This window comes from Homo sapiens, chromosome 17 (assembly GCF_000001405.40).
Source record: "Homo sapiens chromosome 17, GRCh38.p14 Primary Assembly".
In the NCBI taxonomy this organism is placed as follows: Eukaryota; Metazoa; Chordata; class Mammalia; order Primates; family Hominidae; genus Homo; species Homo sapiens.
The window spans coordinates 40,836,574-41,101,077 of NC_000017.11; the positions used below are offsets into that span (position 1 = coordinate 40,836,574).

Genomic DNA, 264,504 nt, shown 5'->3' on the forward strand with positions numbered 1-264,504 from the left:
TGCCTGGCTAAAATGGGAATATTATGAGAATTGAGTTAATGTGCAAAAGTGCTTAGCACAGCATCAGTATTTAGTAAATGGTAGGAATAACATTATTAAAGCCATGAAAGAGTGAAAATCTCCCCTCTGCTCTTTTGACTAGGAAAGGAAGCAAGCTCCTTTTCACGTACAGTGCAATGCACCTTTGTTTTACAAGGACTGTGTCTCCCTAGTTAAAAAAAAATTAAAGTACAGTATGGGGGACCTCCTGCAGTTCTATAAAAACCAAGTCTCTGACCTACGGATTGGAGAGTCATACACCATACATGAGATTTCAAATCGCTAGCCTGGGAATTTTCACATTGCTAACCTATGACCACTATTGTAATTTAAACATAAAAGAGATTGTTTTATGTTGAGATGTTTAATAATGTGAAATAATGATATTGTAAATTTTGTAGTAACTGTTTAAAGTGGTGAATTGGGGAGGTTTTTTTTTTTTTTTTTTTTTTCAGTTCTTTACATGGTTTCTGACTTACTTGAGCTTGAAGTCATCCACAGTGAGCCTGGCATTGTGGATCTAATGCGGAATGTTGGCATTTTCCAAAGTAACATTCGTTACCTTCAAGGGAGGAAAAGGAACCATATAATTTAACAAAATATGTTGGGTGCCATTAGGTCCAGATTATATACTTCATGGATTTCAATAATTATAAGTTTGTCAGTCATATTTGTGCTAGTCATGGCGGCTCATGCTTGTAGTCCCAGCACTTTGAGAAGCTGAGGCTGGAGGATCACCTGAGTCCAGGAGTTCAAGATCAGCTTGAACAACATAGTGAGACCCCATCTCTACAGAAAAAAATTTAGCTGGGAATGGTGGCACATGTCTGTAGTCCCTACTTGGGAGGCTGACATGGGAGGATTGCTCAAGCCTGGGAGGGTGAGGCTGCTATGATCGTGCCACTACACACACACCAGCCAGGGCAACAGAGCAAGACCCTGTCTCAAAAAAGTTATATTTGTATAAATATATATCAGATAAACAGTAAATTTAAATTTTTCTCGGACTATTACAGAACTTTTCAGCTAAATATATTTTTTAGAGCTTCTGAAATACAGGATAAATGTTTCTCTTTCAAATGAATGAGCCATTTCATATTAATTTTTATGCACGTTAGACACTTTTCTCGACATTAGATGCATTAATTAATCAGATACAATATATGTTTGCCAGGAGAAATGTAAGTTGTCAAGGTAGTAGGCCTGGCATTTGTTTAAATTCTGTGTGGTTTTTGTCTCATTACTTGAAAGAAGGCCACCACCATCAGAGTCACCAGAATTTCACAGGCCCCTATTTAGTCCAGCACTCATGCTACTCCACCCTGTGCCAGGACCCAACCTACCCTCAACACCATAAAAGCCACCAGAAGGCCCACTACCACGGCCCTCTGCTCTCTTGAGAGCCCCCTACAATGACATAGGTTCCCCTGAGCCTCAACAGACTCAGAGCCACTTTCAGTGCTGCTGTGCTGCCACAACCCAGAGGAACAAGCCACTGTGTGGAGGTGTAGCAGAGATCTAAGGTTAAAGTATAGCCCCAAAGTCGGTGCATTATGGGGACCATTATGGAGCCTACTATCTATCTATCTATCTATCTATCTATCTATCTATCTATCTATCTATCTATCATCTGTGTAAAGTTACATCATCTTTAATGAATTTTTTTAAAGTATAGGTTTTTTTTTTGGTTAACAATCTCTTCACCTTATTTTAGTGATTGATGAGCCATGTGTGCTCAAGTGCTATCTCATCAGGGTGTTGGGTACATGCAAGAAAACCGTGTGTGAGCAGGAAAAACAGAGAAGACCATCATTTCATGACTTCATCTTTTGAACCATGATAAGTGATTACTTTTTGAAACACTGCAGGCATTCCTCTAACAGACATCCTTTCTTTCCTTCTGACCCTATAGTCTTAACATTCTCATGCTCTTGCTCAGTTTGCGTCTATTTTTCCATGACCTTCCAGGCTTGCTACAGGGCCCTTTCCAAGGAGTCTAAGTTGAGTAGTGCATACTGCTGTAGAGTTAAATAGGTCTTTGAGTTCTAGCCTACTGTTGCTCAGCTTGGATAAAGTTACTTATCTTCTCTGAATCTCAGTTTTGTCACCTGTACAAATTACAAAATAATTTGGAGGATTAATGAGAAACAGGTAATAGTGTCTGGCACATACTAGGCTCTCAATGAATGCTTGTTCTCTCCCTTCTCTTCTCTCCCTGGTCCCCACTCTAGCTCACAGCAGTCTCTAAAACTCATAATCCTAATTATACCACACTTCTTTCAAGAAATATTTATTGAATGCCCAGTGTGTGCCAGGAAGCCTTATGGACTATTATGGGCTCTGGTTTTATACAGTTGTCATACATGCGTCTTGATCAACATCCCTTCTAAGCTCAGTGTCTGAGCATTGATTCTAGATATCCATGAATACCCTAAACTGAACAGAGTTGCCTTTACACTAAACTAAGAAGTTGGCAAAGTTTGCCATTTGTGTCTAAAAGGCCCGCTTTCCTTTTCTTCTCTAGGTTGAAATATCTCTGCACTTCATCTGAAGCCATTGGCTTTCTTGTGCTTTAACTCATTTTTTCTGTCTAGGGAAAAGACATGATATTATTCATTTACACTAATAGAGACAGTATTATTTGCTCTATGTCATTCAGGAACCTAGGCATTTGAATTTTGAGCTTTTCCTTTAATTATGAAATGAAGGATTGTTCCTTGTGATAGAAATTTCCGTTCTTGGTGAGGAAGAGAGAATTTATTTTGGGCAGAAATCTGCTGAAATTGCACTTTGCCCGCCTAAAAGACCAGCCTTAAGCAAAAGTGTTATTTTGTCTGTTTAGAATACATGTGGAGGAGTAGACTGAAGAGAAGGCATACATGTCTTTCTTTTACCCCTCCTTACTCTATACAAAGATTATCTTCCAGCTCCTGTGCCCACGTCTGAGTTTAGTTCCTGGAGTTCCTTCTGAATTTCAGGAAGTTACCTCTTCTTCAGACTTCCTTCTGTGACTTATTCCTTTCATATCTCCCAATCTATCCTAAGAATCCAAAATGTCTGCAAGTGGAAGCTCTGTGGCACCCCATTCCCTTTGCCATGATCTCCACCTCTTCCACTGCACCCTGTCCCCACTGCAAGGGGACTGTTCTGTCTTTCCTGTGTCAGCCTCCTATGGCCCTAAGGGCCCATGATTTTGTTACACTTAGGTGTACAGGATGGAGAGGATGACAGTTACACATGATTAAGGAATCCCTCAGAGGATGAGGAGAGAAGAGCATGGAAAGATAGAGTCGTCTCAGCTTTCATCAGGGTTTCAAGAGGAGACACTGATTATTGGGGAGTTAGATTCAGGACAGTTTTCCTTTTAGTGTTGGTGTGTATATTTCTATAGCAGAGAGGAAGATGAGAATTAAACTTCTATGTATCAGGAAAATCTGCCAACAAGAACACTAATGTAGGTACTTGAGAACTAAAATGAGAAAAGAGAAACTAGAAATTGTCTGCATACATGTAGTAGCAATAATCTAATTCAACATACATGTATTGAGTGCTGACCCTACAAAGCTGTTTGCCCTTCCATATCCTCTTTCCACCTTTCTCCATTCTGCTCTCTGCACCATGAATTTAACCTTGCCCTCTGGCTTTCATTATGTTTGCCCAGTAGGGACCCCAGTGGAGGGAGGGAGGAGAATGAGTTGGGGGACTTATTCCCCTGGCCACCTCTACAGCTTTGTTGGATCCTTTCATTGAACACCACAGCTCCTGTCGAGATGGCCCTTTCTGTGACTTTCCCTTCCTAAATTACCTTCCTTTGTTCTTGTAGGCATGGGGGTGACACTAGCTCGCCTGGTGGTTTCCCTACGCCATACCCACACCTTTGTCAATAGTCCTTTTTTTTTTTTGAGTCGGAGTCTCACTCTGTTGCCTAGGCTGGAGTGCAGTGGCGCAATCTTGGCTCACTGCAACCTCCGCCTCCCAAGTTAAGCAATTCTCCTGCCTCAGCCTCCCGAGTAGCTGGGACTATAGGCGTCCGCCACCGCGCCCGGCTAATTTTTGTATTTTTAGTAGAGACGGGGTTTCACCATATTGGCCAGGCTGGTCTGGAACTCCTGACCTTGTGATCCGCCAGCCTCCGCCTCCCAAAGTGCTGGGATTACAAGCATGAGCCACCGCGCCCAGCCAGTAAATAGTCCTTTTCTTAAATTTGCCTTGACTTATCCTAATTTGAGCGTGCCAGTTGTTTCCTGTGTGGACCCTACTGTATGATAGGAATTTGTATTGAGTCTTTACTCTCAAGGAGGTTGATAGGAAAATGAATAATTGCAACACCATGCAATAAGGGTTAATACTTGCTTATCAAAGTGTAAGATCCTTGAGGGTAGAGACCATACATTATTCACATTTCTTTCTTGAGACTTAGCATAGTGCCAGGTACAGAGCAGGTGCCTACCAATGTGGAAAGGTAGAGGTACGTATACGGGGTGGGGAAAAATGGAGGATGGAGTTGAGAAGCTGTTCCAGGAAGGCCCAAGTGGCTTCATGGTTTAATTATGTTGGTCAGAAACAGACTGGTTGCACTAAACAAGAAGAGAATTTACTAGAAGGATATCATTGGCTTCTAGAATCAATGGAAGGTAGGAATATAGGAATTGGAGGACAAGGAGAAGCTGGGGTGCTTTGGAGGGCTAGTTTACACAAACCACAGCAAAAGTCAAACAATGGATATGATCCTCAGTGTATGTTCCCACACATTGGTCTCTTGTTCAAATTTCAGTGTCCCGACTGGCTAAGTCTGAGTGGTGGGAGGGGCTGCTATCTCCTCCTACTGCACACACTAGTACTGCACGCTCCCTTTCAGGGGCCTCTTCTGAGGAGACAGCAGCTACTTTCTACTTCATATGGTTTTTATTACTTAGTTGAAATGCTAACATGTTCGTGACCTTGGGGAAATGATTTAACACAGATATGTGTGTATTTTAATAGTTTAGGTGAAAAGAACTGATTTCTGAGACAACTTTTGATAATCTTTTTTTCTTTCAGGATGAAGTAATGTTAATTTTATACCCTATGTATTGCATCTTTTGCTGATACCAAACCTTTAATGGTTTAAAATGTGGGTCTAGGCCAGGCACAGTGGCTCATGCCTGTAATCCCAGCACTTTGGGAGGCCGAGGCAGGTGTATCACTTGAGGTCAGGAGTTCGAGACCAGCTTGGCCAACATGGCGAAACCTCATCTCTGCTAAAAATACAAAAAATTAGCTGGGCGTGGTGGCAGGTGCCTGTAAACCCAGCTACTTGGGAGGCTGAGGCAAAAGAATTGCTTGAACCCGGGAGGCAGAGGTTGCAGTGAGCCAAGATTGCGCCATTGCACTACAGCCTGGGCGACAGAGCAAGACTCTTTCTCAAAAAAAAAAAAAAGGTCTATAGAATCTTCACATTTTAGAACTGGGAAGGATCACGGAGATAATCTCCGATTTCCTCATTCTAAACAAGAGTAAATGAAATTAAAAAATGGTGAGTGTGACTTGTCTGAGACCACATCTTAACCAAGGAGTGGTATTGTTTCTGTTTAATGTAGTCCTTATGATTGTGTTGGTGTTCAGCCTGTGTCAGAAGTAGAGCGAGGCCAGTAGAGTATGTGAACCCTCAAGTCGGCATGGCGGTTGCCTTTTGGCCTAATCGAGGTCAGAAACATGTTGATACCCTCAGAAGAGATTTCCCCTTAAGGTCCCTCCTTTCCTTATCCCTCTTGGGAAAGGATATGGAGATTTCTATCATAGGAAGAGAAAAAATGGCTGGAAAAGGACATAGTCACATTCTTTCTGTACCCATAATACTCTGTGTGTGCCTTTATTATTCTACTTATCACATTTATCTTGGGGAAGTTTCACAAATCACACACAACATAACACTCCCACCCAGAGATTCAGAATTCATTCCCTCCCCTGCCAAGCACCACTGCAAATAAATTGTTACTATTGGGTATATTTTGTGTCCTTGAGCTGCTTTAGGAAAAAAAAAAATTAAGAACCCCTGATAAGCAATTTGGAGCTTCAGATTGCTTTTGAGAGGGGCAGTGACTCAAGAAAAGTATTGCTTCAGGAAGATTAGCCTGTTGGAAGTATACTAATTGGTTTGGGAGAGATGGAGCAAGGGAATCGGTTAGGAGAATGTTAGTGTCTACATATGTCATCATGGACACAGAAAAAATAAGCTGATTGAAAGAATAATAATTATTATTTGATTACTGATTGGATATTGAGGTGGTCAAGACCAAGAAAGTGTCAGAATAGGAAAGCCAGGAGAAAGAGTGGTTTAGAAGTACAGATACTGAATCGGAAATGATGGTTGTACATTCTCATGGTCAGCCTTTTGCTTCAATTTCTTTAACATGTATTGGTGCAGGCTTCACAGAGCAGAAAACACTCCTGCATGCATATTGTTAGCTGTTCAGAAGCTTTCTGGACTTTCTTCCAATCCTTCTCTCTGTTCACTGCTGCCTGTTCACTGCTGCAGGTAAGGTAGGAGGAAAGAGAATATCTCAGGTGGGATCTGGTAATAAAATAAGAGGAGATCTAGTTATCTGTGGCAGCCTTATCTATTGGAACTACAGAAACAAGCTCACTTCTCTCCTGCTTGTCTCCTCATTAGATAAAAGGAAAGATTATGGGGGCAGTGGGTGGGAAGAGTAGTTAAGTTACAGGAGTTAACAGAGTTAAGTAACTATGATGATGAGCTCTTTCCCTGAAGAACCAAGCCTGTGTGCCAAGGTGGGGCCGCTTTTGCTCAGTGTGAGAGAGGGTGTTTCCCCCATCTCTGGGGAGGAGTAGAGGAACCAGTACCTGCTGAGGTTTCCGTCATTGTTTTGCTGCCCTCTTCCTCTCTGCCGCACCACTCTCCCACCCCCTGCCAGCTATCCTGTGTTCTGAAGTTGCTGCCTGGTACCCCAAAGCCACATTCCAGTTTAGTTTGTCCTCCTTTGACTTGCTCCATTTGTCTGTTTTCTCCTCTTTACATACTGAGACTTCTCAGCCTGGTGTGGGAATAGGTATTAGGAGGATAACCATCTGGTGAGTCTAATTCAGTCTAAGGTGTGACTTACTGACTGACTGCCAAAGGTGGGTAGGGTTGGAGAGGTATTCACTGAAGCTATTTACATTTTTTTAAAAAACACACCTTTGGGAGGCCAAGGTGGGCGGATCATGAGGTCAAGAGATCGAGACCATCCTGGCCAACATGGTGAAACCCCGTCTCTACTAAAAGTAGTCCCAGCTACTCGGGAGGCTGAGGCAGGAGAATCACTTGAACGCAGGAGGCGGAGGTTGCAGTGAGCTGAGATTGTGCTATTGCACTCCAACCTGGCAACAGAGTGAGACTCTGTCTCAAACACACATGTGCACACACACACACACACACACACACACCAAAAACAAAAAACACCTTTTATCTAAGTGGAATTTCAGGCACCGTGGTGGTAAAAATTTTGAAGAAAATATTTTTCTGTATTTTTCCAATTAATACAACTTGACTTTAAAATTAACTGTAGCAGGAAAAGCACTTTGTTGTCTCTAGGCCTCTTTTCCTCACCTTCTGGAGGGAAGGGACAGTATCTTGGCTCTGATTGTCCTATCTTTTGTACAGTTCACTGAATATATATCATATGCCATATATTTTACTGGGGTTCTGAGGATGCAAGGATAAGTAAGATGTGGTCTTTACCTTCAAGGAAGTCATATCTTTTGGGTCAAAGGGTAGGAGACAAGGCACAAATAATTACAAAATAGGATGAAGAGTTTGGAAATACAGATTTATCTAAAGTATATGAAGCACCAGTAAAAAGAAACCAGTTTCTGGAGGACTTAATGAGATGTCTTTTGAATGATGTCTTAAAGAATGACTTAGAATTCATTGTATGGGAAAAAAAAAATCTAGGCTGAGGGACCAGCAAGTATAAAGGAGACATAAACACACACGACGTATTTCAAGAACTGAGAAAAGTTTGGTTTAGCTGGGACATAAAGTTTATGTGAGTGAGTGCCAACAAATAAGTCTGGAAAATAGGTTTGTGCTACATAAGAAAAGACCTGTAATGCCATTTTAAGGAATTTGGACTTGATCCCTTAGTCATGGAGTGGACCGTTGAAAGCTGCTAAATAGGGGAGGAACATGACCTTAATTTTTTGAAAGATAACTTTGTTGACAGTGTACTAGATGGATTGGGGGGAAACTGGACAAAGGGAGATGAGATGGGAGAATTTGCAAGAGTCTGGGGAGGGGAAGAAACAATGAAAATTTCACAAAAGTGTCAGTGCAGTGATAAGAATGGGAAGATAGTCATAGATAAGGTGGCATTTGACTTGGCTGTTTGCCCGTTGATGATGGAGGGCATCTAAGATGACAAGACGTTTCTAGTTTTGAACTTCGGGGAATGCTATTGACTGATATGTGAATGCAAAGGGGGAGCAGTTTTTGTAGGAAAGATAACAAATTTAGGGAAAGGAAGATTGAGCCTGAGGTACCTATCAACATTCAGATGTAGATATTCCATAGGCAGCTGCAGTGTGGGTCTGAGATTAGGAGAGAAATTGTGATTTGGAAGTTACTGGCAAAGAGAAACCATGAACTACATGAGATTTCTCAGGGAGAATGAGTAGAGATGAGGACCATGGATAAAACCTTGAGGAGCTGCAATATTTAATGAGAATATAAAAGGCTTGAGAGATAACATTGAAAGATAAAAGGGAGAACCAGGGGACAGAAGTTTCAAGAGAGCCAGTGGAGAGGAGAATTTTGAGAAGATGGGATGGCCAACAGTGTTAAAGATGTCAAGTATGACTAGAACTGCAACATTACTTTACAATCTAGCTGTTTGTTCTGAAAAGATCCTAGAAGTACTGTTGTCTTTTGAGAACAGGGAATGAATTCTCTCAAAGCTACCAATTACAGTTAATACACATTCTCAGTCTTTATAGTTTAAGCATCATTTAATATGACCAATTTTGCAAATTAAAGGATCACTGAAATTGAAATAATTTAGGAAAGAGCTGAAGGCCAGAAATTACCTATATTGAGGTGGTAGTTGAAGCCTTTAGAATAACTGGATTTTATAAAGGGGAGAGCAGAAGTTTAAGGCTGAATGGTGAGGAAACCCTCAGTTAGGCTTGGCACAGAGGAAAAGTACCCAGTGAAGGAAGTGAATAAGGAGTGATCTGGAAGTCTGGAAAAAAATTCAGGCAACCAAGGATGGATTGTAGCATATTATGATTCACCTGGTAGAGTTTCCAGAAGGAGGTTCTTCCGGGTCTTGAGTTTCAAATTCTGCATAGAGACCAGGAAGAATGAGGACTAGAAATTAATGTGCATGATAGTGCCACAAGATCCTTGGAGATCTGGGTGCAAGAATATACTGGACAATGTAGGGGCACAGAAGCCAGACTGTCTGCCATTAGGGAAGGAAAGGGTGGTGATGGAATGAAGCCATCTGTGTCTTGCACTGCTGCAGCACACACAGTGAGTATAAAAGAAAAAAGAATGGTGTGGAGCTAAGCAAGGGTGGAATGAAGACAAGATGGTTGGGTGCAGAACATACTGGGAAACAGAAGCAAGTAGAATTTTATAGCTCTTTAGAGGTATTTCAGAAATGTTTCCTCTGGGAAATAAAGAAAAAGAGGGCCAGGCGCGGTGGCTCATGCCTGTAATTCCAACACTTTGGGAGGCCGAGGTGGGCGGATCACTTGGGGTTGGGAGTTCAAGACCAGCCTGGCCAACATGGAGAAACCCTGTCTCTTGTAAAAATACAAAATTAGCTGGGCGTGGTGGCACATGCCTGTAATCCCAGCTACTTGGGAGGCTGAGGCAGGAGAATCGCTTGAACCCGGGAGGTGGAGGTTGCAGTGAGCCAAGATCATGCCATTGCACTCCAGCCTGGGCAACAAGAACAAAACTCCATCTCAAAAAAAAAAAAAAAAAAAAAAAAGAGAGAGAAAGAGAACACTCAGGGAGCCAATAAGCCAGATAGCACAGGTAGGTACCTGGAAGGAGAGAGAAATCAGAAATAAGAGTGGTTCAAGACACAGTTCAAGAGCTCACATCAGTAATATAGGAAACCATCTGTTGAATGAGCCATTTAAACTGTATCATAGGGAACTTAGCATAAAGAACAGGCATGTGGTATAATTAAAAATGACTGAAAAAATTCTGCATTTTAGAAGCATCATTGTGGCGAATGTGCAGGAAAGTGAGTGCTCAGGAAGTTGGCCTTAGACAGCTGGAAAGATATGTCCTTCATTGCCAGTAAACTGGCATTCTAATGTGCACATCAGCATTGTGTGAATACAGTCACTGTAAGTCTATCATCAAGTGTCAGGTTACCTCTGGGCATGGTGAAGTCTAGTTTCTGGACCTGCAGGGCTATGAGGAACAGATTCTGGACTGTGGTAAGTTTTTTGAAGTAATTCAAATTTATATTAAATTTGTATTTTAAAAAACCCTTTTGATAATCAATCTAGTCTTGTGGGCAGCTTTTCATTTGCTTCATGATATATTCCTGTACCCTCCATGAGTGGTGTTAGGAAAAATGGCAGTAAGTATTACTTTTAACAGTTAGTTGGTAGAATAATTTACTCACCGTATTCACTAAAAAGCTGATGATTACAAATAGAAAAATAGTTTTAGGAAATGTGGAGCTTAGAGAGAACAAACACAAGTCATTCTTGCTGCCACTCTCCTGTACTCATGTCAGACATTACTAATTGATAACACATCTTCCTGCTGAACCCAGACTGGCTGGAGAATTATTCTTAATAAAATTAATCCAGGAAGCCCACAACCAATTGCCTGAATTGAGCCATGTGAATAAAAACTCTGCCCTTTCTTTCTTTGTTTTTTTTTTTTTTTGAGATGGAGTCTCGCTCTGTCGCCCAGGCTGGAGTGCAGTGGTGCAATCTCAGCTCACTGTAACCTCTGTCTCCCGGGTTCAAGCAATTCTCCTGCCTCAGCCTCCCAAGTAGCTGGGACTACAGGCATGTGCCACCACGCCCAGCTAATTTTTGTATTTTTAGTAGAGATGGGGTTTCACCATATTGGCCAGGATGGTCTCAATCTCTTGACCTTGTGATCTGCCTGCCTCAGCCTCCCAAAGTGCTGGGATTACAGGCGTGAGCCACCGTACCCGGCCCCAAAACTCTGCCCTTTCTAGTGTAAATGAGTTGCTAGGAATTCTGGTCATCAAAATTACAGAATTCAGCTGGAAAGAACCTAAAGTATGATTTATCTTTTGAATTTAATGTCATGGGGGAAGCTAAATATGCTCTTTGGCCAAAAGTCTGTGGATATTCTGACAGAAATAATACCAGACTGGATAAATAGACAAATTATCAGGATAGAATTATCTAGACCAATAATACATTCACTGTTATAGCTTCAACCAGAACAGAATTTGCAAAGGATATTAGAGGTCATTGCCAGGCTTCACCTTCCAGCATTGCCTGTTACAGGGTGTATGGTAAATTGCTTAATCTCTTTTAATCTTCACGTGAGAAATAATATCCAATTCATAAATCTGAGAATACCAATTTAGATAACACATACAAAGTGTTCTTCTACAAAGTGTTCTACACAGTGGGTACTCATAGACATCTGTCCTTTCTTTCTTCTCTTGTTAAATATTCAACACTAAACGGAACCCCTTATCAGATATCTCCAATCTCTACTAAAATATTTCTAGTGATGAGAAACTCATTGTCTCATGAAGCACTTCACCTTCCTTTGAAGTGCTCTAATTATTAAAAAGCTTATCTTTCTATTTAACTGAAATCTGCCACACAGAATATAGCTTTGCTGATGGAGAATCTTTTGGGTATTTGACAAGATTACTCTGTGTTTCTAAGTCTTTTATTTTCCAGGTTATGGATCACCAGTTCATTCAACTGTTCCTTAGATGACGTGGTTTTCAATTCCATTATCATGTAGGTTGCCTTAACTTGGATCACTTCTAAATCTGTAGGATTAATCTGACCTCTCTTTTTCTGTTTCTAGTATTAGCTTAGGGAATATTTTTTAAGGAATGCCTGCTAACTGTGTTTTATCCCATTGCACTTGATCACCAGCATAATGCTACTTCCAAAGATATAACACAGAATTTATTGTTTTCATATGTAAATTTATAGAAACTATTTAAATTTAATAATTAATTATTAGTAACCTATAACCCCCCCCCCCCCCTCACCACTCCTTGGTTTCAGGGTTTGGTTTCAGGGTGGCTCAGGTGTCTTGAACACATTTGTAATGGAAACTTGATAAACTCCTATTTTGGGTTCACCCTCTTTTCTTGGGTGTGGGGCCAAAGTTTGTCACTTAGATTAACTAGTTGGCTTGCAAGCTATAATTATCTTCCTCCTCCAATTAAAATCACATTTCTGTATTGCCACATCTAGTTATTGCAAAATCTAGCAATACACCTTGGATTCTTATTTCCCTCTAAGCAGACTTTCCCTGACGATTCATATTTTTTCTTCTGGGTTGTTCAACTCTTAGGTATTGCTCTTGTCCCACTGCTGAGTAGGACATTGTTTCCAACAAAGATTGATCATTGGGTAATTTACAATATTGTTGGTTTTGTTTTTCTGTGTCTCATTTGCTGTATTAGAATGATTAACACACATTATTATATTATTATTTCTAGATTTGATTAATAGAATTTTGGGTGACTCATATACTCCAGCTATACCTATGTGACAGCATAATTGGATCCAAAATGAAAAATTCAATCAACATAGGGTTTTATTTTTAATTGTGCCAAATGAAAGGCTTAATTAATAATTTTCATTGGATTTTAGCTAATCCGTTTACCGGAATTTTTCAATCATGTGTTATGAATGTATAAACCTAATGTGATATTTCTAAACATCATTTCAACCTACATGTATTTGGCATGCCCACATTTTCTGCCAGATGCTGCATTAAGTACTGGGGACTTATTTCTGGATGGCCAATAATACCTGGCCCAGCCTTTGAGGAGGAATAAGATACAAAAATTCGTCTTCTAAAAAGGAAGTGCAGACTACCTGGGTCAAGGAACTTATGGTTCTCAGCTGGTGTGATGATTACTTAGTTTTATGGGAAAACACTCCAGAGGACACGCTCTTTGGTCCTATTCTTGCCAATCCACTCCCATTTAATACCATATGTTGAAATTTTATGTACTCCTCAAGGCTCTGCTCAGATGCCTTTCTGCTGTAAAGAGTGGTCCTCATATCCCAGCCCTTTATATTACCTCCCTTTTCCAAACTTCTGTGGCAGGTCACTTTATACCTGGCGAGGCAAGGTTATTTGCATACCTGACTAGTCCGCTCCCATTTGCTTCCATAGTGACCAGTAAATATTAGTTTGATTGAGAGAAAAGTGTATTTTACTTATTTTTAATTTTTATTCCTAACTGCTAGACCACCAAAGAGAGAGAGCACAATGTTTTTTAGATAGAACACCTCGTTATTAAGGGAGAACAAGTTCTATTTTGATCTAGATTGGCAGGAGTATTACATTTTCAGACTGAATATTTTCATGGAAAGCCAGTGTTCCATCAGCCATTTTAAGATAACTCAGTTTTGTATCTATGGTTAGGCGATTGCCTACATACAAAGCACACTTTAATGACGAATTAGAGGATTCCAAGCTTGCCTTTATAAGTGAATATCTACAGATTTTTTTTTCTTATAAATACTACATGGAAACCAAGTTACTCTATGTTTTGAAAGCAACTTCTAGTACTCTTTAGATGTATGGGAAAAAGTCCTCAGGTTAATTTCCTTAAGAAAAAGCGTCATGAATTAAAAGACTGCTTGTTGAAACTGAAGATCACTTTCTACTGAGTCACCAGATATTGAGCAATATGATTTATATCAATATGCCTTGTGAAATTGTCAAGTTAAAGATTGTACATATTAGATAAGAAAATTTTGTGTCCCTATAGAGTGACAAGTATCTTGAGGGTTTTCTGGAAATATTGAATTCAACAAATATCTCAGTAAAATGCAAACAACTTCTTGATGGATTTTTTAGTCTCAAACAGCCAGCCTAATTCCTTTATTAAGATTTAAGGAGAAGGAAGTAAGTGGAATTCAATTTCATATGACGCAAGCATATTTTAAATAGAGTAACCAAAACAAATAGATTCAAATGGAATCTATGCAAACCATCCTCTTTGCTTCCTTTGTGATGGACACTCCTTAGCTTCTGCGCCTTAATAAGGTAGGGTTTGTTCATTCAGTCTTTCCAAAGATAAGTGTTGGAAAATTTAGAGTTAATAAATCAGTGGATAAAAATTCAATGACTATTTCAAGAAAATAATAGAAGAAATATATCGCCACCATTCAATGTTTGTGCAACCAGTGTTTATTGAGTGCTTTTAATGGTACCTAGAGAGTAATACAGGTGGTCAAGCACAGTGGCTTATACCTGTAATCCAAGAACTTTGGGAGGCTGAGGTGGACAGATTGCTTGAGCCCAGGAGAGTAATACAGGCATTATTCCAGCTTTTACTGAGTGAATATTCTAGCATTTGTACGTAATTCTGTGCACAGGTATTCAACAAGTATTGATTGTCTCCTATGCAGTAGGGTATATGTGCTGTTTTATGCACTGTGCTAGATGCCAGGGCTACAGTGGAGGGCAAAACAGACATGGCCGCTGCCCTTAGAGAGAATGCAGTGGTAGAGCCAGACATTATTTCAATATTCATACAAATAAATGTATAATTGCAAATTGCGCTAAGAGCTGTGAAGGATAACTACAGTATAGTATGAGAAGGTAGAATAGGAGAACCTGACTTGGTTAATGAGGGGCATTTGAGTTAGGACCTAACTGGTGACTAGGATTGTTAACTAGGCCAAAATGGGGGTGGAGGCTCATTCTAGGTAAAGAGGGAAAGTTTGTGAGAAGCTGCCAGAGTGGGAAGGAGCATGGCGTTAGAATTTACTTGACTGTAGTATTGCTGTCACTCAGTATATGTATATCAAAACCTCATATGCTGTATATCTTAAATATATACAAAAATAAAGTAAACAAGACCAGTAGGTTTGGAGAAGATAGAGGGGGAGAGAGGGCACACGATTTGAAAGAGGGTAGAGGGGGCCAGGCCAGGCCATACCTTGCTGGGTTTTGGTCTTTATTCCAAGGACAATAGGAAGCCTTTGAAGGCCTTTAAGCAATGGAGTGACTGGATCAGCTTTTTCAAAATGATCCCCCCAGCTCTGGTGGAAAGAGTGGAAGAGAGGTGGGTACAGGTGGAAGCTGTGTGGTCAGCCAGGAGAGAGACATAAATAGTGGCTTGGATGAGGAGGCAAAATACCAGATATGGCCAGGATATGTATAGGTATCTGTTGAATGAATGAATAAATAAATCTAGGGTCAGGAGACTTGGAGCTTGACCTAGTTAAAAAGCTACAATTGAAAGATTTTTAGATCAACATTGATAGAGGAATAATTTTTCTTTGATTGTTTAGTTAAAGTTCAATTTAACTGAAAGGTAAAAGCCAGTTAAAATAATGCTTTATTATTTGATTTTTTTTTCTGACAAAATGAAACATAATTTAAATGATCCATAGTGATCCTAAATAGATTTTTAGTTCAGAGATAAATTATCATAAGGACATAAGATGTTTGGATATATGTGTATAGCAAGTGTTTTATGATACATATTCTACATGTTGGGAATGTAGTTTTATATGATTAAGTTTTCAGAGTGCCAATGCTTTGGAAAGTGCAGCTAAAAAGTCTCCCTGTGGACAAATTGGCAAATAATTGTGTAACCTGCTACTTCAGCTTTGTGTCTTTGGTGTTATAATATTATATTGTCCTTTAGCTCCTCAGAAATGATCTCCTCTTTAATGCAACTGTTACCTGTGTACCCTGGAGGTGACAGATAATCATGATAATGATGACTAAAACTTTCATCAGGTTCTCCTCCCTACTGAGACCTTCCTTTCCCTTGAGCAGTTCTTGTCTTCCCACTGGCCAGCGTTCAGTTCTATCTCCTTCAGCTCTGCAAGCTGTAAAAACACCTTCCATAGTCACACAGGGGAACTGAGTAAAATTCTCCTAACTTCACATCACCTGAAGGACTTTTTCTTACCCCTAGCCTCTGAGTAATAACACTGAGAAGGACTTCATTGTTGTGCTTTCCTATAACACCACTGCTGGATTCTGATTAGCCTGGATCTAATTCTGTAGTACTAATTTTTGTTCCAGGATTATCTCTATTGGATGCTGATTATATATATTTGTATTTTTTAAATGATAAACATTTATTTTATTATTTGTCAGCCTACTCAGTCATATATTAGATAGGCTAGGGAAGTTTAACATTAAAATTATCATCCAGAATCAGCACATAAGGCTGTTTAAAATGGGTATCCAGTGAAAACACCGTAAAGCACCTTGGGAGGTACTTTTTATCCAATGTAAATTGTAATATACAATGTAAAAACTGTATGAAACTTTATCATGTATTTGCCTTTAGATCATAAAAACTGAGGTTATTTTCAATAGACTATGTAGAGTCTTACATATAGTTGGTGCTAAATAAAAGCTTGTTGAAGGAATTGAAGCCATCCTCACAGAATTAAGAATTCTGGGCAGAAATGTAGTTATAATTAAGCTTTAACCAGGCTGCACTTTGACCCACTTCCTTGTAACTAAACATCACATAACCTTAGATTCTGACCATTTGCATCCCCATTGTTCCTGTAGATAGAAATTCTAATGTTAGAACCATGAGGCTTTTGTTTAAGAATTGCTTAAACGGATCCTGAATTACTGTGGAACTGCTAACGCCAACCAATTTAAAGACTCCCACAGACAAACCAAATGAGCATGAGAGTACAGTTTCTTTCTCTCCCTGTCCTGGGACTTCACCCTGTACTCTTCAACTAATCAACAATCTCTATGCTTTGGCTCACTCCAAAACTCTTAAAAACCCTCGCCCCAGAGTCCCCGGGAAGATGGATTTGGGGTTTTCTCTTTTCTCCTCATTTGTTGGCCTTACCATTAAACCTCTGTCTCTGTTGCAACCTGGTGCCTCTGGGTATTGACTTGCTGTGAACATCCAGGCAATGAACCTATTACAGCTACAGAATGAATACACAAATAAATGCATATGTGATGCCCCACTTGTATACATAAATAAGCCAGCGGAGAAAACCAAACACCACATGTTCTCACTCATAAATGGAAGTTGAACAATGAGAACATGTGGACACAGGGAGGGGAGCATCACACACCGGGGCCTGTCGGGGAGTGAGGGACTAGGGGAGGGATAACATTAAGGAGAAATACCTAATGTAGATGATGGGTTGATGGGTGCAGCAAACCACCATGGCACGTGTATGCCTATGTTACAAATCTGCACGTTCTGCACATGTATCTCAGAACTTAAAGTATAATAATAAAAAATAAAAATTACACTGCAACTTGTCAAAAAAGTTATACTTGTTGCTCTGTTTATTTGAAACGTGAAATTGCAGCCTGACGTGATTTCTTTAAAATCCCATGTTACTTGCAAATAAATGAAATATTTCAAAATGAGTACACTTAGCAGAAACTTAGTAGTGTATGTATAACTTCAGGAGATCAATAAGTGCAAGTCAGTAACTAAAATGACCATATTCTTACCAACCAAGGTCATAGCGTCGTGTGTTTACGGTGTTTTTAAAGATTTCAAAATGCCGGGCTAATGTGATTATATGTGATATTATTGTTGTCTTTTTGTACAAAGTGAGTCATCTCAAGTTGAGTAACTTGTTCTGAGTAAGATAATGACTCACTGAGAAAGCCTGAAATACCATCTAAATGGCTTCTATTAGAGCCCACTGCTGTCTGTGGACTGTTTTATCAGTGTGATTTATTTACAGGTCTGCTTCTAAATTGCGTATTTGTTCCATCATTTTGAAGAAGAGTTGCATTTCATTAAGAATATGTACATAGTGAAAAAACAATGACATATTTTAGCAACTAGAATTCGCAATGAATTTAATTCTAAAGAAGAGTAGTATGCAGAATTTTTTTCCTGAAAAAGCTTGATGCTCATGTTTTTACAGTCTATAAAGTTAAAATATCTATTCTGAGTTTTGCAAACAATTTATTGCATGTGTGTAAAGCATTGCATTTATTTATAATTCTGCTATATTATGCTAATTTAAGAAATAAACCCTAAAATCATGCATGACAATTCCCAAGAATGCTAAGCTTTTTTTGAGACGGAGTCTCACTCTGTCGCCCAGGCTGGAATGCAGTGGTGCGATCTCAGCTCACTGCAAGCTCTGCCTCCCGGGTTCACACCATTCTCCCGCCTCAGCCTCCCAAGTAGCTGGGACTACAGGTGCCCGCCACCACGCCCGGATAATTTTCTGTATTTTTAGTAGAGACAGGGTTTCTCTGTGTTAGCCAGGATGGTCTCAATCTCCTGACCTCATGATCTGCCCGCTTCGGCCTCCCAAAGTTCTGGGATTATAGGCGTGAGCCACTGCTCCCAGCCCCAGTTTTTCTTAATTTATTTTATATACTCTGTATTTAGTTGTAGAATCCTCCCCTTCAATTTGAGCAGCTACATTAATATTAGCATTTTAGACAGGCACCGTGGTTTGCACCTTTCATCAGGCATCTGACATTTGACTAAAATGGCAGTAGTCTGAGGTGGGAGGATCACTTGAGCCCAGGAATTTGAGGCTGCAGTGAGCTATGAGCACACCATTGCACTACAGCCTGGGTGACAGAGAGCGACCCCATCTCTGAAGAAAGCACATCTTATAGTTTCAAAGTGCTTTATGGCTTGTTAAGCTCCTTCACAGAAGTTGGCTTATTTGATGCTCACAACTTGTGATAGAGGGAAGATAAATATTATTCCCCCCTCCCCATATGTTGGGTGAGAAAAGTGCACTTTTTTTTTTTACAAAAGTGGAATAATTTAGGATTGTGCATGAAGGGAAGAAAAAGAATAAATATGTCTGGGGGAAATATGTAAACCAGTTCATTTCTTTAGTTGTAGAGAGACTTTTTTTCTTTGCATAATAATAGCAGGTAATATTTAGTGCTTACTATATGCCAAGTGTGAATTGACCCATAGAATTCTCATAATAGGGCGTGAAGCAGGTATCCTTTTTTGCCTTGATTTTAGGGAACAGAGAACTATGGAACAGAGAGGTAAGTAAAACCATTAGAAAGTGCCAGAGCTGGGACCCAAACTCAGGCCTTTGAACTGTGCTTTTAACCTCTATGCTCAGTGGTGTACTGGTGTAAAACAGTTTTCTGGGAAATACATTTTAAAAGCCCAAGTTCCATTTGTGTAAATACTCCCATCATGGCCAATTTCAAGCTGCCCATGGTTTAATAGCCAGCTTGGAAAATTCCTGAATATTTACTGATCAGTGATTAAGAGCCAGCTTGCCCTAGGACACCTTTGACGATCCTACATGGCCTCTCTGCGCCTGTGGACAGTATCATCTGAAGAAAGAATATTCAATTATTATTTTAAAATTGACTATTGAGTTAATATTTACTTACAATGAAATATATTCGTTTTAAATGTGCAGTTTGAAGAGCCTTGCTAAATGGACCCATCACCACAGTCAAGATACGGAACACTTCCATCGGTCCCAAAGGTTCTCAGGTGCCCCTTCCAGGTTAACCAGTTAATTCTCACTCCTCCCACACCTTTCAGCTCAGGTGACCACTGAGCTTATTTCTGTCACTATAGATGAGATTTTATCTTTCTGAAAGTTTCATATAAATGGAATCATACAGTATGTATTCTTTTGTGTCTGGTTTCTTTAGCTCAGCACAATCTTGGATTCAGTTCCAAGATTTAAGAAACATTTACTACCCCATAAAAAAATCATTTACTCAGCTATATGATTAAGAATTTCATTTTCATTTGATATTTGAGTATGTTTTTAAAGCCTGAGTAGTTATTGATTGGCTGGTTTTCTTAACTCTAAATAATTGCTAACTTTCTTTTTCACTTTATGCCTTGTAGAACTGCCTCCTTACTGGTGAACTTTTTGGAAACTAATTATTAGTTAAATAAGACAATTTTAATTTGCTAAGTTGATCGTTGTAAAAGGTTTGCTTTTTTTCTTCTTTCTTGTTTTAAAAGATAAACCTTCTAGTATCAATACATCTCAAGTGGCTTGAACACACAGGCTTAGCTTATTTTTATTTTATTTTATTTTATTTTTTGAGACGGAATCTTGCTCTGTTGCCCAGGCTGGAGTGCAGTGGTGTGATCTTGGCTCACTGCAACCTCCGCCTCCTGGGTTCAAGCTATTCTCCTGCCTCAGCCTCCCTAGTAGCTGGGACTACAGGCGCACGCCACCACTCCTGGCTAATTTTTGTATTTTTAGTAGAGATAGGGTTTCGCCATGTTAGCCAGGCTGGTCTCGAACTCCTGACCTCAAGTGACCCACCTGCCTTGGCCTCCCAAAGTGCTGGGATTACAGGCATGAGCCACCGCGCCCAGCCAGGTTAGTTTATTTTAAAGTTCATTTCTTGAGACTCCAGAAGATGGCACTCTTACAAAGCCTAAAGAAATAAAGCTTTGGCTTTGTTTTTCTACGTGGTTGTTTTTCTAGGTGGTTCCTTCCTGCTGTGACCCATTTGCAAAGCCATTTGTTTGGGAGAATAACATTTATTTTTTTTTCTGATTATCAGAGTCATATATGCTGTTTGTTAAACATTTTAATAAAGGTATTCTTCAAACCCCTTGCTAATCCCCAAGAGATAACTACTATAACAGTTCAGTATATATACAGTATTTTCCAGACCTTCCACTAGCTTTTACACACAACATATGCATATCAAAGTAAAAATTTAAATTTGTAAAATTTTAGATTTTAGGATAATCATAAACAATGTACTTGTCTTTTGCTATAGGATTCTTTATTCAGTTTTTTTTTCTTAGGAGTTCTTTTCTTTAAAGACAGACCTTCCACTTCTGCAATTCATTACTTGCCGAGTCCAAAGGGACCTCTCACATCTGTGTTGAATTAGGGCTTGTGGCCTAGTGAATGAGGGATAGACTCTCATGATAAGGATGCTGCTATGGTCTGAAAGTTTTTGTCCCCCCATATTTGTATGTTGAGACCTAATCACCAATGACCCAGTATTAGGAGGTGGGGTTTTCGAGAGTGGATTAGGTCATGAGGGTGGAGCCCTGGCGAAGGGGATTATTGTCCTTATAAATGAGGCCCTGGGGCATTGCTTTGTCCCTTCTGCCATGTGAGGATATATCGAGAAGCTGTGTATGATCCAGAAAGCGGGTCCTTATCAGACAGTGAAGCTGCCTCCAGAACTGTGAGAAATAAGTTTCTCTCATTTTTAAGCCACGCGGTCCGAGGTATTTTGTTCTAGCCGCCCGAAGGGACTGATAGATGCTGTGCTAGTTGCATTTCTTGTCAGTGAGAACAGGGCAAAGTGAAGTTACATAATAAGAAATGTAATGCTTCCTTTGCCAAGTGAAGACTTATAGGATATTTTGGCCAAGATAGTATCAGAAAAGGACTATTATTTGGGTCTTGCTGGCTGTGCCATGAAATCCTAGCCATTGGAACTTCAATGGGAAATTTTGTGAAATCACGAATTTTTTTCAGATAGTTTTTTCCCCCACGATATAACCCTGCCGGTAGCTGACTTCCCCAAGAGCATATAGTCCAGGAGACCAAGGAAGAACTGAAAGGCCTTTGTGATCTATCTTTGGAGGTCATATACTGTCACTTCTTCAATAAATCTGCTCCTCGTTCATTGTGAGAAGGAACTACACAAGGGAATGAAGACCAGGAGGCAGGGATCACTGGCACCAACCTGGAGGCTGCCACAAGTCACCAATATGTGGGTGCTATTTAAAACCATGGGATTGGCTGGGTGCGGTGGCTCACACCTGTAATCCCAGCACTTTGGGAGGCCGAGGCGGGCAGATCATGAGGTCAAGAGATGGAGACCATCCTGGCCAACATGGCAAAACCCTGTCTCTACCAAAATTACAAAAATTAGCTGGGCGTGGTGGTGTATGCCTATAGCCCCAGCTACTCAGGAGGCTGAGGCAGAAGAATCGCTTGAACCTGGGAGGTGGAGGTTGCAGTGAGCCAAGATTACACCATTGTACTCCAGCCTGGGCAACAGAGCGAGACTCCCTCTCAAACAAACAAACAAAACCCATGGGATAAGATCAGGGAGGAGAGGCTGGGGAGGGATCAGATGAGGTTACCTGGGGAGGGAGTATAGAGAAAAGACAAGAGGATTGAGCCAACATTCAGTCACAGAAGTCTGAGAAAAAGCTGCCTACAGAGTGATGGCTCTGGGAGCTTTGTGGTAAAAAATTTCCAAGAGAAGGGAATGCTGAGAAACTATGGTACTAGCTAATAAATGACCCTTGCATTTATACTTGTGCAAAATCCTTTCCCCTTTGAGTCTCACACCATTCTTATGTAGTTGTAAGGAAAACAGATGTTATTTAAAGCAGTAACTATTTGCAGACACTTTTGAGCACCAGGGAAGTAGAATCCTTTATTTATTACTTGGGGGCTGTGGACCTTGTTCAGAGGCCTTGATAAAATCCTTTTGAGTCTGAAAGGTAAAGGTTACCCTAGGATGTGTGCTGGAAGGTGAAGGCTAGACAAAGAGAGCTGAGCGTATAATAAAGTGAGATGAGTGGAGGATCTGAAACCATTAAAAATATTTTTTTCTTTTCTTTTTTTTGAGACAGGGTCTTACTCTGTTGCCCAGGCTGGAGTGCAGTGGCACGATAACAGCTCACTGCATTCTTGACCTTCCCAGGCTCAGGTAATCCTTCCACCTCAGCCTCCCAAGTAGCTGGGACTACAGGTGTGCACCCCCACACCCGACTAATTTTTTTTTATTTTTTAAATTTTTTTTGTAGAGACAGAGTTTTACCATGTTGTCCAGGCTGGTCTTGAATTCCTGGGCCCAAGCAATCTGCCCATATTGGCCTCCCAAAGTGCTGGGATTACAGACGTGAGCCACTGCATCTGGCCATATAAATGATATTAAAAGGAAAAGCTGCATACTGAAGCAAATCAGCTTAAGTTGGCTGACTAGCCATTGGCCTTTGGACTCAGCTCTGGAATTCCTCTTGTCTAACACAACTCCTCCCTCTCCCTTCTGCTTCTTTGACACTCCTTATTCACCATGTCTCCTTGTTTCTTCATCCCACTTTGGTTTCATACAGTAAATAATAATAAGACACAAATATTGAGTACTTTCTAGGTGCCAATAGTTTCCAGGTTCCTAGTGCTTTAGGTACACGACCTCATTTCATCTTCACAAAACCCGTGCCATGAAGCAGGTGCAGTCATTGCTATCATTTCCACTTTAAGAAACTGAGGAACACAGAGGTTAAATTACTTGTTATTAAGTAGCAGAGCCGGAAATTGAACCCAGTGTGATGTTAGAGGCCAGGCTCTTAATCATTGAATTTTGCCCATTTTCCTTTTAGGGTTTTGAATTTGGCAACCCATGTTGAACCACCATCTACTCAGGCTGAGACTTTGGCTGCCTTTTTCCCTAATGCAGAACATGATTTTTGTTACTGACTTGTGGGTCTGACCTGCCCCAGTGGGGACCCCACCCTGGGCCTCACTGCTGCCAGCTAGGAGAAAGGAGAGCAGAACCATGTTTGTTCACACCCTCTGTCTTTTCACATGTATTTGCCCTGTTGCCTTTCTCCCTCGTCTACCTGGATGATTTCTTTATGTAGCATTTCATTGCCCCTCCTGGAAAATTGTTCACTTCTTCCATGTGTCCTTCGAAGTTCTGTTTGTTTTCTTTTTTTTGCTTTTTTTTTTTTTGAGACAGAGTCTCACTCTATTGCCATGCTGGAGTGCAGTGGTGCAATCTTGGCTCACTGCAACCTTCGCCTCCCGGGTTCAAGTGATTCGCCTGCCTCAGCCTCCTGAGTAGCTGGGATTACAGCCACCTGCAACTGCACCCGGCTAATTTTTGTATTTTTAGTTAAGATGGGGTTTCACCATGTTGGCCAGGATGGTCTTGATCTCTTGAGCTCATGATCTGCCCGCCTCAGCCTCCCAAAGTGCTGGGATTACGGGCGTGAGCCATGGTGCCCAGCCCTTTGAACTTCTATTCAACAGATCTCACTGTATCAACATTCTTGGTAGGTGTTTATCTCTGCCCTCAACCATGAGCTCCTCAAGGCAAGGACCATATCATATTCATCACTGAGCCTCCAACCTGGCACACTGTAGGGGCTCAGCGTTTCTTGACTGCATGAATGATGGTGCTAGAAAATGAACAGGACAACTCTCAACTGCTGTAGTAGACAATATAATTTTGCTACAACCTTGATGAGCTTACATAAAAAGGCCAGAACTTCTAAAAGAATCTTCTTTTAGCTTAATCCTCAAACCCTGACATCTTCATCCCAGTTTTATCTACATTATCATTATTATCATTATTAATGTTGTGTAGAGATGGGGGTCTCTCTATGTTGTCCAGGCTGGTCTTGAACTCCGGGCCTCAAGCAATCATCTTGCCTCTCAGCCTCCCAAAGTGCTGGGATTATAGGTGTGAGTCATTACTCCCAGCCTCTATTTTATTAGTAGTATTTCAAAAACTTCTCTCTATGCTCTTGACATTCTTGTTGGAATCAAGGCATACATTTCACATTATTACCATTCATCTTTTATTACAATTAACTCTATTAAAACAATACTACTTGATTAAAGCTCTATGATTAAAAAATATTCCGGGTTACCAGAAGAAAGTTCGTTAAAAGACTACTCCAGGTCCAGAAGGATATAAGGTAATTTTGATTTGTTACAAAGACCAACATGACCAAAATGACTTGTGACTGAATATTGTTTCAGAAGGGCAAAAAGGATTCAATGTGAATAGGGAATCCAAAGAAAATGGAACAGACAAAAATAGGGATTGAAGTAATACAGCATGTTACTCTGAAAGGAATAATTTCTACTTGTAAATTTCTTGTTCCTAAGGAACCAATCATGGGGCAGATCTTGTGAAATTTTACATTAGTTCTTCAATTTCCTGAACTTGAGATGAGACCACCTCACCATTCACCATCTCCTGCACAACTGTCTTGATTTTTCGGGTTTTGGTTGGGTCTAAAGATAAAAATGGAATAAGGGGGCAAGAGTTAGTGTTTCAAATATTAATCCAACACTGGTTGTTTAATGTAGGCTTCTAAATTAAGCATTGGTTGATACAATCCATCTAATTAAACTTTCAAAAGTAAATTTTACTTCTCAAAAATGTGTTTTAGCCAATGACAATGAAATGTATTCAGTGTTGCCTTGTACATATATGAAAACTTTTTTTAAGAAAACATTTCAAAGGTGGTTATGGTGATCATAATACCTTGCAGCAGAGTAGGTTTTTTCCCTTCTGCTTTGCCATTTTTTTTATTTTTTAATTTTAATTTTAATTTTCTTAAAGACAGGGTCTGGCTCTGTTGCCCAGGTAGGAATGCAGTGGCATGATCATAGCTCACTATAACCTCTAACTCCCGGGCTCAAGCGGTCCTCCTGCCTCAGCCTCCAGAGTAGCCGAGATCACAGGTATACACCACCACACCCAGCTATTTTTTTTCTTAAGTTTTTTGTAGAGATGGGGTCTCGCTATTTGCCCAGGTGGGTCACGAACTCCTGGCCTCAAGCGATCCTCCCACCTCAGGTTCCCGAAGCTATGAGGTTACAGGCATGAGCCACCATGCCCAGGCCCCCAAAAGTTTTAATATGGTATAGACTACTCATTTTGTGCAGGAATGCATAAATGTTTTTCCTTGGCTCAGAATATAAATATGCTTTAAATTAAAATTAATAATAATGCAGTAGTCAATGAGGTCTTACAGGTTTTGCATTAATAAATGTGATTCCGACTTATTCTAAGTGATTCTAGGGTTTCTGCATACCTTTAGAGGAATCAGTTGACTGTGCTTGTGATTTGGAGTCTGTCACAAATAAACTTTCCTCCAAACCATCACTGTAAGAAAACAAAGGAGATGACCTCAAAAAGTGAAACAACCTGGCTTTTAATGGAAGATCTGGTCTGAGAAATTAGATTTCCCAATTTGTAGGCCTGAGTTCTTCCAACTAGTGCAGACTCTGATCACTTTTGGAAAGCTTGTTAGAGTAGGTGGTTCAGGTGGCTACTATGTGTCCTTCTTATCATCAGGTCTTTGATATCAGAAATTGAGTAAGTGACTTTTATAGTACAGGGAGTACTCATTTACAAACTGTTTCTGACCGTGGTGCCTTTGTTCTTTGCAGCATTTTATGAATTATCAAGTAAGATAATGGGTGAAAACACTTTGCAAAGTGTAGAGCATTTAGTAAATCCCAGGCATATCTTTACTAGACTTGTGTTTGTTTGTTTGCTTTTCTGTCAACTAAAACCCCATTCCTTCTATTTCTGCTGCCCACTCTTGGTCAGCCCCTGAAGGTGTTTACAGCCTCCGTTGTCTGCTCACCCTTGGGCCTCCCCGTCCAGCAGGCGGCGGTAGGTCTCAATCTCCAGCTCCAGGCGGGCCTTGACATTCAGCAGCCGCTGGTGGTCCACGTTCTGGCGCTCTGCGTCCGCGCGCACCTGGAGCAGCTGTGCCTCCAGGTTGCTGATGAGCTGCTGCACCTGGGACAGCTGCGCGCAGTAATCGCCCTCGGCTTCGGCCAAGGAGTCCTCCAGGGATTTCTTCTGCACGTGGGAGGGAAATGGCATAGAAATAACGATGGAGGGGACCGAAAAGAGGAGGGTAGCCAACGGCTAATGTAATTTGGATGCAGCATTTTCTTTGGAAGTCCAAAGGATGCTACGTCTGTTTGCGCACGAGCCTACCATGGCGAGCTGGGACTGTAGCTCGATCTCCAGGTTCTGAAAGGCGCGACGCAGGTCGGTGACCTCGCTCTTGCTGGACTGAAGCTGCTCGGTGTTGGTGCTAATCTCCTTACGGAGCTCCCCGCTCTGCAACAGCAAAGACAGCCAGGGGGCTCGAGCGCTGAGCTCGTTCGCAGGCCTTTCTGTGAATGTATCAAAGCCTTTGTTGTTTGTGTTACCTTTTCAATGAACCAGGCTTCAGCGTCCTTCCGATTCTGCTCAGCGATGGTTTCATACTGCGCCCGCATATCATTGAGGAGCCTGGTGAGGTCCACTCCGGGGGCAGCGTCCATTTCTACGCTGACCTCGCCTGGGCCGCCCACCCGGAAGCTTTGGAGCTCCTGGGGACAGCATGTGAGAGAGAGGGGCACAGGGGTCCATTGTGACTTTCGTGGGCCCTGGATACTTTTGTCCTCTTGGGCCCCTTCCTACACACACACACACACACACACACACACACACACACACTTAAAAATTCTATCTTATGACTGTTGGTATAAAGACAAATATATTAATGTAATACATTAAAACTTTTTTAACCTCAAAATTCATATTTTTCTTCTGATATTACAAGAACTTAAGACATATTCATGGGTCCCTGAAATTACCACAGACCCTGGGAGCAGTGCCTGCTGTGCCTAATGGGTAAGTTGGCTCTGCTTCTTGAGGGACCACGACCTTCACGTGAAAGGAGGCCTGGCGTACACTCACTGGGGTTTTCACCTACAGCTGCCAAACCGAGGGCTGCAGACAGTACCTGGGCTTGCACGCTGTTTGTGCCACAATCATCGAAAATCTAGTAGAAACTTCCTATTGCCAGCATCCCTTCCCTACCTAGCCTCCAATATGCACCATGGCACCTCAGAGTTTTCTGGTGTGCATTATGCTAAGTATAACCAGTTTCTCTGACATATAAAACATTATATATTATTGGTAGACTTTTGTTTTAACTTTTAAAATACTCAGTCTTTTTAAAATCACTGAATTAGGACTGTTAGCATTCCTATTGTCATTGCCTTATAATGAAAATGACAAAATCAGAAAGTGCCTCAAATTTGTTGAGCCTTAGCAGGAACCACCATCACTACTACCAACACACACACATCACACACACACATACCACACACATCACACAGAAATCTAAAACAAATGGCCATTTTAACAGGGAGACAATGTATTCTCCATACTTGTCCTGACTCCAGATTTCTAAATTTGAAATTGTAATTTTTGGGTCTGGGAGAAAAAAAAAAGTAGCTGAGTGAGGCTGCCCTGTCTGACTCACATCCTCGTGGTTCTTCTTCATGTAGGCCAGCTCCTCGTTCAGGCTCTCGATCTGCATCTCCAGGTCGGTCCTGGTCAGGGTCAGCTCGTCCAGCACCCGGCGCAGGCCATTGATGTCGGCCTCTACGCCCTGGCGCAGGGCCAGTTCATTCTCATACCTGAAAACCAAGTGCAAAGCAGTTGAGGGAATCAACACAACCATTTGAACAAGGCCACTGATCTTCAGGGCTATTTCTTGCTTAAATCTGTGCACCTACTTAATAATGGCAGCATTGTAGTGTATGATGCAGTTTTTGCTGTTGTGTTTTTCCTTTCCTTTTTTCCCACCATTGTTTACTGTTCAGTTGGGGAGGAGAAGAAAAGTGAATAAATTATAAGGCAATACTTTCCTACCAGCGATGAATCCCAATACCACAGCATCCCAGGGAATAATTTTCCCTTTGGCTGGCTGCCGTGGCTGTAAATAGCAGCAGCCCCTCTCTAAGTGGAATTTCTAAAAGCCGTTGAAAATAAGTTACTCTTTTTGCTTAACGTTCTTCATGATTTAACTTAAAACACTGATACTTCTTTAGTGGCTTTGACTAAGATTTTACAGGTTCAGAACCATGGCCATTGCAACTTCCTGTGTAGAAATTTTGTGAAGCAAAAAGGAAATTAGTATTTCTTACCTATATCTGGGAGAGTTGAGCATGGAAAAGGAGGAAGGAATATAAAAATTAGTACATGGTTAATCTTTCCATTGTATGTGTCATCAGGAAAACAATGGTTGATACATTGAAAATTGAGGTTTAGAGGCGGGTGGATCATGAGGTCAGGAGTTTGAGACCAGCCTGGCCAAGATAGTGAAACCCCGTCTCTACTAAAAATACAATAATTAGCTGGGCACGGTGGCAGCCGCCTGTAATCCCAGCTACTCGGGAGGCTGAGGCAGGAGAATCACTTGAACCTGGGAGGCAGGGGTTGCAGTGAGCCGAGATCGCGTCACTGCACTCCAGCCTGGGTGACAGAGCGAGACTCCATCTCAAAAACAAAAAACAAAAAACAAAAAAAGAAAATTGAGGTTTAGGACACTGGTAGGATTATGGTGTCAGTCACATCATGAGTTGAGTCAATAGCACACTACAAATATCGTGATCCATAGCCCTGGGTTTAAGTAACTTATAATTTAAGGACATTTAATCTGAATTGCATTAGATTCTAATTACTTTCTAGAACACCCTATGTGAATTTACCAAAACAGTAAATATATGGAGTATGTGAACTTCAGAAGATTTTATATCAATGAAGGCAGGACAGTAGGACAGAAGACATGGTGGGACACGCCCATGATCTTCAGTTTATTCGACTCACTTCATCCTGAAGTCCTCAGCAGCTAGTCTCGCATTGTCAATCTGCAAGAGGAGCTGGGCATTTCCAATGCTGGCTGAAATGATCTGGCAAAAGAGAGGGACACACACAAGATTGAAGCCCTAAAAGACTAGTATTATACAAATATATTTTTGACACAAAGGTGAAAATGGTGATATTAAATGCTGTTTTATTTAGAGTTTAAGACAGTTTCATTTTTCTAAGACAATATCTGTATAAAATAATATTGAGAAGTAAAGAAATGCAGATTTCCTACAGAAAGATAATGGAAATACAATCATTTCTTAGTAAATGATAAAGTGGAGTGAAACAACCTGGGATGAGAAAATTGCTGCAAGTACAGCTAAATTGGAAAATATCAAAGTTGTAGGTGATTATCACTGTAAAACATTGTAATGGTAAAAAGGAAAAAAAAAATTCCCAAAGCGCCTCCAAAAGAGATCTTACCTTATTCCTGAGGTCTTCAATCAGTGGATAATATTTGCTGTAATCGCTCTGTGAAGCATCTGCAGTCCCAGTTCCTCGTGTTTCATACCATTCTCGAATTTTATTTTCTAGCTCAGTATTAGCCTCTTCTAGAGCTCGCACCTTATCCAGGTAGGAAGCTAATCTATCATTAAGATTTTGCATAGTTTCTTTTTCTGATCCAGAAAGAAGGCCTCCATCATTGCCCGAGAGAATACCTAGAGAGCCACCTCCTGGGCTGCCCCCAAATCCCATCCCCAGCCCTCCAAAGCTACCTCCACCCAGGGCTCTCCCATAACCAGCACCCAGTCCTCCTGCCATGGAACTTCCGGAGCCACCCCCAAAGCCGGAACTAGAACCAAACATGGAAGCAGCAGAAAAGCCTCCCCCACAGCTGGCTCCAAAGCCAAAGGCACTTCCCCCATAACCACTTCCAACACTGGAAGCAGACATGCCCCTGGGTCTGCCTATCACACTCTGCGAGGAGAGCCGCCGGGACAGTCCGGGGGTGCGCACTGAGAGTGACATGGTGTTGTTGGAGAGATCCATGGCCTGGGGAAGGTGGCCACAACTGGAGAGGAAGTTGTGCCAGCAAGCCAGAAAGCTAAACTTATATAGGCTGCAAGATGGGTGTCGCAGTTGAAAAGTTCACTTTCTCCACTCAAAATTGGATCCTCCCCCCAGGTTTTTGGCCAGCTCAACAAGTGAATGATTTATGTATAATGAAAATTCATTGATACAGAAATAATCGAATAATCATTTCCATTAAATATTTGTTATATGAAAAAGAAAGCTGGGTGGAGTAGAGTCTGCTTGTCATAAGGAATTTTTCTTCTCCAAATTAGTCTGTTGCCTGTATTCCCAGCACTGCCTAGCGTCTTGTTCACAGTAGGAAGATAATGAGCGATTGCTGAATGGATACGTTAAATACTTCTTCCTAAACCTTATGCTTTTTTAAGTTCTTCCCTGATCTTTTCTGTTTGTTTCCTTTGGAAAATCCAGTGTAAACCATTTGTTTCCTTTGGAAAAACCAATCCAATGTAAAATCCAGTCATGATCAAGTATACCTTTTAGTGGAATACAGCTTCAGAAGCAGCTGTGAAATGCACTGGTGAAAGGTGGAGAATAAATATATTTTCCAGATGGATACTAGAATTTGCATTTTCAAGGATTTTAAAACCTTGGCTTTAGGATGTTGCATGTTTCTTTTCCCTCTTATTCTTCAACTTGGAAAAGTACTATTTTTGAGTACAGTTGTTTATAGTAGAGTTTATTATAGTTGTTTTAGCAGTTTTACCTTGTCTGATTGCTCACTGCTCTACACTCAGCATTTACTATGTTTATTCCTTCAACAGATATTGCCTGTAATGGTTGCTCAATAAATGTGTTGACTAGTTGAATGGATTGTGTAAACACTTCAGATTTTGTTGCCATTATCAATAAGGAGAAAGTGGAAACACAGTTCAAATTAAGAAATGATTAAAACCCCAAGTTTAAGAGGCTAGTGAACCATTTCAGTTGACTGCTATGATGAAAAAGGATAAATTTTACAATATAGAATAAATTAAATGTTATATTTTAAACTTTGTTGTGAAAACTTTGCAAAGCGTGCTTCAAGGAATTATATCCAGTATCTTTAATTTTTAAGACATAAAGTTCTTATACTTTCTTGTTTGGTATATTATTTATCTTTGAAATTGATATGGCTTATATATTGAACATGAGAACTAACGTTCTTACAGGAAATGCATTAACTTGAAAGAAGCCTGCTTTCAGAGAGAGTTGTAGATACCTGGAAACCGAGTAGTACAATTCCAGGGTGGTGGAATTCCCTTAGGAATTTAAATTGTGAGCATTTTGATTGGATAAGAAGGAATAAGGATTTTTCTTTTACATGTTTTCTTTGAGATGATGGCCCAATTCTCTACATGTCTCATTGCAAAATAGTTCTATAGTTTTTTTTTAAATATAGCTCTCTATGTATTTATAGTAGGAAATTTAGAAGATGCAGAAAACATAAAGAAGATGTATGTATATATGAGTATTTTATATACATTTTTGAACATAATTGATTCAATATAAGATTTTATAATCTGCTTTTCTCTTAAGATTATATACTTATCTATCACTTGAACTTTAATAATTGGGTACAGAACATGGATTGTGGATTCTTCGAAATCCTTTGTTGGATTCAGATTTCTAAATTCAGTTTGCTCTGTATTTGATGATAGGAAATAAAATTTCTGGGTGTAAATAACAGTTTTTTTGCAAAGATGTTTATACTGAATTTTATTAATAAGGTATACACTGACTGTGTGTGCTATAGACATATATGTATTTTGACTAGAATGGATTTATTGAAATAAAATACATTAAAATCATTGTAATGATACATTTCCTACCTCGTGGGAAACAGGGCCTTCATTTCTCCATCAGGGACCTCTGTTTGCTTATAGATGGCCACTAAAACTCCTTTTCAATTTGGTATATTTGGATTCTGCGTTTTATTTTATTCTAAGGAAAAGTTTTAAAAATATCACAAGTATTCTAGATTTCTAAAATAAAATTGAATTCTTATTTGATTTAATAATACATACCTTTCATAAAAAGGAAGATTTTTATTTTTATTTATTTACCACTACTGGATTTTTTTTAAAAAATTTCAACTTTAATTTTAGATTCAGGAGGTACATGTGCAGGTTTGTTACGTGTGTATATTTCATGATGCTGAGGTTTGGGGTACGACTCATCTCATCACCCAGGTAGTAAGCATAGTACCCAATAGTTGTTTAACCTTTGCTCCCCACAGTAATTCCCAGTGTCTATTGTTGGCATTCTATATGTCCATGAGTGCCCAATGTTTAATTCCCAAAAAGGAGGCTTTCTATACATTTTAAAGTGGAGATTGAATCTATCTGGTAAAGATTAATTTCTCAGCAAAATTATTGGATACCTGTGAGATCATTGAGATGTTACTTACTTAATACAAACAATCAACCATAAAAATTAGCAAATATGTGGCTATTGTTTAAGGTTTTTCCATAAGCATATGCAATACTTTTTGTTTCTCTTACTAAAACAATAACCTGATTTTTTTGGACACTTCAATAGCAGAGATAATATGTGAAGTAAGCCTGTAACTGTTACACAACTTGAATTATGTCAAAATGATGTGGTCTTTTTGAAAATTAAATCAAGAATTTCAACCAAGCCAACATGAAAGTATTCAAGTACTAGGTCTGCTGTTACCTCCATTCTTCAATGTCTAGTCCATTTGCCCAGTGTCTTGGACAAAGTCAGCATTCAATATATGCTTATTGATTTCTCTCTTGATAAATCAAGCTGCTGGGCCATTAATGTGTGTTATGTATGAGGAAATTTTTCCAAAATCAAAAAAGAGTGTATCAATATAAAGGCAAGCTACAAAGTATAATAATTTAAGTATTCGTGGATTCACAATGTAGACACATTCAGATGTTACTCTCATTCTAATGTACACATGCATGCACACACACACACCCAGAAACATGCACTCAGATGTCTTTGCTTGGTGCCAGTGTGCAGGTGCTCCCTGCAGAGGGATCTTCTGCAGCCCCTGCTGCTCCACCTTCCCTGGGAGCCCTTTCTCCTGAGAATGCTTCTTTCGCTGGCCTTTATCTCATTGGAGTTAGTCTCAATGGTTAGCACTTGTTTTGCCTTGTAGAGTACAGACTGACTCCTGAGGAATTCCAGACCTGTAGCCTAGATTCCCCGTAGTTTACTGCTGCCTCCTGTCCACCTGCATATCCAGATATTATCTCCCTGATTACAGCCTCCCCGAAGCTGAGGTTCTTCCATTGTGAAGAGTCCTGAGCCAGAACTAGCAGTGCCCACTGGGGATTAGGGGACAGATGCCGAGGGGTCACACCTGAAGCCCATGGCAAACCTCCATAAGGAATACCTGGGATCAATTCTGGCAAATGGAAGGACTGTTTTGACTTTTTATTAAAAAAAAAAAAAAAAGCCACTTTCCCAGGGACACAAATGATGAACCCGTGGTGAAATCCAATTACAACTTCCTTTTATATTATTACATAAGGGACAAATGTGAAGGGACATATTTCTCCCCAACCTAAACTCGTCACAAAGAGCAAGCAAGTGGGATTTCTAAATAAAGGGGGTTTAAGCAAGAGATTTGCAGAAATCACACATTTGCTATAGATGTGGAAAGAATGTAGCAACCTAAGGCAGTCTCAGCTTGAGAGAAGCCATGATCCATTTGTTTAATTTCTTGAGAGAATGAAAATCTGGTCAGTGGAAATGCCAGTGATTTTAGCCCCATATGGAGGTTTTTACCAAGGATTCCTTAAATCTATATTATAAGCATTTTGACTGAGCTGGTCTTGTTTGAATTATCAGTTATTATGTACTTACTACTTTTTGGACACTGGGCCAGCTGAATTACAGACATTATTTTTTAACCTTCACGGCAAGCTCTTAAAGTGGTACTGGTTTTATTTGTTTGTTTGTTTGAAACAAGGTCTTGCTTGGTTGCCCTCACTCCGGCTGGAGTGCAGTGGTGTGATCATAGCTCTCTGAAACCTTGAACTCCTGAGCTTAAGCAATCCTCCTGCCTCAGCCTCCCAAGTAGCTAGGACTACAGGTGGGCACCACAACACTGGCTATTTTTTTTTTTTTAATTTTTTTGTAGAGATGGAGTCTTGTTATATCGCGTAAGCTGGTCTTGAACTTTAGGCCTCAAGTGATCCTTCTGCCTTGGCCTCCCAAAGCACTGGGATTACGGGCATGAGCCACCTCAAGGCGCCCAGCTTCAGGTGGTACTTTTATCCTATTTTACAGATGAGCAATCTGAGAGTCCAGATGTTAAGTGATTTATTTACGCCCATGCAGCTGGGAGGAGGCAGAGATAGGATTCGGGCCTGCAGTGCCTTCTATAGATACCACAACCTTGCTGCTGGCGGTGACAATAAAAAGGGCAGAGGATACTCTGACATCCCCTAGCTATGACACCTGACACTAGGCTTCTGCCCTGCACATCTAACAGGAGGTGCTCTTTTTTTTTTCTTTTCTTTTAAGCTTTCTCCTTGAATTTCTCAGTGTATGGGCTGAGACCTAGAGAATGACTTTTCATGGCTTATAAGCAACAACATGACACATGAAATTCTGTAAACACACAGGCAAATGCGGTTTTCATTTTAGCTTTGACCTGTAACTACATCTCCAGAGATCTTATAAAGCACAAGTTAAACTTGCACTCCCCACACAAGAACTTGATGTTATGGTTGTTAACTATTATTCACTCCCAAGTGTCCCCCAAGACAGAGAGATTCCATTTTACTGCCATAGAAATGAAAACAGAAGCAAATAAAATGTCAAAAGAAATGTGCCAAGTTCAAAATTGTACCTCAGTGATTTGATCACATAATACGGGAATATGATTAAGTTGAATTTTTGAACTTGGAATTGATTTTGTGCTGAAAGGTACACTTTCCAACTCTAATGCCTATGGTAAAATTTAAATAATATTGCTCAATCTCTAAAAATTATGTTTATATATTATTTGTTTATGTTTCTATACATATAACATATTATCCTAGACTAAGCTTGTTAGGTAGGTACTACATCTAATTTATTTTTTATCCTGAGTCCTAGCCTAGTGTTTCGCTGAACTTTATCACTGCACTCCTTGAATGATTTCATTTGAAAGAAGTTAAGTCTTAATGTGTTTGAATGTGTCATTTGAAATTCATTTCATTTGAAAATGACTGTGCCCTAATTTACTGGTATGCTTTGACCAATATTTATTCTGAATTCAGTTATGAATGGGGAGCAACTTCAGAAGTTGAAAAGGGAAATATTTCTTCTTCAGTGGCTTTTTTTTTTTTAAGTGGGAGGCTAAGTTAAATAATCAAGACTCTGCTTTAGAGGTTTTAGAAGTGAAAATAATTTTCTTTGACAGCCACATTAATGTATAAGGCAGTGGTGATGTAAAAAACAATAAACAATCTTGGGCTTGTTGGCAGAGTGATTGCATAAGTTGAGGCAGAGAGGAAAATGATTATAGCCAGGGCAAACTGTTCAAAAGAATTATATCTTCCATTTTTGTAGAGTTTAGGAAATGTTCAAAATAGAGAAAATTAGTTATGTGGTTTTTACAAGTCTTTAGATTTTTATTGAGTAAATCATACCCTCATCTTTTCATGTCAGGTTGGTTTCTGTCCTGGTCTTTGCAGGGTTTTCTACCTGAGTTTTTTCCCGTAAGACAGACCTGTCATTTTCTGCAACTCGCTGATCCCTTGATCTGTAACATCTTTCACTTTGGATAACATTATAAAATCCTGTGAGTGACTGAGAGAATTTTGGGTTGCCTACATTTTATGTATTGTGCTTTTGAGATGAGGGTTAAACAAGGACCCTAAGGGGTATGAGTGAGATTGACTTCTGGGCTCCAGAGATCAATGGTTCTTGAAAGCAGGGGAGAATTTTGAAAGTGGTAGGAGACAGGAAGATGATAAAATAATACCCTGATGAGAGGAATCTTGGAAATGAGCCTAGGGGAGAGAAAACAGAGATGTTTGAAAGAGAATTCAAAAATAAAAATCACTACTAATGCTTTAAGTTGGAATTGTTACTTGGGGGTCTAATCAGGTACCTGAGGCTGATCCTGATGCATGTGGATGAGAACAGAGTGTCTGAGGAGGTCACTGGCCATGTTTTGATTTTGTATCACTCCATGTCATTCTCCTTTTTAGATGATTCAGAACTCTGGGTAGAAATAATCTCCAGAGCTCAGAAAAAATAGTTATTTCCATCCTAACCTCACCTCTAGGGGCTCTCTCTGAGTTTGATAGCTTCACTTCTGCACTGACAATTTCATATAAAATGAAAAAATACATTGATGATAATTCTAATGTGTGATAAAGACTTCTCTCTGGATCTGTTTACCTGTCAGAAATAGGATTATGTCATTCTAGTTCTTAGCTCATATCAGAAATATAGATAGATACAAAGATTAATGCTTCACTTTCACACAGTAACTGCTGGCAGAACTGGAGGTAGAACTCCACCATCTGGTCCACATGTATGTAGCTCTCACTCACTTCTTTGAAAGATTGCTTGGAAGAAACTAGAGACAGACCAAAGAAGCAAGAGGAAGAAAAAATCTTCATTTTTCTGATCTAAAAATAACAATTCTACTTCTTTTAACAGGTAGTTAAAAGAGGACCATCCTAAATTAAGAATAACAATCCTACCTCTTTTAACACAGTGTCATCATTGCCATATAACAGTGGTCAGGCCTAATCAGTTACAAACCCATCTGCATAGGTTTCTTATTAATCAGATTCACAGTCTGGTATTTGCATGTCAAAGTTTCAGACTATTCTGGAATGTGTCTCAGTAGGTGAAAAAGAATTCACTTTTAAATATTCTTAACATCTTTAAATGCAACTTACTAGCTAGCGTGACTTGGAAGAAAATTAAGAAAAAAATGAGTGAAATCTTTTCACTTTGGAAAAGAAGGCAATGAGAATAGGTGAGAATACCTTTTCTGACAAAAGTTGTACTGAATCAAGTCATGTGTGATGTTAGCCAGCAAAGCTGGACATTTGCCACAATTGGCTGTTGTGTCTGGCTGATGAAAATGACAATTAGAAAACAACAAAATAACTGCGGATAGGCAAGTGCCTATTTCAACTGTGAATCATGTATTGCTTTGTTATGTAATTAGTTGCTTATGAGGGTGTCCTGGTTTTAGAGAAACAGCGCTGAGGTTCAGTCTCGCTCTACTACTTGGTAACTGCTTGACTTTGGGAAAGTCTTTATCTCATGTCTTCATATGAGTCCTCATTTATCCTCATATGTAAAGTGGGGGTAACATAATAAGGTTGAACCTTATTATATATGCTATATAATAGCATATAAAATTGCTATTTCTGAAAGTCAGAAATTATCATATATTGGAAAGCTTTAAAAAAATCTTTATTCTTTCAATTTAAAATAATGAATCAAGTGCCTGCTATGTGTTAGATATTATATTACATCTTAGGAATTCAAAGTGGTACCATTCACATCCTCAAAAATTCCCAACTCTTAGAAATTATCATATATTGGCAAGTTCATATGATTCAACCTAATAGCTTCTACCTCACAGGATTATTGTGAGAATTAAATGAGAAATGCATGAAATGTTTGGCACACAGGCTCATAGTAAGTGCTCAATAAATGGTGGATATTATTATTCTTAAATGAATCATGTAATTATTTTCTATATAATAATCAAACTCAATCCCACTTATTTGCAACTTCTGTATCAAGTTTTAAGTCCAATCTATTTACTGGAATACAATGATTTAGCACACATTGATTTTTCCCATAAACATTCATATGCAATGATTGCTCACTAAAATGCAAAAAGGGTGAGGATACAATATGTGTTTTTATTGTTTTTGGATTTGGCTTCTTTCACTTAGCATGTTTTCGAAGTTCATCTCTGTTATAGCATGTATCAGTACTTCATTCCTTTTTATTGACGAATAAGATTCTATTGTGTGGATATATTACATTTTGTTTATCCATTCATCGGTTGATGGACACTTGAGGTGTTTCGCTTTGGGGCTTTTATGAGTAATGCTGCTATGAACATTTGTGTATAAAAGGACACATCGTATTAACCTATTTATATGAAATGTCCAGAGTAGGCAAATCCGTAGAGACAGGAAGTAGATTAGTGGTTGTTAGGGGCTGGGAGGAAGGGAAAAGGCGGTGACTACTAATAGGTACAAGATTTCCTTTTGGGGTGATGAAGTGTTCTAAAACTAGATAGTGGTGATGGTTGCAAAACATTGTAAGCATACTGAAGACCACTGAATTGTACGTTTTGTAAGGGTGAATTTCATGGTGTGTGAATTATATCTCAATAAATCTGTTATTAAAAAAATGAGAGACATTTCATTAAAAATATATGTTCACCATATAAAGAAAGAGAGGACCTGATAGTATATGCAGCTTATTATCAAAAGGAGACACATTTTGCCTTGAGAAGGGTTTCAGTAATGTTGTTTTTAATCTATTTCCATTTTAAGTATAGTGTACTTCACTCTTATTCTGCTCAGCATTTGTGATTGAATTTGACTCTCAAATTATTCAAAAAGCTGTGTTGAGTTTTAAAAGGCAGTGGAAGCAATGGGAAAAAGCAGATATAGCTCAAAGGTTGTAGAGTTGTACTGATGCTGAAAAATCAATAAGATTAACCCAGAAATTGGCTCAATAAGAAACCAGGGACTCCCAAAGGGGGTTTTACAATTCAGAAACAGGAAAAAATTAGAAAGTGGTTTATTTGCAATTTACATGGATTCCTCTACTTTGTGAGGTTTAGTATAATTGAAATGTATTGCAATTTTCAGGAACATTACCTACAAATTGATATTAGGTGGTCTACAGCTTGTAATTGATGTGCTTCATGATAAAGATGGCAGTAATGATGTTTTAAATATTCTAGTGCTCACTGGATTTCATTTTTGCAGGCAATTTGCAGCTCCTCTGAGTAAAACATTTATATTCAATTACAGAGTCTGATAAATAGGATTCCCGCCACCCCACCCCTTCTAATCACTGCAGAGTATTAATAGTGCTTTCTTATGGCTGATTTCTTGCAGGGAGCAAAGATAAGATTATAGCCAAATTTCTTTCAAAACCTCAGCAGCATCTCCTTCTGGTAGCTATTTAGATATTTTCTTCCACCTCTTTGACTTCAGATGACACGACCTTGCCATCCACTACTTCTTGCACGACTGTCTTAATCTTCCTGGTTTTCTTTATATCTGAATTCATATTAAACATTAAATGTTAATTCAGGCACATGACTCTGCTGATTTATAATATTCAACTTTAAATTATTATTCTTTTTACTTATTTCCTTCTTTTAGAAAAATATGTTAAACCCATCCTCTTTCTCAAAAAATCTTAAGTCCATTTTATAAATAGATGCAGAAAATGTGCTTCTCCCCAAATTTACAAATGTCCTACTCTTAAAAATTCAAGAAATAAATTATCTTGAATTTAAGTGGAATTCAAATTTTGTCTTGTTTTTCCTTTTCAGGATGTCAGGATGTTTCAAGATAGCAATAGCACAGGCCAAGAAAATCACCCCATTCTGAGGAGTGTGCCCAAGTTCCCATGTGGAGGGTTTCTTTATGCCATGTACAAGATTTTTAGAATCCCTGGTGTCATATCTGCTCCCTTGAGAATTGGCCTTTGCTATGGTTTGAATGTGTTCCCTGGAGTTCATGTGTGGAAAACTTAATCCCCAATGTAACAGTGTTGGGAGGTGCGGCCTAGTAAAAGGTGATTAGATGATGAGGGCTCTTCTCTCATGGATGGATTAATGTGGTTACCATGATAATGGGTTAGTTATTGTGAGAGTGGGCTAGTTCTAAAAGAAAGATTAGCCTCCTCTTGCTCTCTGGTTCTCATGGACACTCTTTTGCACTTCTACTTTCTGCCATGGGATGACACAGCAAGAAGGCCCTTACAAGATGCCGGCACCTTGATATTGGACTTTCTGGCCTCCAGAACTGTGAGCCAAGTAAACGTCTATTGTTTGTAAATTATCCAGTCTCAGGTATTCTGTCACAGCAGCAGAAAACAGACTAAAACAGCCTCACTTTACTTTTTATCAGTGGCATGTAGTTAATAGAAAGCAGCTGAATGTCATAGAAAATGTGCAAAAATTTAGAACTTACCTCTCTCTTCCAGGGTGCTTAACTGATATTCTGTAGTTCTGTTTTTTTTTTTAATGAAAAGAAGAAAAAAGAAACAGAAAAAAGCATTATTGCTGTTTTGAAAATGGAATGCACTCCTGTCTTTTATATTTCAAAGTCCAAGTGAATGTGTTATTGCTTTCATATATCTTTCCCTTTTACATTGCTTTTATTGCAAACTTGAGCATTTTACTTTTTAACTTGAAAAATACATAGATTTAAAACTGACCAGTTTAATATATGCTAAGAAGTTCCTCTAATTAAAATAACAAAATTACAATGGAAGTTTAAATCTTGTGTTCTCTTGTTGATATTCTTAGGTATGGTATCTGAAGACAGTTGCTGCTGCCACACTTATGATTCTCAGACTGGCTCCCGTGGACCTCAGCAGCTTATTGTCTAATTCATGAGCTCTCAATTAGAATTTCCAAAAGGTTATTATGCCTTCAATTATATATTAATGATGAAAATTAATATCAGCATAATCTATATCATTTGGAGAATTATCTCCAAATGATCATGTGGTAGAACTCAGTCCTACCACATGATCTCAAGGCTGTACTTGATATTTTGGGCGTGTGTGTATTTTTTGGTATATTTTCGTTTTGTTGTTCGTGGTGAGGCATGTGTGAGTATAATTGCTTCTGTCCTAGGGATTGCATTGGTGCTGGGTAATGAGTGACAGGGACATTAAAATAGAAGTGCATACAGATATTGACACCTATTCCTTGATTCTAAGAGCCTTACTTTACGTCTTCTCCTTCCAGAAGGCGGCGGTAAGTAGCAATTTCCTGTTCAAGTCGAGTCTTTATGTCAAGAAGGATATGGTATTCGTTGTTCTGGCGTTCCATGTTACTCCGAATCTGCATCAGTTGGGCCTCCAGAGAGCTCAACAGCGACTGGAGGTTGGCTAACTGGCTGCTGTAACGGGCCTTGGTCTCCTCTAGAGTGTGCTCCAAAGACTCTTTCTATGAGCACAAGAAAAATAGGGCACTTCTTATGTGAGGACTTGATTCAAGAGATGGGTTAATTTTAATTTCCTTTGAGAAGGGTCTCTGCAGTTCATCACTGTGGGCATGGTGTATATTTCTAGCTCCATCTCCCACTCTTCCCAACTAGGCAACCTCAGCCAGCCAGCTAGGATCATTAGCTCTTGGGGTTTTTCTTTGCTTGTAGCTTTGCACCTACTGTTCTTTCAGTGCGGCGCATTGTAGCATTGTTCTCAGTACTTGCTTCCCCACTGTGTGAAGATGTTATACCTCTCACTCCTTCATCAGACCTGGCCATGTGATCTGTGGCATTTCTCAATTGCAGGATTAGATTCCTTTAATCCATTGACACCTGGCTGGGTCATGTGACTCTCTTTGGTTAATAAAATGCAGGTCAAACTGACAAATGCCTTTTCTTTTTCTTTTTTTTTTTGGGACGGAGTCTTGCTCTGTCGCCCAGGCTGGAGTGCAGTAATGTGATCGCAGCTCACTGCAACCTCTGCCTCCTGGGTTCAAGCGATTCTCCTGCCTCAACCTCCCAAGTAGCTGGGATTACAGGCACACACCACCATGCCCAGCTTATTTTTGTATCTTTAGTAGAGATGGGGTTTCACCATATTGGCCAGCTGGTCTCAACCTCCTGACCTCAAATGATCCTCCTGCCTTGGCCTCCCAAAGGACAAATGCCTTTTCTAAGGAGAAGCTTTAAGAGCTATCAAGTGGACCAACCATTGCTCTTTTCTTTCTGCCAGGACACTGGCATGTCCTAGGTAGGGCCTACCCCTTTAGCCTTGCCCTTGGAAAGGAAATGTCACGGTGGATGTAGTATCATGGCTGCAGGCCACTGTGGTTTGAGGGATTCTGCTTACCACAACATAATTTGTCATGGGCTTGCTGATTTGCTTGGCCTGGAATGTCTCTAGTCCATTCTCCATCTTAAAATTTTATCTTAGATTTTGAGATCTGGTATAATGGACACATACAGGGGAATAGCAGACATGGGGGCCTAACAGAGGGTGGAGGGTAGGAGGAGGGAGAGGATCAGGAAAAATAACCAATGGGTATTAGGTTTAATACCTGAGTGATGAAATAACCTGTACAACAAATCCCCATGACACAAGTTTAACTACATCATAAATCTGCACATGTACTCCTGAACTTAAAAGTTACAAGAAGATCTGGTTTAAATGCCACTTTCCCTGTGAAATCTTCCAGATTTACTCTTTCCTCTGCATTCATGCAGTACATTGCCCTTTCCTCGATTTCTCTCTGTCCTTTAATTATAATCAGTTGTTCGGCCTGTTTCCCTGCCAGTTCTGCAAGGGGAAGGGTTATTTCTTGTAGGTCTTTGCATTTCTATAGTTCCTAACAGAGGACCTTGGTAAACACATACTAGATTGAGAAAGAGAAGTTAGATATGCTTTACCATGCTGAGATGGGACTGGAGTTCTATCTCAAGGCTCTGGGAGGTGCGTCTCAGCTCCGTTAGTTGAACCTCAGTTCCTTTTAATTCTTCAGTATTCACTGTGACCTGTTGCTGCAGAACTGCAGTCTACAGTGCCAAGAGTGAAAAAAAAATAGTTGAGGGGTGGAAATAAGAAAGAAAAGACAGAAAGAGAAAGGAAGAATGAACAAATGAAAAAGAAAATGAGTTATCTGTTTCTGGAGGAAAGCATCTACACGTTTGCTCACCCTTTAGAATTGTGTGGTTACCTGTCTCTCAAACTGTTCTTTGGCCTCTTGAAGGTTCTTCTGGGCCATGACTTCATACTTCTGCCTCATTTCATTCATGATGACGCCAAGGTTCAGGCCTGGAGCAGCATCAACCTCCACATTGACAGTGTTGCCCAGATGCTTGTGTAGGCCATCGACTTCCTATGAAAGTGAAATTTCTGATTGATTTTAGTCTGAAGCACATTCTCAGATAAGGCTGGGCAGAAAAGACATAAGGAGTCTCATGACCTCTTTCATTGGGAATAAGTAAAAAAGATATAAAATAATAACTTGTGTTGGGCTTATTGTGGTCCAGGTGCTGCTCTAAGTCATTTAACTTACAACAACATTATGAAAAGAAGGTAGGGCTTGTATCATTATTGTCATCGTCATCATCTCTGTCACTATCACCACCAACTCTTCCCCCTTCTCCTGTTTCTCCCGCTCCTCCTATTATTAGTATTATATAGAACCATTCCATTGTTTCCAATACCACTTCTGAATATTTTCTCACCTCCTGATGCTCCTTTTTGAGGAGAGCTAGGTCTTTATTCAGTTCTTCAATTTGAATCTCCAAATCTGTTTTATGTAGGGTTAGGTCATCAAAGACCTTATTCAGGCCTTGGAGATCAGCTTCCACTGTTAGACGTATTCCTCTCTCAGTCTCATACCTGTGAATTAATTAGTGTACAGAGATAACTGGTCCTTCTGAAGCCATTATAAGGAGAGAATCTAATATAATGGGATAGGTTTTTAAATGTGGCTTATGAGGAGATCAATTTCAATACTTTATAATGTCTGCCTTTACACAATCATGAAATTTACATAAGAACCTAGGAGTCAGAAAATGTGCTCAATAATATAATCTCTATAATTTGGGGTGACTGGTAAAAAGGCAATCTGAAATAATTTTGAACACTTCTAAATTCTAGAATTTATCTTATAAGAAATTAAATTGTGTTAATTATTGTGTTGGCAAAGGGTTCTTATTATTGATATTAAATAATGGTTAGTTTTACTTAATGAATGTACATGATCGATTTATTTTTATTACTTTGTGAACAGAGACATCCAAAGTGAATTATCTCAAACAGCTCTACATCCTCCTCTACAATCTTACATACACACTGTGTGTGTGTGTGTGTGTGTGTGTGTGTGTGTGTATTTGAGACAGGGTCCCACTCTGTCACTCAGGCTGGAGTACAATGGTGTGATCATGGCTCACTGCAGCCTCAACCTTTGGGGCTCAAGCAATCCTCTCACCTCAGCCTCCCAAGTAGCTGGGACAGCAGATGTATGCCACCATGCCCAGCTAATTTTTTTTGTATTTTTGTATAGAGATGTGGTTTTGCCACGTTGCCCAAGCTGTTCTCAAACTCCAGGACTCAAGTGAGCCTCCTGCCTCAGCCTCTCAAAGTGCTGGGATTACAGGCGTTAGCCATCATGCATGCCCTGCCCAGTTTCCTAAAATATCCAACTTTAAAAAATGACACTGCAATGTGACACTCAGTGCTAGGTAAAATTGGAAGTAATGCACCTTTACTGCTTTCATCTTTGGATTTGATTTCCTATTTCCTTCTTGTTAATCCCTTGGAGCATTAAAAGGCTACCCTTCTAACCACAAAGGGCTTTTTGGTGTTAATGCATTGTACAAATTCAGGATGAAGAGGCCTTAGTGTGGAAGCTGTTTGCAAGGAACAGGTCTGGTCACATGTGGTGTGATGACTACAAAGAAAGTGAACACAATTTTTACTTTCTTTTTCTTTTCTTTCTTTCTTCCTTTTTTTTTTTGAGACAAGGTCTCAGTCTGTTGCCCAGGTTGCAGTGCAATGGCACGATCTCAGCTCACTGAAACCTCCGCCTCCCAGGTTCAAGCGATTCTCCTGCCTCAGCCTCCGGAGTAGCTGGGATTACAGACATACGGCATCACGCCCAGCTAATTATTATAGATTGGTCCTGGTTCTTTGGTTGGCCAGACCATCCTGTAAAACACTGGCAAGCCAGAAATCATCAAGAGTCACCCCTGGAACTTGGGTCATACACTTGCAGGCACTTGAATGAACGTGGAGAATTACTTGGAGAATCACCAAGGGTAGACACAAGACTCTCTTTAGATAACAGAAAGGCACTTAGGGAGAAGGAGAATTGTAAATTACTTTGTTATTACTCCAAAGGGCAGAATTAGGTTTAGATACCAGGTTACTAAAAAAAAATTTAGCAACCAGTAATAACCAAGGAGAATAGTAGTTACTGGAGGTGTTTAGTTACATGCCGGGGGATCAAGAAAGAGAAGGCCATCCCTGAGTGCTGGGTTAGCTTCATACATGTAGCTTCTAACCTCCTTTAGGCTTCAGGATTCTGGACATTGAACCGTGCTTCCTTTATCAACAATGATATGGAAAGCTGAGTATCTGGAAGGACTACTAAAGGAATTCTTTTTCAGAAACTTTTGCCACGTATTAGGGAACCTACTTCAGTCTGAAGTCCTCAGCAGCCAGTTTAGCATTATCAATTTGCAGGACACACCGAGCATTTTGCAGTTGAGCATCCTTAATCTGGAAAATACATGAGAAAGAATGACATTTTCTTTTTTATTTATTTATTTATTTATTTATTTATTTATTTATTGAGACAGAATCTTGCTCTGTTGCCCAGACTGGAGTGCAATGGTACGATCTCGGCTCACTGTAACCTCTGCCTCCCAGGTTCAAGCAATTATCCTGCCTCAGCCTCCCGAGTAGCTGGGGTTACAGGCATCCGCCACCATGCCCGGCTAATTTTTGCATTTTTAGTAGAGACAGCATTTTGCCATGTTGGCCAGGCTGGTCTTGAAGTTCTGACCTCAGGTGATCTGCCTGCCTCGGCCTCCCAAAGTGCTGGGATTACAGGCGTGAGCCACCGTGCCCGGCCAAGAATGACATTTTCAACTGGATAGGAGTTTACAAGGATTTAGTTTATCCCCAGCTACAGTGACTATTATGTCAAAAATGATGTTCATTTCAAGTATTTCTACATGAAAATATATAGAAAAAATAATGACATAGTTATTTAACATAACAGAGTCATAAAATGCAACTCTAGATGCCCCAGGGTTTGGTCTACTTTCTTGTGATTTTACAGAAGGATAATTTAACTCAACTTGAGTCATCACACCTTATTGAGTGCCTTGCCTTTGATGTTTCTACTTAGGACATTTCTTTTAGCCCCTGTGGTCTGGTGAACTCCCATTCCTCCCTCATGTCTCAGGTTCGACAACATTGCTTCATAGGAGCCTTCACAGATGCTCTCAAAACTGAACTGGATGATCTGCCTGTGCTCTCATTATCCCTCTGTGTGCTGGTCCCTCTGTCCATCCCTGTATCCTCATAAATCATATTGTGTCCACCATAATATTCCTCAGTCCCCAGCATGGTGCCCAGCACCTAGTTAGTGTTCATTCAGTATTGGCTGAATGAAAGAACATGATGCATGAAAGAACGAAATGCATGATGGAGGCATATAGATGAAAAATCTACTTGCAGAAGATGTTACAATGACATTTCTCTTTCAATGGACCCAGTTTTGGAGAGGGCTGCTTCCTATGGTTGGGACTGTCCAGCTCAATGGGACGGATGGCCTGTGCCTGTGTATTTCAGATGAACCAAACTAGAGTCAGAAACACGAGACAGGTGTGGTTCGAACATTTTTAGTGAGAGCTTGCGAAGGATGAACTTTATTCCGGAAGGGCTATTTAAATGCCATTGCTTCACATGCCCATAGTTTCTAAAATTCCAAAGTAACTTCCCATGGAGTCCGAATCAAATTGCCCTGATGTTTAGTACAACTCAAGAAAAACAGACTTGCTGGTAAGTAAATGCGCTTTGCTCTAAAGGAGTATGAATCTTAACACAAATTACAGTGAACACTTTTCTTAATTAGATAAGAACTTTAATTTGAAGCAAGTGCTCTGTGTCATATCTGAAATTTTCAATTAGGAGCAAAGTCTTCTGCTTTTATTCCATGAAACTGATAAAATACAGAGCTCCACCCTTTTTTTGATGACATAGGAGGAGGTTGTGATATGATTGTAATAAACATGAATTGGGGGCAATAGAACATTTTATTACTGTAGAAGTAGTTTCTGAACTGCTTGATGCTGATGGTCATGTTATTAAACAGGGCACTTAAAAATCCAGGCATCATTAAGACCCATATTCCTGCCACACTGTTTCCACCCAGAATCACTTTGCTATTTAAATCTGCAGTACAGTATTCTAATAGTCATATTATAACATTTACTTAAATAAAAGGAGAAAAGTCTTTGAATTTACTGGGGTTTCAAAACTTGATAAGGACTAGGTGAAAAACTAAGAGAGATTTATCACGTAATTAATTTTTAGCTCTTTTCAGAAAGATTGTTCACTATACATTTAGCCCTGATGTGATAAGCTGTGACAAAGATTCATTTTATTCCGGAGGATAAAATGTTCATATTTTGTATGTAATTGTGTTAAACATTAAAAATAGCATGATTTAAGGTCATCCTGTTGTACAGTCAGGTACTCCAGCACTAAAGGTAGATGAAAGAATTTTTATAGATGTAACATTTTAGCCTAATTTGCTTTACAAAGTCCATTTGGACCTACCTAACATAGATAACCTCTTGATTTATCTTGAAGCTAAACACAGAGTAGGAAACACAAGCATCATCTCTCACCTGACTTCGCAGCTCTTCAATTTGTCTGTAATATGCACTGTAGTCGCGACCAGCCCTCGGGGCGTTGGTTTCGTACCACTGCTTGATTTGCACTTCAAGTTTGGAGTTGGACTGCTCCAGGGTCCGCACCTTTTCTAGGTAGCTCGCTAGACGGTCATTTAGGTTCTGCATGGCCATTTTCTCATTGCCAACAAACAGGTCCCCGCCGCCTGTGAGATCGCTCCCATAGTTCACCGTGTGTCTGGAGTTGGAGATGCGGATGCCCCGGCCTCCAGCACCCCCATAAACGCTGGGTGTCGTCCCGAGGCGCTGCATGCCCACTGTACTGACTACAGGGGCCTGCAAGGAGGAGCTCAGGCTTCTGTGGAAGCTTCTGCGACTGAAATCCATTGGAGATTCCAGGAGGGAGCACCTGTAGCTTCAGGATGGTTGGGGCAGAGTGTGTCTCATGGAGGGTGTTGAGCTAGCCTTTTATGAAGTCCACAGGCAAGAAACTCCTCCTCTGCTGACATGTCACTAGGATTGGCACCACAGTCCACCTTGCCTTACTTCCACGCCCCCCGCTTTGTATAGCAATATGTTAATATGCTTAATTCAATTCCAGAAAATACCACTAGAGGCATTTCTTGGAGGCTTTTATCAGGGGCAACTTTTTTTTTTTTTTAATTAAACAGGTAATAAAAGGAAACAGGAAAGTGTATTCTTTTAGCCCATGCGCCTGCCTTGGCAGGTTTTTTTCATCCTAACATACACACAAAGAATATTTACAATCCTCATGTATAATTTAGGTATCTAAAAAGGCAGATGTGCCTACATAACTGAAAGTCACAATGGAGATAAAGGACAATGTTTGATTTGTATTGAGGAGTTGCTCTTCAGAACCTCTGTTTCATGCTTTGCTTGTGTTTGGCTTTTAAGTTTATTGTGTTTTGGACATCTTATTTTATAAGACTATTAAAATATTTTGTACAAACACAAAACCTCGAATCCCTAAACCAGGAATGAAACCATTGTACATTTGGAGATGTAGTTTGGGGATGTGAATTAAATGAATTTAGCTGAGTGATGGATTAGATGATTTGGGAGGTTATTTTCTTTCTATTTCTAATGTTCTATGACTAAATATTGCATTTTAGGTTTCCAGTCACCACCTGGCTTCAAGTCCTGTTACCAAGACACTTAGAATAAATCACACAGTGCTTTGTACCTGGCATGGTATCAGGATGGGTCTCCTCTTTTGTATGAGGCCAGCTTAACACCCACCATGAGACAGACTCTGCCCCATCCATCCTGAAGCTACTTACAGGTGCTCCTTCTAAAGTCCCCAGTGGATTTCAGTTGCAGAAGCTTCCATGGAAGCCTGATCTTCCTTGTATGCCCCCATAATCACAGCGAGAGTGGCTGTTTATATAGGAAGGGGTGCAGGCGGGGACTTGGGACTACACTCAGCTTCCAGGGTTGGGCTGGAGGCAGCTGCTTGTGTGTGGACCTCTAGACACATGGGCATGATCTCATCGGTGGGAATCTGATTGTAAGCAACCAATAAATGCCTGAGTCACTTGCTTCCCTTCATTCAAACCCCCTGGCTGAGAATTCACACTTCCCATGAAGCATGTAAATCACTTCCTTAGTTAATTAGATAATCACTAATTAATATAATTAGATAATCAGTTAATCACTTCCAAGTTAATTAGAAGGGATTGGAAAAGTCACTAAAAACATCTAATTAATTGTCATCCTGATACTTTAATGGAATTGAGATTTGTATATAATTAAGCAAGCAAGTAAATGCAAAAAAAATTGGAATTTAATTGTCTTATTTTAGTGGCTTATTTGTTGTTGCTGTTGTTCTGAAAGCCAGTCACTTAAAAAAAATTTTTTTTGAGTTTTTAGAAACCAGTGGCTTTTTTACTTTTGAGTTTAAATTTCTTTTACACACAACTTTCTTCTAAAATAAGGTCAGATCATATTATTTCTCTCTTATAAACAGTATACTTTAAAATAATACATTGTGTTTGATTTTATCTTAGTTATATCACAGAAATAAAAATTGAGATAAAATGGAATCTATTTTATGCATTTTATGGTATATGTGTGGGCAGCTCTTATATTTTTATCCATTCATGTATTCATCAGCCAATACTGAGTACTCACCACCAATGACTGGACTGGTAGCAAGAAGACCTTGCTAACTTATTAGAGTTATAAATTACTTTGTTAATAGATGTCACAGCTAAACTCTGTAGCAGAGAAGAACTTTTTATAAACACATGAACTATGTTCTTTATACATGTATTCAAAGATGAATTGTTTTTGGTGTTGATTAATGGGGTAGGAGGTTGTTAGATTAAAGTCATTGGAAAATTATACTATTTAAATTACACAAGTTTTATAGTAAGTTGGTCTCAGCTAAGAGTTTCATATGCTAACACATGATCAAGGTGTGTAGAAGCATTATAAAATCAATAGTTAGCTTTATAATTAGAAAAGAACATGAATGCAGTTGTTAAACATGATGATTTTTGTTCTCTTTTGTAGCACAATTCTTCCTTATGGCTGGACCTATTTATATCAAAGAGTTGAAAATCCCATTTTTAGTTATTTTCCATTTTATTTTTATTTTGAGACAGGGTCTCACTGTGTGACCCAGGCTGGAGTGCAGTGACACAATCACAGCTCACTGCAGCCTTGACCTCCCAGGCTCAAGTGATCCTCCTGCTTCAGCCTCTCAAGTAGCTGGGACTACAGGCACACACGCCATGCTTACATAATTTTTATTTATTTATTTTTGGTAGAAACAGGGTCCCACTATGTTGCCCAGGCTGGACTCAAACTCCTGAGCTCAAGTGATCCTCCCACCCCACCCTCCCAAAATGATGGGATTACAGGTGTGAGCCCCTGTGTCCAGCCGTTTTTTTTTTTTTTTTTTTTTTTTTTGAGACGGAGTCTTGCTCTGTCACCAGGCTGGAGTGCAGTGGCATGATCTCAGCTCACTGCAACCTCCCCCTCCCCGGTTCACACAATTCTCCTGCCTCAGCCTCCCTAGTAGCTGGGATTACAGGTGGGCACCACCACGCCGAGCTGATTTTTGTATTTTTAGTAGAGATGGGGTTTCACCACGTTGGCCAGCCTGATCTTGATCCCTTGACCTTGTGATCTGCCTGCCTCAGCCTCCCAAAGTGCTGGCATTACAGGCGTGAGCCACTGCACCCGGCCCAGCCAATTTTTTTCTTTTTTTTGAGAAATAACTTTGTCTATATCTTATTCCAGAAATCTTTGGCTAGTTTTGGTAAGTTTTTGAGGTTTTAAATTTAAACTAAAATATGATACAATAGTGTCATCATTATGAGGTATAGTCATTCAATCTACCAATTTGTTGGAGTAGAAAAAATTCTACTGGAAAGCCTCCCACCTGTTTATATAAGGGCAGGAGAATTTGCTGGCTTCTCTATATCACTGAGTTTTGTACTTTTGTAGATTATTCGATCTTATAATGTGACCACAGGAAATCAAGTGAGTTTTTCACAGCAATTCATTTTTCTGAGTTATATCTCGAGGACTGAGTAAAGATCCTATTGACCCTTGTTCATACACAAAGTCATGAATTTAGAGACCCTGGTATTTCAGGCTGTTGGGTGACTGCAGCTGTAAATAAATACTTATTAGATCCCAACTTCCTTGTAGCTAGTAGGAGATACATTTTGACTTCTGAGACACTCTACTGAGAGTGTTAATGATTAATATTAAGTATGGCCAGTAGTTGGGAAGGCTATTATAAGCACTACAGTTTTCAGAGGGCTTTCAACTTTTTTCTTTTTTTTTGTATTCTACCATGACCAAGCTATTGCAATCACATATGATAGACATAGAACCTGCAGTCTCTGGAGTGGCATCTTGTTCAGACAGGGAGAAGGAGGGTGGAAGTATGGATGAAGGAAGTTTTGCCCTGAGTTATTTGTTGAAGCGAGGAGATGGGTACAAGGAGGTTGATGTATAGTAAACTTACATCATTGTATTCTGCACAGTTAATCAGTCATATTTAGGTTTTTGTTTGTACTTATTTGGTAATTCTCAGCTGTGTTTTGATGAGTTGGATGGATTTATTTATTGTCTCATAGTGGCTATAGAATGATTGGATGAAGAATATAAATATAAATTGTTTTAGAAAATAAAACAAACTTAAAATTGGAGCAAGTACCAAGCAGATCTGAAATACAAACCAGAGGAAATAAATAATGCCGTTAAAATTACAAGTTCAGTGGATGGATCCAGGAACAGATTAAGCCAGGATTATTGAACAAAATGTAGCTCTGAGGAAAATTTCCAGAATGCAGCTAAGTGACGAAGGAGGAAGTCAAGAAGGCATGAAGGCTATAATTAGAAGGTCTAAATATGTCTAATCAGAGTTCCAGAAGAAGACACAAGAGAATAAGAAAACATTCAACAAAATAAAAAGTGAGAATTTTATAGAATTCTTTAAAAAAAACCCAAGTTCTCAGATTAAGGAGACCTAATGAATTCCAGGCAAAAGGAATAAAAATAAATCACTACACACATTGAGGCAGAAAACCAGATAATTACAAGCAGATAGAGAATAAATCACCAACAAAGGAATGGTGGTTAGACTGATGACTGACTCCTCAAAAGCAACAATGGACACTGGAAATGGAATAGAATCTTCAATGTGCTGGGAGGAAATAACTGCCATTCCGGAATTTTCTGACTCGGTAACATTATATTTGAAGAAGGGTAAAATAAAGCCATTTTCAACATTTAAAAAACTGAATTTGCCATCAACTTCTAAGTTTTCACTAAGAGCAATCTGAAAGAATGTGTTTTAAGCAGAAGGAAGATGATTCCAGATGAAAGTTCTGAGATGCATAAAAGAATTAAAATAATGAACAAATAGAGTGCTAAGCATGCGACCAAATGTAAATGTAAAGACAAGTATTGGCTATAAAATAATATATCTATTGAGAAGAAAAAACAATATGGAATTAAAGTAGATGAGGGCTGGAAGGGGATGAATGGAGTTAAATTGTTCTAAATTGCGGGACTGTTTAGGAAAACAGCAAACATACAGATTAACTTTAGATATTGACAGGTTAAGAATGCATATTATATTTTCCACACAGGGACACATGGCGGAGAACAACACACACTGGCACCTGTGGTTGGGGGGAAAGCATCAGGAAGAATAGCTAATGGACGCTAGGCTTAATACCTGGGTGTTGGGATGATCTGTGCAGTAAACCACCGTGGCACATGTTTACCTATGTAACAAAACTGCACATCCTGCACATTTACCCCTGAACTTAAAATAAAAGTTGAAGAAAAAAAAGAATGCATATTATGTTTTCTAATTTTATGGTTTTGCCTTTCACATGATGGCTCTTACAATGATCTGGAAATAAGCCAGTGAATTAGCACAAAGAGCTCAGAAACAGATCTGTTGCCTATAGAAACTAATTTTGTACGGCTTGGGCATTTCAAATCAATGAGGAAAGAAATGGAGTATCCCATATTTAACAAATGGCAGTTGTATTTCTGTCTAAGGCAAAATTTACCTAAAATATAAGAAAATGAATTCCAGATTCATTAAAGATAAAAATGTGAAAAGTTAAAAACTATACAACATTTAGAAGAAAACACAGAATAATATCTCTAGGAATTAGAGTAAAGGAGTATTTTTAAACAAGACACAAAAAGTGAAAACTGTGAAGTACAAAATTGATACTGATTTAGCAATTTTTATTCATTAAAATATACCATAATTATAATGAAAAAAGCCTCAAACAGGGAGCAGATATTTAGAAGTCATGTAACTGACAAGCAATTAGTTTCCAGAATATGGAAAATTCCTACAAATCAATAAGAAAAAGAAAAGCATCCCAGTGAGAAAGTGGGCAAAATATGAATAGATTTGCAGAGAAGAGGAAAGCTGAATGGCCCATTCCACATCTGCCAATCGGAAAAATTTAAAAAGTTGGACGATAGCAAGGTGGCCGAGGGGAATTCCAGTCCATTCATGTTAGCTGTATAAGTAGGTACAATCACTTTGTAAAATAGTTTGAGATTATCTTAGAAGGCTGAACATTCATATAGCCATCACTCAGCAAACAATTCCTAGGTGTACACTTCAGAGAAACTCTTGTAAATATTGAACGATAGACATGTACAAGAATATTCACAGAAGCATTGTTCATATTAACAACACACACACGTACTAACATACACACACACAACAGAAAACTGGAAACAACTCAAATGTTAAGAGTAGAATGAATAAATGCGTTGATACATGTTCGTACAGTGGGATGCTATGCAACAGCTAAAAATGGATAAATTAGCTGGGCGCTGTGGCTCATGCCTGTAATCCCAGCACTTTGGGAGCCTGAGTTGGGTAGATCACTTGAGGCGAGGAGTTCGAGACCAGCCTGGCCAATATGGTGAAACCCCGTCTCTACTAAAAATACAAAAATTAGCTGGGTATAGTGGTGGGCGCCTGTGATCCCAGCTATTCGGGAAGCTGAGGCAGGAGAATCGCTTGAACCCAGGAGGTGGAGGTTGCAGTGAGCCGAGATCATGCTACTGCACTCCAGCCTGGGCAAAAGAGCCAGGCTCTGCCTAAAAAAAAAAATAAAAAAAAATAAAAAATAAAAATAAAAAAAAGATAAATTACATTATTGACATGGATAAATATTAAAAAACATAATGCTGAAAAAAGACAACAGAATCCATCCAGATTTTATTGATATATAGTATAAAAACAGGCAAAACGAAATAATGTATGCTTAAGAGATATACATATAGATAATGTAGATTGCAAATGATGGTCACAGATTCCTCCTGTCTCTGATGCACACTCCTTTGCAAGTCCTTTCAGAGTCTGAGGGGCATCTAGACCATTTCCAATTTTTGAAGCTCCTGGTATATTAAACAATTGAAAAAAATTTAAAGTGTTTATATTTCCTTTACATTACCATTTGCAACACAAAATCTCATAATACAATAAACCTGTACCAATCACAAGATTTATTTAAAAAATACTAACTTATTTTAGTGTACTATAGGCTACGTGGTCCAGTGTGGGGGCATAGTTTCAACGGATGAGATGGATATCTTAATCGTGATCCTCCTGCGTCGGCTTCCCAAAATGTTGTGAGTACAAGTGTGAGCCACTGTGCCTAGCCAAGATGGATATAATCTTTTCATCCCAGAGGTGACGTTTGAAACCAGATAGGGCTGCATTTGGATTTAACATCCTAAATCTCTGACTGGGAAGCCACAGGCTCAACGGTCCTCTTCACCCCTGCAATTGGCTCCGTATCCGTGTTATTTTGCCCATGTCCAGTGTTATGCCAAGGACAAGTGAGTACTTATTTTACACAAGCTTGACTAAGAGAGAGCCCAACTGAATTCCTCCCAAAACAGAAGAATAATTTGTCACCAAGACTAATTCTAGTTCCTACCTCTAGAATCATAGTAAAGAAGTTACTGACAATTTAAAAATAATATTAGCACCTGTTTCTAGCCATCATTAGTTCATGAACGTTGAGGTCCAGTCTCAAACACCTACCTAAAAATGCAAATCTGATTATTTCACTTCTGTAAAAAACTGACAACAGTATGTAGTCAAGTCCAATATACAGCTCTCAAAGATCTAGCTCCTGCCTACCTTTTTAGACCCCCTGGTCACCCCTCCATGCCTCAGATGGCACACTCCAGTAACACACACCACTGATTCCTCCATTCCATGCTTCTGTATACTCCATCCCCTTCTCTTCTTCTGCATGTCATCTCTTCCAGGAAGCCATCCCTGTGCTCTCAAATTCCTTCCCTCCAGGATGACCAACTGTCCTGGTTTGCCCAGGACACAGAGCTTTCTGCAATGTGAGACTTTCAGAGTTAAAACTGGGACAGTCAGTCCCAGGACAGTTGGTCACCCCGTTCATCTCTCCTGTGCATGTCTCTCTTTCTTGGGTATAGTGTGTGCATGGGCTTTGGCCCTGATTCCTTTGTGGAATGAGTGGGTGTGGGACATGGGGAATAGGATGAGATGAGAATGACTGGGTGGTGATAGTGGTACCCCATGGCAAGGGGGACACTGGGACAGGACTGGGAGATGGTTTGGGAGATGGTTTACTTAACATAATGACCTCCAGTTCCATCCATGTTGTTGCAAATGACAGAATCTCATTGCAAAGGGAAACATGGTGTGTTTGTGGAAATGCCAAGTTTGTAGCACTTGTGTCAGATTTAGGTGGAGGAGACCTGGATGAAGAGGAAGACTGTTGAGTATTCTGATTTGGAGACCAGGCTGGGAGTGCATAATAAGGTACTGATAAGGTACGTAGGAAAGGTTTTCTCCAGTATTATTGATTTTTTTTTTTTTGAGACAGAATCTTGCGCTGTTGCCCAGGCCAGAGTGCAATGGCATGATCTTGGCCCACTGCAACCTCCGCCTCCTGGATTCAAGCGATTCTTCTGCCTCAGCTTCCCAAGTAGCTGGGATTACAGGCACCTGCCACCATGCCCATCTAAGTTTTATATATATATATATTTTTTTTGAGATGGAGTTTTGCTCTTGTTGCCCAGGCTGGAGTGCAATGGTGCAATCTCGGCTCACTGCAACCTCTGCCTCCCAGGTTCAAGCGATTCTCCTACCTCAGCCTCCTGAGTAGCTGGGATTACAGGTATGTGCCACCATACCCGGCTAATTTTTTGTATATTTAGTAGAGACGGGGTTTCTCCATGGTGGTCAGGCTGGTCTCAAACTCCTGACCTCAGGTGATCTGCCCAGCTCCGCCTCCCAAAGTGCTGGGATTACAGGTGTGAGCCACCACGCCTGGCCTAATTTTTGTATTTTTTAGTAGAGATGGGGTTTCACCATGTTGGTCAGTCTCGAACTCCTGACCTCAGGTGATCCACCTACCTCGGCCTCCCAAAGTGCTGGTATTACAAGTGTGAGCCACCATGCCCGGTGCCAGTCTTGATGATTCTTATGTTTATCCCTCATATATAAATTACCACCATGATTCTAGTTCACTCAGTCTTCCAAAACTCCAGAGTCAAATCTGCACAGACAGACCACAGGAAACAGCATCTCCTGGGAGAGGCTGCCATCTTGCATAGCCCTTGCTGCTGCCTGGAGGCTTCTTCTCTCTAAACTGCTGCATTATCACATCATTGAGCGTTTCATTCATTGTGATAACTGAAGACTGTAGAATTTATGGTGCTTGTGAAAGCTCTAGAAAATATTGCCTAGCTATAGGCTATAATATTGTTAGCTAACTAAATGGTAATAACCAATTAGCATTGAACTTTTTTAGACTATGTTCTAAGGGAGAAATCATCAGTGATTTAATTTTCTGATATGCTTTTATGTTACTTGGACAACCCAAACTTACTATTTTTGAAAACAAGTAAGCAAGTGACAAATCACTCACCATGTGTTTTTATTTTTCATGAGGCTTGTTTCTAAATACAAAGAACCATATAGGCTATCATATCTGAAAGAGCCCTTGAAAGTCATGTAGGCCATCCTCATTTTACAAATGAAAAGCTGAGGCATATGCAGATTAATGACTTGCCTATAGCAACGGTACAAATATAGAAAGTTGAGATTAAGCTACATAATATTTGCTCTGCAAATTGATTTTTAGTGCTTTTGCATGACCCAGGAAAACTGTCTTGGCAACAACATCCTGATGTATAAACAAAACTCTCATCAACGAAATTACTGCTTAAAAGGTGAATATAAGGTCTATACTCAATACATTTTTGTTTCTACCTGGGGCTAGAGACCTCCTCTTTCAATATGGTCCTTCCCGTGCTACTAATCACACAAAATTGAAACAGGTGCTCTAAGATACGGCGGCGATCATTGGCTCCAGAATGCTCCTAGAGCAAGGCACGATGTATATGGATGCATCAGACTAGATGAAGAGATGTATTATTAATTCGTTTTTCAGAATGCAAACGGCAGATGTGTTCACATTTCTGCTCGGTGGGGTATTTCATTACTTTTTAATGTGCACACACTTAAGTAAAAAGGGAAAAACAAACCATACAAAGCATCCGACTGGTTAAAAGAGAAGCTTCATATTGAAAATTTGTTGCAGAGTACAGGATTGAGCTTGAAATGGAGGGATGGAAAGAGAGAGGGAAAGAACGCTTTTCCCAACACCTAATTTTGCAAGGAAGAGTTGTATTAATAAACAGGTTTTAGGAAAACTGCCTGTAAAGATTAACATCTTCTGGGCTGGGCGTGGTGGCTCACACCTGTAATCCCAGCACTTCGGGAGGCTGAGGTGAGCGGATTGCTTGAGCCCAGGAGTTCAAAACCAGCCTGGGCAACATGGTGAAACCCCATCTTTACAAAAAATACAGAATTTAGCCAGGCATGGTAGTGCGCGCCTGTGATCCCATTTACTCGCAAGGCTGAGGTGAGAGGATCCCTTGAGCCTGGCAAATTGAGGCTGCAGTGAGCGGTGATCACGTCACTGCACTCCAGCCTGAGCAACAGAGCAAGACACTGTCTCCAAACAAACAAACAGACACAAACAAACAAACAAACGAACATCAACGTCTTCTGAGTCAGGCAGTTGGCAAAAGATGAAATGAAGTTTTGACAACTGGTTTTTAAAAACAGAAACGTATCTGGGCAAATTAAACTATTTATGATTTGCTGAGTGCCTCCTGGGTGGTCAGACACTGCTCTGGAGGAGCTTGTGGTCTGGCAGAGGAAATGCTAACAAGGGCATGTATGAAAGGAGGAAGCAAAAGTCCTTAGAAAGTGCTGTGAAAAATCAGGAGGAGGTGAGGCTGAAAGCTGAAGAAGCCAGGAAGGCTTTCTAGAGGGGTGGCTTTCAGAGCAAGATGTGCAACCTCTCCCTAGGATCTGGAGTCCTAGAGCAGGTGGGGAAGAGCAGGGCACTTACTCACCCCCAGACCTTTCCTGGAGGTGTGATCTGGGCTTGGATGGGAAGCACCGGCATGTGAAAGGCCCTGAGGCAGGGAAATGAGCAGAGGTGGGCTGGAAAGGAACCACTGAGTAGAGAAGGGAGGAAAGGAGGCTATAAAGGTCACATTCATTCCATCTCTTCGTGTCTTAACTCTGAAAGAGTCAGAGAACTCCAAATAAAGACCGCTCACATTTTAACGTGGTTGGTAAGGAAGATGAGGGTCTGTGGGATGTGGGAGCAGAACAGTGAGAAAACATCTGAAAGCCACCCTGCTAGGAAGCCTTCCCCGGTTTCTTCGGCTTTCAGCCTCACTTCCTCCTGATTTTTCACAGCACTTCCCAGGGATTCTTGCTTGCTCCTTTCCTATGGGCCCTTGTTAGTACTTCTTCTGCCGGACCCCAGGGAACTCTGAAGATAAATAATTGCAGGCTGGGCGCAGTGGTTCACGCCTGTAAGCCGAGGTGGGAGGATTGCTTGAATCCAGTTCAAGACCAGCCCTGTAAACATAGTGAGACTCCTTCTCTACAAAACATTAAAAAAAAAAAAAAATAGCAGGGTGCGGTGGCACGCACTTGTAGTTCCAGCTACTTTGGAGGCTGAAGTGGGAGGATTGCTTGAGCCCAGAAGGTCGAGGCTGCAGTGAGTGGTGACTGTGTCACTGAACTCCAGTCTGGGGAACAGAGCAAGAATCTGTCTCTAAAAAATCAACAAAAATAATTGCATGAGTCAGGTCAATCTGCAGGCTTAGGGGGCCAGGTGATATGTTCATTGCGTAGTTGGAAAATAGCATGTGATAAGGTAATCAGTCCGGGGATAGTCCAGTTTGGGGTGTCAGAGGGTCAGGAGGAACAGCTCCACTGTGAGGAGCCCCATTTAACCTGATTTAGAAAAGGGAAGGCAGAGAAGCATCAGCGTTGAAACAGGGTTCCCTAGTGACCACAACCGTTGTAGACAGTACACCTTTTTGTGGTTTAGGGTTTTATTCCTGTAATATGTTTCGTAGCCTTATAAATCCGGGGCTTTACACCTTGCTGGGGACTTACTAGGTGTCAATGGAGATGTGGTTTATTAATTGTATTCTTTTTTAAGAATAAGTTGCTCCTATTTGGCTTTCACAATGCAGCTAATATTTTTGATGCCTCAGGTTCTATGAAGGCCTCATTGTTTGGCGTTTTCTACTTTTTTAAGCAATGAAAATGTGGAAAAGCCTGGAGCAATTTCTTATGCGTTTGACACATATGTTGAGGGATATTAAATAATTGCTGCCCAGAGTAAAATATAACAGGTTTTTATGGCCAACCCTTATGTTGACAGAGTGTACAGGCTGGTAGCTATGTATACTTTTTCAAAATAAATGCATCTCTGTGAAATGAGCTATCATCTGAAAGCATGGAGTAATTAAGGAGCAATATATTTGTTCCAAGGAACTGACATTAATGTTGACACACGATGTTTCTAGGCAATTTGATCTATACCAATAATTCACTTTCTTCCCTACAGCAGGACTCATTTTGTTCCTAAGTCATTGGAGGCTGTATTAGAGATTTATCTGGTGGCTTTTTAAAAGCACATTATTTACTACAGTGTGTGTTGAGCCACCATTTATGTTTATTGATCGTAATAAGTATGGCATTCAACCAGAATTTGGATTCAGGTTTTTAATATCTAATTTAGATTCTTTCCCTTGATTACACTGACATAGGGCCTTAGCATTGTTAAAACTGAAAAACTATACAGCAAATTTGACCCTAGATACAATGATCAATCAATCGAAGAGCAAAAATGGAAACCAGTTATTCTGGCTGGTCACAATCTCGTATTAAAATGACTGATCTGGGCCTGGCACAGTGGCTCATGCCTGTAATCCCAGCACTTTGGGAGGCTGAGGTGGGTGAATCACCTGAGGTCAGGAGTTCAAGACCAGCCTGGCCAACATGGCGAAACCCGGTCTCTACTAAAAATACAAAAATTATCTCGGTGTGATGGTGGGCATCTGTAACCCCAGCTACTCAGGAGGCTGAGGCAGGAGAATCGCTTGAACTTGGGAGGCAGAGGTTGCAGTGAGCCAAGATTGCGCCAGTGCACTCCAGCCTGGGCAAGAAGAGCGAAATTCTGTCTCAAAAAAAAAAGAAAAAAGACTGAGGTTTGTTATAATGATTATGATCATTTTGTCTTTGCCTTTTTATTTCTTAGTATCCCAGAAATTATCCAACCAACATTTTTGATGTGGAAATGTGAATGAAATCTCTTTTGGTAGAACTACAAGAAAGATTTTAAAGGTCGTATTTTTTCAGTTTTATCAACATGGACTTAGTAAGTAGCATAACGTCATCAGACTGATCTGGTTCAACTTTTATGTTACAGAGTTGTGAGTTGTTGTGAGTTGTTTTTCAGTTCCATGGACCCCCTGAGCATGCCCAGATGAACCAAGTGTGCAGGAACCTAAGTGCTTGGACTAAGGAGTGGGGACTGAATTAAGAAGCGGACACCCCATGGCAGGGTCCAGTCAGATCATGCCTCCCAGCATCACCTCATTGCAGGATCAGATCATCCTCATTACCCTATGGTTATGAAACCTGACCTAGCCTCAAGCTCAGGGAGACAGATTTGAGCATTTCCTTCAGTTTCCTTGTCAGTCTACTCACAATAAACCTTTCTCACTGCCAAAACCCAGTGCTTTGGTGCTTGACTTAACTTTGCCTGAGGGCAAACGGACCTGGTTTGGTTTGGTGACAGTAGTTTGTGTGTTATTTTAAAGCATTGGTGTTTTAAAATTGTACTGAGATATTAATATACAGAGGTAATAATCCCCAAAGTAAAACTATCATCATAAAACCTTTTTGGGATGGAATAGCTCTTTTTTTTTGAGACAGAATCTCGCTTTTGTTGCCCAGGCTGGAGTGCAGCGGTGTGATCTCGGCTCACTACAGCCTCCACCTCCCAAGTTCAAGTGATTCTTTTGCCTCAGCCTCCCGAGTAGCTGGAATCACAGGTGCGCACCACCATGCCCTGTTAAATTTTGTATTTTTAGTAGAGATGGGGTTTCACTATATTGGCCAGGCTGGTCTTGAACTAACCTCAAGTGATCCACCTGCCTTGGCCTCCCAAAGTGCTGAATTGCAGGTGTGAGCCACCGCACCCAGCCTGGAACAGCTCTTTTAATGAGAAAAGAATAAAGTCAATTTGAAAAAAAAAAAAAAAAAAGGCTTCAAACCCGAGCCTGATTCAAACATTTTAAATCTGTCTTTTAAAGACCATTCCAAAACTTATGCTTTTATCATAAAACAATTCATTGGTAATTTATTTTGGATTATTCTTCTGTATTTCTCCTTGTAAGTGTATTTGCCCAGTGTGTTACTCTGACATGCCCCATGTTAGTAGCTGAACCGTTATTAACTATTGATCTATACCAATAATTCGTTTTGTTCCCTACTGCAGGGCTCATTTTGTTACTACATCATGTGAGGCTTTCTTAGAGATGTACCCAGTGGCTTTTTAAAAGCACACATTTTACTACCATGTGCGTCTGGTTACAATTTATGTGTGTGTATGTATGTGTGGGTATATATTACCTATATGCAGTGTATGTATATATACACATATATATGTATATATGTGTTCACAACATTCTGATGTAAAGGATATGTCAGATTTCTATGTTCCTTGATTTAGAGAAAAAAGGTTGATGACTTATTTTTTCCATTTTCTAATTTATTGGGAAATACGATATACATACATTTAACAACAGACCAAAGGAAAAAATGAAAGAATGCCTCCATCCTGGTGTGCATATTCATGTGCTATTCAAAACCACCCCACTTCACTTTTTCCTCTTTTTTCCACTGATGATTCTGAGCACTCTGCTAATGTTATAGATACCCAGGATTGAAAACACAGACTTTAGAGATCTGGACTTGAATCCTATTTCTGCTACTTGCTTGGGCATGGTTCATAACCTCTCTGAGCCTCACTTTCCTCATATGGAAAGTGGAAGACCATAATAATGGCCAGCATGGTGGTGGTGTGAGGATTAAATGAAATGCCATATCTGAAGTGCAGGTACAGCACCTGGCATGTAGGAAGCACCCAGTGAGGTGTAGCTTCTTAGTGGCAGCCGTGATCATAGTAGAAGTACTGTAATTGTAAACTTGGTGGTGGTGGCAAGGAAAAGGCCACTAACATTTACCCTTCAGTATGCACTGAGCTAGTAGCATTGTGTCATGGATGCTCACTGAGCCTGTGCAGCTAGTACAAGGTAAGCTGAAGGACAACCCGGAGGAAAATATAATTGAGAAAACACATGACTACTTTCAAACATTTACAGTGACCCAGAAGTATAAGTGGGAGGAGCCATGAATGATTTACATAGAGGATCCACATCTCAGATATTTATGGATTACTTAAGATAATAGACTGTGTACTGGGCATTGAGGACAGAAAGATGGATAAGACAAGGTCCTGTCTTCCAGTCTTTCCCACTCCTCTGTGTGTGTGTGTGTGTGTGTGTGTGTGTGTGTTTGTGTGTGTGTGTCTGTATTGGGGTGGTGAGAGCCAGAGAAGAAAACCTGATGGATGAGACCATAAGAGATGAACTCACCTCCCTGGGTGATGTCCGGGGCTGGTTCCGTGCTTTTGCCCCAAGGAGTTCATATTGAAATGGAGAGGATGGATAACTCAAGCTCCACCTGACCTCCTAGAAGAGTGCTGTCCAGTACTGAGCCACATAGGTAATTTTAAATTTTCTACTAGCCAAATTAAAAAAGTAGAAACAGGTGAAATTAATTTTAATAATATCCTTTGTTTAACCCAATATATCCAAAACATAGACTCAATATACAATTCTTAATGGGATATTTATTTTATTTTTTGAATTACATCTTTGAAAAGTGGTGTGCATTTTACACTCAGAGTATATCTCTATTTAGACAAGCCACATTTCGAGGACTCAATAGGTACCTGTGGTTAGTGTCTACCTTAAGGGACAGGGTAGTTCTAGAGCTCTGCTACTCAAAGTATGGTCCTTGGCCTCACAGTTTCACAGTGTAGATATGCCCTCTGTCCCTTCCACTCCTCCTAAATTGGAATTTGCATTGTAACAAGATCCATGGTGAGCCCTCAGAGTTTGAGAGGGGCTGTCTGATGACTTGAAAATCTCATTTGAGGAAACTGCACACCCTCCCTTCTAGTCATATTTGTGCAGTACATTTCCTCATCATAGATTAGGTAAACCATCTTATCATAGTCGGACCAAAGGTAGAGTTCAGTTTAGCCCTTGTTGGAACCAGTGGGATCTAGTTGGGTTTTTCTTAGTCGGAAGGTTGAGCTATTTGGCAGAAAATGAAGGAGAGACAGGACAAAGATGAGATACGAGTGTTTATTCAACCACAGAACAAATGACATCACCATTGTCATTGGAGCTCTTCTTTTCTGACATATGTTTTGAAAGGGAGAAAGGAGTGAAGAAGGGAAGAGAGTGAGAGCTTCCAAATTCATGGGGTTTTCGTTATGTCAGAGTTCTTCCCCTAGGGTTAGCCTCATGAGCACGTGAGCTTGGAAGGGCCTGGCACTTGGATTAATGCTCTGCTGTTGCAGTGTTGAAATTCTTGACAATTGGGTCCGGCATGCCTGCTTTATACCGAGCCCTGAAAATTATGTAGCTTGTCCTGCCTCCCCTAAATGTCCACTTACTATCCACCTGCAGGTGTAAGAGTCACACTGGATTAGGTAGGTTTTGGGAGGCATTTTCTCTTTATGTGTGTGTATGTATGTGTGGGTATATATTATATATGTGGTGGGTGTATATATACACATATGTATGTATATATGTGTTCACAACATTATGATATAAAGGATATGTGCTGGGCCAGGTACGGTGGCTCACGCCTGTAATCCCAGCACTTTCGGAGGCTGAGGCGGGCGGATCACGAGGTCAGGAGTTCGAGATCAGCCTGACCAACATGGTGAAACCCCATCTCTACTAAAAATACAAAAATTAGCCAAATGTGGTAGCACGTGCCTGTATTCCCAACTACTTGGAAGGCTGAGGTAGGAGAATTGCTTGAGGTGGAGGTTGCTGTGAGCGAAGATCAAGCCACTGCACTCCAGCCTGGGCAACAGGGAGAGACTCCATCTCAAAAAAAAAAAAAAAAAAGGGATATGTCCCGGATCAGCTGGATCAGGTAGGTTTGGGAGGTGTTTTCTCTTTCACTTCCCCATCACCACAATCTCTTTATAGCTTAAGAAATAAAAAAGAGATAACACAGGCCTTTGGGAGAATCGAGATCAATAATGCATTAGATAATGGTGTTCTGAGGCAGGATTTCAATGAAAGGCTAAGTGCTGTAACTATGTAACAAAACACCAGCACAGGACAAAGAGTAGGTTTCTCAATCAACAAGGATAAACAGCCCCACCCTCCCAACCTTGTCTCCAGGTTTACAATTATCTGCAGTGTTTGAATAGAGCTCAGAGATCTCTGGGCAGTGACAATGAGTCAGCTGGGCCCATTCATGTTGGAAGTTTTATATGGGTGAAAGTTAAAAATGTTAACTTGTTTCTATGTTGTAAAAATGTTAAACAAAGAATAAAAGTATATTCTCAAGATGACTCATGAGGAAAAAAGAAAGTATATTAGTAGTTTCAGAGCTCAGACCTGAATCAAATGCCTGAATCAAATCAAAAACTACTCAAAGCTTTGAGACCTAAGAAAGTCACTTTCTTTTAATACTAATGGACTTGGTATAATTTGTAATGCCTGCAGCTCAGAGTTTAGGCGGAGAGTCAGCCACATTGGCTTCACCTGGGGGCTGATTACAGATCTCAGGCCACCCCCACACCCCACACCCATCGCCACCACTGACCTGCTGAATAAGGATCTGTATTTTATCAAGATCTACAGGTGATCTGTGTGCCTATTAGAGTTTAAGAAGTGCTGTAATGTTGCACTCAGCAACTACTTATCTTGGCGGTGGTGGGAAGGGAGGAGGGAAATCTAACCCCTTCACAGGTGCATCAACTTAGTGCCTAAGACTTCTTGAAGCATTATGGGAAAGCGAGGGTTCTCAAAGTGTGGGCTTCAGACTGGCAGCATCAGCAGCACCCAGGAGCTTGTGGCAGTGCAAATTCCCAGACTCTGATTATCTGGCTCAGAAACTCTGGGAGTGGGACCCCACAATCTGTGGCTCCATCTTAGCAAGTCTTTCCAGTGCTTCGGATGCATGGTAAAGTTGGAGAACCATGGCTGTAAAGTATCAGTAGTCGAGGAGCAGGAAGATATTTCCACTGGTTGTACATTTTAGTTTAGAATGCTTGATCTTGTCAAGCGGAGCCCCACATTGAATCACATGTTTCATAAGGCAGTAATTCTAACTTTGAAAGAAGTCACGATGCTCTGACTAATTTGAAATTTATTTTTATTTCTGAGGGAGATTTGGACATGGAAAGGGATGGCAAGAAGTGAAATGGTTGAAAAAATAAAGAGTATGACATGATCTGGCAATTATTAACCTGGGGAAGTGAAGAGTGAAAGAAGAAGCAATCGAGCCACATGTTATCTCTGTAAATGGTGAAGTGACTCACCCTAGGGCTCACCAGGAACAGGAAGATGTCGTTTCTTTCTTGCCTCCAAGTGGCAAGCAGGGACTGTGTGTCCTTCATTCATAGCTGCTTGAGAATCAATTACAATAGGTGGGATGCTGTGATAGCCAATAGGGTTCAGAAATCAAGACACAGTCCATGATTCCGAGGAGGCGGCAGCCTAGCCGGAGACGGTGACTAATCGGGAATTATATATAATGTTCACGAAAAGATTTGTGGATATAGAGGAAGGATCCCCAAGTAAAGCTGGGTGGGAGGGAGTCATTGAAGTTTTCCTGAAAGTGCAGAGTTTGAGGGAGAGTCCAAGCTGGAAAAGCACAGGGACATGGAGGTGGCCCACGCATCCCTAAAGTGCAGCGATGAGTAACTGGTGGATAAGTCACAGCCCATAAATCTCAGAATTCATCCATTCACTCCACAAATATTTACTCAGTACCTGCTGAGGGCCTGGCACTGTTCTAGGCCATGAGGATACTTCCGTGAGCAAGACAAACACAAATTCCTGCTGACAAGGCTTCATTCTAGCAAAGGGATATAAACCCCATACAGATAATATATATGTAAATTATAAGACAATGTGATGTAATCACACTGGAAAGGTAGAGAAATGGCAACCGGAGGTGTGAGATGGTGTAAGAATCCTGTGATGCCATCTTCTACAATGGGGATTTAGGTCTTTAATGTCTTCTTTTTTTTTTTTTTTTTTTTTTTGAGACGGAGTCTCGCTCTGTCGCCCAGGCTGGAGTGCGGTGGCGTGATCTCGGCTCACTGCAAGCTCCACCTCCTGGGTTCACGCCATTCTCCTGCCTCAGCCTCCCGAGTAGCTGGGACTACAGGTGCCCATCACCTCGCCCGGCTAATTTTTTTTTGTATATTTAGTAGAGACGGGGCTTCACCGTGTTAGCCAGGATGGTCTCCAACTCCTGACCTCGTGATCCGCCCACCTCGGCCTCCCAAAGTGCTGGGATTACAGGCGTGAGCCACCGTGCCCGGTCTTTAACGTCTTAAGTTGATAAAACAAGAAATAGCAGTGTAAGCATATTCCTTAGAGATATGCAGGTTAATACCAGAAACAATAGCTAAAAGATTTCAGAGAGAAACATTCAGGAGTGGGGACACCAGGGGCTGCTATTTTTTACTATGAACCTTGTATAGTATATGATGTATTCATTCATTCACTCACGCATTCATTCATGAATTCACAAGTCTGTGTGAATATCAGTGTGTGCAAGGTTTTGTTGCAGATGCTGGGGATACAGTAGTTAAAAAAACACAAACGTTTCTGCCCTGGCGGAACTTAGATTCAGGGGTGGGAGCTAGAGGTGAAGGGAGTAGGTCAGAGGAGAAAAAGGAAGGGTGGGGAGGGCTGGGAAAGTTGCCCTTGTGTGTAGAGAGATGAGAATGGGCCTCCCTGTGAGAGTGGTATTTGAATGACAGCAGGAAGAAAAGAGCCATATGGCAGCTCAGGTGCAAAGGTCTATAGCAGTTTAGGTGTGAGTGTGGGTGGAGCAGTGGGGATGTGGGGGTGCTCAGGGATGGAAGGGAGGGTGGTGGAAAGGACCTCAGCAATTCGGAGGTGAATGGTGAGGGATGTGGATGCCATCATCCAGCAAGGAACCTGCCTTTTACTCTGTGATATGAGAAGCCACCGAACTTTGGCGATGGAGTAATTCCTTATATCTTTAAAAAGAGGCACAAAGACCACACCTCATAAATACTGACATCATATTAACAGAATAGATAATACACCACTTTTTCAAATGTATCTTTTTTTCTTTTAATCGCTGAGAGGGAAAAGTAGTATCAGTGGCAGCACACACACACACACACACACACACACACGGAAGAAATGGAAATAAAAGCTAAAGAACAAACTAGTAATGATTCGGAGTGAGACCCCTAACACCTCCCGAATGGGGGCAAGAAGCTCAGGACTCTGGTAGCCCAGGCAGAGTCTGAGTAACTGGCGTTGCCTCTCTTCATGCATCTACCTGATCCACCTGTCCTTCTACCCACCCCTCTGATCCCTAGGAATTCTGAGAGCCTGGTATCACCCAGGTACAAGATGAAGAAGTCTATTGTCCCCTAGAGGGTAAATGGCAAGAGGTGCAGTTTAGGAGGATTCTCAGTCTGGGAGGAGAAGCTAGCTGAGAGCTTGCCACAGATGTAAGCAGGAACGCCCGGCTGAAGTGGGAACGAGGCAGAGGCTGGAAGACACAGCAGAGTGCTGTGCAACAGATGCCGCCTGGCAGACATGGTGCTCTCATCACAAGAGACTGTTATTTGGTACTGAAGTAGCCTTCACATTCCATAGAAAAATGTCTTTCTATTTTTTATATTATACTTTAAGTTCTGGGGTACAGGTGCAGAACATCCAGGTTTGTTACATAGGTATTGATGCGCCATGGTGGTTTGCTGCACGCATCAGCCTGTCATCTACATTAGATATTTGTCCTAATGCTCTCCTCCCACAGCCCTCCACGCCCCGACAGTCCCCAGTATGTGATGCGCCTCCCACCCCCCGTGTCCATGTGTTCTCACTGTTCAACCCCAACTTATGAGAGAGAACACACGGTGTCTGGTTTTCTGTCCTTGTGTTAGTTTGCTGAGAATGATGCTTTCCAGCATCATCTATGTCCCTGCAAAGGACATGAACTCATCCTTTTTTATGACGGCATAGTATTCCATTGTGTATCTGTGCCACATTTTCTTTATCTGGTCTATCATTGATGGGCAATTGGGTTGGTTCCAAGTCTTTGTTATTGTGAACAGTGCTGCAATAAACATATGTCTGCATATGTCTTTATAGCAGAATGATTTATAATCCTTTGAGTATATACCTAGTAATGGGATTGCTGAGTCAAATGGTATTTCTGGTTGTAGATCTTTGAGGAATCGCCACACTGTCTTCCACAATGGTTGAACTAATTTACACTCCCACCAACAGTATAAAAGCGTTCCTAAGAAAAATGCCTTTCAATCCTTTACCTTATTCCATGATCACCAATTTTCTGATACCTAATTCAGTGTGCAGGCACATTGATTCCAAGACAGGTTCATGGTATAATGGCAAAACAACAGCAAGACAACTTCCATTGTAAATGAACGGGGGCTTCTTGTTCCTTGGGTTTAGCTGGCTCCATTCCCTTAGCTCCTGACCAACCTTGGTAAAATAAAATTTCTAAACCTTGAAGCTTGAGGACTGGACCTTTACCAACAAATGTGTGTTGAAGAGTGAGCATGGGAGGTGCAGTGAGTGTAGGGGCTCACCTGGAAATACTCCGCTCCTCCTAAGCATTGCTCCAGCGTGGCACCCACAGCCACAGAAGGAAGCACAGCACAGGAGATCCATCAGGGTGTCCCATGAAATGCTGCATCCGAAGCATGGGCCAAAATATCTAGACCTCAATGAAGAGCTATAAAGGGGTGTTAGGGGATACAGCATCTAACATAGAAAGCACGCTGTCCATGGTTATTAAGTGAATGCATGGATGAACAGGAGGAGTCCAAATTATCTGTTTTAAAGAGGAAGACATTTCTTTGTGTTTTTAATCCTTCTTGTTTTTATGGTGTCTACTACCAATTAAAATGTATTGTGCCATGTTTCTTAATTAAAATAAGAAATTTGATTGCATGTTTCTGTTGGTAAATGATCATACAAGAATCATTCATGTCAGCTTTGTTCTGGGAATGAACACAGGATATGGGGTCAAGATACGTGGGGTAACTCTGTTACCAAGACCTTTAAGGAAATAGTATTATTGAATAGAAAATGGAACATTTGGGCTCTGAAGTCTTATTTCATGACATTTAAAGTGTTTATTTAGCTCTGGCTTCCTCTGCTGGAAGATTGACTTTCTTATTTGCTCCTGTAACGGATGGATATGCTGTGTGGCTGTAGAGCTCCTTCCCTCCCTCCCTCCTTTCCTTCCTTCCTTCCTTCCTTCCTTCCTTCCTTCCTTCCTTCCTTCCTTCCTCCCTCCCTCCCTCCCTCCCTGCTTGCCTTTCTCTTTCTTTCTTTCTCTCTCTCTCTTTCTTTATTCTTCCTTCCCCCCTCCCTCTCTGTCTCCCTTCCCTTTTCTTTTCTTTTTTCTTTCCTTTCCTTTCCTGTTTTCCTTCCTTCCCTCTTTCATTCCTTTCTTTCCATCCCTAGTTTTCTTTTCTTTTCTTTTCTTTTTTTTTTTTTTTTTGAGGCAGAGTCTCACTCTTGTCCCCCAGGCTGGAGTGCAGTGGTGCAATCTTGGCTCACTGCAAGCTCCACCTCCCGGGTTCACGCCATTCTCCTGCCTCAGCCTCCCGAGTAGCTGCGACTACAGGCGCCCACCACCAGACCTGGCTAATTTTTTGTATTTTTAGTAGAGATGGGGTTTCACCGTGTTAGCCAGGATGGTCTCGATCTCCTGACATCGTGACCTGCCCGCCTCAGCCTCCCAAAGTGCTGGGATTACAGGTGTGAGCCACTGTGCCCAGCCTCTATCCCCAGTTTTATATTGAATTATAATTAGATTCAAAAGAAACCTTTCAGCCAGTGGTCCTCATCCTTAAACTGCATATTGGAATCTCCTGGGAGACGTAATGTTGTAGGCTAAGGATATAATTCAGGCTATTACTGAATTATAAAGCGTGCTGTGTTCATATCCTGGAGGATGGAATTGGGTCACAGTGTTTTCAAGTCTGAAAAATCAGATGCCATAGTTCTTTGTGTTTTTAAGTTAGAGTCCATTGCCTTAAGTCCTCATGGGCATTTTAAGAAATAGATCAAAGTATTTGATGAGCTCAGGGTATGGGCACCCATACTTTCTCCTCGCTTTATCCTTCAAATTAGTCTACTTAGAATTTGCTTTTAAATTTCTGCCTAATTTTAAAAAGACAATTGTGGGACTGAGTTGCTGTCCTACCCTTTTTCTTTAATTGTTATTTGACTTCAGACTCTTCCTATAACTCATGTGTGTGTGGGTGACACTCCTCTGAAAAATGGGCCAACAGAAGGGCTTATTATTTGGGCCACTGTGGTCATGAAACCCAGGTTCACATTGATTTTATTGCAAAATTTAGATACATGCACCAGTCCACATGTTAATTTGCTTAGTATTCTTACCTTTTAAAATGTTTTTGCTTCTCAGACCCTTGTGATTTCAAGTCAGAAGTCCCTGACCTCTTAATGCTTGTTTTTTTTTTGTTTTTTTTGACACAGTCTGCATCTATCCCAGCCTCAGTCCTCAACTTCCACTGCTCTGTGTAGCATAATCCCCATGCAGTCCCACAGTTACAGTCAACAGGGCCTTTCCTCCATCTATTAGCAAACATTCCTGTTCTTAGAGCCTCAGAGAGTGAGGCAATGACAGGATCACGATTTTAACATTTCCCCTTTCCTGAAGCTTCTTTATTGGGACACTGGTGTTAAAAAGGAAAAAAAAAAACAGCTTAATTAAAAATTTTTATGTATCATGTGGAGCAGGGTTGCCTAAATGAGAAAAAGATACTTGAAATCCCAGCCTCTATTTTCATCAGTCAGAGGAATTCAGAGGAGGCTCAGGAAAATTGTGAGGACAGAGGGCTGTGTCCTGAGTCCCTAGCCTACAATCCCTGTGTCCATCAGTCAAGGAGGGCAGCCTCATCACAGCTGCAGGCTCTCCTGCATATCTTTGTCAATTGTCGACCGACTAATTCTATTCAGGTTGCCTTTTGTAGGGGTCAGCAGAGTAGGATCCTGGCAATTTCATATGATTAAAACTATTTTGAACAAGACCCTTGGCTAGGATCTGTTTCAAACGATGAAGAAAGTTCTTTTTTCATTGTTACAGGAATTGTGTTTAATGAGATGTAGAAGGCTGTAGTGTAAAACTTTTTTTTAAATGGGGTTAGGAGGTTTAAGGGAGATAATTGAAAACCTGGTTATCTCTTGTTTTAGTAGTGGTTCTTTGCTGCTGTACATGTAACACAAACTACTTGAATTTCAAGATGCTACCATCCCTTGGGCATGAATTATGAATGTTTGATATTCCTTGATTCCATCACAGGACTTGTATGGTTGATCTTTGTCCAACCCGAGCCTTGGATCAGGAAAAAGGATGAGTTCGGGTTTATGTTGCCCTATAGCCAGCAGGGGGTGTTCGTGGCCTTCCTATTCCAAAAGGCCGCAGCACCCTCTCCCAGGCTCCGGGTGAAACTGGTTTGTGAGTCACCATTACCATCCTTCTTTCTCTGTTCAAATTGGCATTTTACCAAGAACAGCATTACTTCTGAGTGAGCAACAGCTGACCAATTATCTTGAAAAATATTTGGGAAGCTATACAATTTTAAAAGTGAAAAGCAAAATATATCTTCTATTTTTAACTTGTTCCCTAAACATGAATTACCTGGGGGAAAAGCAGATGCTTTTCAATCTTTTAAATGATTGCACCTATTCTAAACCATCCAGGTGTTTTTGAAATGACCCACAGTCATCTTTAATAGCATGCGAAGGGGCCAAGGCCCTCTCAACTTTAGATTTAATAGCCTGCCCCCTTCAATTGTCAGAGATATTGACAGAGATAGGCCTGACTGTTCTGCTGTAATTTCAACTCATTTTCTCCTGCTCTAATATCTATAGTACGGGATGGACTTTTTTTTTTTCTTTTCTGTAGAGGCCAGGTCATAAATATTTAGGCTGTGTGGGCTGGAGAGACTGTTGCAACTACTCAACTCTGCTGTCCTTGTGCAAGAGCAGCTGTAGACAATATGCAAACAAACGTTCATGACTGTGTCCTAATAAACTTTATTTGTAATTTGGCCACGCCCTATCTTATTGATAGCCCTCCAAAACGTCAGTATCTTCCATATATCTGTTATTTTATGTTGTTTATAAACTCAAACTCTTCTCCGATTAAGAGGAAAATAATCGAATCTGAAAGTCCCTCAGGTTCAACTCCTTTCCCAATGCCTGGTCCCCCTTATAACACTCTTGACAAGCATCTTTGCCCACTGCTCGGAACTCTCATGCTTTGTGTCTTCCCTGCAACACAAGCAGTGGCCCCGAAGAGCAGACAGCGTGATACAAATGCACAGAAGTTTTTAAGGAGATAGCACAACAATTTAGAAACTAAGGCTGCTGGAATGATGAGCTTTTAATCTTTTCATTCATCGCAGGGTTTAATCCATATTTGAAAAGAAAGATGCCACAGTATAAAGCTGACAGGCACTGACTGGCCTGAAATATCTCAGGAAAATCTGGTTTCAGATTTTTCTAGGAGTTGATCCAAGAACATTTTTCTTTCTGCCTTTTGATCTGTTGAAAGATCCACAAGATACTTGGATGCCTTGAAGACATAAATGCCAGTACAGAAATAAACTCTGACGAGTTGTCTTGTAAAGGGAGCCAGCTCTTAGAGAAGGGATCATTGTAAGGGTAGGAACTGAAACTTTTTTGTCTACTACCTGACATTCTCAAACCCTTCTTTCCTTTGTACTTTTTCTGTGAACAGATGGTTTCGTCCAGCTTGGAGTGGGTTTAGGGGAGACTGAGAAAACAAGACGGCTGCCTGCAGTTTTAGTCTCTCTTTACCCATCTTAAACTTTTTCTTCCCCTCTCCATTTTTGAGAGCAAGAGGTTACATGCTCCCTTTCCTCCTGTAGAAGAAACATTTAGCTGGGGCTGACACAATGGCGAGGACATGAGAAATGACCACAGGAGAAGCCCTGGAGGCAGAAGACTAGGTCTTTGCCCCTTTTACAGTGAGATAGTTTTATATAAATATCAGAGGTTACTGGAGGCACCCAAACAAAATTGAGGACAGGAAGCAAATATCTGAGAGGCTCCCAAACCTCGATGTACTGTGGGACCCAAACGAGCACGTGAATCCCTTCTAGATATCCTTTGGATCCTTTAAGAGTAGCACAGGCGGGGCGCGACGTTTCACGGCTGTAATCCCAACACTTTGGGAGGCCGAGGCGGGCGGATCACGGGGTCAAGAGATCGAGACCATCCTGGCCTACGTGGTGAAACCCCGTCTCTACTAAAGATACAAAAATTAGCTAGGCATGGTGTCATGTGCCTGTAGTCCCAGCTACTCGGGAGGCTGAGGCAGGAGAATTGCTTGAACCTGGGAGGCAGAGGTTGCAGCGAGCCGAGATCGTGACACTGCACTCCAGCCTGGCGACAGAGCGAAACTCTGTCTCAAACAAACAAATAAATAAATAAATAAAGAGTAGCAGATACCACTTATAAAGTTTTATTATAAAGAATTATTGGAGTTGGCTATGAATTCTCCTCCTTACTCACGTCTGGTGGGGCAAAACGGGGAGGATCAGATACTATGAAGACAAAGATACTGGAAATAGATCAAAGCCTTGAATTCCCAGCCCCAGACTCTACCCACCATGATCCCTACCTGCAGGGGTCTGGGTTCCTCTTGCCCAGCCTGCTCAATCTCTGACCCCCTAGCATGGGTCTCTGGCTTGCTCAGAGGTGCAGGCTCCCAGCTCCCCTTCTCCAGTCGCCTGAAGACTCAGTGGTTCCTCTCTGAAGGATGTAGTTTTAACCTTTGTTTGCTGTAAAAACATATAGCAGGCAAGTGCTTGTCACAAGGGGACTTATTTCTTCCTTCTGCTTCATGTGATGGGGAGGGTCCGGCTGTGGATATCTGCTGTGCTAAGACAGCCACAGTGTGGTCTAAGACAGAGCCTGGTCTTGGCCACTCTGATATCTGGCTGACTGAGAGACAGTGTGGATGGGTGGAAGAGGGCAGTCTTGCATGCTGTCATCTCCTCCCTAGGGCCCTATTGACCTTTGGTGGATCCACACTTGAGGTGTGGACAGAGGAGAGAGACAGAGAATGCCTTGTCTCCTGTAGAAAGGCCTCTTCTGGAAACTTCCAAGCACCTAACATTGTAGGAGGAGAATAGGAGACTGAGAGAGAAATATAAAAAGCCATGTTCCCACAGTAAGCTCTCCTACCACTGGCTCAGCCTCCTGTCCATTTGGGAATGATTAGAGATGCTACCTCCTTCCTCAGGGCTGCCAACTACAAGTGCGCAGCCTCCCCCAACTCTTAGCACTGTAGCCAGGTGTAGTTATAAATAAACGTTGGGGTGACTTATCCTTGTGTGATGTGTGTAAGTTAGCCCTTTCTTTGATTAACTATAAATACGTAAATTAGATATTCCCTGGTTTCCCCAAACACTGGTAGTAGTGAATTTTCTTGGAATGCCCTTCTTTGGTCTGCTGGCTGATTATTATTTTCAGACGACACTAATGACGGCCCAGGTGTGATGTCTACAAAGCCCCACATTAAGGCGCTTGCGTAGCAAACCTGCCATTCAGGTAATGACGGCCGCCCTCTGGAAAAACAAGCTGAGACCATACCGGGGAAGGCCTTGGATACTTGAGAAGGGTGTGAGGCCAGTCACAGGAGTTGACTCGGTGGAACGGGGCATAAGAGTTACGGGTGGCTTTATGAAGCTTTTGTTGAGTGTGGGAGGGTGGAAAGAGCTTTACTGAAGAGACATGTTTTCTGTTTCCCAGTTCAAATCAATTTCCTTATCATGATACAAGCAAGGGTAATAATTATTAGGATTATTTACCATGATTATGGGTGACAGGAATTGCAGTTGGGCAAAGGGACTCTTTTGTATATTGTAATTTCCTTCCCTAAAGTTCTAGCTTCCTTATTTTGTCTTCCTAATAGTGACTCACACCGCAGTAGGCAGGAAGCAGGTATTTAATGACCACTTCTTCACTGGTTCTTTATTCCAACTCCATTCATTCCAATACAAATTTCTTGAAAACAAAGAATAATGACATCCATAACACAAATGAAAGCAGCCTGTCTAAGCTGATTTAATTTAGTATGGAATAGGACGCAATTTCACAGTTAGAGTTATTGTTGTTTATTTTTTTTTATTATTTTTTTTTTTTCAGATGGAGTCTCTCTCTGTCGCCCAGGCTGGAGTGCAGTGGCGCAATCTCGGCTCACTGCAAGCTCCGCCTCCCGGGTTCACGCCACTCTCCTGCCTCAGCCTCCCGAATAGCTGGGACTACAGGCACCCGCCACCATGCCTGGCTAATTTTTTGTATTTTTAGTAGAGACGGGGTTTCACCGGGTTAGCCTGGATGGTCTCCATCTCCTGACCTCGTGATCCACCCGCCTCGGCCTCCCAAAGTGCTGGGATTACAGGCATGAGCCACTGCGTCTGGCTGTTGTTTTTATTCTTAAAACTTCAGCCATCATTTGGTTCACTGAAGAAAGAAATGGCCCTTGAAGAGAATTTAGAAAGATTTTTATAAGTGAATACTCACTTATACATAAATATAGACGTATATTTTTTAGTGCTAGTTAGCTAACACAATAGACAATCCTGGACAAGTGTTTTCCATCCTCTCCTGTGAATCTGATTTGTGAACCTCTCATAGCTTTTACTACGCATGGAGTCCAGGAAAAATTTGGGACAAAGTGATCGATCTTAATTTCTAGACTTCATTCTGTCTTCTGTTCTTGGTGAGAACCTAAGAAACATCTTCCTTCCAGGCCTGACTTAGTGCTCTTGCAGGTTTAGCTTGCTTGGAGCAAGACTGTGCTAGTGGGATTCTAACGATGCCACCTTTCCTGCTGTGTTGTTTATCCTGTTCAGTTGATAGAGGACCTATTGAGACTGGTTTATAGACACGACACTCACTGTGGGGAATGCATCGAATTGCTAATTGATCAAAATCACCCATAATCTTGCGACTCGTGGATCAGCAGCCTTAGCATCCTCTGGGAGCTTGTTAGATGTCCAAAATCTTGGGCCTCAACCCAGAACAATTAGATCAGAATCTGCATTTTAACAAGATCCCCATATGATAAGTATGCACATTAAGATTTCGGAAGCACTGACATATAAGGCTTGGGACTGGGTGGTGACCTGAAACTACTGCTTCCTAGGGTGCTGGGGATGATACATGAACATTTTCACAATATTTTTTTTGTGATGAATCTCTGGATAAAATATTCTCAGCTGATGACTGTTGATGGTATTGGGTGTATCTGTGGCCTGTCCATTATTACTACCCTGTCTTTGTCTTTCTTGTCCTATCATATTCTGTGAGTGTGTGGGGAAAGAAAATTTTGATAGAAAACAGGAGTGAGTGTGGAGTCTAACTGGACAGGTTGGGGTCTGAGGTCCTCCAGGTTTGGAACTTGCTAAACTCTCTCAGGGAAGCAATCATCGTCCCTGATGCTGATTCGTTTTAGGCTAAAACAAGTTAAGAACACACCTCTGTATGAAAGCAGTGGATGCTTTGAGGTTTGATTAATGAGAAGGTAGCTTTTGGTTATAAAAACCTGTCCTCTGGTCCTGAGTGTCTATTTCTGACTCATGGATCTTGTCAGAACAAGATCCAGGTAAATGATGTCAAACTACCAATTGCCTCTGAAAAATATGAGTTCTGATTTTCAAATAGAAAATCCAGATTTCTCATACCTGGGCTCTTACCTTAGATAAAAGCCATCAGCAAGGGCTCATCAAAATGTGTTGCCCATATTCAGATTTTACATAACTCTCTAGCAAGCACTTTTGACTTGTGTGGCACAAAGAGTAAATATACTGGGTACAAATTCTGTTTCCACCATTTTATAGCTGTATGACCACAGGCAAGTTAATGCAGTCCATTTGAGCCTCAGTTTCCCCAATCATAAAATAAAGATAATGATATGCCACAAGGTTTTGATAAATGTTAAATGAGATTGTGAATGTAAAGCTCAGTCAAGGATAGTTGTTATTTAAAAAACTTCTGGTACATGTGTGTGTATGTCAATGCATACATGCTATGCTGCGTATGCATACCATGGAATTAGCAAAAATTGACTTGTAGTTTCTATTAGATGACTCATAATTTTATTAGATGAATTCCCATTTAAATTTCAATGGGAAGTTTGGGTGAGTAGGACAACCCATGTACTGAAATAGTTACACACACACACAAAGTTCAAGGTAAAACTTCTGAGTATGATTAGATCATCAGATCGTTAGGTATGTGAGAAGCACTGTCTTTTCCTTTTTGCATGATCTCACCTCCAGTATATTTTAGAAACTCTCTAACTCTCTTCAGAGAGATGGTGACACGTAGATGTTGTAATAGAATAGATGAGATGGGAATGAGTCACACATGGGAATGAAAGTAGGCCTATAGTCATTCGGAAAACCAATGTTGTTACCATAGGGAAATAACCAACAAAATACTTCAGGTGATATGTAAACACCAAAAATCTGAAAAGTATTTATTGATTAAAAGCTGTAGAAAAGTATAGCATTTAGAGTATAGCATTGTGAATAATCATGGCTAGAATAAATGAATTATACTCTTAATGACTTTTAAATATTATGACTAGAAGCTACGTAATAATTATGATCACCTTAATTTGTAAATGACTTATAGTTTCTTGGTGAGGGAGAACATTGCTTAACTATGTTGAAAAGAGATCTCCTTTCAGTGAAACTGTTGGTTTGTGTGGTATTGGAGGCATAAATATTTGTAGAGAAATTGTTAATGTCCCTGGAATGAGGAACTAAAAGAGAGTCAAAAGGAATTGAAACTCAACGAGAAGAAAAAGAATTTCCTTGGGCATCCCAGCATGCTTAAGTGAGGAGCAGGGGATGCCCTGACTTCAGGTTGGAGCTACACTGCTTGGTCCCACTTGGGAAGGAGCAGAGAGGAGAGCTGTGAACATCATGTGCAATGGCTTTACTCTTTACCATCTCTGAAGAGGGTAGACCTTTGCTTTTCTCTTGAAAGTTTTGATGTCATCTATTGTTATTAGACCAGGACTTTCATTAGAGGTCCATGTCAGTGTTAAAATGACTAGTATGCTGGTCAAAAGTTTGGTGGGATGCAAATGAACTAGTTCGCCTTAAATCAGCTATTGTCACTGAGCAAATAACAGAGTCTTCTGTTTAAAATACTCTGTTTCACTTGCCTATTGCGGCATGAAAAATGACCCCAAAACTCACTGGCTTAAAACAACCACCATTGTATTTGTTCACAATTATTTTGTGGGACAGAATTTTGGATTCAGAATAGCAGGGATGGCCTGTCTCTGCTCTGTGATGCCTGGGGGCAGTGGCATTGTCTTGAATGGCTGGAAACTGGCTGGAATGGCTTGACTCAGTCATATGCCTGGAGCCTCAGTTACAGCTGTTGCCTGGAGCTTCAGTTATGGCTGTTGCCTGGATTCCTCAGCTTTCCTTGGTGTGGGCTCTCCAAGAGGCTAGCTTAGACTTCCTCACAGTATGGTGTCTCAGGGTAATTGAACTTCTCACATGGTAGCTGGCTGCCTATAGGGCATTCCAAGAGAATAACTCCCAATGTGAAAGCATTTAGTAAGCCTCTGCTTGTGTCAAGCTTGTTGATGTTCCATTGGCCAAATCAAGTCTCATGACCAAGCCCAGCGTCAATGTGGGAGGCAGTAGAGAAAGGCCTGACTGCTGGAGGCATGGATGCATTGGGGCCACCAATATGTACAGCATACCCAGAAAATAAAACCATTATTTAAATGAGAAATTTAAATGCACATTTATAAATTTTTAAATTTACCATTATAAATAATGATATTATTTACTATCTGTTTTCTGTTGTGCAAGACCAAATAGGTATATGTGAAACTATGGTACAAATTGCTTCATGTCCATGAAGGGTATGCTTAGAAATATGTTATTTTATCCCAAAGAAATGGCACGCTATATTATTTCACACAAAGTAAACTATTCAAAATCTCTAAGCTAGGCCGAGTGTGGTGGCTCATGCCTGTAATCCCAGCACTTTGGGAAGCCAAGGTGGGTGGGTCACTTGAGCCCAGGAGTTCAAGACCAGCCTAGGCAACATGGCGAAACCCTGTCTCTACAAAAAATACAAAAATTAGCCAGGCATGATGGTGTGTGTCTGTAGTCATAGCTACTTGGGAGGGTGAGGTGGGAAGATGGCTTGAGCCTGCAAGGTTGAGGCTGCAGTGAGCTGAGATCATGCCCCTGCCCTCCAGCCTGGGTGACAGAATGAGGGAGGCCCTGTTTAAAAAAAAAAAAAAAAAAAAGGAAAAGGAGAAGAAGAAGTCTCTTCTTAGCACTAAATATCTAAATGTAGTCTGTGTTAAGTAACCCACTTACAGCTATCTGTAAAGAAAAATCTAATCTTTCGTACATACCTCTGGCTTACTTTTTTCTTATAATTATGGACATTTTTTCATATTGGTTCCAGCTTAGAGAGTGCATAAGTTATTTTGGCTTTTCAGTAGTTCATACATTTATAATTGTTATTTTTAATTTGCTATGAATTAAAAAATATGGTATGTTTTCTTCAATTCTGATGTTTTTATATGTTGAAGATGCTGGAATGGATAGGAATGAGACCTGAGTCCCAGGAGGGCTTGGATAACTTTTCTAGTCTTTTGATTCCTTATCTCTCACATAAGAAGTTTCAATCAGTTGATTTCTATGTTTACTTTTAATGCTGATATTTTTGATTTCAAATTACATGTAATGCCCTAATTAACTATTTAGAGAAATATAAAATGTGCATTTGGGAAATACTAAAATAATCTGATATTTCTTTAAGGAAAAAAATTGCTTCTTTATTCCTTAAATTAATTTTTTAGTCACTTGGCTTAGAGATGTTTTCTTGATGGGTCTCTTATTTGCATACATTACTATTTTACTTTGCTTTGACAAAAATCTAAGAGGTAAAAGAAATGAGGAGTCTAAAATAACACACAAATTTCCATAAGAGAAACTTACTACAGGAACCTAACACTTTGGAAAAATATTTGATTAAGTACCTGGAAGAATTTTGCTAGACTTAGGTGGAAGTATGCTTGCAGAATTTTGTAAAATACTTTTCTGATTTCCTTGTCTTTTTTTTCCAGACAGATCTTGCTGTGTTGCTCAGCTGAAGTATGGTGTTGTGATCAAAACTCACTGCAGCCTGGAACTCCTGGGCTCAAGACATCCTCCTGCCTTGGCTCCCGAGTAGCTGGGACCACAGGTGCAAGCCTCTGCACTGGTGAATTTTTAAACTTTTTATATAGACGAAGTCTCATTATGTTGCCTAGGCTAGTCTCAAACTCCTGGCCTCAAGTGAACCTCCTGCCTCAGCCTCCCAAAGTGCTGGGACCGCAGGTGCGTGCCACTGTGCCTGGCCACTAAAATACTTTTGTAAGTGAAGTATTTGTCTCAATTCTAAGTTTTAATTCAGCTGTATTTCCTGGAAGCAGTTCTCTACAATTCTGTAAAATGAAACTCTAATCACTAGTGCTTGGGGATTACGTCCTTTTTTTTTCATTAGTTGTCATTAATTCCTGTTGGGAGTATTGAAAAATTAGTAATATGGGAAACATACAAACAGATCAAAAAAGCACTCATCTGAAGGTACCAGTGTAAGTTCACAAACTTGGCTGTACATTATAATTATTTGGGACTCTTTAAAACAAATTGATGGCTGGGTCCCAACCTCCACAAGTACTTTTTTTTTTTTTTTTTTTTTTTTTTTAATACAGAGTCTGGCTCTGTTGCTCAGGCTAGAGTGCAGTGGCACAATCTTGCAGTCGCGGCTCACTGCAACCTCTGCCTCCTGGGTTTAAGTGAGTTTCATGCCTCAGCCTCCTGAGTAGCTGGGATTACAGATGCCCACCACCACACCGGGTAATTTTTGTATTTTTGGTGGAGATGGGGTTTCATATTGGCCAGGCTGGTCTCATGCTCCTGATCTCAAGTGATCCGCCCACTTCAGCCTCCCAAAGTGTTGGGATTACAGGCGTGAGCCATCATGCCCGGCCAAAAGTCTTGATTTAATTATTCTAGAGTGTGGCCTGGCATTAGAATTTTCTCACCCCCTCCAGGTGATCCTGATGTGAGCCAAGTTTGAGAACCCCTGCACTAAAGAAACGTCCTCGGGTCTCCTTCTGTTCCCCACCTTTTGCTGCCAGAATTCGAGTCCTTACTCCTTGCTAGACTTTATGACCTCTTCCCTCCACATACTGTTGCTACATTCCTTTAATAATGAATTTTTATGTTTAGTTCCCGATTTACACATCATCAGCAGGGTAGGTGTGTAAAAATAATAGTGAAGACATGAGTCTATAAAGGTGTGCATTTGATTGGATTAACAGTATTAGATGGATCTATCTATCCACTCCACCATTTTATGACACTGTGGGCAAATATGTTAACATAAATCCTAAATTCCAAAGTGATACATTATACTTCTCCGGATTAGCCATCGGTTTGTTTAGTTGGATTTTGGGTTATAGAATGATAATTGCTATTTATTCAAAGTGTTTCTGGAATGAAAACAATAGAACTTATTGCCACCTCCTTTATGTGGGTTGGGTGTATGTTGGTCAAATTCAAATACAAACAAAATCTTCTTTGGTTGGTAATTCACCTGAATGCATAGGCATTAATTGGTTTGTAATGGGCATTTTGAAACATTTTTACGCTGATTTAAGTGTGGGGGAAGATTATTCTGTGTTACCTAGAGCCCAAAATCATGCAATTGTCTCTTTATTCAGGCAAATGGTTTCATTTCTCTCTTCTTTCCTCTCCTTAGTGAAACAGAGGCAATTTATTGATAGGGTGATCAGCCACCCCAGTTTGCCTGGGACTAATGAGTTTCTGGGCACACTGGGATGAATTGGTCACCTTAATTGATACAGCGAAAATTAATAAGACTTTAAAGATATTTTAGGTCCTTGCATGAAAAATTATTCATATGTTATGATTTACATTACCAAATCATATATAAACTATGATTGTAAATGGAAGGTTTGTGATTGTTTTCTGGATTTGGTATTACAACTTTCTTTTCAGCTTGTCATATTATTTTTAGATATTCCTCAAAATATTTTTCTAGCAGTATTAAAAAATTCACCTTGAGAAAAATAGCATATTTTATGCACATTTTCTAGATTTCAGGAAACAGATAATGTCCAAAACAGCAGAATTAGTTGGTGCTAAAATAGAGAAAAAAAATCATTTTTAGATCTGCTTGGAGACTATAATAACTAGTAACATAAAGAAGTTCTCTTAGTAAAATGAAATAGAAAAAGAGAACCTAATAAAGTCTAATATGAATCCATTCTTGACCCAAATAACAACAAAAGTCACCATATACGGCCAGGTGTGGTGGCTGACGCCTGTAATCCCAGCACTTTGGGAGGCCCAGGTGGGTGGATCACCTGAAGTCAGGAGTGCGAGACCAGCCTGACCAACATGGTGAAACCCGGTCTCTACTAAAAAATACAAAAATTAGATGCGCACAGTGGTGGGCGCCTGTAATCCCACCTACTTGGGAGGCTGAGGCAGTAGAATTGCTTCAGCCCGAAAGGCGGAGGTTGCAGTGAACTGAGATGGCACCATTGCACTCCAGCTTGGGTGATAGAGCAAGACTCCGTCTCAAAAAAAAAAGTCACCACATACAAATGCTGCACAAAGAAAACTTAGTGAAGATGTTTGTGTACTGGTTATTTTTGAGTCTCTTTGAAATAGTAAAGATAAATTATTAATTTTACATCAGAGAGTTAATGTATTTAGTTAAACCAATAGTACACTTTTGCTAGGGTGTGGTTATTCTGTTTTTATTTTTTTTCTTTTTTCTTTTTCTTTTCTTTTTTTTTTTTTTTGGCATTAAAGATCAGAAACACCAATTGTTGCCTTAAAGGGAAGATGAATCCAATTTTAACAGATGCTCAGTTCAGGAAATATCAAAAGCTACCCTTTACAAAGGAGTATTAAACATAGAGACAAAAAAATATGCAGGGCATTGCCAATGTATCAGATGACAATGGGACTAAATCACACCCATTTTTGGTTTAACAGCTGTTAAATGAGTCAAGAGACCTGGATCTAGATCCAGCTGCACCGATCCAGTGAGTGTCTGGGTAAATGCCTTCACTGCTCTGGGCCTCTGTTGATTTGTCTGTAAAATGGGAGATTTTGACTATCCTGTGTCTACAGTCTCTTAAATTGTTAATATCCTATAATTCCATGTGCAGTATTCTGACGATGTCTTAGTGGATATGTGGATTTCCCCCTTCCTTTTCTCCAGCAGTGCTCCTCTGCAGCAACCTCAGAACAGTGGCCCACACTCCTAGAATTTGAGAAAATGGCATCTTCTTCAGAGGACAGAGGTTCGTAGTCTCAGTGGTTTATTCACCTGCTACAGCTCAGCATGTGATGTGGTTTTGCTGTGTCCCCACCCAATTGTCATCTTGAATTGCAGCTCCCATAATTCCTATGTGTTGTGGGAGGGACCTGGTGGGAGGTAATTGAATCATGAGGGTCTTTCCCGTGTGCTGGTCTCCTGATAGTGAATAAGTCTCACAAGATCTGATGTTTTTTTTTTTTTTTTTTTTTTTTTGAGACAGAGTCTCACTCTTGTCACCCAGGCTGGAGTGCAGTGGTGCGATCTTGGCTCACTGCAACCTAAGCCTCCTGGGTTCAAGCAATTCTCCTGTCTCAGCCTCCCAGGTAGCTGGCATTACAAGCACCCACCACCATGCCCAGCTAATTTTTCGATTTTAGTAGAGACGGGGTTTCACCATATTGGCCAGGCTGGTCTCGAACTCCTGACCTCAGGTGATCCACCCACCTCGGCCTCCCAAAGTGCTGGGATTACAGGCGTGAGCCACTGTGCCTGGCCGAGATCTGATGGTTTTATAAAGAGGAGTTCCCCTGCACAAGCACTCTTGCCTGCTGCCATGTAAGACGTGTCTTGCTTCCCCTTTGCCCTCCATCATGATTGTGAGGCCTCCCCAGCCATGTCCACATGTGAGTCAATTAAACCTCATTCCTTTATAAATTACCCAGTCTCGGGTATGTCTTTATACCCGAGCATGAGAACAGACTAATATGGCATGATACTCTGGATCCTAGTATTTGCAATTTGAATTTTGGATGAGTTACTTCCCCTTTTAGAGCCATAGTATCTGTCTGTAATGAGAATTTTTTTCCCTTAATCTCCTTTTCTAGCTTAGAGTAGCCTAAAAGAGAGTTACTCTTTTAGGCCTTTCAGCTTTTTTCCTTTTTAAAAGTGAGATAGCATACTTTTTGGTCATCTCACACTCCCAGTGAGGCTTTCTGGGCCTCCCTTTCTCTGTTTCCTCCCTTCCCTTCCTACTGGCAGAAGTGTGGATTGTGGAGAGCCTCATGACCCATGACTCATGCCTAGGTTGCCTGGCTACAGGGTGACAATTCTGCCCAGTGTCTGGCTGCCGTGAACATGTCTGATGTCTGGAGATTTCTCTGGATCTTCCATGGACGATGTTCTGAGAACCCCTTGTTAGGATGAAACCCTGAGGTGCTGTCTTGCCTTATGATATTAAAAAAAGACACGATGCAGCTAGTGCGGAGTTTTATTGGCTACAAAATAGATGCAAAATGATGAGAATCTGAAGGCTGCAGTAGGAAAGTAGAGCTTTACCCTCATAAACTCGCACTTTGATTAGAAAAGTGCAATATATTAAGAGCATTATGAGAAGTCTGGTGAGACTGTTACAGAAAAAAAAAATAAAAGTTTCTGAGTCTGATAATTCCAAGGGTATCTTTTAGAACTCACTCACTGGTGTCTGTGCAAGGACTTTCCTTGGGGGAAAATAGATTTTACAACAGGCGGAAACTTTCATTGGTCTCATGCGTGCTTTTGGATTTCATTCACTTGACAAAGAACTAATCTTCCGTTGATGGTCTCCTGGGTTATGGCCTTGATCTTTGGAGTTGCAGACACTGAGAAAAAGAGCATGGAAGATGTCACTGCCATGCTTCTTCCACCATCTGAACTGTACTCATTTTCATTTCTCTGCTGTCAGCCCCTGAAGGCTCTCAGTGCCTTCCAAATGATCACTAAGCAATGAGGTGGGCTCTGCTGCTGGGAAAAGGGATTTCCCAAAGGAGGGATTTTCTCCCACTCTCCAGGAAATGAGGATCTCTGAACAGTGTCACCTTCTGGAGGTGAAGACCTTCATCATAGGTGTGCCTCATATGGAACCTAGTCTCTGACCACAAGCACTTGAGGAGTTCTTTCTCTGCCTGTGGGCTTTGTAGCACTGCACAGATTCCTTGAGCTTACAGAGCACTTAGTGCTATTCAGGGTACCTCATTTTAAAGTCTAGAAAGCATGCCACATGAGGAATGGGTGAGAAGCCAAGGATGCTTACCATGGCTGTTTTCAAATATATAACTTATTTGAATAAGTGCCTGTTGAAACATCAATAAAGCAATTCTAGACCATAGGGAAGAATTGAAATCATTAATAAATTTACAAGGGAGAATTTTGTTAAATTAAAACCTCTCCATTGGGACCATCCCATCAAGTATGGGTTCCCCATCCTAAGACATGTGTGAAGAGAGTCTCAAAGACCCTTGTCTTATTTTGTAGATGGGTAGCAGTGAGACCAGCTGTCCTGTGATGATTACTCCAACTGATTCTTTGAATCTCCAATGCCTTAGAATAGGTTTATCACAAACTAATCAGAAAGTGCCACTTGTCCCAGACTACAGTCTCCTGCAACTTTTCTGTGAGATATTAAAGGTAATCTGAGAAAGCATGTTTCCAGGTCAAAGATGTTTGGGAATACTGGGCTAAACAAAGTTAAACTTTTGTTGTTTCTACCTCTTTCTTGTTCCTTTTCTCCTTCAAAGCAGTACCTGTTCCATCTTTAATACACTGAACTGCAACAGGACTGTCCAAGAAGAGGATCATGGCACACAGTATTTCTAACCTTATCTGGCCATAGAACACAGTGTTCGTAATACACTATTCAAATCTCATGGAACACGAGTGTTCAACAGAATCATCTGAGAAATGAAATCATGAAATCATTGCCTCTTAGTTTTCTAGGGGTTTAGTAAACTGACTCCATTACTTAATAGAGACATAATACTATTAATTATCATTTTAATTTTCTTTACTGCTTGCTTTTACCTATATTGAGGACAATAATGAGAGCTTACATCATTTTGTATTAGCTAATTTGTTCATTGAAGATTCCTGACCCAGGACATTTTGAACCCAGGACATTTGGGAGTACATTAAGGATTATGACTACTACAAAATGGATAACCATGCTAATTCCTTAAAAACAGAGATTCAAACAATGAAGGAAATTTTTTACCTTTCATGCTCGACTTTGATTCTTCCCGTGTCCTATAAAAGTGATAAAGGTTAAAGCTCACTTTAGTATTAGCAACAATCATAACAACTTCTCAGGATGAACTAACTTCCTTCGCTTGCTTGTAAATCCTCTGCTCTTTAATGAGGATAATTGTCTGAGCTTAGTAGTCTCAAGGTCATGGGTTCACGGGAGAACCCGTCTGGATACAGAAGGCATTGGGTACCGCCTCCTGCTAACCCTGGAGTCAGGGGAAGTCCACCAACCATCCCCTCCTTTCAGCTGCAAGCTTGGTTTTCTCTAGGATCCCTGCCAGGGTCTGGGTCTCAAGCCTGAGACCCCTGAGCTTCTCAGGCTGTTCAAAGTTTGGTCTAGTGATGTTTTATTTATGTATTTTTATAAAACTTCTATCCCTTCCTTTCGGATCATAGAATATATATGCCCTTTATATGGCCAGCTGTTGTTATTTCCTGGGGTGGCCAGAAATATCAGATTGAAAGTCTAGACATCTCTAGCTCATATGCATCTTTTTTTTTTTTTCTCTTTTGCTGGTGGACTAACACATTCCCCCTGCCTTCTTTTTTTTGGAGCCAAAATTGTGTGCATTCCTACTGGGAAACACAGTGGCCAAATCCTTTTGAATTGTTTCCTTCTAGAGACTTTAACTCTTCTGACTGCAAATCTTAGTGTCCTGTGAGTATTAGTTGATTAATTATACTTGCTGCTTAGTGAAATACAGCCAGCTATAGGTATCTTCTGGAGTAGCTCAACACAACTTTTCTCTTGCTAGAGTGACTCTTGCTAACAGAACCCAAAGATGCACACATATACCCACAGGAGCTGGAGGTCCCTCGCATGCTCCTCTCGTGCCAGCCTTTGCCTTACCCTTCACTCTCTCCCTCCAGGAGCCGTCGGTACGTGGTGATTTCCTTCTCCAGGTGGGTTTTGATGCCCAGCAGCACTTGGTATTCATTGTTCTGCCGCTCCAGTTCATGGCGTAGCTGCGTCAGTTCCTCCTCATAGTGGGAGATGATCTCTTGCATGTCCTGGAGCTTGCAGGAGTACCGAGACTGGGTCTCGGATAACATGTTTTCCAAAGCAGATTTCTGAAAGAGGAAATGATCTTCTGTTAATTAACTGATGGCTTGATTGAGTCAATAACAGGTGATTGTTGAGTACTTAGCAGATGTCGACCAGTTGGCTAGGTGTCTTGGTAGCTGCTGAGGACACCAAGATGAGAAGTAGGCTGACTTACAGGTTTGGGACTTGGGCAGTCAGGAGTTGAGCAGTGTTAGGACTTTTGAAGTCCATTGCCTTGCTCTGAACTGTTGTTTAACTCCTTTCATTTTATCTTTGACCTGATTGAAAACTCCCAAAGAGCGACAGCAACTGGGACTGCTATCTCTTTGTATCTTCGGAGAAGGGTCTCAATTAGGGATGCCAGATAAAATAGAGAACATCTAGTTAAATTTGAATTTCAGATGAGTAATGAGTAATTTTTTAGTGTAACTATGTCCAAAATATTGCTCCAGTATTGCATGGGACATGCAAAAAAAATTGCTTTTTATTTGAAATTCCAACTAAACTGAGTATTCTATATTTTAATTTGGTAAATCTGGCAACCCTAGTCTCAAGCAATGCTTTTTGATTATGACGATGGTAAAAAAAAAAAATGTCATTTTTTGAGGAAATTCTAACAGCTGCCAAATGAAGTTTCTGGGCTAGAATATGGAGGATTGAGTTCAAGTCCCAGTTCTGTTTGCATGTAACACCTGCTTTTCTGAAGCGCATAATTTTAACCTTAAAGAGAATCTCCTAACTGTGCTGGATACTCTCCCTTTATCGTGGCTGCTAATTTTCAGGGGGCCGTTCATGCTGCCTGGCGGTTAAAGCACATTTCCCTGGTCAGCCAGTCTCCTACTCTCCCAGGAGGTTATTTTGTTCCCTCTCCTCTGTCCTTGCCATCCTTCCTCGGAGTCCATGGCCTCGCTTCCTAATTTTGTTGATGAAATGAAAGCAATCGGGAGAGACCGCCCACTGCTCCCTACATTGCTCCCAGGCACATACTTGAATCTGCATCTGGGTGCTGGCTTCCCTCTGTTCTTTTGTGTGAGCTGTCTGTGCTCCAGTCATCTCGGCAGTTGCCCGCCTTCTTGCGTTATCAATATTCTCTCTGGATTATTCCCACCAGCTTTCAAATAGAATAATTTTTCCTACCTTAAAATATATCTTTCTTAAACCCATATCTACCTTCAGCTATCATCCAATTTCTCTGCTCTCCTTCAGCTACAGCAAAGCTCCTCAAAGAGTTGTCTATGCCTGCTGTTCCTCTTGAGACCCCTCCAAGGTAGCCTACAAAGCCCTACACTGTCTGGTTCTGTTGGGACTCCGCGGCCTCACCCTGTCTTCCTCCCTCTTCCCCTCCCTTCCCCTCCTCTTCTCTCCTTTCTTCTTCCCTTCATTCACTCACTGTAGCCACATGGACTTCCCTGCTGCTCCTCCAACTCATCAGACACACTTGTGCCTTGTCGCTTTTGCACTTGCTGTTCCCTCCTCTTGGAACACATCCCATCACCACATCAAGCACCTCCTTACCTCTTTGCTCACTGCCACTCTAACAGGAAAACCTTTCCTGACCACCTTGTTTAAGATAGCAGCTCTTCACCCTGGTGCATCTGCCCTCCTCCTCTGCTTCATCTCTGTAGCAATTTTCTCCATCTAACATATATTTTGATGATTTGCACATTTATTATCTGTCACTCCTACTAGAATATAAACTCCTTCATTAAAAAATCCTCAGTGCTAAGGATTGGTGTCAGATAGTAGAATGCATGAAAATGGGTATACATGCCTCGCCTGTTTCACAGGGCCATTGTGAAATACTGTATGTTAAAACGTTTTGAAAGTTGCACTATAATTATTTTTGTACTCATGATCTCTACGTGCACATTTGCAGTGTCTGTTCACCATCACGGATGCATAAAACACAGCAGTCATTTACCCAAGTGCACCTGCAACATAAATGAACAAATCATTGCCTCTCAAGACTGAGGGTAGAATCGCACTTGGCAATTATATGGATGAATGATTAGAAGACTCAATAGGGTATACTGGGAATCAAATGATAGACCTTCATAAATTTTGAATGCTTATGACCATGCTAAGCATTTTTCTAAACTGTGAAGATGATAGAAATGACTTGGACACAAGAACTTAGAGTTTTCTGGGTGATAAGACATATACATAAATGAATAGGGCAGTGCTTTGGAGTTAGCCAGGCCTGGATCTGCCACCTACCATGTTGGCACTGGAATTTCTCTACATTGGGGTTTGAGGGGGGTAGCCTGGTTGTAAGTGGAGAGGGCACTGATAGAAATTATGGGGGTCTAGAATCCCCCTTCCTCCAAATAAATCATATGGTTTCATCACCAGTTACTTACTAGCTGTGTGACCTTGGCCAATTTATTTTACTGTTGGAGTTTTGGTTTCCTCATCTCTAAAATGGGGACACTAAGACCTATCTGGGAAGGTTACTGTAAGGATTAATGACATTTAATATCATGAACTACTTAGCACAATGCCTGGCACCATCGGGACACTCAATACATGGTAGCCCTTTATTATGGTTCTCATCATAAACAATTTGGATGGAAAGTGGAAAGTGAGAGTTGTCCCAAGGGAGTTGAGGGTCAGGGCCTGGGAGAGAGGTCTCAGAAGGCTTCGTGAAGGAGGTGGTGTGGGATTCACGGTTTTCCTAGCCTTGACTCACCGTGCTGTACTGTGTCTGCAGGTCAATCTCCAGGGCCTGGAATGTGCGCTTCAGTTCGTGGATGTCACCTTGTCTGCTCTGCACAGTGGCTGGACTGGCTGCCTCCTGGGACATGGCTGCAGACTGTGGGACCAAGCAAGGCAAAGGCGTCAGCATTGGGACCTCATGGAAATGCAACCTTTGGGAAGTTTGTGCATCTTTCTTTTACCTGTTCTTTATACCAAGTGTCCAAGTCTCGATGCTTCTTCTTTATTATAAGCTCATATTCTTGTCTCATATCCTCCAGGACCTTAATCAGATCTTCCCTGGGACCTGTATCCACCTTCACATTGACATTGAAGTCACTTGGCACATGATGCTTCTCCATTTCCTATTTAATAACAGAGAAAGGAAATGAACCGGCTTTGACAATCAGAAGGCTGGATTGCCATGTTGATTGGCAGTGGTAAATAGATCTTTTAAACATTCCGATTATGTGGTTGCTCCCACTGTCACTGGTTTGGTTTCTCAAATATTACTTACTTGTTGGTGATAAAACATTGTATACTTTTTTCTCTAATAATTTTATAAAATAAAGAATATCTTTGAGACCAACCTGACCAGCATGGAGAAACCCTGTCTCTACTAAAAATACAAAAAATTAACTGGGTGTGGTTGTACACACCTTTAATCCCAGCTACTTGGGAGGCTGAGGCAGGAGAATCGCTTGAACCTGCGAGGTGGAGGCTGCAGTGAGCCGAGATTGCGCCACTGCACTCCAGCCTGGGTGACAGAGTGAGACCCTGTCTCCAAAAAAAAAAAAAAAAAAAAAAAGAATATCATAAGGCAGGTAATCAAATAGCCTCCATGATTACTGACTTGATCCGTGGTTGAAAATATTTCAGAAAGAATTATGCTTCCATAGTGTGCAAAGTCCTGTTCAGCAGATGTGGATTGGTGAAGTGACAACATAGTTAAGCAGCTGAACCTTACAGGCTATAGGCCAAAGCTTTTGGGAAGCAGTTCAAGAGGCAAACAGCAGAAAGAAGGTGTAGAGGCTTTCAAAATCTCATCAATGCCTTGTGACACTGTAGGGCTGACGCCCATAGGATTTCATGAAAACCAAGCAGCCACAGGAAAGGTTTAATTAACAATCATTGTCTAACCAGCTATTCAGAAACTGAGCTCTTTGATGTTGAGAAGCAATTTTGTTTTCCTAAAATGGGAACTGTTTTTCTATCATTTTATCAGAGTCTTGAGGACTTGTGATGGATGGTAACTCTAAAAGTCAGTTAAATGCTTCTGGAAATTAGGATTCTTTATTTTTGCCCCACATCACACTTATCTTGGTTGGTAGCAGACTCTCTTCATTATATTGTCCCCTAACTTGCTGAACATTGGGCCAGTGATGGAAGTCCAGTCTCACGCATTGATTCTTATAGTAACATTAACAAGCACATCTAGGTAAACATTGTGTATTAACAAAACTGTTGACCAATTCATCATTAATTATGATTGCATTTTGGTTGTTGTATTTGACATGTGACTAGCTAACCTTGAAATTAGAAACATTAGATATTTGTATGTTTTTCTAAAGACTATTTAGGGTGAAGGACAAGGGGATTGGCATCCAGGTGGTGGTTTCTTCTGTAGCTGTCGAATCAGCCTGAGATGTGCAGGCTAAGAGCTGTGCTTATTAGCAGGTGTTCCTGGGGAGTTGTACCTGCTCATGGTGCTTCTTCATGAGAATGAGCTCTTTCCTCATTCCTTCCACCTCCTGTTCTAGGTCTGTTGTGACAATGGTCAGGTTGTCTAAGGTCCTTCGGAGGCCCTCGACTTCAATTTCCAAGTCTTTCTTAAAGGAGTGTTCATTTTCATACCTTTGGTGAGAAGGAAGAGAAGAGTGCACTCATTGTTGGAAGGCCATGGTTTTTGAAAGGATTCATTTTCATTTAGAGGTGAATCTTTTACTTTTTAGGTTTAAAGAGAGCAAATGAATACATATAGGATGTCTTTTTTATGCCAGTTTCATGCTACACTTCTCCATGATGGTGACTCAATGTCAACTTTTAAATTGAGTAGGGAGAATAGGATAATAAACAGTCATATACCCATTATCTATATTTAGCAACCATGAATGTTTTGCCATATTTGCTTCATCTATTTCATTGCTGAAGTATTTTAAAGCAGATTATAGATGTGATGACATTTTAAGACTAAATACTTCAGGATGCATCTTTTAAGAAAAATATATTTTAAAATAAACAGGCCGGGCACGGTGGCTCACACCTGTAATCCCAGTACTTTGGGAGGCTGAGGCGGGCGGATCACGAGGCCAAGAGATTGAGACCATCCTGGCCAACATGGTGAAACCCTGTTGCTACTAAAAATGCAAAAATTAGCTGGGCATGGTGGTGTGCACCTATAGTCCCAGCTACTTGGGAGGCTGAGGCAGGAGAATCGCTTGAACCTGGAAGGCAGAGGTTGCAGTGAGCCGAGATCACGCCACTACACTACAGCCTGGCAACAGAGCAAGACTCCGTCTCAAAAATAAACAAATAAATAAATAAATAAATAAATAAATAAAATAAACATAACACTACACCTAAACATTAATAACAACCCTTTAATATCATCTAATTCTTGATTCATATTCAAACTTCCCCATACTATAATGTGCTTTATATCTGATTTGTTTAAACTAAGGTTCATTCAAGTAACACACAGTGCATTTGCCGTTGCTATGCCTTTTCATTATAAGATTTTAGATGCGGGTAATGGCAAGATGAGTTTTCCTTTTTTTTTTTTTTTTTGAGATGGAGTCTCACTCTGTTGCCAGGCTGGAGTGTTAGTGGCGTGATCTTGGCTCACTGCAACCTCCACCTCCTGGGTTCAAGTGATTCTCCTGCCTCAGCCTCCCGAGTAGCTGGGACTACAGGCGTGTGCCACCATGCCCAGCTAATTTTTGTATTTTTAGTAGAGATGGGGTTTCACCATGTTGGCCAGGATGGTCTCGATCTCTTGACCTCGTGATCCGCCCGCCTTGGCCTCCCAAAGTGCTGGGATTACAGGTGTGAGCCACCGCGCCCCGCCGAGTTTTCCTTTTGTAAAGCAAACAAACAAAAACCCGAACAACCCTGTGAAGAAGGAACTTACTTGAGGTTGAAGTCATCCACTGCCATCCTGGCATTGTCAATGAGAAGAATAATCTGAGCATTGGTCATCTTACCATCCACTATCTGTAAAACATGCACAAAAGCACAAAAGGTTATCTCACTTGGACACACCCACACATGACCGCTGCATGTCTGTCCTCTAGCTTCCTGAATATTTGACTTGTTAGTACAGACAACTTCTTGTTCTGGCAGTGGAACAATGAATAACCGAATCAGTAAATGCTTAGTGAGCACATACTAGGTGCAAAGCAGAATGATTTTAAAATAAGAATATGATCTGCAGTCAGTGTTACTGCCTTTTTTCTTTTTATGTTGAGTTTTGACAGGCTTGGATTGATGCAACTGCTGAAAGAATGATATAGGAAGGGGAAGGACAGTAATTGTTCAAAATGCCCTCTAACTTTTTAGGTTATGGACATGTCATAGCATTTTGCTTAATTAAGCTCATCCACAGCTGAAGATGTTAAAAGGACTTTAGGTTCTGATCCTTTTCTTATTGTATTAGGTTGGTGAAAAAGTGATTTTTGCCATTACTTTTAATTAGTTCAGCCCTCCAAAAATACAAAAATTATTATTTCAGGTGAACATAATTCTTACTTGTGATAGCAATCATGTTTCTAATCAGTGTTACTGAGCAACGCTAACACTAATATTCAATGTATTTTGTAATAGTCATCACAGAACACATTTTTTTTTTGCCCGAAGTGACTGTAACTTGAAGGTGTGTTTATGTCATTGCAACTTATTCTGTGATGAGAATGTGCTCATTGTAGCTATTAAAATATTAACTGAAATAATTCCTTACCATCTAAGGAAAATGCTTAAGAAGCTTCAGTAGTGGTAAAGCCTCCAGTTAAAGACTTTCACTAGATGTTCGTATAATTTTTTTTTTACTTTGAAAAGAAAAATAGTATTGAAAGCACTTACTCGAGCAAGTGTGTATACATTTATGATTTGTAAACACTTGTAGGTATGTTATAGTCAGAGAAATAGCACACATTTGATGTATGTCACTGTCTTTAGGGTAGAAGATGTCTCGTTGTCAAAAGTGTAATAATGCTTTTACGCCAAGTGTTGTGCTGGACTAGAAACTTAGAGCTTTTCTTTGGTTCTGGCTCTGTTCTTGACCATCCATGTGGATGCATCAGGCTGCATCACTCTACTCTCCAGGCCTCAGTTTCATCCATTGTCAAATAAGGAGTCTGTACTAGAGACAGAGGACCTTAGAGGTCTTAGCTCTAAGTTTCTGTAATTTAGTTGGAGTCAGAGAATCCTGGGTAATTCCCATTATATTTACATAGCTCATTCCTTTATTTAGAAAGCATTTTCTTAGGACAAAGCTATACTTCAGTACAAAGGCACCTTTTAAAAGTCTGGTCCTATTTAAAGCTCCACTGATCCCATGGAATTTGGTATCATGAATGCACAATAGCAGGATTTAGAGATGGCATGAATGCTGGGTCTGGAACTCAAAGAGCAGGGCCTGGGATCCTGCTCCGCGCTTACTGGCTGGGTGAGATTGGCTGAGTGAGCTTGGCTGAGTCTCAGTTTATTCATCCATAAAATAGCAATAACAATAGTTACTTCATCAAAGAGTTATGAGAATTAGAAGAGAGTATGTCAAATAATGTCAAATAGCATATTATCGGCATATTATAGACAGTGAAAAATTGGTCGAAACTGAATTTGTTCAGAAAAAAGTAAATAATACACCTTTCTTTTTAAAAATCTAGCACTTTTATAGATTCAGTGACTACACTGTGAACATCCCCAGGTTCTATATGCTGAGATGCCTGCTCAGACTTTTGCTGTTCATGGTGGGACATAGCCAGGCTGGCTGCTCCTGCCTCATTCTTTTTCCTCTTGTGGGATTCCAAATGGTACTATGGCCCCTTCCCTTGCTATAAAGAAGGACACTTTTAGATATTTCCTTGTCTCCTCTCCACAGTGCTGCTTAGGGGCATTCTTACCAATACTTCTCCCTCCAGACCCCTTATTCTTTGCATTATGTAAGCTCCTGCAAAATGAAAAGTAGCTCTATCCCAAAGAGCCTGGGGGCCATTGTGGGGTAACCCTTACTTACTTGTGCACTGAGGTTTTCTATTTGACACACACTATGAGGTGTTAATCTACATCCAGAGAATCAGAAAATCAAAAATACTGTCTATGGGCTTATTTAGCTTTTCTGGGTTAAATTGGTAATTTATCCATTGCAAAGTCCACCTCAAGTGTCTGATTCCCCCAGCTATCATTCTCATAGCACACAAATGTGAATTCTGAAATGTGCTTGATATAGAGCACGTTTAAAACTATTTCCCATTATTCAGGCTTACTTAGTACAGAATTATGATATAACCATCATTTCTGACACAATCTTCATGGTAATAAGTGGATGAAGATGGGTTGAGAAACGATATATGAGGCATAGGTTTTTTACTGAGTGTTGTAATTAATCACCCAGATTCTCCTGAAGGCCCTCAGTTCATTCTTTTAAAAGCAAGTTGGCATATTCTTGCAGCATTGTTGCTTCAGGATGTTTGATCTACTAGGGAGAGGAAAACAGAATGTTTGACTGTAAACAAAAATGCCAAATATAGTCCGATTGAGAATCATTCAAGGTGTTTTATTTATGATACTCCTATGACTGTGTCCAATTCTGGATTTCAAAAGGATTGAATTAATTTTTAAGCTCAACTTGTTATCAACCTTTTGAGTGATATTTAATATACCTAAAGTGAGGGTACGGGAGAACTGTATCCACTCAGAGCATTTCACCAAGGTCCAGGAAGGATAAGCCCCAGGTAATTGTGGGACCTCCTTGCACCTCTGTTTTCTCATCTTCAAATGAGGGAGGTTGGGGTAGATAGACAACCTCAACTTTAAAGAGTTTCTTTCTTCAAGTGTAGAGAAAACACAATGTTAGAGGTAAAAATCCAGAAAAGAGTGAAATTCAAAGCCAAAGAAGTTTCCTATTCAATCTCAGAACCCAGAATTCCAGGTCATCTGAAGGGTGGGCAGGTTGCTCCCCACACCCCCCATTGCACCTACTCACTTTTCTCAATTCTGTTCCAAAGGATTTAGACAATGATTAGGTCTCAGTCTCCTTATCTGTAAGTTGAGAATACAAATACCTGCTCCACACAGTTGTGAGGATTAAATGAGACAATGTGTATGAAGTATGTGATGTGTGGTTAATGATGCAAGTATAATGCATTATCTTTATTCATACTAAGTGTCATTTTTATATGAGGTGGGCTAGGCAGCACTACACTGTAGTGAAATTTATGAGGCTACTGGAAACAGACCTGAGTTAGAATCCCACCTCTGCTTCTTGCTGATGGCTTTGGATGGCTATTTCACTTTTTTCCAAGCTTCCATTTCCTTACAGGGTTCTTGCAGAATCAAATAAAATAATATGGAACATTTCCATCATTGCAGAAAACTCTTGGATAGTGTTGACATGTGTATTAAATATCCAGCAGGATGCCTAGGTACATAATAAGTGCTCAGTAAACATTTCCCTCTCTTTCCTCCCTTTCTTTTTTTTAAATCTCTTCCGCGAGCTCATAAATTATTTGACTGGTTCTAACCTTGTATTTCTTTTGGGAGTCATGGTCTCCCTTTGCTCTCCATTTGCAAAAATCTTCAATTCCTCCTTTCTACAACCAAAGCAACTTTATTAAACAAAAAAACATGATGAGGACTGTTGAGTCACCTTGTTTTTTTTTTTTTTTCATAAAGACAACCATGCACTATATAGTTAAGGTAATTACAGTCAGTTATTAGGTTGATTATTCAATAATTAGGGTTCATTACAAGGACAGATTTATATTATCTTGACTGGTCCTTCCTACATTCAAGCAAGGATGACTGAGCATTGTGAAATAATATATATAAATATTGGAAACTTGTGATACCCTTTCTAGGGGAGGTTAAATCATGGTCTTACAGGGAATTTTCTGGGACTGCTTTATATAAGAGGGGAGTTAGATAGCTTTAAAACATAACCTATGAGATGATTGGATTCCTTCTACTTCTAGCTAATGTTATGAGACATCCCAGAAGGTATTTGCTTAGCTTTTTTGAGGTTTGGTTAAAGAGTTCGGTTTTTTTTGAACAAGGTCTTTATAGCCATCTCAACTCTCAGATTCTAAAAATTATGCTCATTTTATTATTATTGGTTCTAGCAATATGCCATTGTCAGAACTGTGAGCAACTTTACTGCAAGCAACCCACAAACGGAAATATCTAGGGATGTCATGATGACCTATATGCTGGTGTGGTGACAACTTTTAGGCATAATCTTCAAAATAGTGTAACAGCCTTTTGTCGATGGATAACCACATTGTTCAAAAAAGTTTGAGGTGGAGCAGAACTGAGGTAATGAGAAAGTAAACACTCTCTTATGCCTGGTGCACTGAGCATGCAGCATGAACACCAGCCCTTATCATTTCTATGACATCGTTGGGTCATAAGTGACATTAAACAGCAGCTGGTTGCCTCACATTTTAAAGATGTTTTTGGTCTGTGAGAAATCAGTAGTCTCATTTTTGAAACAGTCTGTAGCACTTCTATCATTTTTGCTGCCTTCTTTTTCTACATTATCCATGGACAGTAGACTAATTAAACAAAACAGACGTTTCCCACTCCAAATTTAAGATATAATAAGAAAACATCCCCCAAAACCTTTGTGCACAATTACTTCAAGCGCTGATGCCATTTTCCTGGAAATTGTCTTCTGGACTCATTTTTCCTCCCGAGGGTCCCCTGGCAAAGCAGCCCCATCTGGATCTCCAGGGTCACCCAGCATCTTACCTGCTCCTGCAGGTGTGTGATGTTTTCCTCATACTGGGAATAATCTTTCTTACTGCCAGGATCTCTCTGCTGGTGCCATTTCAGGATGCGGCTTTCCAGCTTCATGTTGGCCTCCTCCAGGGCGCGAACCTTCTCCAGGTAGGAGGCCAGGCGGTCGTTGAGATTCTGCATGGTGGCCTTCCCATTTCCGCCTAGTAGGGGGCTGCTTCTTCCAGAACCCCAAGACCCTCCAGGGGGTGGGCAGCTCCGCGTGGTGAAGGACAGGGAGATGCGGGCTCCCCCCGCACCGCCATGGACGGTGGGAGCCCTGGGGAAGCTCCTGGGCCGGCCCCAGCCACCTCCGGCGCCATGGAAGGAGGCCGAGGGGGTCTGGCTGAAGCTGTGTCCGGAGTTCATGGTCCCATCTGTGTTTGGGACGGGGCTGAGCTCTGCTCCACTCCCTGGCACCGCAGAACTGAGCCGCCCCAGACTGCCCTGGATGGTTTTATGGCCTTTGCTGTGGGAGTTCCCTTCTCTGACAATTGTACCAACAAGATTGTATCATTGTGCAACTTGTGTTTCCTCTTGGTCAATCCCAAAGTGCCCCTGGGCCTTCGCACACTGTTGTTGTTTAGAGCCACATCAATATGACAGTTTGCTTCCTCCCTTCCCCTGGTAACCCGGAGGTGTGGCCCACGACATCAGGCGGGTATTGGGCTCAGGTATCTTTCTAATCTTGCCGTGAAGTTTTTCCATTGTTCATTTACCTGGAATGGGTTAGGTTAAAGTCCACCCAAAAGAAAGCATATTCGATGTAGTATAGATTTCCTTAAAAAAAACCAAAAACCAAAACCAAAACAAAACAACAACAACAGCAACAAAAAACCAGACATTAAACAACAGAGATACACACACCTTTTTCCACCCCCAATAAGCCCCACCTCTAAAGGGAGGGTGAGCGAGCCTGGAGAAGGGAAAGCCAGCTCAGAACAGGATCTCAGGTCCCAGAATAAAGCTTGCTGTGCTGAGGCAGCCGAGAAGGTGGTGAATATCTGATGCCTTTGTGGCAGTCACTGTTTGAAGGAAAGTACTTTCAAAGGACTCGCTCTTAAGAACAAACCCTCAATTATAGATGTAATTAATTAATGAATGACCGAACCTTCCACTTCCAGGGTGCCTTTCATCCCAGCACACCTCAAAACCAAACAACCCTGGCCTGCGCTCAGGATTTCCCTTGGCCCTGGGGGAGGAATGTAGCCGTTGTTAGCAGCCCCGGACCCCGGCTGAGCCTGCCACGGCTGGGCTCTGTGTGTCTGTGACCTGCAGAGGGACGATGGAAAACAGGAAACCTGCCATGGGCTGTCAAATGTGGTTGATGAATCTTATATTTCATCTGCCAAGGTAAAGGTTAGGAATGAATAAAGAAGCAGTCTGGGGGCGGGAGCCACGTGCTAGTTACTGGCAGTTGGATTTAAAGGGGACTTACAAATAAAATATCAGCGCAGGAAGGGCTTCTGGCCTTTCTGGTTCCAAGCCACTAATTGGACAGATGAGGAAAGCTGAGGCCTATGGTGGTGGGGAGGTTAGTGGCAGAGCCAGGGCTAGATTCTTTCTCCACATAGCACTGTTATCTTGGGTTGAATCTTGACAGGTCCTGTACCACACTTCTCTTTCATAATAATAGGACTTGCCAATTGGTGTAGCTCTTTTATATTCTTTATTGAATCCTCACAACTCTTTATGTATCCAGGCAAGGGTTGTTGTCTTCATTTTGCAGACAAAGAATCAGGGTCTCATAGGGATGAATGATCCAGAGCTGATTCGCATGTACAGTGTAATTGAGCACATGAATTCATAGGTGACACTGCCCGAGTCTGTGCTGTCCTCCCTGCCTGGAAAGTCACTCACCCCTACCTCTTCTATAGTTCAAGGGCTACCTCCTTCAACAATCATTTTCTGAATTCTCCTGCATGAGTTGGGTGACCCTCTAGGAGGAAACTGCCTCTTCTGGATGCCGAGGTCCTCCAGAGGGGCAGACACCTTGGCATCCCACCTCATGGTGGAAGCTGGGAGCCCCTAGCCAGGCGCAGCCACCTCCTGTGCCTGGGATGAAGTCCACTCCGTTCTTTCACTCCATTATACTGCATTTGCCACACCCTTCTGAGACCGCAGGCTTCTTGAAAGCAGAGTTTATGTCTTCCATTTTTGAGCACCAAAGTCTGGTTTCTTGGTGGTATTTTGCAAATGTATGTTGACTCAATCATAAACTTTTTAGAGTCAGGATTTTAACACAGGTCTCCTGATGCCATCAACTTCTGCTCCTTTTAGGACTGTGAGTTATAGAACTAGAAAGTAGGAAAACGCCTCTCCTGGGTATAGATTAACCATCCATGAAGGCCAATCTTTTCCAATTACAAATAAAGCCACCCAAAAGCACACCAGCTCTGCTCCTCCCAGTCTTACAACAAAACCTTATCAGGGAAGAGTCTCTGAATATTTTTTATTTCACTGTGCACGAGCTGGAAAAATGAGCCTCCAAGCCTCAGGGAAGCTTGGAGAGTGCTTAGAAAGAGTGCCGACAGTCACTTACATCTCAGATATGAGAAAAAGACAAAAGAGACAAGTGATAAAAATAGAGCAAATGAGGGAACTAGAGAGACTTGTTTGGCGAGTGGTGGCAACCAGTGTTCTGTGGATGTGGACGGTTCCTGGTCATCAAAGTTATGGTCAGCTCTGGTTCCTGTTCGCCTGGACCCAGACTTACCAAGGAAGAAAACATTTACCTTTAGCATGTGCAAGGGCCGGGCTGCACTGCCTTTTTCTAAATTCTCTCACCAGAATCTACAATGAAATTAATGCTTCTCTAATTATTTCAGGCATGTCTGAGTGGCAGTGACTTATCAACCCCATAGATTTGGCCACTGTCTCATTTTATGTCCATGTGTGGGAGTTTTGATTTATAGGACTTATCCTTGAGCAAAAGATTTCTTGTGTCATAGCAGGACCAGGGCCAGGAAAAACTGGTGGTGAGATCTGAGAGCACTGGGGAGAAATAGTCTCTTCTAGTACTGTTATATGATGGTTTCCCATAACTTCTTTTTTTTTTTTTCTCAAGATGGAGTTTTGCTCTGTCACCCAGGCTGGAGTGCAATGGCGCAATCTTGACTCACTGCAACCTCCGCCTCCTGGGTTCAAGCGATTCTCCTGCCTCAGCCTCCCGAGTAGCTAGGATTACAGGTGCGCACCACCATGCCCAGCTAATTTTTTGTATTTTTAGTAGAGACGGGGTTTCACCATGTTGGCCAGGCTGGTCTTGAACTCCTGACCTCATGATCTGCCTGCCTTGGCCTCCCAAAGTGCTGGGATTACAGGCATGAGCCACCCTGCCCAGCCAATTTTCCATAACTTCTTTTTTTTTTTTTTGAGACAGAGTCTCGCCCTGTCGCCCAGGCTGGAGTGCAGTGATGTGATCGTGGCTCACTGCAACCTCCACCTCCCGGGTTCAAGCGATTCTTCTGCCTCAGCCTCCCGAGTAGCCGGGACCACAGGTGCGTGCCACCACGCCCGGCTAATCTTTGTAGTTTTTAGTAGAGACGGGGTTTTACCATGTTGGCCAGGCAGATCTTGAACTTCTGACTTTGTGATCCACCCACCTCGGCCTCCCAAAGTGCTGGGATTATAGGCATGAGCCACCGCACCCGGCCCTGGTTTTCCATAACTTCTAATGTGTAGAGTTCCATTGGATTTTAAAAGAAATGATGCTTTTTTAAAAGCATCATTTTAAAAGCATTAAAAGAAATGATACATGCTTATTATACAAAATCAAGTGATACATGATGGTACAGGAAAAAATATTTAAAAATTCTACCACACACACACAACGTTTGGTGACATTTGGTGAACATCCTTTCAGATACTATGTGTATGTATTGGAAGACAAAAGAATGGCTAGAATAATTGGAAAAATGGGCTCCTGCGACTTATTCCATTTTAGAAAAACTTAAGTCAATTAACACATTTTAATTGGCAAATAAGGAACTAAAATGAATTCACTTTAGTGACATAGTTTTTCTAGAATTTAAAAACGTTCATCACATTCTTTTAAATTTTACATTTTTAAGAAGGATAAAATGGCCTGTAAATGCCAGGATTTTTGGAATCGCAGGACTGGAAAGAAAAGCAACGCTGAGCCACTTGTTGCAGATTTTTGCTTTTAGGGAGGACAACGGCAGAGTGCTGAGCTTGTTTTTGAAGTATTCTTAAAGAACGCGAGGGATGAAGCCTCCAACTGCTTCCTCAGTAAATGGCCAACATTTACTGATCCTTTTGGTTCACAAGCATTTCACTTGCAATATGGTTTCAGGATTTCTTTTGGTATTTCTGTAGAGTGCAAATTGTTCAGAATCAAAATCATTCTGCTTTGCATGATTTTCTGGCTGAAACATTTGTAGTTTTCACATTTGATTCATCTTTCTGATGAACTCAGTTGTCGTCTTGAAAGGGAGTGGGTACTTTGTAAGACAGCTCAGCTGTTGAGTGAATGCATGGGGTTGCATGTGGGTGTGTTGGGGTCAGAAGGGAGCCCTGTCAGAAGGTAGCTGTCATGAACTGGGTACACCGTCTGTTTGTGTGCCTTTTCAAGACAACCATTCCATTAATGAAGCATTTTATAGGCACCCGTTCTTTATAGTAGAGAAAGATGGCCAAAATGACTCTCAAATACATTTTTACTACACATGATATTTCAGCACAGATGAGTAGTAGGTCTTCAGGCAAAATTGCTATGCTATTATCCTATGAGTTGGAAGGTTACATAAGAAGATTAGACATTTATAGAAATAAAACATGCCCATTAAAAGTGGGCAAAGGACATGAACAGACACTATATACAGATACTATTTGTAAGCGACTCAAGTTGGCTGTTGTTTTCTTCCTCATTTGAAATACTGTATTGAAGACTTCATAACTCACATCATCTCTCTGTTGGCCCCTTTTTCCTGGACAAATAGAAATATGAGAAAACGGTCTGAGGATCATGCTGTAACAAAGTGTTTTATATCAGCTTTACTTGACCACTCATGCTTATGCCCTTGTAGCATCTTATCCATTGGGAAAATGTTCCCAGCTGAAAACAGTCAATTGCAGCTGCAATTTTAAACATGGAATGCAATAGATAGACTTTAAGAAGTTAGTAAAATCTCTAAAACTATATGCAAAAATTTCTCTGCATGCTTATATGCTTGCTTTTCTGAGGAATAGAAGCTTTTATTAACTGTTGTATTTAAAAATTTCAATTAGGCCGGGCTTGGTGGTTCATGCCTGTAATCCCAGCACTTTAGGGAGGCCGAAGCAGGTGGATTGATCACCTAAGGGTATGAGTTCAAGACCAGCTTGGCCAACATGGTGAAATCCCCGTCTCTACCAAAAATACAAAAAATTTGCTGGACATGGTGGCGTGCACCTGTAATCCCAGCTACTCTGGAGGCTGAGGCAGGAGAATTGCTTGAGCCTAGGAGGCAGAGGTTGGAGTGAGCTGAGATCACACCATTGCACTCCAGCCTGGGTGACAAGAGTGAATCTCCATCTCAAAAGAAATTTTTTTAAATTAATTATTATTTGTTGAGACAGGGTCTCACTTTGTTGCCTGAGCTGTGGGCAGTGGTGCAATCATGGTTCACTACAGCCTCAACCTCCTGGCTCAAGTGATCTTCCTGCCTCCACCTCCCCAGTAGCTGGGACTTACAGGCGTGCATCACCACACCAGGCAAATTCTTTTTTTAATGTTTTGTAGAGACGAGGCCTTGCTACGTTGCTTAGGCTGGTCTCAAACTCCTGGGCTCATGCAATTCTCCTATCTTAGCATCTCGAAGAGGTAAGATAAAAGGCATGAGCCACTTCACCTGGCCTCATTAACTTTTCAAAGGAGTATATAAGTTTAAAAAGTCAGGATCCAGTGATGTAAAACTTTAGTTTCCTTCCCTGTTGCCATTGAGCTCCTCCTTCTCCCTTTCTCCTCCCCCTCCTTCTCCTTCTTCTCCTTCTTCCTCTTCCTCCTCCACCTCCTCCTCTTCTTCTTCTCCTCTTCCTCCTGCTTCTCCTCTTCCTCCCCCCCTCCCCTCCTCCCCTTCCTCCTCCCCTCCTCCCTCTCTTCCCCCTCCTCCCCGCCTCCTCCTCCCCCTCCTCCTCCCCCTCCTCCTCCTCCTCCCCCTCCTCCTCCTCCCCCTCCTCCTCCTCTTTCTTCTTCTTTTTCTTTCTCTTCTTCTTCCTCCTCCTCCCCAGTCGTCATCTTCTTCTTCCTTTTCTTCTTCTCCTTCCTCCTCTTCTCCTTCTCCCTCCTCCTCCTTCTTCCTTCTTCCTTCTCTTCTTCTTCTTCTTATCCTCCTCCTCCTTCATCTTCCTCCTCCTCCTCTTCTTCTCCTCCTCCTTATCCTTCCTCCTCCCCCCTCCTCTTCTTCTTCTTCTTCTCCTTCTCCTTCTTCTTCCTCTTCTTCTTCCTCCTCCTCCCCCCTCGTCGTCATCTTCTTCTTCTTCCTTTTCTTCTTCTCCTTTCTCTTCTCCTTCTCCCTCCTCCTCCTTCTTCTTCCTTTTCTTCGTCTTCTTCTCCTTCCTCCTCTTCTCCTTCTCCCTCCTCCTCCTTCTTCCTTCTTCCTTCTCTTCTTCTTCTTCTTCTCCTCCTTCTCCTTCCTCCTCTTCCTCCTCCTCTTCCTCTTCCTCTTCTTCTTTCTTCCTTTTTTACTTTGCCATAGAGACAATACTTTAGGTTCACTAAAATTTTTGCAGTTGTGGGATATTGATTCAAGCACCTGCTCATTTAAAGTGGTTGGCTATATTTAAAATGTTTTTATTGCTTTTTATCTCATACCCCCAAACTGTGCATTTCATCTCCAATTTCATTATTGGTTGAATTCCACAGCCACAAATCATATGACTTAAAATCTTCTAACTTAGTTATTAATTTTATTGAAGATTTCCTTTAGGGGTACTCTGGTTTTATAAATAGACTAATATGACACAATTCCTACTTAAAAACTATTTTAAATTTTTATTTTAATAGTTTTTGGGAAACAGGTGGTTTTCAATTACATTAATGAATTTTTTTGTTTGCAGATGATGCAATCTATTTTTTTAAATTATTATATTTTAAGTTCTGGGTTACATATGCAGGTTTGTTACATAGGTAAACATGTGCCAGGTGGTTTGCTGCACCTATCAACCCATCACTTAGGTATTAAGCCCAGCATGCAATAGGTCTTTTCCCTACTGCTCTCCCCACCCGCCCTCCCCTGAAAGGCCTCTGTGTGTGTTGTTCCCCTCTCTGTGTCCAGATGTTCTCATGGTTCTGCTCCCACTTATAAGTGATAACATGTGGTGTTTGATTTTCTGTTCCTGTGTTAGTTTGCTGAAGATAATGGCTTCCAGCTTCATCCATGTCCCTGCAAAGGACATGATGTTGTTCCTTTTTATGGCTGTATGGTATTCCATGATGTGTATGTACCACATTTTCTTTATCCAGTGTATTATTGATGGGCATTTGGGTTGATTCCATGTCTCTGCTATTGTGAGTAGTAGCTGCAATGAACATACATGTGCATATATCTTTATAATAGAATGATTTAATATTTTTTTGGCAGGCCACCAGGTCTGTTGGGGTGATATCCAGTAGCAGGATTGCTGGGTCAGATGGTCTTTCCAGTTCTAAATCTTTGAGGAATTGCCACACTGTCTACCACAATGGTTGAACTAATTTACATTCCCACCAACAATGTAAAAGCATTCCCATTTCTCCACAACCTCACCAGTATCTGTTGTTTCTTGACTTTTTAATAATCACCATTCTGACTGGTGTGAGTTGGTATCTTGTGGTTTTGATTTGCATTTACCTAATTATCAGTGATGTTGAGCCTTTTTTCATATGATAGGTTCTTTAGTGGTGATTTCTGAGATTTTGGTGCACCCATCACCAGAGCAGTGTACACTGTACTCAATGTGCAGTCTTTTATCCCTCACTCCCTCCCACTCCTACCTTTAAAGATCCTTCAGCCTCTAGATCCAACAGTTTAGTTTTATTTTGTTTGGCCTTTCAGTATTCTGTCAAATGACACAACCTATTATGTGAGGGTCTGCTCTGGGGTGCTTAGGAGCAGTTACTGATCTTTACCCATTTATACCTAGAATTCAGAGTTGCCAGTGCTCAGGAGACAAAGCAATTTAGCACCATCACCAGTAGAGAAAACCTGGTTGTCAAGATCTTTTCACATAGCTGCGATGAAGTCATCATCATCTGAGTGACATACTTATCATTCAGTACCTTGGTATAAGCCTGAGAAGAATGGGTTGGCCTAGCCCATCATACTGGTAGTTGATCCTCATTTATCATTATCACCTTCAGAGAAGGAGGGCACCTCCTCCCTCCTTCCAGCTTCCTTCCTTTTCCAGCTGACACCAAACCTTTCTGAGGAGGCAAGTGATGTTTCAGCTAGATAACTTCTTTCAAAGGACTGCCAGAACACTCTGACTTAAGCCTGGTTTTAGAAAGATCCTTAAATCCTTTTGCACTGCCTCTGTGCAAAAGGCCTGTGCAGTGATTTCATTCCCTTAACACAACAGCAGGAAAAACAGATCCCTGCAAATGGGTGGGAAGTGCTGTTGCAAAGCTGAAACGACTTCACTCTTCTTTTTCTCCTTATGATTATCTTAATCTGATGGACATGATAGGTAATCAAATAAATCCTTTACACAAAGACCGTTGTTGTTAGTGATCCTGGAATTAACCTGCGTGTTAGCTTTAGTCCTCGCTGGGCGTTACTTTCTTTTGCCTTAGGAGGAGATGTTTTGAGTTAGCTGTGGTGTTGGTAGCTGAAACATCATCTCATGCAATTTGCTGAAGTCTTGTCCTTATAGGTTTTACCTTTAGCTCAGTGTGGTTCATGTTGCGGCAGGGCAAGGGTATGCAAGGCTGTTGGAAGGTCCTTGCTCCCAGCATTCTTCCCCACTTGATAGTTGTTGCTGCCTGAAACTCAATCATGTATTTGTTTGGTTCACTCAAATATTGCTGCTTCTTCTTCGTTTTTCTTTCTTTCTTTTTTTTCTTTTTCTTGAGACAGAGTCTTGATCTGTTGCCCAGGCTGGAGTGCACTGGCGCCATCTCAGCTCACTGCAGTCTCCACCCCCCAGGTTCAAGCCTCCCGAGCAGCTGGGATTACAGGCGCCCACCACCATGCCCTGCTATTTTTTGTATTTTTTGTAGAGATGGGGTTTCACCATGTTGGCCAGGCTGGTCTCAAACTCCTGACCTTGAAAGATCTGCTTGGCTCAGCTTCCCAAAGTGTTGAGATTACAGGCGCGAGCCACTGCATGCGGCCAATGTTGCTTCTTATTCAGAAACAAACCTTAATACATTGTTCACACAAAAAACCCATTGTTTGCCTTTTCATTCATTGAACAAGTATTTACTGAATGCCTACCCTGTGTGGAGCAGAGAAGGTGAGGAGGAGGGCAGGGTGAGAGGACGCTGGTGGCGCACAGGACACAGGGTCGTTCTGGGCTTTCTCAGCTCTGCTGAGTATTTTGATCTTCAACACAAGAGATGTGGAAAATGAAGATTTTAAGCAGGGGAGTACTGCACTGTGATCTTCAAAAAGATCACCCTAGCTGTCTCATGGAGAATGAATGAGGGTGAGAGTGAAGTGGTGGGGATGGCCAGGAAGGGACTGCCCCTGTCCAGAGGAGAGACAATGGAAGTTTGCTTGTTAATTTTGATTGACTTAGTAAGATATTCAGGGATATTAGAGTAAGAGCACAGCATTAACTACTTTTCTGCCGTGAGAAAGAAGACATAATAATAGTCAATAATAAATTGACTATTATTATGTCAATAAATTGACCCTGTGGTGTGTATATGCTGCATTTGTTATTCGAGAGGATTGCATAATAGACACGGTGTCTATTATGGTACCTTAAACTGTATATGTTTGATATGTGTCCTATTCAGTAGGCTTTTAGACAGGGAGTAATCATATGTTTTGCCAAAATATTTTTTTGTTCAAGGCTCTCAACTTGCTTTATGGACAAGTAACTACCACGATGGACTTTTTCTTATGGATGTAAGAACTAAGGCAGTGAAAGGAGGAAGACTTGCCTAAGGTTGTGCAGTGAGTTAATGGCAAAGGGGCCCTAGAGCCCACTCCCTACATGGCTGCTGGTTCGTATTTCACCCATGTGCTTACAGAGACTTTACCCATGTGTACAGTGTCTTCTCACATTTACTTCTAGGTTTCTCCCTTCTATATGCGTGAATGCTGTTCTCATTACCTATTTTACTGCTCGTAGATTACTAATCACGACTCGATTTTTAGTTTGCGATACAGGTTTTTCTTTTCCCTTCCCTCCTTTCTTTTGGTTTGGAATATTTGCTTTTCAAAGCTCTGTTATTCTAACTAAAACTTTTTTTTTTTTAATTTTTGAAGATCTTCTTGATGGTGACATTTTCTGCATCTTTGTTGCAGTTTGGACTAGTGGGAAGGATTTTGGGCTAGGGGTTTAAAGTCCACGCTCTACCGTTAACCCACCCACCTAGCAACATTAACCTCTCTGGTCTCAAAGTTCTTACCATGAAAATGAGACTGCCAATAATTTTCCTTGTAGTTTAGAGGGTTGTTGTGGGGAGCAAGTGAGTTAATGTACATACATAAGCTTTGTGATCTACATGTAATATATATACATTAGCTATGTAATAGGTGTGTACTTTACATACATGAGCCACATAATTGGTATGTAACAAACATACTTGAACTATGTAATTTTCAAGCAATGTACACACATGATACATGTAATCTGTATGTAATATACATACAGAAGCTATGTAATAGGTCTGTAGGGTACACATACAAGCTTTGTAATCTGTAGACTGCTGTGCAGAGATGAGGGCAGAGGAGGAGAATGATTAAAAAACACCCGTATTCCACCCTGAAGTCAGGATCCCACAAGTCTGGACAGAGGGGAGACCGATGAAGTTGTCAGGAAGTCACAAGGGCTAGATGAAAAAGTCTAGCCTAAAAGCTATAATTCTGTCCCCAGGTGAACTTAAGGAGAAACAGGAACTTCAGGAGTTTACATTTTATAAACTTAGTCCATGTAAAGCTCAGTCTAGATTTATGCTGATGAATACCCTGGTTACCAGCTGTCAGTTCACATCCCAATTCTGCCATTGCTACCCAGTTCTTCAGTCTTTAATTTCCACAGCTGTGAACTGAGATTAATACTCAGCCCTGATTGATGGGGTTGTTGTGGAAACGAAAGGAGATAATCTATGCATTATACATTAAAAAGTACTCAGTGATACTATTATGAAAATGTGTCTGTGTGTGTTTGTGTGTGTATGTGTGAGTGTGTTAGAATACTCTATTTTAGCTAGGTGAAATAAGCCTATATCTATGTTCTGGTTTTGGATACTTTTGCTGAGAAGTCATATATATTTTTATAGAGTGTTCTAAACTTACAGAATTTATTTTAATATGCTTTGTGGCTTTTAAAATCTCACTTTTCTATATAAATTATATCCTAAACATAATCCCCAATTTTTTGTTTTGCTATATTTTATTCTTACTATTATCATGTTATCTGTTTAAAGTTATTTTAGGGCAGGCACTCTTTCCACCCTAGCAGTGAACTCATAGTTCTTCCCTAGGAAGGCTTGAGTTTCCAAATACAGGTAAAAGCCATTTCCAAATGCCTTTGGTTAGGTCCCACTCTGGTCTTTTCCTTCTAGCTCTGTCAATTAGGGAATAAATTATTGCAAAGTGTATATTGGTTAAAAAAAAAAAGGAGGAAGAGGCAGTTTTTCATGACGGTTAAAAGTGCAGGATTTGGAGTCCCATGGTCCTGGGTGTGAATCCTGGCTGTGGCACTAACTATCTGTGTGACTGGCTGTGAACCTCTCGTGCCTCACTTTCTTCATCTGCAAAATGGGTAGTTGTATAGCAAATGCACATAGAGAACACTTAACACTTTGGCACATTGGAAGCACTCAGTAAATGTTAATTGTTATTATTGTTGCTCTAAAGAGATGACCCCACAAGGTTATGGAGTATGTTTACATCTTCAAACTATTAGTTAAGATATAGCCTTAAACATATGCTCTCCTTATGTCAGAATGTTCCCTGAGGGTTGAAGTACAACCGGGAAGCTTGATTGGTTCGTGAATTTAAACACTCGTGACTTTATTGCTTACTCCAGTTTTGGTTTTGGGGTTTTAGAGAGATAATACATGGGCTGTCTCTTTTCCCCTCCCTCTCTCTGTTTCCTTTGGTGTGGGAGGAAGAATAATGGTCCCCGAAGGATGCCCAGGTCCTAATACCCAGAGCCTGTGAATAGCTGATGTTACTTGGCAAAAAGGTAATTAAAGTCACAAGTAGAATTAAGGTTGCTAATCAGCTGGCCTTAAAATAGGGAGAGTATCCTGAATTATTCAGGTGGGCCCAAGATAATCATAATGTCTTTAAAAGTGGAAGAGGGGCTGGGCACGGTGGCTCACGCTTGTAATCTCAGCACTTTAGGAGGCCGAGGTGGGTGGATCACGAGGTCAAGGGTTCGAGACCAGCCTGACCAACATGGTGAAACCCTGTCTCTACTAAACGAACGAACAAACAAACAAACAAAAAACCCCACAAAAATTAGCTGGGCATGGTGGCACATGCCTGCATGCCTGCATGCCTGCACACCTGTAATCCCAGCTACTCCGGAGGCTGAGGCAGGAGAATGGCTTGAACCTGGGAGGTGGAGGTTGCAGTGAGCCAAGATCGCGTCACTGCACTCCAGCCTGGGTGACAGAGCAAGACTCCGTCTCAAAAAAAAAAAAAAAAAGGTGGAAGAGGGAAGTAGAAGATTCAGTCAGTGTTGGCGAAGGAGATGTGATGAAGGCAGAGTTAAGGGTGACGAGATGGCTGATGGTGAAGATGGAAATGGTGGACAAGCCCAGGAATGTGAGCAGCCTCTGAAAGCTGGAAAAGTTTGGCAATAAAACAAATCCCCCCCAGGACCTCCAACACTTTGATTTTAGTACACTGAGTCCCAAGTCAGATTTCTGAAATAGAGAACAGTAAGATAGTACATTCGTGTTTTGTGTTATTTTGAGCCATGAAATGCATGTCACTTTGTTACAGTGGCAGTAGAACATCGTAGTGTCTGTGTGTTTGTGGGGGAAACATCCAGTAGGAACTCTGGTGATGGATTTTTGCTGAAGATTTGCCAGGTCTGTCCTGCAGACCCTGGCCGAGCGTCGGATGAAGGGAGTACTGACAACACAGGCGTGCAGTGTAAGAGCAGCTAGGGGTCTGCCGGCACTTAGGGCCAAAGAAGAGAGCAGCTGCGAACAGCTGAAGCTGCTTGCTTTTATTCAGTACAGACATAATGCCGAAAGCCTGGAGCAAACACAATCTGCGGGTAATTAACATTATTGTTCCCCTTTTCAGGGAGCAGTCATGTGCACAGATTATCAAAGGTCGGTTTCTGGACAACCTAAGTAAACAAGCCTGTTTACGATAAATTCCCCTACACCTCCTTGTACCTACTCCTTGCCCTCTGCCTCAGGATCAGAGAACAGCTGCCTTCAGCTTATTCTCCCCTGAAGCTATGCAGAGCCTTCTGAACTTTCAGAAGGTTTGCATCCTTTCCCTATAGTTTCTCCCACCACTCTGACCAATCTCCTACAAAGATTAAATCAAGGTGAATAGAATGTGTTTTCCATGTGATTTATAAAACATATTTTCCATACACATACTTAGTCTAGATCTTTAATTATTAGCGTAACAGCAAAGATGGTTATAGTTACTATATTTCATAAACCCTAAAAAGGCAAATTATAGGTGGATTTTTAAATTTTCAAATTAATATATATGATATACCTCAGAAAATTATAGAATTTAAATCACATTTAATTAAACATTTTACAAATAATTTTTACGGAGAAGCATAAAATTACATAAAAGGAAGGCTGTTCCTGAAGATCCACGGCACGTGGGAACCATCATTAGGGCAAATGTGAATATGTGTCTTTTATTTACAACCAAAGCCTATTTCCCTCCTGATCTCACCCTTTGTCCACAGCTCGTCTTTCATCCTTAATTATTATTTACTACATAGTCTTTGTGTCATTACTACAAAGAGACGGTGCTGTAACTGGGACGCTGGACACGGTCCCTGCAATCTTAGTCCCACTGTACATTCTGTTCCATGTAAGTGAGCTCCAAATGACCTCTTGGTTCTTCTTACTCTGCAGCCACAAAAACATATCCATTTTGCTCCTTTCTCTTTCTTATTTTGTCTATTTCTCCCAGTGCCTCTCCTGAATACACTAATATAGCATCTTCTGTTTTTTTCTGAACCCAACACGTTTGATTTCATTTCTGATTACCATCCCTCTAATTATAATTTGTAGCCTTTCTTAAAAGGGACCCTGTGGGGGTGGGGGGGGGCAGTGGGTGTGGTTGCTCACACCTGTAATCCCAGCACTTTGGGAGGCCAAGGCAGGTGGATCATCTGAGGTCAGGAGTTCGAGACCAGCCTGACCAACGTGGAGAAACTCTGTCTCTACTAAAAAAAAAAAAAAAAACCACAATTGTCTGGGCATGGTGGCGCATGCCTGTAATCCTAGCTACTTGGGAGGCCAAGGCAGGAGAATCACTTGAACCCAGGAGGTGGAGGTTGCGGTGAGCCGAGATCGTGCCATTGCACTCCAGCCTGGGCAACACGAGCAAAACTCTGTCTCAAAAAAAAAAAAAGAAAAAAAATGGAATCCTGGGGGTGGACTTTGGATATTTCATCCTATCAGCCTTGTGTCCTGTTACTCTTGGGATGGGTCAAAACCAGGAAGTCCCCTGCAGCTTTGGCAGCCCACAATTGCTGATGAAGCCACAAATTGTTGGAAACATGAATATCCGGCATTCATTGTTTTGAGCCTATGCTCGCCATGAATATGAACTAGTTAGAAATGAGACCTACACTTTCCCAATGCTTCTCCATTCAAGACCTCTTGGCTTTATATCTAGTAGAGCAGGGCTATACTGTGCCAATCTTCTAGCAATAAACTTCACACAAATCCAACAGCCTAATTGTTGTGGTTAGAATGAGAAGAGATGAAGATGCTGTTGAGTTAGGTCATCTGGTCTCCAAAGCAGAACTTCACAAGGTGATACTTTCTTGTGAAGTCACAGTGGTCTATGTCTGTTCTTAGGCTGGTGGGTTATTAGTGCACCAGAACCAAAGGGATTCTCAGGAGCTGACTCAGAGTAACCTGACTTTTAAGTGCCAGATGAAAGAGACAGAATGCAAACTTATTAATTTAACATTGAAAGATGATCCATTTTGCAACCACAGAGTTCCCAACTGCAAATCAATGCACCTTCTTTGTTGTACCTAAGAATTAGAGAAACCAAATTGTAATATGAAGGCTTTTGTCAAAAATGGAACTAGAAGAGGGATATGGGGTCTTGAGGAATGAGGTTGAAAAACTGCCTCAAGTCCACACGTGCTTAGATGGTGTTCATGAGTTCAGTGTTGCCCCTTCCTGGATTGGGCTGGACACTGTTGTGTTGTGTTTTTAGGGCTCACTTTCTCTTTTTAAAATATTTTCTTAACCACTTGAACCACCAGGGATATGGCTCACCTTCTTTAGACCTCCAAGACAAGCATTATTTCTTTAATTCTTTATAGCTTTCATTAGGCTACATGTATGACATTTTCAAACTTGAGTAATTATTTAATTGATTGGGCATTTGGAATAGAGGATTTGAGTTTGTTCAGATTTTGACTTTAACATTTACTAGCTGTGACACTGAGCAAATTACTTAACTTCTGTAAGCCTTAGTTCACTTGTTAGTAATGTGGTAATAACCATAGTATGGTAGGGCCATTGTGAGAATTGAGTGAGATAATTCATGTAAAGCATGTAGCACAATGTCTAGAGGCATAATATTTAATCAGTTTTTAATTGAATGAAAGAAGCATTACTCTTTCTACTTTTTGGCCCTAGGAGACACTGTGGCTTCTGTGCATCTGTGATTACTTTTATTATGTGTTGGCGGTGGAGAAGCCTTCCAGCTGTTTTCTCCATTGACACCATAACCTGACTCCAGGAAACATCAGGGCCACAAGAGACAAGGGTAACAGATATTGTACTAGGAGAAGGGCCATCAGTCCTCTCTGAATTGCCCTGTCATTTCAGTTGTCCACAAAAGTGATCCTGTTACAGGGATGACTTCAAACTGTTCTCCCTTCTCCTCCAGGGCTATCTTCTTCCTACTGGCCGCAAAGATTGTGAAGGTTGATACATGATGGAGAGGTCCTTTACAACTGAGCTCCCTAACATTCTGGAAAACAGAAGAGTTGGACCTTTATGTGGTTTTTACTTTGGGTCAGGTGTGACTCAGCTTTCTTTTAAAAAGAAAGGTTCTATCCTTAATATAGCACTTTCATTAGTTATCAGAATGGCTTTGCATGACTATGCCATTGTCATTTGGCTCAAGTGAAATAATTCATTAGCTCTCATGTGATTGTTTTGCCAACTGAAGTAAGCTTCACGAAGCAGTATAATGCAATCCTACTAACAAGGTTACTGGGTGCCAGGCATGCTCTAGGAGCTTTGCATGCATTAATTAATGATGTCATCTCAGCCCTATGAAGTAGATGCTATTAATAGCCCCATTTTAAAGATGAGGAAATAGAGAGATTAAGTAACTTGCCCAAGATCTCATGGTATGTGGCAGGGCTGGGAATCAGAGACCCAGCTGGTCTAGATTCAAGTATGTGTTATTAATCAGTACATGATTCTGCTTTTTAAACAAAGGTGGCCAAAGTTCTTTTCTAGGTTTTTCTAATACCTTTAAAAGGGTGCTTGTTCTGAGATTTCATCCTAGTCTCCTTTCCCCACTGAACTTAACAGAGTCCTCTTACATGGGTAGTAATTTTATTTACCTTCCACTGTGAGACTTCTCCCTGCAACCAGAGTCTATGCTGGGAGTGGGGAAGGGGGTGTTTCTTAGAAAGTGGCAGTGAAGGAAGAGAACACAGTTATTTTTTTCCGGTCAATGGAAAATGAGCTGACAGACATTTATCCTCCACAGAAGTGCAGAGAGAAGACCTTTTTACTCTTACATACAGTTGATGGGTAGTTCTTTATGACCAGCTACCCATGTTTAGAGATGTTCAGCCCAAAGCATGGTCTCTCTCTAGGTCTTCTGGGTCAGTAGAGTTAGGCAGTTTCTTTAAGGGCCACAGATACCAAATGGGTGGATACAACCCTTTCCAGGAAACTCTTGAGCACTAGCGTGCCCAGTGGCCCTCCATAACGAGCTGTAATATCGGAAATTTTTGCTTCTGGATTAGCAGAAAGGCCTTTTTGATTCTTTTTTGTTTCTGTTTTTTTTGTTTGTTTGTTTTTGGAGAAGGAAAAAGAGAAAGGAGTCCCAAACTTGCTCTCCTCCTGAAAAAAGTAAGAGATCTTACTGTCTGAGATGTTTTCTCCAGGTACGACTAGTATGTCCGCCTTGACTATTGGGTTGTTCCAGAGAGAGAGAAAGAGGGGGGGGGGTGAGAGAGAGAAAGAGAGAGAGAGAGAGAGAGAGAGAGAGGATCAAGAAAACATATTCAGAAATTTTGCTATTGTGATGCCTTCTTAAGATGTTTAGAAACATTGATATACATTTTTTCCCATGTGCATGTAAGTGGTAGCCTGTGGCTCAAAAGCATCACCTAGGAAAGCTCTCCAAATATGATGTTTAACCTGAAAGGATAATTACAGCAAACCTTTCAATGTTGCCAAACAGGGTTGTTCCCATTTGAACTGGGTGCGTGGGTTGTTCCCATGAAACTTGTGAATCATTCATGAACACACTGATCAGATATTTCTAGCCAGCCCAATACCCAGAGGATTCATTTCCTATAAAAGACATTTGATCACAGTGTTGAAACAATGTATTCAAGGTTTGCTTGCCCTGAGACTAACCCAAGTCTGTGTCACGGATGCTGATTGCCTCAGCCTAGAAATTCTTCCTAACCTAATAATGACCTATTCTCTTCTCTTTGGGGACACTTTCCTTTTCTCTTGAATTTTAATGTTTCCCCCCTTCTCTCATTTAAAGTGGATGTTTGCTTTTAAAATGTGTTTTCATTATAAAAACTTTAATTTTAAATCAAAATGGACAGAAATAGGATAAACTTACTCAGGTAAGGGATCCGTTTCTGTCTAGAGTAAGATACTTTTCTTCATTGTTTGAAAAATGGAAATTATGGGAATTAATAACAACATAGAGTCATTATCTTCTAAAGACATGAAGATCTCACTGATACCATCCAATTGCCTTTAAAAGACACTGGCAAAGTGGGGTGGGGGGGGTTGGAAGACTTTTTTTGGTGTCAGTTCTTATTTACAGAGGTAGAAAGCTAGACATGATAAGTAATGTCAGAGCTTGTAAGAGAAACTAAGGACGTAAGCTTTGAAGAGTCCATGGTGACTGCCCAGAGTCTAAGCACAGAGAAGCCAAATGGTACTTCTGAGAGTTAGAGCCTGAGGTCACTGTCTTGGGGTCCAGTGTTCTTCACATTAGGCCTCAGTCCACACCTGTTCACTACAGATGTGCCTGGGAACGAGGAGAGTGAGGAGCAGAAGACGGGGAACAAGGAGAGTGAGGAGCAGAAGAAAGAGCACTGGTCCTCTTTTCGACCCACGTACCATGGACCAGTTACTGTTCTTTCTGTGCCCCAGATTCTCCATCTCTCACATTAAAAATGCTATTAGCTGCCATCCAATACCTTCCGCATTCAAAAATCCACATATTCTCTGCATTTCTGGATGAGGGATAAAGACTCCTTGGATGATTCTCACTGGAAGCTGTGATGAGCTGGAGAAGGGTGCTTTGAAGAGTTGAAAAGCAAGCTGTTGCTACTACAGATTATTTCTGTTCTTGTATCAGGTGCTATTTGACCTTTCTAAGGAAATAAAAGTACTGATAATTCAATCCCATTATTGTGCGGCATGGATGAGTCAGTTAAATTTTCTGCCCAGCAGTTTCCTCATCTGTGAAATGGGGCTATTAATAATATCTACTTCATGATGGGGTTGTGAGGATTAAATGAGTTGATGATATTTATTAAATTATTGGTCATTATTGATTAACTCCATTTTATAAACAGGCGAATAGACACGAAGGAGGGGGGAATCTGCATGTGTGGTTGTCTATCAAGCTATGCCCAAATCTAAAAGCCTCAAATAAGTCATCAAGTCATTCAGATCTTTAAGCCAAAAGCCCCCATCAGTGATAAAGCAGTGGCTTTTAATTCAGTGCACACACTTCAGCTGAGACTTTTGTTAAAATTTGGATTCCCAGGTCCCACAGCTGGAGATGCAGATACAGGAGGTCTGGGGTAAGGCCCAGGAATCTGAATGATACAGACTCCCCTATTAATGCAATTGCAGGTGGCTTCTGGGTCACACTGGAGAAGTTTTGGCGGGACGTCAGGTAAGGGGTTACCACTAACTGAACTCTGGAGGAAAAGTTTCTGGGTAGTCTCTTCTGATCAGCAATTGCTGGAATTGGCTCTGGGAAGTAAGGATGCAAAGGGTGTGGGCTGTGTGATGGGGGCAGGTGATGGGGGACAGTTAAGGGGTGAGAGGCAAGGAGAAAGGGGGAAGCGTGGTTACTTACCTCTGTGTTTGGAAGAGTTTAAACTAGCTATGACATGAAGTGGAGTCAACAAGAAGAAAGGAAAAAAATCTAGAAAAAATATATCTAAAATATCTCCCTTTTTAAGAAATATAATTATGGACCCTCAGAGTGAGAAGCAGAGATATAGGATTTGACCTCAGGCTCTGGACACCATGCTGTGTTTCCTGATTCATGGTTGTCTTTCGAACTGTGCTAAAATTACACTTTCCCTCCCCACGAGCCCCTTTTCTGCTCTAGCTGCTGACTTATGCTGAACTGTCATAAAACCTTAAATTTCCTCCTGTGGCTGTGTAGGATACTTATTTAGCCTCCTAGTAAAAATCCAGTCTCCTTATTGCCTTTAAAAGTTTTGACCACATGCATACAACCAGCAAATGGTTTTACATTCTCTTATACGAAGAAGACACTTAAAAAAAAAAACAAAACTGCAAGCCTTCGAGTGGCTAACTCCCCTCTTTACTGTGCAGCTTATAATCATATATTTTTTAAAACCATGAATGGCATGGGGGATATTTTGCTCTCCATAGGAGGAAGGCATCCTACTTCTAGGATAAACTGAAAATGGCACTGCTGCATCAGTTCAATCTTAGCTTGAGTCCAGTGAGATTCCTCAACCCTAATTTTGTAGCTCGGAGCAGATTTTAGTGTGGATGATATATATCAAGGTCCACCTGGGCCCAGCACTGAACCAGAAAGAAAGGAAGAAGGTATTGATGGAAACGACATGTGTCTAGGTTTAAATATAGGGAATAGGAATGCCCTTCTGCAAAGCACCTTACAGTTTATGAGACCCTTTCACCATTATTATTCCATTTTATCCTTGCAGCCGTGTGGTAGGCAGGGCTTATATTGTTATATCCTATTTACTCGAGGTCATACATGCCCAGGCTGGATTGAGACTCCGTCCCAAGGTTTCTGAATCCCAGTTCCATGCTCTTTCCACATTTTCATCCTGCAGCCTGAGATAGTACGCAGTTAACTACTGACCGGAGGTACTCTGCCCACTCAGATGAGAGAGAAATTATTGATTTAAAAGAGGTCATTCTGGGAGTTCTGCATTCCACTTGCCTAGTGTAAGTTGCTACTTGTCTGGAGGAAGTAAATCATCAAGCTGTAAGTTACACAATGCATGTGTCTTTGATGTGGGCATCAGGCATTATTGACTCATTGATATGCGATACATACCCTAAGAACTGAAAAATGCTTTATTGAGTAGAATTGTGGGCCTGATCACAGGAAATCATGTTTTTTTTTCTCCTAAAAGTTAAACACTATTAAAACTCCAAAATCATGACTGGATAACTAAATTCATGAAGAAAGAATTTTAAAATGAGATAATTACAAAAATAGGTCTAGGGCTGTAGCTAAAAGCAAAACTTACATAAAAATTACATTGGGTGGTGCTTTTCAGCATTCAAAGCAGTGTCACATAAACAATTTCATTTGATCATCACAACAACCCTGTGAAGTAGGCATGATCCTCATTTAACAAACACAGAAATTAAATTTGATGAAGTCTAAATGTTTTCCCCAAGGTCACAGCTGGGAAATGCAGGTGTAGGACTTCAGGCCTTTTGACTACCCATCTGTGTTTGATTTTGAATTATTTCTTAAAACCTCTGGCAATGTCCAATGATTATTGTCAGGAATGACTTACATATTCTGAGACTATCCTGTAAGAAGCTGTGATGATGGCTGGTATATAAATGATGCCTTCTCACATTGGGACTGCCTTGCACTTACAAGCAGCAATTATTCACTATTGCTTTTCTGCAAAATGTGTGGATATTATGTCCATTTACTCTGATGGATAGATTGAAGCAGGAATCTAAGCTATGTTTTTCTTTGTCACTCTTCACAGGGAGGGGAAGAAGGGTTATTTCTTGAGAATTCCAGCTAAATGTTCCTTGTCAAACAATCAGAACAAACTCCCATTCCCTAAAGAATAGAAAGAGAAATAGCAAATGTTTAATGAAAAGACCCATGCTATTTCTTCAAAGTGTTCTAGATTCACTCCCCACAACTTATCTGATTCTCAAATAAAATATTTGGAGAGCCTAATAGGTCACAAAGTTTTGGAGACCATGGACATTTAAAAAAATATCTTTGGAAAGGTAAAGTATGTTAGTATAGATAAATCATAATTAAGACAGCAGAGTTTAATAGGATCCATACTCGTGACTATCTACACAAGTGAATTAAATATTAAAGATCTTTTCCCCTATTTATACTGTTCCCATATATGTTTCTTTCTGTATCCAAAGACATTTAGAAGGGAAGGTTGTAGCTTTTCACCTTCAGGTGCCGGTGGCCAAAAACAACCCTAAACTTGTCTGACTGGCTCTAAGGAGGAATGTCGGTAAACAAGGCCTGAGTAAACAAGAGAGAGACCTGCCCATCAATCACCTGGGTAGTCAAGCAATGTAGGCCATCTTCCTGGGTGCTTACAAATCAGTTCCCATCCCTCAGATAAATGCAAAACATCCTTCCAGAGAAATGTAATTTATTATCATGTTAGCAGTGGTGAGTTAGGGAAGGAGCAGAATAAAAGATATTCTACCTAGCAATGGGGACCCGCTGTAGTAGTAAGAAACTAAGTACCTTAAGGGACTGGGGAGTTTTCTTAAACCTCTCTGGCAGGAGCATGTATTGGCCTCTGTTTCATAAATGTGGGTCATTTTCATCACCTTGGGATGTTAGACTTTGGCAGGTCTGATGATGAAACAAGGCTGCACATGCTCGTAAGAAGAAATGACCTTCCCATCCTTAATCTCCTTGGTGATGGTGCAAATTTTAACCAGTATCCGGGACAGGGGTCCGCAGGCACTGCAGTGCTCCTTTAAGCTGCAGGGGGATGAGGATGTGCAAGCTGGGGCCGTGCTTTCTATGGCTCCGGACTTACAAGATGTCCAAGGGGAAGGCTCACATTTGGTGGCACGTGGGTAACAGGGACGCCTAAGGAAAAAAAACACAATTTTAGCTGTGATTGAGGGAAGGCGATGATGGTCATGGAGAAAAATGATTGTGGCTAATTTTTTTAACACGTGTTGCTCAAGACAAGTACATACTTCTAAATGCTTATTCATTTATTTTGTACTGTAGTTACTGGAAGAAAAAGAATCAGATTAAATCCATTGGAAATCAGCATCCTAGGTTTAGAAGTATTCGATTATGTAAGTTTCCATTAGTCAATACCATCACATTGTGGAAAGAATACTGCACTAGCAGTCAAAAGACTGAGGCAGAGACCAGCTCTGTCCTTTACCAGCTGGTGACCTCAGCTAAGTCATTTAACGCACTCAACCTTTAGTTTTTCATCTGCAGAATGGATATAATGGAAACTAAACCCACAGGATCAACAGTGATAAGGAACAAGTTGAGGGCATTATTATCCGAGGAATGGAAATTAACCAGATATTTTTCTCATTGAGGAGTTAGTCATACTAATAGTGGTGGCCTGAACCCCAGCTATGAAAGAGTCCTCACTGTGTCATCAGGAAGCTTCAAAGTGCCTTCTGGCTGTCTATGCATAGTTTTTAGAGAACTGAAGTAAAAAGCAGTTCATAGTAAACACTCTTTTTATAAACATAATCTTTCTTTGATGATTCGAGGTATTTTGGTATATGATCACAGCTCCTAAAGGTGACAGCATTGATGACCATTGTGCTCACATAATGTGGTCATGCCAATTAAAAGAATGCTGTGAAGAGTTCACTGATTATTTTCGGGAAGTAGGTCTCCTTTGCAATTGTAACTAAGTCTCTGGGGTTTTAGTTTGGACTGAGTTGCTTCAAAGAACTCATCCTCCATATATGTTTACTTATGGGTTGGTTAGCTTCTTATTGCTTACAAAAATTATAACTTTTATTTTTTAAAAAAGATGCTAAAACATACATGTGTACATGCTTCTGTTGGCCTCAAGGACTAGTGGCTAGATAGGGTTAGGGGTTTCAGCCTGAGCAGAATGTTCCTCCAAAGGAGCCTGGGTTGTTTTGTACAAGCTCATGAAAATCAGACGTTCATCTCAGTGGGGAAACATCTGTAATGGTCACCAGGAATATTCATCTATGGGGAAATAATTTTTTCTCTAGTAATTTTTAAAACTCTAAGAAGGTAAGCAACCTATAAGAAATTAACCTGGCCCATGGGCTCTTCAGAACAGCTCAGGTCAGCCAATGCCTCAAATTTGGATAAGGTTACAATTGCAAGTCTTCCTCATGGCACAGCTTGAGAGGGTGTGTGGATGCCTCTGTCCAAGCTCCCCATCACTGGCAAGAAGGTCAAACAAAGCACTTGACCCCTGTTGCCAGTGGCAGTACATATATCTGCGTTCATTTACACTTTTTTGTCATAGAAGTTGCTGTTATTTTACATACTTGCCATCCGAGCTCTCCAGAAGGCTGCGGTATGTGGTAATCTCACATTCCAGCCGGGACTTGACGTCCAGCAGGATCTCGTATTCTTGGTTCTGTCTTTCCAGGGCACACCGGATCTCTGCCAGCTGAGCTTCCAGGTTATCAATCAGACTCTGGATCTGGGTCAGCAAGGCCGTGTAGCGAGCCTCTGTCTCCGTTAGGATGCACTCTTGGGAATCTCTCTACCATGGAGAAGGATAGTAGGATTTATAATGACTCCTTTAAGCCCAGGTCACCTGTGACCTGTATCATTTAAAAAAAATGGTTTCTTTGTGACACTACTGATAGATCTCCAAGCACTTTATTTATTGTTTCCTAATCAAATAAATCCAAAACCCAAATGATCAACTATGCTAAAATCTGCTTTCCTTTATCTCTTCCCTCTTTCTCTCTTTCTCTTTTTGCTTCTCTGTAAGTATTTGTTTCACTTTCTCTTTCTTGACCAACCAATAGTCTCGCACCACACTTTCCTACTTAGGAGAGAAAAAATAATAACTTAATGCACACCCAGGCATTAAAAATGCATTACTGGCTGGGCGCAGTGGCTCACGCCTATAATCCCAGCACTTTGGGAGGCCCAGGTGGGTGGATCACAAGGTCAGGAGTTCAAGACCAGCCTGGCCAAGATGGTGAAACCCCGTCTCTACTAAAAATACAAAAAATTAGCTGGGTGTTCTGGTGGGCACCTGTAATCCCAGCTACTTGGGAGGCTAAGGCAGAGAATTGCTTGAACCCGGGAGGTGGAGGTTGCAGTGACCCGAGATCGTGCCACTGCTGTCCAGTCTGGGCGACAGAGTGAGACTCCATCTCAAAAAGAAAAAAAAAAAAAAGCATTACCATGGCACTTCATTCAGTGAGTGTTCGTGTCTTAAAAAAGGAAGGAAGCAATGTTTTACCATATACAATTTATCCACCAGATCAATTCCTTTATATGTAAAATATGAAAGTTGAAACTGATGAGTAAATTTCATTCCTGCTCTATCATTCTGTAAGTCTATGGATAATGATGGGATTTTAGGTTTTAATAGCCTATTATTTGCATGATTATCCCAATTTTTATAGATGAGAAAACTGAGGTTCAAGTGGTTCAATATGTTGTCCAAGGTCACATGACTAGCTGGTGACAAAACCAGTGTGGGGCAAGGTCTTCCCAAAAGCCTTCACATCAGAGCATGTAAGCAATTCTCTACTTCAGAGAGGCATTATCATGAGACAGAATGATACTGGCTTTGGAATCTAAACTCTGGCTCAGACTCTTATTTCTTTTGTGACTTTGGATGAGTTTCTTAATGTCTCAGGATCTCAGTGTCTCTATAAAATAGGTGGGCTGAAACTTACCTTGGATTTGCTTGGGAAAATCACTTTAGCTCTTGGAGCCTCATCTGTAACATTCGTTAATAATTATGCCACCCCCCCTCTTAGGATTGCTTTATAAATCTCATGTGATAGCTTGTAAAAATGCTTTGCATATAATAAAATGCTCTCCCAGTGTTTCCCAAAGTGTACTTCATGAATCATTAATACCATGAGATGTTCTAAAAAAAGTGGGGGGATCCACAGTCAAATAAGTTTTGGAATGCTGAATACCATATACCCCCTTCCTGGAGATTCATGGTGTATATTAGCTTATTAATGGCTCACAGGAAGGCACCCTGTTTAACCTTGGTTTAGTGCAGCGTTTCGTAGACTTATTTGGCCACAAAGCTCTTTTTCAGCCATAGACGCTTTAACAAATGAGGAACTATTGTTCTGAAAGACACAGTTTGGGAAATACTGCAGCACACAGGTGTAAGGGACTGTTTCCATCTTTGCTGAGCTAGGCTTGGTCAGCTTGCTCAGTACCATTCGATGCTGGGCCTGCAGTTCAACCTCCAGAGTGTTCACACTGCGTCTCAGTTCTATGATCTCCTTTTGGCAGCATTGCTGCTGTTGAGAGCTGGTCACCACTTGTTGATTCAGCTCCTCTATCTGAAACACACAGCCAGAGACTGAGAATATTATGGGAGGAAAACATGACTTTGATTAAAGGGCCCTAGAAATGCAGCATCAGCTTATTGTTTTTGACTTTTCTATATCCCCCACCTGCGTGTTGAACCACTGTTCCACATCTTTGCGGTTTGTCTCCATGATGGGCTCATATTGACATCTCATTTCTTGTAGAACCTGGTTTAGGTCAGCAGAAGGGGCAGCAGTCACTTCAATGTCAAGTCTCTCCCCAAGCTGACACTGTAAAGAATTGATTTCCTAAGGAAAGAAAAAGACTGTGAAGTCACTTGGTGAACAGATAACCCCTTTGTGTTCTTGTTTCACTCTAACTGCTACGATTTAGCTTAATTGTGTCTAAAATATAGCCCACAACAAAGGAATACATGATTTACAGGTGTTATTGAGATGCTATAAAATGATTTAAGACTCTTTCAGGTAGGACTGTGTGTTTAAATGTGTGCAAAATTAAAAAAAAATGAGTAGCAAGACCAGAGTTCCAAAAAATTTAGATCATTTCCAGGGCTGGATAATGGGTGAAACAGGATAAAGGTGGAATTGATCATGAGAGATTATAGTCTCTATGGTGCAAATACGGGATTGTGCCAATATTGACTTGCACCAATATTGACTTGTACCAATGGGAGGTGGCAGAAGCCTGTATAGGGATGCCTACAAACATGGGAAGACTGTAAGGACAGAAAAATTGGGTTCCTTCTTGTAGAAAAGCTGGAGGGGATGTTGGAGGCCTTTCTTCCCCTTATGGCTCCAGATATTGTGTTGGAGCCAGTGGATTTGAAATACTACCTTGAACCAGTGCTAGTAGCAGTAGGTATTTTCAGGGCTAAACCAGAGTAGTACGTAGCAGTGGTTTGGCTCTGTGTCCCCACCCAAATCTCATCTCGAATTGTAATTCCCATAATTCCCATGTGTCAAGGGAGGGACCTAGTGGGAGGAGATTGGATCATGGGGGTGGTGTCCCCCATGCTGTTCTTAGGATAGTGAGTGAGTTCTCACAAGATCTGATAGTTTTATAAAGGGCTCTTCCCCCTTTGGTCTCTCTCTGTCTCCTGCTGCCAAGTGAGATGTGCCTGCTTCCCCTTAAGCCATGATTGTAAGTTTCCTGAGGCCTCCCCAGCCATGTGGAACTGTGACTCAGTTACACTTCTGTCCTTTATAAATTACCTACTCTCAGTTATTTCTTTATAGCAGTGTGAGAACGAACTAATACAAGCGGGCACACCCTTTGTCAGGTGCAACTCAAAGGAACTGATGCTACTTTTAGGGACTTAGCTTGTGATTACTCTATTGGTCTTTGTCTCACCTCTTTGTGGTTGTTCTTGAGGCAAAGGAGCTCCTCTTTCAGAGACTGGACTTGTGCCTCTAGGTCGGCCTTGCCCAGGGTCAGCACATTCAGGATCTGCTTGAGGCCATTGGCATCTGACTCTACCAGCTGGCGTAGAGACACCTCAGCTTCGTATCTTTAAAAACCAGATGGGAAAAGAGAGACATCTGAAAGGAGATGATGCAAACCAAGCCAAGCAGAACTCTCATCTGCATTTTGCTCTGGGCACCTCACTTAGTGTATTTCTATTAGAAGTTTTATTCTCTTTGGAGGTGAAACCATTTGATATAGATCATAACTTAATTATTATTCCCAAATTAGTTTGCTAGGGGGATCTACATTGCTGTTCTTTGAGATATGGGAATTTATTGTCCTTCCTCTGCCCCTAGTGGCAATGCAATGTAAGTGAAGAAAGCACTGGATTAGGGCTCAGAAAACATGTGTCCAAGTTTCGGTTTTGACTTGTGCTAGTTATGCTTACCTTTGGGTGAGTAACTTAGCCTCACTAAGCCACAGATTTCTCACCTTAAAGAGAGTAACAATATATTAGTCCTATCTATTTTACTGAACTATTGTGTAGGTAATCAAATGGGTTCACAAGTTAGAAACTATAGGTACTGTATACATGTGAGCAGTTATTAATCTTAATCATTCATTGAATTTGAAAGTCTTTTCTGGGCTTGTGCCAACATCATCTGGGGCAAGAGGGTTAGTAGACATGGGGACAATTTTGTTGAGGGCATCTCGGTCAGACTCAGGGTGAGCTCTGTCATTGATGACGGTGTTGGGTGGGCTTACTTGGCTCTCAAGTCATCTGCAGTCAGTTTGGTGTTGTCAATTTGCGAGACCAGTCTGGAATTCTCGGCCTTGGTACACAAGATCTAGAATTAAGAGATTGTACACACAAATGAAGCAAACACCAAGATTTCCTTCTTTAAGAACCAAGGGGTTTGTGTGTGTGTCAAGTAACAGGGGAAGGCTAAGTAGACTTTTTATTAATCTTCATAGCTATGCTCACAAAGCTTGGAAAACTTCAGAAAGTCAGATTTCCTGTTATTTTCCTAAAAGATCAGCAAAAAGTACTTAACTAGAAACTTTTAAGTATTTTTTTTGTTGTTGTTGTTAAAAAATCCAGGCTGAGAGCAGTGGCTCACCCATGTAATATCAGCACTTGGGAGGCTGAGGCGGGCGGATCACGAGGTCAAGAGATCAAGACCATCCTGGCCAACATGGTGAAACCCTGTCTCTACTAAAAAATACAAAAATTGGCCGGGCGCAGTGGCTCACGCCTGTAATCCCAGCACTTTGGGAGGCCGAGGCGGGTAGATCACGAGGTCAGGAGATCAAGACCATCCTGGCTAACACGGTGAAACCCCGTCTCTACTAAAAATATAAAAAAAAAAAAAATTAGCTGGGCGTGGTGGCGGGCGCCTGTAGTCCCAGCTACTTGGGAGGCTGAGGCAGGAGAATGGCATGAACCCAGGAAGCGGAGCTAGCAGTGAGCCGAGATCGCGCCACTGCACTGCAGCCTGGGAGACAGAGCGAGACTCCGTCTCAAAAAAAAAAAAAAATACAAAAATTATCTGGGTGTGGTGGTGCGTGCCTGTAGACCCAGCTACTAGAGAGGCAGAGGAGGGAGAATCGCTTGAACCTGGGAGCTGGAGGTTGCAGTGAGCAGAGATCGCGCCATTGCACTCCAGCCTGGTGACAGAGTGAGACTCCATCTCAATAAATACATAAATAAATAAATAAAAAATAAAATAAAATCCATCCTAAATTTATATAAATACCATGATCCACTAGAATGTCAACTCCATGAGGGCAGGGACTTTTTAAAGGTCACCAATATTTTCCCAGAATCTAGAACAATGTTTGGCCCAATGTTGTTGCTGCTCAGTAAACATTTGTTGAATGAATAAAACTGAATAAATCCAGATATGTAGTAGCAGAATACGTCTGTGCATAACAAACTTAGGTTTGGTGTAGAAACAAACCAAGCAATGTGGAGATGATAACATAAGCATAAAAGGAGAAAAAGGTGGTGATGGTTGAAAAATGGATAAAAACTAAATTGCTTAGAAACTCATTAAAGCAAAATTTATTTTCTCTGATCTCTGTTTCCCTATTTTTATTTAAAAAATGGCAACAACTTGCTGTTAACATCTTTTGGTCCTGAGTCATCTAGTTATAATGGTAGAGTGTATTTCTGGAGAAAGGAAACACCATGAGACTCTTCTTTTTGTTTCTGATTTTTAAAGACATAGTCTCACTTTTGTCTGGGCTGGAGTGCAGTGGCAGGATCTTGGCTCATGGCAGCCTCAACCTCTTGGGCTCAAGTGATCCTCCCACCTCAGCCTCCCAAGTAGCTGGGACCACAGGCATGTGCCACCACGCCCATCTAATTTTTTTTTGTGTGTGTATGTGTGTGTGTGTGTGTGTGTGTGTAAGGATGGAATTTCATCATGTTGCCCAGGATGGTCTAGAACTCCTGGGCTCAAGTGATCTGTCTGCCTCAGCCTCCCAAAGTGTTAGGATTACAGGTGTGCATCACTGCGCCTGACCAGAAATACTATCAGACTCTGAATGCTGCCTCAAGATGACAATTTCACTCAAGAAATTTTTCTATTCTTCAAAAAAATTTTCAGCATCAACTGAACAAAAAATATTAAAGTTTAGCAAATAACTGTTGCTTGGAAACCATTAATTCACAACACGATTAAACAGGTTCTTAGGAATCTTACCTTCTGCTGGAGCTCCTCAATGGTAGTGTAGTAAGACAGGTAATCAGGACATAGAACAGGGAGCTCTTTGTTACTTTCTTCCTGGATTTTAGATTCCAGTTCAGCATTCTCTCGTTCTAGCATTCGCACCTTTTGCAGGTAGTTAGCAAGGCGCTCGTTCAAGATTTGCATGGTCTCCTTCTCATTACTGTTGATGCCTTCACCATACCAGCTGCAGTCATCCAGAGAAAAACGGGCATTGAAGTTGTTCATTAGGTAGATGGGCTTGCGACAAAAGCGAGGAGTGGGTTGGCAGCCCTGGTCCCAGGGAATTCTGAGAACGTGGCCAGCTGGTTGACAGTTGTTGACTGTAAGGCCACCAGGATGGCAGCCGTTGTTAGAAGAGATGGTACTAACATTTGTAATCCTAGAGCAGTTTTGACATGGGGTTGAAGGAGAATTGGTTGTTGTACAGCCCTTGGTGTCCATAGTATGTGTCTGGCTTTAGTTTGTTCCAGGTCTGTGGTCACCAGGATGAAAAGCTCAAGCCACCTCCACAGAGTCTGAATTCCAAGGCTCTTGGTGTTTTCCTCTTTGAAGTGCTTATATAGCCTCTCTTCTACGTGGTGTCACACAGGTGGGATGTTTTCCTTTCTCAGGTTTATATCAAATCCTGTAGGAACATCTTATTAGTCTGCTTTTTACTTGCTTAAGAAGAGTTATTTGTCTCATAAACATGTGCATTTAGGCTGTTAGTAAGTTATTACCCATCATAACTACTACTTGTCTATTGGACCCAGAGCTTCAAATTATGTCTTCAAAAGGAACTGTCCTAACAGCATCCATTATTAAGCAGGTGTGAGTATACTAAGTTCATTACATTCTTGTTGACCTCTCCACTTGGCACTGAGCTTAACCAGGAATGAGTTCATCCTTCTTTTCCTTTCTTCTCTAGAAAAGGGAAACTATTAATGTTTAATAATTATTGGTAAACTTAGAAATCAGAAGTCAATATTTTAGTTTGTTCTGCCCAAATGGTTTCCCCATTTTCAGTGTCAGGACAATGTGAGTATGAATTAAAATGTTAGTCTTTTAAAAGTCTTGTTTTAAAGATAATTGCTAGATTTATGTTTTAGCTTTCCATAAAATGTAATAACATAAAATAAAATATAAATAAAATATGAAATAAAATAAAAGCCATGGGGAAAAGGTAGGGTTTGATTGCTAATAAGAAATTTCTTGGAAAAGAGACTAGCTCTCTTTTGGTTTTCCAAAGTCCACATTTTATAACATTTTTAGTGCTTGGTGTTTGCTTGTGGTATTACATTAGATAAAAATGTATCACAGTGTTGGTTTATACTGGATGTTTAAATAGGATTCATTGAAAGGGGTGTGTTTTCTTTCTGAGGAATACTTACTCAGCATTTTCTTCAGAAAGTTACTTGCTGCTAATCCTTTATGGAGGCTCTAGGGGAACATCATTTTCTTGCCTTTTCCAGCTTCTACAGGCTGTCCACATCCTCAGCTAGTGGCCCCTTTTCATCCTTTTTTTTTTTTCTTGAATTATGAGATTTTTTGTACTTTGAGTTCTGGGATACATGTGCAGAACGTGCAGGTTTGCTACATAGGTATACAAGTGCCATGGTGGTTTGCTGTACCCATCAACCTGTCATCTACATTAGGTATTTCTCCTAATGCTATCCCACCCCTAGCCCCTCACCCCCTCACAGTCCCCGGTGTGATGTTCCCCTCCCTGTGTCCATGTGTGCTCATTGTTCAACTCCCACTTATGAGTGAGAACATGCAGTGTTTGGTTTTCTGTTCCTGTGTGAGTTTGCTGAGAATGATGGTTTCCAGCTTTATTCATGTCCCTGCAAAGGACATGAACTAATCCTTTATTATGGCTGTATAGTATTCCATGGTGTATATGTGCCACATTTTCTTTATCCAGTCCATCATTGATGGGCATTTGGGTTGGTTCCATGTCTTTGCTATTGTGAATAGTGCTGCAATAAACATACATGTGCATGTGTCTTTATAGTAGAATGATTTATAATCCTTTGGGTATGTATCAAGTAATAGGATTGCTGGGTCAAACTGTATTTATGGTTCTTGATCCTTAAGAAATTGCCACACTGTCTTCTGCATTGGTTGAACTAATTTACACTCCCACCAACTGTGTAAAAGTGTTCCAATTTCTCTCCATCCTCTCCAGCATCTGTTGTTTCCTGACTTTTTAATGATTGTCATTCTAACTGGTGTGAGATGGTATCTCATTGTGGTTTGATTTGCATTTCTCTAGTGACCAGTGATGATGAGCTTTTTTCATATGTTTGTTGGCCACATAAATGTCTTCTTTTGAGAAGTGTCTTTCTATATCCTTAGCCCATTTTTTTGATGGGGTTGTTTGTTTTTTCTTGTAAATTTGTTTAAGTTCCTTGTAGATTCTGTATATTAGCCCTTTGTCAGATGGACAGATTGCAAAAATTTTCTCCCATTCTGTAGGAGGCTGAGGCAGAAGAATTACTTGAACCCAGGAGTTCAAGTTCAGGTGGGCAACACAGTGCGATTTCATTTTTAATAAAATAAAATAAAATACAAAATAAAAGCCATGGGGAAAAGGTAGACCGTTATATGTATTATATGTACTTTGGGGACAATTTTGTATTCCCTTTGGTGTGGGGGCAGGGAATGTTGAAACCATACTTCATCCTTTACAGTGGGACGAATTACAAGTAGATCAAAGATTGAGATATGAAAAATAAATAATAAATATGCCCAAAAGGATAATTATTTTATAAATTTGGAGTCAGAAGACTTTTCCAATGATGACTCAAAATTAAGAAGCCGTAAAAAACTGTTAGATTTGACTCCATAAAATAACAGTGTTTGAACTTGTGCTTGGGTGAAAAATACAACCTGTAAAACCAGAAGACAAGATGACAAACTGGGAAACAATATTACAATTACACTCTAGACAGTGACCAAAAGGAAAATACAAAAGGCACTTAAAATAAGAAAAAATGCTCAATGTCACTCATGAAAAGAGAAATGTAAATTTAAATTATACTGAGATATTTTAGTTTTCCACCTATCAAACTGAAAAAAATCAAAGTTTGATAACAGATACATTCACTGCCTATAGCACTCTCATTGCTTGTGGCAATGAAATGTAAATTCATGCAAGTTACTATAATGCTACTACAATTAAAACAGTGTGATATTGGCATAAGGGTTGGAAAGTAGATCAATGAGAAAGAATATAGAGTTTAGAAATAGACTCACATATATGTGGTCAATTGATTTCTGACAAAGATCCCAAAGCAAGTCAATGAGAAAAGGAAAGCTTTTTCAATACTGTTTTTTCAATACTGTTCAATACTTGTCGCTGAATCAAGTGGATACTTGTATAGCCAAAATGAATACATCTTGATCTCTACCTCACGCTACGTATAAAACTTAATTCAGGTTGGATTAAACACTTAATTGTGAAGATTTCAAGTCTAAAGTTTTTAGAAGAAAACTCAGAAGATTATATTCATAACCTTCTGCCATGAGAAGACTTCTAAGCTCATGGAGGACACTATAATAAATAGATTAGACTTCATCAAAATGAAAACCTTTTGTTGATCAGATAAATAGCTAAGAAAGTGAAAAGGCAAGCTACAGCCTGGGTTAAAATATTCTCTCTCTCTCTTCATACACCCACCCCCCAACGCACACATTAGAACACATACATACACAACGTCATATCTTTTGTAACAATGGGAATATATTCTGAGAAATTCACCTTTAGTGATTTTGTTGTTGTGTAAACATCACAGTGGACTTCATGAACCTGGATGGTATAGCCTATAACACACTTAGGCTATATGGTATAGTCTATTGCTCATAGGCTGTAAACCTGCACAGCATGTTACTGTACTGAATACAGTAGGCAACTGTAACACAATGGTAAGTATTTGTTATCTGGAAACACATTTAAACATAGAAAAGGTACAATAAAAATATGACATTATAGTTTTTTGGGACAGCTTTTGTATGTGTATGTTCCATCATTGTTGACTGAAATGTCATTATGTGGCACATGACTCTATAAATAAATATGTGTATAAAAATAAATAAACACATATTTATTTATACAGTAATATACTATCTCTCTCTCTCTCTCTCTCTCTCTCTGACAAAGGACCTCCCCCAAGGACCTAGCAATTTCATGGTTAGGTATATGTCCAAGAGAGATGAATGTATATATTTTATACACACAATAATATTTGCACAAGAATGCTTATAGCAGCTATATTCTTAATAGCACTAAAATAAAAATAACTGCTCATAAACAGAATAATGGACAACAAACTGTGACATGTTTATGTAATGGAGTAGTATGCAACAACAATAAAGAATGAACTGCCGGTACTCATGACACCATGGAAAAATCTCAAAAACATATTGAGCTGAAGAAGTCAGGCACAAAACAGTACGAACAGTATGACTACATTTATATTAACTTCAAGAACAGGCAAAACTCATCTTTGACATGGTTAGAGATAAGAGTAGTGGTTGTCTCTGTCAGAGAGATGTACTGGCTGGAAAGCAACAAGAAAGAATTTCTAAGGTTGATGTTCTACATTTTGAAATGCTATTCTGTATCTTGATCTGGGTGTTGATTACACAAATTCATGTGCTTTCAAACTCCATGAAGCTGCCTACTTTTATTTTTATTTTTAGACACAGGGTCTCACTCTATTGCCCAGGCTGGAGTTTAGTAGCATGATCATAGCTCACTGAAGCCTTGAATTACTGGGCTCAAGTTGTCTTCCCACCTCAGCTTCCCAAGTAGCTGGGACTACAGGCACATGCCACCATGCCTGGCTAATTTAAAAAAATTTTTTTAGAGATGGGGCCTCATTATGTTGCCCAGGCTGGCATAAACTCCTAACCTCAACTGATCCTCCCACCTTGGCCTCCCAAAGCACTGGGATTACAAGCGTGAGCCACTGTGCCCAGCCTGACCTGCGCACTTTCAATTGATGCATCTTATTGTCTGAAAATTGTATCTCAATAAAGTGGAGTTAACATAAAAAGTTAAGATTTGATACAACTGTGCAGCTGCATGAATGTTCACTACTTTATCTATATACTTAAATTACAAATGGATCAAAGATTCAAATGTGAAAAGTGAAAATCATAAATGTACTAAAATAAAATATAGGAGAATACTTTTACAAATTCAGATGAGGAAGGCCTTTGTAACAGTGACTTGAAATTAAGAACCTGTAAAAAATACGATAAATTTGACTTCATAAAATAGCAGTGTTTGAAATAGTCCATTAGTTTGAAAATGTATGAAAAATACTGAAAGTAAATAAATCAAGAGGTTAGCAGTGAAATTCTTTGCATTTTATAGTTACTGATGAATATTATTTTCTTGTTTTTATTCCACAAATTCCACAAATTGAATGTATCTCTTTTAGAATCATTAGAAAAATTGTCTGCAAAACTGTTTCTGCTTCGTTAGTTTCTTAGACTTTTTTTCTGCCTCCATACCTTTCTAATAATTTTTATTCTTTTCCTCTTGTGTCTCACATGCAGAGTTGTTCCTTCCTTGGCTGATTCCCTTTTGATTTCTTCAGGGCCACATTTCATCCATTATGCTCCCCCTTTTCTTGCCTCTTTCATGTCTTCTTTACTACTGGATCATTTTTTCTTTCCCTATAAGCACATCTGTTAACTGATCCTACAATGTCTGACCCGTAACCATGAGGCACTTCTTCCATGAAGGTGGCTTCTGCCTTCTTTTCATTACCAAACCTTTTGACAGAATAGTGGGTACTTATTGTCTTTATTTTTCTACCACCAGGTCATTTGTTAACTTTTGTCAATCTGGCTAGCCTGTAAATTACTTTACCACATTCTCCACTTTGGAGATCTTCTTTATCTACCTTCATATAGCTCCATTGCTGGTGCAGAAATGTTCAACCTTCCTACAGACAGAGCAAGGCTCAAATTCTTGTTTGCCTGGCAACCAAGACCCTCCACAATATTGACCCAGCTGACTTTATCTCATATTCCAGGACCCCCGACCCACTCTATACATTCTAGCCCAACTGCATCCTTTGCTATTCCCCAAGCTCTTCCTGCCCTGTTCCCCCACTGCACATTTATTGTGGGGGTTCCCTCTACCTTTCTTCATCTGTGTGTTTCAAGGCTGTTCTGGAAGAGACTCGGGCTCACGCATATCTGGTTCTCCTCTCCTTTTGGGCACATGGGAGGCTTACCCTCTCTTGCCCCTTTGCAGTTAGGCAGGGTATTACCAAGGCTTTGTTTTCTGGTTCAAGATCTTTGGGCTGTCTCTTCCCTGCCCCAGGCACTGAGAAGGCAGCTGTTCTAGAAGTGCTTCTCTCTTCTCTTTTCTTTTTTTGAGTGTCATTTTGGAGAATCTCAGCTGTAAAAACTCAAGTCCACACTGCCTGGAAGATCGAATCTGGAAGTGATAGAAAGTTCTCTTGACAGCTTTGCCCCTGTCTTTCTGAGAAAGGGGTTGTGCACAACATAGGAAGAATGGGCACTGGGGCCAGCCTGAGACCAGTAGCTGAGTGATAGGAAGGCCTTATCTGCCTCTGTAGAGCCAGTGAGGAATCCATGAATTGTAAATATTAAATTTACATAGATTAAATATTTAAAATATTAAATCTAATATTGTAAATATTAGATTTCTGAATCGTGGGCACTTTTTTTTTTTTTTTTTTGAGACGGAGTCTCACTCTGTCGCCCAGGCTGGAGTGCAGTGGCGCGATCTCAGCTTACTGCAACCTCCACCTCCTGGGTTCAAGCAATTCTCCTGCCTCAGCCTCCCAAGTAGCTGGGATTACATGCGTGCACCACTATGCCTGGTTAATTTTTGTATTTTTAGTGGAGACGGGGTTTCACCATGTTGGCCAGGCTGGTCTCAAACTCCTGACCTCATGATCTGCCTGCCTCAGCCTCCCAAAGTGCTGGGGTTAGAGGTGTGTGCCACCGCACCTGGCCACATATATGTTTTCTTCACATGGGTGGTGCAATCAAAATATGGAACTATTCAATCACCACAGAGCTTTCCTTTGTCCTATGCCTAATTTGTTCTCCATTCTTATAATTGTGTCATTTCAAGAATGTTATATACATAGAATTATCAAATATATGGCCCTTTGAATTGCCCTTTTTCACTCGGCATGATGGCCTTGAGATCTTTAGGACATTTCTGTGATCTCTAGTTTTTGGCTATTACAAACAAAGCTGCTATGAACAATTGTGCATCTCTTCAATCCTTTTACTTTCAACCTACCTATATTGTTATATTTAGCTTTTTGCAGAATGTATCGTACAGTTGGATCATGCTTTTTTATCCACTCTGCCAAGATCTGTCTTTTTTCTATGTCTTTAGACTCTTTCCACTTGCTGTAATTTTCTATATTTAGCCTGTATTGTATTTATTGTATTCTGTTTGTTCATTCTGTTTTTTGTTTGTTTCTCTGTATTCTTTTTCCTGCCTTTCTGTGGGTTACTTGAATATGCTTTAGAGTTCCATTTTGATTTATCTATAGTGTTTTTTAGTATACCTATTGGCATAGCTTTTTAAATAGTTGCTCTGGGTATTTCATGCTGTATGCATAGCTTACCATAGTCTACCAGTGTTAACGTTTTATCAGTTTAAGTGAAGTGTGGAAAACTCGCCTTTGTTTATATTCCTTTACTCGCCTCCATTTTAATATAATTGTCTTAAATATTTTCTACACATATATTGAGAACCACATCAGACAGTGTTATACTTCTTGCCTCAACCATGAAACATAATTTAGAAAACTCAGGAGGAGAAAGAAATTTATTTAAATTAATCATATATTAATTTTTTATTATATTTTTTCCTGTCTGATCTTCCAAGTTTCCTTATTTTATAGTTTTGTTTGTGTTTAGGGAATTTTCTTTAGTCATTGTTTTAGGTTGGTTTGCTGGCCACATCTTTTAAGTTTCCTTCATCTGAGAATGTCTTGATTTCTCTTTGGTTTTCTGAACGATATTTTCAAAGGGTATATAAATCTGGGTTGACAGTTTCTTTCTCTCTTTCTTTCTTTCTTTCTTTCTTCCTTCCTTCCTTTCCTTCTTCTTTTCCTTCCTTCCTTCCCTCCCTCCCTTCCTTCATTCCTTCCTTCCTTTCCTTCTTCTTTTCCTTCCTTCCTTCCCTTCCTCCCTCCCTCCCTCCTTCCTTCGTTCCGTCCCTCCCTCCCTCCTTTCTTTTCTTCTTTTCTTTTCTCTTTTCTTTTTCCTTCTTTCTTTCCTTCCTTCCTTCTCTTCTCTTCTTTCTCTTTCTTTCTTTCTCTCTCTCTCTTTGTTTCTCTTTCCTTTCCTTCCCTCCCTCCCTCTCTCCCTCCCTTCCTTCCTTTTTCTTTTTTGTCTTGCTCTGTCACCCAGGCTGGAGTGCAGTGGCACGATCTCTGCTCACTGCAACCTCCGCCTCCCGGGTTCAAGCAATTCTCCTGCCTCAGTCTCCCGAGTAGCTGGGATTACAGGTGCCCGCCACCGCACCCAGCAAATTTTTGTATTTTCAGTAGAGATGGGGTTTCACCATGTTGGCCAGGATGGTCTCGATCTCTTGACCTTGTAATCCATCCTCCTTGGCCTCCCAAAGTGCTGGGATTACAGGTGTGAGTCACCACGCCTGGCCGACAGTTTTTTTTTTTCTTTTAGCATTTGAAAACTATTGTATTACTTCATATTGGCTTCCATGGTTTATGGTGACATACCTGCCATCAATTAAATTGTTTTCTTCTATTGGTAAGGTGTCATTTCTCTCTCACTGCTTTCATAATTTTTTTTGTCTTTAGCTTTCAAAAGTTTGAATATGATATTTCCTGGTGTAGATTTCTTAGGGTTTATCATTTTTGGGGTTTGCTTGGTTTCTGGAATCTGTAGGTTTTTGTCTTTTGCCATATTTGTAAATTTTCAGTGTTTATTCCTTCAAATGTTTTTGGCTTCACTTTTTCTCCTCCCTTACAGAACTCCACTGACATGAATGTTAGATCGTTTGATATAGCCCCAAAATTCCCTGAGACTCTATCTTTTTAACACTATTTTTTTTCCGTTTTTCAGGTCGGATGATGTCTATTATTGTATCATCAAATTCCCTGATGTTTTCCTCTCTGGCCTGCATTCTGCTGTTAAGCCCATCTCCATTGAGGTTTCTATTTTGGTTCTATGGTATGTTTCAGTTCTGAAATTTCCACTGGAGTCTTTCCATCTTCTTCATTGAGTCTTCTCTATTTTTGCATTTGTTGTAAGAGTTTATTGAAGCATTGCTTACTGAAGCATTTTTATGATGACTATTTAAAAATCATTGTCAATAAGTAAAATAGTGTAACTGGATGTTTGTAACACCAAAGATACATGCTTGAGGGGATGGACACCCCATTCTCCATGTGATTATTACACATTGCATGCCTGTGTCAAATCATCTCATGTACCCCATAAATATATACATCTATGTACCCAGAAAAATAACAAATAAAAAGTTAAAAACCCTTGTCAGTTAATTCTAACGTCTTTTTCCTCTTGATGTTTGAATTTGTTGATCATCTTTTTTCCTGTAAGTTGAGATTTTATGATCCTTGGTATAAAGAGCAATTGTTGATTGAAACCTGGACATTGGGGCATTATGTTATGAGATTCAGGATACTGTTTAATCTTATGTTCTAGCAGGTCTCCTCTGACACTGTTTTGGCAGGGGAAGGGGGACACTGCTTCATTCCTACCAGGTGGGAGTAGAAATACAGGTTCTCTCCACTTTGCCCCTATTGACACCCAAGGGGAGAGCCCCCCTCATCACTGCTGGGAGGGAGGATTTTAGACTCCTTACCTGGCCTCTGCTGATACCACCCTGGCCAGGAGGGGCAGGAATATCTTGTTATTGCTCCCATGCAGCTTCCACTGACACTGCATGGGGGTGGCCTTGGTACTGCTGGAGGAGGGAAAGAGTTCTGACTGTCCAGTAGGACTCTTGTGACACTAACCCCAGAGGAGAAAAGAAGAGCCTCACTGCAGCCTGTAGAGTTAAGTCCAGGCTTCCCGTGTGGTCTCCACTGATACCATGATGGTGGGACAGGGAGTGCTTCCATGTCTCATAGTAGGAATGAAAGTCCTGGATCTCTCACTTAGCCTTCCCTGATTCCACCCCAGTGGTGAAGTTTGAGTGCCTTATTACAGCCTGGGAAGGATAGAAGTCTGGACTCCCCACCTGGCCTTTCCTTGTGTGGATATGGGTGGGTGAAATGATATTTTCTGTGGTGTTTGGCTGAGTTGAGTGGTTATTGTCTAAAGGTTTTCCGCCTTTCTAGGCTGCCTCTTTTCTGGTTCTTTAAGCAGAGCAAGCTCTTTCTGTTTGTTTGTTTGTTTGTTTTGTCTGCACCTGTTGGTGTTTCTGGTTGTTGGTTTCTCCAGCTCCCCCTCTGGGATATATGAGATAAAAAGCTAATCCAGGGAGCTCACCACAGTGTCACTCCTGGAGTCTCAACATCTTTAGGTGGTTTGGCTTCTTCTTCTACCTTTCAGAGTCCTCTTATGTTTATTTGATATGTAATTTCCAGGGTTTTTAGGAGGAGGAATATGGAAATATACATCATTCTGGAAGTTCTCTACCTTGTTTTTTAAATATATGAGAATAATTATTCTTATAACCTAAATGTCCAATAACAGATCAATGTACCTTATGGTACATTATGCAACCAGTAAAATGATGGCTACAGGCTGGGTGCAGTGGCTCACACCTGTAATCCCAGCACTTTGGGAGGCTGAAGCTGGTGGATCACAAGGTCAAGAGATTGAGACCATCCTGGCTAACACGGTGAAACCCTGTCTCTACTAAAAAAAAAAAAAAATTAGCCTGGTGTGGTGGCAGACACCTGTAGTCCCAGCTACTTGGGAGGCTGAGGCAGGAGAATCGCTTGAACCCAGGAGGCAGAGGTTGCAGTGAGCCCAGATAGTGTGACTACACTCCAGCCTGGGTGACACAGCAAGACTCTGTCTCAAAAAAAAAATAAAAAATAAAAAAAGTGATGGCTACAATACAATCTTATGTTTTTATTAGAATTAAAAATGCTTAGATGACATAAATGAAAGAAAGTTTACACAAGTGTGTGCATATGTTAGTATGATTATAGCTGTGTGGAAAAATCTATTATAAGAAAGAAAACTGGAAGAAAGTACCCCAAAATATTGACTATGGCTGTTTGGAAGATGAAATCATAAGTGACCTTTTCCCTTTTAATGAGCCAAATTTAAAAAAAGAGAATCTAGTACTTTTATAATCAAAAAATACATTTTATCATATTTTATTCCTAATATTTTTCCTCAGAAAGATACACACAACTATTTTCTAAGATATATGACATTTCTCATGGGTTCATTAATTTATTTGTATTTGAGGAGTTAAAAAATATTTTCAGCCTGGGTTTATGTACATTGAAACTATGGTTATGGGTTTAGATGATTTCCTTGCCATAAAATGAATATTCTATCAACAGTAATCAGCCATAGAGCTATATTTACCACGCTAAAGGAATAAAACACGTTTTATTTGGAGATGAGCAAGAATGCTTTATGGGCTTCCAGTATACCACAAATAAGCCGGAAGGAGAGGAAATAGTAAAGCAGAAAGACTGAGGATACCTGGAGGGCAATTCCAGGATATGAGAGCCTCCTGGATTTGTGCTTCCGGTTTGGATGTCCCTGGTTGAAGCCCCATCTCCTTTCTAGGATGCTGCTGGCTTTGATTCCTCTACCTGCTGTCCTTAACATTCACAAGCAGCAGTTTTCAACAGTGCAGATGACATAGGCTGAGCATGGCTCACAAGTGTTGCTCGAGGTGCATGTGGTCGAACATGGGCTACAGGAAAGCCTGGGGAAAAATCGATTTTCAACCAAGATTAACAAGGGAATGTTGATAAAATGGCAACTCAGAAAAACCGTGTCAAAATTTGCCCTACAAATTATGTTCTGAAAAAAACTCTGCACAATAGCATTGACTGAAGCCTGTTTCTTCTCTGCACCCAGAATTGCCACTTCATGTTCACTGTAGCAGTGGCAGTTGAATAGTATTTTATATTTTTTCTTGATTTTGCAAATGTTATCTTAGGCCTATTCCTGATTTTCCTTTAGTGGAAAACAGGAACAAAGGGAGATGCCAGCATGAAATGTTACACTAATAATTAATCTGCCTTTAGAATATTTTAAAAATATCTCTAGTGTCATGTTCTTAACCTCAGCCACTTTTCAGCACTTTTTTAAGAAGATCCCTAAACACACTGGGGAGGTCTGAACTTGTCCAGACTTTGGGGAAACAGGATTCTTTTACATCAGCCTCTTTGTGACTCTGGGGGATTTCATGAGTAACTGTGGAACTTGCCTGCTGTCCTCGCTGTCCAGCAGGCCCCAGTACGTGTTGATCTCACCCTCCAGCCGGGCCTTCACGTCCAGGAGCACCTGGTACTCCTGGTTCTGTCGCTCCAGGTCGCAGCGGATCTCGGCCAGCTGGTTCTCCAGGTTATCGATCAGACACTGAATTTGGGCCAGCTGGGAGCTGTACTGGGCCTCGGTTTCTGCCACGGTGCATTCCAGAGATTCTGTCTGCGGGAGGAAACATTGTCCAAAGGACCATGAAGTGCAGTCTCTCGGGCCAGAGTGCCTACTTTCAAATTCCTGCTTACCCTTTTCTAGCTATGTGACCACTGGCAAATTATTTAGCTTCTGTGAGTCTCAGTTTTATTCTCTGTATAGTGGAGAATACAAAGTATCTGTTTCATTAGACGGTTGTGAAGATTAAGAGTTAATATGCGGGCTGGGCGCGGTGGCTCAGGCCTGTAATCCCAGCACTTTGGGAGGCCGAGGCGGGCGGATCACAAGGTCAGAAGATCGAGACCATCCTGGCTAACACGGTGAAACCCCGTCTCTACTAAAAATATAAAAAATTAGCTGGGTACGGTGGTGGACGCCTGTAGTCCCAGCTACTCAGGAGAATGGTGTGAACCCGGGAGGCAAAGCTTGCAGTAAGTCAAGATCATGCCATTGCACTCCAGCCTGGGCGACAGAGGGAGACTCCGTCCAAAAAAAAAAAAAAAGAGTTAATGTGCGTAAAGCATTTAGAACAGTGCCAGCCATACTGCCACTGTTCTACGTGTCAACTATCACTACCACCACTATGACTACAGCAATACATGACATATTTGTGAAGCTTAAGGACTATCCACAACATATGAGAGGAAAGATTGAGTTTGGGCTCTTGGCAGGGAGGGGTAGTATAGTGCTATTAAGAGAAGAGGCTCTGGATACCAGAGGCTGGGACTGGCATATGTGTGGTAAGGGGATGAAGAGAGGTTGGTTAATGGGTGCAAACATACAGTTAGACAGAAAGAATATGTTTTCATGTTGGACAGCAGAGAAGTGTGACTACAGTTAACAACAATACACTGTGCATTTCAAAATAGCTAGATGGGAGGACTTGAAATGCTCCCAACACATAGAAATGATAAATACTTGAGGTGATGGATGCTCTAAATATCCTGACTTGATCATTACACATTCTATGCATGTAACAAAATATCACATCTACGTAAAAAAAATTTACGCATATTATATATCAATAAAAATAAATTTAAAAAGAGAGAGAGAAGAGACTCTGGGATTCAACTGGCTGAACTCAGCTTCCAAGTTTGCCTCTTAGAATTGCATCCTTTGCAAGTTACTTAATCTGAGTCTCAGTTTTCCTTATCTGTGTCATGGGATAAAGGTATCTATCCGGTAAAGTTACTGTGAGCCTTAAATCAGCATAGTGCCTCTCACAGGATGAATGCTCAGCTATTGTTCTTCTAGGTGTTCTCCGCAGGGCCTAATGACATGCACACAGTGGTGCTTGACCAGAACTGGTTCATGTCATCTTGAACGCATGGTGTTCCTGTTGCTTGAGTGGGGGGTGGTGCAGTGAAGGATAAGGTTGAAGTGTAGATCCTGGGAAACTGTAGGATGAAATGTTTGAAAATGATTCTTTGTTTTAGATATAACAGTGAGCCTGGAAAACTGGCCTGAATCAAATGAGAATTAAAACCTGCCAGAATGCTTAAGCGACCATGGCCCGGAGGTTTCTCTCCAGCTCTGCTTCTCCCTCCCTGTCTCTGGAGGCTGCTGCAGCATCAGACTCAAGCCCAGGAGTGAAGGTAAGGCATCTTAGAGGACAAGCTGTGGACCTGTCACTTCTGCTTCTATTAATAGCTGGGTAAACGGCAGTACTCGGGAAAGGCAAGGAAATGTGATCCTCGGATATGGAAGAGGGCTTAACATCTCAGGGCCTGACTTATCAGTGACACAACGGACACTGCCTTTGCCTCACGCACCAGGCTTTGCTGTGCTTGGAGCTCAATTTCCAGAGCACTGGCTGTGCGTTTCAGTTCCAAGATCTCCATCTGGCAGCCCTGCAGCTGCTCCGCGCTGGACAGTTGCTGCTGATTCAGCTCTTCTGTCTGAAACACAGACACCATTAGAGAATTCAAAAAAGGCAGAAGTCTGTAAGCCTGACATTTTTTCAATCTGGGTACTGACCTGAACAGCCAACCATTCTTCAGCTTCTCTGCGATTGTTGGCAAGCACCGTTTCACACTGACAGCGCATCTCATCCAGGACCCTGTTGAGGTCAAGGGTGGGGGCAGTGTCCAGCTCCACACTGAGGCGGTCGCCAAGCTGTTCACGAAGCAAGTTGACTTCCTGAAAGTGGGATGGTGTAAAGAATGTCACAGAATGGTGGGGAAAAATCCATTTGACATCCAATGGCATTCTACTTCTGTTTTTTGGAGCAGTGGGTAAAAGTGTGAGATTTTGATTCAGATTGCCTGGGCTGAATCTCTTTTCACCACTTAGAAGGGCCTCAGTTTCTTCGTCTGTAAAATGGACATAATAATTGGACATTTTTCCAGAAAGTTATTGTGAGATCTAGAAGAGTCAATCTACACATAATTAACTTATAAAAGTTAATTATGACACATAGTAAGGTGTCAATAAATGTTAGCTATGATTGTCATCAACAAACGTTCAAAGAGCAAATGTACTTTGTTACATCATTCAGCTTTTCATTTTCTAGCTTTATCAATATATCAGTGGCTGTATATTTTATGATTTTTAGAAGTTTATAAATGCGGAATATTTAAAAACACTGGTCCAGATAGTGCACAGTCTTTATCCCTTTTTTGAAATGGACTTCACAGTCTGTTCCTCAGCCTGATTTTCATACCCTGTGGACTGGAGCTAGGGGTGGCATAAAGCCTCCAAAGGAAGCCATTTGTGAAGTTACCTCCTCCACAAAGGCAAGGGCAGGAGAAGAGTTTGATTCCTTCCTCTGGCGCTGTCTAGGGGTTATTTCACACCTTAAATCAGAGACACACTGGAATGATCAGGTTGAATAGTAATAATGCCTCGAGTAGTTTTTGTTTGTTTGTTTGTTTGTTTGTTTTTTGAGATGGAGTCTCGCCCTGTCACCCAGGCTGGAGTGCAGTGGTAAGATCTCGGCTCACTGCAACCTCCGCCTCCTGAGTTCAAGTGATTCTCCTGCCTCAGCCTCCCGAGTAGCTAGGACTACAGGCGCCTGCCACCATGCCCAGCTAATTTTTGTATTTTTAGTAGAGATGAGGTTTCATCATATTGGTCAGGCTGGTCTCGAACTCCTGACCTTGTGATCCTCCTGCCTCAGCCTCCCAAAGTGCTTGGATTACAGGTGTGAGCCACCATGCCTGGCCCTGCCTCAAGTAGTTTTATTCCAGCTTAAACAACATCTGCCCAAATTCGATTTACAAACATCAACAGATCATCTGTCAATGTAAGTACGTTACTCTCGGAGTCCTTCAGCGGAGTTGCCACTTTCCTTACCTCTTCATGGTTTTTCTTAAGGCAAAGGAGATCTTCCTTCAGAGACTCCACATGGGCCTCCAGATCAGATTTGCACAGGGTCAGTTCCTCCAGGATCCCATGCAGGCTGCTGATGTCAGCCTCTAACAGCTGGCGAAGGGACAGTTCACTCTCGTACCTTTCACAGCAAAAGAGAAATCCAACGCTTACTTTGCTGAACGCTGTGCAAAGTGTGGGGATACATGGAGGATCGACACACGGACTTCAGGAAGCCATGTGCATAATTTCTCTTAATTCCTAAGTAATGATAAATTCAAGCTTTTAAAACATTCTTAACTTTAAAATATTATATAGAGAATATTTGTGTGTGTGTGTGTGTGTGAGAGAGAGAGATTGAGAGAGAGAGAGCCATAAGTTATTTTCAAATTAAAATTAAAGCCGGGCGTGGTGGCTCATGCCTGTAATCCCAGCACTTTGGGAGGCCAAGGCGGGCAGATCACCTGAGGTCAGGAGTTCGAGACCAACCTGGCCCACATGGTGAAACCCTGTCTCTACTAAAAATACAAAAATTAGCTAGGTGTGGCGGTGCACGCCTGCCTGTAATCCCGGCTACTCAGGAGGCTGAGGCAGGAGAACCACTTGAACCCAGGAGGCAGAGGTTGCAGTGAGCTGAGATAGCACCATTGAGCTCTAGCCTGGGTGACAAGAGTGAAACTCCATCTCAAAATAAATAAATAAAATAAAATTAAATTAAACTTACTTTGACTTAAAGTCATCAGTGGCCAGTTTGCAGTTGTCAAGCTGTACAGCAAGTCTAGAATTCTCTGCTTTCGTGCATAAGATCTGGGAAGCAAGTCATTATGTGATAAATGATTCTTTGAGAGAAACCTAAGTAAACTTCTATCCAACAGCTATGCCATTAGCTATCTTTTGAAAGTCTTTATAAGAAAGTATAAAATCACCCTCAGCCTGCTTTTTTTTATTAACCTTGTCACTTCATGAAGAAAAAAAGCAGAGCCAATTTAGAAACAAAATAATGAAATAAAAAGGTTTAGTTTTTTAATAACATAAGACATTTTGCAACATTCTCAGGCAGTTGAACACCATTAATGTTTTCTCCATCAGTAGTTTGTATTATGAGTATATCCTCTCCCATAATAATAGAAATTCATGGAGAGAAGAAAATGATTACTAGGTAGTTAAAAAGATGGCATTTCATGATCTGTGTTCAGATAATGTAAATGTTCAGTGTCACGTACAAAAGCGATTTTGGATATAATACAGTTTTTCTGCATTCTATAGATGATGAAGGAAAAGTCTACAGGCAAGTTACTTTATTATAGTCACTCAGTAATCAGGGGTAGCTCTGGGGCTGATGCTGAGGTTTTCTGACTTTCAGTCCGGTGCTCTCCCCTATGTATCACTAACTCTTAGAATTTTCCTTTCCCTTGGTTTCCTTCTGTAAAACAGCCCCTTCTAGTAGAAAGATAAAGCAAACCATAGATCAGGAAGGTGGAGCACTAGGGCAACAGGACACAGACCTTTTGTTGGAGATCTTCAATGGTGTTGAAGTAACGCTGATAATCCGGGCACACCATTGGGATATCCTGTTCACATTGTTCTTGGATCCTGGATTCCAGCTCTGCGTTGGTCTCCTCCAGGCTGCGCACCTTCTCCAGATAGCTGGCGAGTCTGTCATTCAGGAACTGCATCGTCTCCTTCTCATTGCTAGTGAACACCCCATCCTCACACCAGGCACAGTTCCCCACCAAGCAGGGACTATTACAACTCCCAGTAAAGTAGCATGGCAGGAGGCAACCAGTCAGCCCGCGAGACCTGGATAGGAAGCTTGGAGTCTGACATCGGGATGTAGCACAGGTACCGGGGAGACAAGCTGTTTCCACGGAGCAGCTTGAGGCAGGTGCACAACCGGAAGCCGTGCCACAGGACTCAGGAGAGCAGTGTGTGGAGGAGCAGTCAGAAGTCATCCTTCCAGAAGCAAAGACAGAGACTGGCTGCAAAACTTCAGTTGCCTTGACTCCAAAACTCTCCTCTCCTGAGAGTTTTATAACCCCCCAAAATGGGTGTTTACAGACTGCACCGGATGTTTTCTTTATCACTGATGGTGCCAGTTTTCGTACAAACATCTCATTAGAGTTGTTTATTTACTGAGGAAGAGTTTTATGCCTCATAAAATAGGGATAACTTTAGGTTACCAAAGCAGGACCCACACCATTTCCATGTGCAAGACAAAACACTTATTTCAGAAAATCGTCATAGGAAGCATTGTGCTTTTGACAGAATAATAAAAGAAAGAGAAAATTTGGCCAATGAATAATTATAGATACAACTCATTACAAATCAGGAAAATAATATGTCCACAGATTTTGATTCTGTGGATTGATTGCTTGTGTCCCCTTTTAAAATTAGTATTACAGCTCACAAAATGACAATTATTTGTTTGTGCCACCACCATAAAAATGGTCAGTGTGATTAGTAATCTTTCAATGCTTTTTGTGATCTCAGAGCATGTGCTGATAAAGACTGGAGGAGTGAGCTATATATTGGGTTTAAAGTGTGTGTGTGTGTGCAAACCATGTCTACCTGCGTACAAATGGAAAAGTCACTTTACATAACTGATAGGAATAACTTGTTTTTCTGCAGGCTAAAATATAAATTGGTTAGAGCTGGAATTATGATCTTTGATTTCCTGAAACTTGCCTTCTCCACATTTCTCATTGCTTATTGTTAGATAAGTTATACTATTTTACCTGTATTCCTAATAAGAGTGAAATATAAATTCTAAGTTATAACCTTTTAGTCCCTTGGGAATTCCTTAATGATTATACTTCAGAGTAGGGGCAAGGAACCCACAGGAATCTTTTCTTCTGAGATGTAGAGCCTGTTTTCTCCTATTTATTTATTTATGAAGGCCTGAATTTCATGAAAATTGAAAATACTGGAACTTGGAAAATAAAATTCTATTTAGGTTCCAAATCAGTAATTCCACTGGATGAAATCTCTGGTGCCAAATCTGACAGACAGGAACTTGAGATACGTAATTTTTTTGAATTATCTCTTGGATTTCACCTCCATTGTGAAGGATAATCTATTTCACTTTGCTTGGTTTTAGTCGTTACATTTATTTCATTTTCAAAGGTGCATAGAGAAAATTGTCTCTAGAATTTTTAAGAACATTATAGGAAAAAAACAGATTAATCTGAAAAAGTTAAAAAATTTTTGATCCAGAATAAACTTATTTTTTCTCCTAATCTTGAGTGCTACTTCCTAGGTACCTGATAGTAGAAACCAAACCAAACCAAACCAGAAGAACATATGTAAGTGAGTTAAAATAGTCTCTTAGGATTTATTACTCCCTGGGCAGAGCTGGGTTTGAATTTAGTGATTCTCTTTACACATCAACACTTATGCAAAAAGTTCTTAGAGTGTCTCATGGTATATTGACGCTGCTCTGCAACAAATATGAGTTCAAGGATTCAAAAACACTTCTGAAAAATTACAAATCTCTGAAAGAAAATTATCTTTTCACAGTAACCTAATGAGTCAAAAGAAAAATATCTGTGAAGAAAACCCATGTTTTGGTTGTCCATCACAGGCTCCAGTTAGCTAAAATGCAGTCATGTAAGTGCAGGTAAAATAAGAAATATTTCCTTCTGTCTGGAACTAATTTCTAATTGTAAATTATTTGTTACTGGTTATTGTCCTGCAGGTAGGACTATTTATTTTGGTCTTGATTAATTAGGTAGTGTTGTATAATGATCTATAGCTATAGTCTCCATCGTAGAATATAGAAATCACCCAGAATTCATTTCTGTGGAGTCCTCCTTAGGGAAAAGAAGTCAGGCTGGCAGGACCAGAGGAAAGCAAGTTAGTGGGTGCAGCGCACCAGTATGGCACATGTATACATATATAACTAACCTGCACAATGTGATAAATAAATAAAAAAAACCAAAAAACAAAAAACAAAGAAAGAAAGCAGGTAATGTATAAGACTCACCTTCTTCATGGTCCAGGACACATAGCCCTCCTGCACAATATTCCTGCACCCAGCTATCACCAGACCTTCAGCTGATAGAAAAATGTAACTTAGCTCACTGCAACCTTAGTGTTATCAGTACCACACAAACCCTCTTCAGCACACAGTACAAGCACCATCCTGTAAAATCTCCAGCACGCCTTTGTCTCCTTGCAGACAGCCCCTTCTCTGCTGTGCTGCCCATTGCTTCCTTGCAACGTATTTTCATACGTTCTCTAATATATCTGCCTTTCTTTACCTACAACTATCTTGATAAATTCTTCTTACCCCCATGCCACCAGCCCCAGATAGTTGCTAATCACCCGTGACAATTTCTATAGCATATCATCACCAGAAGAAAGGAACATTGGGAATAGAGAAAAAGAAATAGACATCATGAAAGGCCATGATAAAAAAAAAAACCGACAACAACACGGTAGTTTATTTTGCATAATACTATGCTCTTACCTTACAACATCCACCTAGGCTGCCAGAATCATTTTCCTAAAATACAAACCTGCTTTTTGTCGCCTTCCACTTATGGAATGCAAACTTTCTACCTTGGCAAATATGACCTTCCCTAACCTGGTGCCAATTTACCTTTCTGGGCTCACTTCCTGATGTTCTGTCTCACAAACCCTAAGCTCCAGCCATCCTTCAAGCTTCGTAGGTACTATTTTCTTGGTCAAATGCTCTTCTGCTATTCGTTTCCTGGATGAACTCACATGTCAAGACTCAGCTGAAACGTCGTTCAACTGCCTCATGTGGAGATGTGGCTCCTCCCAGAGCACTTTGCACGCATCTCTGCTATAGCAGTTGTCTTGTTGCTTTTAACATTTGTGCGACAGGTTATAAGAGTTTACATGAGGCCTTAAGAAATTTGGCTCAGGGCCAGAGCTAGTATCCACGTGCAGCAACTTGGTTGATTTTCACTGTTTTGGGCAACAACCTAAATAACTTTTAACAGTGCCTGGGAATGTTCAAGGGTCAGCTCGGGTTCAAGCTGCAGGGGAAACACACAGCTGGCTGGGCCACAGGGTGGTCAAGGTAATCTGTTTCCCAAGGCAAAGAAGGAAGTGGAGGGATGATCTGGGTGACCCTACAACATGATCAATCATATTGAATAACTTGGTCACTCTACATTATCCTTTATGTAAATTGTTTTATTCAGTTAGTTGATAGGATTAGCAAATGGATTTCCACCCCCATCTATGTTCTTGAGAAATATTTCCTGTAAATTTCTTTTCTTCTAATGATCTTGTTAGGTTTTGGTATCAAGTTACATACTGGGTTCACAATATGACTTAGCTCTGCGTCCCCACCCAAACTTCATCTCAAATTATAAACCCCAAATCCCCACGTGTTAGGGGAGGGACCTGGATGATTGGATCATGGGGGCAGTTTCCCGTATACTGTTCTTGTGATAGTGAGTTCGTTCTCAGGAAATCTAATGGTTTTGTAAGTGTGTGACAGTTCCTCCTTCCCACGCTCTCTCTCACCTGCCCCCATGTAAGAAGTGCCTGCTTCCCCTTCCACCATTATTGTAAGTTTCCTGAGGCCTCCCCAGCCATGTGGAACTGGGACTCAATTACACCTCCTTCCTTTATAAATTATCCAGTCTCAGATATTTCTTTATAACAGTGTGAGAATGGAGTAATACTGTTCATAAATTAAATTGGGAAATGTTTCCTCTTTATTTCATGAAATTCTGTAAGATTAGTGTTATTTATTCCTTAAATGTTTGATGGAGTCCAGTGAGGCCACCTCTTCCAGGAGTCTCCCATGTGAAAAAGTTGTGTTTTGTTTTTAACTAGGAAAAAAAATGTCTGGGCGCGGTGGCTCAAGCCTGTAATCCCAGCACTTTGGGAGGCCCAGGCAGGCAGATCACTTAAGGGCAGGAGGTTGAGACCAGCCTGGCTAATATGCTGAAGGCTTGTCTCTACTAAAAATACAAAAATTAGTTGGGCATAGTGGCGAACACCTGTAGTCCTAGCTTTTCGGGAGGCTGAGGCATGAGAATTGCTGAAACCTGGAAGGCAGATGTTGCGGTGAGCCGAGATCACACCATTGCACTCCAGCTTGGGTGAGAGTGAGACTCCATTTCAAACACACACACACACACACACACACACACACACACACACACACACATGCACACACACACGCAAATATATGTATATTTGCTGACCTCTACATCAAATTGCTTACCTCTACTTATAGAAACCTCACAATGCTATTCAGTTGTTCTATTTCATTTTGTGTGAAAGTTGCATTTTTCAAGGAGTTTGTTCACTTCACCTAAGTTGCAAAAATACTGAAATAAAGTTGTTCATAATAATCCTTATCATGAATTTTAGTATCTGCAGTGTCTATAAATTCTCACTATTTAATTCCAGATATTGGTAATTTGTGTTTTATCTCATGCTTCCCCCATCAATCTGGCTTGATGTTCATCAGATTAATACTAATGTATTGTTTATTTCAAGGTTGCTGAAAGAGTAGATTTTTGATGTTCTCACCATAAAACAATGATCAGGTGCTTAGGTGATGGATATGTTACTTAGCTTGATTTATCTTTCCACAATGCATACATAAATCAAAACACCACATTGTACCCCACAAATATACATATACACAATTATTATTTGCCAACTAAAAAATAACTAAATAGAAGTACTTTATGAATCCTTTCAAAGAATCAAATTTTAGCTTCATTAATTTCCTCGTTTTCTATTCATTGATTTCTGATATTATGTTTATTATTTATTTCTTTCTCCTTACTTTGAATTTTAATTGTTCTTTTTCTATTTAGTTGAAATGAAAACTTAAGTGATTGATGAAGAGATAAATGAAGGTGATAAAGATGTAAATCTTATTTTCTAATATAATCATTTGCTGTATATTTTCTACTAATCCAATGCTGTATGTATCCCATAAATTTTTAAAATCTTTTGTTTTCATTATCATTCAGCTCATAATATTTCTTAAGCTGTATTGGTATTTATTATTTGATCCATAGGTTATTAGAACTGTGTTGTTTGATTTTCAAATATTTGGTGATTTTTCTAAGTATCTGATTGATTTCTCATTTAATTCCATTGTGGTCAGATAACATATTTTGTTAGATTTTGGAATTTATGGAGACAAATTTAATGGCCCAGAATATAGTCTATTTTGGTGAGAGTTCCTTATGCATTTGAAAAGAATGTATATTCTGCAATTGTAGGGGGTAACATTCTGTAAATGTAACTGAGTAAAATTGTTTGATACTATTATTCAAATCTTCTTTCTCCTTGGTAATTTTCTTATCTGTTTGTTCTCTCAGATCCTGACAGGGGATATTAAAATCACCAAATGTGATTTTGGATTCATCTATTTCTCTCTTGACTTCTGTGATTTTTTGCCTTATTTATTTTGAAGCTCTGTTATTGGGTCATATTTTTAAGGATTATAGGACCACCTGATGAATTTTCCCTTTTTCATTATGAAATATCACCTTAAAATTATCTAATATTTAAGTGACCAAACTTCTTTCTTATCATTACTATTTGCGTGGTATGTCTTTTTTTCAGACTACATAATTCAATTTTCTTGTGCTTTTATATTTAAAGTGAATCACTTTAAAACAGCATAGTGCTGGGTTTTCTTTTTAAATCCAATCTGACATCCTCTGACTTTTTATTGGAGTGCTTACTTTATATTTAATGTAATTATTGATATGGTTGGTTTAAAATCTACCATCTTGCTATTTGTTTTTTATTTCCATGTGTTTTTTGCTTCCTTTCCCTTTTATTTCTCATCTTATTTTGGGCCAATCAAACATTCTACTTTATTTTCTATACTAGCTTTATAAGTATATATCTTTTAATGGTTTTTCTAAAGGGTGGGGTAGTTCTCTCAGGATTATGATATGCATCTTTACATTTTTGTACTCCACTTGGAATTAATACTGTAGCACTTTATGTAAAATACGAGAACCTTACCACAGTAGGGTTCTTTTTGCCCCTTTCTGTTCTTTGTGCTATTATTGTCAAATTGCTTACTTCTACATATAGAAACCCTACAATGCCATTGCTTTTGCTTTAAATCATTGTCTTTTAGAATATCGAGAAAAGGAAAAAGAGAAAGTCTCATATTTTATCCATGTATTTACCATTTTCAGTGTTTTTTTCCTTCCTGAAGGTCTGAGACTTCATTTTGTATAATTACTCTTAAAATTTTTTTATTGTGGCAAAATACAAGTAACATAAAATTTACTATTTTAACTATTTTTAAGTGTACAATCCAGTGGTATTAAGTACATTCAAATGTTGTGTGGGCATCACCACCGTCCTTCTCCATAACTCTTTTCACCTTTTAAAACTGAAACTCTGTTCCCTTTAAACAACTGCCCATGAAGCCCGCCCTTGTGTCCTGGCAACCATTGTTCTGCTTTTCATCTCTATGATTTTTTTACTACTTTTAACTACCTCATATAAGTGAAAGCATATAAGTGAATAGTATCTTTTTGTGCTGGCTTACTTCACTTAGCACAACATCTTCAAGGTTAATTCATGTTGTGGCATGTGTCAGAAAGTCCTTCCCTTTTAGGGCTGAATAATATTCCATTGTATGGATGTACCATATTTTGATTATCCATCCGTCTATCAATGAGCACTTGTTTGTTTTCATATTTTAGCTATTGCAATTATTGCTGCTATGAACGCAAGTATACAAATGTCTTTTAGCGACCCTGCTTTCAATTCTTTTGGGTATATACCCAGAAGTGGAAGCGCAAGATCATAAGGCAATTCTACATTTAATTTTTTGAGGAAGTGCTATATTGTTTTTCACAGTCACTGTACAATTTTACCTTCCTACCAGCAATGCTTGAGGGTTCCAATTTCTCTCTCTCTCTCTCTCTATATATATATAATGTATATATTATATATTTTACATATATATGTGTGTATATATATATAAGGGGTTTTGTTTTGTTTTTTGTTTTTTGAGACGGAATCTTGCTCTGTCACCCAGGCTGTAGTGCAGTGGTGCCATCTTGGCCCAGTGCAGCCTCTGCCTCCTGGGTTCAAGTGATTCTCTTGCTTCAGCCTCCCAAGTAGCTGGGATTACAGGAGCCCACCACCACGCCCAGCTAATTTTTGTATTTTTAGTAGAGACGGGATTTCACCATGTTGGCTGGGCTGGTCTCAAATTCCTGACCTCAAGTGATCCACCTGCCTTGGCCTCCCAAAGTGCTGGGATTATAGGCATAAGCCACCACACCTGGCTGTTTTGTTTTTTGTATTTATTTATTTATTTATTTATTTATTTTATGGCAGCCATCCTAATGGGTGGGAGGTAGTATCTCATTGTAGTTTTGATTTGCACTTTGCTAATGATTAGTGAGTGATGCTGAGTACCTTTGCCTGTGCTGATTGGCTATTTGTATATCTTCTTTGAAGAAAGTCTATTCAAGTTCTCTGTCCATTTCTGAACTGGTTTGTTTGTTTTTTGTCTTTGAGGTAAAATTACTCTTAAACCAAAAGGACTTCCTTATTGTTTCTTATAGTGTAGATCTTCAGGCACTTAAAAAAGAAGTCAGCTTTATTCACCTAAAAGTGTTTTTATTTTTTCTTTAATTTTGAAGGTTGTTTTTGCAGACTGTAGTGTTCACAATTTTTTTTCCTTTAGGACCTTTTAAATGAGGTTTGATTTTCCTCTGACATCCATTTTACCTAAAAAGAAGTCAGACATCCATTTTTTCTTTGCTGCCTTCTATTTGATTTGTTTTTTTTTCTTAATTGGTATTCAGCAGTTTGACTATGATATGTGTAGGTGGTGTGTGTGTGTGTGTGTGTATTGCAATTATCCTGCTAAGTGTTTATTGAGACTCTTGAATATATGGGTTAATAAAATGTCACCAAATTTCGAAAATTTTTGCTTTTATTCCCTCCCAAATTTTTATTTCCTATTCTTTAACTCCTCTCATTCTGAGACTCCAATTTCATCCTCATTTCACCACTTGGTACTTTCCCACAGGCTTCTTAGTTTCTTCAATTTCTTTTTCAATCCTTTTTTCTACCCTGGCTAGGCTGGAACCTCAAAGTCTGTTAATAGTGAATGACCTCTGGTATCTCCACTCAGCTTCTAATCACCCAGCAGCCACTCTTTGCTATGCCTGATGGAATTTCAGCCAGCGTATTTGCAACTGTGCCTTCTGTAAGTACTTGAGAACTTTTACACAGTCTTCTTTACTTACCTACGTATATCTTCTTCCTCTCCAGAATAACTTTCCAAACCCCATTTAGATATAGCTACTCGTGTTGCAAACATGACCTGTGTAGAGCAAGAAGAACAGAGTATTTCCATCTTGAACTCTCTTCTCCTTCTCGGCTCCTAGGCTCAATTGGTGACATAACTCCACTGTCTAGTCTTTCTTTGATATTTTCTTTTCCTCCATATCCCTTTGATGACTAGCTGCAGTCAATTCCTCTTTGACTATGTCTTTCCCACTTTACCCCCATGACAACAGTCTTCATTGTTCTCAATTTTATGATCCCACAGCACTTTACTAATACTGCTGGTAGAACACATCTTTTTTTATTATAACACAGCAACTGGCATTCGATAATTATTAACCGTAGGAAGAAACAAATGGATGTTGTGTTTGTATTTGCTTCACCTGCCAGATGGTTAGCTTATTTTCAGCAGAGACAATAAAACACAGGACACACAATAGACATTTAATAAATCTTAGTTGAATAAATAATGACATTATTATATTTTTTTCATAAATAGATCATGTCACCTGGATTAGTTTATATATTTTGTCATATTTGGTGTTTGGGTAATGTTCAGTATTTCTCAACCTGTCTGAAACCATTTTTTGGGAGGACAAGTCAGGAAAAGTCTACTTTCAAATATGCCGATGTACTAGACCATCTTACATGCAAGGATGTTTAATTTTCTTAAAACAGCAAGAACAGCAAAATTAAGAAATTTTTGTCCATACTGCCACCATTTTCAGTTTCACTAATGTTTCCAGTTTTTCTTTAAATGCCAATGTTCAGAGTTAAGAAACGCATTTAATGAATGAACAGAAATAAACAGAAGTAATTGTAGACACTTGTGCTATGCCAGAGATGTAAAATTTATTAGGATAATCATGAAGAACTTCCTTAATTTTCAGAAAGATACCACCCAAGACTGAAAACAGAATTCCCAAACCACCCACAGAAAGAGACACTTTAATATGAAGGAATCGAACAGCTTCAGGAAGCTATAGGCATCCACTGATTCAAACTGCAGTTGGTTATAGCTGAATGGTCATTGAAAGTTTCTTGGTCTCTTTTTTTTTGCAGGGGGTGATTGTGGTAGTACCATCCTTGTTCCAATTTCTAAAGCAGAGTACATTAGTTGTAGGTACTGAGATAGGTGAATGCTAAAGCTTCTATGTTGACTTTTTCAATCTCAGGCACTGAGCAAAGTAGCCATCCATTAGCAGCCTCTTGGGAGGCAGGGCTCACAGCAGGGCTGAGTGAAGGTGGTGAGGTTGAGGGTCTCCAGGCCTGGAGTTGGCTGGCAGGAGTTGAGCAGGAAGCAGGTGGGCACGCAGGGCTGAGGAATGTGGCAGGGTGGGGGACAGTTGTCACAGCAGGTGGGCTCCAGTAACCAAACTGTGTGTGGGCAGGTGCTGGGCAGGCAGACTCCACAGCGGCAGGATTTGTCAGAGGAGCAGATGGTGGTGGCAGGCCCGGTGGGGACACTGCAGCCTCGAGAGGCACAGCAATCCATGGCTATTAGAGTCTGTGGTATTTATGGGTTTGATTGAAAAGAAGGATAAGGCTTCTGAGGTGTGAATATCTCTCCTTTCTCTGGGGCTCTTATGTACCCTCTCCACTGGGAGTTGGTCCAGCCAAGAGGCTTCTTTCCTGGTTCTTGTTTATGTTAGTGTACCCATTATTCTTTAATTTGTTTGACATTTAGACTCTGTAAAGAGTCCCCATTTTCCTAATTAACTTTTATTTGAGTTCGTTGCTAAATCTGAACTGATTACCCTTGCTATTTGTCACTGGAACACAAGCTTTATGAGGTATCACCAAAGCCTTCTGTTATTATATTTTCAACACCAGCCCTGCTGGGGAATATTGCATGACAGTGAGTCTGTAATATGTGGGCCTGCTCTCCAGTGCTGCTTTATTTTTAATCTGTCACTTTATCTATACCAATTTGTCTGATAAAGTATTCTTGTTTTAAAGAGTTGAACTTAATTTTACTTTCTTTTAGCTTTGAGGCTTTTGAAGATCAAAATTACATTAACATGAAGAAATATGCCATTAAGAAATATGGAAAAACTTTAAAAAACGCTTATTATTCTAGTTTTTTACTACAAAATATTTTGTATACATTGTTTATCATTACATTACATTACTGGAATCATATTGTGCATAGGTTCTGAAACTTGCCTTTGTGTGTGTGCATATATATTATATATATATATAATTATCTTATATTTTAAAGGATATTTGATAGTGTTACTTTTAATATTTCTTAGCATTTATTATATAATTGCACTTCTATGTTACTTTAAAATTTTATATTATTATGCATTGAGGTTATTTTCCACTTTTCTCTACAATAATTTTGGCAACAGAGCACCTCTGTATGTAAATCTTTGTGCATATTTTTGATTATTTCAGAAACAGAATTAATTATTTGGTAGAATTATAGGGGCAAATGTTAATTTCCAGTATTTTTAAGGCCTTTCATATCATTGCCATACTGTTTTTCAGAATGGTTCTATTTACCTACTTTTTTTTTCAAATTATCTATTTCCACCAGATGTGTTTGATTAAGAATTCCCATTTCGTATACCTTTGACAGATACTTTATTTTAAAGGTGTTTTCCAATTTCATTGGTGAAAAACACAATTTTATGATTGTTGTGTCTGTATTTCTTTTATAACCAGCTAGGTTGAAATATTCCTTCATATGCATATTGGCCATCTGTCTTCTATTGAGAGTTGGCTTGCTTTGTTTCCTTCACTGCTAATTGTGGGCAAATTGAATTTTTAGCTTCTGTCTATATAGACTAAATAAAATAATAACTTAAGAATACAAAACTAAAATTCAAGTAAAATTATTACCAAAGGAAACTTATGAGCCTGAGCTAGATTAATCTGTTGACATTTGATTTCATTCTCTCTCTCTCTTTTTTTTCTTTTTTTTTTTGCAAGGTATTGCATTTTTTCCTGAAATCAAATGTAGCTGTGGTAGGAAAGACCTGGTTCTAGTACCAGTACGCTATTTAGACTGCAGGCATAGTTCAGTGTTTAAGAGGGAGCACAAGGTGGGCTTGTGGCCAATATCATTTATACACCTCGAACCATTTCCGCTCAGCTTGGTCTCATGCTTCTTGCAAGCCATGGTTCTTCTCACATTCTTCATACCTCCTCTTTTAGGCACACCTGTTGAGTGGTGCATTGTGGTGTGCATGTTTGTATGTTTTGGGAATGGGGACGTGTAGTCAAGAGGACCACCTGAGGAGTCAGAATAGCTCTTGACTGTTCCCGGTGCTGCTGGTTATCTTCCTCGTTATGGTAAGTAATTCACTTTTAGGAGCTTCATCCTTTTTCTCTGCGAAATCAGGGTAATAGCATGCATATTCCTCCACTTAGAAGATTATTGTGAGGTTCACATGTGATAAAAAGGGTGAAAGCTCATGGACAACCATATAATGCTATGCAAAAATAAATTATTATCATGATTGAAACAAATTACAGATGAAATTCAAGGCAAGGTAAAGATAAAAGAAACATAGTCAAAAGAAGAAAAGAAAATGAGATGAAGGTAAGTAAGAGAGCAACCTTACAGGAAAGAGCAAACATTTATATTAGTTTATACAAATAAATAAATAAATAAATAATCACATCTACGATTAGAGAAAGTGGTTGGCATATAAATTAACAAACCTAAAAATTTGAAAAGCTCCCTATGGCTCTGATTGAAAGGGAGAATTCATGATATCTTCTGGTTCCTGGACTTTCCCCAGATTTATCTTTGTATGAATGCCTGCCGAAGTGTGCACCCTTTTACTTAGAACTGATTAGTATTTCACTTATTATTTAAAAAGTAATTCAACAGACATTTACTGAGCAGTTACTATGTGCTAGTCACTGTGATAAATGTTGGATTTATAGCAATAAACAAGATAGGCACCATCCTTGCCCTCATGAAGTTTACAGTTTGGTGGAAGAATTTTTCATACACATAACATATTATTATAAGCTGCTGCTATTATACATTATAATAGGAAAGAAAAAGAGTAAAAGACAAAAAATAAAAGAAAAAATTATTTTGAGGGAAACATTACAAAGGAAACATGGCTTGCAGACCCTCAGGATTAGAATTTCATGGCAGAAAGCTATCAGCTTCTTACCTGGGATACAATATTACTTTGAGTTCACCATAAAAGCTTAGAGCAACTATTACTGTTTATGCAGCACATTGTGTTTCTCTAATCATAAATAAGACAAGGTTACAGATTACAAACAGTTGTAATGCAACAAGTTTATTATAATAAGCTCTTCTCTTTTATTGACAAGACTTGCAGCACTTTATTAAAATGTATTTTCTCTGCAGTGGTCTAAGAGACCTGAGAATTACTCTCCTTTGTTTATAAATGATGACAGTGATTCATAGAGAGGTGAGATGATTTGCCTTAGATGGTTCGGGAGCCAGTGTGTTAAAAACTAAATATAGGACCTATTGGGATTGAGCTACCTTTTATGTGGTTAGAAATGGAAGTTTAAACTATGTGTCAGAGATACTAAGCATTTTATTTTTAAAAACAACGCGTATCTTTTTTCTTTAAGTGAATGTAGGAAAAACATGGTGATTCTTGATGAGATGGTAGATTTTCGGGGTGCTAAAAATCTAGACACACACACACATACGCACACGCACACTCACACATCCAAGAAGTCCAGTTTTAATTATATCTTTCTATAGTCAATGGAGGGATCTGGGACAGTGCAGATGTAAATCAAAGATTAATAATGAAAAGAGACAGAAGCAAAACATGATTATATTGGTCTCTTGCTTGAAATATTTCATTGCTTCAAAGTTTCAGTCCAAACCCCTTTGCTTTGAGGAGCCCCTTATGTCTGGGTCTTTGCATTTCTGTCTTCTCTGCCTCACCCTCTTCAATGCATTGTTCATCCAGTCATTCCCAACTACCTCCTGTGGCTTAAAGACACCAACCTTTCCGCTGCCTCCATGATTTATTAAGCTGCTATTCTGTCTGGAACAACTGTTCCCTACCTCTCCTGCTGCCTATTCATCTTTTAAAGCTTAGACTGGATAGCTCAGAGGCTTTCCGTAGCTATTTCTCACCTTTGACACTGAATCACCAAATCAGGGTTTTAGTTATTCTTTCTGTATGCTTGCATGCCATGCTGCTCACCTCCCAGTCACAGCAGAATCCCTCAGCATTGCAATTATTATTATGATAACTTGTCTTTCTTCTTCACTAGATTTGGGAGAGACTTGAGGGCACTTGAGACTTGAGGTAATAGCATTTCTTTTATCTTTTTACTCCTGGCATCAATATGATGCCTGACATAGGGCAAACACTCAGGAAATATGGACAAATGAATGAGTGAATGGACTAGATCTCTTGTTGACAATATCCTCTGTAGTGTCCCATAGACTCCATGGCTGCTAAGTTCTGTTCATTTAAGGTTGAGCTGTAAAAAGCCTATGGAATCCCGTGAGAAATTTCTCTCTCAAGACACTAACAGGTACATTGAGGACATTTTAAAACAAGTTTGTTAAAAAGCATTTGCTTCTCCCCTTCCTTGTCCTACTCTGTTTCTTGCATGTCTTCTTGTGGTTTTATTTCAATGCATTTTCAGATTTTGACTTGTGTCTTTATATATGTATTGTGTATAGATATACATACACACATATATTTATATGTGTTACATAAATGTATTGGATGTATTATATATATAATATATACTTGTTCTCTCTAGGCTTGGAAAAGAAAAATCTTCATGAGATAAAATTAAGTAGGTTGATAAAATTAAGTAACGAATTAAAGCATACGTAATCAGAGTTTTAGCTCTCAACCTGAGACACCTGAAAAGTATTGGCATTCTATTGATTACTGTGGTAGAACATCTGTGCTGAGTATGGTGGCAAATAAAGGTATGTCCCTGGTGCCTTGTTACTAGAGTTGACCACTTTGAGTTCTCTCTAAGAGAAAATGAAGTTGAAATAGGTACACCTTCAAAATGCCCAGATTTTAGAATTGAATACTTGCCAATTTTAATCTATGAACCAATGTACTCTTTTTCTATTATAATCCGATGTGGATTTTGTTAAAGAATCTTACATGTTTTATTTCTCTTGCATATTTTGGGTTTATTTCATAACTGTGCTCATTAAGCTTCTGGTTTCATTAGTATTGAAGGTTCTATGATGTGGTAGGAAAAATTGGGCTTTAGAGTCAGACATACAAGAGGCTGAATTCTGATTTTCTAAGTAATTAACTTTATGACTTTCAGAATGTTGAATAACGCTTAAAACTTCATTTTTTCTTATCCATTAGTGCTGTTTTAAGGACTAAATCAATAATTTACTGGTGAAGAGTAGATAAATAAATGTTGGTTCACACCAAAATTGCACTTGTCTGAGGAAGAAGAGAGAAGAGAAGGCAAACATGAAAGAGAACCTGTTAAAAGTTAGCAAGCCATGTTAGTAGTAGCAAGAATGTTAGTCATTCTGCCAATAGAGTCTTCTTTAAAAGATTAAAATAATCATCCTGTTTTTACCTTTTTAAAATGGAAGAAATATACCCAAAACTAACATAAACAAATGACACATCTTGCCAGAGAAATATAGTTTATTGGAAAACCCACCAAGAAATTTTCTTCTATGAAAATACCCAGTACAAGAAACAAGAGCCAGGAAGCAATATGATCAAGAACATGTAATCTGAGGTCTTAAAGATTGAAACAGTATTTTGCTAATAAAACTCATTCACCTGCCCACAGGAACCAAATGGTTTTTCAGCTAAATAACCATAAAAAATACTTTTCTTTTTTTCCCCCATTAAAACCAAAGGTAAGTTCTTCATATCTGGGTCATCTGGTCTACCTTAACATCTGGCAAACTACTGAGGCAAGTGAATACTGAAGGGACAGCTTCTGGATTCTTCGTTGTCGGGCACTGAGCAAAGTAGCCATCCATCAGCAGCCTCTTGGGAGGCAGGGCTCACAGCAGGGCTGAGTGAAGGTGGTGAGGTTGAGGGTCTCCAGGCCCGGAGTTGGCTGGCAGGAGTTGAGCAGGAAGCAGGTGGGCACGCAGGGCTGAGGAATGTGGCAGGGTGGGGGACAGTTGTCACAGCAGATGGGCTCCAGTAACCAAACTGTGTGTGGGCAGGTGCTGGGCAGGCAGACTCCACAGCGGCAGGATTTGTCGGAGGAGCAGATGGTGGTGGCAGGCCCAGTGGGGACACTGCAGCTGCGAGAGGCACAGCAATCCATGGCAATGGGCGTCTGGTTAGCTTTCAGTTTCTTAGATGAGGATTCTGAGGTACAAATGTCTCCTCTTTTGTTAGGGCTCTTATATACCCTCCCAAGTGGGCATTGGTCCAACTGGAAGCCTTCCTGTTTTGTTTATGGCACCCTTTTTCACTGAGATTCTCTAATCAGTTTGTCATTTACATGTCCATTAAGAGTTCCCGCTCTTATTAAGTTAATCATATTTTTGACTCATTGACTTGTCATTTTTGTCACAAGATCATCACATTTTGTCTTCACAGGTTTCTGGCATGCCAAACCTTATATGACTTTTATGGGTAATCAATCCAAGTGACAATTCAGCTGTAATTTTGGAGGCCAAACTCTTCTTGTTTTTCCCTCTTAATTTAAAATACTATGGATAATGTGATTTCTAATGACTAATTTCAGAATGAGTAACTCAAATGATGAACTGGACCATTTTCAACTCAATAAAGTCAACAAGAATATGGCTATTTACAGATGAATGTTTCATGTGACTACAGGCATCTCGGACATGTTTGCATTATTTAGTGATATTATAATTCAGGTTCTATTGAGCAAGCAAAGTGGTAGAATGGTACAGGATGAAGAAACTCCTTTTTATTATTTTTATTAAATCTGTAGTGAATTTCTCAATGTTGTATTATTCTATGGATTTTTTTTTTCTAAAATAGTCTCTATTCTCAAAGTTATGCCAATCTTGTGGTGAATCAAAGTATAAATTCATTGGAAGGAAGGATCCACACAGTGGCCATTCTTTGTTGAATATACCACTAAAAGAAAACCACCTCAGCCTTGATTCATTTTCACATGAATGGTGTACATACTTTAAAATAAGATGAAATAAGAATTAAAAGGAGAAACCACAAGAGTCACAGAACAATCATGGATTTTGGCAGGGAATCTGACTCAATGCAATTTAGAACTATGGCATTCATAAAAATCACTTTTTCACTGACTTACTCCCTACTTTGCATGTTTATTTGTTTTCATACCTTGGATCTTGAACTAGATTGAAATTCCTTTGAGGTATGCCTTAAACAACATTATTTACTTAAGTCAGCCAGAGATTGAACTAGATAATATCAAATGTGTAATATTCTAGATTCCAACATCTTCCTACACCTGTCCATGATCAGCACAAATCCTTTCAGATAATATTGTATAATTTAAATTACATACTCGTTATGTGGCAATTTGTTGACTTAACAGAAAGCAAAGATTCCGGGTAGGTTGTTTCTGAGGGGACATTACCAAAAACCAGTACGATCTACTTAAAAGAGAAGAAAGCTGGCTAAAATCAGTGGAAAATATCAAATGTCATTGGTAGGTAAGCCTTATACGTTATACGTTAAAACAACCAGTTTATCTTTTTCTTTAACAACAAAAATATGTGGTACATATATGCCATAGAATACTATGCAGCCATAAAAAATAAGGAGCTCCTATCCTTTGAAGAAACATGGATGGAGCTGGAGGCTATTATCTTTAGTAACTAATGCAGAAACAGAAAACCGAATACTGCATGTTCTCACTTATAAGTGGTAGCTAAATGATGAGAACGCATGGACACATAGAGGGGAATAACAGATGCTAGAACCTATCAGAGGGTGGAAGGTGGGAGGAGGGACAGGATCAGGAAAAATAACTGGTAGGTACTAGGCTTAATACGTGGGTGATGAGATAATCTGTACAACAAACCCCCATGACACCAGCTTACCTATGTAACAAACCTGCACAGGTACCCCTGAACTTAAAAGTTAAAAACAAAAAAACAGAAAACAGCTTCAAATCATTTTTATTAGCAGGAATTTACAACAAATGCCAAGGGTGTCGAACATCATACTGTTACCAGATGGTGCCATGCAGTTCCAGGCTTTTGGTGTCCCAAAGAATTGGACGAGACACCCACAGCAAAACAAAGAAACAAAAGTGTATTAAGCACAGTATTACACTCTAAGAGGGGGAGAGCAAACCAGCCTCTGTGAGATGAGATCAGCCCCCAGCTTGGTGCAGTTTGCGTCTTTGTGTGTGTGTGTGTGTGTGTATGTGTGTGTGTGTGTCCCTTCCCAAGGCTGCCTAATCTCTAGCCAGTGTTTGCCTCTTTGATTGACAGGTGTGTTGCTTAGTTACTTTGGCCCCTGTGTGCTTGCGCACCACCTCCAGCCCATAATTTTAAGTACATACATGATATGCAGTCCATATGCATAAGCCTGAATGAGCTGATTTTCATACAAGGTCATGTTAAGGATACGTTTTCTCTTTAATGCACATGCTTATCCATGAAGAGTTGCCCCTTACTGGTTTGGTCCTTATCTTGCCGGCCATGGGGGCCTTGCTTTCTTCTCTATCTTACTTTTTGTTTTGGCTGGAGTGCAGTGGCATTCTCTGCTCACTGCAGCCTCTACTTTCTGGGATCAAGTGATTCTCCTACCTCAGACTCCCAAGTAGCAGCTGGGATTACAGGTGCCCGCCACCACACCCAGCTAAGTTTTGTATTTTTTGTAGAGAGGGGTGTTTCTCCATGTTGGCCAGGCTGGTCTTGAACTCCTGATCTCAAGTGATCCACCTGCTTCGGCCTCCCAAAATGCCAGGATTACAGCATGAGCCACCGCGCCTGGTCTAACTTCTGCTTCTTATCTTGCTTCTTGCTTACCTGCCCCTTCACCTTGCTTCTGGTCTCTGCTTTTATTCACTCCACCCTTTATCCAAGTTTTAATTCCCTTTGCTAGTCTCCTGCCTCAATACCTGCACTTTACCACTGAAGAACAGATAAGCAAATTCAAGTGGCTTTCCCAGTATATTATAAAATTCAAAGTTAATGAACTAGTATTGAAATCGTCAAGGAAATGTTTAATGTTTACTTACTCTTGACTTACCAGTCTCTCTCATCTAGAAGCCAGTGGCTTGGCAAGTAGAATATATGAAGAAGACCCTCTCCCATTCTCTGTGTTCTCTCTGACTTCTCTTTTAAAATCGATTTTGAAATATTATATAGATTCAGGAGATCTACTGTACAACATGGTGACTATAGTGAATAACCATATATTGCATTTTTGAAAAACGCTGAGAGAATGGATTAAGTGTTCTCATCACAAAAATGATAACTATGTGAGTCACGCATATGTTAATCATACAGCACATTACATAAAGTGAAGGCGGGAGTCTCCTAGGTACTTTACCCTCTGTGACCTCGTTCATACTGTTTCTTTAGCTTAAAGTGACCTTTCCCAATTCTCTAGTTTCCAAATCCTGTTGATCCCTCAAGATTCAGCCAAACATCCCCTTCATAAAGAAACTCTAGGTGATTCTTCTAGATGTTTGCATCCTTTTCTCTGCTCTCACAAAATGGGCTGCCTATTCTTCCCTTTCAACCTCATTTCTTTCTGCTATATTTTGTAGTTTGTCACTTAAATTTGTTTTCCTCACTCCAATGCAAGGTTCTTGGAAGTGGTAATCGTATGTTAGTTTTATTTGTCTTTTTCAAGCACCTAGGACAATGCCTGAAACAGGGTAGGCATTTGATAAATATTTGTTGAATTGGATTACATTTCAGATTAGAATTAAAAAGGTATTTATTTATTTTTATAATGGCCTTTTATAACAGTAACACTTTATATAAAGAGAGTGATTCATTTTTTGTGTGAATTGCTTTACAGTTGTCAAAACTTTTTTTTTTTTTTGAGATGGAGTTTTGCTCTTGTTGCCCAGGCTGGAGTGCAATGGCACGATCTTGGCTCACAGTAACCTCTGCCTCCCGGGTTCAAGCCATTCTCCTGCCTCAGCCTGAGGAATAGATGGGATTACATTCATGCTCTACCATGCCCGGCTAATTTTGTATTTTTAGTAGAGACGGGCTTTCACCATGTTGGTCAGGCTGGTCTTGAACTCCGGACCTCAGGTGATCCGCCCGCCTCAGCCTCCCAAAGTGCTGGGATTAGAGAGGCGTGAGCCACCATGCCTGGCCAACATTTTTAAATTCAAAGATTTACCTAAATGAGACAGCGAAAAAAATGGGCTTGGCTCAATCTTTGAGGTCCTTTCTGTGAGCATGTTGATCTCAAATTGCTAGCTTCACTGCCTCTTTAAGGACACGTGAGTTTATTTAGAGGCAGGGAAAAAATAAAAATCAAAGGTAGATGCTGACCTTGGCATTTAAAACGATTCTAAGCTTAGAGCCTAATGCATTTCACTATCCTCACAGTTTTCTTCAGGTATCTACGTATGCCTGTGAGGCCTCTTTTTGGCTATGAAATTTATGTTGATGTCATCAGAAAGTGTAATTCTGCTGGATGTATTTTTAAGTTCATGATGCATGTGTCAAGAGTCGTTGGGTAATTATAGCATTAAATGTTGAGGCAGTATGTGGTTTGGGGAGTAGTGGTGTTTATTTAGTTTTGAAGTAAGGGGATCCATGGTAGCATTTTTTTTCCCATTTCTCATTTGAAATCATTGTTCAAAACAGGAAAAGAAAACTTCTGTAAAACTGAAGGCACAGTGCTATATTTTCTTCCAAATGGCCTCATTAAAGGCCATTTGCTGAGCAGCGCTTAATGACTACTGAAGGTCCTCAGGGTAATGTGGGCAAGCTCTTTGGCTAGCAGCAAGGTGGTTCACACTCTGGATGCAGGTGGTGACAGAGAGCCCGCTCAGGGTTGGAGCTGGGTGGCATTTGTTGAGCAGTCAACAGGATGGCACATAGGAGTCAGGCATGCAGCCAGGCAGGGGCCAGGTTCACAGCAGGTGGGCTGAAGGAGGCTGATCTCATGAGGACAGGTGCTGGGTAGGCAGACTTCACATTGACAGCTTATGTCAGAGGGGCAGATAGTGGTGGCCAGGCCAGTGGGGACGCTGCAGCATCCTTGGAGATAGGAATCACAGCAAGACATAGTGACAGTGGACCAGGACAATGTTTTGTGGCAAAGGAAGGCTTTCTTCTACAAGGTTGTCCTCTATGGGTCTTTTATATCCACCTATCTCAGGGAACACGGCTTCTGTCCATCAGAATGTTGGACGGAACATCCTTGTTGCTGTTTACCTAATTCTGTAAAAATAACTCACTAACTTCTTATGTATCAGACAGGGGATGAGCTCTCCTTCAGTTTTATTTAGTTGTGTTGCTGCATTCAAACTTGCTTTCTGTTGTAGTTTCAAAATGGTGTCAGTGTAGTTTTCCACTTACTCACATGTAGACACATCCATACTGTATTAGTCTGTTCTCATGCTGCTATAGGGACATACCCGAGATTGGGTAATTTATAAAGGAAAGAAGTTTAATGGACTCACAGTAGACCCACCTCAGCCTCCCAAAGTGCTGGGATTACAGGCACGAGTCGCTGTGCCTGGCCTCAATAACAATTTGAAGGAAAAATGAAATATCTTGTTTTTTATTATATTATCAAGGATAAACAATTATTAATGTTAAGGGCAGTTGTTTTACCTTGATTATTGATGCTGAAGTTGAACTGAAAATGTGTTTGAGTTGCCAAACATTCTGCATTTCAATTCAAAGTTAATGATGCAGCCAATATTTCTTCTCTGCTGACACTGCTAATCAGTAAAGTCTGACTTTTTAAAAAAGGTTTGTTCTTAACTTAGAAACACGGATACCTTTTTTAATACTCATTGTATACACTCATTTTATTTTAGACTATAATCACCACAGAGAAAACAGAGAAAACAACAAAAGATACAATTGACAGGGATAGTAGAGAATATATTGTCAAGTGTCATATACTTTCTCCTGAATAAAGAGAGCCACCTATAGTCACATTTCTCTTTGACATATTGCTGTCTGTGGGGAAGGTGAGTGCTTTGGTGTAGTGGAAAGAGAAGGGACTTCGGACTTAGTTTGGGGTTTAAGTCCTTCTCTCTCACTTATGATTTATGTAACTTTTGCAAGTAATTTAGTCTTTCTCAGCCTGAGTTTCTGCACCTGTTAGTGGCCTTTCTTCACCTGTTAGTGATGCAGGGCAGGGGAGCCCCAAAGTGGGGCTTAGCCTGCAAGGGTTCTTGGCTTTGCCTAGGGAAGAATTCAAGGGCAAGCCAGAGGTAGAAAACAGCTTTATTGAAGCAGCAGTGTTACAGCTCTGTGATTGCTCCTGCAGAACAGGGCTACCTCTGTAGGCAGAGAGTAGCAGCTCAGGGCAGTTTTGCATATTTCTACCTACTTTTAATTAGATGTAGATTAAAGAGTGGTTTGTGCAGAAATTTCTAAGAAGGAGTAGTAAGTTTTAGGTCATTGGGTCATTGCCATGGAAAGGGGTGGTAACTCAGGTGTTGCCATGGCAATGGTAAATTGACACAGCATGCTGGTGGGCATGTCTGATTGGAAAGCTGTTTCTGTCCCCATCCTGTTTTAGCTAGCCCTCAATTTGGTCCAGTATCTGAGCCCCGCTTCTGGAGTAGAGTCCCACCTTCTACCTCATTAGTATGTCCAGTAGATACTCACTCAGTGTGAGCTATTCCTAATGAAAGCAGTAAAAGTAATGAGGTAGAATGGGCTTGGTTAGTTGCATGGGGTACTTGTTACTTAGAATGCTTCTGGATGATCTAGAATCATAGAATGTTAAAACGAAAAGCAACCTTAGAGATGGTGTGATCAACCAACCCATTTTACTGCTTTAACACCTGAGACCCCAAGAACTTAATTGACTTGCTTAGGGCCACAGAGGCAGCTCAAGGCAGAGCCAGGACTAAAACAACACATCTTCTGGTTTCCAGTTGGGGATTTATAACTAGGCCAGGGCCCGTGAATGCTAAAGACCATGGTAGTAGTAATAGGAACTTCGAGTTATTTTAGGTATTAAAAACAAACTCTAATTTTTATCCCTTACTAGCATGTATGAAAACATGAAAATTCTTTGTTTTTGACTAGAAAAAAGGTAACTTGGCATGGTAACAAAGGTTATTCTATAGTAATCCTAAACATTTAATTGATATTTATAAATGTATTTATGAACACAAATGAAGGAATTAATAAACATTTTTAAGAAAGCCATTTGGGAAAAATACATATTTCAAGAAATAAAAAGATGCCCAACCTACGTATCCATCATCCAATGAGTGGATAGAGAAACTGTGGTATGTATACACCATGGAATACTACTCAGCTGTTAAAGGGAATGAAACAATGTCTTTTGTGGCAACTTGGATGGAGCTGGAGGCCATTATTCTGAGTGAAATGGAGTGGGAAATTACAGGAATGGAAAACAAAAAACCATGTTTTCACTTATAAGTGGGAGCTAAACTAAGTATGCAGATGCATATGGAGTGATATAATGGACTTTAGAGACTCAAAAAGTGGAGGGTGGGAGGGAGGCCAGGGATAAAACACTACACATTAGCTACCATGTATACTCCTTGGGTACGGGTGCACTAAAATCTCAGAATTCACCACCACTATATAATTCATCCATGTAACCAAAAACCACCTGTAACCCAAAAGCTACGGAAATAAATAAATAAATAAATAAATAAATATTTTTAAAAGATGTCTTTTGGTGAGAAAGTTGGGAACTTCCATATGGCAGTAATGGTGAGAGTCTCTCATGTGTAACAGGTTGATGCTGTGGACACGGTGGTTTCTACACTTCAGGGCATCTGGTCCTCACAATAATCCTGAGACAAAAGCAGGGCAGAGAGTAATAACAAGCTAACTGAGCCTGTAGGAAACCAAGCTATAGGTAGGAAACCACGCTATAGGTAGGAAATCACTTTAATAACAGGGAAATTGAGACTGAGAGGGAAGCAATTGGCCCAAAGGCCAAAGGCAAGTCCAAAAGTGTGTGTGTGTGTATATATATATATATATATATAATCACAATACCTTTATTTTTTGCAAAGACCTAATTGCACCTAGATTTTTCTAAGATAAATAAGGACATGAATTAGTGGTTATCGTAGTAGTTTTGTTCTAATAGAAACTGTGTGTTTTTGCTCTCAGAATTGTGTGACTATTTCTGGTGTATAGAAAATACTACACTGTAGTCTGATATTTTAAGCATATTTCAATGTCATGATATTATATGTCACTTAGACTAGCAAACTTCTAATCATAGTCATGACTAATGTAAACCAATGTAAGCCCCATTTGAGGAATCAATGAATACTCGATAAATGCTAACATTAATTAAAAATGGATTGTTTTGGAAGACAGCATATATGAAGAAATGGATATATACACTTCTCAAAATTGCTTTGCATTTTGAGCTCAGAATTTCAGATGACTGTGAGGACTAGGATAATCAAATTATTTATACACACCAGCACAGTGATCAATTCATTTAGTCAATTAAGGAAGAAAGAAAAATCAATGTCAGAATCAATGGAAACTAAAATCAAGTATTTTTAAAACATTCTGTTAATCTCTAGACTCTAGCATAGTGCTTGCACAGTGGATGTCTTCCAATAATATCTATTAAATAAATATCTGTTAAATAAAAAGCTTCTATAAAATGAACTACCACATTTTTTACTTTTTAACTTATCACAAATAACCAGTATCTATTTTTTCGATAAATTCCACTATGAGAGCTCTTATTCTGTTGGGGTAAATCTTGGATAGTGTGATAACCTACTGTTCAGGTTTAGGTAGGCATTCCACTTTCCCTAATGGGAGACATGAAAATAAATAATCACAAGGTCATATTTGCTAAGCCAGAATAAAGTTTATTAACAAATGGTCAAAATGGTTATTTCTCAAAGAGTGATGAAATAGCCTAAAAGACAGAAGGGAGGTCTCCAATGGTACCCAAATGTGCAAATAATTAAGAAGATTCATCAAGACTTGGCCCCGGGGATTGGGATGGCCTTAGCCTTGATGTAGGCAGTAGTGAGTGCTGAAGCCCAGATGGTGCAGAGGACATTGGGCAGCCACCTCACGGAACCTGTGCAGACTCGGCTGGTTAACAGCGGGGCTCACAGGGACTCTCACAGCCAGGCTGAACATAGGTGGTCAGGTTGATCCCACTCAGTCCGGGAGTCGGGTGACAGTTGTTGAGCAGCCAGCAAGTTGGCACATAGGTATCAGGCTTGCAGCAGGGTGGGGGGCAGGTGTCACAGCAGATGGGCTGAAGGAGGCTGATCTCATGTGGGCAGGTGCTGGGTAGGCAGACTCCACAGCGGCAGCTTTTATCAAATGAGCAGAAGGTGGTGGCAGGGCCGGTGGGGACGCTGCAGGAGCGGAGAGCACAGCAATACATGGCAATGGGAGGTGGGTTTTTGTTGAGTTGAGAGAAGTCTGTTGGTGTCTCGATGCTCCTCTCTTCTGCTCTGGCTCTTATATACCCATCTCCCTGGGCGTCAGCCTATTACTGAGGGTTTTTCCCCCATGTTTCAGTTTATAGTTATTTCCATAAAAAATGCCTAATTACTTAAGTGTTTATTACCTAAGATACACTGCTCACCTCATAAAAGAGATTTAGGTTGTTTTGTTGTCAAATTAGGACTATTCACATTGCCAGTGTGTCACTACACAGAAATCTTCATTCCAGTCTTCAAAGGTACCGGGCCATTATCTTCTAATCATTATACCCTCACTAATAATGGCTCGGTATGCCAGGCATCTGCAAACGTTTCCCACTTCTTTTGTTTACTTTTCAGATGAAGAGGACAAGTAAGCTTTTTGTTTGCTGTTCTACCAGTGACTACAGGTTCTATGTGATCCTTTAGGCCCTCAGGCTGAAAAAGTGATATAACATTTTAGATTTATTATTTGTGGCTCCAATAAACTGAATGAAGATGAATGGATAGAATCTATAGAGAAATAGATTTTGGTTTTGTGTAAAGAGGCACTTTCAAACAGAGCTATAACAAATCGTTTGTTCTGCATTCCTTTCAAATATGCTCTGAACAATAACTTGGTAAGAACATGCAGGTGGGAATGAAGACCTTCATGGGTGACAAAGATGGGTGTCCTTTAAGCTCCATCCAACTGTGTTATAAATGGAGATTATTTATAACCAAAAGGCTGGTTGTATTGGGCCATTCAGAAGCTAAATGATGCAGTATTTACCAGACTGAGTTCCATGAACACTGGTTCCAAGGGACTTGAAAGTGTTTTCTGGTAAGTAAGTTTGGGAAATGCTGAATTCTTCATTGTTGGGCCTCTCGGAGCCTTTAATGTGCTAAAATGCTCTATGACTTTTCAATACAGAGATATAGCATATATTTTTCTCCAAACTTACTTGACCATGGACTGCTTTTTGTTTGTTTTCAGAGATTAGCTCTATAGGTCAGTGCTTTATGAAACATACTTGGGGAGATTTAGCAACATCTTACAGCAAGCTTGTTCAACCTGTGGCCCAGAAAGGCATTGAATGCAGCACAACACAAATTCATAAACTTTCTTAAAACATTATGAGATTTTTTTGTGATTTTTTTTCTTTTTTTGCTCATCAGCTGTCATTAGTGTTAGTGTATTTTATGTGTGGCCCAAGACAATTCTTCTTTCAATGTGGCCCAGGGAAGCCAAAACATTGAACACCCCTGTCTTACTTCCAGGCTCTGTGGTCCAGAATAGAGACATTTCCGAGTTTCATCTAAACCACTAAAACTCTAAAAATAAAGTTTTAAAAGTAGATAAAGGTAGAAAATTTAGTATGATGATTTAGAATTACTTTAGAATATGAAAAATACTAAACTGGTAAAACCTTTAGAAATGGCTTACTTAGAAAGGCTTAAAAACATGTACATATTTTCTTGACCCATTTTTTCAGATAAGATGGCTCAAGTTCTAAAGTAGAAAATTGCACAATGCAGAGGAATCAGAAGCCAAATGAGATGCAAATCAACAAGATGTTGGATTAAAAAAATGCTTAGCATGAAACTGCTTTCTTTTTAGCCATTTTCTTATTGGAATGATTTTGCAGTTTTGGATTCCTATGCTAGAATTTACATCTCTCTTAGATATTTACATATCAAAATTAGAATTTACATATAAAATGCTCATTGATTGAACACCTGTTGTATGTTGGGCATCATGCAAAAAGTCGCAATAGGCTCCTGCCCTTACAGGGGTCATAGAGAAGAAGACAGACACAGAGAAGTAAACCAGCAAACAATAACAAAGGATTGTACATTTAGATTTTCCAGGTTATGATATGAGAATTTAGAGGTAGAAGCCACAGACTTCTCCTAGAAAACTTAGGAAGCCCTTCACAAAAAGAGAACATCTGTTTGGATCTTGAAGGGTGAAAAGGAGCTGAGCAGATAGAAATAAATAGGAAGGAGATTTCAGCCATTGAAACAAAATGCCACAGGGCCCCCATGGTATGACAAAAAGTGTTGCCTGGTTGAAGCATAGGTTCTGAATCTGTTGGAATGAAGACGGAAAGGTGGGTTAGTGCCACAGTATGAAGAATTTGTACTGTGCTTAGTATCCTACACTTAGGATTTTGAACTTTATCTTGTAGGCAATAGGCATTATGTAAAGGTTGCTGAACAGGCATGTGACATGACTAGATTTTGGAAGGATACTGTAGTTTTTGAGGGAAGGCTCATCATGGTTATCATTGCCACTTACTAAGTATTAGGTAATGTGCTGAGTGCTTTGCATGCATTATTTCATACAGTTCTTACAACAACCTTATGATGATGTATGCAATGATATTATCCTTGCCCTTTGACAGACGAGGAACCTGCAGCATAGAGAGGCTAAGTAGCTAGTGGGTGAGTAGCTGGCATTTGAAGCCAAGCAGTATGGCTTCAGACTCCATGGTCTTAATCACTGTGCCAGATTCCCTCTTGCTTTAGGGGTATTGTCTGACTACAGTGCAGAAGACCCTCAAGATTAGTTGAGTGTAAGATTGGTAGGAAGGATGAGGCCAGGTCATTGAAGGTCTTGGGACCACAAGGGGAGTTGAGTTTAGAGCTATTTTCTTAATCAAAAGACTATGCTGTAGAAAGGAGGAAACTTGAAGACAAGGACAATAATTAGGAAACTATTTGGGTGTTCTAGGGGAGTGAGGAGTGTCTTAGAAGATATCATAGTTTTGTGGGAATAGAGAAGTGGGAGTTACCAGAGATTTCTTATCACATCATTCAGTTTTTAGGGACCACCATCTGGGTGGTACAGCAGTTTCCACAATAAAATTAATATTTTTGTTTTTAAGGTAATGGGAACACTAATCCTCTGCTAACACTTTTCATGGATTGGATGTATACCATGTGTCAGGCATGGTGCTAAGTATTATTGTGCATCTTCTTCCTTACATCTTACAACCCTTTAAGATCACTATTGGGTACACTATTACTGTACCCATTTCCCAGATGATGAAACCAAGAATAAGGATATTAAGTAATGATTCTAAAGTCACACTACTAGTGAACGATGGCTCACCTAATAGCAATAGTTTGCACAAAATCGATATTTTTGTGGAATTAAATTTTATATAATTGTAGATTATGCTCATGTATTTTTTAAATTTATTAATGCCCTCAACAAAATGTCTAAGACTATGCTAGGTGCTAAGCATAGAGCAATAAACAGGTCAGATAAGGTCCTTGTTGTCAAGTGGGAGAGACAGACAATAAGAAAACTAACAAATGAATAAATAAGAACTCCAGAGAAGTGCCAGGGAGTGTATTACCTTAGTTAGAGTGGTCAGAGTGGCTGGACTATAGTGAAGACAAGGAGCGTAATAGGAAATGAGGTTACAGAAGGTGGCAGGTGGCAGGCCGTGTAGGATTTTGAAGGAGTATAATAGGAAATAAGGTTACAGAAGGTGGCAGGTGGCAGGTGGCAGGCCGTGTAGGATTTTGAAGGAGTATAATAGGAAATAAGGTTACAGAAGGTGGCAGGTGGCAGGCCGTGTAGGATTTTGAAGGAGTATAATAGGAAATAAGGTTACAGAAGGTGGCAGGTGGCAGGCCATGTAGAATTTTTTAGTTGTTCTACACAGTTTAGATTTTACTCTAAGGGTGTTGAAATCCACTGGATGACTTAAAGAAGGGAGTGATAACATTTTCCTTATGTTCAAAGGAAAATGAACTACAGCAGAGCAAAGTGGAAACTGGCACGACTAGAAAGTGTGAGGATAGACAGTTGATGCTAGTTTTTGATGAACTGTTAAGAAGTGGTAGAGTTTGGAAGCCCTTTTGAAAGTGGAGATGATAGGTCATGCTGATTGAGAGGATGTGTGGAGCCAAGGATCATGTCTAGGTGTCAGATTTACTCGTAGAAACAGCTGCTGTCTGGGGTGATAGGAAAGGGATTGGAGATGAGTTTAGTTTGGGACCTACAGACAAAGCATCCTGAAGCCGTGAGAGGGAGCAGAGCTGGACGTGCAGATTTGGGAGGCTCCAACATACAGGAAAAATTTTGCTTACAATGATGTGCCTGGACTGAGAACGAGATAGTCACTTTTATGTGCGTTAGTCATGTTTTGCTGTGAGCCACTTTGTGCCTTACGAATATCCATCTCCCAACAACTCAGTGAATTTGTGGGTGGCTGTTGGGAAACACCTTCCACAGTGTCACCTCCTGAGTCAGCAGGGATGTTAGGAAGCTTCACACCTTAGGGCCACTCAATTTTCCTAAAGCCTGTTGGAATTCTTCATCCCTTCACAAAAGCAGGATATAGAAACCTTTAAAGTTTGTCATCCTAATAAAAATGTCTAGTAAATAAAAACATTTGGTCTTCATTTCCTGAATTGCATGATCTTTGAAACTGCCAGTGCATTCCTTTATAGTATAGATTGAAAGAAAGAATGGCTGGTATCAAGGCTGCCATTGACATCAATTTATTCTTTGTTTACTTTGCTATATGCTGAAAATTCATGCAAAGGATTCTGGGCTTGGGTTAAATGGTGAACTTTGGGAGTGTTTTCCAGTTGCATCAGATTTTTTTTTTTTCCAGTTTGTGGTTATAGTCAAGCCTGATATATCTCATCACCTTATTAGCTTGCACTGAAAATTACCCCCAAATTGAATTTCTTTTAAATGGAAGTAGTGGTGTTTTCCACTTGAGGACATCTGATAGTCTCTATAATTGTCATCTGGCAACATGCAGGGCTGATCTCATAGCTTTCAGTCCCGTGGCACATGCAACATTCTTGCAAGTGATTGCTTAGCCAGCTGGCTGGAAGTGTTACCTATTTTTCCTGGGAACCCTAGGCTTTCAGTTTAATTCTTATGTATTATTGTAGGCTGTGGAGTATACAGATAGTAACAGATAATTCTTTATGATTAACTAATATATAAAAATATGTGTTAACTAAAATTAATATGTTTAGGAAAATAGACACTCCATAAAATTTGAGTACCTACTATATGCCAGGCACTGGTAAAATAAAATTTTCAGCTGCCTACTATGTGAAGTATTGAGATATTTAAACTTACAATTATTCTAGAGTAAGCTTTGGAATTTTCATCCTTGGAATTATTTTCTAACAATAGTTGTACTTTATAAATTTATTTTGAATCAGAGACTTTTTTCTCCATTGATTAGATAAATCTGACTACTGTATTGAATTGAATGACCACTGATTTTCCAAAGAGCTCCTGCAGTACTTGAAATTTTTTGAAGAGACTTAATTGTTATGTATTTAAATATTAGCTGACACTATGGCTTTAAAATATACTTTGAGTTTTTAGCTTATTTTACTAAACATATAGTTGGCTATATGGTAAGGGCAAATTCTCATACAGAATTTTCTGTGTGACAGATTTTTTTAAAAGTGCACTACACGTATCATGTCATTTAATTCTTACCACAGCCCTATGAGGTTGGTATTAAAGCTATCCTCTCTTTCATAGCTGAAGGAAACTGAGGCATAGAGTGGTTAAGTAAGTTGCTCAAAGTCAATAGCTGGTAAGTGATGGAATTAAAATCTGAACCAAGGCCACCTGACCCCAGAGTCTGCATTCTTAGTCACTATACATTAGTTTATAATTTCTCTATTATTGATTATTGCATTTTTCAAGAGAAAATATATAACTTGGTTTATTTCAACCTATCTCTGTTGAGCACCTGCTGTTTGCTTTGTACTGTGCTAGGAGATTTAAGGCATTCAAGGACAAGCAGGACATGGTGTACTCTTAAATATCTGAGAATTTACTGGGATTCGCAGGGTACACAGGGCTTGAATGCAAGGCAGAGGAGTAGGAAGGCATTCCAGCTATAGGGAACAGCAGCAGTAAATGCATAGAAGTGGAAAAGAACAAATGGTTGTTAGGAAGCCATGAATAGTGCGCTGTGTCTAGAGAACAATTGTGTGAGATAAAAGCAAGATGTAGAGTCTTGACCCCAGGATGAGGTGTTTGAACTTGAATTAAGTAGACCCATGGAGAACCACTGGTATATATTTTTCTAAGGCAGGAAGTTACCTCTTTAACTCCGTCATTTGTAAATATGGCTAATGTTACTATCACATTGATAGGATGTTTAAAGAATAAATTAAAGAAAGCATTAAAATGTGCAATGCAGTGCCTGGAACATAGTAAGTCCTCAATAAATGATTCTAATAGGTGTGATTGTTGTTACTAAATAAGCAGAGGGAGGCTGGAGCTTTTTTCTTCCCCGTCATTTTCAGGTATTCTTTCTCTCCGACGATAGGGAATCTAGGGCTAAATTTGGGAGTTTAGCTTTTAGGTTTCCCACGCCTGGAAAGCCTGCCTGTTGATAGTCTTCATTATAGTTTTTGTAACCAGTGAAGACCCCGCCTCCAAAAAGCAAACTGTGCCCCTCGACCTTGCTTTGCTGGAACCCTGTGAGATCACTGGTAAGCAGTGTGCACTCCTCATGTCCCCTCTACCACGTTGCCTTTTTCAGGAGGCAGTCATCACAAACGCCTAGCAGGATTTATTACTCAGAGGGGACTGAAGAAATGCTCTAGCTGCTTGAGCGTGACTTCTTCCTCATTCTTTCTTATTACTATCTGTGATTTACATGAAGTGACACAATTTATATTTTGATACAGTTAAAAATTTCCTCTGTAGAATAAGATGTATTGCAACAGCTTGTAATTATAGCCGGTCAGTTTTCCTGAGTGGAAATTTGACATCTGAGTCCATTGGGATGAAAAGAGCAGAAAGGAGGAAGATAACATGAGATAAACGTTCCCACTAATATTGTGTGTTTTGATTTTCGAGAGTACACCACGCTCAGTGCTGGAGGTGAAGATTTGGAAGGCTCCAACATATAGATGAAAACTGTGCTTACTATGAAGCGCTTGGACTGAGAATGAGATGACCATTTTTATGTGATCCATTTTATTCAAATGGAATACAACATCACCCTGAGCAATGCTCTTCCTATTTTTAAAGCTATTTTCCACACATGACTATCTGGCTCATGCTATCCTCTCCATAGCCAAAAGGGCTTTCTGCTCCTGAAGACATACACTTGAGTGGAGAAGAGGAATAGAAAATAAAATTTCTGGAGCACCTACTATATGCCAGGCATATTACTATTAATAACCTTATTTGTTATTCACAGCAATACTGTGACATATTAGAACCCCCATTTGATATAGAAGACAAAAACTGAGCTTCTGAGAAGACTTGTCTAAGGTCACAGTCAGTGAGTGAGTAGAGTTGGGATTTTAAACTCAGGTCTTCTGATTCCTTTCTCATCCCACTCTCTGCCCCTTCCTACAGTTAAAAACATCTTCAGAGTGATTAAAGTGTCAACCTATACTCAAATACAATAGCAGTCCCCATTCTTTTTGACACCAGGGACCGGTTTCATGGAGGACAATTTTTCCATGGACTGTGGGTGGGATGAAGGTGGGATGGTTTTGGGATGAAACTGTCCCACCTCAGACAGATTCTCACAAGGAACGTGCAACCTTGATCCCTCGCACGTGCGGTTCACAATAGGCTTTGCGCTTCTGTGAGAATCTAATGCCACCGCCGATCTGCTGAGCTGACAGGAGGCAAAGCTCAGGTGGGAACACTTGCTCCTCGGCTGCTCACCTCCTGCCATGTGATCCAGTTCCTAACAGGCCAGGGACAGGTATCGCTCTGCAACCCGGGGCTTGGGGACCCCTGAGAAACAACATAACAAGTTTGTTTTGCTTAGTACACGTTAACACACAAAACAAGTGTTTTGTATGACTTCTAGTCTCAGCTTCTGGTTCCCTCTAACTACTATCCCTGGCTTTTGTGCAGTTCTCTTTCTGTTTGGTCCCTTCTGATCACTAAACCAACAAGCGTTGGAGTAAAGGGCAAAAATGTTAACCTCAGAGTTTCCTGAATTCTATCTCTAGGATTCTATTGTTTTGTCTCCCTCAACCTCTCCTGAATAGAGAACGTTGAATTTCCTTCTGTTCAGAGTTTTTTGTGGCTGTTGCTGTCAACCTCTGCCATCTCTAACTCTTCTCAAACTTCCTCATGCTTCCTGGCTTCAGTTGCTCTGAAAATCCTGAGTTCTTTCCCTTCTTCCTACCGTAAGGTTATCAGCCCACTAGGATCTTTTTTTTCCAGGGTCACAGGTGTCATCTTTTGAACAAGTCAGTACTGTCTTAGAGATAACATAATTGTAGTTCTTTACTCTGGCCCCATTTGGACCAAGATTTCTCTGATCCTTTTGGGAAAATATCTCGTTTGTTTCATTCATGCAACTAAAATAAATAAGATATTAAAAAATTGAGAAAATAAAAGTCGAAATTTTGTATGTTAAATATTAACCCATTAAAAGCCAGGAATTTTGATTTTCATGTTGTGTATTCTACCACTCCTGTTTCTCTATCCCATATTTGTAATGCAAGAACAAAGAAGAAAAAAGAGAACGTGCTTAGAAATGAATAGGCCCAACATAGGCTCATAATAGTTGGTGCTTTGGATTAGTCTCTCTCAACCTCACAAAACAATTTTACTAAACTCTCAAATCTCCGGTCTTACCCAAGGCTTTCATGCTTTAGTTGATGTGATGATTCAACATTTTCTCCCTTCAAGTTTCTCAACATCCCTTTGTGTCTTTGAGCTTTTAAAACTAATTCTGTCTAATCGCACTTAACAGAATAATCATGATGGAGAATAGGTTTCTTAAGTCAGAGTTATGATTCTGGGGATAAGTCAGTCATTAACAAAGGGCCGTCTGCAGTCAGGTCTCTGGGCACATCCCACTTTTCATGGAAGGCCTTTGATAGAAAAGGTGGAACTTTCTTAACTACAGAGCTTAATGTTGTTGAGTAATCTTTCTAGTTTCTCAATTGGATTCTAACAGGTCTAAAATGCTGTAATTCTCTGACTGCCATCTCCAAAGCTCAGATATAATTTTTTTCTCATAATCCACTATGGTGATTAATGAAAGGGAGTAAGTGAACATTCTGTACAAATGGCTCACTAAATAATCTAATTTTTCAAAGGCAGTAAGAGTATAACAGTTAGGGTCCCGCAGAAGATGAGAACCAAACCCTTTCTTTTTCTATTGAATAAAATTCATAAGAATAATTTTTAAGCTGTTCACTAGGTAAAAAAAGAGGACCCTAAAATACCACAAATGTGGAAACTGCAGAAAGCCCTAGTTTTCCAGGGAAGCTTTAAAGGCCTAGCTTTAAATGCAGGAGGCAAGGAATTAAACCTTAGAGAGGGAGATGTCCTGTAGCGCTGAAACTGTTGTTTTAAGAGAGGACTGGTTGGTCCTGGTGACCCTGGAAAGGAGACAATGAAGCTGGTTCTTCAAGTGTTGAGAAAACTGCAAACTGAATTCGTGTGCTGCCATGGGCAGGATCTGCACCTGCTGGAGTGAGAAGTGTGACTTGGGGCGATTATCCTGGGATCTGCTTAGCATACAGGAAGTCCCAAATGGAGCAGAAGGAAGGAACAAATCCTGCCTTCCTATTCCAGCTTTGCAGTTTTCCTCTGTCACCCCCTAGTAGAAAAGCCTAACAGAACTGCGGTCAAAGCCACAGTGTGTTTTGCAGAGTACAGAAGGGAGGCCTTGAAGCCGAGAAATAGGAACATAATGGGCACAAAGAGGAACTTATTCTGAAGCCCACAGCTGCCCAAGGAGATATCCTTGGATCTACTGAATCTCCCAACACCAATCTTTACTTCCAATTCCTTAACTTCATGGTCTCATCATGAATTTTGGGGTCAGAGTTGGGTTTGTATTTCTGTTTTTTACTTATGAATAAACTATTGAACCGCCTTTAGGTTTGATTTCCTCATCTACAAAGGTAAGGTAACAGTATCTATTTTACAGGATTGATGTAAGTATTCAATGAAATTAGGTTAATATGAAGCTTACTTAGCTTGGGGTATAACATACGGCAGTAGCCCCCAACCTTTTTGGCACGAGGGACTGGCTTCATGGAAGACAATTTTTCCATGGACCAGGGAGGTGGGTAGGATGGTTCAGGATGATTCAAGGGCATTACATTTATTGTGCACCTTATTTCTATTATTATTATAGTGTAATATATAATGTAATAATTATACAACTCACCATAATGTAGAATCAATGGGAGCCCTGAGCTTGTTTTCCTGCAACTAGATGGTCCCACCTGCGAGTGATAGGAGATAGTGACAGATCATCAGGCATTAGAGTCTCATAAGGAGCCCACAACCTAGATCCATCACATGCGCGGTTCACAATAGGGTTTGCGCTTCTATGAGAATCTAATGCCACAGCTGATCTGACAGGAGACAGAGCTCAAGCAGTAATGCTTCTGGCCAGTGGCTCACCTCCTGCTGTGCTGCCTGGTTCCTAATAGGCCACAACTGGTACCGGTCCACTGCCCAGGGGTTGGGGGCCCCTGCCTTAATAGATTGCTCCTGTGCACATCCAGCCTTATAGTTTGGTGGGTAGATAACACCCAGCTAAGCATGAGAAGCTCAGGTTGCACAGTCATTCCATTTTTTCCAGTTCTTGCCCACTAGCAAGCCGGAAGTAGTTTATCAAAAGGACAGTAGTTATTTTCAGAGGAGGGCATGGATTTTCTCCAAAACCTTATAAGTCTGACCTGTAATTCTTCTATTGATGCTTGCCAGAGGCTATATACGGTGAGCGTGTGTTTTCCATAGACACTTCAAATATGGTTGGATGTGCTGGATTATAAGGCTCAAATGAAATAGCAGCTTGAATTATAGCTGGGACTTTTCTTTCTTTCTTCTTCTTCTTTTTTTTTTTTTTTTTTTTTTATGGAGTCTTGCTCTGTCACCCAGGCTGGAGTGCAGTGGCGTGATCCGGGCTCACTGCAAGCTCTGTCTCCCAGGTTCAAGCAATTCTCCTGCCTCAGCCTCTCAAGTAGCTGGGATTACAGGTGCGTGCCACCACGCCCATAGCTGGGACTTTTCTTTAGAGCCTTCTCTTGCTCTTGCCCTAAAACCTAGCAGCATTTTGAGTTATTCATTAAGTGGGTTGAAATAACACACTCAAATATGGCATATGTTGACCCCAAAATACAAAAATGCCCACCAAGAGTTGTGCCTTTTTAGCTGAAGTTAGCTTAAAATACAGCAGTTTTTCTTTCACCTTGGAAAGGATATGTCAGTGTGTTCCAGACAATTTGACTTCAAGAAACTTCATTGAGGCTGTGAGCTTTTTAATTTTTGTAGAGTTTGTTTCTTGCCCTGGAGTTCATTAATGTTTTACCAAGTCCTCTAAGGTACTTGTTACTTCCTGCTCATCAAATGTCACCAGCAAGATGTCATTGATGTAGTGGACTGTTATGATGTTGTATGGAAAGTCAAGATGATTAATAGCATGAGTATATTAGGACAGAGAGCAGGATAGTTGACATAGCCCTGAGGCAATGCTTGGAAGGTTACTGTTGGCCATGCCAGGTCAAAGAAAAGTACTTCTGGCTGCCCTGATACAGAGAAAAATGCATTTTCTTGTCAATAGCTGCATACCAGGTGCCAGGGGCTGTCTTAATTTGCTCCATTCAAGATACAACATTTGGGACATCATCTCCAGTTGAGGTCATCACCTGAATTCATTTAAAATAATAATACATAATTGTTCTGTTATACTCCAGGGTTTATCTGCTTTGTCTACGGGATAAACAAGCTCAATGGGGAGATGGTAGGTATCACAACCCAGCTTTTTCCAAGTCTCTGATAATGGCACCCATCTTCAAAATTTTCCCATCAATATAGTATTATTTTTTATTTACTATTCTTGTATCAAGGAAACTTCTGGGGGCTTCAACTTGGCCCTTTTTTACCAAATGAGCTTTATTCCTCAGTGCCAATGTGGGGATTCTGCCAGTTGTCAAACATGATTATTCCAATTATACATTCACAAATTGGGGAATTGTCCTGCAGGCCCACTGGGTCCACTGTGATTCAAACGTAGACCAAGATTCTAACTATCATCTGGCCACCAAAAGTCACCACTTTTTTTTGGAGGACCAGTGGCATTTGGGTCTCTAGAAATTAGTGTCAACTTAGTGTCTAATAGTTCCTGTGATTGGCAGAATTTCAGCCTCCAAGGCCTCTGAGCCCTTGTGTCATGACCCAAGGTCATGTACCTTCAACCCTAGGGTCAGTAGCTGCTTCCTGTAGTTGCTACTTCCATGTTCAAATAATTGGCATGGATTTTGTCTCCTCACTAGATGCTGACTGATAGAAAAGTTGTTACCAGGAGTGGTCCTGGAAAGTAGACCTTCATAGATGGGACTTGGGGATGTTATGTAGCATGTCTGCTACATAACAAAAGGGACATTTCAAATGTAATTAAGGTTACTAATCAGTGGACTTCAAGATAGTGACAATAGCCTGAATTATCCAGGTGTGTCCAGTGTAATTATATGTGCCGTTAAAAGCGGAACATTTTTTTCCCAGCTGACAGCAGAAGAGGATATTGGAGAGGGAAGTGGGGGTAGGGTAGGAAATCAGAGATTCAAAGTATAACATGAACTTGACCTACCACTGCTGGTTTGAAGATGGAGGGGACTATATGAAAACATGAGAAAGAAATGAATCCTGCCAACAAAACAATTCCTGGAAGAAGACTGAGCCTCAGATGAGGACCAGCTGATACTTTGGTTTTATTCCTGTAAGACCAAGAGCAAAGAATCTCACCATGCCCTGCTGTACTCCTGACCCACAAAATCTGTGAGATAATACATTTGTGTTGTTTTAGGTTGCCAATTTTATGGTAATTTGTTAGAGGAGCATTTGGAAACTAATACAATCCCCTGAATATCTGAGTATAGATATCAACCAACATTTTAATAGGCTTCCCCTTAATTTCATTCCAAGGATACCATAATAAACTATCTACTGACAGATCCCTGTGGGTCAAAGCATTCTGGCTACCACTATATCTCTGTTTCTCTTTACAGTGAATGTACAGTTGTCTCTCAGTGTACTGGGTGGGGGGGATTGGTTCCAGGCCTCCTGCATATACAAAATCTGCACATATTCAAGTCTCACGCTCAGCCCTGTGGAGTGTTTATGAAAAGTTGGCCCTCCATATATGCAAGTTTTGCATCTTGAGAATACTGTATTTCAATCAGTGTTTGGTTGAAAAAAATCTGCGTGTAAGTGGACCCATGTAATTCAAACAGGCCAACTGCACTTACTTTTACTTTGGTAGTCAAGTTTTGTGACTTAGCTTCCAGTGCTCTGAGATCCTATTATCTCTACTGAAATCAAGGAGAGGGAGTATCTCCACCATCATATCTAGGCTACTGCAAGAGTCCCCCATGAATATAAAATCCTTGAGTGAAGGCAGTTTTCTCTGGGACTTTTGGGAAGTTACTTGGTGCTGCGTATGTGTGCAGTGTAACATGATAAATCTTCTCCAAAATTCCTATCTCCTTAAGTCTTTGATTCCTTTCCTTTATGTTATGTCAAAAAAGTCCTGACATCTGAGCATCAGTAAACATAGGCCATGGTTGATTTCAAGTTTAAACAAACAAATCAAATAATTCTTTGTACAAAAAATTTACATCCAGAATCTTTAAGTGTAACCACGTCATTTAGGCATTCCATATAAGCAACTTCCCCAAGTGAGACTATAAGAGTGTCATATTCCATCTTCTTTGGTTTACTACCCCAAAAATACACTTACACATATTCCTCAGGTTTCTGCTAATATATAATAATACAATAATGTTTTTTAAAAATACACTTTATTTCCAGAGTAGTTTTGAGTTCACAGCAAAATCGAGCACACAGGTTTCCTATATACCCTGTTTTCACACATGTGTAGCTTCCCCCATTATCAGCATCCCCCACTAGAGTGATACATTTTTTACAACTGATAAATCTACATTGACACATAATCACCCAGAGTCCATAGTTTTCATTTGGGTTCACTTTTGTTGTTGTTCATTTTATGGGTTTGGATAAATACATAATTTGTACCCACCTTATAGTATCATACAGAATAGTTCCACTGCGCTAAAATCCTTTTTTTGTTGTTCCTATTCCACCCCTTTTACCCCAACCCCTGGCAACCACTCATTTTTTTAGTCTCCATAGTTTTACTTTTTTCAGAATGTCATATACTTGGAGTCATACAGTATTTAGCCTTTTCAAATGGCTTCTTTCATTTAGTCATATGCATTTAAATCTCATCTATGTCTTTTCATGACTTGATAACTCATTTCTTTTCAGTACTAAATAGTATTTCATTGTCTGGATGTACCACAGTTTATCCATTCTCCTACTGAAGGGCATCTTGATTGTTTTCAAGTTTGGGCAATTATGTATAAAGCTACTTTAAACATCCATATGCAGGTTTTTGAGTGGACATATGTTTTCAACTTTTTAAGGTATATACCAAGTTGTATGCTTGCCAGATTGTATGGTAAGAATATGTTTAGTTTTGTAAGAAAACATCAAACTGTCTTCCAAAGTGGCTGTACCATTTTCCATTCCCACCAGCAATGAATGAGAACTCCTGTTGCTCCATATTCTTGTCAGCATTTGGTGTTGTCAGTATTCTGGATTTTGGCCTATTGCATGTTTTTTCATGTATGAGCTATTTTTCCTGGATCATACATTGTATTTGCCCTATGGAGCATCTGAAATGTGATCAGAAATACAGGACTAGTAGGAAAAATTTATAGTTATGGTGGCTATTCAGCACAATAGGCATTCCATATAAGTACATTTCCCAAGTGAGGTTATTAGAGGATTTTCCAGCAGTGGACAGCTGTTCTCATCAGACTCAGGAGGGAAATCTATTTTTACTGGTAGAGGAGGCTCAGAATGACTTGGAGATTCAAGATCTTCAGTCCCCTTTGAGTTCAGACAGAAATCCTTATGCCAGGTTTCAATTCTAAAACTTCTTCTTTATCAATTCCCTAACTTTCACATGACAGTCTTGTTGAAGCTGTGAATTCAGCTTAACTTTCAATTATGCAACTCACACAATTAAATTTAGTTAGTGTTTAATATGGGGCAGTATCAGTCCTGTGGCTATAACAAACAAGTTATTATTTTAGGGCTGCTGCTGAATCTTTTCTGTATCTCTGATTATGACCTGACCTGAGATATTAAGGTCTTGAATTTGCCATTTTTCTTTCTGAAAGCACACAGTACACTCAGAAGACATCCTCCACAACAATGCTTATAATCATCATGACTGTCTTAATAGTCAAGAGCAGCAGCAACTTGAGCCCCCAAGCCACTTATTTCAATAGGTGCTTTATTTAAACAACAAAAGTAATAATGGTGATGTTATTGCATGCAATGCATTTCATTTTTTATTGGCAAGGAGTTTAACACTGGGTTCAAGCTCAGGGACTTTACCAAAGCAATCCCCAAGTCCCATCTATGAAGGTCTACTTTCCAGGGCCACTCCTGGTAACAACTTTTCTATCAGTCAGCATCTAGTGAGGAGACAAAATCCATGCCAATTATTTGAACACGGAAGTAGCAACTACAGGAAGCAGCTACTGACCCTAGGGTTGAAGGAACAAGGAAGAGTTAGGAGTTATTAAAATGTGTAAGTTTAGAGGCTGGGTCCTGCAGAACTGACAGTCATATTTTTTCTTGACATATTCTGATGGCTCTGAACTTGGAGGATAGTCCCAGTGGACCTGACTCAGAATTCTGAGGATGGGGTGCTGGCTGGCTGGAGCAAGGCCTAATATGGAGAGCTGGAAAAGCAACAATGTGGCTTGCAGATTTCATCACTAACATCATAAAGCTGAGTATCGTAGGGAGGATGTGGAGTTCTGAGACCACAACTTAACCAGCAGCACAGAGTAACTTATTCTGAAGCCCACAGTCTCTGAAATAGCCGTCTTTAAATCTTACAAACTTTCCCACACGTTTCTTTATATCTATTTTCTTAATTTCATTCTCTCCATAAATTTTGGAGTCAGACAGAGTTGCATTCAGATTTCAGTTTTGTTTCTAAACTTATGAGCTATGTGACTGTAAGCAAGCTATTTAACTTCTTTTAGACTTACTTATCTACAAGCCAGGATCACAATATCTATTTCACAGGATCAGTATAGATGTTATGTGAAGCAAAGTTCGCATGATGTGTACCTGGCACATGCACAGCATATGGTACTAACAAGGCCACGCTGGTTCACCTCCTTTCCCTTCAGGTGTGTCTTCTCCATCACTCTTCCTCCTTTTCTTTCAGCCTCTCATACCTAGCCTTTTTCACTGTGTCTTCTCTCTGTCTTTTCTCCTATATTTTGTTCTCTTCTCCCCCTTTTCATTCTTGTCTCCATCCTTCGATACCTTAATTCATCTTGCTTCATCCCTTTCGTTGTCCACCTACCCTTACATGGCCAATGATCCTCAATAAAAGAAAAGCTCCCACATTTGCTTTCGACTTGGAAATATGTGTCTTTTTACCATTACTTAACTTTTTAATGCACTTTATGTCTTCTTTGGTGTCATATATAGGAAATTGCCATTTTGAGAGCTTGCTGCAGTTTATTGCATAGTGTAATGGAGTGCAGTAGCATGATCTTAGCTCACTGAAACCTCTGCCTCCTGGGTTCAAGCGATTCTCCTTCCTCAGCCTCCCAAGTAGCTGGGACTACAGGTGTGCACTACCACGCCCAGCTAATTTTTTTTTTTTTTTTTTGTATTTTTAGTAGAGACAGGGTTTCACCATGTTGCCCAGGCTGGTCTCAAACTCGTGAGCTCAGGTAATCCACTCACCTCAGCCTCCCAAAATGCTAGGATTACAGGTGTGAACCACTGCTCTTGGCCTCAAGTAGACATTCTTGAATTATAAGCAGTTAAACCAGGTGATGTACAAGTGAAAACAAAGACAATGGTTTCTTTGCCTAGTATATAATATTTATTAAGAAATGACAGAAGACATTGTATCACAGATATAACTGAAATATCCAGCAGGCAAGATCATTATGATCCAAAAACCAAGGGATGGATCAGATGTTAAAATGTGGAAAGTCCAGCCTACTTCTTAGAAGCTGAATGTTGGGTGATGAGCTTCCATTCTCTCTGGTGACTTGAGGAATGTCACTTGGCTATAATTTGGTGTCTTTGATGTTGCAAAAAATTTTAGGTAAACAAGATAAAATAGATTATAAAGCATGGAAACATTAGACTTGTGGATAGTTCTCATGGATAAATTCCACAACATGTCAGTAATTTTTAATCCTGCAGAAATATCAGAAATAGTATATCCCAAGCAAATTGATGATCAGCAGGTGGCTTTGTAGCATTTCTGTGTCCCCAGTGAAGGGTCAAGGTATTCATTGTAGAATGGAATCAGATAGAATTGTGAGCTCATATACTTAGTAGTCTCCATCACAAGCAATGCAAAGTCTGAGAACTTGTTAGTGGTCCAGAGGTGGTCAAGGGATGAACAGTTCAGAGACACTGTGACCTAGGCAATTGAAAATAAGCAAACTGGCTTTCAGCAAGTGGGCTCACAGCAGCAGACTGGGCGGCAGCAGGACTGTCCACAGTAGGACGGGCGGCAGCAGGAGGCCTGGGCATGGTGCAGTTGGCAGCAGGATGGGGGCGTGCAGCTCACCACACAGCAGGGGGGTAGGTAGGTGCCCTCCACACGACTGTCTGGGCGGCACCACCTGATACGGGTGCTCACAGCTCCACTGCTGCCCTCCTGGCCATAGCTGATGCCACCACCAATGCCACAGCCAGTTCCGCAGGAGCTGATCTGGCAGCAGCTTGGCTGGCAGCAGCTGGTCTCACAGCAGCTTGGCTGGCAGCAGCTGGTCTCACAGCAGCTTGGCTGGCAGCAACTGGAGCTGCAGGTCCCACTGGTTGAGAAGCTGGGAAATCCGCAGAAGCTAGTCTGGCAGCTGCGTGGCTGGCAGCAGCTGGTCTCACAGCAGCTTGGCTGGCAGCAGCTGGAGCCACAGGTCCCACTGATGGAGAAGCTGGGATATCCACAGAAGCTGGTCTGGCAGCAGGTCATGGTGTCAGAAGTTGGGTTAAGAGTTAGGTTGCTTGGAGGAGTTTCTGAGGTTTGGTGGTGACTTCCACGTTGGTCCTTTTATATATCTGAACCAGCTGCTGTTTACAAAATTGTTAACATATTTTCTTTGTTTTTGTTTAAATTTGTTACTCCGTGGATCTCTGATTGGCTTATGTTGAAATACTTGTGACACATTATGAGCAATAGTTTAGAAATTACTGTTTTATAGTTTCTTCTGGACTCCTCATATCAGTCCTTTGCTCTTTGGAATATGTTTGTGGTTTCCCATGTTCAAAGAGTACTTCCATTTTAGTCCAAATGAATGCTCTCATTTTACATAATAGTTATTCCACGTGACAATCTATCCATACCTCTAAGGCTAAGAGTAATAATTGTGCTGTTATATTTAACTATTATTTTTTCCTCCTAGATATATAGACTAAATTTTATTGAATTTTGGATATCTGGATATCTACTGAACTGAAGGAATACCTTTGGTCATACATAATTCGCAGATTTCACCTTTTTTTGTTCCAATGTCTTATTGAATTACCGATTATAGTTCCTTTGATTTCAACCAATTTGGAATGTGTGACTATTATTCCTGTTCCAGACCAGAAATCTGTTCTTGGGAACCAAACTGACATAGTATTTAGGAAGGTATCCAGCAGAGTCCTTAGTTTGTGGTAGAACCTTAATAAATGTTTACTGAATCTGATTCAATAAATGTTTATTGAATAGGTGGAGTAAAAGGCTTGATTCATGGATATCAATACCACTCAAACATGATTAAAGAGAACTTTCAAGCTGTAGTACTTCTCATGAAAGAGTCTTGTTATTTGCTGTAAAGAGACTAGGAAATGTGTTTTTTGGTTTATTTTATTTTATTTTTTGGATTTAGTAGTGGAACCGGGCTCGGGAAAAAATATCTAGGAGTTATGACACTTTGAAAAATGTACTGCCATCTACTTTATTCCTCTTGGAAATTGCATAATTTTGTGTGTAATCCATCATTGCTACCAATTAAATATAGAGGTAAGTTCTGGGAGCTTGTAAATAATGTGGAAAACGTGTTTCTTTCTATATTTGCATCCTATTGTATTTTGTGTATTACACTCTAATGCCTAATGAAGAATTTAAAAATTAAATGGTAAAATATGTTTTGTTTTGTTCTAGGTTGTGTTAATTTTTTTTTTTGAGACAGAGTCTTGCTTGTTGCCCAGGCTGGAGTGCAGTGGCGTGATCTTGGCTCACTGCAAGCTCTGCCTCCCAGGTTCACGCCATACTCCTGCCTCAGCCTCCCAAGTAGCTGGGACTGCAGGCACCCACGACCACACCTGACTAATTTTTTTTTTGTATTTTTAGTAAAGACTGGGTTTCACCATATTAGTCAGGATGGTCTCAATCTCCTGACCTCGTGATCCACCCATCTCAGCCTCCCAAAGTGCTGGGATTACAGGCGTAAGCCACCGTGTCCAGCGTGTTAACTTCTTAAGAGAATATCTTTTAAGTTGGGTTGCAAAGTGCAAAATATAATCGAGCTGTTTCAGATTTCTAACACTTCTGTCTGACAAATGGCAATGGTAGAACTCAGCGGGTGCTCTCTATAGCTGTTTCTTCTACTATCATTTAGACCAAAGATACACCTTATGCATACGTACATCAAATGAAGGTGAATAGTGGGAGTTGAAGCTTAGAGAGCAATTCAAGGATCAGTGGGAAGAATGTGAAAGGCTAAGGTGTAGAAATTAAACCTAAATTCTCTTGGAAAATAGGTAGTATCTAGTAGCTATTTTTAAATCTATTTAGAAGGTAATGCAATTTCTTTAGATTTTGGGGCATAAATGAAGGAGAACATTTAGTATATTAAATGGAAGGAGACAAAAGATGGTAGAATTACATTTAGATAGAAATCAATAGCTTTGATCAACCTTAACATTTTAGCTAAAGGTCAACCTTTATTGGTCTAGACCTAATCATAATAGATTAGAGCATGTAAATATTTGAACTATAAAAATTCTTTAATTCATGGAGCATTTTTAAGCTGATGGATTCAAGCATAATTTACTTTGTATTTAATCTTTCTGGTTTAGACTTTATGGTTATGCCTTGGTATTATTATCAAATTGCAAATCCACTCTTGAATACCAGCTACAAGAAGACATGTTTAAAGGTAGAAGGAGGACATAACTCAGTTTGCTTTGCACATTAAAACATTTTATTTGGATTAATCAGAGATATTCAAGGAAAAACCAGGTCTGAAGATGCATGAGCATCAAGAGAGAGTTGGGGGAGCAGAGATGTCACTGAAATGATGAACTATTCCATCCTGGTCCTCTGCTCAAGCAACGCAAGCTATCCAGAACACTGATTGATACATCTTTCAGTAAGTGAATTCGGCACATCCACAGTGTCCTAACTAGGAGTTTCATTATCTCTGAGCAGCTTAACAACATCATGGTACTTAGCATCCAAGTAAAATCGAACAGTTCTTCAGAAATCAGCACAATTTTGCTGTGCTTCCCCTTTCATTCTTAAGCGATCAGCAACCTGGCTTTTAGCAGGTGGGCTCACAGCAGTGGCAGCAGCAGGCTGGGCGGCAGCAGGACTGTCCACAGTAGGACGGGCGGCAGCAGGAGGCCTCGGCGTGGTGCAGCTGGCAGCAGGATGGGGGTGTGCAGCTTACCAGGTAGCAGGGGGGCAGGCAGGTGCCCTCCACGTGGCAATCTGGGTGGCACCACCTGATACGGGTGCTCACAGATCCACCGCTGCCCTCCTGGCCATAGCCAATGCCACCACCAATGCCACAGCCGGTTCCGCAGGAGCTGGTCTGGCAGCAGCTTGGCTGGCAGCAGCTAGTTTCACAGCAGCTTGGCTGGCAGCAGCTGGAGCCACAGGTCCCACTGGTGGAACAGCTGGCCATGGTGTCAGGAGTTGGGTTGAGAGCTGTGTTAAGAGAGGTTTCTGAGTTTGGGCTGTACCTTCTATATCTGTCCTTTGATATGTTCCCTAGAGCTGCATATTTACCCAACACCTTTTCTTGATGTCAATTTCAGTGTGAGTCTCTGGCTAATACCTGAGGTGTTTATAAAGTTATAAATAGCATTTCAATAGCCTTTTTCCATTGTACAATTAAGTCTCATTATGTTTCTTCTTTGCCCTCTGGGCGAAGTGAAGGCTCATCATGGAAGCCAAGCACCGAAGTGCCTCTTTATGCAAGTCACATGACAGACTAGCCTTGAGCCAAGTGTCGCCCTGGCACGTTTTGTCATAGTTGTCCTTTGATAACCTTTAGGCAGAATTTATCTTAACTGATCATTTTTCCTTAAATGGTCACTTAACTATGATCATGATTTTATAAACAATTTGTCCAGACTTGGAAAGACTAACATTAGTGTCATCAAAACATGAACTACAACCTGATGTATCAACTTTCAAACCAAGTATGCCTTTCTATGATCAATTTGTGCAAGTTATAGGATCCTCAGAGCTCTATCTAATATTCTTGCCTTCAGTAATAGTGAATGTACAAATTGCTAACTAAAATCTTTAATGACTTTTGCTTGTAGATTGTTTTCTGACTCTATTAAATTAAACATATGTGCTAGTAATGAGTACACATTGTAACAAGTCAAAGAGTACAGAGGTATATAAAGAAAAATTAGTGTCTTTTCCCTTCCTGGAAGATGCACACATCTCTTCCAAAACTAATGCTCTAGAGGTAATCAATATTAAGAATTTGGTGCACATTCTTTGACACCTTTATCCTTGCTTCTGCAAATATAAACCAGCATATATACATATATATCTTCTATTTCAGAAAAGTTTGGGTCTCCTACACATGTTTATAGTTACAAATTTTTAATTGTGGTAAAATATACATACCATAAAATTTATGAACCATTTACATTAACCATCTTAACCATTTGTAAATAGTCTTGTCACCCTTGTTGAAAATCATTTGACCACATTCACATTCAGAAGAAATGAAATTAGACCATTGTCTCACATTATATACAAAAACCAACTTAGAATGGATTAAAAGACTGAAATGTAAGAAAGACTCAAAATGATAAAACTATAAGAAGAAAACAGAGGAAACTCCATGACTTTTGCCTGGCCAATATTGTGATATTGTGAACATGAATCCAAAAGCATCAGCAAAAATAGACAAGTGGGATTACATCAAACTAAAAAGCTTCTGCACAGCCAATAAAACACTAAACTGAGTGAAGACGCAAACCGCTGAATGGGAGAAAATATTTATAAACCACATATCTGATAAAGGGTTAATATCCAAAGTATAGAGGAAACTCAAACAACTCAATACCTGTAGTAAGAAAACAAATAACGTAATTGAAAAATGGGCAAAAAATCTAAATAGACATTTCTCAAAAAAAATCTACAAATTGCCAACAGGTATATGAAAAATTTTCAAAATCACCAATCATCGGATAATGCAAATTGAAACCACAATGAGATATCGTCTCACACATATTAGATAGTTATTATCAAAAAGACAAAAGATAGCAAGTGTTGGAGAGGAAGTGGAGAAAAGAGAACTCTGGCACACTGTTGGTGGAAATGTAAATTAGTACAGCCATTATGGAAAACAATATGAAGGTTCATCAGAAAATTAAAAATAGAACTGTCATATAATCAAGCAATCCCACTTCTGTGTATATACCCGAAGGAAAGTAAATCAGTATTTTGAAGAGACATCTGCATTCCCATGTTCATTGCAGCATTACTCACAATAGCCAAGATATGGAAGCAACCTAAGTGTCCATGTCCATCATTAAATGAGTGGATAAAGAAAATGTGATACACACACACATACACACACACACACTCACACACTGGAATATTATTGGTCATAAAAGAAGGAAATCCTGCTATTTGGGGCAACAGATTAAACTTGAGAACATTATACTAAGTGAAATAAGTCAGACAAAGAAAAAGACTAATATTGCACTTTCTCACTTACAAGTGGAACTTAATGTAAATGACAAGTTATTGGGTGCAGCACACCAACATGGCACATGTATACATATGCAACAAACCTGCAAGTTGTGCACATGTACCCTAGAACTTAAAGTATAATAAAAACAAAAAAACCTCAAAAAAAAGAAAAAGTTGAATTCATGGAAGTAGAAAGTAGAATGGTGGTTACCGGGGGTAGGGTGGTGGTGGAGTGTGTTGGGAAGATGTTGGTCAAAGGATTACAAAATTTCAGTTAGATAAGAGGAATAAATTCAAGAGATCTATTGTACAACATAGAGACTATAGTTCATAACAATATGTTACAGTCCTGAAAATTGCTAAGAGAGTAGATTTTGTGTTTTCACTACAAAAAAACTTATGTGAGGTAATGCATATGTTAATTAGTTTGATTTAGCCATTGTACGAAGTATACATATTCCAAAAAAATGTGTTGTACACAATAAATACATATAATTTTTGTCAATTCAAATAAATAAATAAATGAACTCATTTAACCATATGTGTATTTGAGGGTTTATTTCTAGGCTCTCTGTTCTTTTCCATTGCTTTATATATCTGTCTTTATATCAGTATCACACTGTTATGATTACTGTAGCTTTACAGTAAATTTTGAAACAGGAAAATGTGAGACCAACTTTGTTCTTTTTTAAGATTGTTTTGGCTATATAGGACCCCTTCTAATTTCATATGTATTTTAGGATGGATTTTTTTAAAATTTCTGCAAAAACATCATTGGGATTTTTATAGGGATTGCGTTAAATCTGTAGATTCTCTGGGTAGTATTGACATCTTAACAATATTAAATCCTATAATCCATGATCTCAGGATGTCTTTTCATTTATTTGTGTCTTCTTTAATTTCTTTCAGTAACATTTTGTAGTTTCTGGTGTACGAGTCTTTCCCCTCCAAGGCTAAGTTTGTTCCTAAGTATTTTATTCTTTATTTTATTATTATTATTATTATTTGAAATGGAGTCTCACTCTGTCACCCAGGCTGGAGTGAAGTGGCACAATCTTGGCTCACTGTAACCTCCACCTCCTGGGTTCAAGCAATTCTCATGCCTCAGCCTCCCCAGTAGCTGGGACCACAGGCATCCACGAACATGCCTGGCTAATTTTTGTATTTTTAGTAGAGACAGGGTTTCACTATATTGGCCAGGCTGGACTTGAGCTCCTAACCTCAGGTGATCTGCCCACCTCAGCTTACCAAAGTGCTGGGATTACAGGCATGAGCCACCATGCCCGGCCATAAGTATTTTATTCTTTTGATGGAATTGTTTTTAAAATTTTCCTTACAGATTTTTCATGGTTAGTATATAGAAATGCAATTTATTTTTTTTAGTAGAGATGGGGTTTCACCATGTTGGCCAAGCTGATCTCAAACTCCCGACCTCGTGATCTGTCTACCTTGGCCTCCCAAAATGCTGGGATTACAGGTGTGAGCCACCGTACCCAGCCAGAGATTTTGATTTCTGTAACTTCCTGGTTGTGAAAGCACTGTGTAAGGTTAAGTTATGGTAACAGAGCCTTTGCCATTTCTGAGGCCCTAAATAACTACACTTACTCTATGTTTTTATGGTCATTAACCTCCACTGGACCTCTGGATAACAAATTTCCTAATGTGGTATTAGAAGAGAAGGGATATCAAAAGCAGATTAAAGTTTTTCATATGACATTCTATGAAATATACATCCTGAGTACACTCAATGAAAAAAAAAAGATATGTTTGTTGCACCAATAGTTAAAATTTATTAGACCTTGGTATATTATTCCTCTTTCATAGGGGGTGCAATTTGCAGGACGGTGGGATACAGGAAGTGAGTGTCCTGAGAAGGACAGATGGCTCTTCCATGGTCTCGTCGGCGCTGAGACTCAGAGCGTGGGCTTCAATGCTTGCAAAGGCTCAGTTTCAAGGTAAATCGGCTTTTTCATTTCTTGGGTCAAATTTGTATTTTGGCGTCCTCAGAGAGAAGAGTAAGGTCTTTCTGGAATTGAAAGGAATCAGATAATTCTGAGGCCAAAATATTTGGTAACCCCCATAAGAAAGACAAAGAAAGGTTGAAGAATTTGTTCGTTGTCCATAAGTGCTTGAAGAAATAATTCGTTCATGAATGGAACTGAAAGTGGAAATTTCAAGTTGAAAATCAGCAAACTGGCTTTTAGCAGGTGGGCTCACAGGAGTAGCAGCAGCAGACTGGGCGGCAGCAGGACTGTCCACAGTAGGATGGGCGGCAGCAGGAGGCCTCGGCGTGGTGCAGCTGGCAGCAGGTTGGGGGTGTGCAGCTCACCACACAGCAGGGGGGCAGGCAGGTACCCTCCACACGGCAGTCTGGGCGGCACCACCTGATACGGGTGCTCACAGCTCCACTGCTGCCCTCCTGGCCATAGCCAATGCCACCACCAATGCCACAGCCAGTTCCGCAGGAGCTGGTCTGGCAGCAGCTTGGCTGGCAGCAGCTGGTCTCACAGCAGCTTGGCTGGCAGCAACTGGAGCTGCAGGTCCCACTAGTTGAGAAGCTAGGAAATCCGCAGAAGCTGGTCTGGCAGCAGCTTGGCTGGCAGCAGCTGGTCTCACAGCAGCTTGGCTGGCAGCAGCTGGAGCCGCATGTCCCACTGGTGGAGCAGCTGGGATATCCACAGAAGCTGGTCTGGCAGCAGGTCATGGTGTTGGGAGCTGGTATGAAGTCTGGGTTGCTTGGAGGAGTTTCTGAGTTTTGGTGATGGCTGCCACATTGGGCCTTTTATAAGCCTGGGCCAGCTACTGTTTACATAATTCCAGAAGTCTCTTGCTTATTTGTGTTGGATAATTTGTCTCTGAATGATAATTGGCCTCTCCCTGAATTATTTGTTGAACCTACTGAGAGCCTTTGAAAGTTGATTGTATTTGGTCTGCAATTAGGCTTCTTTACCATGGTCAAGAAGTCATTGGCATTAATTAGGAATATGATCCCTAACTCCTCATGTTTCTTAAAATTTCCTCATGGTCAAGGAATAATTGACTGATGCCTCACCTTTAAGGATTGTCAATATTACTCAGTGTTGACCCTTACAACTGGGTGATTGGGTCTCACATGACAGTTTAATTCCCTCCAATTTTAACTGTGGCTCCTTCTCTAACTTTCTTATCTTCCCTTTGACTGTGAAGCAAGACTATATTCAGCTGGCCAGAAAGGGATGCTTTCTTGGGCCTGGGAGATTTGCATTAATTGCTATTGATAACATTTTCCCATCACTGATTATGTGCCTAAATAGTTCTGAGTACTTCGCATGTATCAATTTGCTGAATTTTCACGGCAATCTATGGGCTAGGTATCACTGCCACTCCCATCAACCATGTGAGAAAACTGAGCCACAACAGGTTGAAGTAACTTACCCTAGTTCACACTAGTATCTAGTGAATCTGAAATTTGAATCCACAACCTCTGATTCCAGACTAAACTCTTTAAACACTATAGTCAATTCTTTCTCTCTTTCTCTCTGTCTTTCTCCCTTCCTTCCTTCCTTCCCTCCTTTCTTCTTTCTTTCTTTCTTTCTTTCTTTCTTTCTTTCTTTCTTTCTTTCCTTCTTTCTCTTTCTTTCTTTCTTTCCTTTCTTTCTTTCTTTCCTTCCTTCCTTCCTTCCTTCCTTCCTTCCTTCCTTCCTTTCTTTCTTTCTTTCTTTCTTTCTTTCTTTCTTTCTTTCTTTTTCTTCTTTCTCCTTTCTTTCTTTCCTTTCTTCTTTTTTTATGTAAAAAGTCATTCTAAGGAAATTCCAATGGTGAAAGCAAGCCGTAAAAATTTGCTTCCTTTCTTACGGACTTTTTTGAGAGTAAAAGGAAGGAAGGGAGAGCTTAGGGTAAGTAATAACACAGTTTACTACAGCCATTCCTAGAGATTTTATTTATTTATTAACAGCATAATAAGCACAGTTCAAGAAAATCTTAAGTGCTAAAAAAGTTAACCTTCTTGTGACTTTGTCTCATCTTTTATCTTAGGATATTCTATAGATTTAGATTTTTTAACTGCATAAAATTATAGTTTTTAACATATTAATACTGGAGTATGTGATTTACTACAGAGTGTTAGATCGGCTGTATGCAGTTTATTATAGATATTAGAGACTAATCCAGTGAACTGGAAAGTTTATATAATTTGAATGAGACAGCTGATGACGGTGAATATAAAGGTTTTGTTTAGATGCAATAAAAGGTGACCAGGCCTCCATGGAGTATGGGTTCATTACTGAGAAATGCAAGTTACGATGCTACTCTTGGATTTTGAACCAGAACACCAAGTGGTAGTTCTGCTTCTCTAGAAATGACAGCTTTGAGTTTACATCATAACTCTTTCTGAGTCAGAATTAAGACATATTTTCAAATCCCACATCAAATTTGGTTTAAAAGATATGATTCTTTGTGAATTCCTTGCTTCTTCTTAAGCAAAGCTACATCACAGATTCTTTGATTAGCTAATATTTTTTATGTTGGATGCTTGAAATACGTGGGTGTGTCATGACAACAATCTCGGGAGCTATTTAATTCAGATCTAAATTTAGCAGAATCTTTGATACTAAACAGATGTATCTCCTTTTGCAAAAGGCTCAGATATCTGAGGACCTGAAATACATTATTGATAAGAGCACTGGAGACAGTGGCGTTGCATATCAGTTCTCCCTTTCTGGGCTTTTCTACTGTGGCACTATTTTCAACATCTTCCTCAATGCAAAATTTAAGGTATGACACTTACTTGAGAATTTGACTCCTGTGCCACAGAACGAAGACTAATCTGAACATTCCCTTACCTCCTCTAAGTAAATTAAGAAAATGAAATTTATTTTATTTCACTTTACATTATATCCTTCAAGTTTAGGTATGTTGTAATATGTGACCGAATTTCCTGCTTTTTATAGACTCAATAGTATTCCGTTGTGTGTATATACCACATTTCTTATTACTGTGCTGATTCCCTCTGGCATTCATTACTTCATTTAAGTGATGGGCTGTAGACCATTCCAGTACCATAAGAAGAAAGAATGTGTTTGTCTGTTATTCCTGAACGTGGCTTTGGTTTAACACAGACACTAATGTTTGAAATTATTTTTCTTTAAGATATCATGGTTCTGGTTTTCTAGTTACAAGTTCTGGGGATTCTCCCAATTTCTTCATCTCCGTTTTACTAGTTCTCTAATTCGGTTGTGACTGCCTTACTTAGATTCTCGAGAAATAAAACATGATTGATGTACCAGTCAAATGAATACAACATTCCTATGTAGGGCTTCTGTGCTTCTGCTCTGGGCTTCCATCCTAGTAATCTAGACCAGATAACACATAAACTTCAAGGACCTCCTCTTACTACCAACTTTTATCCTAAGCCAAGTCACAAGATCTATCTCTTCCCTCCTGAATGCCAACCAGGATTTTTTGGGGTGCTTCTGAGCCAAAGTCCTTTTAATTAAAAGGTACATCCAACCTAAACCCTCTCAGAGACAACAGAGCTCTAAATGAGGGGAATAAAATGTTGACTACATTGTAGGGCCATTGTGTATAGATGTACAGGTCGCGCCCTGATGTGTGGCTCTGTCCACTCAGAGGAAGGAGCATATTATTTCTTACATCAAGCTGGAGGCTCAACAAACTGTGCACTCCTCTGTCTGTATCTTCTCCAAAGTGGTGCCTTTTCCTAATTCTTTTAAAGTTGTGCTAGCAGAGGTCCTGTTCTTTTGATTTTTTAAAATGGAGGTTAAATTCACATAACCTACAATTAACCATTTTAAAGTGTATAATTGAGTGACATATAGTATATTTATAATATTGGGCAACATCATCTCTCTCTAGCTTCAAAAACTTTTCCATCATCGCAGAAGAACACCCCCATGACCTTTAAGCAATCACTTCCCATACCCCTCTACCCCCAGGCACTGGCTCACCACTTTGATTTAATGACAAAAGATTTTATCCCTTGGAATGAAAGCCTCACTATGCGTCTTTTATTTAATGCTTGCTTCATCTAGAACTCTCTCTGAAAATTAGAATAAGAACAGTGACAGTATTTAAATCCATCCTTGCAGTGAACATTTATTTTCTGCTTCACAATACATAAGAAGATTATACAGGTATTATAAAAACATCAGTTGATACTCCCTTTCATCATTTTTCAAAGTATATTTTGAGGAGTATTTGTGTTACAGGGTGTTAACAGGTAACATAAAAATAGAGAGTTTTCTGGCTAAGTTAGTTTGGGAGTGATGGTTATAGAGTTGTTTTTTTTTTCTTTTCTTTTTCTTTTTTTTTTTTTTTGAGATGGACTCTCACTCTGTCACCCAGGCTGTAGTGTAGTGGCGCGATCTTGTTTCACCGCAACCTCCACCTCCTGGATTCAAGTGATTCTCCTGCTTCAGCCTGTAAGACCACAGGTGCCCGCCATGACGCCTGGCTAATTTTTGTATTTTTAGTAGACACGGGGTTTTGCCATGTTTGTCATGCTGGTCTCGAACTTGTGACCTCAGGTGATCCACCTGCCTCAGCCTCCGGAAGTGCTAGGATGACAGGTGTGAGCCACTGAGCCCGGCCACTGGTTGTAGAGCTTTATTTATTGCAGGCCATCTCAGTCCCTTTAATATTCCAGTGTGGCTTTATAAACTTGCAAAAAGGTGATAAAGCATACAACATAATTTGACCACTGTATATTTTTTCCTCTTTGGGCATCTGAAGCTATTACTGGTCAGTGTGTAGCCTGTTTAGGAAATTATCTACCCTCTTATGCCTGGAAGGGATGTTGTCAGTAATGACTCAATTCTCTCATTTCCCAAATTAGAAATAGGTACCCAGGCAAGTGAAGGGACTTGCTCAAGGATTCATGGATAGCTAGTTACAAAGTTGGGACTAGAACTCAGGAGTCTTGATTTAGCTTTTTGTTCTTCTACCCAATAGCATAAGCTATTTTTACATCTTATGCTATTGGGTAGAAGGAAAAAAAAACACACTCAAATGTTCTTTCTACTCTCTCACTCAACAACAATCAACACAGAAGATTTCTGTGGCTAATGTGTGGGGATTTCTCCCCATCAAGAAGCAAGGAAATAAATTCTGCAGCAGATACCAGCTGCATGTTTTCCACTCCAATTCCATTCTAACGCTATTTACTTGGTGATAGTGTCAGGTTTTACAGGGGGAGGGCTCAGTTCTGTAAGACTGCCCCCTACTTCCAGTGCCAAGCACAAGCTCCAGGTTGTTTTGCCTGTGCTTCTGACCAACCAGCCATAAATTGGGAATTCCATGACACCCTCAAGTTTGATGAATGTGCTAGGGCAGGTCCCAGGACTCAGGGAAACATTTAGCTTATTGGTTTATTATAAAGACAATTACAAATGGCACAGAAGAAGAGATGCATAGGGTGAGGTGTGGGGGAAGGGGTATGAGGAGCTTTCATAACCTCTCTGGGAACAGCACATTCCAGGAACCTCCACACATTCAGCTATCTGGAAGCTCCTCAAACTCTGTGGGTTTTTTTTTTTTTTTTTTTTTGAACATTTTACGGGGACTTCAGTGGATGGGCATGATGGACAACCATTAGAAACGTGATTGGACAAAAAGAGTATGATCTAATGTTAGTAGAGTGAGTGATGAAACCTGTCTGTCAGATCCTTCTTGGTCTCTCTATGCAGCCTTCCTTCCTCCAGGGCATGGGGCAGAACCTCTTCTGAAATGGGGATCTTATGACCTACAATCAGGCAAGGTAGGTAGGAGAATATCTTGATGGCCAGTGCCAAGAACAGTGGGGGAAGATTCTTGCCTTGAGGAGTAAAAGGAGCAGGTGAAAAGAGGTGGGGAGAAGGCCAGAGAGAGAGAGAGAGCAAGAGCAAGTGAGTGAGCGAGAGCGAGAGAGAGAGAGATTCTGTTTTCTGAGGCCTGCTTCTGAAGTGTAAAGTGCCCTAACATCAATAAAAGGGCTATGGGAGTTATGAGCCTAGACCTTGAATGAAATGTGTATATTCGTTACATGCTATTACTCTGTAATCTTGTGTTTGTATTCTTTCACAATTTTTATTATGCTTTTGTATATCTTGGAGGACAGAAATAATTGTATACAACCTCATATATGAATGGATGAATGAATAGATTTGGCAAAACCTCAAGAAGCTGAATCAATCTGTTGGAATACCTAGCCCACCACTTTGCACATGAGAGGACCTTAGGAAACAGTTCCTAAATGTTGTCAAGTTCCTTTAATCATATGTCTTGGCTGCAAAATATTGGACCATTTAATGGTAAAACAAAGGAAAATTGCTGTTAAATATCATCATTAAAAGAGCAAAAGTACAGAAAAACCATAGTGTCATGTCATGTTGATATTTTGAAAAATCCCAGTACCCCAATATTGTTAATAAATTCCAAAGCAAAGAAAGTTCAAACAACAACTTCATCATTGAAGAGATGAAAACTTTTATTAAATTTAAGTCCCAATAACTGTTGAAATATTTCAGGTGATATTTATAGTAAAATAGTATCTAACTCTTTTCACATTGTAGGACTTTGGCTGACAACCAGGTCTAGGAAAAATTTTTGGTCTTCCATTGTAAATGAATTTACTTCCTAGGGAATTTATGTGGCTGTGTGATGAGAGGTTGCAAGCCCAGTTATAGGTACTGGAGTTCAGAAGATTGTTAGGATTCTAATTTGGCTAGTTTTAAGGTGCCATCTTATCAGGATCCCCAGCAGAAGGAGGTTTTCAACAAGTGGGCTCAGAGCAGTAGCAGCAGCAGACTGGGCGGCAACAGGACTGTCCACAGTAGGATGGGCGGCAGCAGGAGGCCTCGGCGTGGTGCAGCTGGCAGCAGGATGGGGGTGTGCAGCTCACCACGCAGCAGGGGGGCAGGCAGGTACCCTCCACACGGCAGTCTGGGCGGCACCACCTGATACGGGTGCTCACAGCTCCACTGCTGCCCTCCTGGCCATAGCCAATGCCACCACCAATGCCACAGCCAGTTCCGCAGGAGCTGGTCTGGTAGCAGCTTGGCTGGCAGCAGCTAGTTTCACAGCAGCTTGGCTGGCAGCAGCTAGAGTCACAAGTCCCACCGGTTGAGAAGCTAGGAAATCCACAGAAGCTGGTCTGGCAGCAGCTTGGCTGGCAGCAGCTGGTCTCACAGCAGCGTGGCTGGCAGGAGCTGGTCTCACAGCAGCTTGGCTGGCAGCAGCTGGAGCCGCAGGTCCCACTGGTGGAGCAGCTGGGAAATCCACAGAAGCTGGTCTGACAGCAGGCCATGGTGTCAGGAGTTGATCTGAAGGTTGGGTTGCTTGGAGGAGTTTCTGAATTATGGCTGCCTATTCCACTGCCGGCTTTTTATAAGTCTGGGCCAATTCCTCTATTTGTGGCGAGCAACATTTTTATCTTGTTACTCTTTAAACCAGCCTTTCTAGGGCCCTCTGATGGTTCAAATGCTGAATTGTTTTAAATATATCTCAAAATTGATTTTTCCTTATTGCTCAGCTAATACTCACCAAATGTGTTTGTCCTTGGTAAAAATGTTAACATTTTGTTTACAAACAATGGTATAATTTCCACTTGAGCTTCAGCTTCAGGTTTGCACTTGTGGGTATATCACCTGACAAAGTGACTCTCACCCATAAGGTGATGTGATTTTGGAGATCATATTCACCAAACCTCAGGTCTCCAGAAAAGAATTATTAATCATGATTGCCCTTATGTAAGACTGCTTTGTATTTTTTAGACTAATAAGATTATCCTCTCTCGATATAATCTTATTAGCCAGATAGAAACTCTGATAAACTCTATATTCATAGAAATTCATAGATTTTTCCCTGAAATGGAATCTTTCCAATTTCTGTGATATCTCCTGAACTTCACATTCATATTTTAGGAAACATTGATCACTCAGGAGGATATATAAAACAAAACCTGTTCAATTTCAATGTCTCTTAAAAAAGAGGCTAAAATTCATATTCAGTAATTGGAAAAAATTGCAAAATATTTTAACAAAATTTACACTTCTCTATGAAAGACAAAAATCACTTGTATATGGATTATCTGGCATATAATTTTTCAAAGGCAGAATTTAATTTTAATTTATGTCATTTCAAGTTACTAAACCATGTGTCCTGTGAAAAGATATTAGACCAAAGAGCATGACAACTGAATTTAGGAAAGGGAATAAATCAAAGAAAAAGCAAGAGTTAGAAAATACTTTTATCTGCTTTATAAGGCAGGTTAGAAAATGGGTGACCAAATATAGTTCAAGAGGTGTAGTATAATAAATGCAAAGAGATTAAGAAAAATTTCAGCAAAATAAAAGTTAAAACAATTCCTGGTCATTGCCAGAAGAAAGAATGTAATTTTCACTGGGAGTTTAGGGTTACGTGAGATAAATGAAAAAAGGCTGGTCAAAAACATATTATTTCTACTTGGGGTAGGTTTATTTCTCCCTTCCAATCATGAATAGAAACACATAGTTAGCTTTTTATGAGGTGGTGGCATTTGTTTGTACAGGAATGGGGTTATATCACAATGTGATTCATGCCAGCTTCAGTAAAGATGTTCACGTCATATGGTAACCATGACTGTAGGTATGAAGTTGAAAATGGTTATATGTAATCAATGAATGTTGGAGATCAAAAATGTAGTAAATTATCTTGTTCCACCACTTAATTTTATAGGTGTAGAAACTGACATCATTCTTATTATAAATAGCACATATTTATTAACTTCTACTATGCCCAGAGCACTAAAGGCTTATACAGAAAGCAAGATCCCATCTATTTGTTTTGTATCTTGCTCTAGTATAAAAATCAGTGTAGTAGCAATAGGAGGGATTAATCAAGGAAAAGAGTTGAGTATAGAACCATTTAGTCTCAAAGTTCTAAATGGGAACATTGGTGATGTGCTATGGAGCACTTTTCATTTTCACTTAACATCGGCTGATGTTAGAATACTCTTGAGTCTTGAAGAGGTTAAGTGGCTTGTTCCATTCACACAGTACACAACCAGAAGAGCTGGGTATAAAATTCCTATCACTTGTTCCTAGACCAGTTCTTTTTATTTTATACCATGCTGCTTTTCAGAATCAATTAATGTTAGTAAGGCTCTTTGTCTTTGTCTTTTTTTCTAAAAAAAAAAGGTATTTTGTAATAGCACAAGAATAGAAATATTAGATGGTAGAGAGATGGCACTATGGAGTAGTGATTTTAAATACACAATAAATAAGTACAAATATGTTAAAGTTCTTTTAAGTATCTGGACCAGAGACTTATAATTGGAATAAGTCACATTTGCCTCCTAGTTGTTTTTTGTTTCCCACATTCAACTAAGTTAATATACTTTCTGGGTTTCTACATCTGCTATACTCATTGTGTCTTCTTTATTCCATGGGTATTATCTTAGTTGAGCTCTTATTGTAATCACTTGACCAAGGCAATATCTTCCTGATTAGTTTCTGTATAGTTCTGTACGACTCATTTCTCTGGCCTTTGACCTCTGTCTTTATAAGGAGCTATCATGAGAATTGTCCCAATGCCCTGCTCTTGTTATGCCATTTTCCTGCCCCAAAGCTTTCAACAACTCCTTACTGCTTATTGCATTAAGGGTGTACTCCGTTGGCTAGTATTCAAAGCATACAAATTTTCCAAATCTTTCTTTCATTATCACTCTATATATATCCAGTGCCCCCAGCCAAACCGTACTCTGAACAACCCTATGGTTCCCCTCCCTCCACACCTTTGCTCATACTATTTCTATTGCTGAGAATGCCATCCCTGTGATCTGGACACCACAATCTGAACCTATATAAAATGTTAGCTTCTCTTTTCAATCTTTCTTATTTTCCCCAACCAACAGTGACTTCTGTGTTGACACCACACAGTGTTGTACTTTTATTTTTTAATATTCTAGTTTTTAGATGAATTATAGGTGAATATGACTCATGTCTCTAGAATCTTTTTGAAGATGGGAACATTTTTAATTCAATTTTACTTTCTATTTTATACCATATAGCCTGTGACTTGCATATGGTAGGCAAGCAGCACATTTAGACCCTATTTCTTAACTCATTTAAAAACAACCCAAAATGGATTAAATACTTAAATATAAGACCACATATAATAAAACAACTAGAAGAAAACCCACAGGAAACATTTTATGACACTTGTCTGGGCAATGGTTTTTTCTTGGGGGGATAAGACCTCAAAGGCACAGGCAACAAAAGTGAAAGTAAACAAATGGGATTATATAAAATTAAAACCTTCTGCACAGCAAAGGAAACAATCAAATCAGCAGAGTGAAGAGACAGCCTAGAGAATGGGAGAAAATATTTTCTTTTTTGGTACTTTTTTTTTTATTATACTTTTAAGTTCTAGGGTACATGTGCACAACGTGCAGGTTTGTTACATATGTATACGTGTGCCATGTTGGTGTGCTGCACCCATTAACTCATCATTTACATTAGGTATATCTCCTAATGCTATCCCTCCCCCCTCCCCCCACCACACAACAGTCCCCGGTGTGTGATGTTCCCCCTCCTGTGTCCAAGTGTTCTCATTGTTCAATTCCCACCTATGAGTGAGAACATGCGGTGTTTGGTTTTCTGTCCTTGTGATAGTTTGCTGAGAATGATGGTTTCCAGCTTCATCCATGTCCCTACAAAGGACATGAACTCATCATTTTTTATGGCTGCATAGTATTCCATGTATATGTGCCACATTTTCTTAATCCAATCTATCATTGATGGACATTTGGGTTGGTTCCAAGTCTTTGCTATTGTGAATAGTGCTGCAATAAACATACATGTGCATGTATCTTTATAGCAGCATGATTTATAATCCTTTGGGTATATACCCAGTAATGGGATGGCTGGGTCAAATGGTATTTCTAGTTCTAGATCCCTGAGGAATCGCCACACTGTCTTCCACAATGGTTGAACTAGTTTACAGTCCCACCAACAGTGTAAAAGTGTTCCTATTTCTCCACATCCTCTCCAGCACCTGTTGTTTCCTGACTTTTTAATGATCACCATTCTAACTGGTGTGAGATGGTATCTCATTGTGGTTTTGATTTGCATTTCTCTGATGGCCAGTGATGATGAGCATTTTTTCATGTGTCTGTTGGCTGCATAAATGTCTTCTTTTGAGAAGTGTCTGTTCATATCCTTCACCCACTTATTGATGGGGTTGTTTGTTTTTTTCTTGTAAATTTGTTTGAGTTCTTTGTAGATTCTGGATATTAGCCCTTTGTCAGATGAGTAGATTGCAAAAATTTGGGAGAAAATATTTTCAAACTATGCATCTGACCAGGGGTTAATATCTAGAATATATAAGGAACTTGAACAACTCAACAGTGAATAATAATAAAAAATCCAATTAAAAATAGGTAAAAGACCTGAATAGATATTTCACAAAAGAAAACATACAAATTTCCAACACATATATGAAGAAGTGCTCAGCATCACTAATCATCAGGAAATGCAAATCAAAACCGCAATGAGATACCATATCACCACAATTAGAATGGCTATTATCAAAAATACAAAAAGATAACAAATGCTGGTGTGGATGTGGAAAAAAGGGAACTCATACAAGGTTAGAGGGAATGTAAAGTAGTATAGCCATTATGGAAAACAGTATGGAGGGTTCCCCAAAAATTAAAAATAGGACGATCATGTGATCCAGGAATCCCACTACTGAGTATATACGCAAAGGAAATGAAATCAGTATGTTGAGGAGATTTCTGCACTTCCATGTTTATTGCAGCACGATTCACAACAGCCAACATATGAAAACAATCTAAGTGTTCATCAATGGATGAATGGATAAAGAAAATGTGACACACACTCACACCCAAACACACAATGAAATACTATCAGCCATGAAAAAGAATGAAATACTGTCATGTGCAGCAACATGGATGAACCTGGGGGACATTATGTTAAGTGAAATTAACCAGGCACAGAAAGACAAATAGCACATTCACTCACTCCTATGTGAAATCTAAAGAAGTTGATCTCATAGAAGTAGAGAGTAGAATAGTGACTACCAGAGGCTGGGGAGGGTGAGAGGAGGGGAGGATAGGCAGAGATTGGTCTACAGGTACAAAGTTACAGGTAGATAGGAGGGATAAGTTTTGGTATTCTAATGTACAGTAGGGTGACTGTGGTTAGTAATATTTTATCATATATTTCAAAATAGCGATCAGAGAATATTTTAAATGATCTTACCATGAAGAAATGATAAATGTATGAGGTGACGAATATGCTAAACACCCTGACTTGATTATTACACAACGTATACATGTATGGAAACATTACATTGCACCCCATAAATATGTACAATTATGTGTCAGTTTTTTTAATTAAAAAATTAATTTAATACAAAATATTAGAATGAGTAAATAAAACCAAATCTTTTTGCAAGGCCAAAGAACAGATATTTATTAGAAAATAAACATGCCACGAAATCTTAAGAAGAAGGAAATTGCTTCTTTTACAGACTTCAGAATGGCCCAGGTCTTAATAGATGAGCCCAGTGCTCGGTTCCCTGCTTGGTTGATGTGGGGTTTTGTGGGCTCAGGGCAGGAGGTTTGTTAAAGTAGAGAAATGGGAGTGTGACTTTTTCAGAAGGTGAGTTACGCGTTCCGGGCAGTCAGTGCACTGCTCAGCAGGAGGAGGTCCTGCAGGTGGTGCTGCAAGGGGTCGGCTGGCCGCAGGGGGACTGCACAGACACAGGCTGGCAGCAGGTGGTGGCTCAGCAGGAGGAGGTCCTGCAGGTGGTGCTGCAAGGGGTCGGCTGGCCGCAGGGGGGCCGGCAGCAGGGGGACTGCACAGACACAGGCTGGCAGCAGGTGGTGGCCCAGCAGCAGGGCCTGCACACCACAGCCGTGCACGACGAGGGGCAGCAGGTGATGGGGCGGCAGCAGCCTTCCTGCAGGGAGCAGGGGTCGCAGCACACCGGGCGGCGGCAGGGCTCGCAGATGGGGCGCGTGCAGCGGGGCACGCAGGTCACGGGGCGGCACACGGTGGTCTGGCAGGTCACGGGGCGGCAGCAGCAGGGGTCGCGGCAGCAGCAGGGCTGGCAGCAGCCTCCCCCGTAGCTCAGGGAGGAGAAGGTGGAGCCGCAGCAGGAGCCGGTCATGGTGGTGTCTGAGGCTGGTGTGGGTTGGGCTGTGGAGAGGAGCTGGATGTTCTCAGGTGTGAATGTCCTCCTCCCCCTCTGGGCCCTTTATATACCCTGGCCGGGTGCAGGTGACCCTTTTCGTTTACCTTTTGGCCAATTAAGTAGAATTTTGTTTTGACTAATGGTTGCTTGTGACACACTCATTATCTCACTAAAGAGCTCTTGTTTTATCTCTAAGTATGGATGTACTCACATTGGGTGAAAATCTAAGAACTCATCGTCATTTGAGGTGATAGTAGCTCTTGATGCTTATTTTGAGTAGATAACACTGGATCAAATCTGGACAAAACGGTCTAAAAAAACTTCAGTTTTTAAAAGAAATTAAAAACATAGAGAAGTACATAGAACATTGAGTAGAGCCTATCCTGACCCCAATAGGGGACTCAAGTCCTTGGAAGCACCTACATGTGAAACGTGAATCACACGAGTGTTAGACAAGCCCTCCCACGTAGTCTGCTTGGGAATACGTTTGATTATCACTTGATATAGTGGGATACATAGGCCTTGAATAGGATAGCAGCTCATAGAGTTGTACAGGACAGACAAAAATTTTTGCAAACCACTAAGTGTTGGAATAAAACCTCCAAGACTGCCTTGCATGTTTTCTTTTCTCTAGTTCAGGTTCTGTGCAACTCTGGTCTTTCTGTCATAAGATGCTGATTTTTATCTCTGAAACATGTCATTTTTTAGCGTTGCCTTTCTTGTGCATGTAATGAAGAATTCTGTAATGGGAAATTTTTCTGAATATACCTTGTTGGCCGGGCGCAGTGGCTCATGCCTGTAATCCCAACACCTGGGGAGGCCAAGGCAGGTGGATCACCTGAGCTCAGGAGTTCAAGACCACCCTGGGCAACATGGTGAAACCTCAACTCTAATAAAATACAAAAAATTAGCTGGGTGTGGTGGCAGTGCCTGTAGTCCCAGCTGTGCCGGAGGCTGGGGAACGAGAATCACTTGAGCCCCAAAGGCGGAGGTTGCAGTGAGCCGAGATCATGCCATTGCACTCCAGCTTGGGCTACAGAGTGAGACTCCATCTCAAAAAAGAAATATGCATATATACTTTGACATAGGTGCTCTGATTAGCAAGTGACAAGAAAGGGGTTTTCAACCAACATTGCACACATATCCAGAACACTGTTCAGGGGTAGACGCATTGGGAGGCTGCCCAGTGTTCTGCTGTGGCACTGCTAAAAGCGTGATGGATGCGCTTCTTCAGGAAGTGTTGCCAGGGGCAGTTCAGGAACTACATGGGGGAAACAGTCCCATTACTTTCCAGCTTTACTCCTCCTGTTAGTCACCAGACAGGGTTTTGAATCACTTCGGGATCATTTTCTTTATTTGAAAGAATGTGCCTTGGGGCCGGACATCTAAAGCTCCCCAAATGGAATTTCAAGCATAATTTCAAAACTTTAAGAGGAATGTAAATTGACTGGACCCGGTAGTCACAATTAGGGAAACAGAAGAGGGAGATATCAGGCACAATCTCATCGCTAGAGACCTTTGACTCTCCTGTTTTACATTCTTTTCTTTGTTTACGGACGTGGGATTTTTGTTTTTCAAAGTGGTAACCAGAGGTAACTAGGTAAAAAGTTGTATATTCTGCTCTTTTCGAGACATATTATCTCATAATTTATTTTCATGCTGCTGTGGAGTCTTCATGATAATCACATTTTATGCAATGGGAGCCTCTTTGGAAGACTTAAATCATCACATTAACAAGACTCATTTCTCTACTGCAGAAACTTCAAACCCAAGGTCATTCTAAAGAGATCTGTCTCTCCCCTTTATAAAGATCTGTCTCTCCCCTTTATAAGGATCTGTCTCCCCTTTATAAAGGTCCAAAAAGATAATCTGTGCATCACTCAGTAACCTTTCTAGTGTTTATTCACTCTAAGACACTTATCCACACCCCATAGCCAAACTTCGTTTTCAGGCAGAGAAAATATGGGTCATGCTTCAGTTATTCATGCCTCAGAGTTGTAAGAGCACAGACAGCTCTGCGGTTTGACACTTGGTGGCAAGTCACATCCTATTTTCTGACCCCACTTATTCTGAAACTGGACAATGCTCATTTAAAGCTCTGCCACTTACTGGCTGTGTGTCCTTGGGCCATAATAATAGTTCATATCAGAATTGTAAGGATTACATGAGCTAATATTTGTCAAGTGCTAAGAACAAACAATGTCTGGCACTTAGTGTCTTGTATTTGTTAAATATATATATATATAGTAAATATATATATACACACATATATACACATATATAGTAACATGACCTTTTACTATATATATAGTAAAATATATATAGTATATATGTATATATACATATGTATTACATATATAGTAAAATATGTATAGTATATATGTATACAGTATATATGTATGTATACTATATATGTATATGGTGTTGCGGGAAGTCAGGAACCCCAAACGGAGGGACTGACTGAAGCCATGACAGAAGAACGTGGATTGTGAAGATTTTATGGACATTTATTAGTTCCTCAAATTAATACTTTTGTAATTTCTTATGCCTGTCTTTACTGAAATCTCTAAACATAAATTGTAAAGATTTCATGGACACTTATCACTTCCCCAATCAATACCCTTGTGATTTCCTATGCCTGTCTTTACTTTAATCTCTTAATCCTGTCAGTTGAGGAGGATGTATATCATTCCAGGACCCTGTAATAATTGCATTAACTACAAAAATTGTACAGCATGTCTGTTTGAGCAATATGAAATGTGGGCACCCTGAAAAAAGAACAGAATAACAGCAATTGTTCAGGGAATAAGAGAGATAATCTTAAACTCTGACCGCTGGTGAGCCGGGCAGAACAGAGCCATATTTCTCTTCTTTCAAAAGCAAATGGGAGAAACATCGCTGAATTCTTTTTCTCAGCGTGGAACGTCCCTGAGAAAGAGAATGCGCACCTAGGGGTAGGTCTCTGAACTGGCCCCCCCGGGGTGTACCTGTCTCTTATGGTCGAGATTGCAGAGGTGAAATAAACTCCAGTCTCCCATAGCGCTCCCAGGCTTATTAGGAAGAGGAAATTCCCACCTAATAACTTTTGGTCAGACCGGTTGATCTCAAAACCCTGTCTCCTGATAAGATGTTATCAATGACAGTGGTGCCCAAAACTTCATTAGCAATTTTAATTTCACCTCGGTCCTGTGGTCCTCTGATCTCGCCCTGCCTCCACTTGCCTTGTGATATTGCATTACCCTGTTAAGTACTTGATGTCTGTCACTCACACCTATTCGTATACTCTCTCCCCTTTTGAAACTCCCTAATAAAAACTTGCTGGTTTTTGTGGCTTGTGGGGCATCACGGATCCTACCAAAATGTGATGTCTCCCCCGGACACCCAGCTTTAAAGTTTCTCTCTTTTGTTCTCTGTCCCTTTATTTCTCAAGCCAGCCGATGCTTAGGAAAATAGAAAAGAACATACGTGATTATCGGGGCAGGTTCCCCGATAATATGGTACATATATATTACATATATAGTAAAATATATATAATATATTACATATATAGTAAAATATATATAATATATTATATATATAGTAAAATATATATAATATAATATATATAGTAAAATATATATAATATATTATATATAGTAAAATATATATAATATATTATATATATAGTAAAATATATATAACATATTATATATAGTAAAATATATATAATATATTATATATATAGTAAAATATATATAATATATTATATATAGTAAAATATATATAATATATTATATATAGTAAAATATATATAATATATTATATATAGTAAAATATATATAATATATTATATATAGTAAAATATATAATATATTATATATAGTAAAATATATATAATATATTATATATATATTAAAATATATATAATATATTATATATATAGTAAAATATATAATATATTATATATAGTAAAATATATAATATATTATATATAGTAAAATATATATAATATATTATATATAGTAAATATATAATATATTATGTATAGTAAAATATATATAATATATTATATATAGTAAATATATAATATATTATATATAGTAAAATATATATAATATATTATATATAGTAAAATATATAATATAATATATTATATATTTATATATACAGATATACTAGATATATTTTACTATATATAGTATATATGTATATATACAAATATGTATATATATTTTACTATATGTATTTTACATATACTATATATATTTACTATATGTATACCATATGTATATATAGCAAAAGGTCATGTTACATTGGTACTTTCTAAATTCTAAACTTTAAGTTTAGAAAAAAGACCAACATATTTGTTATGGCAAATGGTTAGTTCTCTGCTCAGTCACCAAACAATACACATGAAATAACATTATTCAGTAGTAAGTTCCATTAATAGCATGAAATAAAATAAAAGCACCTGGAAGGAAGAAACAGAGCACCTTCTCATTGAGCACTTACCTCTGTGAAGGGAGTCAGGCTATTGTTGAACTGACAGAAGGCATATCTGTCAGGACTGTGTATAGCAACAAGACCCCTACTGAGAACCCCACAGCCCATGCAATACAGAATGGGGTCTTAGAGAAGCATCCTTAAAAAAAAAAGCCTTCAAATTGATTTAGACAGATTTCTCATGGTGATGGACAACAGATTTTGTGTAACAAACTCCAGAGCTTTATTTCACATTATCATTTAACAATAACATTATGAACAAATTTTTTTTTCATTATTTCAACTTTTCCTTTAGATTCAGGTGGTATATTGTGTGATGTGCCAGTTTGTTATGTGGGTATACTGTGTGATGCTGAGGTTTGGGGTATGATCGATCCTGTCACCCAGGACTGAGTGTAGCACCCAACAGTTTTTCAGCCCTTGTCTCCCTCCCGCTCTGCCTGCTCTAGTAGTCCCCAGTGTCTATTGTTGCCATCATTATGTCAATGAGTACCCGATGTTTAACTCCCATTTGTCAGTGAGAAAATATGGCATTTGGTTTTCTGTTCCTGGGTTAATTTGTTTAGGATAATGGCCCCCAGCTGCATCCATGTTACTGTGAAGGACATGAGTTCATTGTTTTTTATGGGTGAGTAGTATTCCATGGTGTATGTGTACCATATTTTCTCTATCCAGTCCACCACTGATGGGAACCTAGGTCGATTCCATGTCTTTGCTATTGTGAATTGTACTGTGACAAACATGCAAGTGCATGTGTCTTTTTGGTAGAATGATTTGTTTTCTTTTGGCTACAGACCAAGTAAAGGGATTGCTGGGTCAAATGATAGTTCTACTTTAAGTTCCTGAGAAATCTCCACACTGCTTTCCATAGTAGCTGAACTAATTTACATTCCCATCAACAGCATATAAGCATTCTCTCCTCTCAACAGCCTTGTCAGCATCTGTTGTTTTTTAACTATTTTTTTCTTTATTCTGAAAGTATGGGGCTTCAGTTACTGAGCTTTTTAATAATAGCCATTTTGACTGGTGTAAGATGGTATCTCATTGTGGTTTTGATTTTGCATTTCTTTGATGAATAATGATGTGGAGCATTTTTTCACATGTGTGTTTGGCTGCTTGTATGTCTTGTTTTGAGAAGTGATTGTTCAAGTCCTTTGCCCACTTTTTAATGGGATTATTTGTTTTTGCTTGTTCAATTGTTTAAGTTCCTTATAGATTCTGGATGTTAGGCCTTTGTTGGATGCACAGTTTGTGAATATTTTCTCTCATTCTGTAGGTTGTCTATTTACTGTGTTCATAGTTTCATTTACTGTGCAGAAGCTCTTTAGTTTAATTAGGTCCCACTTGCCAATTTTTGTGTTTGTTGCAATTGCTTTTGAGGACTTAGTCATAAATTCTTTCCCAAGGTTGATGTTAAGAATTATGTTTTCTAGATTTTCTCCTAGGGTTTTTAAAGTTTGAGGTCTTACATTTAAATCTTTAATCCATCTTGAGTTAATTTTTCTATATGGTGAAAGTCAGGGTCTAGTTTCAATCATCTGCATAAAGCTAGCCAGCTATCCCAGCACCACTTATTGAATAGGGAGTCCTATCCTCATTGCTTATTTTTGTTAATGATATCAAAGATTAGATTGTTGTATGAGCATGGCTTTATTTCTGGGTTCTCTATTCTGTTCCTTTTGTCTATGCCACTTTATATTTTACAACTTTCTGTTTTTGTACCAGTACCATGCTGTTTTGTTTACTGTAGTCTTATAGCATAGTTTGAAGTCAGGTAATGTGATGCCTTCAGTTTTCTTTTTATTTACGATTGCTTTGGCTATTTGGGCTCTTTTTGGTTCCTTATGAATTTCAGAATAGTTTTTTTCTAGTTCTGTGAAAAATGACATTGGTAGCTTGATAGAAATAGCATTGAATCTGTAGATTGCTTTGGGCAGTGTGGTCATTTTAATGATACTGATTCTTCCAATCCATTGGCATGGGATGTTTTTCCATTCGTTTGTGTCACCTATCATTTCTTTAAGTCGTGTTCTGTAGTTTTCTCTGTAGAGATTTTTCACTTCCTTGGCTAGATGTATTCCTAGGAAGTGTGTATATGTGTGTGTGTGGCTATTGAAATGTAAAATAAAGTTGTAGAATGTACAACCATTTTGTGATTAACATGTCTCTCACCATACTAAGAAGTGTTTGACCTGAGGTCTAAATGCAGGAAACTTGTATTCTCCAGGGTCTTTTCTGAACTTTTGGGATTATAATTACATTAGTAAGTAACTTATTTACTCTTACATTATTCATGTTTCTTTAACTTCAAAAACAGAGGTAATTGGCCAGAGGTTGCCTAAGGCTTCTTCCACCTCTAACACCCTGGGCGTTCTATGATGTTCCAACAGGTGTCGGATCAGTAAACACACCATTAGGCTGGGAATGTAAGTTTCAACCCAGGTGCGGCCTCCTAGCGTGTTTCTTGTTGCAGAACATTTCTCAGGTGTTCAATGCATGCCTGGAATTTTGGGCACAAGTGACTCTGTACACATGATAAAGTCATAGTTGTATCCATCTTCCTGACTCAGCTGTGCTCCATAAATGCCATTTACAATGATTATAAGAAAACTACTCAGACTTAAGTTATGAGAACTGTATAAGAGGATTATTCTGCATCTTGCTTTGAGTATCTCTAGAAAAAAAGAGACAATCTCCCAGAAGAAAATATCACAAAGACCATGATTTCTATGGTAGGAGTATTGAGTTTATTAGAAAGCAGACAACATGATATAGGAGTTAGACTGGAGTCCTAGGAAAAGTATTTCTCATCTGTGGTTGGTCTGAAAAGGTGTCTTCAATGCATAGTGTGAGCTAGTATGAAGAGATGAGAAATGGGCTTCTCAAGGAAACGTGTATTGCTCTGCGGTGAAGCCCTGAGGGGCAGCGGGATGGACCTGGCCATCTTCTGAGGGGCCCTTCGTGATAACGGGCTGCTCAGCAGGAGGAGGTCCTGCAGGTGGTGCTGCAAGGGGTCGGCTGGCCGCAGGGGGACTGCACAGACACAGGCTGGCAGCAGGTGGTGGCTCAGCAGGAGGAGGTCCTGCAGGTGGTGCTGCAAGGGGTCGGCTGGCCGCAGGGGGACTGCACAGACACAGGCTGGCAGCAGGTGGTGGCCCAGCAGCAGGGCCTGCACACCACAGCCGTGCACGACGAGGGGCAGCAGGTGATGGGGCGGCAGCAGCCTTCCTGCAGGGAGCAGGGGTCGCAGCACACCGGGCGGCGGCAGGGCTCGCAGATGGGGCGCGTGCAGCGGGGCACGCAGGTCACGGGGCGGCACACGGTGGTCTGGCAGGTCACGGGGCGGCAGCAGCAGGGGTCGCGGCAGCAGCAGGGCTGGCAGCAGCCTCCCCCGTAGCTCAGGGAGGAGAAGGTGGAGCCGCAGCAGGAGCCGGTCATGGTGGTGTCTGAGGCTGGTGTGGGTTGGGCTGTGGAGAGGAGCTGGATGTTCTCAGGTGTGAATGTCCTCCTCCCCCTCTGGGCCCTTTATATACGCTGGCTGGGAGCTGATGACCCCCAGGACACAAGGTCATTTCCTTGTTTTCACTTATTCTTCCTGAAATAACACCAGCAGATTAGTAAGTTTTGTAGACATTGTTTAGATGCTCAGGTACACATAAAAGTCTATTTTCCTTATTTAGTGTAGACCCATTATATTTTGCTATTTATGGTTCAAATATGAATTTAATGACCCTAACTTCAAAGTCTCCAATTATCGTTATAATTCAATGACGCTTTTGCTAGTTGCTGTTTTGATAGCTCAAAGCAGCTGTTGTGCTCTGCATGCTCTGAGGGTTATTACTTGCTAGCAGTTGAAGTAAAGCGAGCATCTCAAGTTGTTAGTATTCTTTGCCACTGCTAAGCTTCCTGGGCAAAACAAGTTGAGGATAATACTACAGGGATAGTTTAAAAGTCAGGATTTCTCAGTAAAAGAAGAATTTTCCTGTCCCCTTTTTGGAGGTACAAGAATGCATTTTAGTAGGTTTCCATCATCCAGTGGTTTTTGTCTTAGAGATATGTTCATTGATTTCTATGGTTGTATCTTTCCAGACCAAGGTAAATTTCACTGTAATCTTCATGATAGCCAGTATCATTAAGTTGTAACTATGTTCCAAGCATCATATTAAAAAATACATGCATTAATCTAATCTTCATAACATTCTTAGGATGTGGATATTGTTTATTTCTCATTTCACACATAAGGAACCAGATAAGTGACTTACCCAAGGTCATGTACCTAGTAAGTGTTGGAGCCAATACTCATTCCAGAAATATCTGTGGGAACATTATTTATCAGCCCAAAAAGCTGAAGAACTCACTGTAGCTAAAGAATGGATTGTAGGTACCACATTCCCAGGTATTAAGGAATGTCTATTTTATTTAGGAGCTTTTACAGTGTATTTACTTTGAAAACAGTTGTTATTTATGATATGTCTAATTTTTAGAGTCGGTTGAAAGGACTCTATGTCTTACCAACAGCCTCAGGAGTGGGAAGAATTACCTTCTATTCAGCCTTCTGAAAATGTCGAAACATACCCTAAGGAGATAGTGTCATAGTTGGGCATAACTGAATGATTATGGGGTATTGTGAACAAAGCCACCAATATGGTGAGGAAGTCAAACAAGTCTATGTAGAGGAAGGTTGCAGTCTTGCGGTATAACAAAACCCTTCAGTAGTGATCCCACTTGAACGTGTTCTCGGGCCTCATCTGGCCCATACCTCAGTGTCTTCAACATCTCCCTGTGTGCTATGCTGGGGCTCATTTCTGCTTATGGAACCAATTGTCATTTTTAATTGTTTCAAACTGTCATGACTTGTAGGCAAATTATGTCACTCAATCACTTTTGAGTCTTTGCCTCTTAATTTACTTGGTTCTGACCTTTTCCTTTACAACTAAGACTGTTCTATTAGGTTGGTGCAAAAAGTAATTGTGGTTTTTGGCACTTTCAATGGCAGAAGCTACAATTATTTTTGCACCAGCCTAATAGATCTGAAGTTGAAGGTTCAAGTGTAAGCATTCTTATTGATCACACCACTTGCATGGTTTCTTATAGGCTTACCCAGATCTGCACCAGCCACTTCAGCCAACCAGAGAATGGGGTGACTGTGGGAATAAATGAGATCCAATAATAATGATAGGTTTGAGGGGAAACAAGGCATTGTCCATTTGAGAAAACACTTTTAAATAAGGAGGTCTCTAGAAGGCTAACAAGAAAAACTCTGAGAGGAGAAAAACAGATGTACTTAACGAATTTTGAAAACAGTGATCAAGAATATATAGAAAGAAATTAGACTTGTGAGCCTATCCATTGGTTAATTACCAAACCGTTAAAAAAGATAAAACTCCATTGTGCACGTACTGCAAATGTAAAGTTTTTGAATATAACAGTCTTCTTGTTGAGAAACTTTTACCATATTTCCAGAAAAAAGATCTTTCTTCATGATTGGTTTATTGTTTTATTTTAAGAATATGCATATCCAGCATGAGTTGAGAGTTGGGATGGAATGATAATGTCTTTCTCTGTTTTAACCAATCCCCTTAGAACTTACTCATTTATCATTCAACACATCATTTCTGATTATACTCAATGTGCCAAATATCGTGCAGATCAGTGGGAATCTAGTAGTGAACAAAGTTAGTCGAGATCCTGGCCCTCAATGTAAATTAGCTCAGCCATTGTGGAAAGCAGTTTGGCAATTTCTGAAAGTATTTAAAACAGAATTACCATTCAACCCAGCAATCCCATTAGTGGGTATGGACCCAGAGGGATTGAAATCATTCTACCATAAAGACATATACATGCATATGTTTATTGCAGCACTGTTCAAAGTAGCAAAGATATGGAATCAACCTAAATACCCATCAAGGGTGGACTGGATAAAGAAAATGTGGTACACATACACCATGGAATACTATACAGCCATAAAAAAGGAAATTATGTCCTTTGTAGCAATGTGGATGAAGCTGGAGGCCATTATCCTAAGCAAACTAACACAGATACAGAAAACCAAATACGGCATGTTCTCACTTATAAGTGGTAGCTAAACATTGAGTACATATGGACACAAATAAGGGAACAACAGATACTGAAGCTTACTTGAGGGCAGATGGTGGGAAGAGGGTGAGGATAAAAAAACCATCTATCTGTTACTATGCTTTTGTTTAATTAAATTAATTAATTAATTAAGTTTTGAGACAGAGTCTCACTCTGTCACCCAGGCAGGAGTGCAGTGGCGCAACCTTGTCTCACCAAAGCCTCTGCCTCCCAGGTTCAAGCGATTCTCCTGATTCAGCCTCCTGAGTAGCTTGGATTACAGGCGCATGCCACCATGCCCAGCTACTTTTTGTATTTTTAGTAGAGACAGGGTTTCACCATGTTGGCCAGGATGGTCTTGAATTCCTGGCCTCAAGTGACCTACCCATCTCAGCCTCCCAAAGTGCTGGGATTTCAGGCTTGAGCCACTGCACCTGGCCATCTGTTACTATGCTTATTACCTGGGTGATGAAATAATCTGTATACCAAAACCCTGTGACACACAATTTACCTATATAACAAACGTGCACATGTACCCCTGAACTTGAAATAAATTTAAATTAAAAAGACTAAAGACCCCTGCCCTCACAAAGCTTCCCTTGCCTCACTTCTCTCAATGGGCAGGTAGATATGCCCAGGAATACATGCTGAACAATCAAAGAAATCTCTTTTCTATCACATGCTAGGAACTAAAAAGATATTTATCAGGAAAATGATAGTGGTTAGCCTTCCTTACCAACATACAAGTATTTAACAAAATCAAAAATATATGCAGTATGGATTAATGTTATCAGCATTTCAACCGCATTGCAGTTGTTTAAATGGTTAAGATGTATGCGGAGCTCAAAACTAGGATGATTACAACCAAGGCTTCATTTCTCCCTGTCTTCTCAGCAGCAGCCACTCCACTGGAAGTAGAACTGGCCATGGTGGTGCTGACGGGAACCATGGAGAAGATGGGATAGTGGTTCCTCCAGCATAGGATGTTCAGTGGCTAGGGATTCCCAGGTCTTGTTTGACATCAATTACCGTACAGTTTCCTACATTGGTGAACAAATAGGGCTATAACTTAGCTTAGACTTCCTCCCCCTTATCATGTGTGTGAATTATTCATAAGTCAAGTTTATGTTTACAGAGACCTACTGTAGTCTCACCATTTCGTCAGCATCACCATAAAACCTGCGACTCGAAATATGAAGGTGAATCATGAGATGATCAGATTTATTTGAAATGCTATTAAAATTATAGACCTTCCACCTGAGTTGTTCCTATTCTAAAGCTCAAAAATGGCCCTTAGAAAATCTCTCCTTTCGTTCTTCTGGTTCTGCATGCTGTAATGTAAGCTAAATATGAGCTTTTGAAGAGCAATAAACAATAAATAAAAAGAAATGTTTGCTTCCCCAGAAATATAATTTTATTTTTTTTTACAGTGCAAAAATACAGCATACAAATAGTATTATCCTGGAAGAAAAAAATCTCATCTGAGAACCTTGAAACAGTAGAAAAAAGGGTGATGAGTCAGTGGGACAGAGTTCTATTCAAGAGGAGCTTTGATTTTTATTTACTCGTTTTTTTTTTCAAGCCAGGAATTCGAATGATGAAAGCTGGAATTTTTCTCAAGATTGTCAGAGAGGGCCAGGATTAGCTGCATAATTATGTGGGGAAATAGATAGGATGTTATTGTTGAATTCGTGCTTGAGGATCAGCTAGGCTGCAAAGGTGGAGTCTCTCATCTGATCCAGAAGGGGTAGAAGAGTCTGCACAAGCTTCTGTGCACCTGGGAATGTTTCGTGCGTTGAGAGGAGAGGTGGGGTCTCAGCAGGAGGAGGTCCTGCAGGTGGTGCTGCAAGGGGTCGGCTGGCCGCAGGGAGGCCGGCAGCAGGGGGACTGCACAGACACAGGCTGGCAGCAGGTGGTGGCCCAGCAGCAGGGCCTGCACACCACAGCCGTGCACGACGAGGGGCAGCAGGTGATGGGGCGGCAGCAGCCTTCCTGCAGGGAGCAGGGGTCGCAGCACACCGGGCGGCGGCAGGGCTCGCAGATGGGGCGCGTGCAGCGGGGCACGCAGGTCACGGGGCGGCACACGGTGGTCTGGCAGGTCACGGGGCGGCAGCAGCAGGGGTCGCGGCAGCAGCAGGGCTGGCAGCAGCCTCCCCCGTAGCTCAGGGAGGACAAGGTGGAGCCGCAGCAGGAGCCGGTCATGGTGGTGTCTGAGGCTGGTGTGGGTTGGGCTGTTGAGAGGAGCTGGATGTTCTCAGGTGTGAATGTCCTCGTTCCACTCTGGGCCCTTTATATATCCTAGCTGGATGCTGATGACCCCCAGGACATGAGGTCATTTCCTGGAGTTGTAGCTGCCCGTTGAAATGAGAACTCTGGATTTAACTGCTGAGGCAGCGATCCCTAAATCACTAAAGAATGCTTTGTTTTCTACCTGTCTACTTTTTCCCTAGAACGGAATACCTGGTCATGTATATCATCAGAACAATTGCTCATCTATCAGCTAGTCCTTCCAGGCCATGCCATGTGAGAAGGTGCAAGTTTGAAGAATCCAGCCACCATCACACTTTCCTCTTGTTCGCTGCCATCCGTGACTTAAGCATGGGACTGGAATGTTCATGAGTCACAGGCTGGGTTTCTGATTGGCATTGAGATCAAGCAAGAATTTCTTAAAAACCAAAATGGCTCATAAGAGCAGATGTGTATTGATTCTGCTATGGAAAGAATGGCCCAGTGTTTAATGACACAGTGCCTAACCTTGTTTATAAGAAAATCATCACCAAAGCTGCTAGACTGATTTTATTTTAGTAATCTGAGTTGGTTTATAACTCATTAACACTTATGAGACACTTATTATGTAGATGGTACTGTACTATTTGGGGGTGGAGGGGGAAAGGAAAGAAAAATAGCTTTCAAATAGTTTCCTATCACATAGTAATCATAACTTTTAGTAAGGCAAGACAAAGATAAATCAAGCAATTAAAGGGAAAGAACTTTTCTGGGAACAATAAGGTCAAACTAAATGGGGATTTCATTCATTCTGTGCCTTTCTGAATGCCCTTCCCTGATTATTGACCTAGAAATAAAATTGAAATTGGGCTATTTCTTGCTTTCTTGCTTTGACATATGCACTTTGTATTACATACTTAAAAATCTATGGACAATATCTACAAAGGAATCAATTATCTTTCTGTCACAGCTTCTTTAGTTTGTTGGCTGAGGGTTTTGTTTGTTTATGAGGTGGGAAGGTGGCATTATGAAAAAGACAAGGGGAATTAGTTTAGCTGGTGACCAATAAAATAGCTTTGTCTTTTCCAGCCATAGCAAAGATGAATAGGAATACAGAAAATAAATTTAGAGTTGGAAGGTAGATTAAAGATAACATTGTCCAAGGAATGCTGATGGTCTTCAGTGCAAATTTACCTCTGAGGTGTGTTTTGTTTTGTTTTCTCTTTTTAAAAATACACCCTTTGGTCTATCATATCCCTGATCTTTGAAGTCCTTTGAGTCTATGATCCATCATAGTCCATCACAGTTTTTGGAAGACCAGATTTACAAAATGAATTCCTCCAAAGTCGTACGGATCAAAGAGTGGCAAATATTTAGCAATACCACAGGTCTTCTGTGGAGTAGAAACACTGGTGATGTCTCCCAGTCTTTTTCCAACTCGGAGTCACTCAAAATAGATAACATGTAGCAGTAGTTATTAAAAAGTTTTATTCCCTTTAGTGAAATAAAATAAGTACTCACTTGATACATGGTTTAGCATTCTGTTCTTTGTTTTGGAATGTATACAGAGATGCCAAACTAAAAAGAGAAATATGTCTGTAAATCCACTGCTTTTGTTAACAAAAGAACACAGTACTAAGAAATACTGTTTTCTAAAATTATAGGCTGTTAGAAACCTTGCTCTTCCAAGCCACATCAGTAAGAAGGAAACATTTCACTCTTGCCTAGACAGGATCTAAGTCATCTGGACAGAGAAGCAACCTCAGTACCCAACCCAGGTACAGAATTTCAGACAAGTGACTTGCAGACACAACATTCCCCATTTGTCTCAACTATACAGTTTCCAGTGAAAGAGGACCATAAGTCTGTTTCACAGCTCAGGTCTGGTGTTAATTATTTTTTATACACAGCCCTGTTTTTCTTGAGCCTATGAAAACACTATGTCACGTAATTTTACCCCACCATTCCTCAACATTTTATAATAACATTTCTCCTCCTTTGTTTGGGAGGATGCCCCATGGTCCTCAGCCATGTGGTCTCCCTTGCTGTAGCACATTAATAGTCCTAAGCTATTGGACAAGAGATGTATCCCTGGTCTTTACCACATGGACTTTTTTAGTCATGTTATTCAAGTTCCACACATTCTTCAAGTGCATAATCACCAGGATGGAAACAAGTAAATCTGAAGCACAGTGAAAATAACTTGTGAGATTTTTGTAGTTGGATAGATAAAGAATGTAGTGTTGGTGACCTCTTGTGATGGTGGGCCATGCCCTCTTCTTAATAGTTTTATGAATTATATTTTGTTAGGAACTAGTCTGGAAGCCACTAGATGTTAGGAAAATTATTAAAATTCTAAAATTAGAAAATACATTCCTTAAGGACTTCGTTCTCAGAAATAATCTTAAAAATATCCTCCAATCATAAGAGTCAGGGATGGGATGGGGAATATTGACGGGCACAGGGCAGGAGGAAAATGGAGAAGATAAAGAAGGATTCCAGTCCTTTCTCCACCTCTTTGCAGTTGTCTAACTTAGAGTAAATGACTTACCCTTAGCCAGGTTTCCTCATCTGTAAAATGGGCAGAGTCTTCGGTGCCTGGTGTTCTTCAGAGGCTGGCTTATCATAAAATCCATACAAACATGGAAGACAGAGAAAGGGATATAATTAATTAGATATAATTAGAAAAGAAAAGAGTTTAGTTGTGAGAGACAGAAAAACTAAATGATCAGGGGACTGGTGGAATTTGTTGCTAGAATTTTTTTAAAAATTTCATCTGAGTTTTTTAGATATTCATTTGCCTAAAGTCAGGGAAGGCAAAGTAATCTTTTGAGGTCTATTACAGCTTTGAGTTGTTTAATTCCCTTGGAAGGTTCAATGTGAAAGAAAGAGTCGAACCATCAGATACTTACATGTTGCTCAATCCTTCTTTTACCTGATGCTGCACTCCTATTCATAAATCCTATAATCTAGGACTCATTCCTGTGGACTTGTAGAATGAATTTTTAAAGATTATTTTCATTCTGAGACAGCCTTAATCTGATGCCAAGTTGTTGTGGGTTTTTTTTTTTGCCTTCTTCATTATATTTATTAGAAAATCTATTCCTACTGGTAGATGTAGACTATCCTGAAAAAAAATTACAATTTAAGTTTGGTTAGTAAAGCCCTCCCCTGAATTTGTTCCCATTCCCAGTGAGTTGATATGTAGTAGATAGCACATCTTTTGAGCCTGTTCGATACAGTGATGTCCAAATGCTCCACAAGGAATATAAATGAATGTTACTGGGCATTTAACTATGTGCCAGGCATCTTGCATACATAAAAAGTTATAATTGTTATTTAACTTCCCTAGCAATCTACATTGGTAAATGTTGCTTTTCCCATTTTGCGGATGAGAAAACTCGAGAGTCAGAGAGGTTAAGTTACACTAATGCCAAAATTTTTTCTTTAAATAATTATCTACCTTTTAAAATTCTTGTGGTAAAGACAATTTCCTTTTATTTTGACAACTAAACAAACAGAAATTAAGTACCGGCTACGTATTAAACTTTGAGCTCAGTATTGGAAGCCAAAAACAAACTGTGGTCCCCTCCTTGGAGGCAAAAAAACATATAATCTCAATACAATGCCTTATGGGGAGGGAGGTAAGCTATTGGAACTTGCTGAGAGCTCCTAACCTGTATGTGTGTGTGTGTGTGTGTGTGTGTGTGTATGCATTTGCACATGTGTTTGTGTGATACAGGGGTTGGGACAGGACTACTGGAGAAGACTGAATTGAATCTTGGAAATGAATCAGAGTTAAGTAGGTGATGAAGGTGAAGAGAAAGAGTGTGTAAAAGAACAGATAAGTGAAAGAACATGAGGAAAAGCGAAACATTTGGAACTGCAAATGTTTAATAACTATAAGGTCAGTGTTGCTTGAAGTGAATCTTAGTGGGGAGCAGTGAGACATGGATCTATAGAGATGGGCAAAGGACAGGCAGCAGACCACCTGATGTGCACACACTTCCTAGCCACATGGGTAATCTGAGGACTGGCCTAGCTCTCCTGTAACATCTTCAAATACCAAATACTTGTACCAGGAATCCTAGTGCCTGTCTCTGTTCCTCTTCTGTCTTTCTCATCATCTCCATCATCTTCCTCTTCACTCTTCCTCCTATTCATTGCCTTGCCTCCCCTCTTCACTTTTTATTCATCCCTTATCTCTTACTTTTTGTCTCTCTTTTTTTGTTGTCATTTTATTCCACCTATGACAAACTCAAGATACTGTTTTTTTGCACATTCATTTACATTCACTTCTCTGCCAAACCGATTCTTCTGATTACAGTTTAGCAGGTGCTGTTTCATACTTATTATTATATTACATTTTTTTCTTCACTTTGGGTGTCTTCATTGTGGCTTGTCCTTGTGACTATTCTTGGAAGGCTTCCAGGCCATGCTTGTTAAGCCCTCAAGGAGCTCAAATCCTGGTCTTCCTCTGAAATAATGGTCCTGAAATTCTAATGAATTACATGGAAGTGATAGAAAATAAACAGCCTTGGGCCCCACTCCCAGAGATTTTGATTCATTAGGTTTGGTTTGGGGCCTAAGAATGTGCATTTTAATAGGCAATTGCAAGAGATTCTATTGTGTATGACGCATGGGCCACACTTTGAAAAATGCTACTCTAGGAACTGTGGTAAGAAGATGAGATGCGCTGTGCTGGTCAGTTTACTACCAGTGGTCATTCTGGGCTTGGCATATGCTATTCCCACTTCTACCCCTCTTCATGAACATTGTCTTTCCTTTTGTCTATTCCATTAGACCATAAGCTTCTTGGATACAAGGCATGTAGCTTGTTCATCACTAATCAGGCAGCACCTGTCAACTGGAGGTCCCTTGATAAACAATTCCTGAATGACTGAATAGATGAGATTTCTATGGATAAGGTTTTGCTTAGGTTGAGCTTTGTTTCCCTTGTGCAGGTTCCAAAATCTTGCTTATCTGTGTACGCTAATAAACATGCACTAACGAACAAATCAGGGAGCAGGGCAGTCTGCTATGCCAGGAAAAATTAGTTTATTGACAACAGTGAGCAACACATTGCAAAAGATGATGGTGACAGTTTGAGCAGTAAAAACCATCAGGTTGTAGAATGTGTTTGCAAAGTCCACCCCAGGAATTCTTAAAGGTCGATTTACTATCCATAATGACTAAGGCTGATGTAGACACCTGAAAATGTGGGTGAGGGTGGTAATGGACGTCTGCTTACACCAGGCTGTATCCAGATGGTAAAAATCACTATTGTCACCTTGTGAAAAAAAATCTATTTTTCTTTTAACTTTTTAAAAACACCAGATAGATGTTTAGGCTTCAGTGTATTGCTCTGTGGGGGCATTGGGGTCTCAGCAGGAGGAGGTCCTGCAGGTGGTGCTGCAAGGGGTCGGCTGGCCGCAGGGGGGCCGGCAGCAGGGGGACTGCACAGACACAGGCTGGCAGCAGGTGGTGGCCCAGCAGCAGGGCCTGCACACCACAGCCGTGCACGACGAGGGGCAGCAGGTGATGGGGCGGCAGCAGCCTTCCTGCAGGGAGCAGGGGTCGCAGCACACCGGGCGGCGGCAGGGCTCGCAGATGGGGCGCGTGCAGCGGGGCACGCAGGTCACGGGGCGGCACACGGTGGTCTGGCAGGTCACGGGGCGGCAGCAGCAGGGGTCGCGGCAGCAGCAGGGCTGGCAGCAGCCTCCCCCGTAGCTCAGGGAGGACAAGGTGGAGCCGCAGCAGGAGCCGGTCATGGTGGTGTCTGAGGCTGGTGTGGGTTGGGCTATTGAGAGGAGCTGGATGTTCTCAGGTGTGAATGTCCTCCTCCCCCTCTGGGCCCTTTATATACCCTGGCTGGGAGCTGATGACCCTTCAACATATGATCATTTTCTTGTGCATCTTCTGGCCAATTAAGTGAAGATTTAGCATTGACTAATGGTATTTTGGTCACTCTTCACCTCATACATATTCATGTACATACACCACAAATATTCGCTCATTTTCTTGTATTGTTTATCCTCACTAAATTTAGACATTGGATTCACTTCTGATTAATTTTCCTTTGAAATATTCCTAACCCATAAGAGAGAAAAGAATGTGTTTTCTAAATTAGTGTCTAATCGCTCTGCCCTTTGGCGCTAAAATTAGCATGTTCTTCCTTGTCTTCAAAGGCTCCCATCACCGGCACCCAAGCAGTGACTTGCCTTATTAATGCACATGGGCATGATGGTAGCAGGTTAATTGCATCATCCTAGTGCAGACCAGTAGTCATCTGCTTCACAGATAGCTCCTTCCATGACTCACTTAAAGATAGGCTTGTGGTTTTTCATATGAGCAGGGACCACACGAAATGCAGATCCCTGGCCACTGGTGTGGTCACTCTCCCCTGACTAGGACCTGGGCTTTCCTGCCTTGGTTTTGATGTGTCATCATTCACCTGGAATGCCCTCCTCATCCTTCCAATCCAAACTCAACTTCTACCTTGATTGTAAAACCCTCTTCAAGGATCCATTGCAATTATTATATTTGTAATTTGTTTGGAATTAGTCGTTGCATCTGTAGAGTCCGGGAAGGGATTGCGGAGAATATGTAGGCCTATGCCCTCACTCTACAGCTGAGGTCCTGAGAGTGTACCAAGGTCACACAATGAGGTCACCATATGAGGTCTGAGATCCAGGTCTCCTCAGTCTGCAGTAAGTAGCCTCTACTATGAGTTTTATGCTCATTGGATTCAGTAAACCATGGTCTTTAGACAGGAAAGAAAACATATATTAAAGTAGAAGCCCAGACTTCATGCCACTATGCAATATATCCATGTAACAATGCTGCATTTGAACCTCTTACATTTATACATATTAAACACAGATTTAAAAAAATAAGTAATGAACTTTCCTTTCAGCAGCAAGGTTAGAAGTGGTACTGGAAGAGAATTAGGGAAATGTTTTGCCCAGATGACACATTGTCATCCTGGACCCCCATTGACTCCACTAAGTATGACAATGTGTCTGAGAGCTAGAGAAGGGACCTGGAGAAAGCTAACATGATGCAGGGTTTATTAGTGGAACTTACATACAAGGGTGGTCCAGTGGTGGTATCTGGACAGGAGAACTGCTATTATTTGTAAAAAGCATGCAGTTCACACAGTATTTTCATTAGAACCCTCCACCTAACAACCTCCATTTAATCCAAAACAAAGGGCCTCAATCCCCAGTATGACCTGTGTTCTAATGGATGAGGTGGGGATTCAAATGTCCTTCATAGATAAGGAGTGGATCTCCAAGTTGGCCACTCCCAGATCCTTAGCTCAGAACTCCAAGCATACATTCTTCTTTGATTGTAGGATCATTCTCAGGGTATGCTTAAGTTAAGTTATTGCTGCCAGATGTGTCTGCCATACCCTCCACCTCAGCATACCCTTGAATAGCCCTTACATTCTAATCACACCATTCTTCTGAGATTTCCCTGGGGCTAGGATATGCAGAGGAGCATTGCAACCAGATGTTTCAGCAGCAACATAAACTACTACAACAAAAAAGAATAATGAATGTAACAACAATTGTACTGTATAGAAAGTTTTTCCAAGCACTCAGGAGTTGATTAAACCATGTGGTTACAGGGTCATAAGATAGAGATTCTATAGCAGAAATCTGGGTATCTAGGGCCCACATGGCCTGTGTTACATTGTGAGAGTAATCAGGGATATATACACAAAATTCAGTTTTAATTAATGCACAGGTTCTGCCCTGATAAGCGGTTAAGATGTCCTGGGCCATGCAATTTTGCAAAGTAACACACCTAATTTGGGCAGTTTCTTCAGTGAGAAGAGTAATATCATGGCAGATATCATTAAAGACTGCAGCCCTATGTTAAGCCAGGGCCTCAACTTGCAGCTGTATGTCTATTGTCACCACTTGGGTGGTGAGTGGTGGGGGGAGTGGCGGGGGGGACATGGCAAAAGTGGCCAACGGGTAAAACCACTGGGATGCATGCTTCCAGCAGTGCCTGGCTTTTACAATTTCCCAGTTAGTAAGAATGGTGTCTAAACTGGGCACGATGTATCCCAGCAAATGAGGATGTCCCCAGGTGCATCTACCAGTCCAGTTATAGGGTAAGTAAGGCCAACTGTGGATGCCGCATGCCCACAGCCATCCTAAGGGGTGTGGTAGGCCCCCAGGTGGAGAGTCACTCTGTCGTCGCAGTCAAGTATCACTGGTTACCTGAAGAGATTGGTTTCATTGCTGTCATATTCCATGTCTATTACCTGAAGAAATAGATTACATTACACTGTGGGGGTAGCCATCCCATACTACTGGTTTTAGCTTGTGGCATGCTATTATCATGCCTTTTAATACATGTGGGTGCACAGCCCACAAGCTGTATCTATACTGCTGTTGTCCACCCTGGCCCATCATCTACAGAATACCCCACAGTGGGGGTGACATTAACCTGCTCCTATACTAGGTGGAAAATATGTTGTCTCATCTCTGATGGTGGGAAACTTATCACATGAAGTGTGGTTATTGCTAAAGGGAAATGGGTGAGGGTCATTATACCAAGTATAGAAATGGCTCCAGATACTGAGGTTAGCTGCTTGGATGCACCATGGCAGGCTGATGCTGGAGGAGAAGGGCAGCTCCCTGCAGATGCAACAGTCTGTTTTGTTTTGGGGAAAGGTCGCCATTTGCACCCAGTTGGTGAAGAGGTACACCACCTATGGGTGACAGGTGAGATACCTAGTGGGTAGAAGAATGGGCAAGTTGGCCGGGCACAGTGGCTCACGTCTGTAATCCCAACACTTTTGGAGGCCAAGGCGTGTGGAACACCTGAGGTCTGGAGTTAGAGACCAGCTGACCAACATGGTGAAACCCTGTCTCTACTAAAAATACAAAAAAATCAGGCAGGCGTGGTGGTGCATGCCTGTAATCCCAGCTACTTGGGAGGCTGAGGCAGGAGAATCTCTTGAACCCAGGAGGCAGAGATTGCAGTGAGCTGAGATCATGCCACTGCACTCTAGCCTGGGCAACAAGAGCAAAACTCCATCTCCAAAAAAAAAAAAAAAAAGAAGAAAGGGCAAGTCAGGCCATCTAACAAGACAGGAAGTTGTGTCGTTCTGAGAGATCACCACCCCCAGCAGCAACCTGTGCCTGGTTTGCAATACCACATGGATTGCCCACTTCTGCAACACGTTGCAGCCACAGTAAGACAGTGTGGATATTGTAATGTCCCATAATGACAGGATGATCACTCCCTTGCACAAGTGGGGACTAGGATTGATTATTTTAGAAGTACAAGGAGGAATAGGATGTAAAATAGGTGTGATCTGTATATCATTTTCTACGCCCTTGCCCCATGGAGTGAAAAAACTGTACCAACTGGGGCTGGTTTGTGATTTCCGGGCACATGTAATGATGTGCTCTCCAGTGGGTAGGTCCTATGGCAAGGGCATAGCCCCAGGTTGAGTCCCAGGTTGAGGCAAAGGAGGGGGGTACCATCCCTTACACTGTCAACCTGGATCGTGATGGTGGTATCAGGTCCTTGAGCCAGAAGAGTGTGTGCACTGGGGAGATGAGAGCACACCTGTTAATTCAGGGATATCTTGGGCCTGCACGGCCTGAGTTACATTGTGAGAGTAATCAGGGATATATATACACAACATTCAGTTTTAATTAATGCAGAAGATCCACACTAAGCGTCCAGGGCATGTGATTTTGCAAAGTGATACATCTAATTTGGATAGTTTCATTCAGGGCGCAGATGGGTGCTGGTAAGCAGTGTGTCCACAGAGCCAGAGAGGGCGTCTCCTGCCAGAGTTGTTTCTTCAATGGTTGTTTCATCCATTCAATCAGCCCCGCTGCTATAGGGTTGTATGGCAGGTAGAAATGCCAATGGATATCCAGGGCCTCCACCGATTCCTGCACTTTGTATATGGTAAAGTGAGAGCCCTGGGCACTGTTGATATCAGTGGGGACGCCACAGGCCACATATAACTCCAGTCTTTTTATGGTGGTTTTCTGGGTAACATACTTGCTGGGATACACCTACAGTAGCCCCATGCAGGTGTCTGCACAAGTCAAGGCGTAGCGGAAGCCATCAGATAGGGGCAAAGGCCCTTGGGATTCTGGGACCTTGGCCTTCATCCTAGTATAAAGGGGCTGGCACCTGCCATTCCTCTGTGGGAGGGCAGCGGGCTGAGCCTGAGGCTCCTTTGTGAAGCACTCTTCCAGCTTGAGCTTCTGCCATAGCCTGACCAGAACAGCATTGAACTGTAGGCTCTTAGATAACAGTCTAGATTCAAATCCAAGCATGTCTAAATCGAAAGCTGTGTTTTCACAAATAGGCTTATGAAAATGAGATTCTCCTTTGAATTAATTTGAATAGGCTCACTTTGCACTATCCATTAATCCTCATTATATTGATAAAGCTAAAAATTTAACTAACTATCCCCTCCAGAAAATTTATCAAAATTTACCATAAAACCAACCCTGTCACAAATACTTGGCCACTGTTCTATTTTTATTTTCTTTGTAGAAAGCCATCTGTTCATCCTTGTGTATTGATTGGTGTATTAAGCTGGCTTCACATTGCTACCATGGTTGAATTAGACAGCTATTGCTGCATAGCAAGCAACCACAAACTCTCATAGCTTATTGTAACAAGTATTTATTTATTGGTCATATATTTGTAGGTTAGTTGGGGTTTGGTTGATTAAGGTTGGCCTTAGCTTCTGCCCACAGGTTGGTTTGGGACTTTCTTTTGAATGAGAGTTGTCATATTTAGCAAATAAAAATACAGGTTCCCCAGTTACATGTCAATTTCAGAAAAACAACAAATAATTTTATTACAATTATATCTGATTATGCATGGGTATACTTACATTTAAAAATTATTTGTTGTTTGTCTGGAATTCCATTTTAATGGAGTGTCCGGTATTTTAGGGGCCATCCTCCTCTGAGAACAAAGGCCCAAGGGAACAATCTCACATTTTGAGTCTTCGGGTCATGCCTTCTCATTGGTCAAAGCAACTCACATGGCAAAGTCCAAGTCAGAGGGTGGGAGAGGATACTTCTGGAGTTGGGTGGGAGGAGGGGGGAGAGTAAACATTAATAAGGAATAATCTAATCTACCAAAGTAGAGAATCAATTATTTTAATAATCTTTGTGTGAGGCTTGGAAAAGACTTCTAGAAGATCAAATTAGATTATGTCTATTTCATTAGAAATTCTATTTTGGGATGGGAGTGGTGGCTCATGCCTGTAATCCCAGCACTTTGGGAGGCCGAGGTGGGCTGATCATTTGAGGTCAGGAGTTCAACACCAGCCTGGCCAACATGGTTAAATCCTGTCTCTACTAAAGATACAAAAATTAGCTGGCCATGGTGGCAGGTGCCTGTAATCCCAGCTACTCAGGATAATAATCAAGTGACACAGCATATCCAAGAGCATTGCCTAGAAATCTATATTTATTAAAAACAAAACTGCCTGAGATGTTCTAGGAAGATGCCAAGAAGAGTCCAAGGCCATGACCTTCTCATCAACTCCTTGCTGGGTGCAATTCCATCCATAAGACTGTGGCCTAAATTCAAATATAACTGCGACTTTGTATTCTCAAGAAGATGAATCAGGAGTAGGGCTCTGTGAAGTATGGCATAAAGAGCCAAGCTTTTTTACAAGGCGGGAAAGACCAAAGACTTAGTGACTTGAAAGGATATCAGTATTTCCGGTGAATCTTGTGTGGGTCAAAGACCATTTATCTTGTTGCTTGGTGAGTGTGGCTACTTCCTTGAACCACATGGAGACACACTGTACAGGAAGAAGTGCCTCCTTCTGCTCGTCATCTGCGATTCTCATCTGACACCATGGTCAGCTTCTGTTGTAGCTCTGTCTGCTCTGAATAGAGCTGTGGCCAAGGCCTCTGCCAGACCTGCTGCTGCTGCAGTTGCTGCCAGACCACCTACTGCAGAACCATCTGCTACCATCCCAGCTGCTCTGTGTCCAGCTGTTGCAGGCCCCAGTGCTGCCAGTCCCTGTGCTGCCCCAGCTGCTGCATTTCTAGCTGCTGCCACTCAAGCTGCAGTGTGTCCACCTGCTCCAGGCCCAGCTGTTATAATCCCCAGTACTACCAGCCCTCCTGCTGCCACCCTTCTGCTGCACTTCTAGCTGCTGCCACCCTGGCTGCTGTGTGTCCAGCTGCTGCTGTCCAGTCTGCTACCAGACCACCTGCTGTGGTCCAGTCTCCTATGAATCCTCTTGCTGTTGAACTTCATTCCTGACCACCAGCCCTGGTTCAACCACCTTGTTGTCAGTGTACCAGTCATTCTCATTCCCCTTCTCCACTGGACCTGGCCTTGCCCTGATCCACCACTACATTTATATAGCTCATTGTTCATTCCACCAAGCAACTATTTTAAAAGCAAAAATTTAAATGCATATCGTACAAAACCTCCAACTTCTATGCTTGGTGTGCAGTCAGATGACCAGATATCTCACACTATTTCATTGGAACAGGCTTCTAAGCTTACAATTGCCGAGTGTGGTCTGGACTTTGCAATGAATTACGTCTGGTAGAGTAACTATATCTCAATAAACACTCTCTTGGTATCAAAAACATTTGTGACCTTTCAGTATTTCTTACTGTTGATTATTTATTTGTAAAATGGTTTGAGTTCCTATTGTATGGGCAATAACAAAAAAATTGATATTATATGTATCAGCCAAAGCCTGTATTAGAGAAAATGCCAAATAATTCATTTTTTAATCCAAAACAGATTGCTCACTTTACCTGCCATCAAGTTTATTGAGACAAAACAAGAACTCAATTTTTACTGTAATTAAATTAAGAACAAATTAGCAAGCTATTGGGCTCTGGGAATTGCATAAAATGAATGAGACCCACTTCTTTTCCCTTAGGTAACTCACAACATAATCATGGATTTTTTTTTTTTTTTTTTTTTGAGATGGGGTTTCGCTCTTGTTTCCCAGGCTGGAGTGCAGTGGCATGATCTCAGCTCATGGCAACCTCTGCCTCTCGGGTTCAAGTGATTCTCTTGCCTCAGCCTCCCAAGTAGCTGGGATTACAGGCATGAACCACCATGCCCGGCTAATTTTGTATTTTTAGTAGAGACGGGGTTTCTTCATGTTCATCAGGCTGGTCTTGAACTCCTGAACTGAGGTGATCCACCTGCCTCGGCCTCCTAAAGTGCTGGTATTACAGGCGTGAGCCACCACACGTGGTCTGAAAGTTATTTTTCTTTCCTTTCCCTCTCCACTCAATTAATTCAATTAATCATGAATTTAATTTAAATGCATATGTCAGGGAGAGTATGTTGGTAATATTAGTGAGAAAAAGGACTCTATTCTATTGGAGAAAAGTAATACATACGTAAGGATTGATTCATAGAAATAAAATGTGTCAATTCTGAAAATTCAGGTTAACATGCACAGGTCTCAAACACGTAAGATTATGTGAAGGAGAATCAGATCACAGCCGAATATTTATATCTTTATGAAGGGTAGTCTTATTAAAAAGACATTTAAAAAATTATAGTCCTTTTAAGGAGGAGGGATATGTCAAGATTAATTCATGGTGAGTTCTATGGAAAAATAAGAGGCATAATTTTAGGCTGAAGCCATAGAGTCAGTGGGAAAATCAGCGAGCATGAGTGATGAAACACGTCATTATGGGAAAGAAAGTGATGGAAACCAAATTGGAATTGCAGTTGAGTTCTATTTTTGAGATGCTTCACTGACCCATTAATGATATTCATCCACTCATGCTCCATTAAAGCTCCAATTGCAGAGTTTGCATGCAGGTCTACCTATGAGACATGCAAAGGTTAGGGCTCACTCCACATGACCTGGATCAAGTCACCCAGCTACCTGTGTTTCCTTTATAACTTTGAGATTCCCTTTTGCATTGGGAGTTCAGTTCATATTGTATTTCCTGTGTCTTTTCAAGCCATTTCCTTCCATTTCAAAATGATATCAATCAAAATGATATCAGTAGGCTCAAGAGCTCTAGGCAAAACTTTTAGCTGAAGAGGAAAATAAAAAAGTAAAGTAAGCACAAAACTCAAAACAACATATTCAGAAATTGATATGGTAATGCGACGTGAGAATCGTATCTTTGGGCTCAGGCATCCCTCTTCAATTTATTCCAGGACCATAAATGGTCTATACAAGCTGTTTCTCGTTTCAGTATTGCTTAAGTACCTAGGCCTGAGAAATCTATCAGAGCCTCAAACTAGTAATGATGCCTATTCTGTCATATCTGCATATTGCAAAACTGTATTTGTTTTATTCATTTCTATGATCTCTTCTATGGCACATAAACATTTATAAATATGTTATCTTCATTTTTGAATTTTTTCCTTTTTTTAAAAGACAGGATCTGGCTCTGTCACCTAAGTTGGTGTGCAGTGGCACCATGTCAGCTCACTGCAAAATTCAACTCCACGGCTCAAGCCAACCTCCCCTAGCTACTTCAGCCTCCCAAGTAGCTAGGACCGCAGGCATGCACCACCATGTCTAGCTAATTTTTGTATTTTTTGTGGAGACAGGGTCTCACTATGTTGCCCAGGTTGGTCTTGAACTCCTGAGCTCAAGCAATCCACCCACCTCGGTCTCCCAAAGTGCTGGGATTACAGGTGCAAGCCACCACACCCACTTTATTACCAGAAAATATAGGTATTGTTACCCCATTTTTTAATTTGCCTACCACTTGTGTATTCTTTGCTATTTTTATCCCCTACCACTTTTAGAATATATTTGAATCTTTTTAAATTTTATCAGCTTCATCTCTCAGAACCATTATTTTATGCATGACATCTATACTGTAATGGAATTCTTTATTTTGACTTGTATTTCAGTCAATGGGAATATTTCTTAAAGGAATTTTAAAGGGAAGTTATATATCCCGAGTCCTTGAATCTATGAGGAAATCTTTCCATTGCCTTCACACATGACCAATAGCTTGTGTGGATCAAAATAACAGGGTCTGATTCTGTCACCTAAGCTGGAGTGTGGTGGCACCATTTCAGCTCACTGCAAGCTCCAACTCCTGGACTCAAGCCATCCTGCCACCTCAGCCTCCCAAGTAGCTGGGACCACAGGCATGCCACAATTTTTTTTGCCCTTCAATGCAGTTTAGGCGTGAATAAAATATTGGAAAATAAAATTAACCTTCAGGATTATTTAACATGCTTTGGAAACACAGAGAAAGAATCTCACCAACATCTGGAGCATGGGCACTAGTTTACTTCAGGAACACTTAAGGGGGAGTGTATATATGAGATACTAAGTCTAATTTTAACAGTTTAGTAATAGCAGGTCCTTAAAATGTCAGAAAATTAACTTTTATGTCCTCTTATCCTCTTTGAATCCATTATGATACACCAACTTTTAAAAGGTGTTAAAAAACAGAAACCCTCATCTTACTTTCTCAGGACAGGAGACAATAGCAGATAAGAAAGTGTAGCAAATTTGGGGCAAGAGCAATGGTGGTCAACTAAAGATAACAAAAGGAGCTACAATGTGAATGCATACAGAGAGAGTACCACAGAGTGTAAAGTTGGTTTTCCTTGAATCCTCAGAAAGGCTCAGAACCCGGAGTCACCAGGTAATACCCCTGAAGGCAGGGTAGGCAGCAGGATGCTTCGACCCCTGGATCCCTACCCCACCCTACAAAGTTGGTCATTAGGCCTCCCCCACTTCCAACCAGGAGAAACAAGGGTTATCTTCCAGAAAATTTAGTGACAGAGACTCCAGATTTGGGAATACTAAAGTGAACAAAAGTCAAGAATAGAACAGAAAACAGACTCATGCAGTGAAAATCTGAGTACTGTGCTCAGCATCCAGGACTGATGGCCATAAGCTTTCCAAGCAGGATATTGGAAGATTCTCCTCTAAAGAAACTAAACATATAAATCTTGACTTCTTTTTTGTGGATGAAGGGGAGGAGAGGTGAAGAGATCAATTAACAAGCCCTGCTGTCCACACAGAACTTTCAATTGGCTTTTTAGTGCCATGTTAACCAATATGCTTCAGACACTTGGGAAATGTCTCCAGCCTGACAATTCACACTAATTTAAAAAGAAAAAAAGAAAAAGGGGGAAAAACAAATTTGACAGGAATAGAAACTACAGGGAGCAGAATAGAACTAAAAAATTGTAAAACAAGAACTATTGTAAATAAAATACTCAAGAGAGCTAAGAGAAGAAATTCTGTTTGAAATAAAAACAAGATTCTAAGAAACAGGAGCAGTCAGAGAAGTTGAGTGAAAGCTTGAGAATTAAAATGTGATAGAAAAAATTAGAAAAACGTTCAGTAAAATGTTTGGAAGGTAAAGTAGAACAAGGAGTCAAATAATTTGTTCTCCTGTCTTGAAGATATGTAAAAAAATTTATAAAAAGAAGTGAAAGAAATGGACATTAAAGAAACTATAATAACACAGAGGATCAATTCAGGAGATCTACCACTCAATGAAGAAAAATTTTAGAAAGACAAATGAGAAAACATAAGGAGTCAGGTGTAATGGTTGCCTGTGCCTATAGTCCCAGTTACTTGGGAGGCTGAGGTGAGAGGGTCCCTTGGGCCCAGGGATTTGAAGCCAGCCTGGGCAACATAAAGAAGTCTTGTCTCAAAAGGAAAAAAGAAGACAGGAAGGGAAGGGAGAAAGAAAGAAAGAGAGAGAGAAAGAGAGAGAGAGAAAGAGAAAGAAAAGAAAGAAAGAAAGAAAAAGAAAGAAAGAAAGAAAGAAAGGAAGAAAGGAAGAAGGGAAGGAAGGAAGAAGGGAAGGAAGGAAGAGAAGGAAGGAAGAAGGGAAGGAAGGAAGAAGGGAAGGAAGGAAGAAGGGAAGGAAGGAGGGAGGAAGGAAGGAAAGAAGAGAGGGAGGAAGGAAAGGAGAGAAAGAAAGAGAAAGAGGAAGGAAGGAAAAGAAAGAAAGACAAGGAAGAAAAAGAAAGGAAGGAAGACAGGAAGAAAGGGAAATAGAGAAAGAGGAAGGGAGGGAGGGAAGGAAAGAAGAAGGAAGGAAGGAAATACAAGGGAGAAAACTATCAAAGAAATAGTATAAGAAAATTTCTTTCAGAAGGGAGCTCCAGATTAAAAGACCACCAGCGCTGAGAACAGTGAATGTAAGGCTTACATCAAGATACATCACTGTGAAATCTCAGAATATTAGGGATATGAAAATGGTACTGAAAGCGTCCAATGAGGAAAATAATATGTGGTTCCCATACCAAGGTTCAGGAGGCGAAATGGCATCACACTTTTCAACATCAACACCGGAAGCCAGAAGACAATGGGAAATGCCTTAAAATTTCTCAGTGGGATGTTTTTTAGCCTAGAATTCCATGCCTGGCCAAACTACCAAACAGAAACAAAGGAATAGTAACATTTTCAGATATGAAAAGCCCAAAAAAATCCTTATTGTCCGTGAACCCTTTCTAAAGTAACGTCTGGAGGATGTGCACCACCAACATGAAGAAGAAGTTGACAAAGAGGAGAACACAGATTCAGAAAACAGGAATTTCAAGTCGGAAAATCAGAATTGCATTCAAGATAAATCCAAAAATGGCAACCGTACAGCAAGCCTAGAAAGCAATCAGTGCAGAGGAGAACAGTAAGATGAAGATTTTGGAGGGAGAACTCTAGGAAAAAAGATCTTTCTAAATGGTGTGGTTACAGTACTATTTCTTGACTTTTAAAGTTTAGATATTATCTATTGGCCCACTGTTATGTGTGATGAGAATTTAGCTCTTACATCCCTCTCTATCCAACAGCCACCATTCTTCCTCTCCCTTTGTGTTCCAACTTCCCAATTGACCTGAGAATTCTAAATTACTGTCAAATGTAGTCTTTGAAAAGGTGCTCAACGTCACTAATCATCAGGGAAGTGATAATGAAAACCACAATAAGATATTACCTCATGCCTGTTAGGATGGCTGTTATCAAAAAGTCAAAAGATAAGTGTTGGCAAGGATGTGGTGTAAAGGGAACTCTTATACATTGTTGGTGGGAATGTAACTTGATGCAGCCATTATGGAAAACAGTATGGAGGCTCCTCAAAAAATTAAAAATAGAACTCACCTGTGAACCAGCAATTCCACTTCTGGATACATATCCAAAGTAAATAAAATCACTATCTTGAAGATATCTGCACTTGTATGTACATTGCAGCATTATTCACAGCTACTAAGATACAGAAATATCTATATGCCCATCCACAGATGAGTGGATAAAGAAAATGTATATAAATGTCATTATTCAAAATGCAATTCAGCCTTTAAAAGGAAGAAAATCCTGTCATTTATAACAACATGGATGAACCCAGAGGACATTAAGCTAAGTGAAATAAGCTAGACACACAAAGACCGATACTGCATGATCTGACTTATATGGTGGTTGCATGGGGTGGAATGAGGAAGAAACGGGTAGACGTTGGTCAAAGAGTATAAAGTTTCAGCTATCCAAAATCAGTAAGTTCTGGAAATTGAATGTATGGCAATGTGACTATAGTTAACAATACTGTATTGTACACTTGAAATTTGCTAGAACATAAGTATTTTCACCACAAAAAGAATAACTATGTGAGGTGATTGATATGTTAATTAGTTTGATTGTGGTCATCTATTTCACAATGTATATGTATATCAAAACATTATTTTGTACACCTTGAATATATGCAATTTTTACTTGTCAATTATATCTCCAAAGAGCTTTCAAAAAGCTAACAATAAATTCAACAATATGAAACACATGAGAAACATGCTGCCAGGATCTTAGAAGAGGGCAACTTAAGGGAGAGGTGGCTTGGGCAGAGAGCATCAGGAAAGGTTTGCTTGTGGAGGTAATAGCACCTAAGTCTTAAAGAACAAGTAGAATGGAGGTTCCTGCATAGTCTGTAGAACAGAATGAGAGAGTTCTCACCATTGTTGAATAGATAAGTGAATGATGATCTATAGCTGTATAGGACTCCTAATTTCCGATTATATCAAACCCAACAAAGACCTTCCAAAAGAACATTTCTGACCAATATAAAGCTCATCTGCGCACATGGACCTGCTATTGTGATCCCACCTGTGAGTCACACAGGGCTCTTCAAGGCCCTAAGCCAATCCCTACATGACCCTGTGAATATTCTGAACATTGAAGACTGTGGCATTAGTGATTCACTTTTGCTCTATTCTATTCTATTGGCATTATGTATTCCTAGGAGTATTGTGTGTTGGGGCAATAATTCATTACTTGACTAACATATTACCTGAAATTCTGATGATCAGGTTACATCATAGAAAAGAATTAGGACAATGTCCTGAATATCTCCTACGCTTCCTAAATTTCTTGCTATAATTGATCATCATACAACAAAATCTTATTAATTTGGGACATGTGCAGGCTAATTTTCCCTGGCCTGTACCGAGGGAAAATTGGCATCTTCCACAAAATTCATGGACAAATTGGGAAGGTAAATGTAATTACAGAAGATATATTTAACCTAGCGTGAATGTACTTTGTGCTAATTGCAAGTGAATCATATTATTCTGTACTTGAGCCTTGAACCTCATCACTTAGAAGCACTCTTTAGCTATGATGCTTAATTATGTTTAAATGTATTGGGAAGAAACTAAATGACATTATTATTTTATTTCATTTTTTAAGTTTTGAGGTACAAGTGTGACTTTGTTACATGCATAGATTGCATAATTAGCAAGTCAGAGCTTTTAGGCCATCATCACATGAGTAACATAAACTGTACCCATTAAGTAATTTCTCATTGTCAACCCCACTCTCACTCTCTAAGCTTTCTGAGTGTCCATGGTCTATCATTCTACTCTCTATGTCCATGCGCACACATTATGTAGCCCCCATGTGTGAGAATATGCGATATTTGTCTTTCTGTGTCTGATTTGTTTCATTTAAGATAATGATCTCCAGTTCCATCCATGTTGCTGCAAAATACATGATTTTATTATGATTTTATGGTGGAATAGCATTAAGTGACATTATTTTCTAAAGTCCAAGTCAACCAAATTAGTGTAGCCTGCACTTTGGGGCCATCATTAAGTAAAATGAGGGTTATTTGAAAGCAAGCACTGCATATCCTACAGTACTGCAACAGTCAGTCTGGTAACTGAGATAATTACTCGGGGATTAAAGGGTGGTCATGTATACAGTATGGACACAGGGAGGACATTTGTCCCAGGCAAGACAGAGCAGGATTGGTGATATTTCATCATACAACTCAGAATGGCATGCAATTTAAAACTTACAAATTGTTTATTTCTGGGATCTTCCATTAATACATTAGAACCGTGGTTGACCATAAGTAACTGAAACCGTGGAAAGTAAATCCACAGATAGGGAAGGAATACTGTAATGCTATGAAGAGAGCATTAAGGGTGATTCTGGTCAGGGCTCAGAAGAAAATAATAGCTGTAGGGAAAGTATGAATCTTCTTATAGGTTATTTAGGTGGTCGTGGCCAGAATGCTGAGAGAAATATGGACAATAGAGGCTATTCTGATGAGATCTCAGATGGAAATGAGGAACAAGAATTGGAAACTGGAGTAAAGGCCATCCTTGTTACAAAGTGGCAAAGGACTTGATTGAATTATGTTCATGTCTAAAGGCTTTATGGAAGGCAGAGTTAAAGAAAGAAGAACAAGTATATCGGGGGAAGAAATTTCCAAGAAAAATGTTGAAGGAGCTGATTGGTGTCTTTGAACTGCGTATAGTAAAATGCAAGAGGAAAGAAACGATTTAAAGGTGGAATTCGCAATTAAAAGGGAAACACAGAATATAGATGTAGAAAATGTGCAACCTGACCAACAATGAGAACACATGGTCACAGGAAGGGGAACATCACACACCAGGGACTGTTGTGGGGTGGGGGGAGGGGGGAGGGCTAGCATTAGGAGATATACCTAATGTAAATGACAAGTTAATGGGTGCAGCACACCAACATGGCACATGTATACATATGTAACAAACCTGCACGTTGTGCACATGTACCCTAAAACTTAAAGTATAATAATAATAAAATTTAAAAAAAAGAATGAAAAAGCATGCAAGGGTGTGGCCAAGTGATGCTTTGATACAAGGATTGATAAGAATAGAAGGAAGCTAGGTGCTGTTCATCAGATCAATGGGAGAATGGCTCTGAAGGCATTTCAGAGATTGTTGAAGCTATCCCTCCCATCACAGGCTCCAAATGAGAGAAACTTGAGGTCAGAAAGGGCTTGGTACTCTCCACATTCTAGCACAGTGCCCCTTTGCTGCTCCAGTTGTGGCTCAAGTGGGCTTAGATGAGACTTGTGCTGCTGCTGCAGAGGGTACAAACTGTGAGCCTTGGTGGTGTTGATGTAGTACTGACTGTAGATACACAGACTGCAGGAGTTGTGGGGCAATGGTTGTCCACCTAGGTTTGAAAGGATGTTTCTGACAGCCTGCCTTAGGGGTGTAGCCACAGCAGAGAGGTCCTCCTAGGGCCATGCTCAGGAAAACGGGGGGTCAGAGCAGCCACTGAGACCCTAGAACTGTAGAACTATCAGCCTGCAATACTAGCCTGAGAGAGCTGCAGCAGAGACTCCAATCAGATAGCTGCTGTATGGGCTGAGCCCAGCAAAGCCATGGGGCAGGGCTATCTGAGGGCATTTGGGGCCTAACACCAAGGCCCCAGGCAGCCCTTCCCCATGTCGGGCACATCCAGGAGACAGCACATGGAGTCGAAGTTTATTCTCCAGTCTTAAGATTTAATGCTGTCTTCCCTGTTGGACTCACCTGGGGCCAGTTACCCTTTTTCTTTCCTGTTGCTCCCTTTTGGAATGGGCCTGTCTATCCTATGCCTCTCCCACCATTGGATTTTGGAACTAGATAACTTCTTTAATAGGTTCACATATGGAGGAGAATTTGCCTCAGGATAAGTCCTGTGTTGAGTCTTATTCATATCAGAGTCACATGAGACTCTTAGATTTACATTTTGACTTTTAAGTTGGTGATGGAACATGACTTTGGGACTATTGGGATAAAAGGAATATATTTTGCGTATGAGAAGGACATGGATGTGGGGGGCCAAGGGTGGAATGCAATGGTTTGAATGTGTCCCTCAAAGTTCATGTGTTGGAAACTTGATCCTCAATGCAGCAGTGTTGGGAGGTGGGGCCTAACAGGAGATGTTTGGGTCATGGTGACACCACCCTCATGAGTGGATTAATGTTGTTATCACAAGAGTGGGTTCCTTATAAAAGGATGAGTTTGACTCCTTCTTTCTCTGTCTCACCCTCTCTCCCTTCCACAATGGGATAACATGGTATTCCTGGTTATCTATAACCAAGTCTCATTCTATAAACGGAATCCTAATTCCACAAGGTTCCACATATGCTATTTATCAGGGGACATGTTGCTTACCACATAAATAATTGTAGTTTTCCTGAAATGAAACTCTGATCTCCTTGTTTGGAATGTTTTCCTCTCTTTTATCCAGAAGTCAAACGATATATACATTTTTAAAGGACCTTACATGCTTCTATGTCATCAAAAAGCCTTCATTCATTCAACAAACATTTATTTCCGGTGTTCTCTGTGCTGAGTATCATGGTAACAAAAAGAAACGTCATAGCCCATGCCTTCAGGCTATTTGCATTGCATATGGGGGAATGAAAGAAGTAAACGTCTATGATACAGTAGAATGTATCACATTATGAGCACAAGGCAGGAAATAATGATAAATGAATGGGGTAGTTTATCAGGAAAGATATTACTGAGGAGGAAATATTTAACTGGGTTTTGACAAATGAGTAGGAGTTTGCAGAGTGGACAAAAAAAGACGACACATTCCAAGAAGATGAAGCAGTTTCAGCAAGCTTAGCAAATTTTGTTCTTTACCACTTTCTTGGCTACACTAAGACATATTAGGCTTACTTTCTCTTTAATCTTGGACAAGCATTTTGTTTGTTTGTTTTAGCTTTTTAATGCTTCTTTTGAGTATTCTGCTAAAAGAGCAATAAGAATGTACACTACTTTATAAGGTTGTAATAAAGAGTGAAAATGAAAAAGATATTTAGCACAATGTCTGGTACATAGTCAATACTTCACAAGTAATATACATACCCTGAGGATGTATGGAACTTATCCACATACTATACATTTTTATTTTAGTTGTTTAATGAACATAATTGTAATTCTTTTCATTTTTGCCAAATTCTGTTTCTTATGCATGTGTCTTATACAAGTACCTGCAGGAAAAAGAGGAGGGTTTATCTGTTCTATACCCAGAGTACCCAATAGAATGTCTTGGATGCATATTATTGAAGGCTTAATAATTCTAAATATTGTTTACATATAACAAATGCTTTTGTCAATGAATAATCCATCATGCAGTTTTGATGATCAAAGGTAAATCAAAACTTCCTACTCCAAATGCCTATACTGTAAGACATACAGAAAAATGTGTTTTTACTCATTAAAGGCAATGAGTCATGGCTAAGTACTTTCACTTGGAGTGGTGGAATGAGATCTGACACAGAGTTTATAACTTCCTTAAGATCTGACCATCTCCCCAACCATTCAAGAAGCATACACGGAATCAGAGTCATCTTCATTATAGATGGGACATCCTTCTCCCGAATGAGTCCTTCCTTCTAATTCCTTTCCAACATTTCATCTGACCAGGACATTATTTGACAACAAAAGACACATTAACATTATAAAAGTTGTCCCCCATGATTTGCAGAGAGCAATCTACAGGTAGGAGGGAGAATCACATTTAGAAATAAAGTGTCAGAGTCATGTGACCAGTGCTTTGTAAAAGACACTGCAGAGACCAGGGACAAAGGTGACCCCCACTAAGGAAGAAATATGACAAGTGTTTCCAATAGAAACACAGGAGCACAGCAGGAAAAGGAAATGGGTTATTTTCTCTCTTTTGGAGTATTTAAGTAGAAACACACAATTATGTAATTACATGATTAAGTTTTCCACGAGGTAAATAATAAGGAAATAATGACGTGGTGGCAATGGGCCTTCAGCAGGGTATAAAGGAGGCTATGGACCCAGAAGACTTCCAAACCCAAGAACTTCACTCTCTTGGAAACCCACCCAGATCCTCCCCGTTCTGACACCATGGTCAGCTCCTGTTGTGGCTCCGTGTGCTCTGACCAGGGCTGCAGCCAAGACCTCTGTCAGGAGACCTGCTGCCGCCCCAGCTGCTGTCAGACCACCTGTTGCAGGACCACCTGCTACCGCCCCAGCTGTTGTGTGTCCAGCTGCTGCAGGCCCCAGTGCTGCCAGTCTGTGTGCTGCCAACCCACCTGCTGTCGCCCCACCTGCTGTGAGACGACCTGCTGCCACCCTAGGTGCTGCATCTCCAGCTGCTGCCGCCCCAGCTGCTGTATGTCCAGCTGCTGCAAGCCCCAGTGCTGCCAGTCTGTGTGCTGCCAGCCCACCTGCTGCCGCCCCAGCTGCTGCCGCCCCTGCTGCTGCCTGCGTCCAGTCTGTGGCCGAGTCTCCTGCCACACCACTTGCTATCGCCCAACCTGTGTCATCTCCACCTGTCCCCGCCCCTTGTGCTGTGCCTCCTCTTGCTGCTGAGCCCACTGCCCTGGCTCACGTCCCCCTTCACCACTGGCCCACAGATGTAGACCCTTCTACTGTGCTGACCATTAGGATACATGAAGTGGGGTTGATGTCATTCAATAGGATGGACCTTATGCTTCCAAAGAGCCCACCACCATTTCACTGACTCTGTGAGAACATTCTGGTTCATTTTAAACTCCCTCCTTTGCTTTCTTTTTCTTCTGGTGGTGGCACCAAATGTGAATTAATTTGTAATACACTAGCTAAGAAATTATTCCAATCTTCTGATTTCCTTATTTTCTTTATCACTTTAAGGTACAGATTCTCCTTCTCAGTGAGGTAGATATTATCTGCAGGACCAGTTTTGTCACTGATGTTGCACCCTCAGATCCAGCCACCCAATTGTATTCTGTGTTTCTCCTAGGGTGAATTTCTTATGCTTTGTTGTATCTCTGCTTTCTAATAAACTTTTCTGCACTTAAGAATTCATTGGTATCATTCTCTATTGCTTTCATAATTATTTTACTGATTCCCTGGCAATTATATTTTACACAAAGACACAGGAGGAGCAACCCGTCTTGAAATCATTTTGAAGATACATTCTATATCAAATATAGATAATTTAAGGTATTGGAATAAAAGTGCTGTGTGTATATGTGTGTGTATGTGCACATGTGTCTTAATATTCTAAATTAAGACATTTAATTCATGCCTTAGCTCTTGAAACACATTTTATCATGAACACATTATATCTCACAATACTATTGTCCCTATTTTGACAAAAAACATAAAACCAAATTTCAGAAAAGTAGACACCAATGAAATAAGGGAAATCTTCTATAAAGAATTTAATGTACTCGAGTCATTTCACTCAATAAACAACATTTTGGAATTTATAACCAAAAAGCGGGCTTTATTTCCCAGTGAGTTCTGCTGAGAAAAAAAAAGCATGTTGAGCTGTATTTTATCTGGATAGCATGGTATATTTCTGACAGTGGTCTCTATGGGTTTACGTTATAATTTAAACATCTCCACACTTAACATTTTACTATATATAAACCCAGAAAGGCTGAAAATTTCAAGGCTCACTTTTCTTTTTAAGAATTATTTTCTTGTAGATTTGTTTGAGTTCATTGTAGATTCTCGATATTAGCCCTTTGTCAGATGAGTAGATTGCAAAAATTTTCTCCCATTCTGTAGGTTGCCTGTTCACCCTGAAGGTAGTTTCTTTTGCTGTGCAGAAGCTCTTTAGTTTAATTAGATCCCATTTGTCAATTTTGGCTTTTGTTGCCATTGCTTTTGGTGTTTTAGACATGAAGTCCATGCCCATGCCTATGTCCTGAATGGTATTGCCTAGGTTTTCTTCTAGGGTTTTTATGGTTTTAGGTCTAATATGTAAGTCTTTAATCCATCCTGAATTAATTTTTGTATAAAGTGTAAGGAAGGGATCCAGTTTCAGCTTTCTACATATGACTAGCCAGTTTTCACAGCACCATTTATTAAATAGGGGATCCTTTCCCCATTTCTTGTTTTTGTCAGGTTTGTCAAAGACCAAAAAACAAACAGCCCCATCAAAAAGTGGGCAAAGGATATGAACAGACACTTCTCAAAAGAAGACATTTATGCAGCCAAAAGACATATAAAAAAATGCTCATCATCACTGGCCATCAGAGAAATGCAAATCAAAACCACAATGAGATACCATCTCACACTAGTTAGAATGGCGATCATTAAAAAGTCAGGAAACAACAGGTGCTGGAGAGGATGTGGAGAAATAGGAACACTTTTACACTGTTGGTGGGACTGTAAACTAGTTCAACCATTGTGGAAGACAGTGTGGCGATTCCTCAGGGATCTTGAACTAGAAATACCATTTGACCCAGCAATCCATTACTGGGTATATACCCAAAGGATTATAAAACATGCTGCTGTAAAGACACATGCACATGTATGTTTATTGTGGCATTATTCACAATAGCAAAGACTTGGAACCAAGCCAAATGTCCAACATAGACTGGATTAAGAAAATGTGGCACATATACACCATGGAATACTATGCAGCCATATAAAATGATGAGTTCATGTCCCTTGTAGGGACATGGATGAAGCTGGAAACCATCATTCTCAGCAAACTATCGCAAGGACAAAAAACCAAACACTGCATGTTCTCACTCATAGGTGGGAATTGAACAATGAGAACACATGGACACAGGAAGGGAAACATCACACACAGGGGCCTGTTGTGGGGGTGGGGGGAGGGGGGAAGGATACCATTAGGAGATATACCTAATGTTAAATGACAAGTTGATGGGTGCAGCACACCAACATGGCACATGTATATATGTAACTAACCTGCATGTTGTGCACATGTACCCTAAAACTTAAAGTATAATAAAAATAAATAAATAAATAAATAAATTGAGAAAAAAAAGAATTTTTTTTTGAAATTAGTTCATAGCCTTGAGTAGGTCGCAGCTGGGGTGCATATCCTAATTAGAATCTTCAAGAGTAGTGCCTTCATTTGAATCTGAAAGAATATGGTAAGTGATTATAACTTGGCATTCTAGTAGGAGCACCTGCTCTTGATGTTTTTACTTTTACTTGACAATTATCAGCTCTGAAGTGCCCTAAGCTATTGAGCCAATCAAGTTTAAGATGATTTGTTCAGATATCATTGATAAGCTTCACATTTTTTCAGATGCCTTAAGAAAATTGTTGCCCAGATCTTAATCATAGAGTTATGATGCCTTCTTAAACATGAGGCAGGATAAATAAGGTTAGAAGGCTGTGAAAGTAAAATAAATATTGGGGCCCCCAAATCACTAAGCTAAAGGGAAAAGGCAAACTCAGAACTGCTTAGGGAAAATCTGCCTCTCATTCTATTCAAAGTCACCCCTCTGCTCACTGAGATAAATGCATATCTGATTGACTCCTTGGGAAAGACTAATCAGAAACTCAAAAGAATGCAACCATTTGTCTCTTATATACCTATGATCTGGAAGCCCCCTCCCAGCTTTGAGTTGTCCCGCCTTTGCTTCGAGTTCTCCTGCCTTTTCTGAACCAAATCTGTGTTTATCTTACATATGTTGATTGATGTCTCATATCTCTCTAAAATGTATAAAACAAAAGTGTTATCTGACCACCTTACACACATGTTGTCAGGACTTCCTGAAGCTGTGTCACTGGAGCAGCCTGAAGCTGTGTCACTGAAGCATCCTCAACCTTGGCAAAATAAACTTTCTAAATTAACTGAAGCCTGTCTCAGATATTCAGGGTTCACATTTTTGTAATTCTGAAGGGATTCTGAGTGGAGATGCACCTGACCTTTGACAAATATCCAGTTGGTACCTGGTAATAGCATGAGCCAACCTTATGGCTCAAACCAAGAGGACAATTTACTGAGTTCTGGAAGCACCCTCCCCAAAGAATCCATGATCTCCCAAAATTTGGTGAAGATCTAAAGTGTATTTTGCTGTACAACTTCCCCATCTATTTTTTTTTTTTTTTTTTGGAGTTGAGTTTTACTGGCTTACTTGCCTTCCTTTACAAGGAAGGCAAGATTTATTTTACTTCCTTTACAAGGAAGGCAAGATTTCCTGCTTCCATGATGATGAAACGCATGTAGAGTTTGAGCTCACTCCCAGCAGGGAACACCAGTTTGAGTTTTTTTCCTGCTTCTAGGATGGTAGAAAGCAGCCTTCAGCCTGAGACCCATCCCTACGTAAGTAGCTGAACTGGGGCTTTGTCTTGGCTAAAGTTTAACAACCAGCTGGTCTTAATTTCTCCTTATCATTAGAATGCTTGGTAATCGTATTGTTGGACATTTTGTTGTTTGTTTTGGTCTTTCTCCCATCAGACTTGACCAACTCTACCTGACTTGGTCAAATCCAAGTGAGAATTCAAAATTATGGGTAACAAAGCCTCTTTAATTTGGCTAAAATTCATTACAGCTGCAAAAGAAGAAAACAAACAAAAAGAACCAAAAACCCATGCACTTGGTTTCTGTGTTTGCTTCCTGCCTTAGAAAACAAATTTTCTTTCATTTACTTTTCTTCCACCATATACCTCCTCCCCCTTTGCCATTTGCAGTACCAAAAAATCTAGAGAAGGCTTCTAATGACTTGAACTCCCTTAAAGAATCAGAACAAAGGTCGCCACTCACCCCTTTTGGGGTGTTTTGTTTTCTTTGTGGAGTTTCAAGAGTCATGGGTAGATACTTCTTAACTCTAAACCTCTATTTTCCTGTATTGCATGACCTGACCTCTTTGGCTTTGACCTTGCTGGGTATAATGGTAGATGACAGCTACAGAGTTAAGGGGTGTCTGAGCACAGTTTACAAAAAGTGGTCTTGGCTGTTGTTTCGTTTTCCTTCCAGGAAGTTGTTGTTTAAAAATCCTAATTCTAGTTCAGAGATGCATTCTAAAGGGTCCTCTCTGTTGCTTTTTCTCCACAAATTAAGCTCGATTCGGCTTGTCTGTGTGCATTTGCATGAGGAACTGAACTGTTGTTTTCAGTGGTGACCCACTGTGGAGTCCTGCCCACAAATGGCACATATTGATCCACCACAGAAAACCTCTAGGCCTCAGCTCAGTTCCTCTTTTTAAGAAGAAAACTGGGAAACAAATAATCTAAGAATGAGGAGAAAGCAAAGAGAATGATTCCCTTTCAAGCACTCCATAGGTTTTATGGCACCTGTACTTGCCAGAGTTTAAGTAAAATGGAAGTAATATGGTCTTTGTGCATATTTACATTAAGAAAGAAAGGGCCCATGTAAATTAGTTCAACCATTGTGGAAGACAGTATGGTGATTCCTCAAGGATCTAAAATCAGAAATACCATTTGATCCAGCAATCCCATTACTTGTTATATACCCAAAGGAATACAAATCATTCTACTGTAAAGACACAGGCACATGTATGTTTATTGCAGCACTATTTACAAGAGCAAAGACATGGAACTAACCCAAACGCCCATCAATTATAGACTTGATAAAGAAAATGTGGTACATATACACCATGGAATACGATGCAGCCATAAAACGGAGTGAGTTCATGTCCTTTGTAGGGACATGGATGAAGCTGGAAACCATCATCCTCAGCAAACTAACACAGAAACAGAATACCAAATACAACATGTTCTCACTCACATATGGGAGTTGAACTTTGAGAACACATGGACACAGAGAGGAGAGCAACACATATCAGGGGCTGTTGGGGGGTGGGGAATGAGAGGAGGGAACTTAGAGGATGGGTCAATAGGTGCAGCAAACCACCAAGGCACACATATACCTATGTAACAAACCTGCACGTTCTCCTGCATGTATATTTCATTTTTTTTTAGAAGAGAAAGAAAAGAAGGAAAGAAAGCAAGAAAGCAAGAAAGAGAAAGAAAGAAAGCAAGCAAGCAAGAAAGAAAGAAAGAAAGAAAGAAAGAAAGAAAGAAAGAAAGAAAGAAAGAAAGAAAAGAAGAGCCTTAAGGTGGACCTACAAACTACAGAGTTCCTAAGTTCTCTTTTTTCTCTATTTTCTTTTCTGCCTGCTTTAAATCTGCTGTTATTTTTCTATTAAGATCAAAACCACTGTTTGGATACAACAGTTTTTTTGCTTGCAAGCTGGTGAATTTGTATTTGTCTCATGGCTAAAGTTCTGAAGTAAAAGCTATAGGATGTGTGTGTGTGTGTGTGTGTGTGTGTGTGTGTGTGTGTATTTAAAAGGCCTTTATAATTTTTATAATTTTATGTTTATTTGGCAATGAAGTCCATTTTAATTTCCCTCTAGCACCACCAGACTTTTTCTCTCTGTACCTTAAGACATAAATTTTGCTCTTTGATTTTTGCCTGAGTTGTTTCCTTTAATATGCAAACTTAAAGCCATTTAGCTGACAACTTCCTAGGGGATTAAAACAGGTTATTGAGAATTTGAAAGTCTAAGATAGTGGAAAAATCTTCTTATGAATCTATAAGATGTACTTCTATCAACATGCCTACTAGGTCTATGTATTTATGTGTTGTGTACACAATGTCTCACTACTGAAAATATATAAAAGGGCTCTAATTAATTGGCTTAAGAAAAAAAGCACTTAAATCAAATACTTATTAGGAAAAAAGAAAAGACTAGTTGAATGCTTTCTCAAGTTTATGTAACTTAAGTAAAATCTTTAATAAATAAGCTACTTTTAAAATGATTGGTAAAGTAATATTAGACATGTCTTAAGAATTGCCAGCATGCATTTTGTTTGCATTTATTAATCAAGCAATTTCATGTTTATCCCTGTCAAATACTATAAGGTGTCAAAATTTGGCATGGGGTTACAAAACTGTGATAGAATGATCTTTGCTTGTGTAATCTTTAATAAATAAGACATTGATACTGGTTTAATAAAAATAGCCACATCTTGAATTTAGTCAGATTACCATAACTTCTAATCTTGTGGCTTTTAGTGGTCTAGTCCACAGGCAGTAATATTTACTTTGGGAATGAAATATTATAATCTTTGTTTCAAAGGTAAACTATAAACTATTTTCCTCTCAAAGTCTGTTCAGCCTGTGCTGGTAAGAAAGCTTAAAGAGAAATAATTTCATATGAGAAAGAATCTTGTATGGTAAATTTAGACCTAAAATAAAATGACTGATTGTTTAAGAAAGATGGATGTTCAAAACAAACTAGATAGTCCAAGCATATCATGAACAGTCTCTATAAGTCATAAGAGGATTTATTTTAAAAAAATACCAAAAAACTTTTATATGATTGAGTTGTCTATAATTAAAGGGAAATTATAATGGTCTTCCTGAAGATTGGGCTTCATGCTAAAAAAAACACTTATAGACTAAATAATTAGTTACAGCGATGAAATTTTCTTAAGGGATTGATTTACTCTTAATAAATTATAAGAGATTTTAATTTTTTAACCCAAAGTTCAACTATTTACTTGCTGTTTTCTCTCCCCTTCAACTTGTTTTCAGCTCATATAAGTTATTTTCCTTAAGTTCTGTTTGTTGTGGCCTGATGCTAACAATGTTTTCTAAAAGTCTAAAGGAAATGTTTTCTTCCAAAGTAATACTCTGTGCAGTGTAGAAGGTCTTTTCTTTTGCCTTTTGGTAATTGACCTAACAGATTTTATGGCTTATTGAAACAATTCCTATGCCATTATTATTAATTTTTGGTTTGCTTAGGAAAAAGAAACTGAGACAATTTTTTTAAAAAATTAACGTTATTACATCCATGTATATTTCTGTGTGCACTTTGAAAGTACCTGTGACATTGAGTTACCGGCCTTTAACTCCTGGATCTAAAAAGGAGACCAAGATCTGCTAAATCTTAAACACTGACAGCAATTAAAACCTCATCTTCAGGCCTGGTAGAAGATGCCTATCAAAATAAGCTGCATTTCTGAGACATAAGGCCATAAATCAAAGCTATTCAACTCTTCAAGACTCAGGAACAATCACAGAAGAGGTAGGCATGTGAGATTATAAGGGCTGATTTTGAGAGATAAAATAAGTTCAGTCTCTATACAAGTTAATAATTGATGTCAAAGGCACACTGATGCAATACCAGCATATGGGCCCCTGTGTCAGATTAACAAGGTTTTCTTGAAGTGTTAACTGACCCCTTAATAAAGGTTATAAAGGTTATAAAAGGCTTATGAAAGTTGTATCTTATGGTCAAGATTAAAATGTTATAGATTGTTTAAAAAATTTTGAAAAACAAATTTAATTGGCTTTATGCTGTTTTATTTGGGCTTATTGTTTGAAAAATTGACTTATTTTATGATGACCTGTCATATCAAGTGTTTTAAACCTTTGATATTTGACAAACTTTCCAAAATCAAATTACAAGTTGTGTATTTTTCTGACCTAATTAATCCTTTAAGATATTAGTTTCCCTCAAGTCCAAAAATGAAATAATTTGACTTATTTGGTATAAAAATTATACAGGAAGCATTGTCAAATATAAAATGGTGTTTGGTTTTATTTGGGCTGTATTTGTATAAAATTGTTATTGGTATGTGCACCAAAATTATGGGAAACTCCTATAATTCTGATATGACCTGGTGTACATTATCAGTAATAATTATGATTGTTATATTAAATTATTGTGTGCCATGGTGGTAACAAATTTTCTTGTCAATTGTATCTTCGCCTATGGCTGACCTAAAACTTTTTGTCACCCATGGACAATTTTTGTCTTGTTTTAGTCCTCTTTAGAAGATGGTTTTATAATCAGCTATAAAACTCTAACAGGTATTCTTGAATGCAGGTTTCTAATAACTCTGGAGATTGTGACATCACAATGAAGGAAAAGCTTTCAGGACTCATGGAGACCTGAAATGTTCATGAATAGCAAGCAGAACAGGAATTAACTGCATGAACTGAACTAACAGAAGACTGAAGTAATCTTTTTGACTTTTTGCTTAAAACATTGCTGACCCTTTATTTTGTTTTTTTCAGTCAAGGAAACTTTTCTTTTGAGCTGTTGTCAGCTTTTAACAAGTTAGTATACTCCTGTGAAAAATATTTGGAGCATATTTGTTTCTCTCTACCTGATTTTCCCTAGAATTGGAAACTATCTGTGAGTATTCTTAACTTATGGCAATACAGTTATTTGCGTAAGTGCAATAAGAATCTGTTTTCATTTGTAACAGGACACGATAAATTGGTCATTTTACCAAGGCTTTTACTTGAATGGTGTGCTCTTCTTTGAGGAATCAAACTTGACTTATGGAGCCAATAAAAGCCCCTTGGGAGAACTGGCCTCATACCTTATCTACACAGTCCCTGTACAGGGTTCCTGACCTGTGGTAAGTAAAGCATGTCACTTTCTAACAGTTCCAGGAGCCCCAAGTTTATCTTGGAACCTCAAGAGGAGAGGAATTCACCCAACTCATAGGTATTTGATGGTACAAATCCATGGCTAGGCTAAGCTTTCCAAAAGTCTTATCCGAAATTCCTTCTATGGAACAAAGTTCTGATAGGGCCAGGGGACAGAGAAATTCTAGGCAGAAAAGGATAGGTCTCTGACAAAACCCCACCTTCAAGCTGAAAAGCCTTAAACCATGGCCCAAAGTGACAACTTATATCCCTGTTTTCCTGCTTGAAAGTTGCCTTTTTCTAAACCACTCATGGCCCCATCCTGTCCCATCCTGTGCCTGTGAAGATCTCAGACTGAGCTGGCAGAGGCAAGAAGCAGCTGGATGTTGGGGACTACAGCCGGACATCAGAGAGAAGCAGCTTGACTGCAGAGGGACAGCTTGATGGTGTAACCTTGGAGAAGAATCCGGCTGGATACAGCCTAACTTTGAGGAAGATTACCTACCCACCCCATCCTTTTTCAGCTCCCTTCCTGCTAAGAGCCACTTTCATCAGCAACAAAATCCCCCACATTTACCATCCTTTGATTGGTTCATGTGACCTCACCTTTCCTGGACACCCGACAAGAGCTTGGGAGCCAGGAGAGCAGATACAAAAGGCTGTCACACTGGCCTTCTGCTCTTGCTGTTGGAGGGCAGCTGCCTCATGCAAAAAGGCAGAGGGCTCACTGAGCTGTTGACACTTAAGCCATCCATGGAAGGCAGAGTTAAAAGAGCACTGTAACATGACTTCTGGGGCTATGGGAGTTGCAGGCACCTCCACCTAGATGCTGCTGTGGGGCCCGCACAGAGTTTGCTCCTGCCAGCACCCAAAAGCACTCACTCTGGCTCCTGCACCCATTCACCTGCATGCTTCCTTCCATGAGCAGGGGACTGCAGCAGGTCCAAGTGAGTGAAGTTTGATCCTGCAGCACTGAAGTGCTGATTCCAGCACTCATGCACTCCAGTTCCTGCCTCATTTGCTTGCATGCTCTCTCCTGCAAGGAGGTGAGAGTGGCAGGCTGAATAAATGAGGCCCTGTCACAAGTCCCACAGAAGGGTCAGGGAAACATCCTGCTTCGCTTCCATCAAAGAGAATTTAAAAGCTTATGCAAAAAAATTATTACTATTACTATGACTGTGCTGTATACAATAATCAGGTCAAGTATAATAAAGCAAATCAGCTCTGCCATGATTTGTCTTTAGTAAAAATGGTAAATGGGAGAGAGAAGAATTGTTTCAAAAAATGATAGTACACCTGTTGTTAGATTCTAGTCTTGCCTAATGTTTTTCCATTTTTATTAATTTTTACAGTTTGGACTGAATTCTAATTTTTCTTGGCTACAGGTCTTCAAAAGATTGTCTTCAGTTTTTTTCTTCTTCTTCTTTCCACCATTTTTCCTAATTTGGAGTCACCGAAAACTCATCTGTGCTTTTATAAAGCCCTGTGAACTGCAGCTATAAGATTTAAACTTCAGAAGAAAATATTAGCAACCTTTTCACATACGTGAGCCTCTTTCATACCTGCCTACTGATATATGGACTTCCGAGTAATGTGGCCCATATTGATTTTCCAGGATTGTTCTTTTGTTTATTTTTGTTTTTCTCCCTTCCTTTCCCTATTTTCTCTTCATAGGACATGAAACTTCACAACCTGCTAAAAATGAACTTTCCTAATAACTCAGGAATTATCTTTCTAGGAATAAACAATCCTAGCCATGAGATATCAGATGAAACTTGAGACCAAAGACTGACTTTCTTCTAAAATGCTTTCTCAAAAAGATTTTTAAGAAGAAATGGGCGGAAATGTGAAAGGAAAATAAACCTTGGGGCCCTGAAATCACTAAGGTAAAGGGGAAAGTCAAGCTGGGAACTGCTTAGGGCAAACCTGCCTCCCGTTCTATTCACAGTCACCCCTCTGCTCACAGAGATAAATGCATATCTGATTGCCTCCTTTGGAAAGGCTAATCAGAAACTCTGAAGAAAGCAACCATTTTTCTCTTATCTACCTATGACCTGGAAGCCCCTCCCCACTTAGAGTTGTCCCGGCCTTTTCCGGACGGAACCACTGTTCATCTTACATATGTTGATTGATGTCTCATGTCTCCCTAAAATGTATAAAACCAAGCTGTGCTCTGACCACTTTGGGCACCTGTCTTCAGAACCTCCTGAGGCTGTGTCACAGGTGTACATCCCCAACCTTGGCAAAATAAACTTTCTAAATAAACTGAGACCTGTCTCCGATTTTGCGGGTTCAGAAGGCTATACTGAATTGTCCCCTGTGTGAAGCCCAGCAGGAGCCTTTCACAGCAGGTTCTTTTCACTTGAACCTTTGTGCATCAGCACCTAACTCTTTCGCAAGATAAGGGGTCCTACGGAATACCAGCAGACCCACCAGAGGGTTACAAATTCCTGATACCTAGTACAACCTGGGAAAGAGAGCAAAAGCCCTTTATTCCTGATGTAGCTTCCCCAATCTCTAGCCAATTTGCACCAAAAGCCCAAGAAACTCCTAACTACAAATTCCTTCCAGGGGTGGGGTGTGTGGGAGGGTGGGCAGGGACTTCTCTGGGGTCCTGCATGCACAGCTAGGCTCAAGGTTCAGCTTATAGTAACCTTTTCCTCATTTTAATAGTAAAAACAGCCACAACAAGAAAAACACCCCTAGGCGGAGATTTCATATGCTAATGATACATGCAATGGGTGTTACACCATGTTGATCCTGAGCACATGTGCCAACCGCAGGTCTGCCTTTGCATACTTGACCTCACCGGTACTTTTTGATTATGTACGTATAGCTCTCATGAGAGGAATTCCTTTTACAGCACTAGCTGCTGTCTCTCCCATTGAGCAGCCCACTCTGCCTCTCAAAGGGTACTTTTGCTTTGCAACAAACTTCTTCGCTTACTCTTACTTTGGATTTGCTCTCAAATTCTTTCGCGCAGCAAATTCAAGAATCTGAACTGGTCCACCAACAACAAAATAACAAAATTCCCTTATATAACATTTGGAGTCTGCCTTAACTGATTTGAATCAAGATGGAATGCAGTAGGATGAGATGTACTTTTTAAATTTCACACAGAAGAGTGAGGAGTATTACCATGATATCATAATTTCTAAAATAATGGATGAACTTACAAACAACAATACTGGGGGCTTTACCTATCCCAAAGCATTCCGTATATCAAATTGAAACAATGAAAAGCTTCTATTTTATTTTAGTTTATCTGTGACATTACTAGGGGTTTTACGTATCCCAAACCATTCCGTATATCAAATTGAAACAATCAAAAGCTTCTATTTTATTTTAGTTTATGTGTGACATTGGAGCAGTTTGGCACTATGATTTCATCCCTGAAGTCTTACTTTGGAATCATGCTTTGAGAATCCCCTTCTACTGCATTCCCACCTCACCCCCATGAATCAGTAAACTCAGTGAAAATTATCACAAAAAATGCAAAAAACAATAAAAGATTTCTAAATGAAAAGTTTAATACAATATATTTTGTGAACACAATAAAGATAAAGAACTAATAAAATAGAAAAATTCTGACAAACTTGAACAGTGAGAGAAAGAGAGAGCAGGGAGAAAGCGGGAGAGCACGGGAGGGGCAGCCTCCTACCTTTCCAAAAGAAAAGAATGACTGAAAGGCTGACAGACAAATAGTATGTTTGAAAGGGAGATAATGTGTACCTAATTGGGAAGGATATTCTGTAGGCTCAAAATGATTTTAAAAAATGAGGAATTTAGAGGATTGGAATAATTTCTTAGCTAGTGGATTACAAATTAATTCGTATTTGGTGCCATGACTGGAAGAAAAAGAAAGCAAGGGAGGGAGTTTAAAATGAACCAGAATGTTCTCACAGAGTCAGCGGGATGGTGATGGGCTCATTGGATACATGAGGTCCACCCTGCTGAATGACATAAATCCCACTCCATGTGTCCTAATATTCAGCACAGAAGAATGGTCTACATTTGTGGACCAGCGGTGAAGGGAGAGATGAGCCAGGGCAGTGGGCTCAGCAGCAAGAGGAGGCGCAGCACACGGGGCGGGGGCAGGTGGAGATGACACAGGCTGGGCGATAGCAAGTGGTGTGGCAGGAGACTCGGCCACAGACTGGACGCAGGCAGCAGCAGGGGCGGCAGCAGCTGGATTCACAGCAAGAGGGGCGGCAGCAGCTGGAGATGCTGCAGCTGGGGCGGCAGCAGTTGGGCTGGCAGCACACAGACTGGCAGCACTGGGGCTTGCAGCAGCTGGACACACAGCAGCTGGGGCGGCAGCAGCTGGAGATGCAGCAGCTAGGGTGGCAGCAGGTGGGCTGGCAGCACACAGACTGGCAGCACTGGGGCTTGCAGCAGCTGGACACACAGCAGCTGGGGCGACAGCAGGTGGGCTGGCAGCACACAGACTGGCAGCACTGGGGTCTGCAGCAGCAGGACACACTGTAGCTGGGGCGGTAGCAGGTGGTCCTGCAGCAGGTGGTCTGACAGCAGCTGGGGCAGCAGCAGGTCTCCTGGCAGAGGTCTTGGCCACAGCCTTGGTCAGAGCACACGGAGCCACAACAGGAGTTGACCATGGTGTCAGAGGGTGAAGGATCTATTTGGGTTTCCAAGAGAGTAAAGTTCTTGAGTTTGGAAGTTTCCTGGGTCCATAGCCCCTTTATACCCGCCTGAAGGCCCGTTGTCACCACGTCATTATTTCCTTGTTATTATTTACCTACTGAAAAAATTAATCATGTAATTACATCATTGTGTGTTTCTAGTTAAATACTCCAAAACAGAGAAAATAACTCATTTCCTTTTCCTGCTGTGCTCCTGTGTTTCCATTGGAAATGCTTGTCATATTTCTTCCTTGGTGGGGGTCACCTTTGTCCCTGGTCTATGCAGTGTCTTTTACAAAGCACTGGTCACAGGACTCTCTGACATTTTGTTTTTAAATATGACTCTCCCTCCTACCTGTAGATTGCTGTCTGCAAATAATGGGGGACGATTTTTATAATGTGAATGTATCTTTCATTGTCAAAGAACGTCCTGGTCAGGTGAAATGTTGGGAAGGAATTAGAAGGAAGGACTCATTTGTGGAAGGATCTCCCATCTGTAATGAGGATGACTCTGATCCCGTGTGTGCATCTCGGATGGTCGGGCAGATGGTCAGATCCCAACAAGTTCTAAACTCTTTGTCAGATCTTATTCCACAGCCTCCAGCAAAAGTACTTACCCATGACTCACTGCCTTTAAAGGGTAAAAACACATTTTGCTGTATTTCTTACAGTATAGGCATTAAGAGTAGGAAGTTTTGATTTATCTTTTTTTTTTTTTTTTTTTCTGACGGAGTCTCCCTCTGTCACCAGGCTGGAGTACAGTGGCATGATCTCGGCTCACTGCAACTTCCACCTCCTGGGTTCAAGCAGTTCCTTTTCCTCAGCCTTCCGAGTAGCTGGGACTACAGGTGTGTGCCACCACACCCAGCTTACTTTTGTATTTTTAGTAGAGACAGGGTTTCACCATGTTGGCCAAGATGGTATTGATCTCTTGACCTCATGATCCACCCGCCTTTGCTTCCCAAAGTGTTGGGATTGCAGGCGTGAGCCCCCAACACCCAGCCTGATTAATCTTTGATCATCAAAATTGCGTGATGCATTTTTCATTTACAAAAGCATTTGTTATATATGAAGAATATTTAGAATTATTAAGCCTTCAATAACATGCATCCAAGATGTTCTATTGGGTACTCTGGGTGTAGAACAGATAAACCCTCATCTTTTTCTTGCAGGTACTTGCATAAGACACATGGATAGGAAACAGTTTGGCAGAAATGAAAAGAATTACAATTATTTTCATTAAACAACTAAAATAAAAAATGTATAATATGTGGATAAGTTCCATACACCCTCATGGTATGTATATTACTTGTGAAGTATTGACTATGTAGCAGGCATTGTACCAAATATCTTACATTTGTTTCATTTTCACACTTTAATACAACCTTATGAACTAGTTTATATTCTTATTAGTCTTTTAGGGGAATACTCAAAAGAAGCATTAAAAACTTAAAACAAACAAACAACTTGTCCAAGGTTAAAGAGAAAGTAAGCCTAATATGTCTTAGTGTAGCCAAGAAAGCCCTAAAGAATACAATTTGCTAAGCTTGCTGAAACTGCTTCATCTTCTTGGAATGTTTCATCTTTTTTTGTCCACTCTGCAAACTCCTACTCATGTGTCAAGACCCAGTTAAAATATTTCCTCCTCAATAATATCTTTCCTGCTAAGCTACCCCATTCATGTATCATGATTTCCTGCCTTGTGCTCATAATTTGTTACATTCTCCTGTATCATAGTCATTTACTTCTGTCATTCCACCACGTGCAATGCAAATACCCTGAAGGCATGGGCTATGGCATTTATTCTTGTTACCATGATACTCAGCACAGAGAACACTGGTGGTAAATGTTTGTTGAGTGAAGGAAGGCTTTTGATGACATAGAGGCATGTAAGGTCCTTTAAAAATGTATATATCTTTTGACTTCTGGATAAAAGAGAGGAAAACATTCCAAACAAAGAGATCATAATTTCATTTCAGGAAGACTAAACTAATTTACGTGGTAGGTAACATGTCATCTGATAAATAACATATGTGGAAAGTTGTGGAAGTTAAGATTCAATTTATAGAATGAGACTTGTTTATAGATAACCAGGAATACAGTGTTGAACGTGCATGCCTATATTCACACAGTAAAAAGACAGGAAGGAAGTAAACGCCAGATGGTAGCACTGGTTCTCCTTCACCTCCTGACTCCCTCGTTTTACTCTTGTCGATTGAAATAACTATTATTTCCAGTTTCGTATCAGTCAGCCAAAAATGTTTGTTGATCATCTGTTGTCTTAACTTAAATTCTACCCAATGCAAACCTTGAGAAAAATACCTGGGTGCACATAATTTATTTGGGGGATGATCCCAGGAAGCACAAGTGAGGAAATGGCGAAAGTAAGACAGAAAAGGTAGAAAATCCCAACAGTGTTTGTGTTAATGGTAGGACCCCCACTGTGGGCATCTGGGGATGAACCCCGGGGACAGGCCTGAGGCTGGAGGCACTTGGCCACCATGATTGCACACCTACAAAATCCTGGAGAGTCAGCTGGGTATTAGTATGAATCATGAGATCAGATAAAATATGAACTTATACTAATCTATAGACTTTTTATACACTAGCAATAATTGTCTCTAAAATTTAATGGAGAAAAATCACACTGGGGCCTGTCGTGGGGTGGGGGGAGGAGGGAGGGATAGCATTAGGAGAAACACCTAATGTAAATGACGAGTTAATGGGTGCAGCACACCAACATGGCACATGTATACATATGTAACAAACCTGCACATTGTGCACATGTACCCTAGGACTTTAAGAATAATTTTAAAAAAGAACAATGTGCTCACAATTCTCAAGAGTAAATAGAAAAATATGTAAATAAATCTGCCAAGCCTATGTGAAGGAAAGTGTTAATATTTCCTGAAGGACATAAAATAACGTTTGAATAAATGTCAGAACAAGAGATGTGCAACGAAAGCCAA

General features: G+C 40.2%; 18 protein-coding genes, 2 long non-coding RNA genes and 2 pseudogenes across 33 annotated transcripts, besides 10 other annotated features; 4 read left to right on the forward strand and 18 right to left on the reverse strand.

Moving 5' to 3' along the window:
• Nucleotides 1-14,224: 14,224 nt before the first annotated feature.
• On the forward strand, nt 14,225-84,918 carry LOC105371777 (uncharacterized). 2 transcript variants are annotated; one of them, XR_934754.3, is made up of 3 exons: nt 14,225-14,287; nt 81,656-81,792; nt 84,835-84,918. It is a non-coding gene; the product is annotated as an uncharacterized LOC105371777 (long non-coding RNA). The 2 variants fall into 2 exon arrangements; XR_934755.3 differs by lacking the exon at nt 14,225-14,287 and adding an exon at nt 77,193-77,260.
• Nucleotides 20,424-20,718: an enhancer, noted in NCBI's record as "tiled region #3631; K562 Activating non-DNase unmatched - State 12:CtcfO". NCBI's record gives its function as "activates a minimal TATA promoter and a strong SV40 promoter by Sharpr-MPRA in K562 cells {active_cell/tissue: K562}" and the evidence as "EXISTENCE:reporter gene assay evidence [ECO:0000049][PMID:27701403]".
• On the reverse strand, nt 24,730-30,650 carry KRT12 (keratin 12). The gene is made up of 8 exons (NM_000223.4): nt 30,047-30,650; nt 29,582-29,664; nt 28,233-28,389; nt 27,130-27,291; nt 26,912-27,037; nt 26,550-26,770; nt 25,992-26,062; nt 24,730-25,185 (listed from the first exon to the last, which is right to left on the reverse strand). The coding sequence occupies exons 1-8, from the start codon at nt 30,611-30,613 to the stop codon at nt 25,088-25,090; spliced, it is 1,485 nt and encodes a 494-aa protein (NP_000214.1). The 5' UTR covers nt 30,614-30,650; the 3' UTR covers nt 24,730-25,087.
• KRT20 (keratin 20) lies at nt 39,316-48,669 on the reverse strand. Its single transcript, NM_019010.3, has 8 exons — nt 48,223-48,669; nt 45,999-46,081; nt 44,041-44,197; nt 43,527-43,688; nt 43,240-43,365; nt 41,572-41,792; nt 40,807-40,844; nt 39,316-39,885 (listed from the first exon to the last, which is right to left on the reverse strand). The coding sequence occupies exons 1-8, from the start codon at nt 48,610-48,612 to the stop codon at nt 39,788-39,790; spliced, it is 1,275 nt and encodes a 424-aa protein (NP_061883.1). The 5' UTR covers nt 48,613-48,669; the 3' UTR covers nt 39,316-39,787.
• Nucleotides 86,127-101,073, reverse strand: KRT23 (keratin 23). Of its 8 annotated transcripts, none has more exons than XM_047435728.1 (10): nt 100,773-101,073; nt 100,555-100,686; nt 99,635-100,380; nt 94,800-94,882; nt 93,367-93,523; nt 91,873-92,034; nt 91,665-91,787; nt 88,781-89,001; nt 87,899-87,930; nt 86,127-86,510 (listed from the first exon to the last, which is right to left on the reverse strand). In XM_047435728.1, the coding sequence occupies exons 3-10, from the start codon at nt 100,028-100,030 to the stop codon at nt 86,416-86,418; spliced, it is 1,269 nt and encodes a 422-aa protein (XP_047291684.1). In that variant the 5' UTR covers nt 100,031-100,380; nt 100,555-100,686; nt 100,773-101,073; the 3' UTR covers nt 86,127-86,415. The 8 variants fall into 8 exon arrangements, with proteins under 8 accessions (XP_047291684.1, XP_047291685.1, NP_056330.3 ...); XM_047435729.1 differs by having other exon boundaries at nt 100,529-100,686; NM_015515.5 differs by lacking the exon at nt 100,555-100,686.
• Nucleotides 92,030-147,284, forward strand: LOC107985072 (uncharacterized). 2 transcript variants are annotated; one of them, XR_001752886.2, is made up of 4 exons: nt 92,030-92,109; nt 138,924-139,031; nt 143,876-144,034; nt 145,755-147,284. It is a non-coding gene; the product is annotated as an uncharacterized LOC107985072 (long non-coding RNA). The 2 variants fall into 2 exon arrangements; XR_001752885.2 differs by lacking the exon at nt 145,755-147,284 and having other exon boundaries at nt 143,876-145,406.
• Nucleotides 116,864-118,063: an enhancer, noted in NCBI's record as "CDK7 strongly-dependent group 2 enhancer chr17:39109689-39110888 (GRCh37/hg19 assembly coordinates)". NCBI's record gives its function as "activates an origin of replication core promoter dependent on BRD2, BRD4, P300/CBP, MED14 and CDK7 cofactors, with strong dependence on CDK7, by STARR-seq in HCT116 cells {active_cell/tissue: HCT116}" and the evidence as "EXISTENCE:reporter gene assay evidence [ECO:0000049][PMID:35650434]".
• Nucleotides 119,962-121,161: an enhancer, noted in NCBI's record as "P300/CBP strongly-dependent group 1 enhancer chr17:39112787-39113986 (GRCh37/hg19 assembly coordinates)". NCBI's record gives its function as "activates an origin of replication core promoter dependent on BRD2, BRD4, P300/CBP, MED14 and CDK7 cofactors, with strong dependence on P300/CBP, by STARR-seq in HCT116 cells {active_cell/tissue: HCT116}" and the evidence as "EXISTENCE:reporter gene assay evidence [ECO:0000049][PMID:35650434]".
• Nucleotides 121,844-130,375, reverse strand: KRT39 (keratin 39). Its single transcript, NM_213656.4, has 7 exons — nt 129,816-130,375; nt 127,873-127,955; nt 127,054-127,210; nt 125,829-125,990; nt 125,589-125,714; nt 123,708-123,928; nt 121,844-122,286 (listed from the first exon to the last, which is right to left on the reverse strand). Exons 1-7 carry the CDS (start codon nt 130,281-130,283, stop codon nt 122,028-122,030), a joined length of 1,476 nt encoding a protein of 491 aa, NP_998821.3. The 5' UTR covers nt 130,284-130,375; the 3' UTR covers nt 121,844-122,027.
• On the reverse strand, nt 141,142-150,562 carry KRT40 (keratin 40). 5 transcript variants are annotated; one of them, NR_163403.1, is made up of 9 exons: nt 150,349-150,428; nt 149,731-149,801; nt 147,254-147,701; nt 146,473-146,555; nt 145,734-145,890; nt 144,417-144,751; nt 144,212-144,337; nt 142,231-142,451; nt 141,142-141,723 (listed from the first exon to the last, which is right to left on the reverse strand). NR_163403.1 is itself a non-coding variant. In NM_182497.4 (9 exons), the coding sequence occupies exons 3-9, from the start codon at nt 147,698-147,700 to the stop codon at nt 141,624-141,626; spliced, it is 1,296 nt and encodes a 431-aa protein (NP_872303.2). In that variant the 5' UTR covers nt 147,701; nt 149,731-149,801; nt 150,474-150,562; the 3' UTR covers nt 141,142-141,623. The 5 variants fall into 5 exon arrangements, 4 of the variants coding, with proteins under 4 accessions (NP_872303.2, NP_001372146.1, NP_001376173.1 ...); NM_182497.4 differs by lacking the exon at nt 150,349-150,428 and adding an exon at nt 150,474-150,562 and having other exon boundaries at nt 144,417-144,578; NM_001385217.1 differs by having other exon boundaries at nt 144,417-144,578; nt 150,349-150,450.
• Nucleotides 143,433-144,034: an enhancer, noted in NCBI's record as "OCT4-NANOG-H3K4me1 hESC enhancer chr17:39136258-39136859 (GRCh37/hg19 assembly coordinates)". NCBI's record gives its function as "activates a minimal SCP1, AML or CMV promoter by ChIP-STARR-seq in naive H9 embryonic stem cells {active_cell/tissue: H9 hESC(naive)}" and the evidence as "EXISTENCE:reporter gene assay evidence [ECO:0000049][PMID:30033119]".
• KRTAP3-3 (keratin associated protein 3-3) lies at nt 156,857-157,591 on the reverse strand. Its single transcript, NM_033185.3, has one exon. It carries the CDS (start codon nt 157,522-157,524, stop codon nt 157,228-157,230), a length of 297 nt encoding a protein of 98 aa, NP_149441.1. The 5' UTR covers nt 157,525-157,591; the 3' UTR covers nt 156,857-157,227.
• A 5,028-nt stretch (nt 157,592-162,619) lies between these two features.
• Nucleotides 162,620-163,333, reverse strand: KRTAP3-2 (keratin associated protein 3-2). Its single transcript, NM_031959.3, has one exon. The coding sequence runs from the start codon at nt 163,278-163,280 to the stop codon at nt 162,984-162,986; it is 297 nt and encodes a 98-aa protein (NP_114165.1). The 5' UTR covers nt 163,281-163,333; the 3' UTR covers nt 162,620-162,983.
• On the reverse strand, nt 167,947-168,186 carry KRTAP3-4P (keratin associated protein 3-4, pseudogene; annotated as a pseudogene).
• KRTAP3-1 (keratin associated protein 3-1) lies at nt 171,948-172,555 on the reverse strand. Its single transcript, NM_031958.2, has one exon. It carries the CDS (start codon nt 172,499-172,501, stop codon nt 172,205-172,207), a length of 297 nt encoding a protein of 98 aa, NP_114164.1. The 5' UTR covers nt 172,502-172,555; the 3' UTR covers nt 171,948-172,204.
• A 16,897-nt stretch (nt 172,556-189,452) lies between these two features.
• Nucleotides 189,453-190,635, reverse strand: KRTAP1-5 (keratin associated protein 1-5). The gene has a single exon (NM_031957.2). The coding sequence runs from the start codon at nt 190,580-190,582 to the stop codon at nt 190,058-190,060; it is 525 nt and encodes a 174-aa protein (NP_114163.1). The 5' UTR covers nt 190,583-190,635; the 3' UTR covers nt 189,453-190,057.
• Nucleotides 192,712-193,261: an enhancer, noted in NCBI's record as "H3K27ac-H3K4me1 hESC enhancer chr17:39185537-39186086 (GRCh37/hg19 assembly coordinates)". NCBI's record gives its function as "activates a minimal SCP1, AML or CMV promoter by ChIP-STARR-seq in primed H9 embryonic stem cells {active_cell/tissue: H9 hESC(primed)}" and the evidence as "EXISTENCE:reporter gene assay evidence [ECO:0000049][PMID:30033119]".
• Nucleotides 192,778-193,622, reverse strand: KRTAP1-4 (keratin associated protein 1-4). The gene has a single exon (NM_001257305.2). The coding sequence runs from the start codon at nt 193,503-193,505 to the stop codon at nt 193,140-193,142; it is 366 nt and encodes a 121-aa protein (NP_001244234.1). The 5' UTR covers nt 193,506-193,622; the 3' UTR covers nt 192,778-193,139.
• A 3,688-nt stretch (nt 193,623-197,310) lies between these two features.
• Nucleotides 197,311-198,301, reverse strand: KRTAP1-3 (keratin associated protein 1-3). The gene has a single exon (NM_030966.2). The coding sequence runs from the start codon at nt 198,246-198,248 to the stop codon at nt 197,745-197,747; it is 504 nt and encodes a 167-aa protein (NP_112228.1). The 5' UTR covers nt 198,249-198,301; the 3' UTR covers nt 197,311-197,744.
• KRTAP1-1 (keratin associated protein 1-1) lies at nt 203,968-204,877 on the reverse strand. Its single transcript, NM_030967.3, has one exon. The coding sequence runs from the start codon at nt 204,822-204,824 to the stop codon at nt 204,291-204,293; it is 534 nt and encodes a 177-aa protein (NP_112229.1). The 5' UTR covers nt 204,825-204,877; the 3' UTR covers nt 203,968-204,290.
• KRTAP2-1 (keratin associated protein 2-1) lies at nt 209,968-210,743 on the reverse strand. The gene has a single exon (NM_001123387.1). The coding sequence runs from the start codon at nt 210,692-210,694 to the stop codon at nt 210,308-210,310; it is 387 nt and encodes a 128-aa protein (NP_001116859.1). The 5' UTR covers nt 210,695-210,743; the 3' UTR covers nt 209,968-210,307.
• A 7,181-nt stretch (nt 210,744-217,924) lies between these two features.
• Nucleotides 217,925-218,657, reverse strand: KRTAP2-2 (keratin associated protein 2-2). The gene has a single exon (NM_033032.3). The coding sequence runs from the start codon at nt 218,636-218,638 to the stop codon at nt 218,267-218,269; it is 372 nt and encodes a 123-aa protein (NP_149021.2). The 5' UTR covers nt 218,639-218,657; the 3' UTR covers nt 217,925-218,266.
• KRTAP2-3 (keratin associated protein 2-3) lies at nt 222,667-223,541 on the reverse strand. Its single transcript, NM_001165252.2, has one exon. It carries the CDS (start codon nt 223,475-223,477, stop codon nt 223,091-223,093), a length of 387 nt encoding a protein of 128 aa, NP_001158724.1. The 5' UTR covers nt 223,478-223,541; the 3' UTR covers nt 222,667-223,090.
• Nucleotides 222,711-223,285: an enhancer, noted in NCBI's record as "H3K27ac-H3K4me1 hESC enhancer chr17:39215536-39216110 (GRCh37/hg19 assembly coordinates)". NCBI's record gives its function as "activates a minimal SCP1, AML or CMV promoter by ChIP-STARR-seq in primed H9 embryonic stem cells {active_cell/tissue: H9 hESC(primed)}" and the evidence as "EXISTENCE:reporter gene assay evidence [ECO:0000049][PMID:30033119]".
• Nucleotides 223,286-223,860: an enhancer, noted in NCBI's record as "H3K27ac-H3K4me1 hESC enhancer chr17:39216111-39216685 (GRCh37/hg19 assembly coordinates)". NCBI's record gives its function as "activates a minimal SCP1, AML or CMV promoter by ChIP-STARR-seq in primed H9 embryonic stem cells {active_cell/tissue: H9 hESC(primed)}" and the evidence as "EXISTENCE:reporter gene assay evidence [ECO:0000049][PMID:30033119]".
• Nucleotides 228,502-229,039: an enhancer, noted in NCBI's record as "H3K27ac-H3K4me1 hESC enhancer chr17:39221327-39221864 (GRCh37/hg19 assembly coordinates)". NCBI's record gives its function as "activates a minimal SCP1, AML or CMV promoter by ChIP-STARR-seq in primed H9 embryonic stem cells {active_cell/tissue: H9 hESC(primed)}" and the evidence as "EXISTENCE:reporter gene assay evidence [ECO:0000049][PMID:30033119]".
• On the reverse strand, nt 228,543-229,306 carry KRTAP2-4 (keratin associated protein 2-4). Its single transcript, NM_033184.4, has one exon. The coding sequence runs from the start codon at nt 229,270-229,272 to the stop codon at nt 228,886-228,888; it is 387 nt and encodes a 128-aa protein (NP_149440.1). The 5' UTR covers nt 229,273-229,306; the 3' UTR covers nt 228,543-228,885.
• Nucleotides 229,040-229,576: an enhancer, noted in NCBI's record as "H3K27ac-H3K4me1 hESC enhancer chr17:39221865-39222401 (GRCh37/hg19 assembly coordinates)". NCBI's record gives its function as "activates a minimal SCP1, AML or CMV promoter by ChIP-STARR-seq in primed H9 embryonic stem cells {active_cell/tissue: H9 hESC(primed)}" and the evidence as "EXISTENCE:reporter gene assay evidence [ECO:0000049][PMID:30033119]".
• KRTAP2-5P (keratin associated protein 2-5, pseudogene) lies at nt 235,373-235,773 on the forward strand (annotated as a pseudogene).
• On the forward strand, nt 247,577-248,571 carry KRTAP4-7 (keratin associated protein 4-7). The gene has a single exon (NM_033061.4). It carries the CDS (start codon nt 247,634-247,636, stop codon nt 248,099-248,101), a length of 468 nt encoding a protein of 155 aa, NP_149050.3. The 5' UTR covers nt 247,577-247,633; the 3' UTR covers nt 248,102-248,571.
• Nucleotides 247,872-248,401: an enhancer, noted in NCBI's record as "H3K27ac-H3K4me1 hESC enhancer chr17:39240697-39241226 (GRCh37/hg19 assembly coordinates)". NCBI's record gives its function as "activates a minimal SCP1, AML or CMV promoter by ChIP-STARR-seq in primed H9 embryonic stem cells {active_cell/tissue: H9 hESC(primed)}" and the evidence as "EXISTENCE:reporter gene assay evidence [ECO:0000049][PMID:30033119]".
• Nucleotides 248,572-260,407: 11,836 nt separating the features above from the next.
• KRTAP4-8 (keratin associated protein 4-8) lies at nt 260,408-261,569 on the reverse strand. The gene has a single exon (NM_031960.3). The coding sequence runs from the start codon at nt 261,509-261,511 to the stop codon at nt 260,954-260,956; it is 558 nt and encodes a 185-aa protein (NP_114166.1). The 5' UTR covers nt 261,512-261,569; the 3' UTR covers nt 260,408-260,953.
• Nucleotides 261,570-264,504: the final 2,935 nt, after the last annotated feature.

Bases quoted from the DNA above. Each gene is read 5' to 3' on its own strand.
- KRT12 (NM_000223.4), bottom strand. From the start codon at position 30,613: ATGGATCTCTCCAACAACACCATGTCACTCTCAGTGCGCACCCCCGGA. The intron at 28,390-29,581 runs GTGAGTCGAATA...CTTGGTTTTCAG, and splicing joins GCTGAGGACTTCAGGATGAA to GTATGAGAATGAACTGGCCC. The intron at 25,186-25,991 runs GTATGCAGAAAC...TTTTATCTTTAG, and splicing joins GTCAACTGATTCCTCTAAAG to ACCCAACCAAAACCCGAAAA.
- KRT20 (NM_019010.3), bottom strand. From the start codon at position 48,612: ATGGATTTCAGTCGCAGAAGCTTCCACAGAAGCCTGAGCTCCTCCTTG. The intron at 43,689-44,040 runs GTGAGAAAATAT...TCACTTTCATAG, and splicing joins TCAAAAAGGAGCATCAGGAG to GAAGTCGATGGCCTACACAA. The intron at 43,366-43,526 runs GTAACCACACAA...TTGGCACTGTAG, and splicing joins AAGAACAGTTTGAGAGACAG to ACTGCAGTTCTGCAGCAACA.
- KRT23 (NM_015515.5), bottom strand. From the start codon at position 100,030: ATGAACTCCGGACACAGCTTCAGCCAGACCCCCTCGGCCTCCTTCCAT. The intron at 92,035-93,366 runs GTACAACTCCCC...GTTATTAAATAG, and splicing joins TGAAGAAGCACCATGAGCAG to GAAATGGAGAAGCATCATGT. The intron at 89,002-91,664 runs GTGAGTCAAGGC...TTCCTCTTTCAG, and splicing joins TGCAGACACAGTACAGCACG to AAATCTGCTTTGGAAAACAT.
- KRT39 (NM_213656.4), bottom strand. From the start codon at position 130,283: ATGGACACCAAGGGCTGTACAACAACCAATTCTCCTTCAACCCCATGT. The intron at 125,991-127,053 runs GTGAGACAAAGA...TTCTTTCCTTAG, and splicing joins TCAAGAACAACCACAAAGAG to GAAATCAATTCTTTACAGTG. The intron at 122,287-123,707 runs GTATGTAAAATA...TTTTTTCCTTAG, and splicing joins CTGGAGAGCTCGGATGGCAA to GCGTCCCTGTTACCCACGTG.
- KRT40 (NM_182497.4), bottom strand. From the start codon at position 147,700: ATGACTTCTGACTGCTCCTCCACACACTGCTCTCCTGAGTCCTGTGGC. The intron at 145,891-146,472 runs GTAAGTTTAATT...TTGCTGTGAAAG, and splicing joins ACTGATGACTTTAAGTCAAA to GTACGAGAGTGAACTGTCCC. The intron at 144,338-144,416 runs GTCAGTACCCAG...TCTGTGTTTCAG, and splicing joins AAGAATGGTTGGCTGTTCAG to ACAGAAGAGCTGAATCAGCA.
- KRTAP3-3 (NM_033185.3), bottom strand. From the start codon at position 157,524: ATGGATTGCTGTGCCTCTCGAGGCTGCAGTGTCCCCACCGGGCCTGCC.
- KRTAP3-2 (NM_031959.3), bottom strand. From the start codon at position 163,280: ATGGATTGCTGTGCCTCTCGCAGCTGCAGTGTCCCCACTGGGCCTGCC.
- KRTAP3-1 (NM_031958.2), bottom strand. From the start codon at position 172,501: ATGTATTGCTGTGCTCTCCGCTCCTGCAGCGTCCCCACCGGCCCTGCC.
- KRTAP1-5 (NM_031957.2), bottom strand. From the start codon at position 190,582: ATGACCTGCTGCCAGACCAGCTTCTGTGGATATCCCAGCTTCTCCATC.
- KRTAP1-4 (NM_001257305.2), bottom strand. From the start codon at position 193,505: ATGGCCAGCTGTTCCACCAGTGGGACCTGTGGCTCCAGCTGCTGCCAG.
- KRTAP1-3 (NM_030966.2), bottom strand. From the start codon at position 198,248: ATGACCTGCTGCCAGACCAGCTTCTGTGGATATCCCAGCTGCTCCACC.
- KRTAP1-1 (NM_030967.3), bottom strand. From the start codon at position 204,824: ATGGCCTGCTGTCAGACCAGCTTCTGTGGATTTCCCAGCTGCTCCACC.
- KRTAP2-1 (NM_001123387.1), bottom strand. From the start codon at position 210,694: ATGACCGGCTCCTGCTGCGGCTCCACCTTCTCCTCCCTGAGCTACGGG.
- KRTAP2-2 (NM_033032.3), bottom strand. From the start codon at position 218,638: ATGACCGGCTCCTGCTGCGGCTCCACCTTCTCCTCCCTGAGCTACGGG.
- KRTAP2-3 (NM_001165252.2), bottom strand. From the start codon at position 223,477: ATGACCGGCTCCTGCTGCGGCTCCACCTTGTCCTCCCTGAGCTACGGG.
- KRTAP2-4 (NM_033184.4), bottom strand. From the start codon at position 229,272: ATGACCGGCTCCTGCTGCGGCTCCACCTTGTCCTCCCTGAGCTACGGG.
- KRTAP4-7 (NM_033061.4), top strand. From the start codon at position 247,634: ATGGTCAGCTCCTGTTGTGGCTCCGTGTGCTCTGACCAGGGCTGCAGC.
- KRTAP4-8 (NM_031960.3), bottom strand. From the start codon at position 261,511: ATGGTCAACTCCTGTTGTGGCTCCGTGTGCTCTGACCAAGGCTGTGGC.